This window comes from Phodopus roborovskii, unplaced genomic scaffold, assembly GCF_943737965.1.
Source record: "Phodopus roborovskii unplaced genomic scaffold, PHOROB, whole genome shotgun sequence".
Taxonomy (NCBI): domain Eukaryota; kingdom Metazoa; phylum Chordata; class Mammalia; order Rodentia; family Cricetidae; genus Phodopus; species Phodopus roborovskii.
The window spans coordinates 6962501-7176438 of NW_026126611.1; the positions used below are offsets into that span (position 1 = coordinate 6962501).

The window sequence follows — 213938 nt, forward strand, 5'->3', positions numbered from 1 at the left end:
CACTTTTCTCTGTGTCCTGCATACTGTCTCGAAGACTCTTCCATGAAGCAGGATCTCTGTAGCAATGTCCATCTTGAATCAGGAGTCACTTTCCTGTGGGTCCTGCATGTCCAGTTTATACATCACAAAGTCAAACAGTCCAGACAAGAGCAGTATCTTGTCCAAATGGCTAGTCTTGCCATATTGGAAGCAAACGTCATAATGCATTTCTTCGATGTCCATCTTCCTTTCTGGTGCAGGTGGTATTGCCAAGAGCAATTATGTCTCTCTGTCACAAAAACCCTAAACCACTTTAAATGCCATATTCTGTAGGTCTTTGAAAGGTTTGAAGAATTCCTATCCATCTCAAATACAGCTGTCTGTGGAAGGGAAGCAGCCACCCTTCCCCTGAGCTTGATGAGGAGTGGAGAGCTGCCCCCTCCACCCCCGGCATTGAAGTCAACTTGGGGGTGTACAATATTTCTTTGAACCAAACTCCAAGTCCCTCCTCACGGGAAATTGAAAATAGCAGCTGGTCCCTCCATTCATGCCTGCTCCTTCAGGGCCCCTCCCTCTGCCCCACACCTGTCGGATCCCTGCCCCCATCCTGCCTATCTGGGGGCCTGCCTTAACAACCCCCTTTCAAAGGGAGCTGCACTGCACCCTTCAGATGCGGCCAGCGCTTTGTGCTGAGGGAGTCAGATGAGCAATCACCCACTTGACAGGAAATCTGACACCCAGAGACCCAAGGCCACGGAAGGAGCTGTTCAGCGTCCTCACCCGCATCCCCGGTCCCCTTGCAGGAGATCCTTAAAAAAATCCTCTGCAAAAAGAAAAATGGATTTATTGGTTCATTCTAACTGGCAAATGAAATGTTAGGATGACCAGTGTCATCCCATAGCTCCTACCCCAAAATGAGGACGAGGGCTAATACGAGTTCTGTGTGAGTGACAAGGGCTCAGGCTTCAGGTTGTCAGGGATGACACGTTCCTAAGTCAACTTCTAACTATCACAAAACAAGACAGTCGCAAGTAAGTACGTTCACTGAATATTCCGGTGGGAGCATCAGGTAGGTGGGGAATAGAAAAGCAGGGAAAACTCCAACAGGTTCACCCACCCGTTACCTGGTGACATTTTATCTTTTTGTTAGTGGCAACATTAGGTCCTTTTTGGAGGCATTTGAATAAAACCAAATCATTAAGTTTTTTTTTCCTTACACTTTGGAAACAAAAAAAAAACCAAACCAACAACAACAAAAAACTCTGCCAGAGAGGCAGAAAAAGGAAAGCCAAAGATGGGCCCCCTAGTGGTGTAAGGGGGAGTTGAGTTTGGTTCCTGTTCAGTGTTTTTATACTTGAAAGACATGGTCAGTGAGGTCGATAGTTTTAAAGGTTGAGGGGTAACCAGGAGCTGTGTTTGAATTTTACTTACTTTTACCTCTGCATAGACTTTTAGTGTACACATGCACACCACCTCAGAATGCCAAATGGCTCCCATTTTTTTGAATTGATGTAATTGCTAAACGTTACGCCAGCTGGAGTACAAAGTGATAGTTTTATAGAAACATTTTCCCTTTCCTTGCATGTCTGCTTCCTGTTTTAGTCTTCCCCTCCTCCCTGAACATGGTACCTTCTATGCTAGCTGGTGGGACTTGATTTACACAGGCTTGCAGCAGAAGCTCACGTTTGTCCTGCCAGCTGTGAAGCTGAGGGGGTCAGGGTACCGGGACGCCACCCTCATGGCCGTCTTCCCGGCAGAGTCAGCGAGTTTCCTTCCAACCCTGGAATGGGTGCGCTGTCTTCGGTTTTCCATGAGGCCCCTGCACATGCTAGGGAGGTGCCCCTCACATTTCTTGTATGCAGTGACTTTGCCATGTTTTCATAGACTTACCTGGAGGGTTACCTCGCGGTGGCACGGCCCCGCAGTGGAGCGTGGAGTTGATTAGAGTCCCTACGGTTGGTCTCGCCCCAGTAGTAATACATTCATTCTGCTTCTCTTCACGACTCTTCCCCCAGTCAGCCCATTAAAGCCGATGTCCTTTTTATCCATGGCCTTATGGGGGCAGCATTTAAAACCTGGCGGCAGCACGACAGTGAGCGGGTTGTGATGGAAAATGACGTGGTGGATGAGAACAGGTACACTACATGCTGGCCCCAGGTAAGGAGCCGCAGCTGCGACTGTCACCCATCTCCCGGGCTCTAGCCCCCATGTGAAGGCATGTGCCGCTTCGATTTCTCTGGCCGCTCTTCTTTGCCGTGGAGACACCTGTAGGCCATTCCATCATCAGCTGGGCTTCGACCCTGCCTTGTGGGTACCTTCTGTGACTCTGGAATAAGCTCCATGAGTGATAAATTGGGATCGAGAGTGTAATCACTCACTTTGATTCATAATTTAAATGAGAATACAGCCATAATTTCCCTGTACTAGCCATGTTTATGACCTTAATACTATTAAATTATTACCTTAATAATTATAAAGGTAGAAAAGCTTGGATGATGTAGCTCTTTGATATTTTCTCCTCCAAAGAGCCACAACTCCAGAATGAATTCATGAGACGCAATTTGTTTGAAGTCTATACGGGTGTGTGTGTGTGTGTGTGTGTGTGTGAATTGTGTAAGGCTTTGCTCCCTCCCACTTAAGAACAGCATGCTTTTCTCTCCATTGCTGCTCTGAAGTCTGGAGATGCCAGCCTCCAGCTCCCAGTTGTCAGACCAGTGTATCCCAGCAGAAAATAACAGTCTCTTCTGAGATAATAGCTTTCTACTAAGTGATAAAAAGCCTCCAAAACAAGTCTTGATTTTTGGCAGTTGCAGACTAAAATTGACAATGTTCTCCTACCTTCATTTGCCTTTGTTACAAATATTGATTGCGTTTTGTGACCAGAGCTGTAGAAAGATAAAATGCTTATTTTGATCAGCCCCCACCTCCAGTATGTTCCAGCTCCTCTGTAGTGTCTATTACAGGAGGCCTTTGGTTACAAAGGGCGGTTCCTAGGGAGTGTCTTGGGAGGTGCATGTGTATGGGGAGGTGCATGCATATGCTCATGAGCCTTCTGTTTTACCTAGACATGGCTAGCAAAAGACTGCCCAGCGCTTCGCATTATATCCGTGGAGTATGACACCAGCCTCAGTGACTGGCGAGCAAGGTGCCCCATGGAAAGGTGACACTGGAGGATACATTGGATGGGAGGAAGGGAAGGACTCACGCCACAGCGGATCTTCTGCCACGGGGGGCGGGGGGCTTTTTATAGTTTTTAACTCACAGGCAGGGTTTATTTCTCGAGTGTTGTGGATCGAGCTTCAATCCGCCACTATTGTCTTCCTTCTAGAAGGCTCTAGCTTATAGTAAGAAATTAGTAGTAGACACTTAGCTACCCATGACTTGAGCTCCTGATACGGCTCTGTAATAAGAAAGGAGCATGGATCCACTTCTCCTGCAAGGAAAACTGGTAGGGCTGTGTATTTACAGTCCTCCTGGCTGGGCCGAGGGCGGCACAGGGGAAGATGCTGTTTTCAGGCCTGTCCCTTTTATGTCCTAAGCGGCAGTGCCTGCCAGTGTCTCACAGGGCTGGTCTAGATAGTGACACAGCATAGTGCTGATGAGCACATCCCACGCGGGTGCCCCAGAAGGGCGCCCCCAGAGCGGCACTGGGAAACCTTTTGGTGTGAACTCTGATAATCATTTCCTAATATTTAAACTCCAGTCAAGTCTCTGGGATGTTTTTACTGTCAAGATGAAAAGGGATACCCCCCCCCCTACACACACACACACCCCTACCTAAGTGCTCAGGGCAACTTCTTCACCCTGTAAAAATTGCCAGATCCATGTGATACTCAAATAATGTGCACTTACTATGAGTGGCCTGTTATGGGTTTAGATAGTCTGCAGCTGTGTGAGTGTTAGTAAGTTTCAGATAGAGAATGACATTGGCAGAGCCAGTAGCGTGGAACAAGCAAACGTTCTTGTCTTCTGAACTGAGGTAGCAAGAGTTGGGGGATGGGTGCCTCCCGTCATGCTTGCTGTTTTCGTTTTGTTCAGAAAGTCCATTGCATTCAGAAGCAACGAACTTCTCAGCAAGCTCAGAGCTGCTGGTGTTGGGGATAGGCCAGTGATTTGGATATCACATAGCATGGGAGGTAAGGATGGTTTCATCTTCCTAGAGTGACCATCATGAGGTGGTTGTCAAGGTTACGGCCAACTGAAAGCTCTGCATCTGTCTGTCTGTCTTAACTAGTCTCCCCACCCCAAGTTAATGTTTTAGCTACTCTCCTTCCATGCTCTTTTTCTAGAAGGGGACATTAGTAAACTGTGGGAGGGCATGGATTGATAACTTGGCGTTTCCATGTGGTCATTAGGAGTCAGCCTCACACTGTGGGCTGTTGACCAGTTAGACTCAGTTAAGCCAGCGTTCCCAGAGGCTTCCCTTTCTTTCCGTGCATGCCTCTCCCACACTGCTGCCTCTGCTGTGGCATGTGTGTGTCCTGTGCAGGCCCCTGTGCTGCTGGGGGGGTGAGCTCATGGTTTTGCTGTGGCTGGCTGCTGTGCTGGGGGGGGGTCTGCCCTCACTTCTTCATTCCCTACTTCCCCTGCCCTCCCCCAAACCAGCTCCGCTTCCTCCACATGCCTAGCGCCAGGGTAGTGTGTCTGAGAAGTGTGACCTAGGCTGAGCCTCAGAAGTCCAGTCACCGGTGTGCCGGTGTCTGTGCATCCCCTCTTAGGGAACCTGGGTAGGTGCTCGTGGGTGTCTTTCTCACAACAGCTCATTTTCCCTGGCGGGGCCTGTAACTTGGTGCTTCAGTACCCTCGCAGGTGCGGGCTTCAGCAGCCTGCTGAGGCAGGGCCTGACTTTCCTCACAGGGTTAGTGGGATCTGAGAGAAGGGTCTGCAGCACAAAGCAGTCTGCGGACTGTTTGTAGACTCATGTTCATAATTCAGGATTAGGGAAGTGTCGTCATATTCAAGGGTTCTTATGCAAGGAGGGAAGTTATTGAAATTTGAGACATCTGTCTTGTTGGCTTGTGTTGTAACCGAGGGAAGGAAACCACTCACTCACTCCTTCTCCGTGGCTAGGTCTTCTTGTCAAAAAGATGCTGTTGGAGGCCTCCAGGAAGCCAGAACTGAGCGCCATTATAAACAACACCAGAGGAATGATTTTTTACAGCGTTCCGCACCACGGATCTCGTTTGGCTGAATATTCAGTTAACATTCGGTATCTTCTCTTTCCTTCTTTGGAAGTCAAAGAACTCAGCAAGGGTGAGTCTCTCTGCTGGGAGGGGATTGAGGCTGTAGAACATTAAGCATATGGAAAAGAGGGAGAAAATGATCAGTTTCTTCCTTAACGTCCATCTGGTTTTTGATACCTCTATTTTTTGTTTTCAAACAGACCAACTAGTATACTGTCTTTTCCATGAATTTGAAAAACCATCAGCTGCCAAAATATACATACACTTTTGAGGCAGCCTCTTCTAAAGCAGTGCTTTGGTTTTTCTTTCTCATTCTAAAATTTTGAGTTTCAAGTTCTGATTGGTTTTTAAAAATAGTTTTCCTTTTAAATTGTGTGTATGTCTGTGTGTCCACATAGACATACGTGCAAGTGCCTTGAGAAGCCAGAGGCTGGGTCCCCTGGAGCTGGGGTTACAGGATGGGCTCTGGGAACCAAATTCGGGTCCTCCATAGGGACAGCATGTGTTACCACCTCCTGACCCATCTTTCCAGCCATGGGTAATCTTTACTCTCTTCTAAGTTTCCTTAGGCTCAACATTTGTTAAATTCCTTTGTAGCTATTTCTTCGACTCCATTTCTGGAGGATTCTTGCTTTCCGTCATGGTGTTATGCAGCCTTTAGTAGTGCGTCCTTTGTGGCTGCCTATGCATTTAGGGTGGTATTCATCCCTTCCAGTTTCATGAAGGCCCTAAGGAGTGAGCCGAGGTAACGCTGGAGTCTACTAAACATAGACTTGAGGGTGGACACCCAAAAGAGATCTTTCCTAGATCCCACAGGATGACTAGAAGTCGTGGTAAGCAGCTGTGCAGAGCTGTAGGCCCGATGGCCCTCTCTAGGGCTCACGTGCTCCCTTCCTCTGTGGCCAGGCGCTCACGGGTTGCCTCTGCAGCCATCTGGGCTCTGGTCTTCAGCTTTTGTGTTCTTACGGCCCAGCCTTATTTTTTTCTTTGTTTGGTGACTTTTGTTTATTCGTGTCTTCTTGTACTGTGACTCCATGAACTTATCATTCCAGATACTCTAGTGCTCTGTACGGTTCCTGTGTTCACAGAGGCAGATTAGTCAAACTTCTGACGTCTGTGCATTTCTGTGTGTTTAGGTCATTGCCAGTTGTCATCACCCTTATTTTTTTGAGACAGGGTCTCTTACTGGCCAGCAGACCTCACCGAGCCTCCGGTAGTTCCCCAGCCCTGCTGAGCTAGGATTACAGTTGTGTAGCCACACCTGGCTTTCCATACAGGTTCTAGGGATTCAAACAAGTCCTGGTGTGTGTCAGAGTTCTCTAGAGGATCAGAACTGATGGATTAGAATAGCTAACAGGCTACCTGGTCCAACAATGGCTGACTCCTAATGGACAGTCCGAGACCTCAGTTGTTGAGTCCACGAGGCTGGATGTCTCAGCTGGTCTTGTATGTGGGAACCTTGAAGCAATGCTAATAGAGCGCAGCGAGGGCCAAAGCTGCTTCCTCCGTGTCCTTCAGGCTGCCTCTGGGGGTTTTGCCCCGATTAAAGACAGCACCTCACGTGATCTGTGTCTAAGGGGGCTCTTCCTAGCTTAAATGGTCCAGTTAACTATCAATCTCCACAGAGGTTGGGGTTTTAGTTAATTCCAGGTGTAATCAAGTTGACCACCAAGAGCAGCCACTGCCTCAGGCTTGTGTGGCAAACGCTTTACCTGGAGTCCGCTGTGTTAAAGACGAATGAATGTGCCCGGCACTTCGTGATGGGGACCGTCTCCATCTTCCTCTGCGCTTTACAGATTCTCCTGCACTCAAGACACTGCAGGATGACTTTGTGGAGTTTGCGAAAGACAAGAACTTCCAGGTGCTGAACTTTGTGGAAACACAACCAACCTTTATCGGCAGCATGATCAAGCTACATATAGTGCCCGTGGAGTCAGCAGGTACTCTCTCTTGAGACATGTGGTCGTCAGGCCTAGCTGATGGGACCCGCACTTAGTAGACGTCAGTTTTTACACCCAGTGTCTTGGAAAAGGAGAAAGTTAAATAACAATCCAGAATCCAAATACTTTTCAGCAACGATGCAAATTGTGCTACAAGCACACATAACAGCCAGTTGCAGCTCTAAGGCGTAGGCGCCAACAGCGGCACCAGCATTAAAGAGACTACCACGTCCTTCTGTAAGCTAGACTCAAAGAGGGACGTGTTCCGTGAATTGATAGCTGCAGAGAAACCTTAAAGAACCCTGCAGTAAATGTAAACGCTTTAGTCAGATTTGGTAAGTGGAAGATGCACGGGAATATTCAAGCAGGAAATAATTTAAAAGAAAACACCAGTGTTAACCTACGGGTAAGGGGTGTTGGGAATGGCCCACGCCTGCTGCTATAGCGTAGACTCTACTTCGAGGCTCTCCTCAGAGCCTGCCGACGAGACACTGTAGTCACCCAAACATCCCACTGTCTGAAGTGGCTCCCTTGACCATGTCTCCTCAGCTTGAGTATCATCTCTTGCAACTCCTTCCTGAGGCTGGCTTAGGTTCTATCCTGGTAGCCCTTAGCGGCCAGGGACAGCGCTAATGAGCTGCCTCTCTGTCTCAATATACACCACACAAAATCGAAGGTTCCCCACAGATCCTACAGAAACTGTAGAGCGGGTTCCCAGGTCGTAGGCTGAGGTATTGCAATGCTGCTACTTGAGAATTTGCAAGCATGGCTGACAGATGTCCAAAACAACCTCAGACTTCAAGCCGCAGCCGAGCCCTCTCCCGAGTAGCTGCCCACAGCACCATGGCGCTGTCCCCGTCATCCCGACTGTCCCCGTGTTACATCCCCTCCACTCGGTGGTGGCTCAGTGATATCTCTCGTTACCTGCATCCAGGTGAACTTGTCAGACCAAAGTAGCAGATGCCCTTTCCAGTCCCTCAGTCAAATCTTGTTCCCTACTCTCCCCCCTGAACACCCCCCCCACACACACAATCTGGGAAGGACACTGGGGATTTGGGTCCAGCATGGGTTCCACGTGTGGCATTTCCCATTCTTAGAAGAGCCGGTGCTCAGGCTGTACTCAACACACACGGGAACTGGAAAAGTACAGGCTGACTTACACTTCCTGGGCACCCATTTTCACACGCGAGTCCAGGCTCCGCCCGCTCAGGCCAGCTTGGCTGCCCTTTGCTCTGCTGACACTTTTTCTTCTTCAGATTTAGGCATCGGGGATCTCATTCCCGTGGATGTCAACCACCTGGACATTTGCAAGCCCAAGACAAAGGATGCTTTTTTGTATCAGCGAACACTACAGTTCATCTGTGAAACTTTAGCTAGAGACCTTAAAAACTGACAGTCGTCGTCTTCCATCCTTTGTGTGAATTCAGTATAAGAAACGTGGCATTCTCCTCTTGTTAAGCTCTGTGCAGTCACGGTGGCAGCCTGGCCTGCAGGTGTGGTGCAGAACGCAGCTCTTCACGCAACACTGGGAAGTCTCACATAGACCTGGACGCCACAGGGGAAGCGTTAAATTGAGTTCCTCTGCTTTAAAAGAAACTCCATTGTGGGGCTTGGGACCTAGGGACAGCTGCTCTGGCCAGAGTGCCTGTCCCCCTGAATGAGAACTGTCCCAGCTTGTCCAAGAGCCCTAACAGGCAGGTCAGCATACCATGAAATTGCCATTTGGAGATACCAGAGTAGAACTTACAGACGAAAGCCATGCTTGTTGTGGGTGCCATGTGCTGTGATGTTTTAGTGCCAGTTTTTAATTAACATGCCAGTTACATCTGGCACTTTCTTACAGGCCCAGCTGTATGCATGGGTCAGTCTTGTATAACTTGTTTTTTTCATATTGCTGAGAAGAATCTATTTTTTTCTAAATGTGGGACATTTTCACTTTATGCAGTAATGTGCTCTGGGTCCGGATAAAGTAAGGATCAGCATATGAAAAACACCAAAGCTGTCAGATACACTAACTGCATGGGAGCAAGCGCTCGGATCCTCTGCCTGCATAATGCGTAGCTTTCCTGTGTTCCCTTTAGAGGGACTTCCGGCACGGGGAGTAGGAAGTGGCGCTGATGGACTCCGCTCTTTAGAGGGACTTCCTGCATGGGGAGTAGGAAGTCGCGCTGATGGACTCTGTTCCCGTGCTAGCATTACTGACATGAATTTTTTTTTCTTTTGTGGTACTAAGGGAACAGACCCAGGCCCTTGTGCACACTAGCCAAGTACTCTGCCACTAAGCTACATCCCAGCCCCCACTTTTTACCTTAAAGCATACATCTTACTGATTTTTAGTGTATTCGGAGATACCAGCTATCACCACAGTCCGTTTCAGACCATTTTATCATCCTCGAAGCTCTGAGCAGTCCGTTCCCCCTCCTCTGTTACATTCCCGCAGGTATGTGGCTGATGTTCAGAAAAATGGTTCCATCCCACCTTGGTCCTTTCCTGTCTCTCTGCCCCCCCCCCCCCATATGAGGTGAGCAGTTTTACTGATCCTTACCATTCTGCCATGATTCCTCCTCGAACTCTGCTGCCTAAGAATCTGTCGTCACAGTGAAGGTGAATACAGTTCTGCTTTAAAACTGAAGTCTAGAAAGAGCTCTTGGGTGTGTTATTAAATTGCAGTTGCTGTTTTTCCGACAACAGCATTTTTGCTCTGTTTACACAATGGAAAGGGCATTAATCGCCAAGGTGTAGACGAGGGTTATCACACACAAGGACCAAGGGGAAAGAAATGACGGGCTTCACCATGCTAGAGCTGCAAGGCAGGTGCGGGCAGCATTGGCAGAGGCCCACGCGCCTTTAGTGATGAATGAAGGCAAGCAGAGGGGAAGAATGCAAATACTGGGCTTTAAAATGCAAATAGCAACCCCTAAAAAAGAAGTAACCCTCCTTCCTCATGTTAAAACAGTAATAAGGAAGGGAGGAATTATAGCCTCAGCCAATTGGCCCTTGAAATGGATTATCAGTGTAATGAACGGATATGGTCTAGCTGCAGGAACTCAAGTGTTGACGAGGTCTAGCTTCAGCTTCAGCTTGAGCTTACATAGATTAGTATGTGCAGTATAATGGCGTGGAACATAATCTGGTATAGCATACATGCACATAGATTTCTAGAATAATGTTAGTAATTTATGCATACATTTGGGGTAAACCAACCTACAATTAAAAATATGGTAGTGAAATCATTAAAAATATATTCTGGGCTGCACATGACAGCGCAGACCATTAATAACGGGACTTGGGAAGCAGGGAGATCTGTGAGTTCAAAGCCAACCTGATCTACATAGCCAGGTCTGGGCCTGCCAGGGCTATGTAGTGAGATTTTGTCTCAAAACAAAATCCTGCACAGGGCCACAAACCGTGCACCATGGGGGAGGCTGAGGTGGGCCAGTCTGCGCTACAGAGTGAGACCTTGTCTAGAAAAACAAAACCAAATGCCCAATAATCTCCAATAATGTGTCAAAAAAAATTACAATTGAGCAGTTAACAGCAAGCAATTCAAAGGGTGAAACTAGGCTTTGTAGGTTTCTAAGTTTAAATACCTTGCTATAGATGAGAAACTGAAGTAATGCAAACATAGTGCTCCTTTAAAAGTAGAAAAAATTCAATGCAGAAAAAGCAGTTGGGAGGAACTGTAAAAGACACAGCTGATAAAGAACTTAACCTAAAACACACACCTTTTAAACCTCAACAGTAAGGCAATGGAGCCTAACTAAAACCACGGCCAGGGGCTCAGACATGTCGCCAAAGACACACACAAGGTGTATGAAGGTGTTCATCAGTCAAAACAGCAGACGGTGCCAAGTGTGGACAGGGATGCGGGGCCAGGAGACCCTGATCTGTCACAAACAGGAATGCAAAAACAACACAGCGTCTTTGGTAAAAACCATTTGGCAATTTCCTAGAAAACAATTCTTAGCTTTAGTATGTCATCAGGTGAGCAGAAAATTATGGCCACACAAAACTCCGTACCTTGATATTTATAGCAGTCTCATCCACAACTGACAAAGCTTCCAGTTGGTGGCAATCTTCAGTTGGCGACTGGTGCATCCTGACAGTAGAAAACTCAGTACTGAGAAGAAACGTGCAGAAAGGGTCCTTCTATTCCTGTCACTGGGTTTTAAAAGTCAGTGTGAAACCACCACATACTACACATGACTGCAAATCTGACATTCTACACAGGGCAACGAGAGTTGGGGTTGGGAGATGCATAGGAGCAAGGCTCAAGCACTGCAGGGCAGCGAAAGCTGCAGTAACAACGCAATGGTAGGCCATCACACCTTAGACTGCTCAGCGCAGAGACTGACGCCTGATGGGACGCCAGGGCCATCAGAGGTAATGACACCAGGCACAGGCTTATCAGTGCAGCCGTCCTGGTGCAGGCTAGCAGTGCGGAGTGCAGCCTAGCAACGGGGAAGGTGGTGTGCTTGCGGGAGCCCTGCATTGCTTCTCACTGGCTCTCCACTAACCCTCTGTTGGCATCGGTCCTTGCTCTCACCATGCCGCTGAGGCCAGCACAGGCAGTAGTTTGCATTGTAGTGAGGTTGAGTCCAGCTCCCACCACTTTGGAACAAAGAAGCTGCAGTCTGCTTGTCTCTTCCTTGGCCATGTCCGAGTCCACAGACAAAGCGAGTTCTTGATTTACCACTTTGAGTTGACATGATATTAGTCCCTATATTTAAGACCAGTATTCCTGAGAAGCATATTAGTCACTATATATATTTTGTGACCAACTGGCTTAGAAGACAACATGGGCAGAATTTCGTTTTGTTTTTTTGAGATGAAGTTTCTCTGTAACAGTCCAGGCTGTCCTGGAACTCAGAGGTCCGCCTGCCGTCTCCCTCCCAAGTACTGGGATTAAAGGCATGCGCCACCACAGACATTTGGGCAGAATTTAAAGACTACAGACTCCCATCTGTTTCCATGAAGAAATATGCACAGTTCATATGTTCCTTACTCTGCCTTGAGCCTAACTCCATGTACATGGTCCCTGAGAGCAGGTTTCACACCATGCATTCTAGGCTTTTTTCTTTACATTTAGTTACTCCGTGTGTGCGCGCATGATCAGAGAACAACTTTAGAGTTATTGCCTCTTTCCACTTGTGAGTCTAGGACATCAAACTCAGGATTTAAGGCTTGGCGGCAAGTGCCTCTGGCTCCTGAGACACTTCTTGTGCTCTGAAGCCATAAATTCTCAACCTTACTATTCTCCTGTTTTATTTCTAATGTGTTAATTATTGAAAAGCAAAATAAAACATCACACAATAAGAACTAGCCAGTGCAGTTGGGCATGGTGACACACCTTTTATCCCTGCACTTGGGAGGCAGAGGTAGTTAGGTCTCAGTTTGAGGCCATCCTGGTCTACAGAGCAAGTTCCAGGACAGCCTGGGCTACACAGAGGAACCCTGTTGGGGAAAAAAAGCAAAACAAACAGAAGAACTAGCAATTGCATCTGATGTAGAGGAAGGCTGGTCACAGTCCATGGTTCTCTTCGTATCTGAAAGGAACTCTAATTTTAAAAAGATAGATGATTAGTAACACATCCAACATTACGGCAGATTACCAATTCAGCACACTCTGCAGACTCTGGGTATTCCTTTCTGTTTCCCTTCCCAATGAAACGGCCATTCTAAAGCCAGTGCTTCAGCCTTCAGCACACGGCTTCCCTTATACATGCGTCTCAAACTTCAGCAGCTCTACACCTTTGCAGAAATGTCTCGAGGTTTTCTAATTTCAGACACATCCCCCCCCCCCAAATGTGTAGGAAGTCTAAGAAGAGGCTCTACTAGGGCCAGAAAGACAATGTGAACTTTGTCAGTATCATACCCGAAATGCTGCGGTGAACTGCGCCATGTTTCAAAGCAATGGCTATGTGCAGTCTCATTAACTAAGGCACACCACAACCAAAACTAAACCCAACACAGAATGAAGTTTTCTGGGTGGTGTTTGTTTGCTCACCGTTTAAGTTATGCAACCTCTGCTACTGGCTTAAGACGTCTCCCAATTAGTAATCCACACTTTTTTTTTTTTTTTAAGCCATTGCAAACGTTCCTTTCCCCCTACTACTTGAGACAGGATTTCAACTGTGTAGCTCTGGCTGTCCTGGAACAAACTACACGTAGACCAGCTTTGCCTTGAACTCAGAGATCTGCCTGCCTCTGCCTTTCCAGTGCTGGGATTAGGGGAGTATGCTGCCACTGCCTGGATTCTTCAAATGTTAATGCTGTACTTTTCCTTTTTGGATTCTTCGCTTTCAGACTTTCAGGAGTGGCTGCTTCTCCCATGAGCACTTGCCTTGTAGGCTCCCGGCTTCTGCACCAGACCTTTGCTATGTAGGACGAAGAAGCAAACTACTGGAGTTCTTCCCTCGCCACAAGCCACTTTGTGGAGCTGAGCTCCTTGCTGCCTTTCTGACTGGGAGACACATTTATTTGCCATCAAATTCACCTCTGTGTTGGGAAAAGAAGGAAGAGGGCATCTGAGTTAAGCAAGCAAACCAAAAGATTCTCCCACCATGGCTACACTTGTAGGGAGGGATGCCGTGGCCAATCCAGGCTGCCCATGTCACTGCCGGCTCCGATGCTTTCTAGGTTTTTATTTGTAGAACACACTTGAGTTGAACCACCCAGTCCTTCATGAAGCGCTTGCACATCACAGAAAGCATGCTCTGATCATCTCCACATCTTTTTTTTCCCCTTTATTTTTGTTTATTGATGTTATTCCTGCACGTATGTCTAAGAATACAGTGCTCTTAGAGGCCAGAAAAGAACACTGGATCATGTGGGATTGGAGTTACAGATGATTGTGAGCCACTATGTTGGTGCCAGGATTCAAACCCAGGTCCTCTGGGAGAGCAGCAGGTGCTCTTAACCGCTGAGCCATCTTTCCTGGCCCCCACACCATCTTTTATAACCGCCAAGTATGCATATTATCTACTTAATACCTCCTTTTTCCTTCATCTGTTTTCAGATGAATATAGACACTTGCAGTTTTGTTCTTGAATTCCAGGTTTAAATAATTTACAAAACAATTTCGGAGATCCCAGCAGTCTGGTGGGTAAAAAGAGTGAATGGCATGCCTCAAGTGAAATGGTCATGACTATCCCAACCATTAGCATCCACCGAAGGACAACACTGGGCTTTGCTGTATGGCTCTATGATGTGAAAGACTCATAACTATGGAAGTTGGCATCATAAGATTTGCTTATGAGTTGCTTTCTTTCTGGAAAAGGATCTTGCTCTGTTGCCCAGGTTGGTCTTGACCTTGTGACCTTCCTATCTCTCAGCCTTCTTCAGCTAATGAACTTTTTAACAGACAAAAATATGATACCTGCTTCTAGCAGATTCTAGGCCTCACAGTATTTTTAAAATATAAAGCAGCATCATGGTGTCTTCGTCAGTTCTTGCAGAGAAGTATTAGAAAAGCATGAAAATGGGGGGGGGAGGCAACCAACAGACCCAACAGACATGCAGATACCAAGCCCACACTCCATGTCCCAGAGGGGCGTCCTTACAGACTCGTAGTACACACCTTCCTGAGGACGACACATCCCACACCAATGAAAATCAGTCATTGCGGCCCAGTATGAGTTTTCGCTTTTTGTGCCTTTATGGGACATGGACAGTATAGAGGAGGTTTCATCCAGGGAGTGAATATAAATTGCTTTAAGCAGCATACCACAGCTCAAGACCATGGCCTATACAGGGCATGCAGGAGGCAGCTGGTCCACACCTGGGGTGGAGTGTAAGCTCATGGTGCACACGTCACATCCAAAATGGCATTGCCGCCAGCTCCCACAGGACTCATACATAATCACAGTGAATACCCACGGGTGCCTGTGGGAGATCTGTTCCAGGACACCCTGAGGTACCCAAATCCTTAGATGCCCAAGTGACAGTGTTTGTATAGTTCCTACGCATCTTCTCCTATGTGTACAGTTGTGACCGGGTGACTCACCTATCACACTGTAGTGTTTAGGGACTAACAACACGCATGCCCAGCACAGATGAGCTCCTCCTGCTGAGCCTCAGGAGCAGCTCCTGCCGCTGTGAAGGGCAACTCCGTAACACGGGGCTCACGAGAATGCGAGGTCCGGGCATGCTGCTGAGCTTTCTGCTGTTTGCAACCTGACCTCTTTTCTTCCTTAACCTGGTTTAAAGCGGGCCAGAACAGCTCTTAATGGTCCCAAACGCTTTTAATGTTGCGCTTTATGAACCCACCACTTATCCCACATCTGTAAAACACAAACGGAGACAACAAGTAAATGAATGGCATACACACATAAGTGGGACAACCATTTAACATTCAGTGGGTGAGAGCGTCTTGGGCAGCTAGATTTCTTTCCTTTAAAATCCATGTGCTGACTCCAACAGCACATACCCTATTCCCCTGTGAGCAAGCTTAGAATGCACAGGTCTTGACCGAAATATTTTGGTGGCTGCTGAGTTAACTATACTGACTGGGAGACAGTATCTATAGACTACACACGGGGACAGACACACAACTTTAAACTGACAACCCTTTTGACCCGGTCAAGCGGTGCCCACATGAGGAAGGTGGCCGTCCGGAACGAGAGTATCTTCGGAGTCACAGGACACGTTCTTGCCCGTGGATCAAACGCCTAATGTTGTTCTCTTGTCTTTGTCACTGGCTGTCACCCAGTGACTGAAGTCTTTCCCCCCACGGTCTGGTGGGAGACCCCTCTCAGCCACGGAGGCGCTGACCTGCACTGGGTCTGTGTGTGTCCTCTCGGAGTTCCTGGGCCCCAAGTCTAAAGGGTCAGAGCCCTTGGATGGCCAGGTATTATTCAGCAGCTTAGGGTGGTGGAGAAGGCTCCAGAAGGGATCCGGATCATCACCATGGAAGAAGACTGCCTTGGGCTCCGCCACTCTGGGGTCATCAGTTTCGGGGCTCGTGGCAGGTGAGGTGCCAGGGCCACCCACGTGCGGACAGAACAAGCAGGCTCCGGGCTGCCGTGGGGGCGGAGAGCTGCTGGAGCCTGTGAGGTCCTCGGGAAGCTGGCCGTTGCCCTGCAGGACCTGCAGGGGGAATGCTGCTGGTGCAGACTTCTTCCTCCTCGGGGGCACCTTGGGAGCCAGGGACAGGGCCTCTGGGGGCGAGAACTCCGCAGCACCTGCCATGGGAGGGACTTCATCCAGCGCTGTCTTGCCGCTGCTTGGCCCCCTCTCAACGCCTTTCCCGGGCAGAAATGTTCTTGGTTTGGGAACAGGCAGGACCTGCGGGGCTGTCGTGGGAAGCGGGGTCTCCAGGCGCATTTCCTTGGAAGCAACTGTAAAATGGACAGGCGGCTGCTCTAACCGCTCTTCTGGTGCTGTGGGCTGAGAGGAGGCAAGGGAGAGGGTAAATGTGAAGCCGGCACGCAAGGAGCGGGCACTCAGACAACACTCAGTGAGTGGGGAACGGAGATGGATGAGGCTGAGGCAACCAGCTAGAGCCTGGGAGCCCGGGGGTGGGGGTGGGGGAGGGGGAGGGGGGGTACGGGACAAGCACATGGGCCAGCACGGGCACTCGACGACTAGAGATTTAAAACCAGAGCCACAGTGGGTAAGTTACAAACAAGTTCTCTCCCTCATTCAGTGAGAACCCTTCTGGAACATCCATTACGAGGCTGCAGGCAGCATCCTAGGAGGGACTAATAGCTCTCCTTTCTCCTTGGATCTTTTGAATTTCAGTACAGAAGGAGGGAGAGCTTCACATAGGGAACCCACTTCCTTAGCTCTGCCTTTAAACTACATGGTGCCAAGGGAGCTTTGGTACAGATAGGGCCGGGGAGTTAAAGCCAAGGCCAGGCCCAGGGTTTCCTTCGGTTCTTAAGAAAGAAAACCAATGGAAAGCACACGCCTTCTCCACCAGCCCTGTGCCAAAATTCCACGGAAGAAGCAACCCAACTCTGCTCCTGCAGACAAGAGAGGATGGGGATTCATTTTGCAGCAAAACATGGAAAACGAAGAGGCAGCCACAAGCCGGGAGACAGAAAGCGGACTCAGCAAGTAGGCACACGCCAGAGCGACCTCTCACGCTGGGCAGGCTGGAAGAGCAAGAGTCATCTACGGTGCCCTGGCAGGGATTACCAAGTGGCCCGCTCCTAGAACTGAGATCAAACAGAAGATCCAGAGGTATCTACAGGTGTCAGCCTCTGTGCAGCTACTGTCCTTACAAACTCATGTCTCTGCAGCAATAAGCAAGGCTGGGAAGCTTGCGAGCGAGGGCAGAAAACGATCTGCAAGAAAAGTGGCGAGAAACTGTCGGCCTGCAGGGGACCACGGCTGTGCAGGCAGGGGAAAACTGCTAATCTAGGAACTGTTATGGTGCGTGTGTGTGTGCATGTGCGTGCGTGCGTGTGTGTGTGTGTGTGCGCGCGCGCGCGCGTGTGTGTGTGAGAGAGAGAGAGCTGATGTGTAATAGCCCCTGTGAGTGTGTGAGTGTGGTTGCACCTGTACAGAGGCCTGGAGGAGCTGGCATGTCCTCCTTTATCATTCCCCACCTTATTCCTTTGAGACAGGGTCTCCCACTGAATCTAGAGCTAGGCTGGCAGCCATTAACCCTCAGCAATCCTCCTGCCTCTGCCCTCTACATCTCTGGGGTTACAGGTACATGTACGCCTGTATGGTGCTTTCTCCGGGGACGGTGGGACCCCAACTCAGGTCCTCATGCTGGAGCAGCAAGTGCTCTTCCCCCAGCCACCCTCCCCCCAGCTCCCTGAGTGCTTGTGTAACGCATTTAGTCTACGTATGGGAAACTACATGCACGAATCATACACACACACACAGCAGCACTGGGCCACTGGGCAGAAAGCACCTGGGAACATTCAGGAAGCAGTCTCTCTTAAGCTGTCCACAACTGTCACAGTAAGAACCTGCAAAGGACAGTCAGCTCCTTGCTCTGCTCAGCTGAGGCCAAGATGCAGCAGGAAGACGAAGGAAAAGCAGTTGCCAAATGACCTGTTCTTCCTTCTGGACATGGCTAACTCTGGGATGCAGGTGTGGGCAAAGAAACCAAATCGAGCTTCATGCCTGTCCTTGACAACACTTCATGTAACAAGGCCTTCAGCAACCTTGGAGTGAGTGTCTCGGCTTCTTACCTTTCCTGTTCTCCTCAAAGTTGGCTTTTTGATGGCAGGAACCCTAGGAGCAGGCCGGCGGGGCAGGACTGGGTGGCCCAGGGAGGCCTCTGGCTTAGAAGACCCTTGGTCTGGCAGGGGCATGGCACCTGGGGCCAGTTCTGGGGCACCTGCAACAAAACCACTCAGCTCAAGCAGAAGGCGATAGGAGACACTGCATGACCTAACATGTAGAGAGGTTACGTCTCAAGGCCACGTGAGTCCAGGGCGGTTACTTTCAGCTACAGAGAGGTCTTCAAGGCTGCTCAGTACTAGACTGCCAGGTCTGGTCCCAGCAGCACAGTCACCTCCTTCACAGGGGTGGGGCCTGAGGAAAGGTCAGTGAGACCCCGATAATATACAGAAAGTGTCACTAAGCAACAGGACCTCAGAAGGAGCATGACCAAGACAGGGTCACGTAGAGATGGCGGCAGACTTCACACCTCAAACGTTGCCAATATTTGTCTCTGGAGCCGTTTGGTCCTTATGTGACAATTCCCTACCTTAAAATTCTCCCTTTTTAGTCATTTTTAACGCGTTCACCAACCAATTCCACATTTTTGTTCTGTCAAAAAGAAACCCATTCCTTCTTTCTCCTTATAGCTTTCCATCTCTGTGGGTCTACCCACACAGACATCATGTTCATGTGGGCGGAATATCACATATGTGGTTCCATGTCTCACTTCCTTCACTCATCGTGATATTTCCAGGGCTAACCCTCACTGTGGTGTGTACCCCTAGATTTCTGACTGACTAATACTCCACTGTATGAATGTACTGTATTTTTTATTCATGCCCCAGTTAATAAACAGAACCACCTGGGCTGTGCAATCCTTCAACAGTGTTTCTCGGGTTTCTAACCTAGGAGCTCTGCCCTCCTTCACAGTGTCGACAATTCCAAGTCAGTTGGAAACCCTGGACGATACAACTGGGCCATTATAACATACCCGTATTTCTTTACAAAGGGCACAATCTCTCCTCTCCAAAGGAGGTTCTGGATGATAGCCCAACACCAACCAAGTCAGCAATTGTTAGTAGCAGTGACGTGACAGAGATTCCAAGTAGGACAAGGGTTAAGTGAGGAGCAACAGAAAATTAACAGAATGGTAGAGGAGACGCCCCGGCCGGAAGCACCCAATTTACTTATACTTGCCCACAATTTACAAGGTGGATTTGTGTTTGCAACAGGGGAATAATACACAGCGGCCCTTTGTCGTCCCTTTCACAGAATGAGTTACTTCTACCAATTCTAACCTTTTCCTAAATATGTCTACGTATTTGTTTATGTGTTTATTTATCCCGTCTGGAGGGACACAGAAATGCACTTGTCAATATCACGACAACTGAGCTCAGGTCATCAGGCTCGAGAAACCAAAAGAAAAAAGTTTCATCTACTCATCTCTGCCTAATCACCACACGATTCCTGCTTATATATGCTTCCTGTGTTTTGAGTACATAATTTTAAGTGGAAAACATATCAAAGATAAGTAAATAAAATACTAAAGGCTGCTTTCAGTTAACTTTGGAGAGAGAGCGCGCGCGAGAGAGAGTACGACCCAGATCTTTTCTAGGCCACCTATCAGTAAGAGGATAAAAAGGGACTATGCACACTCCCTCTTGGCCAGGATTGGGGTTGGGGTTAGGGTTCCCAAGGCACCCTACCTCCACTAGCTTCCAGGAGACACCGGATCGCTGCTTCTGCCTCCTGAGCATTGGTGGTCTTGATCTGCTTGACGTTGTAGGGTTTACTTATTCCAGTTCTAGCCTTGGGCTGGAGGACAGAATCGGTAAGAGACATGGGTTAACGCAAATCACACACAGGGCGTTTGCAATGTGATGCTCCATAGCCAGGCAGAGATGGAAAACACAGTCTCAGGCCATGCCTTCCATAATCCATGGGGATATGAAGACACCGCCTGGATTCATGTTTCCCAACAGAAGCTACCTCTGCACTCAGCTCCTGGGGTCACCTGAGAGCCGCTTTCATTACTGTATGTTCTGGAATCTAGTCAACACCTCAGCCTGCCTTAACTGCATATGCCAGTCTGGCCCAGCTTGCCAGCCTGTGTAGCCTCCTGGGCACATCAGCACAGCCTTCACATCCTTGCCACTGGCCTCCTTCTGCATGCACCAGTGTCTCGGAACTCTTCCAGAGGAGTCCCTCCCCTCCACCCCTCCTTCCCTTGCAAGTTTTCAGAACCACGCTTCGGCAGGATTCAGGCCCCGTGGGTCTCTAACCTTACACCAAAATGGCCCAAATATATCTGAATTTTCCCTTTTCCCTTTACCACTCAATGCTCTATAGAGCTAGGCGATGCTAGGAATCGCAAGGGAGTGAAAGTGGGCAGTTTGCTCCGCACGGACACTGGGGCTTGGGTATCCCAAGTGTCTTCTACAGTGCCCTCCACAGCCATGTAACAGCTGCGTCTAAGCGTCAGGGGCTTCAGGATGAGGGATGGTCAGGAAGACGGCTGAGGGGACAAGGGTTACATATTCCTGGAGAAGGCACGATCCCCATGATCTTGGGGGTGGGGCACTCCCTCGGGGTTGCCATGCTAACCACTTCCCTGGGAGCCAAGGACTCACTGGTTGCTGAGGCGCTCCTGGAAGAAGTTTCGCAGTCTGCAGGATGGAATACTGCCCTTGTGTGCCAGAGGAGATGGAAGCATCCGAGGCTGATTTCTTCACCACTAAACCGGCTAGGAAAGACAGAGCACCAGCCTCAGTGACTTGGTAATGTGCTGTCGAGCCGTAAGAAGTTGGGAGGAGGCAGTGGCAGAGGCAGACACAGCCATGGTTGGGAGTGCAGACCCACAAGCCACACAGACTGCTGCTGGAAGGTCCCATAAAACTCCAGAGTTTCTCTTTGGGGCTGTGGGTTAGCAGTAGAGCGTTCACATAGCATGGATGAGGCCCTGGGCTCCATCCCTAGGATGCGGGTTTTCCTGGATTCTCTGATAGCTTGGCCTATTGATACAGACTGCCTAGGGCAGCAGGACTGGAATGCAAATTTAAATCTAACACACAGGGGGTTTCTAACCTGACATACAAACCAACGGATGTTTAAGTGGTTTAAAACACATCATCATCAGGACCAATGCATTTCAAATGTTGTTGTTCAAACAATGGTGTGTGTGCGTGTATGTGTGTGTGTAGGTGTGTATACAAAGTGTGTGTGTATGTTTGTATATGTGGACACACATATGCCACAGCCTTGAGTGTTGGTCCTCATCTTCCAACTTGTTTGAGGCAAGGTCTCCCGGAGTGTGCACGGCACACTCCAGGGTGGCCGGATCTCCAGGTTCTGGGGATTCCCCCAGTCTGCCCTTCCTCTGATCACATAGTTCGGATGCTGAGATTAAAGACAGCACCCCGGCACATGCCCTTTACACGGACCCTGGCGATGAGGAGTGCACAGAACCCACCACCGTGGGAAGGCCATCAGGCGTGTGACATCTCCCCAGCCCTAGAACATTTTTTAATGTCTGAGAGATCACAAAAGCCCTGGCGTCCCCAACTCCCAAGAAATTATGTTCTGTTTTGCTTTTAGCCATTAATGACTTATGTCTTAGAATATTTAAGGACATGGTCATCAACGACCAAACAAAAGTGATAACAATTTGTTAAAATTTTCTTTCTGGAAGAATTAGGGGTCAAACTCAGTGCCTCATGCAAACGAGGCCGGCCACTCAGTTCCAGCCCTCCAGTTTTTGATTTTAAAATCGTGTACAGAGGCCCATGCACACAACTGGAGAAACAATGGAAGCTTTTTTTTTTTTTTTATTAATACTGTTATTGTACATGGCCAAGTAACTTAAAACTTGATTCTTCTCTGTAATTCTCTATTTTTATTAAAGCTCTAAAATAACAGGATCTGTAAATTTTACTTGTATCACTTTTACTTTACTTAGTTTGAGACACAGTCTCACCAAGTCGCCTATGCTGGGCCTAAACCCCTCTTGCTGCAGTCCCCCAGTCACTAACGGTCACTTCTATTTCCCGAGTGGAAGTTCACAAAAGCGAAGACATGCTTCTAGCTTGACCCTGACTACTGCCGTATGTTAGCGGTGGGTGAACCAGATCTTGAAAGGAATGCCTTAGAAAAGTGCTGTGTCTGACTCTCAACTGTTTGGGGGAAAGGAAACCGTAATGGTATAAAACAGAAACAAATCAGAAGCAAGTCGCAAGGTTATTTTGAGATTAAGGTGACTTTGATGGGAGAAGCATTGTCAGAGGGTGGGGCTGGACCACCATCCTGGGAGAGCCTGAACAAAACAGGGCTCATCCCCAGAGAGCCACAAACACAGGAGGAGGAGGAGATGGGTCATGGCCTGGGCTGGCAGAATGCATGCTTGGGTCTCTGGGTGAACCAGATTCCTCAAGAGCAGGTCTGGACATCTGTCAAAGAAACAAGCACCTGACCGAAAGGTTAGAAAATTCCCTCGAAGGGCTATGGCCATTTTTATCTTAACGGTTTCAAATTTAAGGCATCTGGAAGCAAAAGCCTAGTTCCCGGATGAGCAGCCTTACAATGGCTTTGCTTCAAATGCCCTGAGAAGCCAATGACCTCCTACAGGGAACATGTCCTAGGCTTAAATGACAAGGAGTCCCGTGGGGTGGGGCGGGAGCATCAGAAGGGACGCAGTAGCAGTTTAGAGCTGTGTTCTCAGTAGCAGGAGGCGTGCAGTTATTCCCAGCAGGCATTGTGGCAAGCTCAGAGCAAGCAAAGTCTTACTTGGAGGGGGGGGTCTCTGTGGTGGGTGAGGTGGCCGAGGCCTACCGGGGACAGACAGGGACCTGCTCGGAGAACGGTGGCGAAAATCCCCAACAACTTCCAGCTCCTGCTTTAACTTCACCAGGTCACCGTCGTCTGCAGGACATGGCAGCTGTGAGAAAGACGGTCTCTTCCAAAAGCAAGGGTCAGAGATGGCTGTGTGCACAGAGCACGCCCACCACAGAGGCATAGGATACCCAGCGAGTCCGATTCACAAGTGAGAACCCGTCTGCGGGCGGGAGGGTGTACCCAATGCCTGCTTGGAACACTCAATCAACTGTGGGCCTGGTTTGCCAGACTTGAGAAACCCTGGCGTGTTTTAATGTATAGACCCATTTCCTTCTAAAAGGATCAGCTGACACACCTACACACTCAAACGACACAGCGAAATCAGAGCTGCTGAGATCTATCCCACCACAGGGACCAGAGCCCAATTCCTCATTCTAAAATGTGGCCGCTGACTCGGAAGCTGAGGGAGTTTCCCCTCTTTGCTAGCCTGGCCCCCAGTGGCAAGCTCTTAGATACTAGAAGCTTCGGCTAGCCACTTCCTGACTGCCTGATGCCGTGACTGGCCTGGGACATCCTCTTAGAAGGACAAGACGGGGCCAAAGCTGTAGCGGAGAAGACCAGATGAATGTACAGGTGCTGACCTGGTACCATCCACCAGAACTGGCTGTGGACACCCTGCCCTTACCAGATCTGGCAAGGTACCTTACCAGATCTGAATCTCAAGATGTTAAAAGCAACCAGTGGTGCTGGAGTGGCAAGGACTGATGGGCCTGAGGACCATTCTCTAATCGAATGGGGGTTTTTGGGCCTCTCTCTCAACAAGGAAACCTCTTAATTCCCAGTCAGGCACACTCTACGTCTCCAGCCCCTTAGCTCAAGGGTCCTGCACATGTTGGCTGATGCTTCTCTCCAGTCAGGGGCATAATGACTGACAGCGGAAGGCAGGTGGGGAATTTTGGATAGATCGGAGTCAACTGAATCTAACGCTCTACCATTTAATCCAGGATATTGATTCATGGCCCGCATGCATTCTAAAATGTAATGACGCCGTTGTATGATATGACATGTGAATGGAGCAACCTATCAGGGTGTCGATACTGAATATCTCTCTTCAGAGACTCAGTCAGGAAAGTACTGCGAGACAAAGTTGCAGAGATAAACAGCCAGCTTCCAGAGTATACAAAGGGCACAGGACCGACATGTCCAGGTAGGTGTGTCATGAAAAAGGAGGACACCGTTCCAACCCGACCCCAAGAAAGCAGGGAGCAGGTACCTTTGTACGTTGGATGTTGCTTCTTTTTAGCTAGTGCGGGAGATTTGCTGGCAGGTGCCGAGGAGCTCGTGATATCACAAGAGTCATCTCCGCCAAGTTCACCATCTGAGACCACAGGCTGGCCAAACTCGTCCACTGAATAGTCCAAATCATCTTCAAGAACATCCCCTTCGAGGAAGAACAAGTCACATGAGGGTAAGGGTAATTAGGACGCAGCAGTCTGGTCTCCCACGGGTGGGACTGTCTTGCTGGCTGTCAGTGTGATCGGCTTCAGGGTTACCTCCCAGATGGCATCTGTAGGGATGTGTCCAGAGAGGGTTAAGTAAGGGAAGGAAGGGCTCGTGCTGATCCCTTGGCTTGGAATAAAAGACGGCACTGGTTGTTTCTCTCTGTTTTTCGTGCACTGGGAGGGGAATGGCCACTGTCACGTGTCCCCATGCCACGATGTTCACGCCTTGCCAGAGACCCAGAGTACACGGAGCCAAAGGCTACTGTTCTAGTTAGAGCTACGTCAGTGTGACACAGGCTGCAGTCATTTGGGAAGAAGGACTTTCCATTGAGAATATGCTTCCGTAAGATTGCCTACAGACAAGTCTGGGGGACATTTTCTTAACTGATGATTCATATGGGAGGGCCTGCCTGGCCCATAATAAAGCAGGCTGAGCCAGCCAGGGGTCACAAGCCAGTAAGGGGCATTCCTCCACAGCCTCTGCCTCGGTCCCTGCTTCCATCTACATCATGGTGGCCTGCGAGAGGAAACACACCGTTGCCTTCCCAAACTGCTATTGTTTGGTCCTGGAGTTTGTCTGTTTTCTGCTATTTAGAGACAGGGTTTCTCTGTATTGCTTTGGAGCCTGTCCTGGAACTTGCTCTGTACACCAGGCTGGCTTCAAACTCATAGAGATCTGCCTGCCTCTGTCTCCCGAGTGCTGGGATTAAAGGCGTGTACCAATGATGCCCAGCTTGGTCATGGAGTTTTATCACAGCAATGGGAACCCTAACTAAGACAACTATGGACATGTGAACTGCGAACCAAAAAGAAGAAATCCTCTCTTATAAATGTTCTGTGTCAGGAATCTGGACACAGTGAAGCCAATGTTAACTAACACAAGAATGCTATGAGACTCTTCCAGCAGCCGTGGGAGACAGGTCCCCAGGCCAGCTTCCCACGATGTCCCTGTCTAGTCCCCTGCATCACCCCCTGTGTGAACACTGGGGCTGACACACAGCTGACACCACAGCTACAACTTGCACACACGACACGTCCTCAGTAACCTCATGAGCTGGGGTTTTGGGCAAGGCCCGCCCATCACTAAAACTAAAACTCTTTGCCTGTCCTTGCTGTCTGGGTCACTCACCTTCTGACTCATAGTCCAGACTCGTGAAGTCAAAGTTCTCCTCCAACAAGCAAGAGCTGGCGGTGGGAGACACGGGGGCCATGCTGTCCCGCTTCCGAATGAGTTCCTCTCGCAAGCCTTTCAGCCAGTCTTTGGTCTTCGGCCGGATCTTCACGGCTCTGCCTTTCACCTGGGAGGCAAACAAGACACCAGTTCCCTCCAGTCACAAGATGCTCCCATCTCCAACCTGTGCATGCATCACCATTTGCTAAGGGAACCCAAAGGCCAGACCGCAGGTGAGCTCAGGAGAGCTCACACGCCTCCAGCTTTTCCTTCTGTGCAAATTTAAACCAGGATCTTATCACGGTGGAACTAAGTGTGAGCTGCGTGCCCCAAAACAGTCTCAGGAGAGAGGAGGAAAGTCCCAGTTAGGTGGGAACCTAACTGTAATCAGGACAGGCCAGCTCCAAGACACAAGACCCAGCTGGAGAATCCCACCGCTATGCACTGTGGTGCATACAAGGGCGAGGCAGTGGCCAGAGCCACTTACCTTAATGCCATCCACGTCTAGCACACTGAGGGCTGAATGGCTATCTGCAAAAGTCACCAGCATCTGCCCTTGGTTGATCCTATGATGGAGACGAGCCAGTCAATACTAGAAACTTGATGCAGCTGTCCCGGGATCCTGCTGACACCCCAGGACATCCATCTCAGGGCTGCCTTACCTGACCAGAATAATCGTCCCATAATTCGCCAACGTCTGCATGAGCTCCGTGCGAAGGTCCTCGGGAAATTCATTCTCCTCTTCGAGGGTTGGCGACTGAAGGTTCACAACAACAGTGGCATCCAGCGGGCCTTGGACGGAAGACACCTCCTGGAAAACCCTCTCCCGGGCTTCCACATCAACCTCTTGCACCTCCACCTCCACAATGGCCAGCACGGGTCTGCAGCAGACGTGAGGAGGAAACCGTAGAGAACCATTGGCCTAGGCAGGTGTCCCATCCCAGCCTCCAACCTGCCTCTGCCCCCAGAGCTGTCAGCTCATGGACCCACAGGCTGCCGGACCTAGGCATTGCTCCCCACATGGCTCCATGGCAATCCATGCCAAGAGTCTCAAAGCACCATCCCTGTTTGTGTAGAGAGCTCATTTCTAGGATTTGATTACGAGGAAACACCAGAAATTAAGAGAGATTCCCATACAGGATTGTTTCCCTCAACACTGCTGATGGGAGAGAGTAAAAGCTGACCCACGCTTACCATTCTGTCCGTCCATCTGTCCGCCTGCCCGCCAACCCTCCCTCCCTTCCTTCCAGAAACTTATACAATACTGGTAGCAACTGCAGGGGACTGAACCTTCCTTGCTTGCACTGTCTTATGCTGCCACCGTCTACCATCTCTTGTAAGGTGTTTGACAAGGAAGTAAATCCCCCCAGAGGCTAACATCAGACTGTCCTCTCTCCTCCTGCCATCTATTACTGTCTCCTTCCATTGGTAGAGGGTAAATGACATCCCGGAGTGTCTACCAATTTGAATCCAAGACTTAAAAACAGCATGGTGATTGTCACAACACAAACACTGCATGAGAAGTGTCAACCATAGGTGGTGAGGTGGTCCCATGGCTCTGCTTAGAGCGGGCTCTGTGTGCTGCACAGGACTCCAGCTTGAAAACTACCAGGAAAGCCATTCAAAGATGCAGCACTGCACGGGCTATATCTTTGAAATTTTCACAAATAACATCATTTATGATATAGAACAATGACAAAATGCTAACAATTATTACTTCCCAATGGTGAGTACACACACACACACACACACACACACGCCCACACACACACACGCCCACATACAACACATACTTGAACACACACACAGATACACACACACACTCATGTACACATGCATGCGCACACATGAACACACCCCCCGCATGCACACATGCACACACACTCAAACACACACACGCACACGCACGCTCACTCGAATCCTCACAGGGACAGCACGTGGGTACCCTATAGGAAGTAGAGCCAGTGCTCTGCTCAGAGAGGACCATACCTGTGGTCAGACGCCTGCAGCTCTGCACGGCCGTAGTACTTGAGAGTTCCCGGAGACCAGGTATGTCTGATTTTGGTGTCACCATCTAGATCACTGTCTAGAAGGTTGAGTTCTCCAGCTGTTCATAGCATTCCGTTCAAGAAGCGGAGAGCCAACAGGAGACACAAACCAAATCCACATATATGGATGTAAGTAAGGCTGCCTACAGCAAAGACATCTCAGAATGTCTTTGTACCTAACTAACTTGGCTCAGGCTCATTTACAACTGCCCCCTCCCCCCAAACTTGAACTTCGGTTCAGGCTGCTCTGGGGCTGCGGTGAGAAAGTTTATCATGTGCAGATTACTAAGAACAGTAACAAGTCCCACTCCCCATTCCCGGCTCACGCCTGAAGCTAAGGGTGCAGCAGTCATCAGCCTGAGACCTGCGGTCTTTGCGTGGTGAGAGATGCTGCGGTTCAGAAGCCAGGACTCACCTGGCCCTGCCTCTCAGTGTCCAGGGCCTATGGGGACGTTCTCACACTAACCCGAAGGGAAACCTCTCTCTTCTGCCTGTAGCTCTGGTTTCCTGGCTTTGCAATCTCCATAGACCCCCTCTGGCTTGAAACTCAGAAAAGCCTGTTTGTGTTCTAGATCGAAGGTGGTTCAGCTTTAATGAGCTTTGCCTTCCCTCTAGGCATCAACGACTTCCAAATAACTTCGTGACTATGTGATTAAAAAAACAAAGCAAACACCCCGAGTGATGTGAGGAGTGGGGAGGCTTGACTTCACTCCTCTTTCTCCCCAGGATGAAGGGCAGAGGGAGCAGCCATGACGGAAGGGCAGAACCAGACAGAGGTGGGTCAAAGACGGTGACATCTAGAATGACTTGTCACCATGTGGCTGATTGAGAAAAATGTGGTCAGCAGAGCCAGGCCCCTGGGCTGAGCGACTGGTCCTTTTCCCCTGTGGTAGTTCCCATTTGCCCCCGTTTTGGCTCAGACACGCATGCGCCACTCACCTGTCTTATCATGCGGATGCTTCTTCCTCCACCACAGCACCCTGTCTGTCCAGGCTGGGGTTCGGCATTTGTCACTTGTATCGTAGGCAGCTGATCCAACATCATACTTGTAGGTGGGCCCAAAGTTAATGGTTCCTTCATGGAAGTCTTTAAAAATCTATTTGGAGAAAGAAATTATAAGGCTGCCTCCAGGGGAATAAAAAGGAACATTCCAAAGCGTTCTAAAAAGCAGTAGCATCTGTATTTGTAAATATGTCCAATGTTGGACATATATGCCTTTTATTGTTGGACAGACACACCCCCCCATCACAGTACCATGCTCTCCCCCGTATCCCTGCCTTTGGCACCCTTGGAGACAGAGAAGGGGATCGTGGGGCGGGGATCAGAATGCGCTCATCTGGGCGTTCCCATCTGGGCGTTCCAGCAACAGTACACAATGTGTTTAGGGCTGGGGCCAAAGCTCCCTCACTTGAGGTAGACGAGAAGGCAGTGAGGATTAGGTAGAGGCAGAAAAACCATCTGTAGGGTGATAGGGCTCATCGCTAGACTTCACAGTTAGGCAGAGCAAACTTCCAAGCAGTGGCTGAGTCTCGTTGTTTTGGAGGGAGAGATGCCTTCGTTACTCCTTTCTCCTGCATTTAAGTAGTTGCATTCTCAAAGGCAAGTGCCAAGCTCACATACTTGCTGCCAGGAAAGCAGGGCTTTCAAATAAGCAACCGTCTTACCTGGAGAGGCTTGGCTGAGGACACCTGGGAGCTGGCTACTTTGATCCTAAAGAACTGGAGTCCAGTGGCCCTCAACCTTCCCAATGCTGTGACAGTTTCTCATGTAGTGACCCCCCAACCAGAAAATCATTTCGTTTCTACTTCATAACTGCCATTTTGCTACTTTCACGAATCCTAATGTAAACATCGGATATTAAGAATAGCTGATATATGACCCTCAAGGGGGTCTTGACCCACGGGCTGAGAACTACTGCTGTACCTGAACCTGTGTCATTTATGCCATGGCCTTTGGAGACCTCAGAAACCTGGGCCATGGTGGAGCACATGTGCCCTCTGGGAGGGACAATTCTGGAGCAAATGGTGGCCTGGTGTTCTGACCTCATGGTTCAGCTTAACTCCGCTTTGTCAGGGAGTATAATTTGCAGGGCACACTGGAGAAGTCTTATGTAAGAATGAGTACAAGAAAGGGACAGAACCAAATATTATGAGCAGAGTCCAAAGCGTCACCCTGTAGTTTCCGACACCAGAAGCAAAGCAGTTCCTGCAAAGTCTCTCCCACTGTGCTGAACGCTGTCCCCCCTTAAGCCCTTATCAAGACACTGGGACCCTGTGCACGGCCAGCCAGAGCCTAATTAAGTTCAGCAGTCTGTGGGACCGTTCTGTCTTGATCGTCTCGCTCCCTAAGTTCCCATGTGTTTCCCACACCATCAGAGTCAGGTTTAACACACCAGTACCTGCATTTAGTAGACAGCGTTCCACGCCATGACAGCTACTGAAAATGTTTTAAACCTACAACTTACCTTCCCACTTGACTTCTGTAGCTGTAACTGGTCAAATTCCATAAGTTTCTTCCAGTCTTGGCGTTTAACAAAATAGAAGACTTCTTCGTAAGTAAGATCAATGCGGTAGTTGAAATCGCCACACCAGAACACGTAATCGTGTGAAAAGACGTTTCTCCCCTGAGTTGTAAAGAACATCACCAAGTGTAAGGAAGGTTGGGGAGCGGCGAGGAACAAGCTTTGGGGCATTTCTCCTAAAATGATAAGCTTTCCACGAAGTGTGCCATTCTTTACCGTAACCTTATAACTCTTCCAAGAAATCCTTAATTAATTTGCTTCTCTGTTTTACTTAGTTGTTTTTTGAGACAGGGACCCATGTAGCCCAGGACTATGTAGCTGGGTAACAGGAATGCACCTCCACATCCAGTTGCATGCAGTGCTGGGTGAACTTGAGCTGTATGTACCCTTAGTCCTGCTTTTCAATTTAACCGAACAGTGCTCTTGAGCGGTCCAGACAAAGCCCTCAAATCACTTTAAAAGCACTGCACCAATAATCACTGTCACTGCGCTCTTACGTCTGAATCTTGAAGAGGTGCCTTTAGCAAGAGTAAGACTGCAACATTGTAAACTTTTCCATCACCCTCCCTCCCTCCCATCTTGCCCAACAGGAGTCAATCAAGAGCACAAAGGCAATAGCTGTGACATCCGGGACTGCCCACAAGCGTAGGGCTCTGCTCCAAGTGAACCCTATCCTTACAGAATCCATGCAGCAGACACTAAGGTGGCCCCTCCCCCTCTGGGAATGTGTTGGGTAACTAACTCACCAAAGGCCACAGGGCTAGTACATGATAAAGTTGAAATTTGAACCCTGAGCTGCCTAGCTCTCCCCCTACTATGATATTCAAATTTGCCCACTCACACTGACCGTATCGACAGGGGACAATGGCCCCGAGCAAGCCGCACATTTTTTCTGTGTCAGTGGGAATGCTTCCCATGCTGCTGACTGAGGTAGCTACTGGCCAAAGGCCAGTACATGCCAAGTCATTTGAACATGCCCACATGTGGTGGTTTGAGTAGGAATGCCCCCCACCCAGGAGGCTCCTTCCCATAATTGAATGCCTAGGGAATGGCAGTGTTTGAAAAGATTGGTAGGTGTGGCTCTGTGGGGGCAGGCGTGGCCTTGTCAAGGAAGTGTGAGTGTGTCACGGGGTGGGCTTTGAGCTTTCAAAAGGTCCAGTGTGGATCTGTATGTGGGACTCTCTCATACCTCTCCCGCACACCATGTCTGCCTACATGCTGTCATACTGCCTGCCATGCTGATAATGGATTAAACCTCTGAAACTGGAAGCCAGCCCCAATTAAACACTTCCTTCCAAAAGAGCTGCCGAGGTCATGGCGTCTCTTCACAGCAACATAACACTAAGTCACCAATGCAAGTGATTTTTTTTTAAATCAAGTTTAAATAGCTACCCGTGGCCAGTGGTTATTGTAATCCACGCAACCAGTACAGAGAACTAATTTCTAAGTTCACTCAGCCTTTCTTTCTACAGAAGAAAAGGGACCACGTAGTAAAAATTTTCAATTAGTGGAAGGTATCCCGAGTATACTGCTTTAAGGTCCCCATTTTCAAGCAAGAAAGAGTGGGCGACATACAAATCGAAATTTTCCTAACGTACTTGTTCTTTAATCAGAGAAATAAAGGTGACAGCGAGGATTCGGATACTTATAATCGACGGACTTTTGCTGTGTAGCGAACCCTTGGGAGTGCTGTTCTTAGAGGCTGTATTCTCATAGGGAACTAATGGGTCCCACAGGAGAATTCCAGGGTCCAACCAGGCCGCAGGAAGCTGGAGGGATTTATGGCAAGGACATCTGACCCATACTTTTCTGTCTAGCCAATGGGGCTCACACATCAGGCTGGGGTGTTGGGGGCAGCATCTTTGTATGGGAAGGAGAACACTAAAATCTAAATTTGAAAATAAAGCCCGCTGGCTTCAGCACGGAAACCTCCAGGTGGCCACCAGAGGGCAGTGTGGCACGCACTACTGGAGAGCTCAGGGCAGAAGGCTTGGGGCTTTCTAGTTAGGATTTGCCAGTTCCTGGTGGAACAGCAACAGCGCCATGGGTGTGCATGGGCACGCGTCAGACGACGACAAAATGCACACCCTCACCTCCACGACAATGAACTCGTACTGCCTGAATGTAAATGTCCTCCACATGGCCACACTCACTTTCTTCCACAATCTGAACTGAAACACCCCAGGGTGCACCCAAGGAAAGCTGGGTCAGAGCACCGAGGAGGAACTGGGTGGCCCCTCCAAGCACGTCAGCTCGCCTCTCCCCCTCCTCCCCCGTGGCGGCGGTGGAGATTCTCACGGTGGTGAGGGACAGCGACCCCTCCTGGCAGAAGGGAGCAGGCGGGGCCCAGGGCCCAGACAACCGGCACACCGCCAACCCACGCCAGGTGCCGCTCACCGCCGGGAAGGAGAGCTTGTGAGTGATCTCCCGGTAGTCTTCGTTCCTCTCTTTGACCTGCGACTGCCCAGCCGTCAGGTGGCTGCAGATGAAACAGAAGCTGGTGCTGTGGAACTGGAAGCGGATGCCCACGGCGCCCTTATTCCCCGCCTTTCCCCCCATGCCAGTCTTCACCGTGTCCATGGCCACGTCCCTGTAAACACAAGAATGGCGCTCTCTGTTGGCCGAGGGAGAACATAAACCCATCCGACCACAGACAAGAGCCTGGCGATCGATCGATCGATCGACGCGGCTGCTGCGGTCAAGTCCACAGCCCGCCCCGCCCCGCCCCGCCCCGCCCCGCCTGGGTGAGACACATCTCTGCCAGGTCCCCCCATCGCTACCCTGTGACTCCAGCCGGCCGGAGACACATCATTCCCGCCTCTGCCCCTCCAGAGGGACTGGCGCTATCAGGAGGCGTGGCCGTATTGGGGGAGCTGTGTGACTGTGGGGGCGGGCTTCCCTCAGTGTGACCCGCAACTTCCTGTTGCCTCGCAGGATGTAGCACTTCCAGCCTCAGTACCACATCTGCCTGCACGCTGCCGTGCTCCCTTCCACCATCCTAAAGGGCTGAACCTCTGAATCTGTAAGCCAGCCGCCCCGGTGAAATGCTTCCTTTAGGAGAGTTACCATGGTCACGGCGTCTCTTCACAGCAACCCTAACTAAGACAAAGGGGGCTCACTGATGTGCCTCCCGTATCCTTCAGCTCGCATGGAAGTGCCTACCCTATTTGCGTGACGATAGACAGTTAAGGAAACAGGCCTTAAGCCCACCCGGGAGTCAGCCCCATAATGAATGCCCTTCCCCAAACGCACTCGGGATGCACTGAACACCCTTGCCTGGGGCCCCTTGCATTGAACACCCTTGACTGCTGGCTACTCAATGTTGCTGTGAGCGGGCCACAGCAGGGCACCGCCACCACACGAGAGACAAGGTGGGGGTGATAACCCCTGCCCGACCAAGGGTTGAGTCAGACAGGCGCGAGGCCCAGGGACAGGAAACCGAAGACAAGGTGAGGAGACCCCAGGCAGGTTAGGGACATCTGCCACTGTTACACCTACTCCTCCCCAGGACTTACCATTAATTAACCTCCACCCACACGTCTAGTAAACTTGGGGGTCACGGCCAAGCTGTCCTAAGCACACAGTGGCAGGGGTGGGAACCTTAAGGAGGTTTTTAAGGTAATAGAAGCTTATGAACGCAGAGCCTAAGGGCCACCACAGGGCGTTCTAGTGGCCTTCTCTAGATGGAGGTGCTTGGCCAGGTCTCAGGCCACTGATTAGCAACGAGTAACCCCAATGCCAACAGCAAGACGGTGTAGCAGGAGGAGACGAGGAAGAAAAAGGCAAACTCCTTCCGTGTCTTACCTACACACGCCCTCTCCAAAAAGACACCGACCTCCTAAGGCTAACTGTTCCTTACGCTTACAGAGCTGTCACCTCGGAGAGGTAATAATGACGCGGAATGAATTCTACCTACAATTCTAGAGGAAGCGGACTCATCGTGCTTCTGAGCCGTCCACTCAGCCCTTGCTCGCTCAGAGCTTTTCCTGCCCGAGAAACGTGAACGCGACATCCGATCCTTGCCTGAGCTAGCTTGATGTCGGCCCTGCCTCCTCCTCCGTTTCCTGAGTTAGGATTTTCCCGTGGTAGCTTTCAACTGCCAGACAATATTCAATGCAAGCCCGTTTTCCCCTCCGGGGCTTTGCGCTGTGCGTGGGGAATAAAGGGCAGGTCCCGTTTCCTGCTGGTGTCGCAGGGGTGGGGGCATCAGGAGGAAGCCACACAACAGAACACAGACTCGCACGTCCCCGTTCCCCAGATGCCTATCAACCCTGCTCTTACCTGATGAACGGGACATGGTACGGGCGTACGAAGATGTAAAGACAGACGCCCACCAGCTGCGCTGAAGTCAAGAGGATGTACCTGTGAGAGCGGGAGATGGCTTTCTGAAGCTGCTCACCCCACATCTTCCGGTTGGTGGTGCTGAAAAGGCAAGCAAGTCAAAGATGGCGCAGGCTGCTGGCAGGAAGCGCCGTCTCCCACTGCCGACCGGGCGGGCCTCCATCTGCCTTCTCTACAGGCTTGGGCTCACCCCCGAAATGAGTGTCAAGCCCGCAGGCGCCCACGAGCACTTGCTCCGCCTTTATTGTCAGTTCCTGACAACGGACCTGAGGCCTGAACCTACAGCATCCTGCATGCGAGGCCAGGAATGCGCTCCTGAGCACCCTCAACCCTCTCATCAGTTTTTGAGACAGTAACTCAGTAACTCGCCTGGGCTGGCCTCGAACCCACTCTGTGGCCCAGGCAGACCTTGACATTGCAATCCTTCTACCTCAGCCTCCTGATTAGCTGGTGTGACAAGTCTGTGACAGCAGGCCCGGCTCTAATTGCATCTTACACATCACAGTGGCTCCCTGGACCCCTGATACCCAAGCACAGGGAGGAACTGCTAAGACCTCCCTCCCACAGCCAGCTTTATTCATTTGTAAGCGCTCCTTCTTAAGGGGTGCTGAGATGGCCCAGAGGGTAAGGAGCTTGCCACCAAACCTGACAACCTGAGTTCAAGCTCCAAGACCCACTTAGCGGAAGGAGGGAACCAATTCCTGCAAGCTGTACTCTGACCTCCACATTGTGCTGTGGTGCGCTGGTGTACACACACACACACACACACACACACACACACACACACACACACTACTGTACTCTTAAAAGTTAAAGAGTTCCTTGAAGTAAGACTGGGTCACTTATGGGGAGAATGTCTGGGTGACTTTATACCAAGTATTGATCCAGCGGTCTGGGGCCTCCCCTTTCTACCTGGTGTTAAGAGGAGAGCTTCTCAATACCCACCATGAGACCCTCAAACCTCCCTTTTCCCCAGGCTCTCTCTGCGCACGCACGCACGCACGCACGCACGCGCGCACGTGCATACACACCATACTCTCTGTTTCCCTCTCTTTCTCTCTCTCTGTCCTAGACAATGTGACTCAACCACAACACAATGCCCAGGCTGGAAGACTTCACAGAAGGCACACACACCAGTGCCTCCTTCCGTTTGTTTACCCAGCAGGAAGGAAAGGCCAGGGCACTGCATCAGCCAGTGTGTGCAGGAAACGTAGCCAGAAGGACCTAGACAGCCAGAGCCATGGGCAGCTGGCCCAGAAACAGGCTGGCTGCTCTAGGGGTGCTTGGAGCCCGAAGCCTGGCAAGGCATCTGATCCAGGGACTCCTGCTCTCCATACCCGGCCCCTTACCTGGCGTTGACAATATTCCCTGCACTCAGCTCCACCATCTCTTCAAATCCCACGGCAAATACATCAGCGGGGCTGCCATCACCTGGGGAACAAGGCAAGAGACCAAAGAAATCACAACCGCCAGCTCTTGTGCCCCGGAGTCCTTTCCCCTCTTCCTGTCCAGACCTGCTCATGGCTGGAACCCACTGAACCTGCTCACTCACAGGGGACCAGCCCCCGGAGCCTGCCCTCACTCCCTCCTGCGCTCCGTGCCCACGCCACCTGTGCCCTTGCCAGCGTTCACCCTGGAGCAGTAGGAACCTCTAGCTCTTCCTCTACAAAGGGACAACAGCTGTTGTGTCCCCAGGCAATGTAGTGTTTAAATTGGATACCACGATTAAAACACTCGATTCAGTCTGGACCCTCCACAGAGCACCCTTACCCTTCCCGGTGACAAGTCTCTCCTGCCAGGTCCTAAGTGACCGGGGAACAACAGTACTTGGTGTGTGTTTTGTGGCTCCCAAGTACCTTTCAGGCTGAGCTGGGGCGGATGCTTGTGGTCGCAGGAGATACTGCCCAGGGCCACTCGCACAATCCGCCGAAGAGCACAGTGAGCCTACAGCTGCCACTCCTTGCTACAAAGGATGCCAGTGCTTTCCAGAATCCCTACAGCCAGTTAATGGAGGGCCCTCCCAGACACTTCTCCAGACGCACATGGACCTGAGCACCAAGACCAGAGTTCCCAGTGAGGGAGTCAGACGGTTCCTGCCAGGGAGGACGGGGCCTCTCCAGCAAATCTCCAGCTAGCCCTCCATGGCCTCTGCTGGCCTCATGGTAGCTGGCACCTTAGCTGAATGGGCTGAACGAATAAATCTGCTTCTGTGTTTAAACGAAACACCAGCTTCCCTCTCTCTGAGTCAGTGGGCCACAGTAAGGTCAATGCTCCCTTTATCCCAAACCGGTGGGTTTCCGGTGAGCCTGCCGCCATCTTCCCCAGTGACACAGCTGCCAGTCGTCCGTGTGCCTTAACCACCACCCTACTGTACAGGCAGAAGGAGAGGACCACCATGGCATTAGCATTAGGGAACCCTCCTTAGTGAGGGGTGCTGACTATCCATCCTTCATGGTACTAGGCTGCCTCTGATGTCATTCAGGGGACTTCTGGGCTCTTTAGCAATGCTAAAACAAGCCACCAATGACTTGGTGACCCTGAACTGTAGCCCCCAACACCTTCCCCGATTCCCTCCCCGAGGCGAAGGTCACTATGTGACAAGAGAGGGTGTCTTTATTAAACAAGTTCACCCAGGCGTGAACTTGTTCTTTATTTCGGGATGCAGGAAGCAGCCAGGCCTCTGAAGGGGTAGTGCTGCAAGCCAAGTAACCCTTACCCAAATGCTTGGGACAGACGAGTTTCAGGTTCTGGGTTTAGGGTTATCTGCACGACTGTTATGAGCTCTCTTGGGGAATGCTACCTAATTCTACACAAGGAATCCACCTGTGCTATGTACATCTTAACACACACACACACACACACAGCCTGCCGAGCCTTGACTGTGACTCATCATGGGAGATCAGGAGTGAAAGGCCCTCCCCTGTAACACTGTGTCCCCACGCCCATGTGACATCACACCAGAACTGACAAATTTCAGCTCTTCTAGCATTTAGGATTCCAGAATTCCAGGCTGGGACTGTCTGTGCTGGCTCTAGCCAGCTCCAGATGGCAGGCACCACCTACAGATGACAACTATCCTGTCACTTAACCCCAGACCACAAAAGATCTGTGCATTTATAGAGAAAGGCAAACTACGCCCCGGAAACTCCTCCAAGTACTTGGAAAAGAAAAGGTGTCTTGAAGTTAACGTAACACCGAGAGTCAGCATTCTAGAAGTCAGCGTTCTAGAAGTTGAGACCGTGGCCATTTTTAACATGTTGATAAATGAAAATGCAAATACCAATACTGAATTTTGCAACGCGGTGTGGGCTGTCAAGCTGCCATGACAGGTTTCCCAAGCTGCCGCTCTTACCCTGCCAGTCTGCTGCTCCTGAGAGCTGGGGGGCATCCAGGAGCCAGTCCGTGAGCTCGGCTGTTCCCAGGAGATTGCTTCGGAATTGCTTGCCTCCATTCACATTCCAGGTCCCCACAGCAATTTGGACCCGCTTGAAACTCGTGAATTCTGACTGGCGGTCTGTCATGGCCTTCAGGATCCTGGGTGTCACTGTCAGGAAGCATAAAAGGCACATGATCCGCGGCCCAGACTGTAGAGACCCTCTAACACTGTCCAAGGGATGGCCTGTCAGAGAACGCCACTCGTGAGCTGTGAACATGGTCCATAGGGAGAAGACCCCCTATCCACTCCACTTTCCTATCTGCGGGGCTGGGAATATACCTTCCAGCTACAGTGATGGGAGAGCTCAGGGGAAAAGCCTAGCTCTGACCCTGCAGCCCCTGACCCTACAGAACAAGACACAGGAATAAAAATGAGGTCAAGTTGCAATAAACCATGTAACTAGTGTGTCACATATACAAATAATGGTATGGGTTATACACACATACATACATACATCCCATATATATCTATATGGGATGGATAGAATACCTATCAACTCAAATCTGCATTTTTTTTTTTTTTTTTTTACCTTCCTCATCCAGCAAGGCTGTTTTGTTTGTTTATTTGACCTCAAACCTAAGGCATTAAAAAACAAAGCATTGCACCCATATTCTCTATCTACTTAGAGATCCAAAATGTATCCACAGTTTTAAAAGCTAGCGACTTCCAGGGCTGGAGAGATGGCTAGGGGTTTAGAGAACTTGTTGCTCTTGCAGAGGACCTGGGTTTGATTCCCAGCACCCTCATGGTGACTCAGACATCTGTGACTCCAGTTCCAGGGGATTCTACTCTTTCCTGTGGCTCCAAGGACACCAGACATGAGCAGAGTGCACGTATGTACATGCAAGCAAAGCATTCATAGTCATAAAACAGAATAAATACATCTAGAAAACCCCCTAAAAACCAGAGACTTAAATCCCCTGTTCGCCACTAAATGAGCTCATGATGGCAACTGGAGTTGGCTCCAATTTCCCTGAGCTGGAAACGGACCCCAGAGAAGATATTCAGTGTCACCTTGGAAAGTTAAGTGTTCCACAACTATGGAACAATGAAAAGTGAAAGGCCTTTATAAGACAACTTTAACACGGGGGTTCATTCAGTTTTCCAAAACATCAGAAGCTTCTAAAACTCAACCATTCTTTAAGTAAGCAGCCGACTCTGCCCTCCCATTTTCCATTAGGGTAACTCACAGCCTCTAAGGAATAAGACGTCATGGAGAGTTTCCTATAGAAACCAGGCCCTAATGACACAGAGTTTGCAGTCACATACTAGGGAGTCTGAGGTACAGGGATCAAAACCTCAAGGCCTTCCTTTGCTACGGTGAGTTCAAGGCCAGAGTGGATGGCTTGGTGCTCAACACAAAAAGTAAAAGGAGGCTGGGAGGTGTCCAGATCTATGGCCCAGCACTTGTTAATCATGTGCTAGGCTCTAAGTTTGATCCCTAAGCACCATTCCCACCACGACAAAACAGGGCAAAACTAGCCCCAAAGAATCCTGACAGCCTCATGAGATTGGATGCACCCCTAAACCCCAGGGCTCAACAATGATCTTTCCTTCATTTCTGAGGGGCCCTTAAGGACTTGAACATTTGGAGCTTATCCCATGGGAATTGTGATGGTTTGAAAGCATACGGAGGTGTGGCCTTGTTGGAGTAGGTGTGGTTTTGTTGGAGGAAGTGTGTCACTGTGGAGGTGGGCTTTGAGGTCTCATATGCTCAAACCATGCTCAGCGAGTCAATCTACTTCCTGTTGCCTGCCCGCCCGATGGCATGCTGACATGCCATGATGACAATGGACTAAACCTCTGAAACTGTGAGCCGCCCCTCAATTAAATGTTTTCCTTTGTAAGAGTTGCCACGGTCACGGTGTTCCTTCACAGCAATAGAAACCCTAAGGCAGGAACCTAGAATCAGTGCTTTCTGGACGCCAAGGGACGTCAGGCTGCTTGGGGTCACCTGACCAAAGCAGTACAGAACACAGACCAGAAAACAAACTCCACCTCAGATCACACGGCTGGGTGTGGCGGGGCCATTGGCCTCACTCACAGCCACTCTTGCCTCCTCGGGGGCTTAAGGCATGGGCAGGCACGCATTACCCAGAAGAGCTGTATTGTCCATCAGCATCCTTCCTTTGTCTGTGGACTCTTCGTTGTAGACGTCTCCAACCAGCAGAAGCTTAATGGCTTCTTGTTTCACGCTGTCAAAGAAGTTGGACTGGATACTACGGGACATGGATCGGGCGCCATCCTTCAGCTTCCCCACCTGCACGGACACAGACACTTGGTGAGAGGGACCCATGGGGACTTCCCTTCTGCCCCCTCAACCTGCCCTACCTTGGCCTCCCCTCCCCTACCTTGGCCTTTCCTTCCAGGGCCCTGCTCCCTGTGAACACCTTGCTCAGCCCATGCCCATTCAGAGACCACATGGCTTTGAAGGACTCCACAAAGCGGTCAACGATGGGCTTTGAATTCAGCCCCAGGCTCTCAAGCTGCAGATAAAGGACCTGGGAGAGAAACCAACCATGGTTACCCCTGGATGCCTAGAACACCTACTGCCATCTCCAAGTGAGCCTCTTATTCATCACTACCCCCACCCCGACTCCCCCAGCCATCTTCCCGGCCCCTCTTTGACTGCCTGATGCCCGATCAACGTTCCTGTCGAGAGGCAGTGAGTAGGGAAACAAGAAGTGACATGGGTAGAGCTGCAGGCGGCCAGCCAGGCACTCTGGTATTTCCTCCCCAGGCCTCAGGGCCGGCCAGTCACCTCAGCCACCTCAGCCGCCTCAGCTGCCTTGGCTCTGGGTGGGGTGGGGGGGGCCGGTAGGGTGGTATTCAACTATCTCTATAGCCACCCTTGCCCGGCTGACAGCCCGGGACATGGCACAGATGGCCCAAGGACTCACCTCAAGAGCAATGAAGCACTGCACAGCGTTGGTTCTGTCCAGACAGTCGAGACAATTCATCCGCAGAGTGCCTTTCTGGAAGCTTAGGGCCAGGAGACACGGAAGGACCGTGAGGTGAGGTGTGTTTGGAAGGCCACGGCTACAGCACACGACCTGGGGCTGTCTGCTCCCAAGGGGACCTACTCCACAAGGCAGCGCGCCCCCTGCGTCCCCGCCTGAGCTGCCCAGAGCGCATCCCAAGAGACCCTGACTGCAGAAAGGTCAGGCAGAGCCCAGAACACACTCCCAGGTCGTCGTAAGCACATCCGATTGTCTACAACAATGGCGCTCTACAGCACTTCTGCCGGCACCACCACAGACATCTACAGATACTGAAGCATCTCTCCTGGGAGAAGCTGGGACCCGTGTTTCTCTCTGACACTGCATCAGCTGGTCAATAACGACCTTGTTCTGCACATTTTTCTTCAAAGATTCACACTGGTAAGTGTGCATTCAACCTTTTGTTTTCCAGTTGTACGGCAGTTTGACGGAAAATGGGTTCGTCAGGCAGGGACACCCTGTCAGTTGAGTGGCACGCACTGCTGTTCCTCTAGTGTGACCCTCCGCCACCCCGCACTGACACTAAGGTACCTGGTATGTTTTCCCTACGCAGGGGACAACCTTGCTGCCTTGTGTTTGCAATGCTAGGCAGCACCTAGGCACCGCAGTTGAACAGGTACGTCACTCAGAGAAGCTCAAAAATGTGGAAATCCCAGCAGAAAATACATAGTGGAGAGGAACTTCGTACAGTGAGGACCCACACAGGGGCAGAGCACGGCCGGCCTTGTTCGGTTCCCTGGCGGGGGAGGGCAAAGTTCTCACTGTGCTGCATGGGTCTGTGAGTGATGGTGAACTCATCTGCGGTGAGGAGACTCTCGGGGTGCCAGCGAGTTTTAGTGAGGAAGTGAATTCATAAACCTGACGTCTCCTGATGACGGACTGTGGTTGGGGAAGCCGGACGTCCTTTGCGCTCCACTCTGAGCAGGGTGCCTCGCAGCCCAGTGATGTGGCACTGTGCGCCAGGTCCCCTCCCAGCCCCTGTTCCAACGTGGCTAAGTCACATCATCTGAGCTCAGGGTGTGGTGTGTGTGTGGGGGGAGGGGGATTGCTTGGTTGGCTGGGTTTGTGGTTGTTTTTGTCTCAGGTAGCCCAGGATAGCCTAGAACTCACTGTATGGGGCATTAAGCTTCTAACCCTTCTATGTGCACTTCCCAAGTGCTGGGGTGGCAGGCGTACACCACCACACTTACTTCTGCTTGACGCTGGGAACCGAACCCGGGGCCCCACACATGCTAGGTTGGCACTCTACCAACTGAGCTACATTGCCAGCATGGAGCTCAATGCTGTAACCCGATCCCTTATGTTCAGACATGTCTGTTCCCAGAAAACCAGACGTCATCATCTTTCTCCCTAAATCCAGAAGCATGTTTCTGACTACAGAGAAGACCAGGAACCTCAGAAGCCACCGTCACAGAGCTTCCGATTCAGGACACCACAGTGCAGCCAGGCAGCCGGGGAGGGAAACGGTTTCTGCTGTGGTGCATGCCCTAAGGCGCCCACAGCCTCCGCGGCCCCTCTCAGACCCCACCGAGACTCACCGTGGACTTACATTCTCGCCCTTCGCAAACACGCCAAAGTCGTCCCAGTGTAGCTTTAACTGAGGCCTCAGCAGGTTCTCCAATTTCTCTAGCTTCCCGCCTTTGGCAAACTGATGGAAGTCGAAATTTATCATAGGCGTGTCTCCTGCGTGGCAAGAAGCCCAGAGCAACTTCTGGAAAGGAGAAGGGTGTGGGCATACTGACAATAGACTGGGAAGAAAGGCAAGGTGGTGCCTGTGGGTTCCCTCCAGTGGCTTGGTCACCCATGAGAGGGCTAGACAGACCCTGACCTTGTAAAGGAAACACAAAACAGAAGCCAGGGAGAGGGTGGGCTGGAGAGCAAAGAAGACACAAAAAGCATCTTGCCTTTGTAAGAGCAGAAGGTCCCCCTTGGGCAAAAGAGCCCACAGCAGGGTTGTCTCCCTGGGGGACATTCCACTCTTCCTGGGGCTCGGAGGGCACAGGTGAGGGAAGGTTAGAGCTGTTCTTCAGGTGGCCCAAGTGCCCAGCCCTCAAGAACAGCGGCATGTGGCAGGCCACGCAGCTCATAATCTAGCTCCTGTTGCCCTGGTAACCAGTCCCATCCAGACAGGCACCAGCCCTAGGAGGGTGGGCTCAGCAGTAGAGGAGTCTCTAGACAGGGACGGCTGGCAGGATGTGAAGAGTGATGAAGCCTAAGACGGAGGAGATGTTGCCCTACACGACCCACAGTAACGGACGGGGGACACAGAACTGCGGGCCAGGGTAAAGGTAGGGGGACAGAGACAGACGCACATCAGGGCCATGGATGGGTCAGCATACAGAAGCGAGGCCTCCTTTCTCCACACAGCTTCCCTGGCCCGTCAAGCATCCTCAGCCTGCTCATCAAAGTCCCATGCAGCAGTACGCAGGCTGCCTGCCTCCCTTAGCCACCTGTCTCTGGACCTGGCTGTATTAACCTGACACCTACCCAGCCAGTGATTCTGAGAACTCCCAAGAAATGGATGGCTCCAGCCAGCCAGAATGCCAATTAACACGTTTTGCTGTCTTCAAGAAAGTCTCATTAGGAAAAAGAAACCTATGTAACTAAACAAAGAATTTAGTGGCCTTGCCCATCTGTGGGATGACAACCACTGGGGCCAGGCAGGCTGCCTGCTAGGCACTGTCTTCTCTCTGGTAAAGGATGTTCAGGCCATGGCCTGTCTCCGAGTAGAGTGTTAGTTCTATCTGCTGAGGAACCATCCTTAACACCTGGGACATCTCTGTCCTCTGGGTATAAAGGAGGCGTTTCTACCAGCTGGGGGAGGGGCTGAACATGTCCTTTCTATTGTTCAAGCATGAAGGATTTGGGTTTTTGTTGTTGTAGAGAGATAGCGAGCCTGATTTTCTTTATTGCCCCTTTCCCCTCACCTTCCTTAAAATAAGCAGCCAGCTTCGCTGCCAAGAGAGGTGGGAGGAGATATTTCCTGAGCTTGTTGCTCATAGCAACAAGGGAAACAGGAAAAGCAAGTCTGGCCAAAGAACACTGGCAGCCAGCGAGCTCCTGCTCCAAGCATGTAGCTTTTCTAAGCCAGTTGGAGTTGGCTTTCCCCTGCCAGGGGTTAAGGGGGGCAGTGTAAACCACAAAGGTCACATCTCTCTACCAAGGTGACCTTAGGGTGTCTCCATAAGGGGCTTCTTTGAACTTCAATCAACCAGAGAACTTTTTCCCACTAAGCAGAGGCTGTGGAGCCTTGGCAGGATGGAGGAGGCTGCCTCAGTTCACCAAATATTCAACTGAAGAGGGCCTGCACACGGGTTCTGTGGCTGAGACCTGACTGCAGTCACCAGCTACGCCTCCTTCCCCGCCCTGTGGAGATCCACTCTGCTCTAAACTGCGCACTCAGGGATCAAAAGGATTCTACCAGGAACTGGCACATGGCCTCCCCGGATAGCTCAAACACGACCACGTGACTTTAAGGCCACCCAGGCAGAAGGGAGCCACACGGGGTCTGCTCTGAACCAGGAAGCTCAACTCAACTGGGCACAAATGCCATGGGCACTGGCAGATGGGAGGGGGGCTCGGAGGTGCCAGGCCGGTGCTAGCTGCCCTTCTGTTCTGGCCTGGAGCGCAGGTCCGCAGGGGAGCAGGGAGGCCTCTCTGCCTGGGTGGAGCTCAGGGACACTCAAAGAAATTATTAAGAGCCCAAGTCATCTAGAGCTGGGCTGCCTCAGTCTCTGAATGGTCTTACCATTGCCCTCCCCACCCACCCCCGGCTGTGGAGGAGGCTGAGCGTTACCTTGAAGGCCCTGTTGAGTACCTCTTCGCCACCTCTGCTTCCCAGCAGGTTCACGACCACCTGCTTCCCATATTGCTCCTTCAGAAGTACCATGTGCCTGCAACGGTATCGGGGTTGGCGGGAACTCCACGGCACACAAGGCCAGGCAGCCTGCATCTCCATCTCAGCACTGGAGGTCCGGGACCAGCCAAGCGCATAGGGGAGAAAACCCCTTCCTCCCGGCTCATCCGAAACTCCCCGGGGTGTAAGTCAGCCCAGGAGGTTTGAATGGAAGCCCTTGGGCGGGAATGATGTCTAGCGCGTGAGACTTTAACATGAAGCTGCACTGTCCTTTCTATAGGGTACCACCTAGAACGACACCACGAGGGGTCAGCACTCCCATCTCCAAAGTTAACCTAGAGCTCCTTCTTTCTTTCGCTTGGTGCCTCCTCTTTGCAGTTGGAAACCCTGGGGGATGAACTTTGACCCCATAGGCCGACTGCCTGCCAGGTGCTGTTTTACTGTGAACCCCAATTGTGAGGCTATCACAAATCATGCAGTCCACATTTCACCTTCAAACGCTCCTCGGGTGCCAGCTCTCAGTCTTTCTCACAAGTTCACTTGGGTTTAATATAGCCCAGGCTAGTCTCAAACTCACTGTACAGCCAAGGATGGCCTTGAACACCTGCTTTCCCAGCCTCCACTTCTCAGACGCTGGGATAACAGGCACGGGCCGCCACGCTTAGCCGAAGGACCTTAATAATTTTAATCTTACAAAGTTTCAATGTCGTGGTTTTGAAGATAGGGAAATACAATGCAAAAATCAGACACAAGTAGAAATAGTATAATTTTTCTATGTAAGTTTTTTACGTAAATACAGGGGAAAAAGAATGGAAATATATGCACTGTGGTATTAAAAAGTGGGCGGAATGTTTTTTTTTTTCTCCTTTCAATATTTTCTCTTTTCCAAGTTTCTACAATTTATTTTCTGACATTCATTTTATAAATACAGCTATTTTTAAGTTCATGAAAAAACTATTTTTAGCCTGAGGATAAGAAACATGCTCTTGCTTGAGTGACATCACGTGATAGAGAAAGATTTAGAAGTGGTGGTTTCAGCTAAGCTTGTCTGCTGACTAGTCGACCCCAGTGAAGGGAGAAACTCTCTCCAAGGCCGCTAGTTCCACTACCATCAGGGACTTGGGCACCCAAGGAAGGGGCAAGAAGAGATGGACACAGAGGGTCTGCTCTTAGAGATTTCCCAGAGAAGGTGTCTCTGCCAGAGAAGGTATGCTATGTCTCCAAGGAGGTATGCTGGGTTGCCGGCTGTGCTTGTCATTGGATGGCCCGAGTCCCACGCTAGCCACATATCTAAGCCACATCCTGCCAGGCAGCTTCTCAGAAATAAGGCCTGGTCTCCCTGTCTGATTCCCATTTCCCCTCTCAAAAGGTTCCAGATTGGAAGAGTGGAAGGTAAAGACTACAATTCAGCGATCCTTTCCTGCTACATCCCGGGGACACCTAGCATGAGCCAATGTCAATCAAAATGACTCTGAGTGTGTCACGCTGTCAACACCTGAGCCTGTTCCGGGAAAAGACTAGATTACACAGATAGCCCGCCATTTACAGCAACTAACTAGGGAGTCACAGGGGTGTTCCCTCTCCCAGTGTTCGAAGGATTTCAACAACTAAGTAAGCAAATGCAAAACCCAAAGTTACTTTTGAGAATTTCTGTTAAATTTAAGACTTTTAAAAATGGACTTGGTTATATAAAATAAAAAAAATATAGTCATTAAAAAAAGAATTTTTTAAAAAATGATTTTATTGGTTTGGGAGTTAGAAAATAGTTGTCTAAATTGTATTTTAAAATTAAAAGTTAATAGGTATAAAAAAATTAGTACTCAGATTAAAAACAAAATCTTTTAAAGAAGCTATTGACACTGTTCACATACAGATTATAAATAGCTCAGGCTAGCATCGGTTTTCCCTAAGCAGGCTATAAAACATGTTATGGCCCAATTATCATTTTTTCTTTTAAAATGAAATACATATGCCAGAGCTTTTATCTAAGATACATAAATAATTGACAATGGGTAAAAATCTGAGAGGGACTTGGGAGTCTGTACGTTCTTTTACTTTAGACCTTTTTACACTTTTTAAAAACTTAACATGTTACTTTTAACCAGAAATAGTGCTGAAATAATTCAGATTACCCATCATTAATCAAGAGTAACTGGTGAGTCTTCATTCTAAGAAGAAACTAACAAGATAAAATAATTACAAAGTGCCAGTCACTGATGGATTCATTCTCAAGGAGACTTGAGAGCAAGCAAAATTCCCATTTTAGGAACTCCTTTCTTGGATAAAGGACCAGTGTAAGAGGCAGGTTCGATTGGGGATTGGGGCTCCCCTTTCCACGGTCCTGTTCTTTGTCCCACCATCTGAATGGAGGGTGGGAGGTCTTAGGTGGTACCCGGTGGTCCTTACCTTTCAAAAGCAGGGGCGTTGGCCTCCAGGCCTCTGTGTAGTCTCAGATGATGGGAGCCAACCTACAGAAAAATAGGACAGGATGGTCACAGTGGAGGCTGCGCGTGACACCTACTCGGCCATCCCTGTGGCTCACCCCCTGCTAAGGCAGGCCAAGCACCCTCGACTCCGCTAACAATGCTCCTCACCTTGCAAGGACTGGTATCCCCAGGCCTACTTTGCAAGGCAGGGTCCCTAACTACAGCATGGACCATGCCAGGAAAACTGTCCCATTTCTGTTCTTCCTGAAAAGCCATCATGGCAAGCTTCAGTACGGGACAGGTGGGTCTGCCTGTCTTCCTGCGCCGCCCCAGCCTGAAGCCCCTTCTGTTATGTGACACCCGAGGGCATAGTGGACTGCACCACACTGTCCAGGCCTAGGCTCCAGAGCTCTCTGCTATAAACATCCACGCCACACATTGCTTAGTTAACGAGTACTGAGCCAACATGTCACCGAGTACCCAGTCAGGAACAAAGTGAGGAAATCTCATTCACAGAAAGACCCCCATACGGTGAAAGGTTCCATCCAGCAACTCTGCACACCTTGGATTAATTAATACAGTAGGGACCGCACTGGGCCCAGTGGCTCCACAGCATGGCACAAGGATCTCTGTTTGTACTCCTTCTAGCACCTCAGGGGGAGATGGGCCACAGGCAGAGAGCCAGAGCAGCAACACTTGACAAGAGAGGGCACCGTCCAGCCCAGAGTGGAACCAGATGGACACATCACCCTATCTCCATGGCTAATCAAACAGTGTTAACCCGCTCTTCCAAGGACATCAAGGACACCACCCCCACAGGAATAACCAGGGCAGGAGATGGGTGCAAAGGATCCGAGTCTCAGACAGCAGGTTTCAAAGTGTGGTCCCCGCATCCCCTGGAGATGAGTTGGAAATGCTAAGCAGCAGGTCCAGCTCAGATCAGCTGAGCCCTATTTCTGAGGGTGGAGTCAGGAATGTGTGTTTCACAAGCCTCCAGCCGATTCTTAGATGCATACCCATTGTGGTTTGGCAGCCTGGGTTTTGACTCATTTCCTGACTCTTGCTAACCCCTTCTGCTCTGGTCACACCAGGGAAGAGTAGCTTGGGGCTGAACCCACAGCGCACAGCTGAAGGGAGCTCTGGGCATCATGGCTTCAAGTCAAAGCCCTCCATCTTCTAAAGTGGCAAGAGCTTTGGGTAGGAATGGAGAGGGTGAGGACCGCTAGTCTGGACTCCTCAGACACTGTGTCCTGTCTCTGCCACCCGCTACTCTTTCCCCGACCTCCAGCCTACTCTAACACCGCACCACGTCTTTTTCTGGCATCCTCGGCTCCTGATGTAGTGTGTAGGCAGGCTTGGGAAGGAGCTGCAATCGTCAGAATAAAACCTCCACTGGCCCCGGGGTTGCTTCCTTTAGTTTTCCTCTCTCTCATCCACCCCAGCCTCTCCCTTCTGGCTAAAGGACCGAAGATCCTCACCTCAGCCCTCAAACTGTCACTTTAATCCCATAGCTGGGTTTATAGCCCAAGTCACAAGAACACCTTCCGGGGTCGGAGCAGAGGCTCAGCTTGCACGCAGGGCCCTGGTAGTCAGGCTCTGCGGTACTCACTGCTTCCACCCAGAGGCTGGCAGCTCACTCATTTCAGCATCCCCCCCTTGGGGTCACCTCAGGGACACTTCTGAGCATTCTGTGCAATTGGGCTTCACTCCAACACTCCTTAGGACCAGGGTCCAGCATGTGGCAACAGCTCTACCAGCTTACTCGCTGGCCAGGGCACAACAGCTCTTCCCAGCTCAACATACTGAGGCCGGCAAACGGTATAAATCAGCTCCTTCCATCACCAGACCTCAAAAGTGACCCACACTTGGGATCCTAAACACTGAGTTAGTGCCATTCCCTAGATATGAGCCTCGGGGGTTACAACAACGCACAGAGGCCCTTCCTCCGCCAGGGTTGCCTCGCTTGCCTGCGTGGTTCTAATCCCCAAGCCAATCCTCCTAGACCTCTATGTGGGGTGGTCTGTCTTCCACCCACCTGGGTCACCTGCACCTCCCGAGAGCTGCTGCTCAGAAATCAGCCTTCCTCGGCCACAGTCGTGCCCGTCCCTTGCTCCTTGAAGGCAAGGGCTACATCTGATCCCAGATTTCCAGTGTACACAGAAAATGCTCCAATCGGTGTGCCTAAGACTTCTGACTTCCCATCAGTGTGAGACATAGCGGAGAGACAGCCGAAGACATGGTCTTTGTGTTGCATGCCTACTCCTGAGTCCTTCTGAAGGGGAGAGACCTCTTACCAGCTGAAGTACACAGAGCCACGCTTCTCCAAACGTGGCTTGTTCTAGTTTCCATTATTATTAACCACAGCTACCATATTGAGTCCTGTAGGGTCTAAACACTATGCTAGATTCTAGTATGTACTGTGAGTTTTAGTTCTCTTTATAACTCCATGCGGGCAGGTATTCCCAATCACCCTTTTTAGAACAGTAAACTGTGGCTTAGTAGAGATAAGAATCTCTTCAAAACACCTGGTTGTTACCAAGTGGGATGCCGAGGTCTCTCTAGCTTCATCGCTTACCCTCTGGATGCCTACGACGGACTGTCTTGTAACCTCGGCTGGCTCAGTGATTGGGACAAACATGACACTGTTTTCCGTTGGGCTCACCCACCCCACAGCACCCATTACACGGGCTAACTCGACCCTTGGTTTCTATTCCTCTCAGCTTGGAGGACTTTTCCTTCCTCCATTCGCCCCAGGACCTTCTGTGCATCAGCCCTGGTAGTGGGATGGACAAGCACACAAGGCACCTCCACACTCCCCAGAACACGGGGAAGCAGCTGTGGAGAGAGAAGAGGCCGACGTGGACGAGGTCCCCTCATCTACTCTGCATCTTTCCTCCACACGGTTCCATCACGTGAACTTAGCAAAGAGCGGACTCACTCACGTGTGGCAGACACGTGTCTGTGCTCGTCACAGGGATGAAGGCCTTGACCCTGCAAAAGGAGGACTCTCTCCTACACAAATGAAATGATGAATACATTCCGTCACAAGCTCTGCGGAAGAGCTTGGGTGTTAAGGGTCAAATTCTTACTGGGGTTATAATATTGTTAAGCTGCACAGCTATCTGCACGGGACAGACAAAGTTATGAAATGTACATGGTGCCATGTAGATGACACACGTTAGAGTCGGTACTGAGGGCATCATGGCCTTGACTCCCTGCAGATGAAGCATCATCCCCCAGCCTTCCCTGGCTTTCCCAACACCTCTCCTCATCTCCTGCAGGGCTCACATTCCCTAGCACGCCCCTCCCCCCAGCGCATGTGGGCATTTTTCATCCTACCTAAGCACAAAGAAAGGACATAATTGGAAATGGACTGGGGAACCTGTAATCGGGACATTGTATGAGAACAGAAACTATTTTCAATAAAAGTAGAAAAAATAAGACAACCAGGACGAATCTCTGCCTCATCGTTGGTACTAGACTACCATGTAGAGCCGCCCCCACTCTCTGAAGATGACATCATCTCTCTTTGATGGTGGATGGTATTTAGAGTATAAATACAGGTATTAGGCCCCAAAGTTAGCAAATCCCAGATAAGGCTTATGAAGGCCCGCCCTTGACATCTGTGTCGGAAGACACCACAGAGGCTTTGCCAAAGGACAAATGTCAGGAATCTAAAGGGTAACGGAGCTGCCTGCACCCTGCTCCGTGTCCATCTGAGGCAGAGTCATACCCTGACTCCACAGGCTGTGTCTACAGCACTGGAGACCTACGCTAATTTACACAGGGAGATGACCAACAAGCTAAGTCTCAGGTTTTAGATGAAGGAGACCAGAACACCGAGAAGCCTAGCAATCACAAAAAGACCCTCAGAAGAGCAGGAAGATGCTGGAGACGACCAAAAGGGGGGGGGGCAGATCCTTGAAGTCTCCCACCCAGGAGCTACAAGAGAACCTCGGGAGAACAGTGAAGATTGTACCTCAGCATCCCAGAATGTCCTGGAAGGCAGACAAAGATTTCCCAACCATCAGGACCCCCCGTAGGACCTAAAGCACAGCCTCTGTCTCTCTGAGAACCAGGAGAAGGGATCCCCTATAGAGCTTGGAGGGTGAGACAGACTTCAGGTCCTTTCAATGTTCTGAGGCTGTCATGATCAATTTTGGGGGTCCCAATAAGTTCTGCGCGAATATAGCGGAGCCTGTATGCTGTGTTCACATCACATGTGTGTCTCTTCACAGAGTTCAAAGGAAACCCAAACCTGGAGAACAAGTTTCAAGGCCCTTCCAACATTCTGGACTAGCAAAGGAGCTGTCCCAGGGAGTGTAAGCTCTGCCAGAGACAGGTGGGTGGAGCCACAGGTAGGCAGGGGTGTCCCAGCAGGGGCAGGACATTTCCAAGTTTGAAGCGGGTGTGGGGGTGTGGCTCAACAGTACAGCTCCTGCCCAGCCAGGAAGAAGCCCTGGGTTTGATTAGCGCTAGAGAAAAACAAGATGAAACAACTATTCTAAACTGGAATTACAGAGCATGTTATACGCTCTATAAATGCTAGGACGCACTGAACTGTATACACGTGCAGTTTATGGTGAAAAAGTTGTAGTTCAATAGAACCGTTTAAAACACAACACAACAAGACCTCTGGGAGCTCAGCATGGTGGGCACAGGTCTGTAATCCTCATACTCATTAGGCAAAGGTAGAAAGATTGCCACAAGCTCAAGGCTAGCCTATGCTCCATGGTGAGACAAAAACAGTAACAGCAACAGAAGACCTTTGGGAGGCCTCCAGGGGATTTTCCCCGTTCCAAGCAAACTCAAGCTCAACACTTCCACCTCTCAGTGGAATCACATACCTAAAAAACTGAAATGTCAACAAATCCTCAGCCCCGCCCGGAACTCAGAACCTGAATGAGACACTCTGTCCATCCATCTCACTCTAAGAGCTGACAGCCCTGGCTGGGGACAAGTCCAGGCTGGGCTAAGAAGCTGAGCACTGTGAGCCCTGCTGTGTCAATCATTCCCGAGAACCTGGCACACGGTGTTCTTGGCCTCTTGGGCTACTGGCTGACCACCCAATCCTCATACCTCAAGGGCCCTGGGTAAGAGATGCCAAAGGCTATAAAGACCCAGGGAGGAGCTTTCTCAGAACAGAACAGAGCAAGGAGTAGGAGTGGACTCCAGTCCACTCTCCCCAGATGCACCTGGTCAGAAGCCACTTGAGGGAGCAGAATGCCGTTCAGTGACAACAGCTGTGTCCTTGGACCATGTCCCTGGTCCCTGAACTCTTCTCAGGACGCAGAGGCCGAATCCCCCTGGCACTGCCCAAAGCCGAACTTTGGGTGGTGGAAGGTATTTTTAGAAATCACGGGAAAGCTTTGCAATCCTCACGTGGTTCTGCACGAGTACCACAGTGTGCCAGACCCACGGTGTAGCCACCGAGGGCCTATAGACCCTTCCAGGGGATTCCCAGCTGCCAAAACTGTTATCACAAAGCTCAACTTGGGGTCTCATTTATGCTAATTCCACCCAAGCACTCTCTGGTTCACCTCAACAGATCTCTCACAGCACAAAGCAAGCAGCTAATGTAAACATGGTCTTCAGGCCACAAGCTACACTCAGTGTGCCTGTTAATCCCCCCCCCCCAAGTTCCCTCTCCCTCTCTCCCTCCCCTCTCTCCATAGCTTAGCTCAACACAACCGGGCCAAGGAACGAGACCATAAACACCACCATGAGATAAACGTTTTTTTAAAAAAAAAAAAACAAACTCCCGTTACCAAAAGAGACCAGAGGTGCGTGCGGTGGACACAGTAAATCACTTACCTGAAGCCCCGGCTGCTCCCAGAACAGCGGAACAGAGCCTCGGATCTGGACAAAGGACGACACTCCATCATCCATGTAAATTGTCTGCAGCACAAGGAAACAGAAAGAGAAAAGGACTCCTCAATGAAACTGAACGTCCCGGGTTGTAACGGGATCTGGTGCCTGTGACCCGACACCAGCCTGGAGGGCGGCCGGTGGACTTCGGTGCCCTCTGCTCTCTCACCTAGCAAGGCTGGTGCTGGCTCTGTCACCACTCACCAGACAGCAAGGCATGGGCTGTTGCTTAGACTCCGAGGAGGGGTCTGCACTCAGACCTGACATGAGCAGGGATCGTCACTCCTGGGCACAACCTCACCTACTTCTCTGAAGAGCCTAGCACCTTCTTCCCACATCAGAGCAAGAAGCAGATGTGCTGGACTACAGCTGTGACCCTGGCAGAGGGTTCTGTTTCCACCTGCTCAATAACTAAGGAGCTATTGATAAAGGACCGGAGCGAAGAAACCAGCTCCGCTAAAAGTCCCGCTGACTGACGGCACCTGGCCCTGTCAAACTTCACCGCACAGGACAAGGCTCCAACTTGTCTGCGCCCCGGCTGTGTTACTGTGTTTTCAAACATGCCACCAACACACGCATTCACAACAGTCTTTACAGTACACAGACAGACCCCCTCGTAGAAATAAATGGTGCGTAACGTAAATTGTTGACAGTGTAGTCCCTGCTGTCTAGTCTTACAGTAGCCTACTTGCTGCCTCTTCACCAAGGGGAGAAAATGAGTTTAAAAGACAGAAAAGTACAGTCCCGAGCAGGCACTGAGGACGGCTGCAGCGGCTATCAGATGGTGGCCTCTATCTGTGCAACCCTAGCCTGGCCCGGCAGGGCCACCGTGGGTGCCGCTGCGAGTCCTTTCCATTGCTCGCTGGCCCTGCTCTCTTACAGGGTAGCTTTCCACACAGGCTAGATCATGCTCAGATCGCACATGCATTAGTAATTCTTCAGGGGGAGGGGGCTGGACAGTGAGCCTGAGGTTCTCTGGGCCACAGGAATGCCATGAGCCTGGTATCTGTGCTTTAAATTCCAGCCCTAGGCTGCAGGGGAAAATACACTAGGTTGGGAACATGCTGTCTGTTTGTTTCTAGGTATTGGCTACCAACAAAGGTAGTAACCTCCATTTACTTCCATGTGCTACCCCGCAGGAAGGCCTACACTTCAGAGATCAAAGACACAAGGTTGACTGTGTCCCTGACAAAGAAACCGAGTTAGCTAACGTGCTCCGTGAAGACAACCGTCCACAATGCCAGAATCTGACCCAAGCTAAGGACTCCCAGTGCTTTACTCTGATGATCTCGGACTTCACACACTACATTCTACCTCAGCCTGGTTCCTTCTGAGCTCAGTGCTGGAGGGGCAGAGTTCTTTCTTTCTCCCCATAAAAATCACTTAAGTGAGACTCCTACCCCAGCACCCAGCGTAAAAACCCAGAACTCAGTGCCATGGTATTCCAAGGGCTGGTGAAACAGCAGCCCCAGCACTCAGAGGGCCCCTTCCACAGGAGCCATTTTTACAGGGCCCCCTGGACAGGAATCGGGGATGGAGGAAGATGGCCTGGGTACTTCACTGAAGCACTTTCATTCCGCTTCCTTCTCTAAATGGGCTAAATGTCACTGCTGTGTGCGGATGAGGCTACTCAGTCAGGAAGGCTGGGCAGGGGACAGGCGTTAGGGCAGATAGGGCTAGGTTGCACGAAAGGAGGAAAGGGGAAAGGACAGACAAGACAGGGAGGGAAACTAGGGAGAGCTAGAGCCCTGGAAGGGAGCCAGGAACCCCAGTGACGATACCACGGGAGGCCTGGTACTGTGCAGCCAGGGGGCCATCCCAAGCGGCGTCTCTCGTGGAGGACCGAGATTGGAAACAGGCTCTTCCAGGGTCCTACTTCCAGACGCCATGCATCCCCACTGGCACCTCCAAGAGGACACCACACAGTCACCCTAACCTCCCTCGGTTAGGTGGCGGCCTGATTGTCAGGAGCCAAAGATTTATCATGCACCCTTTTGCCGACAGGCTGACGGACTGCAGAGCTGAGTCACTGCTGCAGATGGAGCCAGCTGGGTATGACTCACAGCTGAGCTGGAAAAAAAAGAAAAAATTCTACGCTTCCTCGCAAGAAGCCATATGGGTCCTGGGGCTTGAACTCAGGTTGTCAGGCTTGGTGGCAAGTGTCTTTACCTACCGAGCCATCTGTCTGGCTTGCCACTCTTCTCTCTGCGTTCCCCCTATTTGTTGAGCAAACGATGCCCGTGTAAAGCATCCAAGGACTACTGCAGGACTTCACCCGAGACTGCAATTTTGCTGTGCTCTAGCAGGGTTCAGACCATCAGTAGCACAGGGTACCAGCACCAGATCTGCACCATCCCCACTAAACTCCCTTTCCTGCTGGGGCATGACACGGATGTTGTCAATTGCTGCTTACTCCGCCAGTGACTGACCAGATCCACCCCCTGCCTGATGGAAGAGACCGTATGTAGCACACTTCCTCGCTGGAGATGGACCCACTCCAGATGGCTTTTAATGTAAAGCCTCGGAACACAGCGTATGGCCTGCCATTTTACCATACGGAGTGCTGCAGGGTTCAGACCCAAGGTGCCCATTCTGTGCTTTACCGTCTAACCCAGGCTCGCACAGAACCACCACGGTCCTCAGTGGTAAATGTCTCCCAGGCTACAGTGCATCTCTTACTTCTCCCGGCTCAGCTGATGCTGTGAGCCACAGCTCTGCCACCGTCAACCTGGCTCCGGTTGAGCCTTTGCCAGGGAGGCAACCCCAGAAGGGAGGAGGCCTCCCAGTCTTACTTCTGTTGTATATAAACATGTGCACACACGCATGCACACACGCATATACACACGTGCAATACCTGCATGCCAGGGGCAGGAGGTATCCTATGCTACTGCAGGCCTGAGCCCCACGTGGGCATGGTAGAACGATGGTCTAGAGAAGTATGGATTCTGCAGCGGGCATGGAGGGGCTAACAGGATGAAGAGCCGATAGCTCATTTCTCAGTCACCATGGGCCCATCCCAGAGGTCATTTCCCAGTTTCATACAGTTGTACCGCCCTAGGGCTCTGGCAGTGTGAGCCAGCCTGGGCTCCTATTCCCTGTGTGGCCTGTCTCTCAGTAGCGGCTTCAAATGCACATGTTCAACAAAGACCCGCTCTAGGTTTGGCTTGACCCTCTTTAAAGCGTATTGAAAGTTAAGCCCCAGCATCAACCACTGATTACCATCCTGCCTTCATGGGTTGATTCATCCATTCACTCAATTAATGGATTACTGACTTGTTTTACGGATCAGTTTTCAAATAAACACCCTTCTGGCTGGGTTTCCTGTGGGCTGTTTGTCACTCACCATGCGATGCCCTGTCTCTCAGGATTGTCAGCAAGGTCAGCACCAGATGTGGGCCCTTGACTTTATACTTGGAACCAAAATAATTCTTTTTTTTCCTACATCATACCCAGAATGTGGTATTGTGTTACAGCAATAGGAAACAGATGGAGATTATACATATCCCTGGGAGTGCAGGATCACCACCCTGGAGGATCCTGAGCCCTTTGATTCAGTGTTACTGGGGCTAGATGATGCTTCTCTGAGCCACTTACGTGGGGACCACAGGAGCGGGAGAAGCAAGGATGGATCCTCCTCAGGGATCTTCAAAAAGACTACTGGTCTACCTGACCTTGATTTCAGCCAGCCTCCAGAACTGTGAGAACAAATGCCTGTTGTTTCAACCACCCAGTGCGTGGTATTCCATTACAACGGCCCCAGGAGACACACACTGTGCCTTCACTAATGCTCCAATAGGAAACAGAGGCCACAGTGCTTCTAAGCTGCCTGGAAACTCAACATTTGGGGACTACCAGCACCAAGACCTTTTTCCTCAGACTGGGCGGCCTCAGAATTCCCTCTCCACCCAAAGATGATGCCTGCAAACCGGCTCTGGTACCAGGTCCAGGCTTCGCGTGTATCACTCCCTATCAGCACTGCCTTCTTTCTGCCTATGCTGTCTCATCCAGCTCGTGGTTGGCAAAACCAAACCGTCCTTGAGCCCTTGAGAGGTGGCAGTGTCCCTGCAAGCTGGACCCACACACTGGTTTGATCCATCACTGAGTGACTTCACACGTGCTGGAGGGTGATGTGTGCATCTGTGCTGAATGCAACTGGTGCTCCTGGGGGTTGTGGGTGGGGGCACCTCTCACAGCCAGCCCCACGGTAAGGACCACCACAGGGCTGCAGGAACACATGGTGCTGGCAGCCCACAGTGGAATCACACCTGTGCCCCCCCTGGGCTTTTCCTTCCTGAAGCCGATCCCTCAGTTCTTCTGCAAGGTGGCATTGAGGGAAGCAAGTAAGAGCAAATAATAATAATAATAATAATAATAATAATAATAATAATAATAATAATAATAATAGCAACAGGTGCAAGACAGCATCTCTGGGAGTGAGAATAGAAGCTAGGAAAAGAAACTAAGGAGGCATTACAGATGGCTCTCCTCCGCAGGAGCTCACAGCAACTCCACACACAATCATATTCCCAGGCACCGACCTGCTTCCAGAACAAAGCTATCGCTGATGCAGAATTTAAAAAAAAAAAAAAAAAAAAAGTTTCCTCTTCCATTACTCTAGTGTGTTCTTTATTTGTCCTAAAAAGACTTTCAACTCCCATCGGTTTGTCAGCTGCCCCTGGAGTGACTGTGGCTTCCATCCTTGAATCCTTTGGGTTACATTGGGAGATGCCTCAGTTGGGGAAGGGCTTGCCACATAGGTCTGAAGACCTGACTCCAGTCCTGAGGTCCTATGTAAAAGCCAGATCCAGTGGTACAGGGTGGTAATCACAGCTCTCGGTAGGTAGAGACGGGAGCATCTCTTAATGGACAGTCATTGTGGCCACATTGGTGAGCTCTAGGTTCACTTAGAGAACCTTAGGCTTTTAAACGCACACACATCTTCTCAGACTGAGCCGTGGATTAAAAACACAGACCATCCGAGCCACCCACAGGCAAGTTTCAAGCAATGTTCGATCACACACACACACACACACACACACACACACACACACACACACACACACACACACGTAAAGCCAAGGTCAGAGCTGCTCATACACATCAGAGCCTCTCCTGCTCACATAGAAAACTTGCATTTGTGAGATGCATCAACTCTGTGCTGTGGGCGGCTCTGGGTACTCACCTGCTCTGTCTCCACGAAGTTGGACACGTGGCCATCGTCGTTTACACCACGGGTGAGGAAGCGGGAACCTGCACGTTCACAGCTGATGCGAGAGATGAGACAGGCCTTGGCCTGCTTGTGGGAGGCGTACACCGTGCGGATGGTTACCAGCCCACAGATCACTTTCAGCAGCCAGTCACAACAGCTCACCTGGTGCTGTCTTAGTGGTACATGCAACAGCTGGTTCCTGTAAGACAGCAACACCTCTGGGTCACCCCACCAGGCGCTGCCAACGCTGCACCCAGAGCCAAGTACTAGATGCTTCCCGTAAGGCTGGTACATGCCATTTCACCCAAATGGAAACATTCTGTCCGGGCAGGAAACCCATTAAGCCTCGGAAGTTCTAAGCGGAGATGGACACTTTAAAATTCAGAAGGTTTTGTTTCTGTTTTTTTGAGACAGCATGTTACTCATGTTTTAGCCCAGCCGTAGTGGCACACGCCTTTAATCCCAGCACTCAGGAGGCAGAGGCAGATGGATCTCTAAGTTGGAGGCCAGCCTGGTTTACAAGACAGCCAGGGCTACAGAGAGAAACCCTATCTGGAAAAAAAAAAAATATTGAAAGAACATCACTCAAGTTTTAATTAAGTAATAATGGGAAAAGGTAGAATGACATAGAAACCGTATTAAATATACATGCACTTACATACATTATACATTTGCACACATACGGAGTGAGGTAAATATAATGAAAGCACTATATAGGTGAGAGAAGGGATTAGATAAAAATAAAAGTTGATCAAGCTCCAGTATTTCTTTCCCCCTCCACAACCCTGCAGATTATTCTGGGCTCAGGAGTCTGAGATGATGGTGATGGTTAAAACGGGACTCGAGCCCAGCCTCGATATGAGGGTTTGTCTCCGGTCTTACTGCATCTTGTTAGGCCGTGTTTGGTCGGTATCCCTGGGAGGCCTGCTCTTTTCTGAAGGGAAACAGAGGAGCAGTGGACTTGGGGTGGGGTGGGGTGGGCAGGAGGGAAAGGGAGAGTGCAGGCTGAAGCCAGGATGAGTAAAACAAACAAAAAACGGAGCACGTGCAGAAGCCTACGAAGCTCCATTCAAAAACCATTGGCATGGACTGGTTTAACCCATCCCTGTTACTGTCCCCTGTGAACGGCATTATTATGAGAAATCCCACTTAATAAAAGTACGACATGAGAATTGTAAAATGCTCGCCCAGTGCTGTGTTCTAAAGCCAAGGCTGAGATTTTTACTTCCCTGGTTTACGGATTGATTGGCTGTAGTGCTAGGGTTAGAACTCGGGGCTTTAGTCACACTGACCAGCCCTCTGTCACCTTCACAGCAGCTTCAGCCCTCCCATAGTTGCACAGGGCCGCATTAGCCTCCCATCCCCCACCCCCAGCCTCCCTCATACCCAGGAGGCCCAAACAGTGCCAGTCACCGGGGAACTTTCTCTTACAGGGTCTGGAGCAAATCTAGGTCACAATGGCCTATTTGTTTAAAAAAAGGAAGCTGGTTCCTGCCCTAGAGCTCAATTCCCTCACGTGTACAAGAGCAGGTCCTCCGTCTCTCAAAGCCCTTGCCCTGAAGAAGGAAGCTTCTGGGAATGTGACCACTGCCAGCCACCGCCACCGCCACCCCCAGCCAGCTGGGTCGTCACGGGTACAGCACCACTGTGTCAAGATGGCTAAGAAGCAAGACCTCACAAAGACAGGCTGCTTTCCGTGGCACTCTCTGGACTTCAGACAATACACTACTGTAGTAACACACTTTAAACTGTCTGCTGGCCCTGCCACTATGTCCCCTGTCACCAGGGGCACGGGGAGGAGCCTCTGTCAACTGGACAACTCTGATCAGTCCACTTATGTGACTCTGGGGAGGGCAGCTCAGAGCCCAGGAAGAAGAGATCTGAACCAATCGTGAAGGCTTCGTACATCCTGCCAGGCCTCAAGTGCATCAGGGATTGACAGCCCATCCCTCTTCTGTGCTCGCCGCCTGTATCCTATAGGGGGCTCCACCTGCCTCCTGCCTTGGCTTCCAGACCTTGGGAGATCTGGCTGTCGCCACTCTGCCTGACGACTCAGATGCAGTCAGCTTCCTGGGCTGGGATGGGTACCCACCTAGTACATTCCACAGATAGTTCCTCCTCCTCCCAAATCCACCTCTTTACCTCTGTTTTTATGCGCCTCACACCTTCTGCCACAGAATGGTCAATGGGAAAGTGGGTACATAAGTGCTGGGGTGAGCCAGATACCCAGAGTCTACTGTTTGCAAGGCACGCCACAGCCTCTTTTGTGTTCGCAGACATCCCTGCTTTAATATTGTTCCTGAACCTCTGACATAAGACCTTCCCAGCCTTGGGCAATAGCTTCAGGAGGATCTGTGACATTACTAAGGCACATGCTAGTCCCCAAAGAATAATCAGATGCCAGAGAAAATCCAGTAAGCAACTAGCATCTTCAATTAAATGCATGGCCCGCACATACCCGCGCAGCTGGTTGGATGTGGAGTGGGTCTCAGACCCTGCACCCTCCTGCGGTGCTAGAACATGCGTGATAACAAGACAGGGAGAGTTCATGTGTGTTCTAAATCTGACATAAACGGGCCCAGGAGGATGTAAACGCAGGGTGATAGGGATAAATGTGGGAATGTTACGGAGGCAGCTGTATCAACAGAAATGAGGAATTCATGAGCAGGGAGCTAAAGTTACCACAAGGACCCTTATCCCCCATGGGAACCTTGCTGGCTCCTGAGGGCAAAGCCAGGCAGGCACTAAGGAAGGACAGGAACAAGCCTCCATGTCTGTGTCTGTCTGTGGCTCCAGAAGGGGCTGCTTGGGCTAAGGCATTAAAGACAAGGTTTGCTAGGACATAAGCAGCAGGATTCTCACCCGAATCTTCTGCCTGTTTCTCTCTCGTCCCTAACAAGTCTGAGGATAGCATCACTACAGGGAGGGCCTGAGCATGCTCCCTGCAATCGTTGACCTCTCAGCTTCCACACGGCAGGGCAGGTCCACGATCCAAGGGTCTGGGTCAACTAAAGAGAGCATCACTGCAGAACAGGCCAGAGCACATGAAGCCCCAACACTCTTTACTCAGGAAACAGTTTCTTTTCTAGATCTACCTGGAACCGCTAAGCCTACAGGGCAGGGATGCTGGATCAATTATCCTCTCTCATTGTACAGAGAACAAATATGTCTCTCAATGTCACTCCATAGCTGACCCAGTCCATACACAGATGCAAGATGGAAGGCTCAAGTGTTACCCAGGATCTGCCCTCTGTGACCCGGTCCCTTACCAGAAGAAGGAGGTCCCCCATTCAGAGCAGTCTTCACCCTGTTTCTGAGCCCTGATGGTCAGATCAAAACTGGAACCATCATTGGGCCATGCAAAATAAAACACGCCTGAGCTCAGGATCTTCTTCAAGGCAAGCAGGCGGTCCTCTTCTTTGGTCTCTTCCTGCAGGGGGTAGAACTCAGTGGCAGTGATTTTGTAGATCTCTGCATCTGGAATTCTGCCCACTGACGTGCAGCCTGTCACCAACACCAGAAAGCTCAAGGGGACACCACCTGGAAGGGACATAGACAGAAAAGATGAAGGATTATGGACACTGAGCAGGCTGCACCCCAAAGTAAACCCCAACCCTAACTGGAGGGCATTTCTAGCTCTCCGGGGTGGTGGCCAAGCTACCCAGCCTGTATCCCAAACAGCAGCACCAGTGCCACGCCCATCAGAAATTTGTATTCTTCCCCAGTTCAGAAAAGTAGCTTCTGCCCTAACAGACCCTAGGGTGGGTCTGATGTGAAGGCTTTCCCACAGGCTTCTCCACAGCTCAACATTCTACTCACCTCCCAGCCTCAGCAAGGTCCATAGGATGGATAGAGAGGCTTTGGGTCCCAGGCATCTACCCTCTAGACTAACACACACCTTTTAGCATCCTCCCTTCCTGGCCCTCTTCCGACCTGTGCCCAACACCTTCCAATCCACCCTCCTTAGCCCCACCCCAACCCCTTACCCACTGCCTTGGCTCTCTTACAGCTACAGTAGGCATGGCATTCTTAAACACAGCTGATAGAAGACCTCCCCTGCTCAGATCCCTCTGTGGCTCCCACTGACTGCCCCAGGACAGAAATGAAAGCCTCCCCTGAGGCCTGCTGCTCTGGGCCCTACCCCATGTCTCACCCTCACCCCATATGTGGACTGTTCCCAGGCAGCTGCTCTCCAGGGCTGTGTGCTGCTGGCTCCCCAATGTACCACACACTCTTACAGACGCTCTGTAGTTTTATGGGAGGCACCCTCCCACTTGGATAAAGGCTCCATTGCCATCTGCTCAGCAAAGGTCACCGTCCCACCTCCCGACTGACTTCCCAGCCTCAGCTCTTTCCTGGCAGGGTGGAAGGGTGAATCTTTGGTCCTAGCCTTACACCTTCCGGAACACCGGGAGCCTTCCCTACCCTCACTGGGTAAACCTGCCCCTTCTTGTGGTCCATGGGCAGCACCTCCTCCAGGAAGTCACACCTGCTCTCCAAAGACACAGCAGGGTGCCTCTCTGTGCCAGAAGCTTCCCAGAAGCACATGGACACAGAGAGCCAGTAGCCTTCATTCCAGCTGTGTCCCTGGGCAGCTGGAGCAGGAACTTAGTGTTTACTATCACCTTCCAGCAGCACAAATGTGTGAACAGTTCCTAAATAAGTTCTAGTACAGCAGACTGATACACCCTTCTCCAAGACCCTGCCATACTGTCCCTGGCTGCTCCTTTTCTGTCCCATGCACCCTGCTTTGTAACTGTCAGTATTCAGGCATCTTACTGGCCTGTCCTTGGGGTCCTGACAGGATGCGCCCTCAGCTGCAGCCAGGAGCACCACCTGTGCACATTCACTATGTTCCCCTTTAAGAGGGCCCCACCCACCTCCCATCTCTCTCTCCCTCTGTCTGTCCCCTCATTTCTCTCCCCCTTTCCTCTCTTCTGCTGTTCCTGTCTCCGGAGCCTGGTCTCCTCCACCCCCCTTTCCTTTCCCCTTATGATTCCTTCCCACCAAACCAACCAACCAACCAAACAACAATACCAACAAAACCCTCTCGAGCACCACTTTTCTTAAATTACAACGGTAACAGTACTACCTAAGTCAAGGGGGGCAATGCTGTGTGTCCCTTTAAAAGACAGGGCCCAAGAGACACTCCCCAGAGGCCTAGATCTATCAAGATGTTCCTCCCATCCTGCTCAGGCTCAAGGGATATGTCCCAAGCAAGGTTTACTCCAAATGGCCAACAGCCTCTCACTGGCTGAAAAGATGTTTTAGGCCACCTTATGTCTGACCACACTCTCAGAAAAGACCATGAAGGCAGCTGGTCCCAGCACCCACCGCCTCCAGCGGGCTGCCCTTCTCACACTTCACTGGAAGGACATAGCTCCAGCGAGGGGGGCTGAGTAAGTAGGTCATGGCTCACACATGCGGGCTGATGCACCGTGGGGAAGAAGGGCACCCACAGGGCCAGGATATTAGCTTGGCATGTCCGTCCCCAGGAAGCCACTTGGAAGCAACAGTTAAGGTGAGGTTTTCCCAGCAGGGCAGGCGGATTTCAGTGGGGCGGAGACAGTGCGCAGCCTGGGCACCTGGCTGTCTGAACTGATGAGCTTCGTGCTAGGGAAAACCGGTATCTAGTAATGTCCCCTTGCACACACACATGGCCAAGATGGGCCCCCACGGTCTGGGCTGGGGGCTCAGTGAAGAAGGTGACGAGGAGGGCTCGTGTGGCAGGGGAAAGAGGGCTCTTACAGAAGGAGACGGGATGGTGCCACCATAGGAAGGTGCCCTTCATCAGGGGCAGGGCTTCAGAAGGTACAGGCCAATTAGAGGTAGACAGCAGAGCCGAGCACCTCAATATGGCCGACACACAGGACAATGCTTCGTGCACCAGGTACTGTTCTATACAAACAGCGACACAGTTGTCCCTGCAATCACCCTGCCAGCCCATTTTACAGAGTGTGTGGGGGGGTATTAGAGGCTAGGAATGCAGGGGTGACTGAGAAGGGGACCTGGGATCGTCGTCTGAATCCACTTTCTGGCTACGCCACTTGGGCAAGCTAGTCAGGCTAAGTCTTGCTCTCCAGTGGGCACTCGCCATGCTCCTGATTGGGAGTAGTGACAACGAGCCTAAAACACTGATCTTGAGGGCCACCACTGCCATTTTACGTGCCAGGTCCCCAGGGGAGCTACATCATGACCGAGGTACACTATTCTGGTTGAAACCCCACTGAAAACATGGGTTTTCTTTAAGCCCGAGGTCTGCCTGCCCCTAGCCTTTTGACACCTTAATCGTTAGACCGTAAGATAGATAGTTCCAATGTTTGCAGCCCACAGATCTTGTCTCTGGAATTTTGCTAAGGCATCCAAAGTAAATAAATAAATAATCACACCTAAGTTTTCACCTACATCTTTTCGTTTGTTTGTTTTCTGAGACGGGGTTTCTCTGTGTAGCTCTGTAGACCAAGCTGGCCTGGAACTCACAGAGATCCGCCTGCCTCTGCCTCCCGAGTGCTGGGACTAAAGATCTGTGCCACCACCACCTGGTTCACCTGCATCTTAAAAGTAATAGTCTGACAGCAGATGGAGATTAGTGCTCTCTAGGGCACTGGCCAGGTGCTAGGCAGTGTTTAAAAAAAAAAAAACTTTTAAAATCATAATTAATGTTAAAAATTGACTTTTTACTGTAAGAATCCTGGCATTCATTTTCCTATAAATACGTAAGGGCAGTGGGGGGGGGCGGTGGGCAACCTGACTAATTGGCAGCTGTTGGAGTCTTTGTTGCCATGAGCAAAAAGACATTTAAGGGGCTGGAAGATTACCCCTGTGCTGATGCCGGCTGTCCCGGAGATACCAGAGATGCCTTGGAGAAAACAAAACAAAACAAAAAACCACACAAGGAAGCTAGCTGTGGCTCTAGCTCCTGAAGGCACAGCCTCTGCCAGAACAGTTCATTCCAAACTAATTTTGCTACCACAGGCATTGTAGACGACATTGCAACCACTTCCGCCAAGGACAGGAAGTCTCTTTCCCGGTGGCCTACCTGGGGGATTGCAGTGATTCCCGCATAAGGGACAATGCAGTACAGACACACACTTCCACTTCCATGCAAAGTGTGCTGTGATTGGTGCAAACACAAATCTTAATTTACATGTGAGGTGTCTGTCTCCTGATTGGTCTAAAAACCTTCTTGGCTCACTCAGTGAGTGGGCCGGGAGAGCCCGTGCTGCTGGCCCGTGGTGCTGCAGCACTAGCCCAATAAACGGCTTCCCTGGGGGGACAACAAGAAACAGCAGCAAGCCGCAGCAGCCACAGACCAAGCTGCAAAAGCGGTAAACGCCACCTGACAGAGAGACAGCCAGGGCAGGAATAGGGGAGATGCCAGTCAGTGCCTAAGAGGACGGCGGGCTGTGAGCAAAGGACAGGTTATAAAGGGCCTCTGAGGCCAAGGGTCTCAGACACTCATGGCCCAACAGCCATGACACCACCTGCTGTCAAGGGCTGAACAATCACGATGCCTAGGCCTGCCTCAGGCTTCAGTGTCAGCTGCTGCAAGGGGCCAAGGAAGCTGGATGACTTCCTGCAGGCCTAAGAAAGAGTCCTGATGCCGAAGGCCTGCATGACAACCGTACCACTAGAGGGCGCCACCTGCGGCTGCTACCACCTTCCTGCAGACGGCCATCAATCAACGCCCTCCAACACAGGATACAAAGCCTCCACAGACTCTCTCTGGAACAGCTTCTATTCCTTGCCTGCCCATGACTTCTCTTTTCACTAATGTTGGCTCTAAAGCCGTGTGCCCCATGGCATGGCCCCTCTTCCCTTCCAAACATAGAAGCAGTACACTGACTCCTGCGCTGTGGCCGGGCTCTCATAGGCTAGCTAGCACACTTACACCAAGGAAATCGGCAGACACTATACATCAGAGTCCCCACTCCCTTAGGTAGATGCCAAGCATCTTCCAACAAACTCCTGGGTATGAGTATTAAATTATTCAAAGACTGACAATCGCCAGTCCATTTAAAGACTTGCTATAAAAATGTGGGAGTTCTGAATCTCAAAAGGTTAGCGACAGCCGGGTGGTGGTGTAGAATGCCTTTAATCCCAGCGCTGGGGAGGCAGAGGCAGGTTTATCTCTGTGAGTTCGAGGCCAGCCTGGTCTACAAAGTGAGTTCCAGGACAGTCAGGGCTATACAGAGAAACCCTGTTTTAAAACAAAACGGAAGGCTAGTTACTCAGTCATCCCTCTGCCGAGAAATCCCCTTCTGAAGTGAACTCTGTAAGCCTGTATGTGACAATTCAAGGAAACAGCCACCGAAGCCACCAGCCTGGCCGTGGTCTTCTCAAATTCCCCTTCACACCGTAGCTGTGGTAGTGCAGAGGAAACGGACTGCATCTTAAGGATGCAGTGGGGGGGGGTGGTCACACAGTCTCAGGATGGCCACTGTCACCACTGCACACCCTGTCACATGACTAGCCTCTTAGACTTGGAGATCAAGGCTATCATGTTCCCCCCATAAGGACTCTTAAAAACTGTTTGGGGGGTCTGTGAGCTGACTCAGTGGGTAAAGGGGTTTGTTGCCAAGCCTGGTGACCGGAGTTCAGTTCCCAGGGCTCACTTGTTGGAAGGGGGGGCAACAGAAGGGATTGAAACAAGTTAATTCTGATCTCCACACTTACGGCATGGCGTGTGTGTGTGTGTGTGTGTGTGTGTGTGTGTGTGTGTGTGTGTGTGTGTAGGGTTGGCAAGACGGTTCATTTAGTAAAGCACTTGCCTCCACGCCTGATGACCTGTCCTAGCTTGCTTTTTGTAGGCCGTGTTAAATACCATGACCACGATCAACCTGGAGATGGGTCTGGTACATCACCCATGCCATCACCAGCGGGAGCCAAGGAAGGAACCTGGAGGCAGGAGCTGATGCAGAGGCCATGGAGGAATGCTGCTCACTGGCTTGCTCCCTCTGGTTTGTTCAGCCATTTTCTTTTACAGCGTGGAGCCAACTGCCCAAGGACAGCACCGCCCAGAGTGGGCTGGGCCCTCTCACATCAATCAGCAACCAGGAAAACGCCACACAGACTTTCCCACAGGCCAATGTGATGGAGGCTATTCCTTAATTGAGATTCCCTCTTTCCAGATATATCTAGGTTGTGTCAAGTTGACAAAATCAGCCAGCCCATGACTGTAGCTCAGGTTCCTGCATGGTAGAAGGAGAGAACCAACTCCTGAATGTTGTCCTTTGACCACAACACAAAAGCCATGCATATAGATGCCACACATGCACGCATGCACATGCACGCATGCACACACACAGGCACACATGCACACGCACACACAGGCACACATGCACACACACGCACAGGCACACAAATAAATATATAAGTATGTACATACAATGTAAAAAAGCATTAGCTATGTGGGGGAGAGAGGAGGCAGTTTCTCTGCTCTCACAGATGCACAAACTGACCTAGAGAAAACACAGAAGCCCAGCCAGTTGTGAAGATGGATCGGGAAGCCGGGGGGATCTGATGGGAGAGTCTCTAGGGCTATCATGTGCCGGTTCACAGGCTGGGCACTGCAGAGCTTCAGGAGACATAATCCACTCCAGACTGGGGTCTGAATGGCCCCTTGCAGCCAGCAAACAGGGAGGTCTTGAGAGTTTGGGTCAAGGGGGAACCGACCCCCTGGGACCACGGGGGGCGGGTTCTTCTTTCTGCTGTGCTCACTTTCTATGCTGTGTGTTGTGTGAGAGCCAGCCAGCTCAATTTCTAACACAGACGCCTGTTTTCTTTGAAAGGACTGAACTTTAACTTTGAACTGAAACCCCAAGAGGAAACTGTCAGAAGCCACGCCCCACAGGGCACCATCCTCCAACGCTCCCAATACCCGAGGATGCCAAGTACAGAGGAAACATCCCAGGTCAGGGAGACACAGAGCCGAGTAAAGAAGGGTTCGAGCCAGAGCTGTCTGAACACACCCAAGTGGGGTGGTTGGAAAGGCTTGCTTTTAATGTCCAGCCTTCCCATCTTTCAGATACACGCTTTCCAGAACGTGCCAACAGGAGAACAAGCCATTCCAACACACGGAAGGTCACACTTCCTCACCAGGTCTCGACAGGCTTGCAGCCAGCTCTGCACGGGACTCATGAAGGCAGTTTTGAGATCTGGGAGGACGTCGGAGACCACGCAGGTGGCTTCACTATGCATCTCAGCCTCCCTCTGATCAGGCACCCTCGCTTGGCTGCCTGGCCTGGCCCAACAGGAGGCTGTATTCACTCACTCCTCAGAGGGGTGGGGTAGTGGGGTACTAGCTCAAGAAAGAGGATGGACAGGCCTGCCAGCTTGGATGCAGGATGCTCGGCCACTCCTCTCCCTGCAGTGGACACCACGGATACCCAGGCTCACCCAGACAAGGATCCTTTACAGTTTCTTCCCTTCCTACCAAGAACCAATACCCAGTATCTGGCCTCACCTCACACAGCTCAGGAAAATCCCTGTCCTGAGAGCAAGTGAAAAGCATCCTGTGTCACGCTTCCTGTCGTTGGACACCAGCCCCCTAACAGGAAGACACAGAGGCAGGCTGCGGTGCCACAGGGCACGTGTAAAATCTAGGTCCCACTCGAAATCAACTGCGACCCGGTGTCAGTTACCATGCTCTTCTGAATCCAAGTCCCTGTCAGGAATAAATGCATCATCCATTCGCCTCCCAAAACACTGCCAACCATACCTTTAGGACTGGACTGTGAACCATGCCAAGTGAGAAAAGGGGTCCACAGCGGGCGCCAGAGGGCGCCAGAGGGCAGCTTCCAGGCCTCCCCTTCTGCCTGTGCGCAGGATGACAGTCAAGTCCACCTCCCTGGGGAGCAGGCTAACTAACAGCAAAGCCAGATCACAGGACAGTGCCTGGGAAGCACCGCCCTGAGCAATGACCCTCACAGCAGAAGATCAGGGCTCTATAACCTCAGAAAAAGTCCACAGAGGCAAAGCCCAGCCCAAACCTAATCGCATTCCCATGAAAAAGGGAGTGTTTGGAGGCAGCTGGCCTTGCTGTGAATCCCAGCTGAACTCTTCACCCTAAGGTGAATCAGGGACTCTCTGATCCTGTCTCCTTTCTCCTTTTCTGTAAACACGGAGAGGATGGCATTGGCTGGTGCAGGAGACTGAACATGTCGACCGAGGCCCAGCCTTCGGCACAAGACCGGCATCTAGGAAGTTCATTTTGTCGTGTGAGCAACCAATGATTTTCCTAAACATGTCTGATTTGGAAATGAGGAGTGAAATCATCAAAGCCAGTGTGCATGTATGCGTGCGTGCGTGCGTGCATGTGTGTGTGTGTGTGTGTGTGGGCGCACCCCACCACAGAAATGGCCCAGAAAAGTAACGACAAGCGTGTCAACGTCTTTTGGCCAGCCCTGAAACCCTGTCTGTGAAAACAGAGGCTGTGTGCTACGGAGAAGTTTCACAAGCTTGACTCAGGAAAAGCCCCCAAGGCCTGCATTTGGAAGTCTCCCAGCCGATCCCATTAGGAATGTGACCTGTGTCCTGGCCTTGGCTGGAAAGGCCACCAGATGCCACAACCCGGTCTTTGATGATAGGTGGGACTGACCTACAGCAGCTTTCCTCACTGGGAGGGTTGAGAGGATGGCTGGAGGGCAGGCACCTCAGAACTGTGGCAGCGGTGGCTGCCACAGGCTCAGGGCAAGCAGAACCGCCCACGTCTTCCTGTGTGTTCTTTCTTTAGTCAGATCTGTTTGGAATCAGTTTCCTTTTCTCTCATTCACACATAAGCATGTCGCGGTTTTTCTCTCCTGGCTGCCCCCCCCCACCAGCCCTTCCTCTCTCCAGATGCACCCGGGATAGCCCGTGATGCTGCTCCAGGCGATGGTTTGAGCCGTGGTCCAAGTCTACCTACCAGACACACCTAACGAGTCAGATGCCTGAAAAGCACGGATAACATCAGAACAGAAGCCCCACCACCTCGGGAAAACCTAGGTCCGGAAGAAAGACAACAAGGCAGGTACACTTCCCAGCACCCAGGGCTGGGAAACATGCCCTCCTCTGCGACTACCAAGCTACAGCCACCCCTCTTTCTGAGAAATAAAAAGCAGCATCTTCACAAACGAAAGTAGTTAACCAAGACTATCTAACTGGACACCCTCCCCAGGCTAACGTCAGAGATGGCTCACAGCACGGAGGCCATGGATACTCACCAGATTTTAACCTCAGCTCCCCGAGGCAGCCATAGGCATCCGTCAGCTTGCCATACTGTCCTTTGATGACTTCCTTCTCTTCCGGAGCTGAGAGGGGGGTGGGGGGGGGAAGGAGGGGAGAAACAGATCAGAGAGACATCAGCAAGCAAGTGGCTCTGTTCACGCTCGCTCGTTCATTCACACCGCACTTGCCAATCTGGCTCTCACCCACGCGAAAAAGGAAACGCAGACAATAGCCCACAGACACCATGTGTACAAGTTTTGGGATCCGAGAACCGCAGAGAGGCAAAGATTCAGACCTTCCCACGGAAGGCTTGTCCTCTGGAAAGGCTGGCGGCTTCCTGGGGAGGGGGGGATACGGGAGGAGAGAGGGAGCCCCGGGGCGGCTGGTGGTGCCAGGGCACCTTTGGGTCCGGTCCGCTACATCGCTGCTCACTGCACTACACACACTCAGAACAGGGCGAGGTCTCATAACCCATGTGCAAGACCTTTTTCTTTCCCTAGGTGCCAGCCACAGGGAACATTCTCTGGGAATGTTCTACTGCTTCTACTAGGTGTCATAACAGCGCCAGGTTCAGGGTGACTCAGGGCTGTGGCAAGGGGGCCCCAAGGCAAGCTGCAGGTTTTACCCGCTGGATGACTAGGGACAGTGTCAGTACCTAAACAAGGGCCCAGCCCGGCTTGGGAGCAGGGAGGAAGGTGGACTGGAGACGGAGCGGGTCTATGGACGCTTTCCCACAGGGATGCTGCCACTGCCCTGAGAACAACACACGAATCTGAGTCTCTGTGACAACACTGCACTGTGTGAGAGGTGGTCACTGAAGACCTCACTAACAGCCCCCGTGCCTAAACTATCTGGAGCAGGTGGACGGAGAGGGGGCAGAGGGTGCATTCACAGTTGGCAGGGGCTGGGTGTGGATAAAAGAGCGTGGAGGTTTGCTACTAACGGGGGTCTCTTTGAAAGGGGTCAAAAATACTCTAAAATCAGATTGTGGGGTGAAATTGGTGGTGTGGCATATGCATTACATTTTAGTAAAGCTGGTATAAACATCAACGGCAAAGTAAGATGGCAGAGAGCATGAACTTTACTGGAATCTAATCACTAAGGTATTGAAAACTTTAGGTCTGTTTTTTAAATTGTATGCATTGTATGCGCATAGATGTATACATTTGCACAGTTGTGCCATAAGCACACCTGGTGCCTGCAGTGGTCAGAAGGGGGCACTGAATCCCCTGGAAATGAAGTTACGGATGGTTGGGAGTCACCATGTGTGTGCTGGGAACCAAACCCTACAAAAGCAGCTTGTGCTCTTAACTGCTGAGCCATCTCTCCAGCCCGCAGTTAACAAAATATTTTAAGGTCTGAGGTCCTTGCCCAGCATGTACAAGTCTCTGGTTTGAGCCCTAGCACCACCAGAAAAAAAAAAAAAGTTATAATGTAGCAATATGTATTCCTTATGGACAGTGCCTTTTTTAAAAACACTGATTTTACTTTTATTGGGGCTGTGCATGCCACAGGACATGTGTGAAAATCATTGGAGAATCTGCAGGAATGGTTTCTCCTTCCGCCATGCAGGCTGGGTATTGAGCTCTGGCCGTCAGGGTTAGTGGCAGGAGACTTTACCTGCTGAGCCATCTCACTGGTCCGTCAGCCTCATCTTAAACAACGAAATCTAAATTGGGAGAAGAGGCTCACACCTGTAATGCTAGCACTCAGAAGCTGAGGAGAGGGGACAGACAGGAGTTCAAGGTCAGCCAGGCTGCAGAGTGAGAGCCTGCTTCCAAATAGCCAAAGTAACAATATTTATGCTGACAAATAAATAAAACCCAGCAGGGCCTAGTAATCACTTAATTTCAAATTAGAGAAATAAATGATTTCTCAAGACTTCATGTGAGGTAGAAATGATTGTCATTTCTCTTGGTGACAAGGATTATGGTTAATAAGTCAGTCTAGTGGCTTCTTCCTGAGGGCAATGTTGGCTTTCAGTTACAAAGGATGAAAATAAAGGTGTTTTTTGTTGGTGATTTTTTTTTTCCTCCAAGAGCTCCAAGCATCCCCTGAGAGGGTCTCTGCATCATCACCGTGGTGGGGAAAGAAACTTGTCCCCCCCCCCCCCCAAGCACCAGGAAACGCTCCCAGAGTTCAACAATCTTCAGGAAGAACTGAGCTCCCAGAATGAAGCACAAGACACAGCACAGCAAATGACACACTCTCACACCAGCCCTGGGTACAGACAAGCTGGGAACCATCTGGCCGGCATGGCTTCCTGTTCTCTGAGGATGCCCACTGAGAACAGGTGGCCACGCACAACATTGACAGATGCCATAATCACTGGACTTAGCCTTAGCTGATGCTTGTCCCGACAACACATACATCCATGAGATCGCATGTCCTTACAAGTTAGAGACACAGAAGCGGGTCCAGCCCCAGGGCCATCTGCTCACAATGCTTCCCCCCTTTTCTGCAGTGAGTGGTGGTTGGGAAGAAAGTGGCCCCCAAGGAAGGAACCATTAGGAGGTGTGTCCCTGTGGGAGGAAGTGCGTCACTGTAGAGGCACGCTTTAAGATCTCATATATGCTCAAGCCACACCCAGTGTCTCAGACTATTTCCTGTCGCCTGAAGAACACTCGGCTACGTCTCCAGCACCATGCCTGCCTACCCGTCACCATTTGCACCATGATGATGATGGACTAAACCTCTGAGACTGTAAGTCACCCCCAATTAAATGTTTTCTTTCGTAAGGGTTTCCATGGTCATAGTGTCTCTTTACAGCAATAGAAACCCTAAGACACGGTGGAAGGCCACAGGTCTCCCTAGGCAGAATTTGTGATCTCTACCAAATAGGACAGAAAGATTCCAGGACTGGTGGCTGGTGGGATATAATCTGGAGCAGTTAGTAAAGTCGAAGACGGATCCTCCAGTAGGCTGTCTTGAAACAAAGTCTGCCGATAATATCCTATTGTACAGCAGGGAGGCTCAGACCAGAACTGCCAATAGCCTGAGTTCTCCCCTTAGGGACACCCACTCTGGTAAAGCCAGACCCTTGACTATGCCTGAAGAAAAGAAATTCAGAGTGAAGCAAAGTTAGAGAACTTATTAGGCAAAGAGAAGGACAAGCGCGTGTTTTAACGAAGCATGGGCATTGAGAGAGAATTTCTTGGGGAAAGGACAGAACTCACTCAACCCAAGGCACAGACAAGGGCTTATCGGAGGGAGCGATCCATTAATCATCTTCATGAAGGCAGGATAAATGATTTTGCACCTTTTAAGTCACATTATTCAGACTGTAATTTACAAGGTTTGAAGAGTAAGCAAAGTATAATAAGAAAAGCTTAAAAACTAAGTAATCTAGGGCTGGAGAGATGACTCAGTGGTTAAGAGCACTGGCTGTTCTTCCAGAGGACCCGGGTTCAATTCCCAGCAACTGCACGGCGGCTCACAACCATCTGTAATGAGATTTGGCACCCTCTTCTGGCATGCAGTGATACAAGCAGACAGAACACTGTATATATAATAAATAGCTAGAAAAAATTAAGTAATCTAGCTTGTATTTTGATACTTATTTCTCATCTTAAAGAATTTCCTTGAGTAGATGGCTCAGCAGTTAGAGACACTTGCCACCAAAGCCCAGGGACCCGAGTTTGGTCTCTGTGTTCCGCAAGGTAGAAGAAAAACCCCAATTCCAGGAAGTTGTTCTCAGACACCCACATGTGTCCTGGCATGTGGATGCACTCAAATACACACATGCACTCCCGCACACGTGTATGTACACACATGCACAAAAAAATATAATGATGTTTCTTTAAAAGGAATTGCCTTTTTAAAATTAAATTATAATGTGGGTTTATAAGGTGTTATTTAGATTTGGAGGTGTGAGGAGAACGCATGCTAACATGGTAAAATCGTAAAGGGATGCTGAGCTATGCCATCTCATGAACGTATTCCTACGACACTTTAAATACTAAATCTACCTTGGGTAAACTGGTCTCCTGTCACATAGCCATAAATTCCTCAAGTAAACGAAGTCTCTGGACCAGCCATAAATTCCTCTACAATGTGTCCCTGGCTCAAGGCTATGAGAATGGTCTGACCGCGTAACTGCTCTTCTATAAATGCTCGGCTGCTGCAGATGTCCATGGCTGCCTTTCTGTGTATGTCACAGTTGTGGCTCTCACAGTTGAAAACTCAAACAAGTTGGAAATCACAGCGGCTTCCCACTCCTCCCCTGGGACAGCCTTGCCAGCTGTGAGCAAAGGTTCCATCTACGGTGGCGGCTTATTCTGGCCTCTCCCGTCTTTTCTCCAGGTACCCTAACGAAACTCCAGGCTGCGAACCTTCTGGCCCCAGAAAGGATAGTCTGTGGTTTAACATCCTTGTTACAAGTGCAGGAAAACAAACAGACACTCTGTCTTCCCACAGTTTAGATCTTATCACACACCCTGAAGCTCCTCAGTCAGGACTTCTCTGTACCCTTCCCCACCCCCACCCCACCCCCACACGCCCAGCTCTCATTATTTGTGGCCGTTCCCTTTAAGACACCAGGATGGCTCTAGCTAACTACCGCGCGGCTGTACTCCCTCGGGGTTGTCATCAGCCTATAACCTTGCTGACACCTTGGCCGGTCACACTGAATGCACAGCCACCAGCACAAGGGGTCCAATCAGAACTGAGCTTATTATAAACTCAATCAGAATAGAGCTTATTATTATACGAGTGATTTTCCCTAAGGGATGTCAATGCCTCCTTGTCAGCGTTGGGCTCACAGTCACTTGGCTTTTGTTCAATTTAATTTTATTTTATGTGTGCGGGAATTTTGCCTGCATGAGTGTGGCATTGGGTCCCTTGAGACTACAGTTACAGACAATTGTCAGCTGCCATGTGGGTTCTGGAAATCAAACCCAGGTTCTCTAACTGCTGAACCATTTCTCCTGCCCCCTGAGGGCCATTTAAAAATGAGAAATAGGGTGTCAGCGAGATGCTCAGGGGTGAAGGCACTACCATCCGGCCTGACAACATGCGTTCAATCCCTGGAAACCACGCGGTAGGAGAGGAACTACTTCCAACAAGTTGACCTTTGACTTCCATGTGAGCACCTACACCCATACACACAAAATAAATGGATGCGTAAATAATCTGGAGAGACGGCTCAACAGCTAAGAACTCGGGCTGCTCTTCCAGAGGACACAGGTTCTATTCCTAGCACACAACTGCCTGTAACTACAGTTCTAGAGGACCAACGCCTCTTCTGGCCTCCATGGCTACATACTGTGCGTATGCGACACCCACATGAAAATAACAAATAAAAATTTAAAAATAAGTAAGTGTGAAGGCAAAAAATGTGAAATCACCAACGAAAGGTACAAACTGTGGTATTAAGTAAGTCTTCAAAGGGACACTTGGTCTCAAAAAATACATAGGTCATCAAACTGTGGCCACTCGCTCTGTCCCATTGCACGAATGACCTCAGCCTCAGGGTTACAACACAACCCAGATAGCTGGGTGAATCTGTAAGTGCAGAGTGTGTAAACAATGAGGAGCCATTGACGTTGGTTCCAGAGCTGCTCTCAGTGTGGAGATATTACCAAGAGGGCTCCAACAGAGCCTGGGGTGGCAGGGGATATTATCCCTGGCAGCCACTGAGACCTCAAGGGATAGCTGTGGGGAGCCTCTATACAGTCGCTGAAATTGATTGTAACTTTTTATGGCCAGGAGCCACAGACTCTCAAAGACACTGCTGACACCAAAAAGAATTAGGAAGCAAGTTCAGTGAGTTAACTTCTCCCAACCCTGACTGGGCATTTATTCTTAGTCCCCTCTGAGACTAGTTGGTACTGGACCCTACAGCTAAGTAGACTCCACTGGCATTTGAGGGGCTGCTTGCAGCAAGTAAGGCATTTGTAAAAAGAGGGTCTTAGTCCCGCAGCGGGGGACTGGGAACCTCCGACACACCCTTTGCACAACCTGACCCAATCAACCCTGGCGGTTGGGAGAAGTGGTATCATACTCAGCATGTGAAGGTATTCTAGAGAGGAACTTGCTCCCCTCTTTGGCCGTCAGGCTACTGCAACAATGGTCCCCAAGGAACTAGAATGTCCCAGGGATCTCTCGCTGCTACGGGAGGAGGGGAAGGGTAAAGCCTGAGGCACAAAGCTTCAACTTTTTCCTTGTTCCAGCGCGGCATTCCTGGGGAAACTCCAGCGTCTGAGGCCCATCGTTTCAACAGTCAGACAGTTAAAGGGTAGGCACAGGGCTCTCTTCAGAACACCTTCATTTCAGACAACAAGTTACACTTGCTCAAGGGCCCACACAGGGACACAAGCCATATGCTCAAGAATCTTCTCCTTGCCTCTGCCGCACATTCAGGAAAGGGGTTGGGGCAGATCCCTTCATCCAGAATGCTCACTGGCAAAGGGTGGGTGTTGTCATGGGTCTAAGGTGTCTCTGGGAAAGGCCTGTGGAGGGCCGAGCTGCAATGGTCTCCCTGGCTGCCTCTGCTGTCCTCCCAGGAGCAGGACAATGAGTGGAAAGGACCAGCTCTCCTCTGGTGACACCAACAACCTGGTTTCAACCCCAGCAGCTTCACAAGCCTTCGACACAGGCTGTGTCCATAGAACAAAGGTGGCTTTGTGCGTTCGTGCAGCTCCCTAAATAAACCTAAGCAGATCCAACAAAGGACAGGAAACTTCAGCGGGTGGGAAGGTGAGCCCAGGAGCAGCTTTGCAAGCCAAACTGACCTGTGGCCCTGTGGACTCAGCATCGGACCCGGAGTGGGTAGGAGGGAAGATGAGTTAGACAAACATGACTTGAAACAGCCTTTTGCTAATGTTTTCCAAACTAACAAATAAAACTCGCCAGGGCTGCGTTGTCCTATTCGATTCCTGTAAATTATTGACTCCCTAATCGAAACAGTTTTATTGCTCACGTATTGCTGTGACAACTCAAAACAGGTCTGACCTCTCCTGACAGGACCATTATATGTGAAGCTCCGACTTCCCCATCACAAACTGACTAACCTTAAACAAATTAGGAGGCTCCAAACAACAAACACATCCTCTCTCACAGGCAGGGGAGGAAAAGTGAGTCAAGGTGAGTCCAGGGTCTTTCTTGCAAGGGAGGGTCCCGCCTCACCCAGCTCCTGGTGGCGGTGCTAGCCTTATTTGAAGTTTCCTGACTTGTAGCAACTCTCTGCCTTACATGGTTGTCTTCTACCCACATGCCCGGTCCTAATATGTCACATGACCTCCGTGGTTACACGGGATGACTTCCTCTACCCCCTGCCCATGACATGCTGGTGTGGTTTGTGTGGGTACTTTTAGTCTCTCGGCTGTTGATGCTATCAGGAGGGGATAAGTGGGGCCCCAAGGAGGGAGAGTCCCAAGGTTATCACACTGTGGGACCAGGCGCGCCAGAAACCTCCATCTTCACCCCTGCGCATCCCCACACCTCACATACACACTCTTCTCCCAGCATGAAATCCCCATTCCTGGAGTCCACTGTTTCAATAATTGGATAGTCGGAGTGAGAGACTAAGTCTACGGTGCCTGCATATCTGCCAGGCCAGTTGGACTATGAGTAGCTGGGTTCCACCACATGCTCCCTAAATGACACTCTGCCTGACAGAAACGGGTCAAGTCAGGTGGGCTGAAGCCCCAGACGGCACGTGCCCAGAATAAATCCCCCCCCCAAGTTGAGTCTTGGGTACTTTGTCACAGGGGCACAAGGGTGACTAACACAGGTCTCATCCTGAGGTATTGGGGTTTGGGACTTCCATCAATCTTTTAGGAGCTACTGCTCAGCCCCTATACTTGGTAACCTTCTTACTCGGGGAGCCAATTCCTTTAGAGCCAGGGTCCCCACTCTCCTGAGGATGGCTCTCCATGAACTTCGTCCCTCAATGCCCGTCTGCACATTGCCTCCACTCAGCCCACCTCCAGCGTGCAGTGCCCTGGCCGCCCTGGATACACAGTGCCTACACGCAGAAGCCTGACTTCTAGAACCTCGTCCAGAATCGGCCCTCACCCTTCTTGTCCCCAAGCAACTCTGTTTTCCTAAGAGCACTGATGGCAAAAGAAACCCTCTTCTCTTGAACATACAGAACACATGTCAAATGTCTACAACACCAAACAGGCAATGAATGAACACAGCTACCAAGCGGGGCCATGTGTGGCTGAGAACAAGACTCCCCTTGGTAGGGAGGACAGATTGACAATTGGCCCCAGTGTGGCCGAGAGGTCGGAATGTCAGCCAAGGTCCGTGAAGATGAAAATTTTCAAGAGAAACGGGACACTCCTGAGTGTTCAGTGTCGGCAACCAACCTCCAATTTATTTTAAGCAGGAATGGGTACGTGTACACATCTGTGAGGTACCCATCCACAACGTCTGCCTTTCCTTACCTAATGTCTCCAAAGCAGACGGAATGTTCTCCCTCTGTCAAATTTCCTGAGGTTTCCCCATATGGGAACACTTTACACAAGCAACCAGTCTGTTGGGGGTAACCTCTGCTCTCTCGGCCTTTGTCTTCTCGTGCTAATGCTCAATGAACCCACGTCTGAGAGCTAAAAGACTGTGTCTGGTGGGTTCTAGGCAAAGGGACAGGGAGCCAAGTGCAGATCATCCATCCAGACCCGAGGGGACCTAAGGCATGCATGCATCAGTAGCCAAGAAAGAACCTGAGTGATTGATGGATGGGTGAGCACTGGCAGGTGAGGGCAGACATACCTGGTAGATATAAAAGCCCAGGGACATTGCACAGGTACAGAAGAAGGGGCAGAGACTACCCAGTGCCAACACAAACAGCTGAGTAAGCATCCTCTAGATCAGCACTTCCCAACCAGGTAGGGGTGTGTGTGTGTGTGTGTGTGAGTGTGTGTGTGTGTGTGTGTGTAGACACCTTTGGGGATCGAATGACCCTTTCATAGCAGACATGTACATATCAGGTATGTACACTGTCATTCGTAACAGTAGCAAAATTAGTTATAAAGTAGCAATGAAAATAATGTTATGGTTAACACAGCTCGAGGAACTGTGTTAAAATGCCGCAGGCAGCGTTAGGAAGGGTGAGCGCCATGGCTGTGGATAAACAGGGACAGGAGATGAGCAGCTGTGGATAAACAGTGACAGGAGATGAGCTGGGAAAGTTAAACAGGAAGTGGGAAATGGTGAGCGGGAAGGAAGTGAAACCTTAATTTGGTCGGAAATAATTTCACTACAAAGGCAGCATTTGAATACAGATCTGATGAAGTAAGAGAGATGATCCAACAGAGAGTATAGAGGAGCTAGCTCTACAGGCCAAGAAGAGAATCTACAAAAGCCCGGAGGCAGAGCCATTCCAGGTGTACAGGGCCAGGAGGAGGCCAGCCGCAAAGCTCAGAGGAAACAAGGAAGTGATACATCACACAGTCATACAGGCCGTAAAAGCCCGGTGGTTTCTCAGTGAGAGGAGACCACTGCAGGGTTTCGAGGGCGCGGGCAGCACATGGGAACAGAGGTGTGCTGGCAGTGGCGGATGGACTGGTTGGTCTATGAAAATCCTCACGATGGCTTTGCTTTGACATTCTCAGTGCGATGAGGAGCCGGGCCATCGATGAGGGGGAGGGGGATCAAAGCAGAGACGAGTGGGCAGAGCTCAGGGTCCTGACTCAAGAGGCAACTGGACTCGAGACTGTGAGCTACTGTCTGAGGGTTTCTATTGCTGTGAAGGGATGCTATGACCATGGGAGCTCTTATAAACGAAGACATTTAATCGTGGCGGCTTGCTTATAGTTTAGTCCATTGTTGTCATGGGAAGCAAGGCAGCACGCAGGCAGGCGTGGTGATAGAGAAGGAGCTGAGAGTTTTGCACCTTAATTCACAGACAACAGGAAGTGGTCTGAGCCACTGAGCAGGGCTTGAGCACATGTGAGACCTCCAAGCCCGCCTCCACAGTGACGCACTTCCTCCAACAAGGCCACGCCTCCTAATGGCGCCACTCCCGTCGGGGGGCCATTTTCTTTCACACTACCATACCCACCCAAAGTGGTATCTCAATAAACTTCTACCCTCAGAAATAGTACAGACATAAATGATAGTTAATCAGGGACTAGGCTTGGCCAAGTGTGTGGGACCAGGAAAATGAGGCAGAGGATGGAAAGGCACACGACAGGACCGGTCTCTGCACTGGTAAAGGCAGAGGCCCGGGGTGGGAGACTGTAAGAGATAAAGGTTCGAGGGGCCTCCAACCCCGCAGGGCCAGAGATGGCAGCAGGTGGGGAATAAAGGCACAGGCTAGACGGAAGAGTGGAGTGTCTAACACCGATGAGAGAGGTCCCGGGAGGTGGCTGAGAGGTTAGGGCAGAGAGGGACACTCTCAGTAGAGAACAAGGTCTGAAGACGGGTCACTGACGTGGAGAATGAAGATGCCAAGCGTGGGGACAGGAGTTCGTGAGGGAGGGCACGGAGGACCACAGCAGCTAAGGGGTTGAGCCTGGGCATCCAGCCTCTCCATGAATGCAGTCTTACAGTTACAGCTCTTTCTAAGATGACTTCTCTGTGGGCTGACTTCTGGTCCTGTTTCCCAGGCAACTGGAGAGATGCCTCTCAACATGGTTTATGCTAAAACTTGTCTCCATAGCTAAAGAGTTAAGAGGAAGTAAGGTGGGTACCAGAAAAGGACAGGGCCCACAAGGGCCCCTTGCAGACCAGAGAAGACCCTGGGAGTTCCACGCTTGTGCAATTCCAAGGGACCAAAGGCTCGCCCCAAGCACAGTAATTCTGGTTGCCAGGACACAGCTCTGGGGTAAGAGCATCCTGGGGTAGGGGCTGGCTGGAGTGGGGGTGATCATCCCCTCAGATGGAGCCAGCTTCTCATCTGAGGAAGGACCAGGCCAGTCTAGCCATGTTCCCAGGAAGAAGGCAGCCAAGCCAGCTCCGTAGTTAGTCAAACCGCAGTCAGTCTTCCTATAATATTTTCCACAGTCACATCCCATGAGGAATTGCCAGCAAAGCTCTTCCCACAAGTCAGAAAAATAAAGCTGTCAGCTGAATGCTGCCATCAGCCCAAGACCGAAGGACCACTCAGACCACACTCCTGGGCACGATGTGAAGCCACCTTCATGGGTTTCAGGGTCTCAAGAGGACACACAGGCTCCATTCAAACTCATAGACTCCTTCCCATGTGGACACCGCATCCAGGGTGACTGTCCCTTCCCAGTTACCAGGCTCCGAAGCCTCTCTTTACAATGCTTTCTCTGGGGCATAGAGAGGCTGCCGGAAGGTTGCTAAGCACATTGGAAACCAAAACATCTGTTTGAGGCCGAGACAAAAGCCAACCAGCCAGACAGTCAGCTGCTGAGACACATTCCTGTCCTCCCCTGTCTTCCTCTCCACAAGGAGCTCTGGAGAGAGGGGCATCAAAAAGCAGCAGCCGAGCAAGCAAATGTTCCAACCTCCCATCCGGCTGTGCTGTCCTCCCTCTCAGCCCAGAGAACCGGGAAAGAGAGCAGACTCCCACAGCCAGAGCTGGAATGGGCTCTGGGCAGGGTACCCTCCTACCCGGATTCTCTACTACTCCCCTCCTTTCCCTTCCGGGTTTCAATCCCACCCGGGCCCTTCCAAGATACATTAGCTTGGATGAGGTGAACAGGTCGGGAGGATTTAATCAGCTCCCGCACATGGTTGCTGGAGCACAGGGTTAACCAGAGTCTGGGAATCTGGGGAGGCAATGTGTACCTTAGGAGACAAAGGGCCCGGCATGGATGGGACTGGTCAAACATCTGGCAGAGGAGAGAACTCAGCACTGAACAGCTGTTGTACTCCTTACACAGAGCAGTGGGGTCCAAAGGGGACCACAAGGAAACAAGCAAACCCGTGTGCATGGCCTCCAGAGACTCGGGGGTCTTCTGCAACAACGAGCCATGACTGGACCACCTGCTCCGGAGCAGGGCTTCAGTCAGCCCTCTTCACACGGGAGATCCTTCACTTGGATCCCAACCAGCTGCAGATCCCACTGGGTCCCTTGGCCTTGGCAAACGGACTCTCTGCTCATACCCATTCCTGCAGTTTATCCATCATTTCTTCCTGAACAAACAAGCCAAACTGGTTCCTGGGTTCTTCCCCTACCCCTTCCTTACTCGGGTAGCCCTCCCCTGACGTCCCCTCCCCTTCCCCCTTGTGCATGAACAAGAACACTCTCACCCACCTCCTGAGAAGCCATGGGCTGTGATCCACAAGGGCCTCCTTGCCCTGCATGGGACAGGAGCAAGGTGTAGGGAACCTGAGCTGAGGTGATCAACAACGTGGAAGATTCCACAGGGCAAGATGTCCCTGGGGCCCTGAGGAAGGATATCAGAGGCGTGGCAAGGGCAGTGCCCGGGCTGGGTCTGCCTCAAGAGAGGAGGGAAGCGGGCACAGCCTACGCAGACATGACAGTGCTTTACACAACAACACTCACACTGTGGCACCCTCACAAGGGCACCTGGGAAGAGAGCTGGCAGTTGGGATCAGGATGGGCTTCCCAGCAGCCTTTGCTGTAGCGGTGGGAGTTAGTATGGAAAGGTGAGTCTGAGCGAGCAAGAGTTCAGAAGGCGGGGGAGGGGTGGTCACTGGGCACACAGGGCAAAGCTGGCGAGCAGGTGTGTGGCGAGCAGGTGTGTGGCGAGCAGGTGTGTGGCGAGCAGGTGTGTGGCGAGCAGGTGTGTGGCGAGCAGGTGTGTGGCGAGCAGGTGAGGGGCGAGCAGGTGTGGAAGCTCTCCCCTGACTACTTTCTTTCCTCTGTGAAGCTGGAGGCACATTGGTTAGGCGAGGGAAGGGGCGTTGCTGGCTTGCGAAGACGGAGGGAGGGTCACGTACAGTCAGATCACTCCCCAGCGACGCCAATCCCCGGTGGTGCCTTCCAACGCTGAGTGTGTACGGAGATGCAGAGGTCTGGATGTGTGCAGGAATCCAGGCAAGACAGGGAAGGAAGAGGTGGCTGCAGGGTGTATCGAGGCTACCGGAACACTGATTGGGGTGAGGATACAGGAGGCAGAGAGGGCAGAGAGGGGCTGACACGGCTCCCTGTGTGTGTGTGCGTGCGCGTGGATGTGTGTGTGTGTGTGTGGGGGGTCCACCCTAGATTGAAATAGGTCTCCAGGTAAGGTGGTCACAGATGCTAGGCCAATCCCAGAGAGCTCCTGCAGGGCACTGAGTGACAAAAACTCCTACATGCTCCAGCCCTTCAGGGGAAGGCCCAGCTTGGAGGAGAGCACACGGCGGAGGGTGGGCTGGCTCTGTGGGAATTGCTGCAGATAGGCTGCACAGCTCCGGAAGGCTGGCAGAAAAGCCAAACAATTGCCCCAGAAGTCGGCCTTCTATAACTCTAGCCCCCAATCCAGAAAACGGCACAATTCTTTTCTTGGGTTGCTCTGATGATGGTGATGAAGCCAGTGGCAGTAGGATTCTGGTCAGCTATGCGTGTTCATGTATGTTGGACATGCTTTGAAGAACACCTGTGAGCCACGCCCAGGGTCTGAATGACCAGGACAGATGAAGACACCAGACACATGTGCGTTCTCCACATTCCCACCTACGCCGTGTTTCAGGGCACACACGTGTGACTCTTCTGGCCCCTTTCTCCATCATAGCCGCTGAGCTGAACAAGCCTGTCTGTGTGTACGGAGGCTCTGACCAACATCAGACTACTCTTATTATTTCCCAAGAAGGACAGGAAAAGTCCTGGAATGACCCTAGTTCCCACCACCTCTTCCTGCTTCAAACTGCTTCCTCTAGCTTACCTGCCAAAGCCCCCCTCCCCCCACCCAGTGCCTAGAGTCAGCACCTGGCCACGGACTGACTAATTATGGCAGAGCAGATTTCCCAAACCACGTCCCCCACGGACACAGCACACCCTGACACCTACTGTGTGTCTTAAGAACAAAAGTTAACCAGGATGTAAGAAACATTGGGCTGTGAGGTACATCACTGCAGGGCTTGGAACAAGAGGACATTTGGCAAGCGACATTCGGTGCCATCTGCCAATGGAATCCTTGGTTCTGGGGGCGGGGCATCTTTGGGAAGAGTGGACCGTTTTGTCTCTGATGCCCAGCACAGATGCTTACCTGAGGGCTTGTTTCAGAGGGAAAGGCCACCCCGGCCCTGCACACTGCAAATCCCTCATTGCCCCCTGACACTAGCATTGAGCTCAGGCCCCAAGCACCTGAGTCTAGACCTGACATTCCCAGCCTAACCGAACGATTGCATCTCAAGGTTGTGACTAGAACCTAAAAAAGTCAAGTCCAGCCTGGGCTTGTCTAGAAACCTTTAGGACCCACCCAGGGAACCAGTACGGGCTAGAACCTAGGTCAGGCCCTGCGCAGGGAAACAGGTGCAGGCCCAGCTGGGTTGGGTGACTGGCAAAGTATGCTCCGGGTGACTCACAGGGCAGCCAAAGATCAATGAGGCCAGAGAAGGGAGGCTGGGCCTTCACTGCTGGGCTCTGACCACACCCAGCACCATGCCAGGCAGAGCTCGCCGTGCCAGCCCCATTGTTGTGGCTGTTTGCACATCTCCTTTGGGAGTCAGTTATGCCCCTGCCAGCCCTCTACGGACCTTTGTGGTCTAGAGGCATTCTTGTGTGCCACGATGACAGCTCTTTGGCCCTTCCTGAGTGGCTAAGGGCTGTAGATTCTCTGTGGCGACTGCTTGCTTATCTTCTAACAAACACTTCCGACATCTTGTCATACAGTACAGTGGTGAAATTTTTGTGTGGTCAAATCTATCAGTGTGACCCAGGGTGAGAGACAGACATGCTATTTCCTCCCCAGCACGCATGCGGGGAAATTCTGAGACAGACACTCCATTCAGTGTTCATCTATGTCTTTGTATCTGTAGAGTTCAACAAAGTATTTCTCAGATCTTTCTGACTTTCTGTGATGGCCTCTGAATCTTTTACTAGTTTTTGTTTGCTTTGTTTTGTTTTTCCTTTTGTTTTGTTTGAGACAAGGGTTCCCTGTACTGTTTTGGAGCCTGTCCTGGAACTCATACTCTCTCTCTCTCTCTCTCTCTCTCTCTCTCTCTCTCTCTCTCTCTCTCTCTCTCTCTCTCTCTCCCTCCCTCCCTCTCTCTCTCTCTCTCACACACACACACACACTCTGCCATGTGATATCATCTACCACTTGGTCCTTATCATAGGCTTGGGCCTCCAGAATTATGAGTGGAAATAAACACCTCTTTGCTTTATAAAAATGCTTCCCTCGGGTATTTTGTTACAACGGAAAATGAAACCAAGACCCTTGGCAACGTCATAAAGGTAGAAGAAAGCCAACTGTTACAATACAACATTGCGTCTGGTAAAAATGACCTTGATTGGCATATAGACTCTAGACAAGAAATCTCAGTAAGTGAATTACATCTTCGAGACAGGGTGTTGTGCTTGGGACTTCCTTAGATGTACGAGCTTTTACAACGGGTTATGTCCTTTTCGTGAACCCTGGAGTTCAAGCATACAGCATTCCTATAGGCCAGCTTCACTCCTACGGATCCTGGGGCTTTAGGATCCGGGAAGGGCTAGTTACCAGACTATCGGCTGTGGGAGCAGTCCCCTGAGTTAGAAGCAGAAGACCCCTACAGGCACACCCAAGTTTCTGCCCTACTCTTTTCTGAGTCTATGTGTCTAGCAAGGCCTATCTGAACATTCAGCGAGACTCCCATCAGGCATCACAGTAGTCAATGGCATCCCCATTTACCAAATATCCACCCTTCCCCACCATACCCCGCCCAGCTGTATGTGCCTGCGGGGAAACAAGCATACGAGTATGTAAGTGTGTACACACACACGTGTGTGTGTGTGTGTGTGTGTGTGTGTGAGCCAGGATTCAATGCTGGGTATCTTTGACAACTGCTTTCACCTTATCTCGGAGGTAAGGTCTCCAAATGAAGCCAGAGCTGCCTGATTCTGCTAGACTGGCTGGCCACTGAATGTCTGGGGACCCCTGTTTCTGTTTCCCAGAGCTAGGATTATAGGTGAATGGTGGGACTGGATTGTTTCTTAGAGCTAGGATTATAGGTGAATGGTGGGACTGGATTGTTTCTTAGAGCTAGGATTATAGGTGAATGGTGGGACTGGATTGTTTCTTAGAGCTAGGATTATAGGTGAATGGTGGGACTGGATTCTTCTTCTCTTTCCCTTCCTTCTCTTCCTCCTACTTCTCCTTGACACTGGATTTCTCTGTCCTGTAATTTACTCTGTAGTCCAGGCTGGCCTCAAACTCACAGAGGTCCACATGCCTCTACCTCCTGAGTGCTGGGATTAAAGGTGTGCACCACCATCACCACCCAGCTGGGCTTTTTTTTTTTTTTTTTTTTTTTTTTAATGTGAGTGCTGGGGATTTGAACTCAGGTTACTTCATGGAATACCAAGCTCTCTCCCCAAACCAAATGACTACCTTTCTCATAAGCCAAAGTAATCCATCAGTGCGAGCCTGTTTAGGCTAAAGCAATCCATCAATGCAAGTCTGTGTAAGTTCTTACAGTGTTTTGAAAGAGTGCTGGCCCCCCCCCCCCCCCGGCTCAGCTTGGTCCCCAGCTGGTGGTGCTCTTTGGGGATATTAGAAATCTTTAAGAGCTGGAGCGTTACCAGAGGAGGTACACCACTGGGGTGGGCTTTGAGGGTTTACAGTCTCACCCGCTTCCAGTTTGCTCTCTCTGCTTCCTGCTTGTGAATGGAAATATAATCAACTTCCTGCTCTTATCAGCTGCCACACCTCCCCTGTCATTATAGACTCTCCTGCTGGGGCCGTAAAACCAAAAAGAGAATCTATAAATTGCCTTGGTCATAGCTTTTTTTTTTTTTTTTAATCATAGCAACAAAAAGTAACTAACACAGGCGCCCGTCTGTCACACTGCCCTGGCTGGCGGCCTGTGTCACTGCTGTTTTTCATCTGGTAGACTTGATAGTCGCCAATCATTTACAAACCTCCTGGCCTTGTTCTTTCCTACACCACCCAACAGTGTAGACGGAGCCTCTCCCACACCAAGAGTGTACTGACTAAGACAGGCGATGCCCCAGGCCTCTTTACACGTACCATGCTTCAGTGTTGGATATCGTTTCTTTGCAAAGTGCCACGCACATGTACCATGACTCAGGGTAGGGTCTAAAATCAACGGAGACTTATTCCTCCGCAGCTCTGGGGGATGACGTGGGAAGGGCCATTTTTCCTTGCTTGTGAAGGACAGGTGTGTGTGTTCTGGCTTACAGCAGCTCACAGCCAGTGAGCCCAGGAAAGGTGATGGATGAGGAAGGGGAGGAGAGGGTGGTGGATACAGGGTCCTGCAAGGCTCCACAGGACTACTGCAAGGGGAAGAGGGATGGATGGCGAGGAGCAACGATTAGAGGGCAGCGGCTGGTAGGACCATTAGGAAGATGTACAGTCCAGGGGACAGCAAGGGTAGTCAGGGGCTAGACTCTGAAGGTGATGGGAGTGAGGGAAGGTACTGTGTAATCAGTAGCATTTTAATTTCTAACGCTAGAGCGGTAGAGCTGTGGGTAGGCTGGCTGGGGCTGAGGAAAAGAGGAATCGGGATGTCAATCGGTTTCTGTCACAAAGGATTGCGTGGGATAGGAAGACTGAGTGAGGACAAGCCAGTTTGTGAGGCGGGGTCCCAACTGTACATAAAACTCTGAATTCCTCATTTTGCTCATGGTGTCCTCTGAAGAACACAGCGCATTTCCCATGGATTATAGCTTCGGTACATTGCTGATTCTCAGAAACTGCAGGGAGAGGAAACCTCCTCCTCCTAGATCCTCTAATTGACAAACCGGGGTATATGGGAAGGTTATGGAGTTTTATCTGTTGACACCGAAAAGTGGCCACTTCATGAGCTCGCCGGGTCTAAGGAACTATCGCCCAGTCTATTTCACAGCTCTGAGGGTTATCAACCATCCCGGCATCCTTTCAAGTTGCTGATAAAATACCCTGAGATAAAAGCAACTTTAGGTCTGTTTATTCTGCTAACAATTCCAAGTTATGGCCGCAGTCTATCATTTCAGGGTCGCCAAGGCAGGTACTTGAAGCAGCTGTTGGCATCACACCACACCACAGACGAGGGCAGAGAGGGACGCATGTGTCCCTGGCTGAGTTCACCTTCCCCATCTCACCCAGTCCAGGAGCCCCCGAGCCCGGGGGGGGGGGGTGCCACCCAAGGTGGGTGAGCTTTCCCACCTCAACTAATCAAGTCAGGACACCCAGCTCCTCGCCTCCCACACAGATCCACAGGCCAACCTGACCCGAGCAATCTCTCATTGGGACCGTCTCCTCAGGCACCTCGGGACCAGACTCTCAGAGTTTCTTGGCGCCCGAGATGGGCATCAACACCGTAAGCTCCTCATTGTGTTTGTAAAGAGGAGACAGCCAGGAAGTGGAGGAGTCAGCTCCGAAGCTCACGCCTTCTTGGGCAAGCGCCTTCCAAGTCTTCTCAGCCCTGCCACTCACGCCCCGTGACCACACGTGACAGACAGCAGCTTCTTCGGTGGTCCGTGCCTGAAGGGTACAGCTGGGCTCCACCGCCCGGGCCCCTCAGCAGGAGCCAAAGAACAGCAGCCTTCTCTTAAAAATAATATTCTCAACACACAGATTTATCAGCCGCTGACAAGATCCCTGCTGAAGCTAAGTTCATATATCGTACACCTCATTAAAACACACATAAAACAGTAGCTTACGGGCCCAGACACGCAAACTGTCCCCTATCTAGTCAAAGGACAACCAGTTACTTTCTCATGGAAGGCATCTATCAGTTTCTTTTCTATCGTCACTACCAAGGCAAGGAGCAAACAAACAAAAACAAACAAATGTGCATCAATTTAAGGCTCATGGTTCCAGGGGCTTAGAGTCCATGCCAGTCATGGCAGGAGTCACAGCAGCAGCAGGCTCAGTGCTAGAGCAGTAAGCTGAGTGAGCGCTCACATCTGCTGTACAAACAAGCAGCAGAGAGAGAGAGGGAGGGAGAGAGAGGGAGAGAGAGAGAGGAAGAGAGAGAGAGGAAGAGAGAGAGAGGGAGGGGAAGGGAGAGGGAGGGAGGGGGAGAGAGGGAGGGAGGGAGACGGGGGGGGGGAGGAAGGGAGGGAGAGCGCCCTAGAACACCGGAGACTGTGGGGCCATTCTCTTAGAAACTACTACAGCAGCCATGCTCGCCATTAAACCGCCAATGCCATACCCCACACCCAAAACAAGTCAGCCTGCCTTTTAATGTTATACCATCATGAAAACGTAGTTTGAAAACAGACAATGAATGGCAAGTGTCTAGAGGTTGATATTTGGCTCCTCCCTCCCTCTTCATCTTCTTTTATTATTATTATTATTATTATTATTATTATTATTATTGTTATTATTATTATTATTTGGAGAGAAGATTCCTCTGCAGCTTTGGAGGCTGTCTTGGCACTCACTTTGTAGACCAGGCTGGTCTTGAACTCACAGAGATCAGCTGCCTCTGCCTCCCGAGTGCTGGGGTTAAAGGCGTGGGCCACCACTGCCTGGCTTCACTTGCCTTTTAATAAGACTCTAACAGAGGGCCCTAGAATTAGTTTAGTGGTAGTGTTTGCCTAGCATGCTCAAGGTGCTGAGCTCAACATCTAGCTGTGGAAAAAGAAAATCCCATCTTAGGTTAGAGCCCAGGTTATGTAAGGAACATCTGACCAGGCTGGGTACACACTCACTACTAAAAAATTAAATTGCAAAACTTTAAATTGTAAAATACAGTGGCTACCAGAGCGTCCCCAGAATGAACATGTTTCCGGTCACACAGTCACACAAACTCCAAGCAACTGCAACTGTAGTTCATTTGGTAGAATGTGGGATGCCAGAGCTCAGTTCCCAGCACCACAGACCCCAGGCACGGTGGTGGGTTTCCCAGCACTCACTCATGAGGCGCAAGTAGGGGGATCAGAAATTCAAGATGATCTCATCTTCAGGGGTTCAAGGCCAGCCTGGGACATGAGAGCATATTCCAATATGAGCTTCGGCTGTTGTGTAGCTCAGAATGGCCTTGAATTCTGTTCTTCTGCCTGAGCCTCCCATGCCCTGTCATTACAGGTGTGTGCAGCAATGCAGCCTTGATTTGGCTTGACGGTTTTTGCTAGTTGCTGGATCAAGGACACAATCTCAGGTATGTTCATTAATTCGGAAGCTAAGCAAAATGAAAATCACATCTCACAGCCTCATTAGATGGTTTCCTTGCCAGATCGCTTCTCTTAGGATTTAAATTCAGAGTATTTTAAGCCCTTATTGCTTATCGGTTAAGTCTTTTTTTTTAAAAGGTGGGGCTGGGGCGATGGCTCCGTGTTAAGAGTGGGCAGCCTGTGGCTCAATCTCCAGAGGACCTCAGGGGGCACCTGCACACACACGTGACCATTAGCTCCAGATCATGAATCTGAGCTACGGAAGGATTAATTGACTTCCTCAAGGGAAAATGGCACAAGGAGACGAAGCTCTTACTCAGGTCTCTTCTCCCAAGCTAGTGACTGGGAACAAAGCTTCACTGCTTAAAGTGTGGTCTGAGGGCCAGCAGTGATGGTGAGAAATATGATTAACGAGGCCCCGCCCCACCAGGCCCCGCCCCACCAGGCCCCGCCCCACCAGGCCCCGCCTGGTCCCGCCCCTGAGGCAGACCATATTTCAAGATCCCTGGAGGTGTGGATGGAGAATCGGGGTTTTGCAACACTGCTGTACCAGTCTTGCTGGTTTACGACTAGCAGAGAAGGGGCCCAAAGCCAACCATAAAGGCTAAGATGTCCCCTTACTGGTCCCCTGGTCAAGGCAGTCATCACTTTCCCTAAGGAATGCGCACCAAGCTCCAGATCCCGGAAGCTAGGCAAGCAGTCTCTCATTCACTCAGCTCTGCTTCTCTAGCTGTGGACCCGCCTCCTCTCAGGAAGAGAAGGTATCTGAGACCCCATAGTAAACCAGGCATCCCATGTCATGGCCTTATGTCCCACTGTCCCAAATGCCTCGAAGAGGTCAGTTTTCCATGTGCAACGGCTACCTACTCTGCTATTGACTACTGATGGGCGGGGCAGGCAAGCGAGGGGTTTGCTGGGGGGATAGAAGGTGGATTGTAGTTTGACTTTTCTGGGTAAAGACTTCCAACACCCCGAATCATCTACACAGTCACCTGCACCCTGCCCTCACACAAAGGCGGTCCTGATGTGAGGGAGGAATTCTGCACTGGCTGCCAGGCTCACTGCCCACCACATCTCCTGGGCCTGAGCATCTGCTACAAATACTATGTCTCCCCCACCGGCAAAGCCTATAGCAGCCTTGAAATGTGGCTCTGAGCCTTCCCAAGACCTGTAAGGATGGGGGCCCTGTTCTCACCTAAAGTAGACATCCTCTGATGACAGAACAGGAGCTTGCCTGCATGCTGGGCATGGGCCCAGGAGAGCAGGAGAAGACAACCATCAGCCTCCCGGGGTTGGAGGCGTTGCAGAATCTACAGAGAGGGAGGCAGCTGCCTGACATGGCAGGCTTCACCAGGGTATCCCATTTCCCTTAAAAAGCTGCTTTTAGATTAAATTCAGACCTCCGTGTTTGTACTTCAGGACATGTTCCTGTACCTTGGGTCATCCAGGCCACCAGAACAAGTTAGCACCTGCCCTCCGAGGCTAACGTTCTCCCAGAGAATCCTGCTCCGAAACATTTGTTAAACCAGGGAACGCCGGGATAAAGTCATAGTATCCTGCCAGCTCCGTATGTCACAAGTACAGAGAGGTGTGACCTACCTGCCAGGTGCACCTACCCTTCCCACACAAACCCTCTGCAATAATGCCAGTGCCTGCCTAGCGGCGCCTTTGTGCAAAGCACACCTGCCTGGCAGAGCATCCTTCTCCTGCCGGAACAGGCTAAGCAGCAAGAGGAAGGCGCAGGCAGATCGGCCCCCACAGTGCCCATCTCACTTAGGAACAAGTTCTGACTCACATCCAGAGCTTGGGATGGCCCAGCCCTACGTCCCCATCTGCATCCGCCCTCACACTCCAAAGGAGTGCCTTTGGGGAGCTTGAGGTGCCAGCATTTCCTCTTCATAGTAACTGTCCTATATCACTGTGACCGAACAGCATGGCCAAAGCAACTTTTAAAAGAAAGCGTTTCATTGAGGGCTTGCCTACATCATCAGAGGGTGAGTCCATGCAGAAGGGTGGGTCATATGGGCGTTTGAAATCCCTAAGACCACCCTTGGTGACAACTCCTGCAACAATGTCATTACCTCCTAATCGTTCCTAAACAGTTCCACCAACTGGGGACTAAGACTATGAGGGCCACTCTCATTCAACCCCCCCCCCCCCAGTGTGGAAACTGCCTTTCACTCTGTGCCTGGATACTGCATCAGGCTGTCCATGCTAGGGAGGATCAAGAGGGCCCCTGCTCAGCTCTGTCCCCAGGGGATACAGGCTTGAAGCACACACATCCCGATAAGTGTCAGATTTGCCATTTGTAACACCCCAGCTCTCCCCAAAATGTGGGTGACTTGTTTCCAAGCCGGAGCCTCCTCTGGGGGGGGGGGGAAGTGTGTCAGATGAAATGAGCTCTAATCAGATGGGCTGTATAGTGGATATGCTCACCAGGAAGTCTATAGGACAAGCGAGTCATTCTTCAAATATCTACTGGCTTATTGTTCTAGCAAGAATGGCATTTTTTTTTCCCACTGGACATGTCCTCTGGGATGGGCTTTACACAAATCACAGTCCCGCCACTAACTAGAAGTGAAACCTCAGACAGGTTCTTAAATAAGTTGATGTATGTAAACCACTTAGAATGGCATCTAGCTGGCATCATCAAACACTAGCTGGCTGTTACGAAGCTGGACTGAAGTTTATTTAACTTGGTGGGGGGGGGACTTTCAAACCTACTGCAGCAAATCTCCTTGATGCAAAACAGGCTGGTGATCTGTGAGTATTTCCTGACCTGACTGATCCAGGCAAAGCTGTGGCCCTAAATACTTTTGAAGGGTTCTCATTCATTATCACAATTTGCCCACAAAACTAGTCCCAGGGAGGTTAAACCCTTCCAGTAGGGTCTTCAAACTAGGAAGTGCCCTTAGCTGGGCTGCTGTGGACTGAGGCACACAGCCTTGTGTCCTACAGAGGGAGCGAAGGGCTCTGGAACATAGACACTTCCAGACACCTACCTGGCCTTATTTGTTTCTAGTCTCTTAGTGGGTTAGCCACCAAACCACACGACTACTCAGAAATGATGCAGCATGTTTCCCAAGTCTAGCCTGGATCATTTTATCCGGGCTTGAAAGGCAATTCAAGTAGAGGAAGAAACGGTCTCTGTCCTCATTCGGTAAGGCTGCAGAAACTGAGCAGCCAAAAAAAAAAAAAATCACAGAGGGGAAACTAAATACCCTAGATACGATGCTGAAGTAGGTCATGGCCTATAGACTGGCACAGGTCCCCAAAGCAGGCCAGCCTGGCAACCTGTAGCGCCTAGGGCAGAGGACTATGGGCCTCTGTACCTCCTATGTTGAACTGTCTCTGTTTTTAATCAACCTAGAGAACTTAAGCAAAACACATTCGGTCCTCCTGCTCTGAGGAGAAGCGTTTCCCAAGTCTAAAATGTGGCCAACAGGTAGAGCTGCCACAGCCTGGTCCCTTATCGTCCACTGGCCACCCCCCCACCCCCCCGCTGCCTCAGTGGCCCGCTGCTCCTGCCAGGGATCTCAAGTGTACACCTACCCTAGTAACCTCATCCCTAGGGGCCTATGGTCAGGAACCCTGAGGAGTCCGTCTCTGCAGTAGGCAACAGGCTGGACAATTTGCATAGCAAGTTGCCAGGTTCTGTGGAGCAGGGGAATCCAGATGGGCAAGCTCAGAGGCTACAGCCGCTCAGGGAGTCCCGAGGAAAGCAGAGTTCTTCAGTTAAGAATCACTAACTCCCAAACGGCCAGAATCAGCTCCCGCTGTTTCTGCTATGGAAACCCGTCAAGTCGATTGTGAGCTTACACAGCCTGTAGCGGACAACAGTTAGCAGCTACAGTGTGTTGAACATTTCAAGATGGCTGACAGTAAATTTAAACTTCTTACCAAAAAAAAGTAGTATTTGAAACGAGTGTATTAGATAGCCTCATTTAATCATTCCACATCATAAAGCACGTTTTATATATCATAATGTCAATCTGTCCCCATAAAGACATCTACTTTTTAAATTTATGGGGAAATAAAACAAATTGGACAGAAATGAGAGAAAAATGGGAGGAAAAAATGTAAAATCTCACTTGGCACAGAACAAATGAAATTTTAGCTTCTTTTTATCTACTGGGATAGGTGGAAAAATTAACATATTGATATCCACCAATTCTACATCTAAGTCTATGAAGGTAGATTTCTTTCCCTCTCTGCATGCTTGAACGTTTTTTTGATCCATGCTATCACAGTGAGAGCCTAGTCAGAACTGAAATGGTGGTTTTTGCATCAGGAAGGGACGACATGCTTACCTAGCTTCCATTTCTGTCAATATGGCACAGAGAAACCCTACAGCGTCACGTGGGACTCATTGGCTGTTGTGGCCCTGGCACGGTACTCAAATCATGAGAGTCGGGGCCTTCCCATCTGCACCACTATTCTGGGGAACCTGTACAATGGCCCCTTAGTGGTTCTCTGTGATGCTCTTAAACAGATCGAACTTCAACCCAGTGGCCACATCAGTTCGGGCTACAGTTCTAAAGGGCCCTAGCTGGGCTCATGGCCACCTCACTAATTCAAACCAAACATGGCTGTGGCGTCTATACAAACGCTGGGTTGCCTGGGAGGAAGCCAGCTGTCCATGCACAACCTTCCCTCTGGAAACCCCTGCAAAATTTTGGAGCACTCAGCATTTAAGTTTCTCAAGCTTCTTCCCCACCTCCCCCAGACTGCCATCCGCCGACAGACACAAGGCTAGGAGGATGAGGGGCAAACCCAGGCGCAAACACAGGGCTGCTCCCCAGCCACCCTTCCTGGGGGCTCTGTAGAGCCCTGAACTTTGAAAGCAACTGAAATCCAATGAGGATCAACGCGGTTCCTGGGTTTACCCTGAGTCTAAGAGACAGAGACAAGACAGCAGGTACTGTGGCCTCAGCCCTCAAGGACAGAACACCTGTATGCTACGAAGAAGGTTCCAGACGCTAGCTCAGGTTACCCCCAGACTCCAAAAGTCTTCCAGGCCGGTGCCTGCCTCTGTACTGCTTCTGTCTCTGGGGATCTATCATCAGTGATCCACACAGAATAGGACTAAAGTTATTTTTTTCAACAAGCCTGCTAGCAGGCAAGGGGAGCTTACGTGATGACCATCAGAGAAGTTCAGTGTGGGAGAAGACGCCAGTTCAGAACAGGCGAGGGCAGGTTACAGAGTCCTTCCCTCAACATTCATACAGCCTTAGTATTTCCCAAACTCAATATCCAAGCCAAGACTCCATCTTCCCAAATCGTCTAAGAAGTTTACAGCAGAACACAGTCACTGAACACAAGGCATTTATTTCTCAAGATGGCACCTCCACTAGGAAATGTACACGGAAGATGCCGGCTCATTGTGTGGGCAGGGATGCACTCACAGCTGTTGGATCACTCACGGAAACCACCTATCATGCCCAGGAAATGTTTGGACAGAGCTTAGAACACAGGGGCCGGGAACAACCAATCCCTGCATGGCAGGAATCTGCACTCCATTAGGCTCCCAGTCCCCAGACTCACTGGGAACACCCAGCATAGGAAACCGAGGCTGAAGAGAAACGTGCGGCTGCCACACCCCTTACCGGTACAGGAGTCAGGATCAGACAGCCATAAACGTACTGTCTTCACATCCTATCTGTGCCTCCCTCTCCCACTGCTATTACCACTCAGGAGAGAGCACATCTTCCTCCTTCCCCTGCTTCCTTAGGCGGTTATTTATCTGGGGGGGGGGGCTGGAGAGTTGGCTCAGCAGGTAAAACAGTGGCTGCTCTCCCAGAAGACTCAGGTTTGATTCCCAGCATCCACATGGGGACCCAGAGCTACGTGTAACTCCAGTTTCAGGGGATCCAATTCACTCTCCGGACATACATGCAGGTGAAACACCCCGAAACATAAATTTTAAAAAACATATAAAAAAGGTTAGCTGAGTGTGGTGGCACACACATTTAATCCCAACAATTGGGGGATAAAGCCAGGTGGCTCTCTGTGAGTTCTAGGCCAGCCCAGGCTCTAAGACACTGTCTCAAAAAAAAAAAAAAATGTATCCTTATTTTTATGTATATGGATGTTATGCCCTTCTGCCTGAATATGTCTGCACACCATATGTGCCTAGTGACCTCAGTGGCCAGAAGAGGGCATCAGGCCAGGAACTGGAGTTAGACAGTTGTAAACTGCCATGTAGGTGCTCAGAACCAAAGCCCTAGTCCTCTGGAAGAGCAGCCATCACTCTCTTAAAGAGCTAAGGCTTTCCCCATCCCTTGGGGAAAAAGAAAAAGGTCAAGGAAAAGAAGAAACATCCAACAGTGAAGTATTTAGGATGTTTTAAAGGTATGAGAATAATCGGGGCAGGGGTGGCACACACCTTTGATCCCAGCACTCAGGAGGCAGAGGCAGGGGTATCTCTGTGAGTTCGAGACCTGCCTGGTCTACAAGAGTGAGTTCCAGGACAGGCTCCATAGCCACAGAGAACCCCTGTCTGGGGGGTGGGGGTAGGGGTAGTGTGACAACTTTCTATAACAAAAAGGCTCTCTGTGATCCTTTCACAACATTATCAGCAAATGTCTTTAAAAATAAACAGAAGTTTCATTTCATTGACCAAGAAAAACAGACTAAAAGCTGTAAGTAGCTGGGTGATGGTGGCACATGCCTTTAATCCCAGCACTTGGGAGGCAGTGGCAGCTGGATCTCTGTGAGTTCAAGAGCACCCTGGTCTACAGAGTGAGTTCCAGGACTGCTAGAGCTGTTAAATAGGGAAACCCTGATCAGAAAACAACAGCCAACCAACCAACCAACCAAACAACAACAAAAACCCCACAAAAATACCAAAAACCAAACCAAATCAAACTAAGTAATTGCCTACTGAAAACAAAAGGCTAGATGAAGGAAGAGATGGGTAGAACACAGGAGAGGGCTGAGAATGTGACAATTCTTTCCATTACAACCTCTGCTGTAAAATCCAAAGCACTGTATCACCCATGCCATGGAAATGCATCACAGCCCAAACTTAACTGCCTGATGGACGCCACCTGTTCCAGGCGTCTTCAACAGCATGCTCACCGGTGTTGAATTTTGCTGAGCAGCCCATCTGAAAGGCATTTTATTCTCTTTGATGACACAGGAGGTTTCTACCATGAAATTAATCTCTGGATTCTGATAAATGTGTTATGCAGTAGACTTCTAAAATGGGATGGAAATTTCCATGGTTTTCTTTCAAGGCTGTGACAAATGACCAAACTTGGACTTTTCAGGACAGAAACCCCAAATTGGGATAACGTGACCATTATGCCGTGACTCTGTACACTTCTGACACAGAATACAGGAGACACTGCATCCCTAATCAAGTCACTGACAGACAGCAAGCAAGTTATCTGCTGTTTGCCTTTTCTGTGTCTGTAACTTGCCTGTTTTGAGGCGTGACTAAGCTGCCTCATCTGGATCTTGCCACTGATGCTCCCACAGCAAATTGCTGGGGCTTGGGGTGTGTCCCACCACACCCAGCTACATAAACTACACATTAGCAGCATGGTCCCGGGAAGCGGAAATAGATATGCTCCTTTTAAGACATGTGCATATATACACAGATATCTATGTTGTAACCCGAGTCAGTGCATACAAACACAAAAGGGCTAGAGACAAAGCACTATGCAAGTGAGTGCTTGTTACATTTGTTACCTCCAGAAGTACAACTGTCCTGTCGAGCTAGGAATACCAGGAGGGTGGACAACTGGACACCCGCTGTTGAAAGCCTGCCTGTCAGGGTTCATCATTAAAATCCTATCAATTCTAGCTGACTTCTGGCTTTATGCTAGCTATCTAGACCTTCTTGCAAATGTCAATTACAAAACTAGGGATCCGGAAGCAGGCCATACCAGGAAGCCACACACCGTATGACATCACCAAAGCAGCTGCACACAAGACTGTGCTGCCTAGAGCAAGCGTCTTGGCATCTCTAGGCCTCAGTTTGTTTATGTTTAACATGGGCTAAAACTGTAAAACTGCGTGAGATTATGTCTCTAAGGTCCTTATCACAATGCCAATGTCAAGACTTCTGGAGTTTGGCGACAGAATACACTGCTTTGCTGTCACCTAACACCCAGGACACACACAAAATCAACAGAAAGAATATCTGCATCCAGGGTTCTGATGCCTCCGGCCAAGGCGACAAAGAAGGGCACCATCGACGGTTCTCAGTCTCTTTTGGTGACCGAGTGACCACCTCTTCAGGCAAGGCCAAGTAGCTGAAGTGTATTTATTCAACAGGTGCACAAGCAAAGGGACACTAGGTGGCTTCCTCCTCAGGGCAACCTCCTTAGGGTGTTCAGAGCATGCGAAGCTTCCGGACTGAGAGCCAAGAGCGAAATCAGAGCCAGCTGGCTCTGTAAGAACAGATGCCCGGGACGAGCGCAGCCAGAGACCACCTGCCCCCTCCCCGAGGCGAGCGCGACCCCTCACTCATCCAGGAACGCCAGCTCTCTCGGGTCCCCTGTACCACGTACTCCCTGGAACAAGCGCCCTTGGCGGTTCCCCCAGCCACCGTGGTCCGCCCCGTCGGGGAACCAAGACCCGCTTGGTCCCTAGGTCTCCACTAGTGAAGGAGGTCGCCCTCACTAATTCCCTTCCTCCCCACCCCAGGCGTCGCGAGCACCGAAGGGAGGGGGGTGTCGACACTTACCCAACGTGGCCACCGCGCCGGCCTCGAAGAGCAGGCAGTCGCCACGGCCGCGCGCCTCCAGCAGCACACTGCCCGGGCCCGTGGGGTCCAGCCGCGCCAGCAGCCGCAGCCCTTTGCTCAGCGCCATGGGCACCGGGAACTGACGGGAGCCCGGGGCCGGGTCCCGCCCGAGGGCGCGCAGCTTCCAGGAGTTTCACTTTGCGCCCGGCTCTGGCGCCGCGGGCTCCTCCCAGTCCTCCTCCTCTTCCAACTCCCGGCCCAGCTGCGCGGCCCCGGGCAGGTGAGGTGGCGCCGCCACCCGGCCGCTCCGTCGACGGCCGCGTGCGAACCACGGCGGGGACCGGGACGGCGGGGACCGAAGCCGCCGTGCGCCCCGGGCGTCCCGCGCGCCGGCTGCCGTTCACCCGATGCTCCGGGATGGTCCTCCCGGCGGTGGGCGGCCGCGGCCGAGGGAGATTCCACACATTCCTGGCCGCCGAGGAGGCTGCAGCCGCGGGAAGCCTCCCGAGCCGGGACCCTGCCTGGATTCCCGCAGCCTTATATGGGCAGCCGGGGGCTGCGGGCTGAGCAGGGGCGGGAAACCCCGCCGCCGCCGCCGCCTTCCACCTTCCAGGCCCCGCCCGGCACAGCGACCCCTCCCCAATAACCCCCCCATCCGTCGCGTTGTGCGACAACCGCCCCCCAGGAAACTTTGAACCCTGTGCCTCAGTCTCCCGGGTGGGGCTGCAGAAGCATTAAAGTGACCTTAATGAAGATGATTGAGTTCACACTCGTGAGTGCTGTGTGTGTGTGCGTGTGTGCGTGCGCCTGACACACTCCTTAAACGCTCTTCTACTGGGACTTTGGTTCACTGTCCAAGCCGGACTGGTGTGTGTTTGTAGACAGAGGTTGTGCAGTGTCCGCAAGAGCTGGGATGTGACACAGCTCTTGCAGCCCCTCCCCCCCCCCCCGCCCCATTTACCACGTGACCTTGACCACTGCACCTGGCCTTGCCTATGATCATCACGTGGTGAACAATGCTTCTCGCACCTGATGGTCGCAGCATGTGTTCTTCCTTAATGTAGTTTGTGGTCTGCAGCCTTCAAGCAACCTGAGGAGAGGGCCCAGGTCCTTCGGGATTGGTCTGCTGGGGAGGGGAAAGGGCAGCTGGATGGAACTGGAAGAACCTTTGAGTGGGTTTGAAGGTTTTTGTTTCCTTTTCCAGTGTGATGGCTCCAGAGCAGCAAGTTCTGATCAGGCCCTCCCCTAGAGCTGGGCTCCTGTCTGCCAACCCCGTTCTGCTGTGTTAAGAACAAGAGAGGGCCAGCTTGGCCTTCGGAGGCTGGGCAGTGGGGGCACACACCTTTAACCCCAGCACTGGGAGCAGAGGCAGGCGGATCTCCCTGACTCGGAGGCCAGCATGGTCTATAGAGCGAGTTTCAGGACAGGCAGGGCTACACAGAGAAACCCTGTCTCAAAAACAACCCCCCCCCCCAAAAAAAAAGTTTAGCAGACTGGCCTTTTCCTTTGAGAGATGTAATGAGGTGTCCCTGGGACAGTGTGTATGCTCAGATGCTTATGCTGTCATGGCACTGACTCATTCTGCTTCCGTGTTTAATGCTCTTACTTCATGTGCATGAATGTTTCCCTACATGTGTGTGATATATGCCACCTGCATGCGTTCCCCAGGAAGGCCAGAAGAGAGCATGAGATCCCCTGGAACTGGAGTTAGGGGTGGTTGTGTGAGTTACCATGTGGGTGTTGGGAACTGAACCCCAACCCTCTTCAAGGTCAATGAGTGCGATTCACTACTGAGCTATCTACCCAGATGTTGTCTTCTAGTGTTGTGACACATGCCATGAACAAGAGCAATCAGGTAGAAGTTATTTCCTCTTACAGGTCACAAGCCTTCACTGAGGCACGTCAGGGCAGGAACTCCAGCCAGCTCTGTGGATCAGACTGGTCTGCAACTCGGGGATGTGGCTGCCTCTGCCCCCCAGGTGCTGGGATTAAAGACGTGCTTTACCACAGCAGTCTTGCAGTCCTTCGATCTAGGACCACCTGCCCACTCACGGCATCACGCACAGTGGACTGGCGCCTCCCACATCAATCATTTAATCAAGAAGATGTCTGTGGAAGCCTAAGGCCCAAGGCCCAGGAACGATGAAGGGCTACCTGTCTTACTGACTTGAGAGTTACCTTGTAGGTTTCCTGGTGTCGCCATCACAGACACAGCTCCATCGTGGCAGAGTCTACCCTCTGTATGTTAGCAGGAGCCGTGTGGTGTGTCAGGGGATCTGAAATCACTTGTCCCAACTGCCTGGAAAACTTGTCTGGGCCTGTTGGTTATTCTCAACAGGTGATAGGGAGTGTTGACAGGAATGACTGGTTTGGAAGTGCAGTTTGGCATTACTTGTTAAAAAAAAATGGCGTATAGAATAGTGATAATCACTCTAGACTCACTACAAACATACGCACATACAACTCAACACAACTCAAGACCTGAGAACTGGGTGTAGGCCCCATGGCTTTCCAAGTTAGTAGAACCTTCCAGACTGCAGTCTCTCTGCGGATGGCACCAGAGTCAAGTCCCCCAAAACCCAGGATACAAAAAAAGCCTCACCCACCTGTGCTTGGCAGCTCCAGGTTGTCACACAGACTCAAGTGTGCTGTAAGGTCGGAGCCCAGAGGCCACGGGACAAGTGCTTGCTTTTCCTCCTAGTCTATTCCTGGAAGTCAGCAAACCCGTTAGACAGGGATGGAAGAGTATGGGGCTGTGGCTGGCATGAGCACCGGTAGCTCTAGCATGTATGGGGGACTCTAACTCCCTTCTGAGGCTAAGACACAGGCGATGGGCTGGCCAGCAGACCTTGAGTGCCCTCTATCACATCTGGAGAAACAACCCAAAGCTCATATGGGCTTCCACGTGCCAAGGACAGCACGGCCTGCCCAAGCTCGGAACAGGGAGAACTCCCAGGGGCCAGGCTACTGTCTGGCTAATGTCCAGACTGGTGGAAACCAGGCAGAGCCTCCGGCAATGACAGTCTGTTCCTTACAGACAGGTATTGACGAAGAGCACAGCTGCCAGGGCCTCCCAGTGTTTTCTGCACAGCGGGCAGATGGATTCTACTGGTGCACCCATTCTGGGAGTAGGCAGGTGTGCTTTTCCTGTCCCGACCCTTATTGGAAACAGCTGCTTTTAGACTGGGTTGCAAGATCCATGCATGAAGAAAATTTCACAAAATGTCTTAGAAGAATGCCGATAGTAGTCACCGCAGAGCCGTATAAAAAGCTACAGGGGCAATGGTTGGGACACACAGCTCTAATCCCAGCCCTTGAGAGGCAGAGACAGGCAGATCTCTTGAGGTGGAGGCCAGCCTGGTCTACAAAGGGAGTTCCAAGACAGCCAGGGCTACACAGTGAGACCCTGTCTTGAAAAAAAAAAAAAAACAAAAAAAAAAAAAAAAAAAAAAAACAGCCAGCCAGCCAGCCAAACAAACAACCCTCACAGCATTCCCTTTCCCTTTACTGGGCAGTGGTGGTGAATACCTTTAACCCCACCCAGAAGCAGACAAATCTCTGTGGGTTCCAGGCCAACCTGGATGTACAGAGCAGTTCCAAGACAGCCAAAGCTACACAAAGAAATACTGTCTCAGAAACAAATAAATAAATAAATAAACGACAGAAAAGGTAACAAAAGCTTGGGTTTCTGGCCCAACAGGCCTAGCCAGAGATGACTGGGGAGTCAGGAGTCTGCCTCACATAGGGACAAGTTTCTATGCCAGGAAGGATCAAAAGCTGAGTACAGACCTCCAAAATGTCATAGGATGCTTTCTATTTTTTTATGTATATTTGGAAGTGTTGACATAGAAATTACACATAGAAAGTGCAAATGTAAAATGTGAATTTAAAGTTTTTCTAAAACATTTCACCAAAAAGCTAATTTTGAAAAAATAAAATTCCAAATTATTATGTAGTGATTGTCTTTTGAATCAAATCAATTCAGTTACGTCTAAATATTATAGCCTACTAACACACACACACACACACACCAGTCAACTATCAGTGACTTTTCTTCTGAGACATGGTTTTGCTATTAGTCCAGGCTGGCTTTGAACTCTACATCCCCCTGCATGAGACTTAAGGCCTGAGAACTGGATGTAAGGAAGTCTAACAAGTGCTGGGATTAGGGCCTTTAGCCTAGCTTTTAAACTCTCCATAAAGTATCAAAGTGGCTAATCCAGGGTTGAGGTAGCTTCTTAGAACGCTCACCAAGGATTAGGACTAGTTTATTTATTTATTTTTTCTAATACGTTGGCTTCTTGCTTCATGATTTCAAAATCGCTGACACAGCTTGATGCATATTTATTCCAGGTAGGAGAGACTCCAGGAATCAAAACTGGACGCATCTGTTTATAAGAAAAAGGCAAAAATCCGGCAGCAACTATGGTTACATGGTCTTGGTGAACTCCGACTTCTTCAGTGTCTTTAATGGAGATGGACAAAAATAAGAGGGCACAGATGGATGGGTCTGGGTTAAATAAGCAGACTGCCACATGGGGCACAGCCAGCCTTGTGGGGAGTGGACGAAGCTGAGTGCAGCTCTGACTGAATGTGTGCTGTTGACATGATCACATCCACCTCAAGAATCCAAGAGGCACTTTTCATGGGAAAACGGCGAAGCTTTCCCATGGCCAAGTGTGGACATTGACAGCAGAAATGTCCACCATAACACCATACTCCCGTGTCTATGGATTGAAGACTCCTACAGATGGTAGCTAATTGAAGCCATGGGCACAGGGTACAGATGTGAAGCTTGTCCTTGCTCGGGTGTGTACCAAACGCCTGCCTCCTTGTTCAGCTGTATACAATAACCCCAGCTCCCTGTTAACCTGTACACAATAAACATCAGAGAGCCCCCTCCACCAGAACCCAGCTATTTTTGTCTGTGTGTCTGTCTGGTCTTTATTCCCTCTACACCCCTAGTCCGGGCAAGGGCCTGAGACCAAGCAAAGGTCAGCACACTATGCATCTTTTAGCATAAAGCTAAAAGTTACTTTTAAAGCTTTTCTCTGAAGGGCAGTAACAATTAATGTAGCAATCTTAAGAGGCTGGAGAGACTGCTCAGCAGTCAGAAGTTCTGGCTGCCCCTCCCGAGGAAAAGGATTGCTTCCCAGCATCTACAAGGCAGCTCACATCCAACTGGAACAGCAGTTAGCAGCATGTGATGCCCTCTTCTGGAATCTACCAGCACCAGGCACACAGTCAAACACCCGTGCACATAAAATTTAGAACACTTAAAAGAGTTCAAGATCTGCGTATTAAAAATACTTTCATTTCCTCCCATGGCTGGCCCGTGAGGTGGACAGGTCCGGGGTCTAGCCAGTTTGCTGAGGATCCCACTGAGCTGGTTAGGCCTGCACAATCCAGCTCCTCACTAGCCGACTCTGCTTTGCCCCGTCTTCAGATGAAGCTAGTTAGGCTCCTGGACACATAGGAAGGTCACATCATTCCCTCCATCTGGGCTCCAGAAACAGGACCCTGTTTTTAGACATAGTGGCTTCCTCAAACACTGCCTAGCGAGGTGGTAGAACTCTAACTCTCTCTCTCCCACCCCTCCCTGAGGCGCTGTCTCCTCTGCTTTCCCTGATCCCATCTCCTCTGCTGGCTTCTTGCGTCTGTGATGCTGCTGTGGAGGCTCAGGTGCCTCTGTCCTCTCATGTACCCAGCTGGCTTGGAAGGAGGCCCTGGGTGTCTGGGGAGTAAGGTTGGCCGCCTTCCTGCTCTCGGGGGCACCTGCTGCAGGCATCCAGACCTGCTCTGAGCCCCAGCTGCCCCCCCCTTCTTTGGCACAGCCAGGCCGGCCAGCTGTGCCCTGCTGTTCACTGCCTCTACTTTCCTCTTGGCCTTCGGCGGCGCCTCCTCCAGGATGGCTGTGGGGTTGGATCTTGGTGCTGCCGGTGGACGGGATGGGGAAGCCTTGTCTTCTGAGTGGGAATCCTCCAGAAGCCTGCCTTGTCGAGCCTCCTCCAGCAAGGCTGCCGTCTCGTGCTCGTCCAGTGGCATGGCCTCGAATTCCACATGCGCTTGCTGCTGGCTCAGGTCCTTTGGGTTTCCCACCACCCCCATCTCCAGCTTCGAGTCCTTTGTGCGGTTCTGTTGGACCTTCATGGGGTTGTTGAGCTCCTCCTCCTCGAGCTCCTTCTGTGAATGCCCCCCCCCACCTCCTCCTGGAGCTCAGCCTGGAACTTGTGTGTGGCCCCATGCTCTATGGAGTAGTCCGTGTTCTCCAGGTCTGTCTTGGAGGTGATCTCCGCCGAGCGGCGCGTGCACTTGATATAGAAGTGGAAGACAGGCGTGCCCAGGTGGGCCTCGTTCTGGACCGTTTCCTTGCGTGCGTGCATCGCTGCACTGAATTTCTTCCCCTTGTAGATGTGTTGTTCTCCACATCTTATACCTCGTGTTGGGGGTGGGGGTGGGTGGGCATCAGCCGAACCATGTACTGCTGGCCCTTGGGTAGCCTGAGTTTCGGGATCTTTGACGGGTTGGAGTCAGGTGTGTAGCATTTCTTTACAATGTTCCCATCCAGACATCTTTGGATCCTGGGCATCGCACAAGCGCCACAGCAGTTGGCTTTGGTCCTCTCGGAGTTTATGCGACCTGGGCAGTTCTCTTGATGTCACTTTCTTGGCTGTCTTATTGGCTGTAGCTTACATGTTCTAGTGTTCCTATTGGTGGCGATCTCCCATTGGTGACAATGTCCGTCGATCAAGTAGGGTCTCATGTGGGCATTCCCTCCTGAGTGCCCACAAAGTCAAACCACACAAAAACCTCACACTGGAGAGTTTATTGGGAGGGGAAAACACCAGGGGGCACTGGAGGGACCTGGTCACTCATGTGCCTTGAGGGGCTGACACAGGGCTATACAGAGATACTCGTGTCTTGGAAAAAGCAATAACAGAAACAACAACCCCTCCCACCCCCAACCAAAATAAAAATCCCCTCTGCGGTAGCTGGAATGGAAGTCCTAATCCGAACATGGGAGCCCACAGTACAGAAACAGACAAGGGGCCAGTGAAGCTCACAACCCATCTTCTGTTCTCCGTAGACCGTTAGGGTTGCCCAGACATAAACCATTTCAACAGTCAGGACACACATTATATACACAAACACTAACAGAAGCTGAGAGCAAAGGGTCTGTTCATGATTTCATGTTATCCACTCCTATGGATATGCAAACACAAACCCTCAAATAATCCTGTCAATTGCTAGGCAGTGGTGACCTACGCCTTTAATCCTGCTCTCCAAAAGCAGGTGGCCCTCTTGAGTTCAACGCCAGCCTGATCTACAGAGTGAGTTTGCAAGCTACAGGGACAAACAGACCTACTTGTCAACCAGGTCCCAAGTCTGTCATCATTACCAAAGAAAATGAACACTACCCCTGAGTAATAAAACTCTTTTGAGGCTTTGATGGTTTTTAACTGCAAAACTTAAAAGGAGGCAACATAAATCTATGGGCTCTTTAGCATCCTATTTGAGAAACTGATACATTAGTATGTTTGATGGATAAAGCTTTCCTTCTCTCTAAGGTGTTCATCAAATGGTCTGGTTCTAATTTTACTTAGTATGCTTAATTCTAGAAAATAGCTCACAAATTTAGGCACTGCCCAAAAGTCATGCTACAAATAAGGTGTGATCCCCCCCCCCCGCCCCCCAGGAGACAGGGTTTCTCCTGGAAATTGCTTTGTAGACCAGGCTGGCCTTGAACTCAGTGATCCACCTGCCTCTGCCTCCTGAGTACTGGGAATAAAGGTGTTCAACACCACCACCCAGCACATAGTTTGATCTTGAAAAGACATTGTCTCTGGGAGATAGGACCTAGAAAAGTCTGGTAAAAAGACATAATCTTTTTTTCTAAGATGAACATCAGATCACAGCTCTATGCATTCCATCTGAAAAGCAGCAGGAATCATTTATGTTGATGAAAACGGAGAAGCAAATATACCAAAAACATGATTTTCTCAGAAATTTGGCAATATTTTCAAATTCTTGCATCAAATTGAAAAACAGGACTATACATTTGTTGATGTTTACAGGACTGTGTTTAGCCAGTCAAAATGTATAAAATCATATGCCTTCATTTGGGCTTGCTGTAATTTTCGTTTGATTTGGAATGCTGCTGTAATTTGAAACATTGAATGGTGAGCTGGATTTTACCTTGAGGAGCCATGTTTAACTCATTTAAGTGTGAGGCTAAATGAGCTATTAAAATCAGTTTTCATTGTCAAGTTCTGTCACATAACATAAGCAGCTTGAGAGCATGTTGCAAATCATAAAATATTTTCAGCATTTATGGACTGGAGAGACTCTTATTGCTCATTGAGAAGGTTCAGGTTCAGTTCCCAGCACCCACATGGTGGATAACGGTCATCCATAACTCTAATTCCAGGAGATCTGAGGCCCCTTCTCTGCTTCCTGGGCACCAGGCACACACAGGACACCAACACATACATGCAAGCACACATTCACAGACATAAAATCTAAAAATCCTATTTTCAGTATTTGGCCACAAGTTTGTCATCTTATTTCCAAAAAGTAAATGATGTTGACATAGTCAGCATCAGTACTTAAGATTTTATTTTCTGTATGTGTGTGTTTGCCTACATATATGTATGTATGTATACCACATACATATACAGGGCTCTCAGAGCCTGGGAGAGGGAATTCCCCGGAACCGGAGTTATAGATACTTACAAGCCACTGTGGGTGCTGAGAACCAAACCTGGGTCCAGGAGAGCCCTCACTCCAGTCCGTCAAGATGCTCTTCTGTGATGTCTGAAAGTTGATGCAAGTAATTAAAAGGCAGACACCAACACAAACGACCCACCTGGGCCCGGAACACAACAGTGCAACCTTTCCATTCTTTCCTGTGAAGGAGACTGTTGCGAATGCCAGCCTGCACCGGACTCTGATTTTCACACTCTTCCTTCAGCTCACACACAGCTACCGCCACTCCCTGCCCCTCAGCACCAACTCTTCTTACATGCCTTTCCACTTGCCTGGCTCTTTTCTCCTTAGGACATCTGGGAGGAGGGCACCGGGCATCAGAGCTCACGGTACCCTTGCAGGATTGGCGCAGGGCTAAGGGAGCAAAGTGACTAATGTCAGGAGAGAGAGAGAGAGACGTGTTGGAGAAAGTTCATTCTTCCCTGGACGATGGTCAGCAGCTGGAATAAAAAGCCGTTAATAACAACAAAGCCTGGATCACATGGGGAAAAGAAAAAATGATTTGGGAATTCGCTGTACAGTTTTTTAAAACAATTTATTTATATATTGGCTCATACATGCTTTTAACTGTATGTAAAATATTTATACATATTCTTTACAATTTGTACATATATTAAATGGTTGTATCATAAACACTGTTCTATGGAATTTTATAAAAGAAAAAATCAAGTAGGGGGAAATGACTTAGAAAACATTAACAAAAACCCGTGATACTGAGGAGCAAGAAGTTCTCATCATATTCATGTTCTCCGGATTTTCTCAGCTACTTAGTTTTGGTTTCCCTCATTTTTGTTGGCCCAGACTTCTCGTTCTCTCTGATGTATCAATCAGCAGGCCAGAAAAGTAAAAGCAGTGGCTCAATTTGTAAGGCAACCGTGGAGGGGGCCACCGTCTGCGAGGGGGGGACACGGCCGCAGACTGTCGTGTTTCGTTCACCATCGGCTCCACCACACATCCTTCCAGCTGCGGTCCACTTGGGTTCTTTCCCATTCCCCGGGGTGCTGAACTCCAGCTTCGTCCTTTGAGAGAATGCCGACCAGCCTGCCGCTCCAGAGCAGGGCCCAGCAGCGTCTCTTCCGTCATCATCCATCACCAGGACCTCTCCCTCATCGGTGGACAGCTGAGCCACTGGGTGGAGGGGTGCGCTCTGGAGCAGGCTGACGGGTCTTTCCCCCAGGTGCTCCTTGGCAGAGGAATCGGAGTGGCTGCCCACCTGGGGTAGCGGGGACAAAGCCCTCACCTTTTCTGACTCATTCTTCTAGCATACAACATGCTTCACTGTGAACTAGGGAGGAGCGCAGAGATAGAGCGCAACTTTATATAAGCGCAGCTCAGGGGAACTGGCCAATGGGCAGCGTGGGTAGGTGGGGCCTACTCACCTGCTCTGCCCACCGCATGGGGCGTGGTGGGCTGGCCACCTGGCACCTTGCGGGAACCCTCTCTGCTCCCCCTCTACTGTGAGCACTTGAATTGTAGCTATGCCACTAGAGGGAGCACAGACCTTTCTAGACAGACAGGGACCCCAAAGGACTGAAAGTTATAAAAATATACAAAGATATATATTTTTTTATTCTGGCATGTTTCATATTTTTAAGAAAGCAATTAGTATTAATTATCTGACATTGGGTAGAATTGGAAGATCATGGGTAATGTATAAATTACGATTCTATGTAAAATACCAGGAGGAGGAACCCCTATTTCTCCATTCAAAATCTTGATAAATCTAAGTATTTTCCAAAAATAGACATTTTTTCATTGGGCAACTAATATGTGTTGAAATGAACCAAAGAAGGCCATCCTTAAGTAACTATTCATTTAGGCTGGCTAATGGCAGAAACAGGTTTTTGTTAACTTATTTCTTTTTGGTTTTCCTCTCTCTCTCTCTCTCTCTCTCTCTCTCTCTCTCTCTCTCTCTCTCTCATGATGGGGAAAGTGGAATTGCATTGGCCCAGGTGAGAGGAAGCACTTCGGCGTTCACGTAGTGTGTGTTCCGTCCTGGTCTACATAACCGGGAAGTGGCCGAGGGCCTGCCTCAGCTTTTCAGCGATCTGGTGAGAAAACAAACCAGTTGAGATATTATCACCCTGATCACACCTTCCCAGTGTTCAGTCTGCCTTCCTGAGTTAAACATTAGAAACCTGTCTGTCTGTCTCTTCTGTAGACACCGGGTTGACCTTTGCCACTACAGCCCTGAGCTCCCAGTGGTTTCCCAGTGTGGGAAACCCTGCTTCCTGACCCCACCTGCCCATCCAGGCCCACAGCCAGGCCCTGTCTATGATGGGGTTACATTTTCAGACTAGCTGCTTCTCTCCCAGAGAACAGGATGATGGTGTGGGCCACTTTCCCTGCTCCGAGTTCTCTTCTGGACAAGGATGATTTTGTTACTACAAGGTATGTGAAGAGTCTGCATCTCTGTGACAGCCCAGCGTGCACTGTGAATTTCTTATGTGCCTGTATCTCCATAATGACACTAGGCATCCCCTGAAGGCTCAGATTCCTCATTCATCTTGGCACCTTAAACATGTGCAGGAGGTGCTAAGTATACAGTAGGTACTCATGCATGTTTATGAACAGAAATGTAGGTTTTAATAATTTATATTTTACTAAAAGAGTCTATATTAATAAAAAATCTAAGTCATTATATGAACCACTTAAATTTATGCCAAGACAGTGACAAAGTGCATGGTTTTCTATTTTTATTTACAAGGTCAATAATTATACATGTAGGGGCTGGAGAGATGGCTCAGAGGTTAAGAGCACTGGTTGCTCTTCCAGAGGTCCTGAGTTCAATTCCCAGAAACCACATGGCAGCTCACAGCCACCTAGAGTGAGATCTGCTGCCCTCTTCTGGCATGCATGCATACATGCAGGCAGAACATTGTATACATGATAAATAAATCTTAAAAAAATAATTATACATGTACATTTGATAATTAACAAATCAGCATTATGAGAATTAAGAGCTGCCTTTCTGGTATTTTCTTAGAGACAAATATAACCTACCACATTCTAAAACACATGGAGAGGCAATGCCCAACAGCAGCAAGTGACATCAAAGTGTACAGTTAAAGGGCACAGGCTGCCACCGTGAGGGAGAACACTCAGGGTTCATCACGAGAGTGCCCTCCAAACCAACAGTTGCCAACACACAATTCACAATTATATATGTAAAGCACATTAAGCACAGCCTTTTCAAGAATTCCCATGGTGCTTCTGGCAGTGTGCAACCCTGAGAGTCATATGCAGAGATGTGAGCTGAAGGCTAGCATGCGTCATCTCTGAAAGCAAGGGGATTGGCAGCATGGAAGAGAGAGACAAGGCCACCACCTAAGTGTTCACTCTACAGCCACGGAGCTGCTCTGCAAGTGTCTGAGTTTCATCTCCATGGACAGGATGCGTGGAAACATTGTACCGAATGAATACACTACAAGGCAGAGGAAGGGAAGATATAAGTGTTCATTACAGTTTTCTGAATACAGTTAGAATACTGTGTTACTGTTTTCTCCTGTAGAGACTCTTTCGGTAACTGGGAAATCTGGCTGTCTTGTTTCCTTCCCCAACGGAAGGGGATGGAACTTCAGGGTGGCAGGGCCACCTCACCTCACTAAGCACTGCCCAGTGCATGGAAAGGCTCTCTAGAAGGATTGCACAACCAGAACTGCTCTAGGCTTCAAAACTGGTGCCTGAGGCCAGCTTCTCACAGGAGAACTTAGCATTCACAGACCTGATCTTATATGTGTCTTTTGCTGTATGTATTGTATGTGACATGTGAGTGGGTGGGTGCCACAGAGGTCAGAAGGGAGCATCAGATCCCCTGGAAATGGAGTTAAGAATGCTTGGGAATCCCAGTGTGGTGCTGGAATGCAAAAGCAACGTGTCCTTAACCACTAACTTAACCTCTAATCCACCTCTCCAGCCTCAGGGAGACTTTTTGACCCACCATTCCTCAAAAGGGACGAAGGAGATTGAATTATTAAAGATTTACAAAAAAAACCAGACCACCGAACTGTGTTCACGATGTAACGCCTTCTTACTCAGGAGTACAGATCACAATCGGATCGCCTCTGTATGGCCAGGATCAGTAAGCATGAACCCTTCTGTCCTCACATGCACAGGCCTGGGCAGGGAGCCGCTTACCGTTTCATAGAATTGCACTTGCTGCTCTAGGTAGAGGCGGATGACGCTGTTGTAATCATAGATCCGGTTACTGTGGAAGTGATTCATCTCAGCTACAACACAATTATTCCAGGGATCAGTTCCCAGCAACATTTCCAACGACAGCATGATATTTCTCTGCTTGGCTAAGTCAACGAGACTTGACCTGGCTGGCTTCTGTGCAGCCCCGATCTCAGAACAACTCGGTTAAGAGCCTGGAAGCAGGCAGACACCAGCAGGCACCACTCTCTGGGAATGGATGGCTGCCACTGGTTAACATGAACACTGCTGACAGCCTCCAGGCTGCCAAGGCACAGAGTACCCTTTCATGAACACAGAGACGGCCACTTACGCTCTTGGCTGCTCTCACATACGCAAATGCTTTCTTTTTACTAACAGTAAAATAAGCCTAAAATGATTCCCCCTACAGTCCTGGGGCACAGAGGTTTCATCAAGCTGTCACTCACAGCTTTCCCAAGTCTGTAAAATAAAATGCTGCCTGTAAGCAAGACAGACATTTTAAGTTAGCGTTGAATTCCAGTGGGGCTCATACTTGGGAGTTCTACCCAACATGGCAGGTTTAATGTTGCCCATTGGAGTGGCTCTCCACTGGTATTCACGTCCCTTTCTCTTACCTTGTAAGGCATAAGACATGGTGCCGACTCGCTTCACCATCGTCTGTTTGTCTTGGGGAGTGATTTTACTAGTTGCGACCAGCTTATCACTTTCTTTTACTTTTTCTATTGCTCCCTGGAAAATACATACATGCAACGGTATTTAACAAGACAAGCCGAAAGTACTAGTTTAAGACATAGCGATGCCTACATTCTACCGACTTGGTACTGAAGAGGAAGACGCTACAACACTAAGGACACAGCGAGTGTCTGGGTCGACTTCTTCACGTCTCTCGGGAGCCAGAGGCTGCCATTCTTAAAAAGTGCAATAGAGCTGGGACCTGCAGTTTCGGGCCCCAGGAGACGAGAAATAGACTGTCCGTTCAGAGTCCACGCTGCTGGTGTTTCAAGAGTACAGAGGAGAACAGGCATGATGGCTGCAAAGCCACGTGGGGCTGCGTGTAGCTAGTACATGGGCCTGTCCCTTCCTCTCCTGATAGGAACACTGTGGCATGGGTTGGCACTTGAGTGTGCACACTTTGGCTTTATCCTATCTTTTGTAAGAGATGCTGAATTAGCTTAACCTCCATCTCAGATGGAAGTGGCTGTAAATGCTGCAAGCAAGCTCATTCCAGTACCACCACACTGCTCATTATTTGTGAAACAAAACAAAACAAAACAACTCCCCCAAAACAAAACAAACCCCCCCCCCAAAAAAAAAAACCAAAGAAACACAAAACCTCTACCTGTATGTGTAACACTCCACTCTGCTGGCTGCAAAAATTCTGACAAGGGCGACCCTTCTGAGCGAATACCCGCTACAGTGCTAAGTTAAAGTTAGCTTAACCACACAAAGATTGTTTATGTGTGTTGCTCTTGTAGACTCTGTCTGCAGCAGTGCTAAGATCACAGACCAGCCCTTTGCAGAGATTTTCCTAACAAATCCAAGGACCCTCAGGACACTAAGAGCGCCACAGAGACTCCAAGAAGAACTAGTAACAGGATTAAGACATGAAGATGTACCAAACCACTTTTGAAATTTAAGTGTTAAAACTTTTTGGTGAGAGTTACAGCTTACTACGACTTCTCCTTCTTTTAGAGATGCGGGGATCTCATTCTGTAGCCCTGTCTGGCATGGAGGTCGCTGTAGATCAGGCTGGCCTTGAACACACAGAGACCTGCCCGCCTCTGACTCCTGGGATTATGGGCCTGTGCCACTGCGTCCAGCTAGTTTCTTTTCTCCTTGATAAAAGCAACAACTAAACACCTGTGATGGTGCTGCCTGCCAGTGGTGGCCCCTCCTGACCTGGCCAGTGACAGCGCTGCCTGCCCGGTGGCCCCTCCTGCCCTGGCCTGTGACAGCGCTGCCTGCCGGTGGCCCCTCCTGACCTGGCCTTACCTTGTGAGCGCCGATGATATCTGGGAAGCAGCCGAGGAAGCCTTTGTACTCATGGTTGCACTCCATCAGGAAGTGCAGGTCCTTCTTGGGCTGTAACAAGACAGGCTGGCCGTTACCGGTGGAAAAGAAACTAAGGAGGAGTGTACTCTCCACTTTCCCCAAACTGAAGGAAGCGCCAAACTCCATCCTATTCATTCCCTCCTTCATGTCTTCTCTATCCAAACCCCTGGCTTCTGTATGGCTAGTTCTGGTCAGCTGGTTGCTGGCTCCACCCCCCAGATTCAAGGTCAACTTTGTTAACAGTCTTGGGGTGTTACAGTGCGATCAAATATCCCGCAACAGTCTGACTGATGACTGATATGCAAGGGCCCCAGCCCACTGTGGGCAGCACCATGACTCGGTAGATGTCCTTGGCTGTGTAAGAGAGCATGGGCCATGAGATGAGCCAGCAAGGAGTCGCCACGGTTTACGCTTAGGTTTCTGACTGACTGTGACCTAGAAGTATGAGCCAAATAAATCCCCCCTTCCCAGGCTGCCGTTCGTCAGAAGGTGTTTTTTTTTTTTTTTTTTTTTTTTTAAATTTATTTTTTATTTGTACAGTATTCTGCCTGCACGCCAGAAGAGGGCACCATATCTCATGACAAATGGCTGTGAGCCACCTTGTGGTTGCTGGGAATGGACCTCTGGACCTCTGGAAGAGCAGCCAGTGTTCTCAACCACGGTGCCATCTCTCCAGCTCCCCAGAATACATAACAGCAAAAGAATGCAAACTCGAACACACCCTGTTAAGCATTTAGGATTCATTTTTCTAACAGAAAACAATCCTTGGGGGCCCCACAAGTATTGAAGAACAATCTAGGCCATTTACCACTGAGCTACAGACCTTAGATACTTTTCTTTTGTCTTTTTTGTGAAAGGATCTTACTATGTAATTAAGATAGGCTTAGAACTCACTATATAACCCAGGCTAGCCCTGAACTCAAGTTCTGCTATTACAGGTATGAGCTACCACATCTGGCCTCACTTAGATTTCTTAATGAGACATTTTCCCACTTTGGCTTAACTGAAAAAAACATAACAAACAAACAAACAAACAAAAAACCCACTAAATAAAATTAAGAAGCCACAGAAGCAGAGAAGAGGTACCCATCTGACCTGCATAACAAATGCGTGTTGGAGGGTGTGACTGTGGAGTACCTGCTCTGCCACAAGGCTGGCAATCTCCTCGTATGTCTTCCCAGCTTCCGTTATAGCGTCGTTCAGATCCGTTTCCCCTGAAATGAGTTGCGTGCAGTCTCGTAAGCAACTAATGTTACCAATATTTTCTTTACACTTAGAGCTTTTGATATAGACGCTATTGACAGCCTTTAGTTTAGAAAATTTAAAACACCGTCGAAATTGGCTTAGCCAGGTCTAGAATCGGTTTCTGGTTACTGCCAGTTTTCATACGGTCACAAGCATCTCTGCATCGTTCTCTTCATCACTCACTTACTCTTCGTTACACAGCTTCTGGAGGGAGAACACTTCTTCGCCAAGCCTTTGCTTACTATCGAGTGTAATCTGAGATGGGAAAGCAGAGCCAATGCCTGGGCCTTTCATAGTTTCAGAACCATAGACAGAGCCCGCTGTCTCCCATGGTAACTGAGATTAAATTACAAGTTAATAACGTGTGCTATGTTAATGACTCTGGATGTACAAATATATGCTATGTTTCTTTGTTTTTGTTTTTTGGTTTGTTTGTTTTTCAAGGCAGGGTTTCTCTGTGCAGCTTTGGAGCCTGTCCTGGAACTTGCTCTGTAGATCTAGCTGGCCTCAAACTCACAGAGATCTGCCTGCTTGTGTTTAATGTGTTCCATATTGGGGAAACACGCCTTACCCAGATATGTTCACCACACGACACATACACTGAAGTAATTCAAGAATGTGGACAGTTCTTACATGCTTAGCAGCAAGGGAAATTATAAACAAACACAGACGTACCTTGGTAACCGCTGGAGCTGAACACTGTTGCTAAGCTCTGCAAGGCCTTCCCGATCTTCTGATACTCCTTGGGTAAGGCTAGAAAAGAATCAGTCCTCAGAGCAGTCTGAAATGCATCCCAGAGTTCCCTGGCAGTGGCTCATTATAGAAGACATCCAAAAATGACTTAAAATAGCAACTACTCCTTAAGGAAATACTGGTGAAACCATTTCTCAACTAATGATTTCTTTAAATATTGTTTTTAACTGACTGCTCAATTGGGTACTTTTATGAGCAACCCATCCCCACACTCATTCATTAGACACAGCAAAGGGAAAGAACCCATGTACAGGACTCCTTGCTCCAAAGCTCCCTCCTGTGCGTGTGGCATCACAGTGACCCGGATACCAGAGTCACCATCACCACATGAAAGGTCTGGCAAATACGGCTAAGTGTGGCAACAGAGGCTTAAGGCGGGTGTACACAGTCTCACCCATGGGATGTGAGGACTTGGTGACTCATCCCAAAGGCTCTGGGCTTGGATTTGAGGACCATCCTGGCAATCCTCAGCAATCCTCAGCAATCCTCAGCCACCATGCATCTGCACACAACCCCTTAGGAGGCACCTGTGGCCTTCTGGAAAAAACTACTGCTTGACCTCAGCTGCAGGGTAATGTTAGGGACACGTTTACTCGGGATCTTTGATTTGCCTGCTTCTGTGGTTAAAGATGTTCACGCTATTTACACATGCCGTTTTCACTATCCAGTTACAGTTTGAAAAAAAAAAAAAAATTGTGAACATGAAAGAAGATATCAGCCAGGTGGTGGTGGCACACACCTTTAGTCCCTGCACTTGGAAGGCAGAGGCAGGTGGATCTGTGAGTTCAAGACCAGCCTGGTTTACAGAGACCAGCCTGATTTACAGAGCTAGTTCCAGGACAGCCTCCAAAGCTACATAGAGAAATCCTGTCTTGAAAAACAAAAACAAAAGAGAGATGATATCACTGAGTTAAACCCTGAACAAGTGCTTTCATCTCTTCTCCACCCCCAAAAGAGCAGCCCGGCGTCAGTGTTCCTTGCTGATAAATGTGGTCTTCTGGGTTATGTAAGGCACAGAACTTCCAGCCATCAGACAGAAGGCATTTAATTCTATCAGAGAACATCCATTTAAATGGTTTGCTAGCTTGGCCTTCTACTAAAGTGCAACTAAAGTAACTCATTCCTTTTAAAGCTGAATTCTTTATTTCTATTTCCTTTCTGTCTTTTCTGTGTCTGTGCTGGGGACCGAGGCCAGGGTCTCCCACGTGCTGGGGAGCTGCTCCCTACCACACTCCTTTCCTAGGCTTCATTTACAGAGGATGGTGTCTCTGCATGCTTCATGATGGCACCCAGGGACACCATAGATGCACAGTTCAGGGTACACAGGAAAACAGCTCAGCAACATGGCAGTCCACATATATAAAGGACAGAAAGAAAGAAATTCTTAATCCCAGGGAGGCCTAGTCTGTCTTTACATTTCACTGTATACATATTAATATTGATCATACTTTCTACCAAGTATGTAGGCTGCTTCCTAAAAAACTGTGACTTTAGTCAGATACAGCACACCCTAAAACAGGCACATAAAGACTAAAAGGAAAGTCATGAGCTGAGCCTGGCGCCACGTGCTAGTGATTGTAAGCGTGCTACTTGAAAGGGTCAAGCCAGACTGTGTCTCAAAAAGTAAAGCAAAGCAAAACAAAACCAACTAAGCAAGTACTCTCTAAACTGCAGAAAGGTTAATTTTCCTGAGGTCGTGAAATTCAAAGACCTGTCACTAAACTCCATTTAGTATGGTGTCTCTTATGACACTTCCTGATCTATGCAAGCTCCATTTTTCTGGTTGCAACTCATGTGGAGAAGTGAGGTCAGGGCAAGGCTTTGAGACTGGAACTAGGCACCTCAACCCAGCCCCTAGAGTGTGGGACAGTGTCCTCGTGAAGACTGTGTCCCAGCTGAGTCTGGGGGACAGCACTTACGCCCGGTGCATCTCTTCCAGTGTTCCTGTCCCACCGTGAGCAGCTCCTTCACACTGTCATCCATGGCCTTGGTGAACTTCCCCACAGCATCGCACTTCTGTTCTCTGGGACCAGAGACCTCCGTCAGTCACATCAGTAATGCCAGAGACAAACACAACACCTACACTGACTGACTGCGGCCACGGGTTTGATCCCAAGTATTGGCGCAAAACGATGCCTGCTTTGTTGGGCACTCTATGGATGTGGGTGGCTACTGACACCATGCCTCATCAGACTTTATTGAAAATAACTAACATTACACCAACCACGAAACAGACCCCAGGGAAGCAGTGTTTATCCTGCTGTGATGGGCTTCCGTGGACACCATGTGATATAAGCCCCCTCAGCTGCAGTTTAACCTGCTGTGATGGGCTTCCATGGACACCATGTGATACAAGCCCCCTCAGCTGCAGATTCCTTTCTGGAGGTGTGAATTACAGCTGCTGCAGACCGACAGCCAAAGCAAGCGCGTGCAGTCTGAGTGGAAGGACAGTCGGGCAGGGCCTCTTACATTTCTATCAAGTCCAAGTCAGGAGCCTCTGGTTCCACTGTGGAAAATATCATAACTCCCACCAGCTCATCTTTCTCAGCCTTCCTCTTCCCGGTCTTCCACTCCTGTAAGCAAGAGCACGGCAGTGTTACATCTTCAGCAAATCCCTGGGCAGAAGCAGAAGTAGCTGAGGGACTGCGTTCTCTTTTTGGGAAGCAGCACATCCACCCCACATCCTCAGCACCACAGGCCGATGCCTGGAAAAGCACAGCATCACCGTACAGGCTGTTCTCGGGAGACCAGGTCTCTGGTGAGCGAACGGACTCAGCCACATTCCTTTTGCAGTGGCTTCCAACATAAACACAGAATATAAATACCCTCCGTGAGACTGATGAACTTAACGGCTTTAACTCTTTTTAAAGAAAGACAAGTTTTTTCATGCTACATATATGTGGGTCTGAGTGTATGTATGTATGCATGTGTGCCATGTAGTGCCTGCTGAGTGAGAGTGCATCAGATCCACGGACCTTCGGTTTTGAAATAGTGTCTCTGGGGCTTGCAGACTAGGTGAGGCTGTGAGCCAGTGAGCTGCAAGATCCACTTCATGCGGCTTCCTCAGCTCTGCGATTACAGGAGCCTGTCCCCAAGCCTGCTTTGGGGGTGTGTGTGTCTTCTGGGTCTCCCTCGCCCCACTGTTAAGCCCCTCAGCTACTCCTTCCCTTTGAGTTTTCACACATGACATCTTAGATACTTTTTAAAATTTCTGTCATTTTTTTTTTTCAGTCTTAGACACAGGTCTTTCATGTATTTCCTTATATTTATTCCTAAATATTTGATAATTTTGAAGTTGATAGATTTTTTTTTTTACCTAATGATCTGATGATAAAAATTCAATAACTTTATCCTTGGCAACCATGTATTTCTAGTGATTCTAGGCAGCCTCAGGGTTTTCTCTGTTCACCGCTATGATAGCTACTGACAAGCAAGCAGATGACTCCAAGTTCATTTTTTTTTTTTTCTTTTCTACTACTTTCATGGTGAATTATCAACACCAAGGCAACTTCATGTACAACAAGACAACCAATGTCTAAGATTCCTTCTTCTTAAGCAGTTTGTAAATGTACCGCTTCTCCCAGGCAAAACACTATGAAGTTTAGCAAGGACATCTCTCTGAAGGCTCCAACGGGAGATAAAAACAAAAGTAACTTAGTGATGTTTTCCCTGGGTCACACTGCATTTAGCAATTGCTGTTGCTTCTGAGCTGGGCCCATGCTTCCTTTCACTCCAGGGTTTTATGAAATCTGCAGCATTTGTTCTCTGTAAAGTTAGAGAAAACGTCTTTGGAGAATAAACGATACAGCTGGGAACACGGAGGGATCTGGTACAAGCTTATCAAGAGACGGCCACTCCCAAAGCTGACAAGCAGGTGCCAGGGAGCTCCTTGCTTTGCATGGTTTTCACAAGGAACAGATGGCCATGGGCAGGGTAAAGCAGATGGAGCAGGCAGAGACCAGCGTTTACCCTGCACTTAGGACCTCTGCTCCCGGGAGAGGACTTGGCTCTGGGATGAACGATCAGTCTCCAAATCCACTTTCCTCCATGGTGCTAAGGCACCGGGAGTCAGAGACTCAGAGGACTCACACAACCCGTTAGGCCCACATTTCGTGTTCTCTCTCTCTCTCTCTCTCTCTCTCTCTCTCTCTCTGTGTGTGTGTGTGTGTATGTGTGTAAACATGTCCCAGCACACATGTGAGAGGCCAGAGGAGGGCCTTGGGTATCACACATTCCATCATATTCCAATGAGAGAGTTCCTCACTGACCCCTGTAGTCAGCGAGTTCTAGGGCTTCTGTTTCCACGCCGCACGGTGGGGGTGGGGATCTGAATTCAGGTCCTCATGCTGGGCACCAAGTGCTCTTCCCGAACCCCACACCCATTTTAAAGAGCACTCTGGAAAACGCTCCACGTCTAAGTGTGTTTTTTATCTGTGTCCCACCCACACGGGGCTGACTTCTCCAGTGGACAGAGCCTGCCGCTGGCGTTTGTTCGCACCACACACCTATACATGAGATCAAGTTTCTGTCCCTTCTTGTTTGGGGGGGAGGACTGACAAAAAAGTGACCTCGCTATGGCTCGTTCCAGACGTGAATTCACTGCGACTGCCAGCACCCACTTCCCCATGACCACCTGCCTTCTCGTCCCGGAAGTTCAGGAACTGCTGAAAGACTTCGCTCTCTGACACCACTGGGTGCCGACACATCCTCGTCATCCAGGCCTGGAGCCGCTCCATTCGCATCTTGATAAATTCCTCTTCAAATCGACCTAGAAGGGACACACTCAGCGTGACTCACAACTCTAATAACTGTAACGAGAATTGTCACACTGCAGCCCCTGTGACTACCGGATACGTGGCGGGAAGCTCTTTGTAAAAGGCTCAGAAATGCTCAAGAAGGACGTGTGTATGTGTGTGAGGCGTGTATGCGTGTAATATGTGGATAAAGCATGCGTGTGCATGGAGGCAAAGGGCAATGCTGAGTGTCTTGTCCCGTCACTCTGCCTCATTTCTTTGACAACAGATCTTCCACTAACCTAGAGCCAGGCTTACAGGCTGCACGCCTCAGCCATCTCCTGTCTCCACCCCGCTAGTGCAGGAGAGATGGCTCGGCAGCTAAGAGCACTAACTGCCCCTGAGGAGACCCAGTCCCTCCATGGTGGCTCACAGCCACCTGCAACTCCAGAGGTGTGGTGTGACTCTTCTGACCTCCACGGGCTGTTGCAGGGGATCCAGCACCTCTCATGGGCTCCTGCATGCATATCACACACATATATACACTCACAGACAGACACAGACACACACACACTCACATCTTCATACGCTCACCCACAGACAGATAGACACACATACACACACACACACACATTGGGGTGGGGAGACAGTTGGGGTGCATGTGTACACTCCCTGGAGTCTGTAACTTTATTCTCTCTCTCATTTATTTTTTAAATTTTTGAAATTTTTACATGTGTGTTTGCCTGCATATGTGTCTATGTATCACATGTGTCGCTGGTGTCCAAGGATGTCAGAAGATGGTGTCAGATCCCTTGGAACTAGAGTGCCTGGGCAATTATGAGCCACCCCCTGAACGGTGGGAACTGAACCCAGTTCCTCTGCAAGAGCAGCAAGTGCTCTTACCATGGCGTCAGCTCTCCAGCCCTCCCATTCTGCCTTATTAAGTTAAATGGCAAAGACAATTATCAACCTTGACATACCTACCCCACAGCTAACAGCCATGCTAAAAGGACACTTATTGAGCAACTATTCCTGTTTTAGTCGAGAGCTTGGCAAGCATGACAGCTATCATCGAACGAGCAGACTTTATGCTCTTACAAAACAAACTCAGTATCACCTGAGAGTCTGAAGGTGCAAATTCCGACACAGCCAGGTGAGGACCTCAAGTAACCTTATCCCCAAGAATCATTATGGCGCTGTACAATGCTCACAAGATAACCACAGCCTGCTCTGGAGATCCTTAAAGACAAACAGCCGCCTGATGAGTCTGCTGGAATACTGCTCCACTTCCGCAAGAACGGTGGGGATTTGTGGCATTCTGTCTAGGGCTGCGCCGTCTCTCGGCTGCAGTGTCCCTCTACGCTCCTCGGAGGCCACGCCTGGCAAAGCAGACTGGAGGCCAGCTGCAGCACCCTTGCCACAGGAGGAGGCACACTTGATTTCGAACAAGGGGAGATGCCCATTCTTCGGAGCAGTGGTGGCCTGGTCAACTTCAGAGGGGAAGACGCAGAGCAAGAGGCAGAGACAGCATATTCTAGGATGAAGCCGTGCAATACAGTGGGGACCACAGGGTATCTGAGTCACAGTCACACACTCCTGCCCAACCAAGAGACTGCCCACATGCTAGGGGACAGAACGGGTCTAGGTAGGAAGCAGGCACAGTGTTGTCCCAGTTGCACGGTAGATTAAGGCAGCAGGGTTATCTGAGTCCAGAAGTGTGAGGCTAGCCCGGGCAACACACTCAGTCCCAGCCTCCAGAAGCAAACACACGCTACCCCAAACAACAAAAATAAAGGACCAGAGGCTAGCCCAGGCAACACACTCAGTCCCAGCCTCCAGAAGCAAACACACGCTACCCCAAACAACAAAAATAAAGGACCAGAGGCTAGCCCAGGCAACACACTCAGACCCTGTCTCCAGAAACAAACACACACTACCCCAAACAACAAAAATAAAGAACCAGGGGAAACAATGTCTGGGGATAACTTGAAGGGATCCAGGCTTTGAATACCTTCTTCTATTTATAGCTACATCACGAGAGGAAAGAAACCATACTGGCACAGGCTCTGTCTAATCAATCCCAGGCTTCCTGCCAGTCTGTGTGGGGAAGCAAATCTTAGGATGCCAATCTTAACCCTACAAACATGAAAACAACTGAGCCACAAGAGAGATAGTGTTCTGAGCAGATTGTAGAAGGCCAGTTCCTTATGAAAAACAAAACACAAACAGCAACGTTCTGGGAAGCAACAGCAGAACCCAGAGCTGCTAAAACAGACTCTCAGCAAGGACCCACGTTCATTTAAAAACAAAAACGAAACACACAGACAAACAAAAAAACGACTAGAGCTTGGCCAACAAGAAGCAAGATAGTATCTATATTGAAGAAAAAGAAAACAGTCAGCAGAAATTGTTACTATGTGTAGCCAGATGTTGAATTTAGCTGACAGAAGTCAGTTTCTGTAAGTATGTGCAAATAGCTATTAGAAAAATTAAAGGGCAAGGTGACAGTAATCAACAACCAGAGACCCCAAAGGAGACAGAGCTACAGAAAGAACGGAGACAGAAAATCCACACCAGTAATCAGCAGAAATGCAAGATGGCAAAGGACAGGATCGGGAGTCAAAAGAGCTCCGCACTCAGACAGCAAAGCCAAACTGCTGGGAGAAAACAGACCCAGGGTCCGCAGGGGCCAGGTTGATGCTCGTGTGGGAAGAGAGAGAGTTAAGAGCTCACTCGTCATGTGGACAGTGCAGGGCAGAAGTCAATGGGAAGATGCCCATGGAAAACTAGCAGCTGAGGATCCATAATCAAACATACCCTTCAAAACTATAGGCAGAGGGAGGCTGGAGTGATGGCTCAGAGGCCAAGAGCACTGGGTGCTCTTCCAGAGGACCCGGGTTCAAACCCAACATGATGAGTCACAACCATCTGCCATTCCAGTTCCAGGAAATTCGATGCCCTCCTGTAGCTGCCACAGGCATGGAGCATGTACGTGTGTAGGCAAAAGAGCCATAGTCATAAAAATAAATACATTTAAAGAAGAATCGGCCAGGCTGAGGATGTTCCCTACCTGATTTAGTGATAGCAACCTGATTTAGTGACAGCAATCAACACAACACAGTGTGTTACCGGCAAGCAGATGAACAGGGAGTAGAGGAGCCCAGAGACAAATCACACAGATGCTACGTGAGTCTACACAAAGAGCAGACGCGACAGAGCAGGGAAAGGAGCTTTCTAGGCATCGGGATGCAAACGAGTGAGGCCCCGTTTCTGCTGTGCTCACAGTACAACCACCAGCCACAGATACACAACCACCAGCCACAGATACACAACCACCAGCCACAGATACACAACCACCAGCCACAGATACACAACCACCAGCCACCGATACACAACCACCAGCCACAGATACACAACCACCAGCCACAGATACACAACCACCAGCTACAGTTACATCAGACACGAACGCAGAGCCTCAAACTGTCACGCTTTTAGGAAGATGTATGTATCCCGAAGGGCAGTTAGACAAGAGGATGCACATAACAACCACAGGGGCACAATTCATAAAACCCTGGCGTGCTGGACACTAAGGCTGCATGAGATGCCTCTGACAGGTGCTGGTGTTCAAGGCCGAGTCCCTGGCTTGTGGGCCTTGAGGAGGCTGGGTTCCCTTGGGTGGACTGGGTTACCAGAGGTGTTCCCTCCGCTCTGCTCTGCTATGACGGGCATGGTGAAACCTCTACCATGTGACCCCGCCTTTCCCCTTTAATTAAACTTCTTTTTTCAGATACTTGTCACTGCAAGGCACTGACTTCTTCAAATTAATGGCTTTTGCTACACATTGTGTAGAGAACAAAAAGGCAAGCTTGTGCACATCACACACCTGATGGAGAACTGTTTCTAGAACATACAGAACAAATTCAGTAATAAAAATAGACTAGCAAATTAAAAAAAAAAAAAAAAAAGCACGGAAGTTTTGAACAGACACGTCACCAGAACAGACACAGGAATAGCAATAAGTGCATGGGAGGGTGCTGTGTGCAACCCATCAGTATGAAACGAAAGCAAAGACAAAATGGACCACTGCACACTCCAAGACTGGTCAAGCAAAATCAGCAAAGAAAGGACATTACCACGTGTGGGGAAAGATTCCAACATCATACAGCCAGTCTGACAAACTCATAAGCAAAATGCAAACCAACTGATCCATTATTTGTTCTACTGGTGGGAATTTACCCCTAAGAAAATCTGTCCATGTTCATATAAAAATCGGTTTGCTAGGCTGCACGGCATAAGTGTCTGTGATCACAGCACTGGGGGGGGCTGAGGCAAGAGGAGGCCAGCTTGGGTTATGTAATGAGTTTCCGGCCAGCCTGAGCTATACAGTGAGCTCCTGTCTCAAAAACAAACAGAAATAAGAACAAAATATCTATACCGGCAATGCTACAACTGCCCGCAAACAGAAGTCCAGACGTCTCTCAGTGAAGGAAAGCATAAAGAGTTACAGTGTATCCACACGCGCTAGGAACTGCAATAAAAGACAAGTGTGATCCAACAAAAGGAACGAATCTCAGCTGTACTGTTTCCACTCATGATGGAGTCCAGAAAAGGCAACATTACTATTATTATTATTACTGTTATTGTTACTATTACTATTATTTAGAGGGGGCAAGGATTCTCTGTGTAACAGTTCTGGCTGTCCTAGAACTTGCTTTGAGGACCAGGCTGGCCTTGAACTCACAGAGATCCACCTGTCTCTGCCTCTGCTTCCTGAGTGCCGAGACTAAAGGTGTGAGCCACCACTGCTGGCTAAACCAGCAGATTTATAGCAACAAAGAACTGATCAGATATTGCCAAGGACAGGACTTGAGGAAGGAGTTGGAAGTAAACACTAAGCACCATGAAGTTTTGGGAGGCAACAGAACCGCCCTATGTTACAAACACAGCGGTGGTTACGGCTACAGTAGTAGTTCTCAAGATTTGTAGGACTGTACACCAAAGAATGAACTTGCTGCATGTAGTCTAAAAGTAAGTGTTCAGAAAATGCAGCCTCAACTTTCCTTCAGAAGCATACACCCGTGAGTAAATCTTCCAGGAAGATGCACCCATCTATCAAGAGTGTCACGTGAACTCCAGGGTCTCACCCAAGGCCTCTCGTATCCACCAGCACCTTCACTGCACACTTGGTAGGAACACAGGGCGTGCACTACAGAAGCTTAATGGTCTGGAGCTCAGGCTCAGCCTTGGGAAACATGGCAGCCTCCTTCACTGATAGAAGGACCTGGTTCGGTGAATCAGGATACACCGAACTCCTCCTGGAGCAAAGGAATCAGGGCCATTACTGTCCAGTAATTGAAACTTGATCATTTTATTTACTATGCCTTCTTGTGAAAACCCTTCAGACACAGCTGCTCAACTAGGACTTTGCACAGTATTTTATGCTGACTAGGTCTTTATACCTTGTCAGACTTGTAACCAAGGGGCTAGAAGAGACTTACGTTTAGCCATTTTCCATAAACCTCACCTACATCTTCACTACGAATGTGAAAATAATCTCTTGGAACCCTGCTTTTACAAAGAATGAAATCTGCAAACAGAATGTGTCATGTGTGTGAACCTCTGTGGACAAGTGCCGGATGTCATCTCCCAGACTTGCTCTTCCTTGTCTGGGGGTTCAGCGAGGGAGTCTGTACACGGCACTGATCGTGAGGGTACCACAGGCAGGAGGAAGGGGAAATAAGGCTGCTGTGTGCGTGCGCCTCTCGGTGTCCTCTGCATGCTTCCACAGAGTGGTCAGAGCCTGACTTTCTTCAGACGGAGACTGCTGCTTGCTTTGCTGTGCCACACCCCGGCTGCATGCCTGCACTGTCCCCTCCCCCGCAAAGACAAACCTCCATGTAGAAGGGCTGAGGACTCTACGATGCTTTAAATCAATACTGAATTACTTGGATGAAAACCCTGGCCTGTTCATCTAAGAACCCTGAAGTACATGCTGTTCTAATGTACTGGGGGAAAACAAGAGTACAAAATTCAAGGGCACAGCCTGGAATGTACAACACAAAGACAGAACTGGAATCAGATCTACAGCTTTAAAAAAGAAAGCTCTGACTTAAAAGCAAAAAGGATGACTAGCCGTACAGGAGTGCCATCTGAGTGGGTTGCAGAGCAGTGTGTGGGTGTGCTGACACTGATAGGAAGGCAGCTGCGGTCTCCAGCACCCTGGGGTCCACTCCCTGGCGCCAGCCCTGTGGAAACGCCGCAGCATCATTCTGGGCGTCAAAATATACATCTTGAAGATAATCATTCTAGCTAAAGGTTAGCTGGTTCCGTCTCGTAACACACACACTGGAAGCTTCAGGATCAAACACAAACCCCCCGGCTTAGCAGGGTAGAAGAGGCTGGTGGCTGCTTTGGGGCCTGGGTCCCCTCTGCACTATGAGGATGAAAGTACCCACTGTGAGCACAGAGAGGAAGGCACCCGGGAAAGCCCCGCCGCCAGGGACGGCCCTGGGCAGGGTACGCTGCAATTCTACGGCCTCACCCAGGCACTGAGATGATCCGTGGCCCCTGCCCGAGTTCCCCAACTCTTACTGATGGCTAAGCCTTCTTCGGCCTTATCTTTGGGAAGGGCCTTGCTTCCTCCCAACCCACCTCTCTTCTCTCCCAGGCCCTTTAGATCGGACTGGCTACGTCTCGCTCTCCATCCATGGTTTTGCCATGTGAACAGTTTCTACCTACCTATGGGAACTCTCGGTATTGGGAAGCTCAGCCTCTTTTTAAACCCCGTGTTCTAAGTTACGATCACCGAGTCCTCGAGCACTCACCCCTGGTCTCACACCAGGGGACCCCCATCTGAGGGGGCAGTTTCTAAGGACTGAGGCAAACAAACCCCTTATGCCCAGACGTACAGGGGGTCTGGAGGCAGGTGGATGACTTAGCAGAGTTTTCCCTTTTTGCAAGATGTTTTAAATTGTGTGTGTGTGTGTATGTGTGTGTGTGCATGTGTGTGTAGGTATGTGTGTGTGTGTGAATGCAGGTGTTGGAGGAGGCAGAGGCGGTGTGCATTCTTAGCTGTTGAGCCACTCTCCAAAGCTTCCTTACCACAAGATTTGCGGGGGCAGGGCACAGTGGAAGAAAGGTGATGCCTTTAAATAACCCAGAAAAGGCAGAGGGTACGAGTGAGTGAGGAAGAACTCTCCCATGAACAGCCCAGAGGCTCTGGCCTCTCCGTGTGTTCTCCGTACACAAAAGAGCAGGGCGGCAGAGCCTGTCCCTGTCACACTCGGGCCTCAGGCCTCTGTTTTCACTTTAGACTGTTCAGATAATTTCTATTTGCTAAGGTTCCGTTTCCCACACTAAAAAATGCACTCTTTTTTTGGTAGAAGGAAATAAAAGACAATGACCTTTCTAGACTTCCGGATGTGTACACAGCTCTCTGAGAGCAGTTTGACAGAGGGTTCTACTAGATGCTGTTCACAGACATTAGTGACCCCTTGCTCTCCTGCACGGCAGGAGGACGGCCTAGCCAGCTCCCCACCTGTCATTTCGGACAGCATTGCTCACACTCACCTGTCACCTGCTTGTCCGGAAGAGAAGGGATTGGAATGGCAGACCCAAACTTAACTAGGAGACGCTCGTACAACCAGTCAAAGTGCTTGTATCTGTGGTTGACAGACCGGTTAGTGTTCTGTAAGGGGAAAGAGAAGGGAGCATTACCAATGCCGAGTGCAGACAAGGAGAGAGAGAGAGAGAGAGAGAGAGAGAGAGAGAGAGAGAGAGAGAGATGCTGCTTCACTCAGAGCAGGTACTCACGGTGGGTGTCAGCTGATACTCAATGTAGCTCTTCAGACCGTACATTTTGGAACCTTTCCGGGGATCCGCTACCACGCAGTCGAAAGTAGAGGTAGGATAAACCCACATTGGGCCATAATCTCCAACCTAAACAACGAGCCAGGACAAGTTAGTTCTGTGTCTTCTTGGGGAACTGGCGCTACAATTGCAGCAGTACAGGGAACAGTTCCTTTCAGAGCTGCAGTCCTATGGCGGTCAGTCATTCTCGCTTCTAAGGCAGAAGGGAGGGCTGCTCTGTCGTTCTCACAGACATCGTATCTACAAAAGCACAGTTGTGCAGATGGAGCCATCCATCTCTTCCATGTGTGAACTGTGTCTCAGGATGGAGAGAAACTGGCTCACACCTAGGGAGCTGAGTTCAGAAGCACTGCCTCCTTTTAGACCATGAAAAAGGGCTTAAAATTTTTTTTTCAACACTGTGTGAAACAAAATTTTATGTATCAGGATTTTGTCAATGACATTATATTCTCAGTTTTAATGCACACTCTCATCTTTTTTTTTTTTTTTTTTTTTTTTAACTAATTACAGGGCTCACTGGTAGAGCTTTCAAATAAGCCGTTGGTCTGTGACTGATGCTTGAAGCAGCACTGTCCTAACTTCAAGACATGTGAGCCTGGCCACGGCCTGATGACAGGCGCTGTTTCAGCCACGGGGAGCCTGGCCATGGCCTGATGACAGCCGCTGTTTCAGCCACAGTGAGCCTGGCCACGGCCTGATGACAGGCGCTGTTTCAGCCACGGGAAGCCTGGCCACGGCCTGATGACAGGCGCTGTTTCAGCCACGGGGAGCCTGGCCATGGCCTGATGACAGGCGCTGTTTCAGCCATGGGGAGCCTGGCCACGGCCTGATGACAGGCGCGGTGTCAGCCACGGGGAGCCTGGCCACGGCCTGATGACAGCCGCTGTTTCAGCCATGGGGAGCAGTAAAAGAAAACCAGCTGAGAGGGCTGAGAGAGAGGGGAGCTGCGGATCCCACAGCAAGGCTAGCAGGGCAAGGGGACAAGAGTGTTCGTGTCATTCCGTCCAGAGGTGGTGGAGGGGATGCGGGATGGGTACAGAAGCCCAGGCAGGGGTCACTAGGAAGGCGGCTGAGGACTGCAGACGACTAACAAGGCACTCAAGAGGTCTCTAAGAATACACAGTTAAGCTGCCTCAGGGGCTCTGCTAAGCCGTCAGGGCAGCAGCCGAGGGCCCACCTGGAGCAGCGATCCTCTGTGAAGAGGACGGAGAGCAACGCCTGCTCCCCAAACTTACCAGGCCTATGTTATCCGTGAGCAACCTTACTTTTTACCCTAAGCAAACTGGGTCTCTGTCTCATCTTCTCCTCCTGAAGACTCAATGGCTGAGAAGCTGCAGAGACAGGTCTGTCCACGGGGCACATGGATCTATCTCTGCCAAAACTCATGGACAAAGCTTGGGCTGGACTTCATGCCCTGTTCTACCACAGTCATGCCTGCGACCAATGTGAGGGACAAACCATGGACTCTTAATCCCATAGTTTTAAATTTAATGAGAAGGCTCGTGATGTATGCTGCCGCCCTGTCCCTGGCCCGGAACAAACAAAAAGATTAAAATATTCTTCTTTTGCTTTTTTTTTTTTTCTTATGGAGACAGGTTCTCTCTGTAGCTTTGGAGTCTGTCTTGGAACTCGCTCCACAGACCAGCCTGACCTGGAACTCACAGAGATCCACCTGCCTCTGAGTGATGGGATTAAAGGAGTGTACCACCACCTCTAGGCTCAAATCTTAAATCAAACTACTCAGAAGATAATTACCCCAAATATGCTGTGAGGAACCAAGGTTTACAAAAGGCTTTGGGATATTGCATTCCTATTTGATGGTTCCTAGAATCTTAAGCTTTTTACAGACGAGGAAAAGTAATTAAAGGGTCCGTTATCATTCCTGGTTATTTTATCACGGGCAGGTGGTCCCTTATGCTTGCTTGCAGCCATGCTGATTGCATCCAAGGACCCCATCAGCTACAGCTTAAGTCAGTAAGGTTACAAAATAGTCACAGAATTTCACCTAGGTAGAAATGCATCAACGATCAAAGAATGGGATGAAACCGAAGAGCATTTGTCATATTTCTAATAATCATTTCACCAAGAAAGACTGAACTGTTAATGGTGCCATTGACTCCCAGCTTTATTTGCTGGCCTCTTATCTTGAGCTGACAGCTGGTTTACTGGAAGAAATTCTATTACCAGGGTATTGGAGAAAGCACCTTATCCTAATGACATGCTCTTTTTTCATCAGGGTAGAAACCAAAATATTTGAATTGAGCTTATTGGCTAAGTAAATAAAGCCAGCAGAAAAACAGAATGTAAAATATGTCTTACAGTCCAAGACATTTTAGAAGAGAAAAAGCATTAAAATGTGTGAGCGAGCAATGGCTGGGACAGTTGGAAGATAAACAGAACTGAGAAGCAGTGACAATCATTAACTTATGCTGATTATCCTTATCACTCCTAATGACATCTGGTCAACTACCTGGGGCAGTGTAAGCGTGATTAACAATACTTCCAAAAAGACTAACATTCTTACCTTAGCTTTATAAAACACTTCAATTAGAAATAAAGCCACCAGACGAGAACAAGCACACTTACAATGATGGGGATTTTCTCTTTGGGTTTTGCTAGCTGCTTGGTCAACAAGTACTGTTCCATGCCAGGCTTTGCAAATCCAGGGAACCTGATCAGGAAGATAAGCACTGTGAGTCTCTGTCCTTCCTCATAGGTATTCTACAGTTCTCACCACATGACCTTAACACACCATTTCTACCCTTGTTCTGTCTTTAAGATGGAAACTGTCAAGTGTGATCAGGTGGCCCAATGGCCAGTTAGCCACTCCCTGAGCAGGGAGAGCAGCCTATGGCTCCAGCAGGTGTCATGATCACAGGTATTCTGCCTGCTTAAACAAGTCTGACACAGCCATTACCAACAACAGGGGGAAGGGCAGACATAAAGAAGTCTCTCTGTCCCCCAGGGTGCCGTAAGCCACTTTCAGTTGGCTACACAGAGCAATGCCACTTGCTAACATGTCCACATCCTTGCAGAGTCAATAATTTATTATTAGGCAAACAGCAACATAACATGTTATTATTTTTCAATCATTATCAAGATGTGTCCTCACAATGCTACAGTGAGTTTAGATTCCCAGCTTCCTTTTCTGGCACAAAGTTTATGTTCTAGAGCTAGACCATAGCTAACATACAAATGAATTGTTGAAAACTGTAAGTCAGCCCTCCCTGCACCATAGACAGACAGAAGTCTTGGAGGCACAGGTTCAAACTAGCCCGCTTAGAGTACAAAGCATCTTTAAAGCCAACCCTTTGCTCCAGAGATGAGACGGCGGGGTTGAAACATTACCAGACTCAGAACAAACCCGGGAGCAAGGCTAGCAGAGGGGGGAGGAGCTGTGCTGGGAAGGGGAGGAGCAGGGAGAGCACCGCCCACCACAGCAGATCCTACTGTCTAGTCTGGGAGATAAGCAGTGCATGGCCAAGGCTGATTTCATTACGCACACGCCTGAGCACAAATACCACATGGAAGAAACTGGAGAGACATGAAAGTGTGTGGTCTAAGAGCTCAATTAATCCCCTGCTATTCAGACAGACTATGGAGGCGCCATTACTCAAGGTACAAGACCTTGACCCTAATCGCTAGATATATGCTAAGCAAAGGTTTTGAAAAAACCCAACTCAGACACAAATGAACACCCTCTGAATCCGCTTTGAACGGCAGACCTACAGTACTGAGACAGGGCAGTAGCAGTCTGGGAGACACTGTAAGACTGCTGGGAGAAGTCAGCCTACTGGCATCATTCCTTATCCCAGAATCCCTCGGGGCTGGGTCCATATTCACAAGCAGTGGATCTACAAATTCCACAAACACGGTGTTCCTTAAGCCAGGAGAACTCTACGTGAAAATACATATTAGAAACACACTCTGCAGAGTCTGGGATCGTGCACTCTGTGTCCTGAGGGCCTAGAATCCTGATGTGGCCGCCTGCCATCTGTGTGTGAATGTAAGAGGCTTCAGTTTTCCCCCCGCAGTAAAACAGGAATCTAGATACCACAAAGGGACCTGAGGGTGTGCCCATGAGGCGCTCTGGCACATGGGAAGTGATTAATAATAAAACACGGAGAGACGTGTCATTAACATTATTTTCAGCTTTCCTTATAATACTAATTGTTATCGCTGAAACATTAGTATATCATGGAATTTATAAGTAAAAGCAATACAAAGCACTTTGAAGTTTTTTGTTTGTTTTTAGAGCCCCAAGCCAGCTTCACACCTGCTGCGGATAGCTGAGGATTGCTGTGAACTTCAGACTCTCATTTTTTCACCTCCCACGTGCTGGGAGTACAGGTGTGGGCCATGCTTGGTAACCGAATAAACACTTACTAACCCTGTGAAACAAACTGCAGAGTGTGTGCACGCGTGTGTACGTGTGTGTGTGCGCGCGCGCGCGTGTGTGTGCACGTGCGTGCGGACATCCTCTGCTCCCCATTAAACTTACTTGTTAAGGGGCAGCTTCATGGACGAGGCACCTGGACGACTGTTTCCTCGCTGGATGCCCCCTGCTTCAGTGGATTCGGAGTCCTTAAAGTAAGATGATGAGGACTTGGGGTCATCCCATTCCTCGTCCCACTCATCATCATCCCCTGTCGCTAGCGAGAAAGAAAACACAAGGAGACTGCTTAGGTTTGAGTAACAGCTGCCTGAGCGAGCCAGTTTTTAAGGAGCCGTAAAGCAGAGTCCAGGGCAGACGGTCGTGTGGATCTGAAGAACACAGCCTTCCCAGGCAGTCTCAAGGCTTGACCAAGGACTCAGTGCTTTTTGTTTTGTTTTGTTATGTTATGTTGTTAATGCAAAAGACAAATCAGAACTTGGCTAAACAAGGCAGCCAGGTTAACAAACTCTGTACAAGTGTCTCAATGGACAGGTTCTCCAGTCAGTGGTGCAGGGGAAACTCGATGTCCACACCCAAGAATAAGACTTGGGCCCTTACTTTACATCATCAAAAAAAGTCAACAGAAAATCAGGTACTTAAAGTGTAAGATCCCAAACCATAAAACCGCCAGAGGACAACGGCGAGAAGTCCCCTGACATGTCCCCCGACATGCTCTCATCTCATGTTCAGGTCTCACACCCAAGTCAGGCAACGACAGCAAAAATAACAAGCAGGACCACGTCACACCAACAGGCTCCTGCACAGCACAGGAAGCAACACTCAGTGAATACACACACGGTTTACAGATGGAAGAGAACGCATTTGTGACCCCATGTGTGACAAAGGGTTCGTATTCCAACTCTATTGAGAACCCGTGTAATTCAATAGTGAAAGGCTGGAGAGACCGCTTAGCAGTTAGGAGCATTGGTTTTTGGTTTTTCAAGGCCGGGTTTCTCTGTGTAACTTTGGAGCCTGTCCTGGAACTCACTCGGTACACCAGCCTGGCCTCAAACTCACAGAGATCTGCCTGGCTCTGCCTCCCGAGTGCTGGGATTAAAGGTGTGCGCCATCCTCCTACCCTGTTTAAAAGCACTGTTTTGGTGCTCTGAGTGGCTTCTGACTAATGCACACTATAGCAGTGTGGCCTGGTACCCAAGAGAAGCCTTCCAGAGGCCTTGGCATGGACAAATTCAGTCTCACAAACTTACAAATAAGAGAGAGAAAGGAAAAAAAAAAAAAAAAAAACCTTAATTCAAAGACATTAGAAGGGCAACATCTCTAAAAACATCTGCTTAGCAATAATCGACAGACGCGGAAAAGGGCAATTTTGGAGTGTCCTCTGTTGCTGGGCTCAGAGTGTCACCCAGAAGCTGAGAGATAGCAGCAGAGGTTGGTAGCACAGAGCAGACCTGTGTCTTTTTAATACCAGAGCTGACATGAACATCCTCTGGGGTTGTACTCTGTGTATGTGTGCATATGCACACTTGTGTGTGGGTGGTACACGTACATGGAAACCGGAGAAGAACTTTGGATGTCGTTCCTCAGGAAGTCTTTTTTTTTTATTGTATTTTTATGTGAATGCGCGCCTGCATGCAGTGCCCATAGAGGCCAGCAGAGAGCACTGTCTCCCTTGGAACTGAAGTACAGAAACTGAGCTGCCACATGGGTGCTGGGAAATGAACCCGGTCGTCTGCGAGGGCAGCAAGTGCTTTCAGACACTGAGCCACCTCTCCAGCCCCGAGCATGTTTTTTGAGACAGGATCTCTCCATGGCCTGGAAGTCACCAAGCAGGCCAGGCTGGGTGACCAGTGAGCCCCAGGGTCCTGCCAGTTTCCATGTCCGTGCCACTGTGCCTAGCATGTTTCTCAATAGGTCATGGTTATCAAACTCAGATCCGCCAAGCAAGCCACGCCCCCTGTTTCAAATGTCCTTTTCTTTTCCTTCCAAGACAGTTTCTCTGTGTCCTGGAACTCACTCTGTAGACCAGGCTGGCCTCGAACTCACAGTGATCCACTGCCTCTGCCTCTCAAGTGCTGGGATTAAAGGTGTGCGCCACTGCCCTGGCTGACACAAAAATCCTTTCTTCATCATTGAACTGCTTCTCCTTCAGTACATCTCTCCCCTGCTTAAAGCCCAGAGAGAGGCACGAGCCATACGCAGAGCCTCTTGATCCAGTGCTCATGCCTTGGCATTTCCTGGATGACAAGAGCATCTTCTGTTCCAGGAGAAGCATGGTGATTCTAGGATTGGGCTCACCTCCCGAAAAACGAGCCACGACCGACTGGACACTCAGAGCCTTCCTCCCATCCCACCCTCTGCGAAGAGGAAGCTGGCTGGAGATAAGTTCCCACAGCTCCCCTGGCCACAGAGCTCTAACTGCATCTCCACTGGTGAAACCAACACCTGCAGGTCCTGGGGCCAAAAGCCAGCAGAGGGCCTGGAAGCTCCGCCCCTTCCCCACGCCTCCCCATTACCTCCTTATCTGGCTGCTCATTTGCATCCCTTGATTTACTCCTTGTAATAAATTGGCAACAGTGAGTCACGTGATTCCCTGAGTTCTCTGCACTGTTCTAGCAAGTTCCTGGAACCCAGGGAGGTAACGAAGGGAGGCATCACTAACAACATGGGGGGGGGGGGGGGAGAAGATGGTGTCCGTACTGAGGAGACTCTGGGGATAGCAAGACCAGTCTGGCCTTCCTGCCTGCCACCCCACCCAGTTTCCCGTAATCCCTCAAGCACACCTCCCCTCACCTGGTCCTTGGTAGGCCTGTGGGTGGCCGAAGGCAGAGTCCCAGTTGTTAGCGCTGTTTCTCTGAGCACCGGCCCCATCTGTCCTGGTGCCCCAGGCATCTGTGCTGGGGGCATTCCAGGCTGACCAAGGGTCACTGCCACCACCAACCTGTGTGGGAGAGGAAAAGGAGAAAGAGCATTGTGACATCTAGAAACTATGACTCCATTTGCCACGGGCTGGCAGGGCAACTGAGAATGTAGAACCAAAGGGAATCTATTTAAATGTCTACCCCCCCCCCCCCAACCCGAGTAAAAACCCAGACGGGCACGCCCAGCAACATCAGCCTGCTCTCACTGGCGAGAACACTGTCTTTCGTCTGCTACGATGCCATTGTACCTGCTATTGCCCAGGCCCTCTCCCACCGACCTGAGCTGCTTGTAAGCAGGTACTTTTAACTGTACTTTTAAGTAGGCTTTAATTCTCACTTTAAAAAGTAACATGCACACATTAAAAAAATTCCAAGTGGAGACAAAGATAAGCTGGACAGCAACAGGCCTGCCACTTTGGAATGTCCGCCTGGATGTATGGCAACCACACTCCCTCCTGGTTCTATACTCTCTGATTATGTCTGACCTCTCTACCTAACCCCTACCCCAACTAAACTAAGCACTGCTCAACATCTAGGAGCAACAGATTTGACATAGCTACCTGTCTGAAATTTTATCTAAGAGCTATCAAAACCTCGTAAGACACGGAAACACACGTATGCACATGTACATACACACACTCTTGCTGTCTAACAGGTTACTGCCTGAGTAACTTCATCCTCTTTAACAGGAGGCGATTTCAAGCCACCTCCTGAAAGGACTTACAGCATTACCTTAAGTGGCTGAGGAAATCAGCCTTGAATCTGACTGTCGCGCCAGAAGGACCTGAGGATGAACTTGGGGGGGGCCACAAAGGTAGCAGGGGTGAGTGTCCACGTGCACACTCATGCATCTATAACCACACCCCTGTGTGCCATGCTCATGACAGACGCAGTCAATGTGTTTAACAAGCTACTTTCTGAGAAATAAGTCCAGGTGTCTGCGCTGTGGTACAGCATGCTTATACAAACCTAGGTAGATAGATAAGCTTCCACCCACCACGGCTGTAAGGAAGACCTATGAGCCATGGCCTACCCCTCCCAGGGCCTCAATAAAACTACACTGAGATTGGATCAGGTAGAGAGAGAACGACTCAGATATGAGATGCAGCACACACGGCCTGTTGGACACTGCTGCAGGGGTGACACAGCAAAGGGTTTTACAGTGAACTTCTTGTTCAAGGAGACTAAAACGATGGACTCTGAAGAGTCGTGAGTCACAAACCTGCAAAACAATCCTTTGTCACTGCACTGTACTGTGCATGACTAAATGCACACTTTTACACGATGGACAGCAGGTCACCAGTGTCAGCAGAAACACCACACACACACACACACACACACACCACACACACGCGCACATACACACACACGCACACACACACACACACACACACGCACTCACAGGAGCAATGCACTGTGTTAGGCCAGTGATGATACCACCAACAGGAACGTTCAGCTCCATCAGAATCTTATGGGGTCGCTCACGTACACAGCCCATCACTGACCCACACATGGGCTACTCGGTGCGCAACCCCATAGATCGTCTGAAACCGCCAGAACATCAGCCAGCTGGGTGGATTTCAAACTGTAAATTTCCAGTGGGTACAGTGATTGAGAACTTGGGCTTGGAGCCCAGTTTTCCCACTTACTGGCTACTGACATATGAGCATTCGCTCTTCTTAGCTCCTCCACCTTAACGAGGGGATTTGTTGGGTGTGAACTGACAAGCGCACGCAGTACTGATAAACTAGGGATCTGGTAGTGATACTTACATTGGGGGTTCACCGAGTAGCACATCTCTTCTTTTATGCTAAAAGGAGGCAGCCATGACAACATTTCCAAATAGTGCAAATGCCAGTAGACATTTTTAAACAAAGAGATGAAACTAGGTATTGAGAATAGCCTCTGCTAGCCAAAGGTCTGCTTCCTTCGGACACCCTGAAGAGGAAGAGGACAGAAGGGAAGCCCACCGCTAACATCCAACTCCGGAGCTTTGGTAGACACACTTGGTGGTTTCAAAATCGGATCCCAACGTAACCGGCTGGGGTATGACGGTCTCTTCCAAAGGTCCTCTGGCCACTCATTCCTTTGCTCTCAATCCAACAACCCTTTGTCTTAAACCACAGGGCAGCCACCCTGGAGCTCACTCTGTTTCTCAGCTAAGGGTCCCCCTTCCTAACGTCTTCTTGCCCTCCCCCCCCCATCATTCCCACTCTCAGCCTTTCCTGTTCTGCCCCTTCCTGGGAACAGGATCTACTGTCACTCACAGAATCAAGCCCTTCCTTAGACTCCCGGAGCGCTGGAGCAAACACACCGGACAGGCCTCAGTAAAGCCTCAGCTGGCAGCCTGTATGTAGGCCCTGCCTCTTTCCGTCACAACCGGCCGACCAGGCCCCAGAAGCGCTTCCTTGAAGTTCCCACATATGGAAAGAGTACCCGTCAGGGTTGACAAGTGGTTATTTCTTCATGTAGTTAATCACATCTCAAATTTACCTTATTCATGGAAGGAGGAGGAGAAGGAGAAGAAGGCGGCGACTGGCTGAGACTTTCAACACAACCAATCTGAGCCAAAAGATTCACCTTAAAATAAAGGGGCTCAGTGAGAGGGGACAGCATACAGCAAGGCTTTTAACCCAAACCGGAAAACTCCAAAGAAGCAAGCCTGGCATGCCACGCACTCACAAACAATACTCACAGAAGCCCAACTCCGTGGTAGTGTGTGGTCAGCTCCCCAAGCCTGTAGTGGGTACCACAACACAACACAGCAGCAAAAGTAACCACAAGCTGCCCTCAAGGACGGCAAGCTTCATGCACGTCATATAACTGGCAGGACAGACCCAGGGAAACACAAAATGTCAGGGTTTTAACCCTTTCCCAGATCCCCACCAGTGCTCAGCAAGGAGTGAACACCACTAGGGAGGTTTCTGTGGTGTTAGGTGACATCATTCTCACTTCTTAGGTGCAAGTGAAAAGTGCATTCTGGAAGTCACACTCTCACTCATGCTTAAAAACAACATAGGAAACTGTTTTCAAATCGCCGGGCACTGGAGGACGGTGACTCTGGGTGACAGGAAACAAGGTGAGACCTACAAATGCCCCATTCCCTGCCAGCACCCCGCAGAGCCCAGTGGTCTGTGACTTGAGGTGGCGCCTGGGGTGAGGGGTATAGTGAGAGCTGAAGCTGGGAAGCTCTGCGTCTACAGAGGGGTCCCAGGTCCAAAGCTGACACCTAATAAATTCTCCACGAGGAACCCCTGCAGGCCAGAGAAGGCCCACGAGAGAAAGTCAGAGCACGTCCTTACACAGGACAGCTCGCCCAGCCACAGGGGGCACCGCAAAGTGTACTGTGTTCACTTCAACACAGGGCAAGCATACCCTAAGGAAATGAACATTCCACGGCGTACACTTAGAAAAGCTTAAAACAAAACAAAGCCATTTTAAAATAACTTACATAAGGTTCAAAATATTAATGGGGGTACAAAATAGCCAGCACTGCAAATTAAAATCATGAAGTCTGGCATCCAATAAGGAAACTACCAGGAATGAAAAAGCAGGGAACTATGACCCGTATCAAAGAGCCAAAAGACCCAGCCAACTGAAGCTGATCCAGTAAGTCCACTCGATGCAGAGGGACAATCTGAATGAGCTGTCGCCAGCAGAGCGATTTAAAAGCACCGAGCCAATGTGCGTCCTCAGGCCCACAAAGCGACGTAGAAGAAAGAGGAAAGCCCATTAGCTACTATCTGAAGCAGCTATAAAACAGCTTAGCATGACAACACTGATCCTGAACTCTAACCGCTGCGTCAGGGTAGCCAGCGAGCTCCAGCTGATGATGGGGATGAGGACGGAAGCCAGCCAGCTTACACATGCAGAGGAAAGACAGCGGTGGGCCAGCTGTTAGCAACTAGCAGCAGGCTGTTAGGAGAACATTGAGTAGCATCAAATCCACTCCAAGCAGACTACTTTCTGCCCTCAAGGAGAAAATGAATATAATGGAGGGAGACTGTTCCAGATAACTCAGGTGCCATGTGGAATGACCAGGCACTGTGGATTTGATGTGATGTAACATCAAGCATAGCATATCATCTATTGTAGTGACATACCCACCCTGCCAGCTCCCGCTGCACTGACCACGCCCATTGGGACATGGGAACAGGTGCGGACATGACCTGTGGGGACAAGGTCTGGGGCCCCAGACCCCAGCTCCCTCCCTTACTTCCTTGGAGTGGGAACCCATGGCGGTCATCTGTTTCTGGTGTTATTTCTCCTGAATGAACATCCATCAGCCTATATGGTGTCCCAGTATCTTATTTCCCATGCAGGAAATAATCTATGATGCAGGCTCACACGGAACATCTGGGCCGGGACCGATTCAGTCCTTAAATTCTCATGGCCACTCAGAGACAACGGTGTAAGACATGGTTCTGACTGGGTATGTGGCCTTCTCTAATGGCAACCGCTGGCAACGCGGTAGTGGGTTCTCGATTCACAGTATTTTGTTTTGTTGCATCTTGCTTCCCAAGGACAACCTTGGGGAACATAGAGCAGTAGGAAGCAGGCATCTAACAACTCAGCGTGCAGCCTGAGCAGGGCAGGTGCCTGCTGGGAGAACATGCTGAGCCTGATTTATCTTGTCTACTGTAGGAGTTTAGATAATGCCTCTCTCACACACACAGGAAGATGGGCCACAGCATGACTTTTCATGTCTGTCTGAGCTGGGCCATACCCTGGAGTGGACTGTGACTGGAGAATTACTTCTACTGAGGTGGCTTTCTGCTTGGCATTTCAACCCAATTAGGAAACTAGTTTACAAAGGAGACCCTAAGGTGTGAGACACCCACCGGTGGGCTGCAGCTCCCACAGTACTGCTTCCTTCTAGAAAACACTCAAAGCCCCACACAGTCAGTAGATCACTAGTTGGCAAGTCCACCCGAGAAGCCACCCTACCACTGATAACCACTGTCTTGCAGGAGAGGCCCTGACTGACCAGACAGCTACACCCTGATATACAGGCTCCTGCTAGGAAGGAAGTTCCAGAACCCGCCCGTGGAGGGAGAACACAGGACCCGGCGCTGGAGGCTTGCACGGCAGGACTTTCCCGGGATACACAGCAAAACTGAGGGCACAGTCAGCCCTGATTGCTCACAACAGAGGGGCTTTCAGAGAAGGTTTTCCCCCTCTGGGGCTCATCTGCACGGCTAAGACATTTCTCACTGAACTAGAAAGTGAACTAGGGAACAAGTAATATGCTATCACCTACCCCCACCGGGCATTATGACTGGAATAACTTGGGCAGATTTAACTGTTTCTCTTAAAGATGCCAGAGGATACAAAGTTCTCTCATGGGACAATCTAACCATTTTAACCCAAAACACCAAGTACATTTCCCTGTTTTGTTATTCACAGAGCTTGAGCTCAGTCCTACAGGTGGACCTCTGGTGACGTTAGGAACCATTAATAGAAATAGAAAATATGTACACTTTCTCTTACTTTTTTTTGTTTTGTTTTTGAGACAGAGTCTAACTATGTAGCCCTGGCTGGCCTAGAATTTGCTATGTAGACCAGGCCGGCCTTGAACTCACAGAGATCCACCTGCCTCTGCCTCCCAAATGCTGGGATCAAAGGAATACATGACACGTTTAAAATATGTACATTCTTTAACGCTCAAGCTCACACTAAGTGCACTTATATCCAGTAGCACTAACAGGACAAGCGCACACTGCCTGGCTGTGCTGAGTCTTGCGTGAACCTCTTCCCTGGACGATGAGGGCAGCTTTGCTCTGAGGGCAGGCTAACAGCCCTGGTCTAGCCAGAACAGACACTGGCCTCCTCAGTATCACCTCCTTCCTTCTTTTACAGGCCCTCATTTTGGGGAGTATGTGTGTGTGTGTGTGGGGGGGGTTCTTTATTCCTATCCTGATAATCTCAAAAGCAAATTTTAACCCCTTCCATTTCCTTATTAGTTTTGCAGTCTTCAGCAGGCATCTCGGGTGAAGTCTGGGTTAGTACCCAGCAGGAATGCCACTCTCCTCTCATGCCACAACCACCCCCTCACGCCCACACACCCCTCACGTCACACACCCCCATGCTGCACACGCCCTCACACTGCACCCCCCCACCCCAGTTACGATCGATGCTTTCAGGGTGCAGTGGCGGCAATGCTGTGCCACAAGCTTCCACCCCAGCCAAGGCCGCAGGACAGACGCACCTGGTTACTGCTGTTGGCAGAAGACGAGCTGGCCTGAGCTGTGCTTGCTGAGAGGGAATCGAGGAAAGCTTGGTCCGCCACGGAATTTCCACAAGAAAACTGATCTTTTCCATCACCGGGTAAAATCTGGGTGTTGGGAAGAAAAAGAAGAAAATAAAAACAACGTTCCCTTCGGCGAGTGCTTCTGGGAGATGCAGTCTTACCACAGCAAGGTGCTCTTACCCTCGGGGCCTCGACTTCCCTCTAATCACCGTCCCTGCAGCGCTCTATGCTGTTGGCAAGTTGTATTTTCATTTACACGTCAACAGGTTTTACTCGAGATTTCTTCTTTGACTCACATGAAACTTAGATTGTTTAATTTTCAAGTACTTTGGTATTTTCCAGCAATGCTGCTGGAGGTAAATTTCACCACAGTCTAAGAGGCACTCTGTGACTGATCAACCTGTGTGTGTGTGTGCGTGCTCTCTCTCTCTCTCTCTCTCTCTCTCTCTCTCTCTCTCTCTCTCTCTCTCCCTCGGGTGCTGTGCTGGGAATCAAACCCAGGACAAACAGTGTGGCACTAAGCTGTGTCTCCAGCCATCTTCTCTTAGACACATTATATGCTTTAGAGTTCAGACTGTCTTAGCTCATGGTCATCCATCATATCCTACTGACGGATGGTCCTGCTGGTTCTGACTAATTTTAGCCTGCTGGATAAGTCCATTTATGGTTTAGCCTTGAAAGATAAAGAAGCTGAAACTACTCCTCTTTAGAAGCAAACAGAAGTCTGCAAATAAAGTGGATACCAATATCAACCTAAATCCTCTGTCTTGTTCAGTGTAGGGTCTTACATGTGCAGTGCATACAGCCAGAACAAGAGCAGACTGTGCTCAGGGCCTAGGAACGGCTGGCAGTGTACATACAGAGCTAGGGCACATGTGTGTGCAAGCACAGGCTCTGAAGGGGGAAAAGCCACTGATTTCGCACCTCTCACTTTTAACCATGGACAAGAGAACTCAGGCAGACGCCTCCCTGTGCTGCCCTGGGGCCCCAGGGAGCATCCCTCAGGCTGTTCTCCTCGCCACCGAGAACCAAAGAGCAGCCCTGGTCCTGGTCCAGCCTTACTCACAGGTACGCCAGGAAACTGCTGTTTCTGTCACTCAAGATAAGCGGCAAGTGCTTGGTTTTGAGACCTACGGGCGGCCAGCAGGGGGTGCCAGGCGGCTGACTCAGTGTATGGCATGGCTGCCCAGAGGCTGCCCCTCATCTGCAGGGATCTGTCCTTTACTGCAGCAGAGCGACCCACCAGAGACACCCGCGCTCTATGGTCTTTGGAAACAGCTGAAGGAAGTGTGAAGCCTGGCCCTTTAAAGAACCCGTAAGCTGTCATTCTTGGAAGGAAGTTAATCTATCAGGTTATCCTTCTTTGATACACTTTCCAAGTTTTATTTAATTATTACTTACTACATTTTCAAAGAAAGTTTACTTTTAAAAAATGCTTGCTGTCTTCCCAACAGTCATTTAACGCAACAATTGATAAAAAAGATGCTGAATTAAAAAAACAAAAGACAAAAAATAAAAAATGGTACCTTTTCATGACTGAGTCTTCTTAGAAAAGAAAGAAAGAAAGAAAGAAAGAAAGAAAAGAAAGGAAGGAAGGGAGGAAGGGAGGGAGGGAGGGAGGGAGATGCCAAACACAGCCCGCTTAGTTCACCAATGGTAGGGCACCCTTACCTCCACATAGTCTGTAGGAACAAGCCCTTGTTCTCCTCTGTCGTTTCTTCCTTCCAGCCATCCACCACCAACATTCTAACAGAAGCAATAAAGACAAGACTTACAGTTAGCATTTCCTGTAGAAATTTTGCATTGAAATTTGTTATAAATATATAATTTTTTTTAGATGAAAAATAACAAGCATTTTATGACTACGGAGCTAATACTGTTCTAAATTTTACTCTTAAATCTTTTTTACTATAGAAAGTAATTAACAAGACAAACAGCCTCAAAAAGTGATTAAATATTTTGTGCCAAGTGTGTACATAGCCACATTTGGGGGTCGGAGGTCAACCTCGGACGTTACTCCTTGGGCACTGTCTATCTTCCTTAAAAATACATATAAATACATGTGTGTGCACGTCCACACATGTCATGGACTGTGTGGAGATTAAAGGACAGGTGTCAGGAGGAGCTTCTCTTCTACCCTGTAAGTGCTGGAGTCACTAACTCAGGTCACTGGGCTTGGTGGCAAGCACCTTCATCCACTGAGCCAACCCTCTGGCCTGGCGCTCACCAGACAGGTGCTCACCACCCCCACGTTGGCCACCAAGGGGCTCGAGTGGACTGTGGGATTGAACCCAGGTTCCTACGCTTGTAAGGCTAGCATTTTCCCGACACACCTACCTTCCCATTCTTGAATATATTTTCTCTAACAAGATATCCTAGAGAATAAACCTAGGAAAGGGGACATCATCATCATCATCATAATAAAAGATGGCTGTAGAAAATACGGTCTTGTAAACTAATTTGTCACAAGGTTGAGTGTGGTCAATAATGTTGGATGACATTAATATTCTAGGAGATTTTCAAGTTAAAAGAAAAATTGTGAGTCAGCAATGAGGCCAGTGGGGTATTTGATAATGTTGGGCAATGACTGATTTCATTAAATGGCCGGAATGATAATGGCATTCTGTCTGAAAACCAAATCTATTTCTATTTGTTAGAAGCACGTTATTAGGGATGCTGAGATGATTCAGTGGCTAAGAGTATGCGCTGCTCTTAGGGAGGACCTGAGTTCGGGTCCCAGCACCACACAGGGTGGTTCACGGCCATGTGTAACTCCAGCTCCAGGGGATCTGATGCTCTCTACCAGAGTCCACTGCTGTCTGCTGTACTCGTGACCACACCGATCCAGAAAGTATACACTCACACATTAAAAATTAAAGTAAAATGTAAAATCGCATACGTTTGCATTTGCACATCGGTATAGATGCTGTGTAGGTATGGGCAAACAAACGTCTGTTGTTCCTCAGGCGCTGCCTACTTATTTCTTTACAGACGGGGGTCTCCCTCTCTCACTGAGGGAGATTTCACCAAGAAGACTGGCTGGCCAGAGCACCCCGGGGACCCGTCCTTCCCACCTGCTCAGTGCTGGGGTTACAGCTTTTTAAAATGTGGGTTCACCCCAGGCACTCTCCTGGCCGAGCTAGCGCCTCAGCCTCCTGTTTTGTTTTTGAGGGAGGGTCACAGTCACTATATATCACAGCCTGCGGCAATCCGGTTGGTGTCAAACATTTGACTCAAGTGGTGTCCCTGCCTAGCTTCCGAAATATCAGGGACTACAAGTGTGTGTCACAAAACTTAGGTTAAAAGGCTTCCTGGATGAAATGACACAAAGGCATCTGCTTCAGATGGGTCAGCTGCACGGCAGGAGAGGAGACGGAGGAGGAGGAGCTGTGTCACAGATGACAGGAGATGGGTCACTGCCCGGCTGATGATTACCAATGCTGGACAGCAGCAGGAGGAGGCAAAGGAGTTGATGAATGTATTCTCTCTCAAACATTTAAAATTGAAAATGTATATGCCTCCTTTAAGTGCCTCACACATACTGTAGTATATCATTTATAAGAAAATAATGTGTGCAGGAAAATAAAAGAATGAGGTAATTTTCAAGCTGAAGGCACAGTCTCACTGGGCTTCAGGGAGCAGCCATGGCCGGCATCAGGAGCTTGCACTCTTGGTGGAGAAGAAAACTGTAATTAAAAATAAACTTAATTGACGGGTGATGTCATTCTGAAAATATGTTTCTCGTATTGGTTACTGAATAAAGCACTGTCGGCCAATAGGAAAACAAGATAGGCAGAACTAGAGACAGAGAGGAGAGAGGAAGGAGCAGGGAGGAGATCCAAGATGGAAGACGGAGAGAGCAGAACGCCAGCCCCTCTCTCCACATGGTAAGATGAGACCACGTGGAAATACTTAGATTGATAGAAATGGGTTAATATTTAAGACAGAGCTAGCCAATAAGAAATGCTAATAGCAGGCCAACAGAATTATATCTAATACAGCGTCTGTCTCTGTGTGTTATTTGTGGCTGGTGCGGCTGTGGGACCAGGCCAGTGGGAAAACAGCTCATAACACTTAATGGGCAGTGGTGGCACACGCCTTTAATCCCAGCACTTGGGAGACAGAGGCAGGCAGATCTCTGTGAGTTCGAGGCCAGCCTGGTCTACAACACTACACAGAGAAACCCTGTCTGGAAAAAAAATCAGAGCTTTAAGGGTACTAGAGAGACAGCGTGGCAGTTGGGAACACTGGCTGCTCTTCCCGAGAACCCAGGTTCCCAGCACCCAGAAAGAGGCTCGGTGGGAGAGGAGACTGGAAGAGAGGCTTCAAGCAGAGCTACAACATGGCGGAGAGCAGGGAAGGCTTGTTCTGGAAGCATGTTTCACTGTGTGTGGCTCTGAAAGCATGCATGCTCGGTAGCCTGTGTAGTCAGGGTATCTGGGACTCTGTATGTGTAAGAATGTGAGTGAATAGGGTGTGTGCGAATGTTGAGTGTGGGAATGTGTGTATTTGACAGCATGTATGCATACATTCACAGTGATGTGTATGAACATGTATGTAGGTATATACGTGTTCACATGCTGCTGTGTGAACAGGAATGTCTGTGCGCAGGAATGGGGAAAATGATGGAGGACGGGGTCTGATGGGAGGGACCCCATAGACCCACAGATCCACAGCTGATCACAAGCCACCAGGAGAGGTGACATGATTAAGTTGGTATTTTAGCCAGGTCATGGACGTAAGAGACAGAGCCAGGCAAGAAGGCACACAGCCAGGTAAGAAGACAAGAGCTTAGAGCCAGTGCTAATGGCCCAGGCAGAGGCCAGCTATAAACAAGACTGGAGAGAGAAAAGCCAGTCTCCCATGGGTGCAAGCCGGGAGTCTTATTGGAGTGACTGGACAGACACAGCAGCACTGGAAAAAAAGATGAAGAGAATTCAGGAGGAGGACCCGGGCAGTGTGGGTGGTGACAGACAAGTACCAAGGACATGCTAAGTCCAAAGTGCTGTGCAAAGATTTCTGAGACACAGTGAGGAGCGCCCACGGGAGCTTGTGCAACCTGCTCAGGCTACAAACACTATGCTGAGTCAAAAATATAATGATATGGGAATATTAATGAGCAAAAAGAGGAACTCTGGTAACCCAACACATTCTCCTGCCGTAGATACAATCACTAGACCATGATGGAATATTCAGGAAGAAAAACTGGGGAACAAACCTCACAAACAAGGAGCCTAGGGCAAGAGGCCCAAGTGGCAGAGGGGACAGTATTTCAGAAGCAACAGCTACAGCACCCATGTGAGCTGATGAACTCGGAAGAGGAGAGGCGTCAAATGAAAAGGCCCCCATGGCGCAGTAAACGCACTGAGCTCTTACCGGGTTTGTAATTGTGATGATCTCGCCTTCATTAACTGTCAGTTCGTTGTTTCCAGGTTCAGCAGCAAAGTCATACATAACCCGAGCCTGCAGGGAGTGCACAGGAAAAGGACAAGTTAGAGGTGCACGCCAAACACACAACCTCAACAACCTTTAGCTAGCCTGTGAACACGGTGGGGTGAGCCTGGCGGTGGCTATGGCTGATCAGGAAGAAAGGAAGACAGTCCAGGACGCTTGTCTCCTTGGGAACTCTGATAGCCACACACCCTGCACATACCGCACTTAGAGATTAGTCCTAAAATACAGCTCCAACAGACAAGTTTCGGTGGGAAAGAAAAGGCCATGATTTTTGTTGGACAGTCATGAGTAGACGCAGGTGTGTATAATGGGTACACCTGCGAATGGCATCACTGCCCATTCCAGGTTCGCACAGAAGAGAAAATCCTGTGGTCAAACACCTATCAGTCCAGGAACTGGCCTCAGTGTGACTTTGGATACCATGTTGTCCCTAGCAACTTAACTTGGAAGTCTGAGACTCAAAGATCAGACGCTGACTCTCTCCCAAGATGGGATCTCGGAGCATGTGACGTAGCTAGACTAGCTCAATCAGCAGGCTCTGGGCTCAGCTGAGACTGTCTTAAACACCGTGAACAGCAACTGAGGAAGACTTCTACTTCCACACAGATGTGCAAACATAGGCATGCACCATGGCACCGACATGCCACAGTGTGCAAACATGCACACCTCTGACACAGAAACATGCATGCATACATGAGTGCACAAATGAACGGAAAAACAGACTAAAGGGAGTTATTCTGTGGTATGAGACAGCAATGAAAAATTGTTATGTTCCCCGAGGCACTGTCAGACATGTTTCACCAGAGAGAACTATAGTTATAAAAGTGTGTGTGTGTGTGTGTGTGTGTGTGTGTGTGTGGTGCCAGGATCAAAGCCAGGCCACTGCACGTTAGGAACACATTCCACCATGAACTTATGTCCTTAACGCAGCATCTTTGTTGATGCTTGGGACTGGGCCTCTCTGTAGCCCAGGATGGCCCACTAGTCACTTGTGGCCGTCATCCCACTTCAGCCACCACGCCCAGGTTCGGATCAATTTCCAGCTCTAAGTAAGTGTTTCATGGATTATCTCCCTCGGGAAGCCCATCTAAAAAGATGGGGCTGCAGGTGCCTAGGGCAGTGCTTGCTCTAGAAGTGCCTGGCCATGATCACAAGGGAAATGGGTTTCCTACACAGCTAGCGGGACAGGGCAGTGTGGTTGCGTTCACTTAACCAGTCTTCTCCAAACACCCAGCACACAGCGGGAACCAGCTGCGGCTGGCCACTGCCTTCCTTTCGCTTCAATCCCAACTGTTTTAGCGGAGATAGAAGGTTCACAGGCGGTGACCCAGGATGAGGCACCCCACTACCTTGAGATACATAAAAAATCAGATACACAACCAGGTGAACATGTCACAAACTGGGGATTTTAAAATGTTACAGAATGTAATGGCGCTTCGTGCTGTTTAATGGGAAATTGTTTCAAAATTTTCCCCACACTTGAAATTTTTCCTAAAAAAAAAAAAAAAAAAAAAATACTGGAAATGGCAGTGTAGTTTGTCAGTCAAGAAATGCCATCAACTGTCCCCTGGGAGCAAAAAAGGGGCCGAGAGACAGGCAGAGGGACAAACACGACCAGTCTACTAGACCGGGACAAAGGACAAAGGGCCACGTGGAGGTCCTCTCCTCACACAGCTGCACAGGAGACAGAACTCTGCTTGTCACGTTGTGGGATAGTTTTGAAAACATGTCACATCACCCTCAATCCCCTGCGCGGGGCAGGAGGAGATAAATGTGCGGGTGTCCTGCGGAAGGAAGCGAGCTTCCTGTGGCGGGGGCCCAGGGTGCTGGCCAAGCTCTGGCTGGAGCGCAGCCTGATGCTTTGTTGTCTGTCCTTGACATTCCTCCTACATTCTCCCAGTTCTGCTAAATCCACGAGTCCCTGGGCGCCGAGTCCAGAGGCCCCTTGTTCACTAGGGATAATTTGTGAGCCAGAGCGAGGAACAAGGGAAACACAGAGGTGGACCCGTCTTCATACTTTAGACATTAGGGGACGCCACACCAGGATGGTTAGAGCTTTTGGCCCATCTCAAACTCACAGGTCAACAGTGTTGGGAGGCAGGCCTAAGGGAAGTACTATTGGCCTGTGAGAGGGGGCTCGATTCTCCAGCTGACCCGCCATGTGAGCACGCAATGCCCTCCCCCCAGGACAAGTATTCAAGATGCCACTTGGGATGCAGTGTGGGCCCTAGCATAGTCTGGAACTCCGATGATTCCCTGGCTTTCATAATGCTGGGAGGATAGATGTATTCTTTGTAAGTTGCCTGCCCTCCAGGGTTCTGCAATGGTGGCACAATGGACTAACACACACAGGAAAAGGGATAAGCAGTGTAGACTTGTTTAAAAAATGCTTCGAAAACTAGAGATGTTTCTTAGAAAACAGGATGGGGAATAATTTAGGAGAACAAAATGATTTAATAGTACATTTTCAAACAAGCACAAACTGCCAGAGGAAAACGCACTGCCCATTGAGCATGTGCAAGGCAGGGAAACCCCGCCCCTGAAGACCCCCGGGCTGGCTCATCATCTGCTTGTCCTCTCTTTCCTCTCCTGCATTTGGCTCCTGCCTGTTTCCACGCCGTCTCTCCTTGTCACCTGCGCTTTTCCTCCTATCCATCAAGGACAAGCTCTACAAAGATACACACACGGCCTCAACTCCAGTGCCTACTGCCTATTTCCTATGTGGCTTTGAAAGAAAGGTCTGCGTTTTTTTCGTCACTACCTCTTCCAATGTCACCTACATTCTAGAGCTATGTTCCCACAGAGTTCCTGGTTAGGGCATAACTTCGCGCTATATATTCAATTCATATTACCAACTCACAACCAATGCCCCCAAAAGAAATTTCAAAAGTCACGGAGGAGGGAAGTGGCTGGTGGACCTGAACCCACACAGTCAGGGGCAAAGCGCACAAATGCCCCAGATCCCCTGACACAAGAGTACACAATATATCTGCTGCTGGGCGCACAACCAATCGCCATGAAGACACACTCTTGGGAGTGCTTGTGCTGTTCATGTCTGCTACATATCACTTTCTCTTGTTCCCCTGCGATTCTAAGTGGCCATGAAAATCACTACATGCCTCAGTGGGAGAGGGCACTTAAGACTCCAGGCTTGACTTCTACGACAGCCCCCCCCCCAACCACCACACACACAGTGTAGGAGGGAGGGAGGGAGGGAGCTTACTACCTTTAATACAAAACAAGAAACTCTGCAATGCAGGGCTGGTGAGATGCCTTTGGGCTACAGCCTGACACTAAGGTTGATGACTTGAGTAAAATCCTTGGAACTCACCAGGTAGGTGGAGAGAAGTGACACATTCAATTATCCTTTGACTGCCACACACATGCCATGGTGCACGCACCTCCCAAATCAATCAATCAATCAATCAATCAATCAATCAATCAATCAATATTTGAAACATCTGTAATCATATCAGAAATCACTCAAATATAGAAAGAGTTTATATAATTCAAGAAATAGCAGCTTAACAGGAAAATGGTCAGAGGAGCTGAAGGAAAATAAAAACAAATGAACTTATAGAAACTGCTCAATTTCTCACACAGAAGACACTGGTTTGATAGATTCTGTCAGACTTTTCCTTTAAAGATCTGCCAGTAACAGACAGATAGATATAGAGGTGTGTGTGCATGCATGTGTATGTGTGATAGCTATACAAGGGTGCGTGCATGTGTATGCATGTGTGTGATAGCTATACAGGTGTGTGTGTGTATATGATAGTTATAGAGGAGGGTATATGTGTGATAGATATAGAGGTATGTGCATGTGTGTGATATAGGTGTGCGTGTATCCATGTGTGTGACATGTGTGCATGCATTTATGTGTGATAGATATAGAGGGGTGTGTGTGTGCATGATAGCTATAGAGGTGAGTGTGCACACACATATGTGTGATATAGATGTGTGTGTGTGCATGTGTGTGTAATAGATACAGAGGTTCTGTATGTGTATGTGTGTGATATAGAGGTATGTGTGCCTGTGTGCATGTGATGACTATAGAGGTGTGTGTGTGTGTGTGTGTGTGTGTGTGTGTGTGTGTGTGTGTGTGTGTGACAGTTATAGAGGAGGGTATGTGTGTGATATAGAGGTATGTGTGCCTGTGTGCATGTGATGACTATAGAGGTGTGTGTGTGTGTGTGTGTGTGTGTGTGTGTGTGTGTGTGTGTGACAGTTATAGAGGAGGGTATGTGTGTGATATAGAGGTATGTGTGCCTGTGTGCATGTGATGGCTATAGAGGTGTGTGTGTGTGTGTGTGACAGTTATAGAGGAGGGTATGTGTGAGATATAGAGGTATGTGTGCCTGTGTGCATGTGATAGCCATAGAGGTGTGTGTGTGTGTGTGTGTGTGTGTGTAATGGTTCTCCCCATCTTCACAAACAGAAGAAAAATCATTCCACTTTTATATTCCTACTTATCTAGCAGACAAAGAATGCCACACTGATACGGTTTGATAATTCAGTTACTCTCTGCTATAGTTTGGATTTCAAATACTACTTTATTAAAGCTCGTGTGTGAGGGGTTTAAAAGGAAGCAGGCTTGAGGGGCGGGCTCTGACGGGAGTCTGAGGGTCACTGGGGATGCACCCCTGGGAGAGACTCTGTGGCTCCGGCCTCATTCTCGTCTCTTGGGTTTGCGGACCATGAGGTGATCACCTTACCACACAGTGCTGCCCTGCCGCAAGCCTAAGAGGACAGAAGCAATCCGTCACCTTCAGGGCCTCCAAATCATGAACCAAGAGAAGACTTTTCTAGGGCAGTTACTTCAGATATTTGTAACAGAGACAGCAGGCATGGTGGCTTGAGTGAGACGGCCCCCCGAGGCTCGCACACTTGACTGTTTGATCCCCAGAGGGTAGACCTGCTTAGGAAGGACTAGGCGGTGTGGCCTTGCTGGAGGAGGTGTCACTGGGCCACTCGACTTTCTCCATTTCATTCTGCCTCCTGCCTGTGGGTCAGAGAAAGGCTCCGAGCCACTGCCCCAGCGCCTTGCCTGCCCAGCTGCCAGCTGCCATCCACCCACCCGCCACGGTGGTAACAACCCGTAAGCTACCCCCGATTAAATGCTTTCTGTAAGTTGCTTTGGCCATGGTGTCTCTTCGCAGCAACAGAACAGTCACTACGACAGTCATAAACACCACAGAACACAGCACAGCACAGAGATGAAAAGACCTCCATAAACAGACCCAACACAAGAACAGCCAATTAATGAAAGCGGAATTGCGGATATGGCATGCACTATACTATCTTTTTATAGGTGGAATAACATTGTTATTTGCCAGCATTTCTGTAATGAAGCATTAGATAACAAGAAATGAATTTTAAATGGATTACCTAGAAAGGCAGTAAAGGAAAAAAGTAGATCAGAACAGCGATTTTTCACTTTATATTTCTTTTCTTGTTTTAATTTTAATGTGTAGATATGTCGCTGATTTTATAGTTCTAAATTAAAGTGGGAAGCAACTGTTAACAAAAACAAAACAAACAAAACCAGAAAATATGTAAGGATGACATAAAGAAACTGCCTAGCTTAAAAAAATATTTCACCAAAGCAATACTAGAAAGTAGTTGGTTACGCCCGTAACATCCATGTCATTATGATCCAGTGGGCATACCTTGACAGGCCTGTAGCTCACAGGGTCCACTCACTGGGGATGTCTGCTCTCTCCCTGCAGCCTGTCCACCACAAGGAGGTGACTTCCAGGTCAGAGCCAGTGTCATTTCTCCAAGCTTTGTGACCAAAGTGTGTGGTGTCTTCAGAAATTCTTACGAGGTTCTGACGGTTAAACCATCCCACACTTAGCACGGGGCTTCTGGGAGAAGCATTACCCTATACAAGGTAAAGTCTTTCTGAATGACTGGATTTAAGGCTCACTCCACAGGAGGGAACCCACATCTGAGATAATAAATCTAGTGGCTGAGGGCTCCCCGGCCCTGCGGAGTGAACCTCCTTCCATTGGTCTGCTAATGGACATAGATAGCATCAAGCTGCCTTCTAGACACTCTCCACATCCACAGATGAGTGCAACCTTCAGGTCACCCCTGCCCTCCAGGCTGTTCCTAAAATTATATAAACCCTTCCTATATTAGGACACACTACAGCATGGATGGAGAGGCACAAACAAGCAAGGGTCTGTTTACAGTTGTCAGCTCCTAGGGAGGGAAAGTCAGCTTTCTTAGTGGGTGTGGCCGCTGGTAGGTTACCCTGCTCCAGTGGATGGCCCCACACCATGCATATATGGGCAGTACTAACTGCACTTGACGATTATAATAAAGAGGAGGAGGAGGAGGGAAGAGGAGGAGAGAGGAAGAGGAGGAGATGAAACTGGACAGGAACATGGTAGAAGAGAGAGGACGTGAAATAGGGCAGCAGGCCAAATTTAATTATGTATGCATACATGCATGCATATATGATATCTCAGGGATTTAATTATGTATGCATGCATGTATGTACATATGATATCTCAAGGATTTAATTATGTATGTATGCATGTAAATATGATATCTCAAGGATTTAATTATGTATGCATGTATGTGTGTACATATGATATCTCAAGGATTTAATTATGCATGTATGTATGTACATATGAAACCTCAAGGATTTAATTATGTATGTATGTATGTATGTAGGAATAATTATGGTTTTTAAAAGAACCACTAAAGGTAAGATGTGAAATGTAAAGCTCTGCCTGTGGCTCTATCTAGGACATTTAAAATCACTGAAAACACGGCAGTCTGTGGGAAGCTTCCCTGCCTGCAAGAGCACAGACCTGCCTGACACAACCACACAGCTGGTTGGAAGGAGAACATCCAGTGAAACTATTCCTGCAGCCTCATTTTCAGTACACTAAAGTCTTTGGAGTTAGACACACTACATGTATGTAAATCCTGTGCTCGGATGCTAACAGATGGGTTTTTCTGTTTGTTTTTGAGACAGGGTCTCCATCTCGAGGGCTGGATAACCGGGGTGGGCTATCACACCTGATACATGTGCTGACAAGATCAAACCCCAGGCTGCGAGTGAGCCTCAGCCCAGCATCCGATAGTGTGAAGACAGCCTTGAAAGTTATCATGCGTCTGACACGTATGTGCACATACGCTTCATTACACCTATGCACAGTTACTGAAAGAACACAAAGGATTGGCAATACCACACCTCTCCACCACTCTCCAGGCCAGCCAAGGCTGACCTAGACTCTCTGATTCAGATGTTTTCTATTTCACCTATAAATCTGGAACTAAGGGTTGACTCGGCTTTGTGCACACGAGGCTGAGCTACAACATGAGCTCACTGGTTAGAACACCCCTATCTACACAGCTAAGATTGGCTACCTTTCAACCCCCAGGGTTGCTAAGAACACAACTTCACTTCTAGTTCCAAACAGAAGTGCTGTGTTATTTTTCCTGGCTGTAAAAGCACTGCAGGAAAAAAAAAATTGACAGAGAAAAGCTGGAAAGCAAATATACAAATCCCCAGCCCCAGATATAAGAAGTACAGGATGATGTAGTGATTAGAAGTTGGCTTTCAGCTGGGCAGCCAGTTCAAATCCCTCCTCTGTCAACTCACCAGCCTTGAAGACTCAGCCCAGTTCTTTAACCTCATCCCTCAAATTCCTCAGGGCTAAGGTAAGGCCAGCAGCATGGGCCTTGTGACATGAGTGAAAAATGAAGTAATAAGATTAAACAGAGAAAAGTGACTGCTTAGCAGACCGGTAAATGCTAGCCGTCCCGACCTTTGGTTTGAGAAAACCACAACATACACAGTTACTTTCTCTTTTCAGACCCTGTGGACTTCTGGAATTAGTCTTGGGGTTCTAGCAAAGCAAGTTTTATGGCTACTGATACCCATGGAAAGTGTTTCTGGGCTCTGCTTCTTTGCTGAATCTCAAGGAGACCAGACCTCCACCCAACTGTGTAGGCCTGCCAGACCCACTCAAGCGTGCTATGTGGCCAGCAGAGCCTGTGCCCAGCCAGCATTAGAACAGTAGGGAGAGGTCCCATGACTGCCTCTGATGGCTGTGAGTGAGGTCAAACTCTTCACAGAAGCTGAGAGAAGGAGCTATCCCAGACCCAAACCAGACAGCTGGGCAGCGAAGGACTCTGGGAGTACAGGCCTGCTTCTGCTAAAGGAGAAACCAGCAGACACACACACTCGTGTGTAAAGTGATGCGGGCTCATTGTTCTAACAAGAACCAGATACGTGTGTGTGTGTGTGTGTGTGTGTGTGTGTGTGTGTGTGTGTGTGTGTGTGTGTTAGCATCAAGTGAAGCAGCCTCGACCTCTTCACATTTGGAGGATGTGAGGGATCTCTCAGAAGAGAAAACAAACCATGACACAATTAAGCATCACAACCACCAACATAAAATGTGCAAGGCACATAAACGAGGGAGAAGTGAACGCAATTTTAAGGGTAAAGGCACACTATGAGAACTTATCTCAGCAACAGAAAATGAATGTTTGCATACAACAGCCTTTCAGAGGAGATAATACAAACTGTACGTACACAGTGAAGACAATGGGGATCCCAGGGGCCCCAGACCTTAGCACAACAGACTCCATGATGGAGGTACCATTCAGGCTGTGCATCTCAGCACACAGCACCAGCTGCTAAAACTAAAATAAAGGCCTTGTCCATCCGAGTCCATGTAGTTCTGGGAAAGTCTCAAAATGTATTAACCTTGCCTTTTAGCTTCTGTAGATCTGCTTCTGACTAACTGATCTTATTAGCTGTGAAGTGTATCAACCCAGAACATGGATTTTGTGCTTAAAAGCTCACCCTGAGAAAGGTTCAGTGCTACACTGGGATCCGAACACCCAGTGTAGTCCCTGATCGGCTGATAAAGACCGGCTACACCGTGTCCAAGCAGTTCTCTCTGGTGAGTACCCCACAACATTTCATTATTGTTAAATGAATGGGGACAGGGACAGAGACATGGCTGTACCAGGAAAGATACTTACTCCCCATCCCCACCTAGCTCAGCCCTTAGACCAGTGTGAAGCGAGAGGACAAGAAACTGCTTTAGTTTTTCCTCCTCCACACACAGACTGCCCCCCATCTCTCCTATACATACACACACACACACACACACACACACACACACACCGTATGGGAACCATGAAACTTTCAAAAGGAGGCCATTAAAAACACCTTACCAAAACCCTTCAATCTCCCCATAAGAAAAGAAGTAAGCAAACGCGCAAATACGCGGGGAGACACTCACTTCAGCAGCAAAGACGAAACCCCAAAACACAAAGCAGAGCTGACAGACCCCGGCACATTCCTGCAAACAGGGTGTACAGTCCCCGGTCCCCAGGTCTCTGTCAGCAAACTCCACTCACTTCAAACTCCTAAGAAGACGGTTTGTGGGGAAATTATAAGTGGATTTCCCCCATATTTTTGTACTGAAACAAATCATGATACGAGAAACAAAGATAAACTTCATTTTTGGCATTGTAAGGCCTCAAACAATAATCAATGACCAGGGACCATGTTAAATACTTCAAACATTTTCATCCGACTTTGGTACAGGCCCAGTATAGCTTTCAAATTTCCCCGTAGGTTCAGAAACTTCTTCAGATTAAGCTATGCCATAGAAGAAGACTTCAGCTATTAGTCTCCAGTCTTCTGCTAGTGATCATTGGGCAGGTACATGTAGCTTTTTCCTATACTAACTTCTTCTGAGTACTACAACAATTCCACTTAAAGAAAAAAAGTCTAATCTCAGAATAGCTTTAAAAAAAACTGCGCATGCACACACAAAGAATCTATCAAAATAGTCTGTATATCTTGTACTTTAAGCTCCTTACAGAGGTTGAGATTTTCCCCCCAAACTAAGTCCTCAGACCACACAAAGACCTCTGAAGGCCGGCTTGTGTAATGGGGAGAGGAGCAGAGGTGAGCTAGGCTGCAGCAGTCTTCAGGAGACTGGGGGATACATCCCGAATCCATTCACGGGCACCGGCAGCGGAGAAAGGAGGCCTGCGCTCTGGTGGTTTCAATGCCCCTGCTCTAAGACGACTGGAGTGAGCACCTTGCAGGGGAAACATCAAATGGGGTCAAATGATGGACAAGATGCACTGAGAGAGAAGTGAGGCTGTGTGTGTGAGGGAGCCCAGCGCAGCTGCCCAGGGGAACTTTGCATTCTGGTCCAGTGGCCAGGAAGAAATCTGAGCAGAAAGCCCCAAACTGAAGCAGCGCCCGCCGTTGCGCTGAGTGGGAGACCAGAGCCACGGGAGGACGGGAAGGTGCAGAAACCGGTCTCTGTGCGTGTGCTTCAGCATTAAGCTACGCACCTAGACAAAACCCTTCCATATAGGGCTATTCAGAAACATCCAAACATCCCATATCAGATGTGGGGTAGAGCCAGGAGACACCACAGTTCCTACTAGTCACAGAGACACAGGGCATAATACAAAAGCTCTCAGGCTAAATACCCCAGTAAGGCAGGGAGAAGGAAATAAACAAAGCTACTTAGATACCCTTCCCAATAAAACTTACAATCAAATGCCTTCAACTTTTAACACCTTTCAAGAGAGGAAACAGAGCTGAGAAACTCAGCATCAATAGAATGTTTAGTGCCCAACAAAAATTAATGGTAAGAACAGGAAATTAAAAAAAAACAACTACTGTCAGAGCAAAAGCATAATTCAATAAAAACACACCAAGAAATGACAGAGCAAAGAACAAAGTCCACCAGAGAACGTGGGGCGGTGTACCGGAGCTCACCGGTGACTAGGTACCACGAGAATGAGAGCAGTGTGGGCCAGTGTGGGCCAATGAGCAGAAAGGAAACAGGCTGAGCCCGTCTTCTGACTGCAGTCCCAGAAGGATGGACTCGGGACCAGAGAAGGAAACACATGTGAAGAAGCAATACAATTTTGATGCATCCTCAGATTCTGGAAGCTGAATACACCCACACAGAGAAGGCACACATGCACACAGAACAAGCTATCATAATCACATTATAGAGTTATCAGTGATGAAGCTTAAATGAACTCTGGGCAGAAAACTAAACCAGGGACATACAGAACACTGAGAGATGAAATGGCTGACGTCTTATTAAAAACAATAAAGGTAAATAATCATCTTTAAAATGATAAACAATGTGAAAATCCATCAACTGAGAATTCTAGACCAGAAGACACCATAAAAATGTCAGCCAGGACACTGAGAGATGGCTGGGTAGTTAGGAGCACTTGTGCGGCTCTTGGGAGGACCCAGGTTCAGTTGCCAGCACCCATACAGTGACTCACAACCATCCACAGCTGCAGTTTCAGGGGAAATGACTCCCTCTCCAGCCTTCAGGAGCACCAGGTCACACGCTGTGACAGACAAATATGCAGTCAGTCCGACACTAATATACACAGAATAAAATTAAAGACAAATATTTAGAACAGTTTTGGAGGGCTGGAAAGCTAGCTAGGTCAGTGGTTAAGCGTGTTATCTCCGGCTCTTAGAAAGGACTGAGTTCGATTCCCAGCACACACCGCAGGGGGCTCACAGAGCTGATGGCTCCAGCTCCAGGGGATTTAACAGCCTCCTTTGACTTTCATGTGTACATACACACATAATTTAACACGGACATAATTTAAAATAAAATAGACCTTTTAAAGACAGAACTGAAACCACATTTTGTTTTTTAAAAGCCTCAAATATTAAAGGTATCACAGTTCAAAAGAACGATGCAATTTCTGGAAATGTATGAGCTTGGGGTATGCTCCAATAGGATGAAGGTTTGGGTCTAGAGGTCCCTCGCCCACTAAGAGTCAGGAGTAGTGAATGCCTGTAATGCCAGCAGCAGGGAGACAGAGGCAGGTGGACAGACATGTCATGCTGCAGGTGTTAGTATTCAGGCATCTGCACTGGCCTGTCCTTGGGGTCCTGACAGGATGCGCCCTGAGCTACAGCCACTAAGAGCATCACCTGTGCACATTCACTGTGTTCCCTTTTAAAAGGGCCCCGCCCACTCCCATCCTTCTCTCTCTCCCTTCTTTCTCCCCTCCCCTGCTGTTCCTGCCTCCTGAAGCCAGTCTCCCCTTCCCGTTCCCCTGTTTATGATCCCTTTCCCTAATTCAAAAACAAACTATGAGTATGCTTGTAGCCTATAGTATTCTATGACACTGGAGGGCACTTACAACCTTTGCTCACCAAGACCTACATGACTACAAAGTCCAGCTTGGTACTGTGTCACAATTCAAAGTCCAGGAAAGAAACCACACGTCAGGAACTTGGGGCAACAAATAGGTGGCAAAGTCAACAGAGACTGTGGCAGTTTGCCATTTCACCATTTCAAGCTCTTGTCCCGTCCAAATTAGTTTACGATGACTGGGGTTTGGACTATTTGTAAAAGGCAGGTACAGTTCTTTTAAAAAGCTACAGCCAGGCGACAAGGAAGATGGTGTGGCCAGCGTTTGCAATCGGAAGGCTGCCTTCCAAACACAGACGACAGTTTCATTTAAATGCAGGTCCAAGTCCAAAAGAACTAGAAGCAAGACACAAACAAATACATGTTGGCCAATACTCGACAAAATGTTATTCAAAATACCTAACAGGTTTCATGCTGAGCCTCGAAATATTATGCTAACCGAAAGTAGCCACATAGAGAAGAATAACTAGCATATGATTCCACTTATCTCAAACACCTAGAAAAAGTAAATTCACAGAGGCAGAAAGCAGACTGCAGTTGCCAGAGGTTAGCGGGAAAGTGAACTGAGAGTTATTATTTAGTAATAATATGCAGTTTATATCTGAGATAATGAAAACATTCTGGAAGTGAGTTTGACAGTGTCACTGAATGTGCTTAATGACACTTACCTACGTGCTTAAGAGGCAATAAAATGACAGGTTTTATGTTACTATACATTCAGCACCACTTTTAAAAGATCATACAAATCAATAAGCTTGTACAACTGCAGAAATGAATAGCTTAGTTTCCTCCTCCTCTGGAACTGGCCCTGATCACTGCACTGGCTAGCTAGCCCAGGCCAGGGCACAGAGAGGCAAAGCCCTAACCCTGAAACCACATTCACCTCTGACTTGAAAATTCTGGGAGTCAACACAGGCATGGTTTCGACCCCGACTTCAAGGAAGCAAAGGAATAAAGAAGCCTAAGCATCCTAACCCACCTGGCGAGTCTATCCAGCTACACTGAGTGCCTCCTCCAGACATCAAACGTCTCTATCCACACGTGTAAGTGCCTTGTTTCTGTATCTTTAAAAGGAGAAACCTCTAATCCTAACACTCTGGAGGCAGAGGCAGGAGGATTTCTGTGAATTCAAGGGCAGCCTGGTCCACAGAGTGAGTTCCAGGACAAGCTCTGTCCTGTCTCAAAAAAAGAAACTGTCGAGAGAGAGAGAGAGTCAGAGAGAGTTAGAGAGAGAGAGAGAGAGAGAGACAGAGAGACAGAGAGACAGAGAAAGTCAGAGAGAGAGAGAGAGAAACAATCAGAACTCCCTCAGCCTCTGGCCAACATTTTTTCTTAATCTCAAGAGAGAGGACCCATGATTCACTTCTCTCTTCAGTCAGGCTGTGCCCGCCGGCAACGGGAGGGCCCAGGCCACTTGCTCCTGCTGACCCTGTGAGCTCCGTCTCCCTTCACCACCAGCCGCAGAGGACATCCCCACCTCTTCTCTCTCTGCACACACATCCTCCTCCAGTTTCCAGTTTCCTCCTCCTCCTCTCCCCCCTCCTCGGTGTGAGTGCCGTTTCCTGAAGAAGTCGGATGTGTGTGAAGCGCCTGCACGCTAACCTTTCACTGACTGGAACCCTGAGTGTGGAGAGGAAGAAATGTAGGTAACAGCCAAAATTATCCCGGGCCAACCACCTTAGCTTCTGCATCAGACCTACGGTTCTCTGCAAGCACATCACCTTGAAGGCTGAGTACACCCTAACATCTGGAACCTAAAGATGAGACCCTCCAGCACTGCACAGCTGGCTCAGGCACTCCCAATACTACATCTGGAAAACGCACTGATTTATGACTTCCCTTTGTCCTGTGACCAAAAAAGTTCACGCGGGCTTCTCCACGGTGAAGGTGGAATACAGTAGGCCACGCAGGAAAGCTTGAACCCACGTTCCGAGGTCACAGCCATTCATATTTTGGCTCCAAATAAATGCTTTTCTTTCTTCCTCTAATGCAGACCTACAATGTTACAAACTTGAGGCCACACTAATACGTGTTCCCCGAGCAGCTCCCCCTCTACACACACTCTCCATAGGACTCCGCTGCCCAGCTTTACACTGAGGAGCCCTGGCTTATTTTCAACTCAAGCCTTCTCTCACCTTGAGCCTTACAAGTTGCCTACCAGAAGATTCCCATATGCGTGACTAAAAGGCGCCTGCCCGAGACTAGAGCCTGTGGGGAGCTGACAGCCTTAGCGTGACTGAGAGCGTGTGTGCTGTTTGACACGGGCACAACCACGCCAGGGATCCACGGGAGGGACAAGCCTTCCTCCCCACCTACCCCAGGGCCAGACTCGCAAGGACAGCAAAGCCTTCCTCGGGTCTGAGTATAAATCCTGACAGTGGGCAAAAACAGGCAACTGCAGCTTCTCCCTCCCTCAGCTACAATGAAGCTACAAATGAAGACCAGCCAGCTCTTCCCTCTGTCACGGGATAACCAGATGTGCTGCCGTTCTGGGTTGGTGGGTTACAGGTGTGCCTCCTCCCTCAGAGCCTGCACAGGCCACCTAACCCCCGCTTTTCCACGTCTGTGTGTCTGTGATTTCTTTAGTGTCTGTCCTTTCTTCTTTCCCTGGCTACCTTAGTCAGGTTTCCAGGACCCGCAGTAACCCCGGCCTCTGCACTGGGAGCTGCCCTTCCCAAAGCTCCTTCCGCCCCCTCCCTTTGCCCCCTCTGCAAGGCTGGAACCTGCCAATCTACCCAATGCTGCACTTTCTCTAGAGAAGCTGCACCTAAATTATTAAGACGTTAAGTGCTAACTAATCTTTCCTGGGACTCACTGAACCCAGGGTGCCTGATGACTTCAGACTGTTCCAGAACATGCAATGCCTCTTCAGGTCTGTGCCTCAGCTAACACAAAGCATGTACTCTACCGCGGCATTTAACTTGCAGGAAAGTAGTTTGCCCATTTAAAGAACGTATAGGAACTAGCTCCAAGGAGGAGGAAAAAAAACAAAACAGGAGACACATACTCCAGATAACAAAATCCCACTCGGCACATGGCTTTCCCACCCATGGGAAAGGTTCTTCCAAAATAAAGCCGTTTATGCCCCTCCCCCGGCTTTGAGGGTCACAGCTCCTTCATCTTCTCTGGACCAACCCTGTCCTCAAGCACTACAAACCATTGAGCCAGCTTCTGAATACTGGCTTTTGCGCAGTCCGCAGTCTGGGGTCTAGGAAGCCTTCCTCAGTAGTCTACCATAAAGTCCACTGTCCCTGAGTGTCCCCACTCTACATGGGGCCACACTATCAACACACCTTAAAGGGAAACCTCAAGGTTGTTGTTATTACTATTGTTACTTCTCTCACTCTCTTAGAAAGGTCTGGCAAATCTACTTCCTAAACATATCATACCAAAGATCTTCTCGTTTCCATCCGTGTCTGAGTTCCACAGAGCAGGCATCATCCACTCCAACTGTCTCAAACGCTTCCTCCAGCCGCCCCACACTGGCCACTTCTCACCGCCTTCATTCTGAGCCCCGCTCCAGAATGGTCTTCCTGCTGTGCATGCACAGAGTGTGCCTCTGGAGCAACGCCTTCAATGTGCACACTGAGTGTGTCTCTGGAGCAACGCCTTCAGTGTACAAACTGAGTGTGCCTCTGTAACAAAGCCGTCAGTGTGCAAAGTATGCAAACTGAGTGTGCCTCTGGAGTAATGCCTTCAGTGTGCAAACTGAGTGTGCCTCTGTGTAACAAAGCCTTCAGTGTGAAAAGTGTGCACACTGATTGTGCCTCTGGAGCAACGCCTTCAGCATGCAAAGTGTGCAAACTGAGTGTGCCTCTGGAGCAAAGCCTTCAGTGTGCAAACTGAGTGTGTCTCCTCAAATTCCTACAAGCAGCGTCCTAGGACACCATAGTTGTCAATACCTACGCATTCACTAAATAAGCTAGGTTTGAACATTACTAAACAACCTCATAAATGGGTTAAACATACCTAGTCTGGCTGGCCAGGCCAGGCCTGTCAGCATAATTAGGAATACCCTCCTTTGCTCTCAAAGTTTCCCAACTTGTGTGTGTGTGTGTGTGTGTGTGTGTGTGTGTATGTGCACGTGTGAGCGTGTGCGTGCGCGCGTGCGGATGGGGTGGCCACCCTACTGTGTTCGTCGCTATGGTCGATACTTACAGTTCATGCTCACCCTCAAATATAAATCCTAGTCTCACACACCAGCTGCCTCTGGATCACTCACATCTCCCCTTTACACACGACTCACCCTACTGACCTTGCACACACGCAGACCACATTGTATGACCTCCCTGTGTTTCCTGTGGACTGCTTCAAACACTACTGCCCTATCACTATTAATGCTTATGCATCTCTTTCTGGCCGAATCCTTTCCACCTTGTTCGCAGGGTGTACTACTGGGCACCGCGGGCACAAAAATACTTGGTAAGAGGGAAAATGATTAATCCATGTGCCACACAGAGCACAATGTCTACTACCCACACTAGATGCCTAGATGGTTCAAACTAATAAATCGACTTCTCTTTCCAAATAACTCTAATCTAGTTCAGCTTTCAAAGTACAGAAAGCACTTTTCTTAAAATGAAACCCTTCAGTCAGGAAACACCTACTTCCTCTAATAGAAGAACCAAAAGCCATTATTCCAACAGGAAGCCATAAAACTCTTAAATTTATACACTAGGTTTTACTTCTTAAAAAGCCAATGCGTATCCCATACATGTGTGTTGTGTGTGCATGAGTGCTGTGCACAGGTGAGCGCAGGTGTGCAGGTGTGTGTGCTATATGTATATGAGTACATGCTGGAACCTGTGGAGGTCAAAGGGTGACACTAAGAGGCTTCTGGAATTGCTCTCCACCATATCAGAGTTTGTTACTGAGCCTGGTTCCCACCATTTGCCTAGACTGGTTGGGCTCTTAGCTCCAGGAATCTGCTTGTCTCTGTCCTCACCCCAATGACACAGTCACACACAGATGCGTGTGACTTGTCTTTTTTACATGGGTCCTATGGTTCCAAACTCTCCAACCACCTTGCCCACCCCCCACAAACACATTTCCTTCATACTTCCTATCTTTCTTTCTCTTCCGCTTCCTTCCTTCTCTCCCTCCCTCCTTCCTTCCTTGTTGTTTCGAGACAGGGTTTCTCTGTGTAATAGTTCTGGCTGTCCTGGAACTCACTCCCCTCAAACTCACAGAGATCCTCCTGACTCTGCCTCCTAAGTGCTGGGACTAAATGTGTGTACCACCACCTGGCTGTATTTCTTAACTGTACCTCCTAAACCTCTTCCATAGATTGAGGGAAGACTTTTCCTCACAGTAGACTTGGTTTTTCTGCTTATTAAGACCACCATAGCCAATTTTAAACTCTGCATTCCGATAGGATGCTACATGGGTGCTAAGGTTGATGAGCAGTGTGACCAGATGAACTCAAGGGAGCTGATATCGGTCCATTTTATCAATGGACATGGACTGGTCAGTTGCTGTAGCCAGGTTCTGTTCTAGGAGGGACAGTGAGTGGCAGATAAGTAAACAGAATCCCTTTCTGTTGCAGGATAATTGCTTGCATCGTGACACTTCGGAGACTGTTAATAAAGTTAACTCTGAATCGCGGGCAGAGTCAACAAAGGCTATCCGGAATGAGCAGAGAGATTTGAGGAGGAAGGAGTAGGGAGGGGCTTAGAAAGAGCTTGGTCTTTTTGATGTGGTAAGCATGGAGAGAGGGTGAGGCATGGAGAGACAGTCAGCAGCTTGATCTATCAGGTTTTTACCCCAATATCTGACTCCCAAGTTTTTATTAATAATAGAACAATTTAGATACACACTTCACCATTCTTGCCAAAAACCACATTTGTTGCAATGTACCTGGCAATTCCGAGCTGTGGGGAGTTTATTTAAAGACAAGCGGTGTGGCAGAGCCTCTCAGGGAGGGCTAATAAAAGAAGGCTCCCGAGGAGCTATCTAGGTTGAAGCCCACAGAATGAAGGAGCCAGCTACTAGAGAACAAAGACCAGAAGGTGTGAGGCTGGCTACGGCAGAAGGCTCACGAAGGCACGCACGGGCACAGCTAAGAGCTGCACAAGACCTACTGTGAAGAGAGCAGTCGCTCACAGGAAGGCAGTCTCACAGAGGGTTCAGGTTATCGTCTCTCGCACAGCAGGGTTTCACTGCTTCCCATGGGGGCAAGTGATCCAGCACTCAAAGAAAAGGGCGTGACACCGATATACCTAGCACTAGAGGACACTGGAAGGGCGCGCTAGGACTCGAGTACTAAGAGCAGCTCCGAGGCATGGGTGCGGTGCGACACCAGGCACTCAGTTATCCAGCCCTCCTGCCTGGCAGAAAGCAGCAGGCTCACCTCTGTCATGGGAGCTCGGTGACTACAATGGGTGACATCAAGTTTTACAGTTAGAAACACTTTGAGAATATCTACAATGTGAGATATTCGGGTTTCCCAGAGGTTTATCCTTCTGGTCATTTTTATAACCCTACTTTTGTTGGTGCTGCACTCTTGGGTTTCAGTTAGAGGTTGCATGTCCGCGTAATTACTGTGCACCGAAACTCTGGTTACCGCCACGCCTGCGCCTTCTCTACAAGGCAAAGCAAAGGACACCGGATACCATTGCTAGGCCTTGGCTTTTTCTTCCTCTTCGTCCCACCTGGGCATCACAGCAGCTGAGGTGTGTGTGAGCACTCCTGGGTTTAGGCTCAGCTTGCCAGGACTAGACCCGGGTCTCTCACACATGCTAAGTGCCCTGCCCTCCCTAGGAGGCTCAGGATTCCCCCACTGTTGGTTTTTTCTCTTTTATTGATGGACAGTAGGGGTGGTACTGCAGGTCAGAGGTCAACCTATGGGAGTCTGTCCTCTCCTTCCACCACACAGACCAGGGCACTGACTTCAGGCTTGGTAGCAAGTGCCTTTACCTGCTAGATGTCTCAAGACAGGGTTTCTCTGTGTGGCTTTGGAGCCTGTCCTAGAACTCACTCTGCAGACCAGGCTGGCCTCGAACTCACAGAGACCCGCCTGTCTCTGCCTCCTGAGTGCTGGGATTAAAGGTGTGTGCCAATGCCCAGAGGCCTCAGCTTTCTTTATTTAACAGGAAAAACATGGGTTAGAGTAGATGGCCTCTACGTTCCTTTGAGTCTACTTAAAGTTTAATTGAAGTTAAATGTCTTCTATGCCAGAATGTGAGAACAGTCATAGCAAACTCCTCAATGGCACAGGTGCTCACAGTCACCCACGGGATCTGTTCTAAACGATGGCTGGGCTAGTGCCAGTCTCCTTAACCAGGGTTTATTTATTTATTTATTTATTTTTTACCAGCACTTCCTCTTTGGGGCAATTCCTCTTCTAGGGTCTCCTCTCAGTTCATGGAGCCAGTGTGAACCTCACCACAGAACGACGATGGTTTCACTGCATCCCAGGGTACGGGAGCGGCACTGGAATTCAGAGCTGGCGGGACGGCTCCGTGGGACCTGGCACTTGCCATCAAGTCTGACAACATGAGTCTAATTCCTGGGACCCACGCAGTGAAAGGCGGGAACCAACAACCTCCAAAGGTTGTCCTTTGACCTCCACACACGCACTGTGGCACGGGTACACACCCCCATAAATAATAAAATTAATTCAGCAAAAATGTTAAAGGGAAAATCAAGTCAGAAGACTAAAAACATAATTGCAAGAGCTTAGGGTTTTTTTTTTTTTTTTAATCTATATGAAAGTGGGAAAATAAATCACACCTCGTTCTTCAAACACAAACAATAGAGAAAAGATCATGAGAGAGCGCTCCTTACGGACAAAGACAGACTGACTGACTGACGAGCCCCTGAGCTGGGTGCGTCTGACCAGACACGCCTGTGTGGCTGGCCATGCACCCAGATCACACTGCAGCCAGATCCTTCTTGCCCTGCCCGGAATCCTTCCTGCAAGGTGCGCCCTACAGAAGAGAGAAACCAAAGACACGGAGGAGCGGTGGAGCAACGTGAGGGACGGCGAGGTGACGTAAGAGTGACGTAGGAGATGGTGGAGCGACGTCAGGGACGGCAAATGATGCAAGAGACAGCGAACTGAGCTAAGAGAAGAGATAAGTGACGTAAGAGGCGGCGAAGCGACGTAAGAGACAGCGAAGTGACGTAAGACACGGAAGTGCCGTGTGGCACCGAGAAGTAGGCGCCTCACACAGGGCGCTCGCTCTGCACCTCAGAGGAGCCTTGCGATGGCAATGTCACTCGTGTCACAGAATGAACAGCATCAACACGCATGCAAAGGCATGGCCAGCTCATGCAACTGCACACAGACACGCTCCCGCAAATGCAAATCCGTAAGGAAAGAAACGCAAGCTTTGACGTCAGTACCGTCCCAAGCTACAACCTGGCTCCGTAAGGGCAAGTGGGGCAAAATCTTTCCTCCATCTGCCCGACTTCTGTGCACTGAGGCTAGAGCAGCCGTCACTACACCCGCAGCCACGGTCAAATCCACTTCTCTGCAACTGAAGAACGCATCACCAGGTGCCTTCTCTCACCCAGCCCACAGAGTAAAAAGAATGATGCTCACAACATCCACGGGGTTCCTTCTTTCCGGCCCCTCTCACCCCATTTTGTTAGTTTCTACCCTTCATTCTAGTAAATAATAGAGGTAACCTCAGATCCACCTTGAGGGTGAGATCTAGGACATAATTAGCTCAGGGAGCAATTAGTAGGAGGGAGGTGGGAGGATTCTGCATTCTTATTCCGTGCTGATTCTCAGCATTATACACTTTGCCTCTCTATAAAGGAAATGATTGGCTCTGACATAATTACAAATGGGTTGCTCAGCCCAGGGTGATGAATCCGCTAGGAATCTGAGAAGCTGCAACTGCGATCCTGGACTATCTTGTGTGATGGTGGGAAGGTCTGGCCTCTCCCAGCGATCCTTACAAAGTCACTGCTGACATACCCATGTCTGCTCCATGAGCCTAGGCTCGCACACATTAAAGGACACTACCCTGGAAGGAGAGTGAGGGAGCCCAGAGTGCTGCTGGGAAGCAGCGAGCCAGGTGGAGCCAGAGTCTTGGCAGTCTAGTCTGCGCCCTGCTTGGGGAGTCAACAACGGCACTGCAGAAACGGGTTTGATTTGCTGTGTTTGCTTCTGTACAAACAAGGGTAGAAATGACGCCTGCGTTTGCTTTGCTTTTCCATATCCTTGCCAGCGAACCTAATTACTTCCCTTGCATTATAAACAATGAACGGAGGGTGACTGACACGCCCAGGATTCTATCTTGTCACCACCAGCAGAAGAGAGTTTCTCAAAAATCACATAGTCCCCTCACATGTAGGGCTGAGAAAGAATGCCTCCAGATGTGTAACTATTCAGTCACCTGTAAGACTATATATTCAAAGAGGTATGGGTGACATACACCTTTGATCCCAGCACTCGGGAGGCAGAAGCAGGAGGATCTTTGTGAGTTCGAGGCCAGCCTCAAAATTATGTCACTGGTATTTCAAACACAACTTTCTAAGATGTATTTTGACTGAGGAGACATATTTTTAATTATTTTTGTGAGTTTTTGAGATGGCATTAGGATACTGGGCTCAAGGAAAGTGATCAAGTTACAAAAATAAGTAACAAAACAACACCGAACTCACTAGCTGCCCTGATCAACTCTTGTCAAAGCCAAGTCTTGGATTCATAAGAACCACACTCTAGCCTAAGCAATCCCTAGCCGCAAATCTGCAAACAGGACTCACTGCTGGCTCTGGGCACACGCCCATATTCCTGGGATATTGGGAGGCTGAGGAAGGGGCTGAATTCTGGGAGGCCAGCCTAGGTTACAAAAAAAAAAAAAAAAAAAAAAAAAAGGGCTCACTCACAGAAGACTGTAATGGAACGGGCAATTCACATTAGCAATTGGTCAGCTGTAAGGTACACCCCACGTTATGATACACAGGCACAGGGGCTAGCGCGTCACAGGAGCTAGCGTGTCGCTACCTACTCTAACACACTGGGGTACTTCCTGATACCACCAATGGACCACACCCTTACAAGAGCCAGAGGGGATAACCTTAGCCAGCTTACAGGCTTTTACTATTAGAGGTACACATTTGAATTATTGCATAAGATGATGAAATGGGGGGAAAAAGTAACTTTAAAAAAAAAAAAAAACCCTTAACTAGAACATTTTTAAGAACCTTCAAAATAAACTGCTAAAAAGCTCACTAAGTATAACCAGACAGATGGAGTCATTTCTGAAAATCTAGGATTCTGTACTCACAATGATTTGAAATCGCCTTCAAATTTTTCAAGCTCTATACAACTGACTACAAACGGAAGCTGTAGGCAAAGCAGAGTGAATGTCAGTTAATATAAAACAAGAGTGCATTGCCAGGAACGGACTCGGAGGGAAGACGCTGGCCATCTAAGGACGGGTGAGCAGATGGATGATGTGCATGGGTGAAGATGAGACTTCCATCTGCTTCCATCTCCTACCGCAGCTGTGACCGATCTCACTCTGCTCCAGTCCCCACAGCCACCTCTTGCTGCTCCACCACCTGAGCTGTGGACCGAGAGCAGACTTGACCATGAGGGTTTGAAGTGCGCTGGACTTAATGAGCTAGTATGCACAACCCAGGTGAAGACAGCGCCATCTTTGGACGATACTAATAACTGTCGGTTGTGTGACTATTCATGTTAACGTAAAAACAAATTTCCCTTAATGATCATCAAGCAACATAAACACAGAAAATAATTTATGATGTGTTTACAAGGCCCACTGTTAAGACCAAATAGTAAGCTACTAAGGCTTACTATTAATGTGTAAATATGGAATTGGGGTTTGATCATGTTTGGGGGAAGTCTTTACTTTCACAGACCTATGAAAATATTTTCCATGAAATAATATCTGAAATTTCTTTGAAAAATAATGAGGGGAGGGAAATGTAGGACAGAAGACTAAAAGAAAAGACATTGTCTAAGTGCTGATCCCTGAGCTGGAAGGTGGCCCAGGAAGGTTCGCTCTATCTTTCTACTTTGGTCTATGTTTGAAATGTTTACACATAGTTACGATTAAAAAAAAAAAAAAATACAGAAGTGTGTCAAAATGTTTGGGTGATATATCAACAACTCACAGACATGGAGTTTTTTATGAAACACCATTAATATACTTCAAAACAAACAAATCACTGACTGGCCCAGGGAAGTACAAAGATTCATTGATCTCGATCCTAAACCAGGATGATGATGTCATTTCTCTAAGCCCAGAGGAAGATTCCAACCCAGTTCTTGCTCCTCCAGCTGCTTCTTAACCCTGCTCTGTTCAAGCCTGGAGGCTCAAGGAGCCACACCAGACACAGCCAGAGCCAACTCATCAGGAGAGGAATGCAGTCAGGCTCAACAGACCCTGCGTGTGCGACCATTGTGGAAACTATTTCCTTCTTATCTGGGTGGACACCAGTGAGGTCAGGGTGACAGGTCAGCCTGGCTGCAGGCCAAAGGGTCCGATGGGCTATGTGCAGCCACACGTCCAGAAGTGACAGCTTTCAAGACTCTTTTAACTGATTAGATACTCAAGACGTGGTAGGATGGTTCTCCAGCTCTTCTACCGCTCAGATCAGCTTACACACAGCAGTGTGTACGGGACACAATCAATTGAGCTTCAGGAAGGCGTTAAAGAGTTCAACCCAGCATCAAAGTGAACACGGCAAGACCAACAAAGGCAAGCTCAAGACAAAGCAAAGGAGCCAATCATCGGGGCGTGGTGAAAACCGTGGTTTCACATTGCCAAATCAATGCAATCAATGCCTCAGGCACCACCTACAGCTCCCTACTGACTTGGCCCGTGGACAATTCTGTGCCTGAGCAGGCACTGGCCAGACGCGCACACTGAGGATAATACTTTTCCTCAGTGCTCTGAAATGAGGGGACCACTCCTTCCTTCAGCTCTCTGTCACCCTCCTGTGGGACGTCACTGACCACATCTCACCCTGTATAATACAGAGCCACCTCTTAACACATGCACTCACTCCCCCTCCTCATTCACCGTGTTAACTGACCACCTCTTCCATGGGACAAAGTCCTGGGGGCAGGGGTTCGATTTTATTTATTCTAATTTTATGTGCATTGGTGTTTTGCCTGCATGTGCGTCTGAGTGAGGGGATCAGATCCCAGAACTGGAGTTACAGACAGCTGTGAGCTGCCCTGTGGGTGCTGGGGATTGAACCCAGGTCCTCTGGAAGAGCAGCCAGCACTCTTCTGCTAAGCCATCTCTCCAGGGCCCTGAGGACAGTGGTTTGAAAACTATTTTCATACATGTTATTTCCCTCAGATTTCAATATTCTTTGGCCCAATAAGTAAATGACGAAACTACTGAAAGAACAAAAACAGCGTGACTGACCACGTGACCATGTGATCGTCTCTGGACTCACTGCATATAAAGAAAGGTATTAGAGACAAGGCTGGCCAGAAACTTGCTCCCTGAAGACCTTGAACTTCTGATCTCGCTGACTCAACAACTCAAATGCCAGGACTACACTAGATTCAACAACTTGTTCTTTGGTTGGGTGTATGGATCCTGTGTTGTGATCTCTGTTTATAATACTATGAAAGACCACAACCCAATCTTAACAACCACTTCCGACTATAAAGCCTAATGCATTGGTAAGCCCGCAGGGGAAATTTTCTCTTAGTTCTGGGATCAAATGGTAAAGATAATACTTCAGTAAAGCTGCTTTCAATTTTGAATTGGCTGCTCCTGCTGCTTCCTTCTCCTCCTCCTCCTCTTCCTCCCCCCCCGCCCCCCCCCCTTCTCTTCAACCCAAACCATCAGTGCCACTAACCCTGAAGATGTGAAAAAATAGCCTTTCTAGTTTGGGAGTCTAAAGCCTCTAAACGTAGACAGAAAACACGTGCGAGAACCCTGCCAAGAGAGAGGGCACAAAGCCTTTCTCTCTGCCTCATCCTGAAACTCCCAAAGGCTGCAAAACGCAGCTGAGGCTACCTCCAAATGCAATGGAGAGCACGCAATGTCCAAACACAATGGTGAGACCTGGAGAGGTAAACCTACAGCTGGATCTAACACCCAACCGGACTAGTGGACAGCTCCCTCCTGCACTGGGACACAAAGTATCAAGCCAAGCCGAGATTCGCAGCCCACACCGCATGGAACCAGGAAATGGCTCCCTTGTCCTCACTAAAGGAGGGCAGGCGGACAGAACTGCTCAGCTTAAGGAGTACAAATTAAAGAGCAAGCCCCTGGAGGGTTGAGACGATTGGAAGGCAGGACAAGGTCTTAACTTTCAAGGCCAGCTATGGGCACCTCAAATATAAAGACCTTCACCCCCAGGTTACGATCAACCCTGGGGCTGGACAGATTATAGCTCAACATTCCTGGTACAAGGGGGACAAAATCTGTTGTACATTTATTTTTATAGAAAGGGAGTTTTACTTATCAATATATTTCGTTATTTTGCCCGTCTGGATTGTGCAGCATGCGCCCCCAAATCCCTCCATTCTGTACACTTTACAGGAGCAAAGAGACCTTGCATCACTTTCTGCCCACTAACCAGACTCGTCTGGGACCAGGACCCAGGCTTCTCTCTCTCACTACTGTTCTACTAAGACACAGTTATTACTGCATTCTGAAGACGTGAATTGTTTCCTTTTTTCCTAAATACAAAATTCAAAGGAAATCTCAAACCAAAGGAGTTTTTATAACATGGCTACAATTATTACAGAAGAAGCAGCAACCTCAAAACTCATTCTGTGTAGTATACGGTGCCTCTCATGCAGCAGCATTATAAATCCATTGAGAAACACTAACCACCGGAAGGAATTATGGGGCCATTAGTATTTGTGATGGTTTGTGTTCACCATCAACTCGGCAGGGTCTAGAATCAGCCAGGAGACAAGTCTCCCGACTGACCTATGAGGAATTATGTTGGTTAGGGTAGCCTGTGGGTGTGCCTTTGAGGGTTATCTGGATAGATGGGAAGACCTGCCCGTTGTGGGTGGCACCATCCCTCAGGCTGAGATCTAGGACTATATAGAAAAGAGAAAGCTGCACAGCGCTCATCTCTCTCTACTTCACAATCACAGATGACGTGGGACCATCTGCTTCAAGCTCCTGCACATGGACTCTGCTGTTAGGTTGGACTCTACCCTTGAACTGTGAGATGAAGCAAAGCTTGAATGGCTTTTGTCAGGCATTTTATCATAGCAACAGAAAAAGAAGAGTATTTGTTCAGGGCGGGTGCACGCCTTTGATGCCAGCATTCAGGGGGCATAGGCAGGCAGATCTCTATGAGTTCAAGACCAGCCTGGCCTACAGAATGAGTTCCAGGATACCCAGGGCCACCCAGAGAAACCTTGTCTCAAAAGAGTATTTGTAAGTGAGTCTGTGTGTTACTGTAACATTTTACACTTGTGCATAGCAGTATCAGAAATGGAAAGATTTACACCTGATAATAATGACTCAAAGATTTGAAAACCGGCTGGCTGAGAACCCTTTCCCTGAAGAGTAAGTTCTAAGTACTGCAAACCAAGCACAGCACATAAACATACCAAGCACTTTAAGGAAACTGCTTGCGTGGCAAGCAAAAGGAGAACTAACTTTAACCATTCCTAAACACCATGCCCTTGTCCATAGGGAACTGGGAAAGAGCCAGGGCCTTAGACTATCTGGCCACCACATGCTCTCCACTGGCTCCGAAAAGTGATCTAATATGACAAGTCCGACTGCGGAGACCAGACACTTGTGCCTTCTCTGAAATGCGCTTTCTGTCCTGGAGGAAGGGCACTATTAAAGAGCCTGTTAAATGAGCCCTCAGCTCCAGCACACCTCCTCACTGAAGGCTACGTTCTCACCAGAGGGAGAGTCCCAGCATCCCTACTTACCATAGTTATAATGTCAAAAATGAGTGAGAAGGGTAAAAACATCATGGTTTTAATGACCGTAAGAAAAAAGGAGAAAAAGAAATAGACACCAATTGCGCGAAGTTGTGAAATGCACACAGTGTACAAATTTGAAAGCTTGGTGGTGACTATTCTCACCCAAACATCCCCAAAGATGAGATTTACACAGCTGTGCACACTCTCCCCTCTTCAGGGTGCCACCAGGGCACTCGGATTTGGCCTTTATCCCAGCAAGCATGGCAAGCGACTACTCGGGCCCCTTCCAGAGAGGAACAACAAAGTGCAGTAGAATTTTCAAGCAGAAAGCATGCAATCACGTGGCCTGTAGGACTGCCAGGTCAGCACAAGGGAACGGCCCTTGAGAACTCCAAAAGGGAGCAAATGCAGAACCCCTCGGGAGGAGTTCTGACAGACGCTGAGCACGGGTTCACCGTGTCCACCGAACACGGGCTGAGCTGAATGGAGTCAGGGAGGCAAGGGAGAAAAAGTCCCTGAGAAGGGTCCCAGGGAGAAGGGGACAGCAAGGAAATGGCCTCACAGGTGTGCAGCAGGGAAGGAGGGGACCCTGAGACCTGAGCCCACAGCCATGCTGTCTCACATAGCTGGAAAATGTGAATGGGACAAGCAAAGGGGTGAGGACTCCTAGGACGAGGCTGCCCCAGGGCACTAGGATAAACAGACTCTGAATGCCCGAGAAGCACAGTCTTAGTGTAACAACCAGAGTTCATCCAGGTGAAGTTTCAAGGAAATAAATAGATGGCAAAACATACAAGAGAACAAAGCACCGTGAGCAGAGGGATCCTGACTTCTGTTGTCAGACTCAACCAATCAAGAACTGAGAAGATGAGCAGCCAATCAGACATTAAAGAATAACTGCACAGATTTAAGTTGAACCAAATAGAGCTTCTGAAACTACAACACAACCCAGGCCACCCCTTAAGTCCCACGCTATGCACATGACCCAGACTGACACCACAGTGGACTTCGGAATGGTGAGGACAACAGGGTCCTGGCAGAGGGAAGAGTGGGCTCTTAAAAACAACTGTAGCAACCCCAGAAGCTGAGCGACGGACGACAGGTTCACTGTGCTGAGTGAGCACAGCTCTGTCATCTAGAACTCCCACCTAGGATGCCCACCATCTTTGATGGACAGGGAAATGCGTTTCACCAAGTTATCAACAAAAATCTGCTTTAATGGGAATGCCAATTACTCTAAGCAGACAAAAAACTACCCCAAGAAAGGGGTGAAGCTGGAAGTGGCGGAGCATACCTTTCTTTAATCCCGCCACTCCAGACACACAAGGAAGAGATGAAATACAAGAAAATATAGTATGCAAAGTTAGGGGGCAATGGCACATCTAAATAAGCATTAACATTGTACAATGAAAACGTCTAATTTCTATTTTATTTAATACCAAAGAATTCCTGGTTGCCCTAGGAAATTAAGTGCAGTTATATATCCTTACGTTGCTTTTAAATTCAGAAAGTATGATATTGAGTAATTAACAGTAGAAAACATAGTTATGGGTAAAAATAAAAAATAAAACTGCATCACTAGCAACAGAGGGTCACTTCATGAAAACGAAAGTTTAATCACCTGACAGGTGCTATTGAGCTTAGAGAAACTGTGTAAGACCACCTTTTTATTTATCCTTTTTTTATATTTTATGAATTTAGAACTTCATACATAAGCGTGCTGCACTCACATTTTCATCCTTCCCTAAATTCTGTCTCCCAACCCACCCACTCGGATTCAGACCTCTTCCATTACTATTGATGTTTATGTGAGCGCTCTCTCTCTCTCTCTCTCTCTCTCACACACACACACACACACACACACACACACTCTCTCTCTCTCTCTCTCTCTCACACACACACACACACACACACACACACACACACACACACGAGCATCTACACACACCCGCACACACATGCAGGCGTCTACACACGACATCTGAATACATTCACTGTTGCTCACACATGCATGTGTTTAGAGCTGACCATTTGAGCCTGGGTAACCTGTCAAGGGCCTTGTCCCTGGAGAGGCATCGCCCTGACTCACCCTCCCTCAGCAGCCACTGAAGGGCCGAAACTCTTCCCTGTGGGTGGGGCCCGATGAACTTCCATTCCCATTGGCACGCTGACCGGTGTGGTCATAATGCAGGCTGTTTGGGCAAGCACATTATTGAGATGTGTAGGAGACAGCACATCACAGTGAGCTCCGTGGTCCTCTGGCTCTACACTCTTTCTATTCCCTCCCCTGAAACAGCCCATTTTAGTATTCCCACCAGCCATAGAAAATAAATCAGCAATGCTACAGCTGTGGACAGCTTATTTAACAAGTTCAACCTAGTGGTCACTCACTAACTACATACACACAGAGAACAGATAGACCCTTTCTGCACACAGAAAACACATGAGCAAATTGCCTCCTAGGTATAAGCTTAGTCTCAACAAATTTCTAGCTACAATACTAGTTATCAATGACATTCCTTAATCAGGTCTTCCAAAAGAGAAATAAGCAACCAAAAGACAACAGGGAAATCTTAAACTTTTGGAAGCTAGGCACGATGCTGACAACTCACAGGTTAAAGACTACCCTTTGAAGCCTCTAAGCGTGACGCTGGTTCCAGCCATGCTAATGCTCTAAGAATCAATTTTTCATTTATTCATGAGTAGATCCACTGTATTTCAAAACATTACAAGTACCTAAGTTTCAGGTAAAATTTTTGCACTGTGCGTGTATACCTTTAAAAAGGGTTACTAACTTACAGTTGGAGATGAGCTATAGCTTTAATAAGCGAAAATATATGGGTCACGTGTCAGTAGACCACCACTGTGCTCTTCCAACCTGATGCTGGGGATACAAAGGTGAGCAAACATAACTCTAGCCTCCAGGGGCCCACAGCATCCTAAAGGAGGCAGCCAGCAGTTATGGAAGTACACATAACTGGCAGCTGGGAAGGATGGCAAGACCCTGTACCAGGAGAAGACATGGGAGGCTTCTGGGAAGTGATGCTCTGGGCTAAGACCTCTCGTGCACAGAGAAGACACACAGAAAGGAACAGCATACAAGCCATGTCAGGGCTTTCTTGACACGGTCTCACCACAAAACCCAGACTGGCCTCCAACTCAGATCCTCTTGTCTCTGCCTACATCCCCAGAACTAGGATTACAGAGGGACAGCTACACCCTACTGGAAGCTACCAAGTTTTAAGCAATTAAAGCCAAGCTGTTAATTAATTTTCAGATGATTAATATAAAGGCAAAACACAGTAAAAAAAAAAATAACAAAACAAAACAAAAAAACCCTGTGTTTGCAAAACTGTTATACTTTCCGATCTCTTCCTCCTTTACTAAAGTTGTTTTGTTTCTATCCTTAAGAGAATCTTTCTCTGACTACACATACACAGACAATTAAGACATGCAAAATACTGTTACACAGACGTGACTGGCAAGCATCTCCTATACCATGTTTAAAGCTATACAAATCAGCTAGGTATGGCAGCATATGTCTGTCATCCAGCACTCTCTGGGAGTTTAACTTGGTGTGTGTGTGTGTGTGTGCGCGTGTGCGTGCATATCTGTGTGTACGTGTTCGTGTGTGGAGGACAGAGGTCACATAGGTTGCCTTTCTTGTTCTCCATCCTATTTTGAGATTGTATCTCTCACTGACTGATAGGCTGGCCGGCCAGTGAGGCCTCCCCAGTGCTCCAACTACAGCCATGAGCCTCTTGGCTCTTTCTTTTTTTAAAACTTGGATTCTAGAACCCAGGTCCCCATGCATGTGTACTTTACCAACTAAAGCAAACTCAGTCCTGCAGCACAATTAGTAAAAGCCCAGAAACAGATGTTGGGGTTCAAATTGAAGATCAGAAAAGCAAAGCAGCCACGCCAGCAGAGTTCTTAACTCTACCAAGGCTCCTGTCCTCAGCGTGACTGCAAACGGCAATGCTCTCCACCAAACCCCAAACGGCAAACTGCAGTGCCCTGGGCTCCTGCCTTATATTCCTCTCTACGCTGGGGTTAAAGGCGTGTCATCCCAAGTGCTGGGATCTAAGATGTGAGCTCTGTTTCTCATTTAAACTGATTCACTCACAAGTAGACCAGGCTGGTCTCGAACTTACAGAGATCCACTTGCCTCCGTCTCCCAGGTGCTGGTATTAAAGGTGTGGCTACCACTGCTTGTCCTCCATAGCTAACTAACTCGTGGTTTAGCTCTGCACTCTGATTTCCAGGCCAGCTTTATTAGATCATAACAAAATATCGCCACACAGCCTCTCAGCTTTAATTCTCTACAATTCAAATAAAGAGGTTTTTGCTTAGAAGAGACCACAAGGTTGTTTTCTAAACTGTCCCATGGATACAGTCCAGAGAAGAGTCTCATCTCCTACCCAACCAAAAGTTGCATTAACACATATGTATAATGTCAGGCACTGGGTCTGAAAAGTGAAGTTGGACGGGAAAACATCAGGAATGCCAGAATTTTATTATCCCTATAAAGAGACTATGTAAGCATAAAGGGATCCAAATCAATTAGCAAAGATTAATTCAGTAAGGAACTTACAGCTAATCATATGGGTATAGCCCATTAATTATTTTATTTTCATTTTGACAAAAAAATTCAAGGCTTGGTCTTTGAAGTGAGCTCAAGTTTACTCAAATTCACTGCAGGATTATGTCAGAGCATAATCTCAGGAAATATCTAATAGAGGTCAAGACAGAATCGCTCCTACAGCCTGTCACTGTATTTGTTAAATGACACATGACTACACTCTGAGCGATGTGCTCACTTAAGCAGAGCTCAGCAATCTACCAACCAGAGATGGGAAACAAAACCCGGATGGATCCTTTAAAATGTACAGCCACTGGTTATCTGTCCTTAGCAACGAAGAACTGCCCAACTAAAGTTTTTCTAAAGAGTTCTCTTTTCTCTTATGACTCTACCAAGAGCTCTTAAAGGTCATGAGATTCAAGATGATCAGAGAGACAAGCACTGGCTGCTCTACTCAGGAGGAACAAGATTCAGTTCCCAGCACCCACATGGCAGCTCACAACTGTTAACTCCAGTTCCAGGGGGTCCAGTGCCGCCTTCTAACCTCCAAGGGCACCAGGAATGCATGTGGTACACAGATGTACATGTGGACAAAGCACCCATACACATGAATAATTTAAAAAATCATGGGACTTCAGAGATACGTGCATGAAGAACAATTAAGAGAATACCTTTCACAGGTAAACCCTATCTGTGGCAAACCCAGCACTACCTCCTCAAAGGTCCAGATGAAGCATTTACTTCCCAACGCTTAGCTCTTACAGCAAAGAGCCTGCGTACCACTGGAGCTTAAAACGTTATCGACAGTCCATCATCATTACTAAGTACATCTGACCATCTCCAAGATGAAAGGGCAGAAAGAGAAAAATCAAGCGTCATCTACAGGAAAGGGAGGAGGTGAGTATTGGGGCTGGGGCAAGAAACGACAACTCTACTCTCCGGAAACAACTGAAAAATGGACTTTGGTTTGACATCTGGGAATAAGAAAGCCAGAAAACCACAGCAGCAGGGTTCCCTTCTAATGAGTGAGTGCTTTCCGGTCAGCCCCTTTCTTCAGACAGCAATGGTCTGTCACCCAGGCCACGTGGGAATGCGTGCCACCAGGAACTGTGATTACAGAGTGGGGAGAGCACTAAGGACCAGGAGAACTGGAATTTGCCCCCAGAGGAGCAGATAACGAAGTTGGAAACGCTCACACAGGCTGTGAGACTTGCGTTCAATGAGGTCACAGGCAGCTCAAGCTCAGTACAAGGACGCCTGTGTTCTACGTTTACGTCCAAGCTTCACCGTGAAATAAACTTCATTAAGCGTGTATACGTGACTTAGTTGCTAAGCCAAAGTCGGCATGCATGCCTAGGATCGGTTAAAAAAAAAAAAAAAGTTACAAACTGAATAGGGTTTATGTCACAAGCCACTCACTGTCAAGGCTGCAACATAGCTATGCTAATGGATTTGCAATTTCTGAAATGTTTGGCAAGAAACCTCAAAATCCAATTTCCTTAGCAATCTTTTGCTTGAATTAGGTCACAAAATCAGTATGATAAAAGAGGTGGCCGGTTAGTTCATGTCTAATAAAACCAAGCAACATCACAGCCCAGATAATACTAACAAGGCAATTATTCCAACAGCAGCAGTAGCCGGTTCCCTGGACAAGCTTTATTTCTATATAAACACTCCACTTAACAGATTCCGAGCAGGCAATTTATCTGAGCCCCAACTTCAACAGACTGAGGGATAGATTATCAGGCACACTTCTTTCGAAAACTCCTTAACGTTTTCCTTAATTATCCTGCCATAACCCCCACCTTAAAAAGTTTTCATCAACCCACAAGTAGCTTAGATATTTGAAAAAAACAAACGTGGAAAGACACGCTGATGTGTGACATAATGAAACAACTACCCACACATCCCAGATCATCGGGGGTTCGCCTACAGTGCTTCTCCTCACCCGGAGGTCCTCATTTCCATGGGTCAGGCTTCTTTCTCCCCTGACACCGCACAAGAAAAGGGAACCCGAGGAACGATTTTTTTTTTTTTTTTTTGGGCACACTCAGGCAGCAAAAATGGACTGCTAATTTCACAAACAGTAACATAACATAAGCAAACCAAGACTCCTGGCCATTCACCAAGCAGGAACCACAAAGTTCCACTAAGCACTTCGGGCCTTGGGCCTTTTTGTTGTTTTTCTCCTGCGAGCAACCACGTAATCTAAAAGCACAGTCATCTCCCTCTTGATACTTATTCACTCCGAAAAGTGGCCCATTCAAACCGAAAAGACAGCAAAACCAAAAGGGAAAAAAAAAAAACAAAAACCCGAGAGACTTGAAGGCAGCGGCGGGCGCCGAGCGCGGCTCCCGGAGGCGGCTGCAGCGTCCTCCCCGCCCGGCTCGGCCCCCTCGTGCGCGGGGCCGCGGTCCGGAGGAGGCAGGGAGGCGACAGCCTCGGGGAGACCCGCGGAACTTTCCGTGCCGGGGCGCCCGGCTCCGCTCAGGTGCAAACTTTGCAAAGCCGCCTGCCGGGAGCCCGAGCCCAGCGCTCCTCCGCTCCGGTGCCCGAGGCGGCGGCCCGGGCGGCGGGGACCGACTCGCGAGCGACCCGCCGGGGCTCCTGGGCCTCCCTCCGCCGCCCGCCGCGGGGCCGAACGGACGGTCGGCCCGGCCTGCGCCGCGCGCCCCTCACCTTGGTGGCCATGGCGGCCGGTGCCGGGGCCCCGGTGGGCCGGCTGGTGTCCCGCGCCGCGGAGCTGCGGCCCTAGCCGGGCGGGGAGGACGGCGGCGGCGGCGGCTCGATCTCAGCCTTGCTCTCGGCGCTCCGGCTCCCGCCGCTCGGCGACTCCCGCGCCGCCCGCGCCTGCAGTTCCTGAAAGTCCCCGGCTGCGCGGCCCCCGCCCCCGCCGGCCAAGCCTCCCAGGGACCGCGGCGTGCGCGGCGCGGCGTGGCGCGGCCGGCGGAAGCGCGCCTGGGGCCTCGGCCGCAGCCCGGCCTCCACGCCCGCCCAGGCCTCCGCCCCGACCCCGTCGCCTGCAGCGGCGGCTGCGGGGTCGGGCGAGCGGCCTGGTCCGGGCCGAGCCGTTCGCGGGAGGAAGAGGAAGACGGCGGCGGCGGCTCTGGGCGAGCAATGGCTCCCTGCTCCCGGGCGGCGGGATCCTGCCTCCTCCTCCATGGAGGAGCCCCATGGTTGACATCTGGCCTGGGCTTCTGGGCCTGGACTCTTGGGGACTCCATTCAGACATGGCCCACTGCTGCCCTTCTGGAGCATTTTAGAGGTCTGAGGGCACTACAGGTTTCCTTCACTTGAAAGAGAATTAAAGTATGACATCTTTAACTCAGAGTAGTTTGCCCACAGTTGAGTCTACATGGGTTTTATTAATAGACAGTGACTTACACTGAGCGGTGAGCTCTTTCACAAAAGATGCGACTGGAAGATTTTGCCTTAGTTGTTGCAATAGTTTAATACATCGTATCTTTATTAAACATCTATCTTCTAGACAAATAAAATCGATTCTGTCACCCCAGGAAGTGGGTATTTAAGTTGACTGTCAAATTCGCAGCTTCTTGGACTGGTAGTATGAATGACAAATATGTATGAGCCCTTGAGTTTGCTACCCAGCACTGGAAAAAAAAAAAAAAAAATTGACTCCCTAGACAGTTTACTAGTTAGAGCCAGTAATAGTGTTTAAGCGGTTTTCTGTGAATGTGTGTGTGATGAGCTCATGGTGAATGCTATAGTCGTCCATGATAATATTCTTAAGTGAGTGTGTGTGTTGTGTGTGTGTGTGTTGTGTGTATGTGTAGTGCTGGCTAGTTATGTCAACTTGACAAAGGGTAGGGCCATTTTGGAAGGAGGAACCTCACATGGAAAAAAAAAAAAAAAAAAAAAAAAAAAAAAAAACCAATGCCCCCACCAGATTGGGCTTGGGCAAGCCTGTGTACATTTTCTTAATCGATGAAAGATGTGTGATGGGTGATGGCACACCTGGGCTGGTGCTCGCTGTAAGAAAGCAGGCTGAGAGAGCCGTGGGGAGCGAGCCAGGAAGCAGTGGTCTTCCATGGTCCCTGCACCGGTTCCTGTCCCCAGGTTCCTCCCCTCATTCCCTTCCATGATGGAAACTGGTAGGGAAGTGCATCGAAATAAACCCCTTCCTCATCAAGTTGCTTTTCCTGGTGTTTTATCACAGCAGTAAAACCCTGACACGTGTACACACACGTGTACATGGGCATGGGTGTGTACATGCATATAACACATGAAGTTAGTTCAGAGGACAACCTGTAGGAGTCTGCTATTTTCTTCCATCATGTGGGTCCTGGGGATCAAACTCAGGTTTGTCACATTTGACAGCAGGTGCCTTTATCAGCTGAGCCATCTGGGGCAACCCGGACCGTTGGTTGTCTTTCTAAGTGCAGGATAAGGAAAGCTGTTGAGAGCTGCCTTTCCACATACTAGACTAGAAGCCTCCATCTTACTTAACCCTTTGAGAAAGTTATTATCTAATTATTTACAATGATGAGCAAAGGATGGCCCAAATAACTTACCTGAGTTGGGAATACAGAATTGGAAGTAACCACAGCATCGAGACCAGCAGCTTCTGGGAATGCTTCCTCCTGTCAGACTTGGGCAAGTTAGAAAACATATTACCAAAGCATTTTAAGACCAACAGGAAAACACCTATATACTTGTTAGGACTTCCGATAAATAAAGCAAACTTACACAAATTAAGTTCTAGGAGATTCATAAAATGATAAGACAATCACTCTTATCTTTACACATTCCCCCCCCCCCACACCAATCCCTGGATTCAGACAGTCTCAGGCTGGAAATATCTGAAAAGAAAAACTTCATCTGCACTGATCATGTACAGACCTCCTTTTCTTGTATTATTTTCTGAACAAAATATATTTACCTACCTTTTGCACCATACGTGGTTCAAAATATATGGAAGGATTCAGAAAGGTTCTATGCAAATGCTATGTCATCTGTGAAGGGCAGTAAGCATTTCCAGAGTTTATGTTCATAGGGAGTCTGGTATCCATCCATCACCCCTGGAGACCAAGGGCAAACTATTTTAAGGGTATGACTGAAGATGAAAAAGAACACTGTGAAAAGCATAGAAATATGTTGTACAAGCCCAGAAAATTCTAGAAGGCTTAACCAGATCCTGTTGGCCATGCTAAAAATATACATATATATATATTTTTATAGCGTAAGTTTATATATTTAAAAATGCTTAATTTTATATGTATGAGTGACAGAGTGGGCATTGGACCCCCTGGAACTGGTGATACAGACGGTTGTAAACTATCACCTGTGTGAATCACACCTGCATCCTCTGGGAAAGCGGTCAATGTTCTTAACCACTGACATTTCTCCAGCCCCATTTTAACTTCATATTTTATGTTCGTATGTTTGTTTTTGTCAAGACAGCTTTTAGTGTACTGGACTGCTGTAGGCCAGGGTGGCCTTGAACTCATAGACATCTGCCTGCCTTTGCCTCCCGAGTGCTGGGATTAAAGGTGTGTACAACCACTGCCCAGCTTAAGTTCGTATTTTTAAAATAAACAACTAAAAAGCTTTTTTATTTGATAAACAAGTAAAACTCATTTTAAAAGTGTTTATGTAGCTGGGTGGTGGTGGTGCACACCTTTAATCCCAGCACTCGAGAGGCAGGGGCAGGCGGATCTCTGTGAGTTTGAGACCAGCCTGGTCTACAGAGCTAGTTCTAGGACCGGCTCCATAGCCACAGAGAAACCCTGTCTCGAAAAACCAAAAAGGAAAAAAAAAAAAAACATGTTTATGTAATATACAAAGAACACTCACTGTTTGTTGTATAAGATGCCAGCATTTGAAGGAGAGGAGTATTGAAATAATGAATTCCCATACTCTTTCAAGTTTAACAGCTGCATAAACCTCTTCACAGCAATCCCCCTGCATCGGGTACAAAGTTCCAGGATCACTCCTGGGAAGACAGGCTCTCCACAAAACTGCTTCTAAGTTCAAACAGCTCAGGTACCAAGTTTCAGTTTCTGCCTCCTGTTTTGAATAGTAAGTGTCTCCCCAAGGTGCGTGCATTAAATGTTTCATTTCCTGTTGTAGGAGAGGTGATTAGAGCATGAGAACGCTGAGCCAAACCAATGATGGATGAATCTACTGGAGGATCCATAATTTAACGGCATTATTATGAAATAGAAATTTCTAGAAGTGGGGCCCAGTTGAAAGTAGATCACCGAAGCATGTTTTTGAGTTTATACTTTTTCTTCGATTTTAGTTTTTGAATAAAAGCTCATGATACACACACACACACACACACACACACACACACACACACACACACACACGTCTTCATAACAAAACCAGCTGAGAACTGGACCTCTCGTCACTCTCTTCTCGCTGCCTCGAAGTCACGACGCTCACATCTCAGAGTAGATCGGCAGATGGGCTCACACTTGGGTCTCGGCACAGTGGCAGTTTTAGTCCTTTGTGAAAAATGGGCTTACTCTCCCCCATCCCCTATAACCGCTGTTTCCTGTCCTAACACTGCTTTCCCTGGGCACAGAAAGCATGCTTGCCTTTCTTGTGGTGGCGATCACTTTGTGGGGCTGGTGCCTGCCACATATTGTGTAGAAAGTCAGATGGCAGGTGGGTCTTAGAAATGCTCATGTGTTTGCCGGTGCGGTATCAGCACAAAGGGGGGGGGTATGGTGTCTGCTTCCTGGCCCCCACAGGTGAACATTTGGGACCCATCACGTCCATCTGACGCTCGACCTTATCACAGAACCAACGGCAAATTGCCAGCTGATCTCAGGCTGAAACCACGATTCAAAGTGAAGCTGTTCCCTTTTAATTATTTCAGGAGTTGGCAACTGTGGCATGACAGTAGCGTACCATGTGAATGATTTCTGTATCCCTGATTTCACCTTTTAGATTTAACCACAGAGAATTGATAAACAGTATGGGGATTCCTCAAAAATAAATAAAGAACTATTATATGACCCAATAATGCCACTTCTGGGCACATATCTGGGAGAAATTAAATTCATGTCTCAAAGAGAAAGTTCTGCTCTTATCGTCATAGCAAGCCATATATTCAGAAGACGTGGAACCATCCAAACGTCCATCAATAGGTGATTCTTTAGAAATAAAAAGGTTGCTTTGTCATCGGCGACAATATGGAAGAACCTGGAGAACATTACGCTAAGTGAATTAAGCCAGAATAAATACTGTGTAATTTCACATTTTTTTATACAATAATTAAAAAAAAAAAAAGTTAAACTCTTAGGAACAAAATAACTCTGGTAACTCTTAGGAAGATCACCAAGGGCGGAAAGAAGGCAAATGCTGGTCAAAGGGTATAAATTTCAGATCTGCAGGATAAATTCTGGAGGTGCAATACTCTGGGTGCTGTTATAGGGAAGGATGACCCCAAAGGCTCATAGGTTTGAAAGTTTAACAGTTGATGCACCTGTTTGGGAAGGATTAGGAGGTGTGGCATTGTGGGACAGGGTGTGTCCCTGGTCTTTGTTACAGTTTCTATTGCTGTGAAGAGACACTGTGACCACAGCGACTCTTATAACGGAACAACATTGAATCGGGTGGCTTACATTTTCAGAGGTTCAGTCCGTTATCATCATGGTGGCATGCTGGCAGCATGGTGCTGGAGAAGTAGCCCACCGTATTACATCCTAACTTGCAGGCAACAGGAAGTGGTCTGTCTCACCTGGTGTGGCTTGAGCATAGGAGACCTCAGAGTCCACCCCACAGTGACACACTTCCTCCAACAAGACCACACCTACTCCAACAAAGCCACACCTCCTAATAGTGCCACTCCCTATGGGGGACCATTTTCTTTCAAATATCACTTTCCTCTCTCTGGCCCCCTAAGGCTTGTAACCATATCATAACCAAAAATGCATTCAAAAGTCCCCATAGTCTATAGAAGTCTCAGATTTATTTAAAAGTCTAAAGTTCAAAATCTCTTCTGAGATTCACGCAATATCTGAACTGCGACCCCCCCACACACACACACAATTGTGACTCTGCTTCTCCCTTGAGACGGACGGACGGTTGCTGCGTTGACCCACGAGGGAGGAAGGGACAAAAGCAGAGATCAGGGTCTGGGTGGCTGTGGGTACAAAAGCAGAGATCAGGGTCTGGGCGCCTGTGGGTACAATGGAGACAGCCCTCTGGGAGATGACTTCCGTGAATCAGCCCAACTGTGTCCCGGAATATAAGGAATATTCAGGGTTGGGAAACCTGGGGGCACACCCTAATTTGCATGGGTGGCACGGTTCGACCATGAGCCTTCCTGTGTGTCAACAGAGTCCTGTAGCAGAGCTCCTAGCACAAGCCTTACCTACCATGTGTGCAGCAGGGGAGGCCTGGAGCAGGGATCTGAGCCAAGGGTCATGCTAAAGATAAACCAGGCATCCAGGCTTAGAGATAGCTTTCAGATAAGGTCAGTCCTCTGGGCCCAGGGACATTCTCCAGATAAGGGCAGGTAGAGGGCAGGAAGTCTCGCTGGGCAGGGTGGGGGTAGGGGGTAGTCCCCATGCTGTCAACCTTTGGAAAAAAAGCTACCAGGTCAAGAGAGACCGCAACGTCTGGCCAGCAAGTTCTTCCAACATAAAATCAAAATTAAACGCAGACTGCATACTTCCAACATGCACTGGCCCAGGACATACAGTACCATTCCAAAACGTAGGGAAGGGAGCAGATACCGGACCAAAGCAAGGCTGAAAACCAGCCGGGCAAACTCCAAACTCTGCATCTCCGTGTCTGATGTCAAAACGCTCTTCAGACCTCCAGCTCCCGTCAGCGTTGTTGACTGAGACGCACTTCTCCCCCTCGGGTTGGTACCACTCCTTGCTAGCAGCTCTCCCTGGCAGATACACCCCATCGCTCTGGCATCCCTAACATCTTGGGGGTCTCCCATCAAACCAGGCTTCACACAATGACCAGTCTAGGCCTCCATTCAGGGACAGCCCTGACACATGCCTGGCCTCAGTGAGTTGCCTTACGTGCAGAGGCAAATTCCATAGCCTCTTTCTTCTGTCCTTAACTCCAGAACCATGTGACTGAAGCTGCCAAGTCCTGCCGTTTGCTGGGACTGGAACATGGCTCCTTCGTTTAGTTCCATCTTCGTCATCTTTCTGTCTTTCACTGACCTAGCCTGGCTGTCTTTGAACTTGCTCTGTAGACCAGGACAGTCTCAAACTCAGAGACCTGCCAGCCTCTGCCTTCTTCTGAGTGCACGCCACCACACCCATCTCTAAGTTTGTTCTTTAATTCCTTTTCACAAATTGGAAATTTAGCTGGGTGGGATCCTGCCCTGCCTGACCTCACTCCCTTTATTCCCTTTTCCTAATCTGTTTATCTCCTTGAACACAGGCCTTATCTCTGTTCTACTTCCTGATGCTCCTTTTCTTCTCAAGCATTTTTCCTTGCTCACTTGGCTCCTTTTCAATTATATGCCTTCATTCGAGCGAACATTAACAACCACAAGATAGGGTCCATACTAGGCTGTTTTAAGATTTCCTTTGCCAAGGGAATTAATCAAAAACTCTGCACTTTAGCCTCAGGCAAACTCTTCAAACAGGGGCAAAAAGCAGCCACGCTCTTCACCAAAACATCACAAGCACAATTTCTAGGCAACATACTAAAATTCTCCTGTGAAGCATCTTGAGCCAGCAGCCCCTCATGTTCAAACCACTCTTAGTCTTCCATTCTCCTTTCAGTATGGCCCGTCGATCAGTGCTTAGAGCATTGCACTGCTTTCCCAACCCCAGTTACACAGTCCCAATTCCTTCCAAGGAAAGCATGGTCAAGCCTATTACAGCAAACCCCCAGGCCTGGCACCAACTTCTGTCTCCATGAGGGTTTGCATTGCTGTGGAGAGACACTAGGGCCATGGCAACTCCTGCGGAGAAAACAAAAACATTTCACTGGGAGGGCTCGCATTTTCAGAGGTTTGGTCCACTGTCGTCATGGTCCCACATGGTGGCACGTTAGGAGAGTGGTACTCGCTGTAAGCTGAGCAAAGCCTTTGTCTCCTGGTTCTCCTTGTCACTCACCGGCGCCTCTTTCCTCCTGCCTTTCTTTGAGTGTCTGTTCGCGGTGCTGGTGTCCTGCTCCAGAACCTTGGGCACTGAGCCACGCATGCTAAACGCAAGCATGTACTTCGCAGCATGAGCTCCTGCTCTCATTACTGGGGATGCAGAAGACAGCGAAGAGCCTTGGGCTACATTCACTGCGTGCTTTGGCTTATGACACGATGGCACTTTGTAAAGGGAGAGCTAGAACCACAGCCACAGAGCCATCTGTCTGCTTTGTCCCCTTTGAATCACACGGAGGGAAAGCAGGCAAGCAAGACTCCCGGAAGCCTGTGCTAGGGACAGGGGTGAAGACAGGAAAAGAGTATCCACTAACTCTTGCCCTGGGTGGACAGGTGCAATATATATTAACGCCTTTTGTTTTAATTGCAGAAATTAAAACTTTTCATTATTGTTATTTGTAAACTCTTTGGCTCCAAAGTCTACTGAAATGAGATTTTTTTTTTCCATTAAGATTTTTAAGAACTTGCATTTTCTGTGATACAGCTTTAACGGTTCAACAAAGGGTTGGTCCCTAACCCGTTTCTCTTCTCTCATTGGCCCTCTTTCCCTCCCAGACTACAGGCTTTGACACTAAGAGACACCTGGATTCTCCTACTTTCAAACACACTTGCCTCGCCGCTCAAGCTTTGCGTCTCTTCCACAGAGGGGACCAGGCCGGGTTTCTTGAGTGTGCAACCTAGACAGCTAGCTGTACCGGGTCCTGTGCTTACACGAGACCTGTGCAAATCTAAGACACCTGGTTCACCTCAGTTTCCTGGATTGCAAAATGAAATTATAAATGGTGCCTCCCTCAGGTTGTTGCATGAATTACAAAAGGTAACTGTGGCGTTTGAGTGACAATGGCCCCATAGGCTCAAACGCTCGCATGCTCGGTTCACAGTGGGTGGAACCGTTTGGGAAGGATTTGGAGGTGTGACCTCATTGGAAGAGGTGGGGCTTTGAAGTTTCAAAGACTCATGGCATTCATCCCGTTATCAGTCTGTCTGTCTTTGCCTCTCTCTTTGTCTCTCTTTCCCTCCAACCTGAGAATCAAGATGTAAGCGCTCAACGGCTTCCTGACACCATGCCTTTATTCTGCCATCATGGGCTCTGATGCTTGAAACCATAAGCCCCAAATGAAATGCTTTCTTTGATACGTTGCCTTGTGCATGGTGTTTTCTCACAACAACAGAGAAGTAACTAATGCATGTAAGAGTTGACTTGCTTGTACACGTCAATGGTAAATATTAGTTATAATAATTCTTATTTCCTTCTCTGGCAAGTCCATGCTTATGCTGTAGTAGCTCAGAGCCCAGTTACGTGCAGATCAACTAATGTGAGAGGGACAGGGGGCCATGACACTCTGAGGGTTGCTGCGGAATAGGATTAATGATGCTGGAGGCTTGGAAGGGTAGGGATACTGCTGATCCTAGGGAGGCAGCCTGGATGCAGCCACTCTGCGCCATGAGTTTACTGAGGTTAGAGTGAGCCTTGGTGTGGCGGTTATAATGAGGTATCCCCTAGAGTCTCTCTGAGGACTTGATCCTCAGCCCTCTGCTGTGTGGGTAGTTTTAGGAGGCGTGGCCTTGTTGGAGGAAGTATGTCCTCCAGCTGGGGGTGGTTTTTGATGTCTCAGTGCTCCTTGCCATTCTAAGTTTGTTCTGTTTCATGCCTGCAGGTCAGGATGTGAGCCCTCAAACTCTCCACTTCTGCCTCCTGATGCCATGTCTGCCACCTGCCACCATACTGTCCCCACCGCCATGGATTCTAATCCCCTGGAACCCCACACCCAATAAGTACTTCCTTCTATAAGTTGCCTTGGTCATAGTGTTTTATCACAGGATTGAACAGTAACGAAGATTCGGTGAGAATAAACAGGGAGTTCCTCCTCATTAAATGTTGCCTTGGCACCTAGAACACCTGTTGCGGGTGTTGGAGATAAGAAGTTCCTGTTCCCTTTGAACTTCAGGGTGCAGAGCAGCGAGGGGGGCGGGGGACGAGGACAATAGACTACAAATGTTGCCTGTACTTCCATAGTGCACTGGAGAGAAAGAACGCAGATATTGTTATGAGGACAGGTGAGTGGGAGAGCCTGTTTTTCTGTAAGATTTTCCCTGGGTGTCAGGCTGGCTGACTATGGCGGATACGCATACAGCTTTGTGCTCTGTTTGGTTGAGTGGCCAGTTGTTTTTGACTTTCCTTGTGCTTTGAGTCTCTCTTCCCTTTTCCTTCGGCACCCTTCTCATGCTGGTATCCGGGAAACACAGGGTCATACACTAGAGTACCTACAGCACGGACAGCATGGTCAGAACTGAGCAGTCCTGGAAGGGACCACAGAGGCAGCCGGAGTGAAATGAAGTCAGCAAACAGAGAACTGGACCACAATGAAAACCGGGGCGGAGACCATGTATGCCTGGGGCTGTACGGCATGCTTTGTTGGGTTTGGAAGCCTAAGCTGTGAGATGAAGGAGGCAATGGTAAGACTAGCTCAATGGTTGGCTTCCCAAGCAAGTCCTCAGCCTACAGGATCCCTTTGGTACCCAGAAGCTCCCTCCTAGGATACAGCTATGATGGAGCCATCGGGGATAGACAAGAATGAACCCTCAGGTCTATATCCAGGGACGGAGGACATTTTGTTAGTTCGTGTGCATGAACCACCGGGCAAGGAGAGCCACATTTAAAGCTTGCTCTTAGCTGTAGAAGGTCAACGTTGATGACATCATTCACTAGACTGATGGGAAGACATTTGTCATTACAGCCACGATTTAGCTGCCCCCCCCCCCCAGGGTGAATCACACTCCCTGTCTCTGGGGGCGGGGATTGAGTTCTTCCTCAGAGCATTAACCAGAACTCTCACTCACAGCTGAGAGCTTCTATGTGAGCTTGTGTTCCTTCCCGTGGACCCTTTTGTGCTCAAGTGACTGGAGAGAATCCGTGAACCCTAGGAAATGAGTGGAGTGAAAGATGTCCATGGGGGGGAAAATGTTGATCCACCACACCCATTTGCATCATAGTCTGGTCAGGGTGCTATGATAAAGTGTTTTAGGTTGTCTGACTTACGATTAACATACATTGCTCTCTTACAGTTCAGGAGACTGGGAAGGCCAAATGCATGGCTCCGGCAGGTTTTGCATCTCACACGGGCCTGCTTCCTGGTTCATAGGTGGCTGTGCCCTCATCATGCCTGTCATCAGCTAGCAGAAGCGAGTGGTTTTCTCTCCCAGGCCTCTCTCTTAAAGCACGCACATCTTATTCATGAATCACGTAGGCTAAGCAATGATGAACGGACCCTCCTGTAAACGTTACCACGTTGGAACAGAAATCCTCCAATCTTCTTTTCAGGGAACGCAAACACCCCAGCCTACTGATGGTCCCCTGGGTTTGCTCTGGAGATCATCAGTGCTGCCATCTTGGCCTGGAGCAGCCCTGTGTTGTGACAGATTCTGGCAGTTATCGATCGTGTCGTTCCTGGTGTGTCTCCCATGAGATGACACACTGTCATTGTCAGCCCTCTCCAACACATCCCCTCACACTGCCACACAGCAGCTCTAGCACGCGTGTGGCTCACACCCACTACCGGCATCTGCCTAGGACTGGCATCTCCTTCTGTCCCCTCCCAGCCCTTCTTGCCTGTCTTCAATTGTGTTTTATCCCTGTCCGGCCGTACATGCAGCCCCTTGCCAGATCTGCCTACTGCCTCTGCTCCAGTTCCTTAGAATTTCCACAGGTACTTTAGCAAATCTCTGTCCTTTTTTTCAAAAGCAAATTCTGATACATTTTATGTATTTTGTTCATGTTCATGTACACATACATGTGTGCATGTACTGTGGCCCGAGTGTGGAAATTGTGAAGCTTATGGGAGTTCCAGGGATCCAACTCGGGTCTTTGGACTTGGCAGCAGCGCTGAGCCCTCTCACTGACTCCAATTTCCCTGTTTCCTAACATGAAGCAAGGGGATGTCAAACCATAAAAGAACTCCTTTAAGCAAATAAACACATAAAAATCTCACAATTTGAGTTAATACTAGCCTTAAGTTAGTTTCAAATAGGCAATGAGTCTAATTTTATACTTTAAAGTATTAGTAACTCCAGAAACATATGATTCTTAGAAATAGTCATTACCTACCTGCTGTCTTCCCATACCAATGCTTGGAAAGTAAAGATACGGTTTTTCAGTTGGCAGTCGTGTGCTCCTTCCCTAGCGAGATACATACAAGAGCCGTGGCCCAGACCTTTGATGATGGTGAGTCTGGCTCATTAGCTGCATTTTATTTTATCTTATCTTAAAGCACAGGCCAGTTTCTGAGGGACTACAATATGCCAAGAGCTATGGTAGACAGGTCGAAATCATCAAGAATGTATTCTGTGTGCTCTTTAACTATGAGAAGGGAAAGAAGACGCCCATCCCAACCCCATGGAGACAGCTCTTCCTGCTTGCTTAACCAATGGCCTCTGTTCTTGCAAACAGAATTGACCTGTTATAGAGTTGAGAGCCACTGGGGATTGAGAGAGAGAGAGAGAGAGAGAGAGAGAGAGAGAGAGAGAGAGAGAGAGAGAAAGGACTGCATTTCAGAGAACCTGTGGGTTTGAAGAGAAAAACTGTAAAAGCAGAACAGTTCGGGGGAAACAGTCAAACCACATGGTTCCCTCCTCACACCCCCGTACAGCTGCCCCAGTGCTAACTAACAGCCTAAGGCCCAGGCCAGACTTTGACCACCAAGGCCAACCCAGGCAGCATCTTGTTTGAATAAATGCAGTTGTTTTAGGAGATACAGGACCTGCTTGGTCCCTTGTACAAAACCAGCCCCGTGCATCTGTAATAGACCTGAAGGGGAAAGCATGCTTTTGAGCATGGTCGCCTCCTTGGCGACTCAGACAGTCAGGATCCCGTGTGTGTAGTCCAAGGCACCTAATGGAAGAACACAAGTTCGGTTCCTGGTGGACGCAGGTGGAATCTTGAGGGCCAGAGTAAAATGAAAACTGGAGGTCCTTATCTGTAGTAACATCTCACTTTGCTGATGAACCTGTAGTGGTGGCCACATCCCTTTGGGTGTGGTTTCAGGTGGGCGTGGCTGCCCTAAGGTGGAGAAGCTGTGGGCATGGGCTGTCTTGGGTCACCCAGAGCACTGGGAGAGCAGAGGCTGCATCTTCTGGAGTAGGAATGCTGGGGTGGTTACAATGATCTGTGTAAGTCGTTCCCCGATAAAACACCCATTTATCGTTTACCTTGGGTCTGGTGACCTCATTACCCCTCCTTCACTTATTAAAACAGATCGGAGGATTTTGACAAGGCAGCCTGAGCGCGTTAAACCAAGCACGAGGCCCAGCGAATGCTACAGGCCTTACACCTGAGCGGATCCGAGTTGTACAAGAGCTCATTGTCACCTATGATTGACATGACCACCAGGATACGTTAAGAAAAGATGTAAACAGGCACATTTTTTTTTTTAAAATCGTTTCTCAAGGAGAAGGAATGGCTTGGGTGAAACTCAGCTTTGAAACAAACAACTAGATTGCATCCCCTGACCTCAGGCAAACCAGGCTCCCCAGGACAGAGGATGCTATGTAATAGTCAGTCGGGCTAGAAAGGTAGGTAGAGGCCAGTGCTTTGGAAGGCAAATCGGACCGTACAGAGGATATGCTGGCTGGCCACCCTGGTAAAGAGACCCTTTATAAAGCGCTTTGTGCTTGCTGCCATTTGCTCACCTGAGCTTATCACAGCACCATCCTGAAAGGGATCCTCCCAGGAACCTGGAATAACGAATGCAATCCATAGGCAGCTATTGGTTTTTCCTGAACCGCCGTACCAGGCCTAACGAACCAAACCGAAATTCATACTGAAGCCCTACACCACAGATCCGGAACTGCTTTATCTGACTTCCAGGAAGACAGTAAAGAGAGAGAGAGACAAAGGCAAAACCCAATGAGGCCGGTTCAGCCAGCCTGATAAGCGTCTACTCATCTAACCAAGTTCTGACAAAGGACTTAAAATGACCAATCGGCCATTTGTTCTGTGTCCCATTCCTTGGCCCGCTTCTGTCTTTAATGTCACTCCACCCCACCAACTCAGCTTGTCAGAGTCCTCATTTTACTGTATAAAAGGAGATGTCACCTGGTCCTAGGATTGCAGAAAACACCAGTGAAGATGTTTAGGTTAAATTTCTTATAATTTTCTCTTCTGACAGAACCTGGTGACCATGAAGGGACATGGCTGGCGATTCCTGAGACCTCCCGAGGGCCCCAGGAAAGGCTCTGTTGTCCCCTTTAGGGGGTGCCCTGTCTTCTCCCATCAGACTCTGCTGGTTGTGTATTGAGCCCCAGATTTCTCTGGCTTTCAAAGGCAGGGTTAGTTTGTGTGGCGAGAGGCTACATGGCCTTTCAGAGTTTCTGGGGACAGCTGGACAGCCCGCTACTGACAAGCAGCAGCCACACTAGCTGCAGGTAACTCCTGAGACCCCAGCTGTCTGAGTGGGTCAGTCAGACACTTCAAGTGAAGGGCAGTCGCTCGAGGGGTTTGGATCTGAGCTTTCGGAACTTAGCATCCGTCTTCATTGTATCTTTCACACTCATCATCATCACCACCACCTTCGCCAATAACAGCTGTGCTGATATTTAAGTTCCAGGGTTGTTGTTTTTGTTCTTGGCGATAGGAACTCATTTTCAGTTTCTCAGACAGGACTAGTCAGCCTCAGTTCATCACTAAATGAGTAGGCTGTCATTTTCCTCTGACTTGCCATGTGTACTGCGCTGTGTGGGTGCTGACATCTTAGTTATCTCTGTTAGTTGTTTTTATATCTGTATCAGTGTCCTGTTGTTGGGGTTATGTTTTCAAGTGTGTGTGTGTGTGTGTGTGTGTGTGTGTGTGTGTGTGTGTGTGCATTTAATCTATTGTAACAAGTAACCCCCAACTTTCAGTGGCTTAACACTTTTTTTTTTTTTTTTTTTTTTTTTTGGTTTGGAGAAGGTGGTGTTTCATATACTCATTCAGGAATTCTGGCTCTCCCCTTTAGTGGTTTTGGCTTTGTAAAGATCGTCAGTGATCACCAGCGTCATGTGACATACAGGAAGAAAATATTTACTTTGTTTGCATTCAAGCACTTGGCCTCATGTAAGCAAGGTATGGATGGCCAGGGGGAAAGAGAAACCGGCCTGGTAAATACACAGCCCCCTCATCTCTCAAAAGACCTAAGCAGGATGCCAGAACCAAACGCAATCTCCCCCAATCCTATGCCGCTTTTTTCTGTTTTCTCTCTCATTTGTTTAAACGTGTTTTCAGAGAACCAGATAGATTTTGTGGTAGGAAGCTTCTACAATAACCCTCGGTGTTTCCTATCGCCAATGCTCGTTACCTAAATGTGTCTCTAGCACAGGCTGTCAGTAACTCCACAGGCTCCCATGGAACACGAGGGGATCAGTATTTGGACTGCACAGAAGCACCCTTAATCCCAGCACTCAGAAGACAGAGACAGGCAGATTTCTGAGTTCGAGACCAGCCTGGGCTATATCATAGGCAGAGGCTGTTTGAAAACATACATAGCTATATCCCTTTTTTTGTAGAGAGCTGCGAAGTGCCATGCCTTAAAGATTGTGCTGGCTTCCGCCTTCCACCTTCCCAATGGTGAGTGTTCTCTGTCATAAACAAGTCCTTATTTGGCTAAGCCTGTTCAGCTTGCTTGCTTCCTATCTGCAGGTTCCATGTGGCTCACTAGGGTTGGTCAGTGCAAGGGGATTTAAGCCTGTGCTAGCATTTCCCTGGAGTAAGAAGAAGAAGCTTGTTCAAGGATCCTGATTAAACTGCTAGAAGAAGATCTCCCCTGAGTTGTGTCTTCCTTGCTGGTCGAGGTTGGGTGTGACATTTTTTTTTTTCATGTGCATATATCTAGGCGTCAAAGATGGTCTTAAAAGTCCATGGGGTTGGGTAGAGGGCACGATGCCTGAATGAAGGCATCTTTTTACCCAGATGTATCTTCTTGATCTTTTCTCTGTCTCCTCTCCTCTACCCCTCCCTCTCTCCCTCCCTCCTTTGATCCCTCCCTTCCCTTCTTCCCCAGCCTTGTAATCCTCCTGAGTGTGGAATCATACGTGTATCACTATGCTTAGCATATATTTTTTATCTTTAATGATATATTCCAAAAGCTACAACTTCTAATTTCCAGGTGAGTCTATCACATTTCCTTTTACACTTTCCATCTTACCTTAGGATTAAAACTGAATACATACACATATACACACATACATACATCTGAGATCTCATTTACCTTAACGTTTTTAACACTGAGTTAAAAGTGTAAGTCATTTATACTTAAGTGTATAATTCATTCTGAGCTAATAACGTTTATATGGTTTGAGGTAAAAGATGAGGCTCAGCTTTTTGCTGTATGGATAACTGTTTGGATACTGTTTACTGAAAGGACTCTCATCCCAGTGAACGTCATGGACAAATTTTTTGAAAATGAATAGAGCATGGAATTATGAGGTCTGTTTCTGGGCTCTAATTTGGTCCACCCATCTGTCAATCTACAAGCACAATTTTGCTGAACAATTTTAGATACTATAAAGATACCTTATAAAGTTAAGGACCTAAGCCCGGGGATTTGGTTGTGGAAAACGTTGAGTTAAAATTTCAATTTCTTTAGTAGATATAGACTTATTTATATTTTCTTGGAGTTAGTTTTGGTGGTTTGTGTATTTTTAAAAACTATTATCTATCAACTCAATTGTCATAAACTTGATAGTATCCCCTCATCACGCTGACTCTGCTTATTTGTTTTGAGATAGGGTCTCTCTGTGTAGCCCAGGATGTTCTGGAACTTGTTTTGTAGATCAGGCTGGCCTTGAACACCCAGAAATCTGCCTGCCTTGTCTCCTGAGAGCCATTATTAAAGGCATGGGCCATCACACATGGCCCGAATTCCCACTTCAACCTTATTTTACTTTTTTCATCTTTATTGGTCTATGTTGCTGTCTGGGGAATTTTTTTGAAAATCCAAGAATTGTCAGTTTTATCTAATCTCTTGTTAGTCTACCAATGGAATTTTAAATATCAAAACTTTCTTTTTTCGATTTCCAAAGAAGCTATGGATCTTTTTTTATCATATGGACCTATTTAAAAAAAAAAGATTATGTGTGTGTGTTTGTGCATATGCATGTATAGGGGTCCTAGGAGAGCAGAAGAGGTCAAACGTTGGTTCTCTGAAAGAGTAACAAGCACTCTTAACTTCTGAGCCACCTCTCAAGCCACAAATAATCCTATTCTTAAGGATGCCTCTTGTCCCTCTGAATTGTACATTTGGAGCTTCAATATTTCAGGGAACCCTGGGTCAGATATGATTTTATGTTTTCTTGGGAAAGTTGGAGGAATGTTCTCCCTTTAATTGATAGGAGAGCTTATTTGGGGGGGGGGGATCTTAATTTATTTAGAGATTTTAGTTCTAGGTCCTCACTTCCTGCGAGCCCATGATTACCTCTCCTGCCTTTGAGCCTTAAAACTATTGCGCAGTGGTGGTGCATACCTTCAGTCCTAGGGCTTAGGAGGCAAGTAAAACAGGGGCAGGGAGATGTCTGTGTGTTCCAAGCCATCCTTGTCTACCAGTACTCCAGGACTGCCAGAGTGACTCAGAGAAACCCTGTCTCAAACAAACAAACAAATCATATGTCCAGTGCCCAAACATCTTTAACCCCAGCACTCAGGAGGCAGCAGCAGGTGAATCTCTGGGAATTTGAGACCAGCCTGGTCTACAATCCAAGTTTCAGGGGGAAACCCCCCCAAAAAAACTAACTATGTCTATTCTTTGCCAGCACTGAAATGAAGAAAATTTTGTTTAGATTGACCTATACATGAAACGGAATAAAAAAAATATAATTATTCCAATTTTCAGACCACCTAAATATTTGACTTTCCATTTCAAAAACGAAATTAAGTGTCTGGGTAGTTGGGTCAGAAAATTTAATTCTCCGAATTCTCAGAGCATCCAAACATTCTGTTGCCATGATAACCTGACTTTCTATTTCAGGAAATAAGTGTCTGGCAGTTGAGTTAAACCATCCATGTTTGATTACATCAAAACAGAGGATTGACTTAGATGCTGTCCCCTGACTGTCTTCACTCGGTTCTAAGACTGGCCCAGAGTAGCAGACGGATGGATGCTTGATTTGGTTTTTTGTTTTAAAAAATGAGATTCATTTTAGAGTTGCACACTTTATGGGCATTTAAAGAGAAATGTTAAGACATTTCCTTCATTTTTTTCCATTGAAAGTTATGAAGCCAACATTATGCTCACAGATACTTGCTACATACATACATTTTTTCTCTACAGTTACCAAATACTGTGGAAAGTTTGAGTCACTATTAGAGTTACCTGTTGATGAGGAGGGATTCTGAGTCCCACGGCCCATACAGAAACAGAGGACAGACAGCAGGAAACAGAAGCTTTACCACATGGAGCAGAAAAGAAAACCAAATGAAAAAAAAAAAATGCCTATTTTTTCCTTTCTAATGTGTTTTTTCTTAGAAACAATTTTCTTTTTAAGAGCAGCTCAATTTTAGCCAGAAGTTCTTCCAAGTCTAGTCAAGAATTAGATGAAAGAAATAAAAAGATGACTGTATTAATTGTTGGGATACTGAGTTCATATAAAATATTCATATACACGTTCACATACACATACTACATATTCATATACAATCTGCAACTCAGAGACCACCGGTGAGATGGGCACTTGTTAGAGCAACAGGCATTCATCAATCTTATCCCAATACCAGGCCTGCAGCCCGGAGCAGCTGGTGGTGTGTGAAGCTGTGATACTGAGTCCTCTCTCACATATTTGGGGATGGTTCAAACCCAACATAGAGGCTGCTGACATAGTCCCCTGCTGAAGGGCTTGAGAGCTGTGCCTCAAGAAAGGCAAAGAGCATAGTTATCTGTTTAGGCTCTGGAGTGCACAACAGGGCAGGGCACAGGCGTGTGAAGGAACACTTGATCCAGGAGAGCAGGATGAACGCTAGCTTTACCTTTACCTCCTCAGCTAGGAAAGTTTCAGGGTTTTATGGTTTCCAACTTTCTGTTGGTTCTTTGTGTTCTTTCCTGTGGTGGGACACAATGCACCCCAGAAGGAGGGGGGCCCGTAGGTTGCACAACGTGTCTGTTCCTTAGCATCAACACAACAGGAGGGTCCCCAGGTGAGGAAGGAAATGAGGAGAAAAGAGACACTAGGATTGGGTGAGTCCAAGTGAAGGATGTGAAGGATGTGAAGGATGTGAAGGATGTGAAGGATGCTGGAACCCAGGGTTGGGTGATGGACCCGGGGATGGAGAGGTGTCAGCGATGACAGGTTGGGTGATTGTGTGCATATGAGGAATGAGACAGAGGGAGGAGACAGGATGAAGGCCTACTTCCAGGCTTGGGTAACTGGGGAGTATGCAGTGCTATTAACCAACATGGAAAAGGCTGGAAATGGAAAAGTACTGGACAAGAGATGCCTTTGGGCGAAGTCACAACACCTCACTCACTTGACTCATAGCTCTAAATCTCACAGAAACTTCCTGTGGAGCCTACAAATTCCTCTGCAAGGAAACAAACAGCAAAAAGGCGGGAGGTGGGGGTGGGGGGGTTGCTGTTATTTATAAATGCTACTGCCAAGCATTTGCCTTTTTAAAAGGCCATGGGCTTGCCTCCTTCCTGCTCCAGGGTACCGTACTTCTTGAAGGAGCCAGCACCTCCATCCCCATACTCTGCAAAAGCTAGGGTTCTATGTTGTTAGAAGGGGGAGCTTGCTACGAAGGCTTGAACCCTAGGGCCTTGCAGATGCTAAGCAAGTCTTTAATACTGTTATACACCCAGTGGCTAATTCGTGTGTGCATGCATGCATGCATGTGTGCGTGTGTGAGAGAGAGAGAAAGAGAGAGAGAGAGAGAGAGCATCATATATATGTATATATGCTTGTTGTCTTAGGATTTTTATTGTCGTGAAGAGACACCACGACCACAGCAACTCTTATGCAGAACATTTAACTGGGCTGACTTACAGTTCAGAGGGGTAGCCCATCATTGTCATGGAAGCATGGCTGCATGCAGGCAGACATAGCTCTGGAGAAGGAGCTTAGAGTTAGTTCTAAGTCCAGATCTTCAGGCAGCAGACAGAGAGAGACAGTGGGCCTGACCTGAGCTTCTGGAACCTCGAAGCACACCCTCAGAGACACACTGCCTCTAACAAGGCCACACCTACTCCAACAAGACCTCCTAATAGCGCCACTCTCTATGAAGCCTACGGGGGCCATTTTCACCCAATCCACCACACGTGAATATCCAAGTGTGTGTGTGTAGGGGCTTGTGAGAGTCCCATGTCAATGCAGGGTGTGTTCATCGGTTGCTGTACGTCTTGGTTTTGTGACACAGGGTCTCTCACTAAAACTGGGGGTCATCAATAACTCACTCGACTCTGTGCCCCCCATAGACTCCATCCAGTGAAGTGTGGGCAACCTAGCAGGTGCCATACCCTTGAAAAAAGTGGTTTTACCTTTTCCAGAGATTACCAACTATTAATAACGCCTTCTCTCGGGGTGGGGGCTCATGAGCTCTTCCCCTTTCCATACTGTTTTTTTTTTAAGTGGGTGCTGAAACACTTACTTTACCCAAGCCCGGTCCAGTAGTTTTTATATGTCAATATGGCTAGCAGGCTGTAGTAGTCTGATATTTGGTCAAGTGACAGTCTGGACGCTGCTTTGAGGCTGTTACTTTTAGGTGCTACCATCATTTAAAATTGTGACTCTGAGTGAAGCACAATGTGGGTGGCCTTCTAGTCAGTCGACAACCTTGATAGAAAAAGGTTGACTATCCCCTGAGTAGAGGGAGCTCTGCCAACAGATGGAATTTGGAGTGGGGTCGCAATACAATACTCTTTCCTGCTTCTCTAGCCTATGGTGTGTGTGCGTGTGCGTGTGCGTGTGCGCCTGCATGTGTGTTTTGTCCTTCCTCAGTCTAGGCATGCACAAAGAAGTGCGTAGACTAACAGAAACGCCCACCAATACTTTCAACAGATAAAGAGAAGGCAGTGTATGGTTCTGAGAGCATTTTGGGTGACTCGGTATGAATCAGTTTGTCCGTGACGTAAATAACCTTTGTCTGACATGATACCATACACAGATTTTAAATTAGCTCACTCAGAGAGGTGCTCTCTGGATATTAATAGGATCTTCTGATGGGGGTGTCGGGGCACTTTGAGTTCTCTCCCGCCACTTATCACCATGCTGTTTCACAAACCAAGGATGTGAAGTTTACAAGAGTAATTTGCAACCCAATCACACATACCCCAGGTTAGTGGAAAATTTCCTACCTCTCAGCATCCGGCTTCCTCCTGTAAATGCCTAGTGGTGTTACAAGTTCTTATATTTTTGTGTATCCTCATGAGTAAACTAGAGGTTCAGAGATGATCAATTACACCAGCTGTGGAAAACACCAGCTCTACTGACCCCCAAATGCTATCTCCAAGTCAGCTAGTCCTTCTTAATCTTTATTTTCAGTACCTACTTTATGACCTTTAAAAACTGTATTAGTAAATCTTCAGATGTGAGCAACGGAAAGTAACTTGAATTAGCTTAAATAGAAAAGGGGAACTATCACCTAAGAACACAAGAGTTTCATGGAGCCCAAGGGTTAAAAAAAAAAGTAACTGGGTCTCAATAGGGAAGTGCAAAGCTTTCAGGACTCCCTGCTCCAAGTTTTGATTTCCCTTTATAATGTTTCACTGTCCCCTTTAGGAGGAGGCAGAGGTACTCACTGTCCCCTTTAGGAGGAGGCAGAGGTGCGCACTGTCCCCTTTAGGAGGAGGCAGAGGTGCCCACTGTCCCCTTTAGGAGGAGGCAGAGGTGGTCACTGTCCCCTTTAGGAGGTGGCAGACATGAATTTTACAGCTCAGCAGATTGGTTCTGGAAAATACCCCCCTAAATTCTGCATACTGGGGTGGATCCAGATTAGAGCCTTCCCTTTGCAGGACCCAGCTGCAAGCATTTGAATACCTTCAGTGGTGGTCGGAGGGAGACAGAGGGAGATGAAGAACCCATTGGTATGGTGGTAACTGAGGAAAACATAGTCTATGAAGCTCTAAGATCTGCTTCTGTGGGAAATTTCCTATTGGCAAAGTTTATGTCCCCTGTACCTTTCCAATCCAACCAAGCAGCCTGCATGGCTGCCTTGGAGGTGGTTCAGGACTGAAAGCTGGGCCGCTAATATTCTCTGATCCCACAACTGCCTCAGTGACTCCAACACCCTACTTCCTGCTTTCACAATCCTCGTAGACTGTGTGAGACACCCTTCACATGACTCTTAGGTTATACACGTCACAGCAGAGGCTCCTGTCTACACACACCTACTCACTTCTCTATGGACTATGATGTAATGTTCCCTGCTGTGCAGAAATTAAGATTCCCATCCATGCATGCGTGTGTGTGTGTTGTGTATGTATGTGTGAGTGTTACAGCTACACAGCTACCCACATAATTAAAATACATACAACGTCCCAATTCTAATTATAAAATTAAGTAACAATGAAAGGGAAGTAATTTGTGACAACGTCGTGTAAAGGCTCAGGCCCAGCTGGCTCGCACTTAATGAAATGGATGCTGGCTCACTGCTCATCACAAATGTTTACATTTACAAGAGGTAAGGGATACGAAAGAGTAGAGAAATAAGGATAAGTAACAGGACCACAAAAGTTTGTAGCTGAATGAAGAAAAGGAGGTAAGACAGTTAAAGTCATGGGGCATGTCGAAAGCCAATGGCAGCCTGTCAGCAACAACCAACTGTGGGGTCCTCACAGGTGAGCTCGCAATTCACGTGCACACATGCTATCAAATTGTCTTTGGCCATGGGACAGCATCTCAAATGGAGTAACTAGGAATCCGTCTCCTAGACCAGAGTCAAGAGGCTTTGGTGATCCTAAGTTTCAGCAGGAAAAGGATTTGGGGTAGGAAGTCGTGGCAGTCTGCTCTTCCTGAGCTATTGTTGCTAGAGATACGTAATTAGAGAGCCAGAGAAACACACACACATGCACGTGCGCGCACGCACACACGCACACACACACACACACTCATGCACAAACACCACATACATAAATTACATATGCCACACACACACAAACACAGACAATACACACATATTCACATGTATATCACACACACACACACTCACACTACACATACAGTCACACCACACACACACACTCATGTACACACACTAACACCACATACATCACACACATTCACACACACACCACACATACACACTCATGTACACCACATATATAGATCACATACACCACACAACATACACACAATGCACACATATCCACATGCATACCACACACACACACTACACATACACTCACACCACACACACACTCATATGCAATAACTAACACCACATACATACACCACACACACACACACACACACACCTCAAAAGGAAAAGAACAGAAAAGGAAGATAATAAGAAAATTTCCCAACTATCTTGTGAGAGGAGCACATGGGAAGGCATCAGGTGGTCCCTGGCATTTTAGAATGGAGAAGGCATCCTGGACTCCCACAGTACCGATCCCTCCAGCCCCTCCTCCTCACAGGGCACAGAACTCAGGCAGCCAGCAGCGAGCTTGCCATCAACAATCACTCTTCTTACAGTTCTCAGTTTTTCTCAGTTCAGGCTGAGAACCAGGAGAGGCTAATAGCAGAAAACACCCTTTTACTGCGTCTCATTCACAGACCCATCATGGTGATTTGTGTCTTCTTCACAGACACAGGGCTCCTCCAGAAGGGACATGTAGTGGCCTGTGAGTCTGAGAACTTCCTGCTTTTTATCAGTTTGGGGAAGTCCTGGGGGGACGTCTTGTGGTTTCTGTTTTCATTTACCTCCTGCTCAAATGAACACAGTCCTACGACAAAGCAGCATGTTTGGGGGCAACGTATTCTAATCCACTGCACGCATGTACACACACACACACACATACACACACACACACACACACACGTTACTGTGGTCATATATATGACATCTACTTTGAGCCAACCAGCTGATATTTTCTCCTTGTCAAGTACAGAATTAGGGAAGTTCTCTCAAGGAAAACAGAGAGGCTGTAGCCCACACAAATTCTATTATCTCAAGGCCTATTCTTCCTGGGTTACTTATCACTAGAGCCCATTTGCCACGGTCAACCTTTCCCAGAGAATCTAATGAGAAACGAAAGCCATCTGCTGGAATTGGGAAACACGCTCCGCCTTGGGGAGGTACATGAGCTGGACCCAGGCTTCCTCTGGAGAGCAGCCTCACAGGCAACCATACAGGACCACACAGCCACTGCGAAAGGTCCCAGATGGATCACTGAGAAGGGGTATGCATAGGGCACTCAGTTTTCAGTGCTTAGCAACCGATATAAACCAGTTAAGGATGGGGAATTCCACTGCTGATTGTTTTCTAACCTTGAAACCTATAAATAGCATCAGATTAGCCTATCTCTGACACAGGCTGGGCCTCAGTCTTTTTGGGCCTCATCTTCGCAAGGTCCCAGTTAAACAGTACGTTGTTCTGTGTAGATACATGGGATGGGCATGACCCCAATAACTAGGGCACAACTCTAGTCAATGCGGCACTGTGCAACACTAGATGCCAGGTTAAGTAAACAGGCAAAGACAAGAGGCTCAATTGAATGTGACTTTCCAGGTAGATAACGAGGACAACTTTAATTTGTGTGCTTGTGAGGAGTTTGCTTGCAGGTATGTCTGTCGTGAGTACTGGACAAAACCAGGAAAGGACATCAGATCATCTGAAACCGGAGTTAAGGGCAGTTGTGCGGGGGCCACCATGTGGATGCTGGGAGCTGAACTTGCATCTTCAATGGCAGCAAGTATTATTAACTGCTGAGCCATCTGTCCAGCCCCAGTAGTTTTTTTTTGTTTTGTTTTGTTTTGTTTTGTTTTTCCACCGAGTGATGTGTCATGTAACTGTTTTCCGGAAGGCAAAGCATAGAAATTGTTTCCCTGTGACTTCTCTGTAATTTACATTTAACCGGGAGTACTGGTAAACCCGACAGGCAACTTCTGGATCTACATTTCGTCCTGACAAACTGGACACAGTTCTGTGCCCTTCCCATGAGGATGCTCATGAGTCCATCTCTGGGAGGGTGGAGACACACCCAGTCAGGGTCACGTCCACAAGTCACCTTGATGATGATGCTCATAAAGTCTTCCTTCTAAGAGCATCCAGGAAAACAGTATTTAGCTTTATCAGCTTCCTGTGGCATATGCTCTCTAATTATCCATCAACTGTGCCACATCCTGTTGAGGTTTGCCTTCCTGCTTAGTGGAGAACACTGAAGAGTCCAACTTGACTCCCAGGCTGCCCAGTGAGGCTCACCAGGAGTGGGGTAAAGCACCAGGCCAAGGCTCAGTCCCCTGAGTAATCAAAGAACTGTGGGAGGTATCACCAGCCCCCTTCTCAAATCGTACTGCAGGGCTACAGTAATAACAACAGCATGGTATTCGTAGTCAGACATTTTTGTCAAGACCGTCTGTCCCCCTTATTATTAATTATGAAAGTTCAGCTGACAGCTTAGGCTTGTTCCTAACTAGTTCTTATAACTTAAATTAACCCTCATCTTTTCATCTACATTCTTTTACATGGCTTGATTACCTTTACTCTGTACTCTTCTATCTTGCTTCCTCTCCATCTGGCTGGTGACTTCACCCTTCATCTTCTCAGTGCCTTTTCTACCTGGAAGTCCTGCCCAGCTATAGGCCAACCAGGGTGACACATCCTCACAGTGCACAAAAATATTGTCCCACATCAGGTATGGGCACAAAAACAGACGTGTTGATCAAATGAAATAGAATGGAAGACTCAGATATAAATCCATACTTTATGGACTCCTGATTTCTGACTAAGAAGCCAGAAATGCATATTGGAAGAAAGACGGCATCTTCAACAAATGGTTCTGGAAAACTGCATGGCTTTATGTGGAAGAACCCGCATAGATACACAACTTCTCACCTGTACAAAACTCAACTCCAAATGGACCAAAGGCCTCAACCTAAGACCAGATACACTGAACCAGATAGAAAAGAAAGTGAGGACAGCTTTCAATTTACTGGCGCGGGAAAAGACTTTCTGAACAGAACACCATTAGCACAGGCACTAAGACCAACAATTAATAAACAGGAACTATGAAACTGAGAAGCTTCTGTGTGGCCAAGGACACCATCATTTGAACAAAGTGACAGTCTACAGAATGGAAACATATTTTTATCAACTATACATCCAATAGAGGGTTAATACCCCAAATATATAAAGAACTAAAAAACAAAACAAAACAAAACAAAAAAAACTACATCAAGAAAACAAATAACCCTATTTTAAAAATGGTGCACAGGTCTAAACAGAATTTAGAGAAAACATAAATGGTGGAGAAACAAAGAAATGTTCAACATCCTTAGCAAATAGGGAGTGATTTCACCTTATTCTATCAGAATGGCCAAGATCAAGAAAACAAATGGCAGCTTATGGTTGTGAGGATGTGGAGTAAGGGGAACACTCATCCATTGTTAGTGGGATTGTAAACTTGTCCAGCCACTGTGGAAATAAGTGTGGCAGTTCCTCGGGAAGATGGGACTACTTCAAGATCCTGCTACACCACTCTTGGGCACTTGCTCAACCATGGACATTGCTGCTCTATTCATAATAGTCAGAAATGGAGACTACCTAGGTGACCTTCAGTAGAAGAATGAATAAAGAAAAGTGGTATATTTACACAATGGAGTATTAAACAGCCATTAAAAATGATATCAGGAAATTTGCAAGTAAATTGATAGAACAAAAAAGACAAACAACAACAACAACAAAACCCAAACAAAACAAAACAAAACAAAAAACCTTCCTGAGTGAGGTATCCCAGACTCAGAAAGCCAAACATGGTATGTGTTTGCTTATATGTGGATATTAGCGGTTAGGTCAATGTTAACCAAGTCACAATCTGTAGAACCACAGAGTGCTGGTATAGAGGGACTGGGGGTGTGGCTCTTAAGTCTCCCTAGAAAAGAGAAATAGAATAGTTTTTGATGTGGGGAGGGGCCTGGAACAATAGAGTAAAGTATGAGAGGTGATGAGGGGAAGAATATGGGGAGAGACAGATAAAATTAAAGGCCATTCAAGGGTATCATAGAAACCTAATACAGAAACTAGTTCCATGTATGTATGTATGTATGTATGTATGTATGTATGTATGTATGCATACACATGCATAACCTAAATGAAGTCACCAAATAATAGGGGAGACAGAGCTCCATCTGTACATCTCTTGTCACCCAATGGAGTTTCCAGCAACGGGAATGGGTTGTATTTAATTGAGTTGTTGGCCAAAGGGGTCCCCTGCAAACCCCCATACAACCCAGGCTGTTGCCAAGACTACATTGGTCTCCACACACCCACAGCAAGGCCCTATTGCTGAAGACAACATCTACAGACTCATTAAACATGGAGAAGTTAAGCTGGTGCCTACATAGAGGCTTCCCTCTTCTGTGCTACTGTCTTTGGTATAAACAAAGGAGAAACAAACACCAACCCCGCTCCAAACACTTAGATCTACAGTAGTGGCCTGCCTGCAAGATACGGCAGAGAAATGGTGACACAAACCCTGCAGCAGTCATCAACCAACGTTTGACTTAAGGCCAACTCCATGAGATAGAACCCATGCGCCGATGATCAAGAATCAGAAACTAGCAGCCTGGCGGTGGTGGCGCACGCCTTTAATCCCAGCTCTTGGGAGGCAGAGGCAGGAGATCTCTGTGAGTTTGGGGCCAGCCTGGTCTATAGAGTGAGTTCCAGGACAGGCTCCATAGCTACAGAGAAACCCTGTCTCAGAAAAAAAAATTATCATAAACTAAATAGCCCAGGGACCTAGGGGAAAACCAAATACTACTGTTCTACTAAAAGAATGTAGCAATAAAATGATTCCTACTGACATTTTGCTATACTCATAGATCAGTGCTTTGCTCAGCCATCATCAGAGAAGCTTCCTCCTGCAGTAGACAGGAACAAATACAGAGACCACAGATGGGCAATATGCAGAGAGTGAGAGACATCTGAACACTCAGCCCTAAATGGGATGTCTCCATTAAGTCCCTCCCCTTGGGGCTCAGGGAACCCTATGGGAGAGAAGGTGGAAAGAACTTAAGAGCCAGATGGGTGGAGGACACCACGAAAACAAGGCCCTCTAAACTGACAGGATTCACACACACACGCACGCACGCACGCACGCACGCACGCACGCACGCGACTCACAGAGACAGGCAGCACACACAGGGCCTGTACCGGTCTGCACCAGATGGGCTCCAGAGCTAAAAGAAGTAGACACACAGCTGCCACCTCTAACCTAGACACAATCTCCAGCTGATAACCACCTGCAAATGAAACCAGTTTTTTCCAAGGGAGTTTCCCTGGGGAAACAAACTACTCTTAAGGGAAGACTGCCTATGGCCAACAGAAAGCAAACTCAACTCAACGGCATCTTTGGAAGTTCCTTGTCCCAATATTTTATCTATCTATCTATCCATCTATCTATCTATCTATCTATCTATCTATCTATCTATCTATCTATCTATCATTTTCTTTCCTCTTACCCCACAGGTTCTTTGGGTATATATTATGACTTCTAGTTTAGTGCTTTTATGGGATTCCTGAGTGTGTGAATAAGTGAATCTCTGCATCTGTATCTGTCTCTTGTGCCTTTCCTTGGGCTCTTTTCCTTCTGTTTGCTTCTTTGGTCTCATTCCAGTGTGTTCTAGCTTATTTTCTTCTTCTGAGGGATAACACATCCTGTTTATTTTCTAATGACAGACAGAAAAGGGGTGGATCCAATGGAAGGGGAGGTGGGGAGGAGTAGGGGGAGAGGAAAGCATAATCAGGATATATTATTTAAGGGGGAAACCCATTTCCAATAAAAGGAAAAGAGGCATTTTGTATAGTGACTCTAGTGGCTTTACAGGCGTTCTTCAAGCGATCAGTAGCTCATTGGATTTGAGGTTTGATTAATGCTTTCCCTTTCCTCACTGCAATGCAAACACAGATGTGTTCAAGAATTTTCTTATAAACCTTTTCAACCATAACTTTCTTTTAGATCAAAACTTATATATCCTATAATATTCTTAGCCAAATAAAACAATTTTTTTTCATTTTTCAAACACTCATTTTTTAAACATCTCATTTAAATTTTTTTAAAACATTTATGTTTAGTTTTTATTTTTTCCCCCACAGGCCTTGACTGATTCATGGAAAATTTTACATTGACTTATTAAAAGAAGTGAAAGTTGGATGAGGAAAATTTCTGTTTCACTCAAGTAGGGAATGCAAAACTCTTGTGTTATTAAAGTCTGCAAAGAGAGGATAGAGTGAGCCTTCTTGTGTGTGTGTGTGTGTGTGTGTGTGTGTGTGTGTATGTGCGTATGTGCATGCCTGTGTATGTGTGTATTTTCTATGCTTTCAAGAACTTTATCCACAAATTAGCCTTGAGATGCAGAGATACCAATGACACTAATCCGGGTCCAGGCACCTTTTCTGTACTCTGGAGTTGCCTGACCAGACTAACACACAGCCTAGAGGCTTTACATGGGACCCATGGACCATCAGCCAAGTGAGATTTTGCATGAACGTGGTCAAAGCATTCCGCTCTTGGGTCCATCAATAATGTCACTTTCAGGCACACTGCTGAGTGAGAATACAGGGCTACCTCTTGTTGTAAACAATTAAGTACTGTGATATGCAACAGCATACCTTTCAACAAAACATGGAGCCCAACTACACAGAAGCTCAGGTCATATGCCAAGGAGCCAGTCTGCCCTGGGGATTTGTTGTAGTAGGGATTACTATTGCTGCGATGAAACGCCATGACCAAAAGCAAGTTGGGGAAGAAAAGATTTATCTGGCGTTTGCTTCTACATCATTGTTCATCATTGAAGGATGTCAGGACAGGAACCTGGAGGCAGGAACGGATGCAGAGGCCATGGACGGGTGCTGCTTACTGGCTTGCTCAGCCTGCTTTGTTATAGAACCCAGGACCACCAGCCCCAACTAATCACTGACTAGGAAAATGCCTACAGTCTGCTCCTATGGAGGAGGCATTTTCTCAACTGGGGCTCCCTCTTCTCAGACGGCTCTAGCCTGTCATGTATGTATCAGGTTGACATATAATTAGCCAGCAAAAAATGTCCTTGCTGCTTTCAGATCCTAAGTATTTTCCACTAGCAAGCTGATGATGGACCCCCAGTTCTTGCCTGGCATGCCATCCTCCACCGACTTCCATGGTGTCTGTGGCCTTGACTCCTCAGACTTTGGCGACTCCCTGCCCTTGTCTTCTGAACCTCACTTCCAGGGACTTTCTCCTGCACCCATCTGACTCCCATCTTGGCCAGCTCAAGGCTAAAGGCCCTGCCTGTCTCTTTCTGCCCTTTAGGACCTCAACTCCCCCTGCCTCTGTGGTGTCTAAACTGGCCTTCTGCCGTGTTTCTCTAAAGAGGAATGCTCTCCAGCCTCATGGCCACGGGCTCTGTAACCTCTGGCTACATTATCCTATCTGTCTTCACCTGGAATTATGGTTTGAGTCAATTTTTATGTGGGGCATGTGTGTGTGTGTGTGTGTGTGTGTGTGTGTAGTGTGTAGTATCATTCTTGTCTAGTCTATTTCCTGTCCATGAAAGTAGTACCTGACATTGATTTGTCCCCAGGGAAAATGCCTTGTAATAGAACTCTGCAAGTGTCCCTGGTACCAGGATGGATGAGTTCAAGGGTTCCTAGTGAGTTTAGTGTCACGGAGGGGAACTGTGTTGTCAACAGTAAAGAAAACGTGCTTGCTGGTGCTGACAGGGCCTTTAAGTCCCATAGAAAGTTCTAAGGGACTATGGCACTATGGAATTACAGTGTGACTCCTCTGACCCCATTTTGCTCACTGAAGATCTCTACTGCTTATGTTGGTATTAGCTATGTTTTAACCACATTTTAATGTTATTTATTTTCTGGAGGGCTCGGGGGTACAGGCCATATTGCACATATAGACACCAGTGACCACCTATTCAGTGAATTCTCTCTTTTTACCCTGAAACTCCTGGGAATTGAACCCAGGTCTTTCGACTTGGCAGCAGAAGTCTCTTCACTGAGGCACTGCACCGGGCCTAACTATGGTTCTAAAGGTACAGTCTCTGATTATGAGCGTCTTAAAATCCCTTTGCATTTCTAGCTGGTATCGATACTCACACATTACTTTGGCCGTCAAGACAAGCCCTGCCCGGCTAAGTTTACTTCTTTAAGGTAGCAGGCAAGAGGAGTTTGCTGTCGGGGCTCATTTTCTTTGCAAATGTGTTTCCTCTAGCTGGAAAGAGGAAACTGCTTTCCTCTCTGTTCTACCCAGCGTACAGGGTGTGGAGAGGAAGTGAGGCAACATGTAAATAGGGATAGAGGATCCTCTTCAACTGCATCTCTAAACATCTCTAAAAAAGGAAACTCGGCCACTGATGACCCCCAAACAGAGGTCATGATGTAACGGAGGAGGCTGCTGCTCATTGCTTTTGGGGTCCAGACTTTGAAGAGAGTGAGTCTTGTTTTTGACTCCAAGGCCACAGCTGTGCAAAGCCATGACTTTGATTGCCACAGGGTTAGCTATCGCCAAACACATCCCCCCCACCCCCGCTTCCATTGTATTTGTCCCCAGCCATATGGGCAAGGAAGACGAAAAAGGAAAACATTTTTGAGAACTCTACGGAGTACATAGGGCAGGGATGGGCTGGCTCCATACAGTGGGGCTGGAGGGTTAGTGACAGAGTGGGCCGGAGAAGCACCAGAGACAGTGACCAACACATGTAAGACAGCCCATCGTGTCTGCAATGGACCATTAGCTTACCATTTGTCAAGAAGACCAACTCCGACCTGAAATCGGGGACAAGGCCATAACCACGTCTGTAGTGTGTCCCCTTCACAGCCCGCAGAACGAAGCCCCTTTTATTTTCACTTAAAAAATGATTTGTGATTGAAGAGGAAGCAGGAGCCTGGTTGAAGTTGGGATTCAGATACATCTGAACTCTCAGAAATTGTTCCCTTAACTTGCATCGAATGCAAATTTCACTTCCTAAAA

At 48.9% G+C, this 213938-nt stretch overlaps 3 protein-coding genes and 1 pseudogene across 4 annotated transcripts in view; 1 reads left to right on the forward strand and 3 right to left on the reverse strand.

The window, feature by feature from the left end:
* Serac1 (serine active site containing 1) overlaps positions 1–9759 on the forward strand; it is a 44568-nt gene extending 34809 nt beyond the window's left edge. The window contains exons 12-17 of the mRNA XM_051206133.1: positions 1995–2136; positions 3045–3139; positions 4018–4115; positions 5050–5232; positions 6959–7102; positions 8359–9759. Coding sequence (XP_051062090.1) covers positions 1995–2136; positions 3045–3139; positions 4018–4115; positions 5050–5232; positions 6959–7102; positions 8359–8495 — 799 coding nt within the window. The 3' untranslated portion in view covers positions 8496–9759. The remainder of the gene's footprint in view (positions 1–1994; positions 2137–3044; positions 3140–4017; positions 4116–5049; positions 5233–6958; positions 7103–8358) is intronic.
* Positions 9760–15326: 5567 nt separating this feature from the next.
* Positions 15327–99692, reverse strand: Synj2 (synaptojanin 2). 2 transcript variants are annotated; one of them, XM_051206128.1, is made up of 27 exons: positions 99458–99692; positions 70634–70720; positions 61700–61970; positions 58404–58629; positions 53168–53251; positions 47334–47395; positions 44868–44964; positions 42610–42782; positions 40973–41054; positions 40424–40573; positions 40167–40332; positions 37989–38180; positions 35986–36067; positions 34577–34717; positions 32693–32885; positions 30239–30397; positions 28714–28870; positions 27716–27833; positions 26389–26607; positions 26214–26292; positions 25685–25853; positions 24327–24494; positions 23006–23140; positions 20857–20969; positions 19933–20041; positions 18253–18401; positions 15327–16489 (listed from the first exon to the last, which is right to left on the reverse strand). In XM_051206128.1, the coding sequence occupies exons 1-27, from the start codon at positions 99582–99584 to the stop codon at positions 15764–15766; spliced, it is 4434 nt and encodes a 1477-aa protein (XP_051062085.1). In that variant the 5' UTR covers positions 99585–99692; the 3' UTR covers positions 15327–15763. The 2 variants fall into 2 exon arrangements, with proteins under 2 accessions (XP_051062085.1, XP_051062086.1); XM_051206129.1 differs by lacking the exon at positions 23006–23140.
* Positions 99693–103886: 4194 nt separating this feature from the next.
* On the reverse strand, positions 103887–106046 carry LOC127237689 (splicing factor YJU2-like; annotated as a pseudogene).
* Positions 106047–109764: 3718 nt separating this feature from the next.
* Snx9 (sorting nexin 9) lies at positions 109765–182624 on the reverse strand. The gene is made up of 18 exons (XM_051206134.1): positions 182382–182624; positions 147992–148078; positions 144287–144361; positions 142574–142699; positions 136238–136385; positions 133553–133703; positions 131638–131722; positions 128995–129120; positions 128752–128869; positions 121087–121217; positions 118919–119022; positions 118369–118472; positions 116372–116449; positions 115589–115665; positions 114392–114481; positions 113014–113128; positions 112361–112452; positions 109765–110271 (listed from the first exon to the last, which is right to left on the reverse strand). The coding sequence occupies exons 1-18, from the start codon at positions 182391–182393 to the stop codon at positions 110224–110226; spliced, it is 1767 nt and encodes a 588-aa protein (XP_051062091.1). The 5' UTR covers positions 182394–182624; the 3' UTR covers positions 109765–110223.
* Positions 182625–213938: the final 31314 nt, after the last annotated feature.

Excerpts from the sequence above, each read along its gene's own strand:
- Synj2 (XM_051206128.1), bottom strand. The coding sequence starts at position 99,584 with ATGGCGCTGAGCAAAGGGCTGCGGCTGCTGGCGCGGCTGGACCCCACG. Across the intron at positions 53,252-58,403 it reads ACTTCGTGGAGACAGAGCAG|ACAATTTACATGGATGATGG; the intron begins GTGAGTACCCAG and ends CTTGTGCTGCAG. Across the intron at positions 23,141-24,326 it reads GCAACATCCAACGTACAAAG|ACGACGGTGACCTGGTGAAG; the intron begins GTACCTGCTCCC and ends CATGTCCTGCAG.
- Snx9 (XM_051206134.1), bottom strand. Across the intron at positions 136,386-142,573 it reads CTGCCAACAGCAGTAACCAG|GTTGGTGGTGGCAGTGACCC; the intron begins GTGCGTCTGTCC and ends TCTCCCACACAG. Across the intron at positions 119,023-121,086 it reads TGAACTTCCGGGACGAGAAG|GAGTGGAAGACCGGGAAGAG; the intron begins GCAGGTGGTCAT and ends TCTTGCTTACAG.